General features: G+C 43.5%; 7 protein-coding genes and 2 long non-coding RNA genes across 13 annotated transcripts; 6 read left to right on the top strand and 3 right to left on the bottom strand.

The window, feature by feature from the left end:
* Positions 1 to 3,429: 3,429 nt before the first annotated feature.
* LOC118090429 (N-acetyllactosaminide beta-1,6-N-acetylglucosaminyl-transferase) lies at positions 3,430 to 16,073 on the top strand. The gene is made up of 3 exons (XM_035126147.2): positions 3,430 to 4,701; positions 12,695 to 12,787; positions 14,629 to 16,073. The coding sequence occupies exons 1-3, from the start codon at positions 3,591 to 3,593 to the stop codon at positions 14,817 to 14,819; spliced, it is 1,395 nt and encodes a 464-aa protein (XP_034982038.2). The 5' UTR covers positions 3,430 to 3,590; the 3' UTR covers positions 14,820 to 16,073.
* A 9,446-nt stretch (positions 16,074 to 25,519) lies between these two features.
* Positions 25,520 to 31,613, top strand: LOC118090311 (transmembrane protein 14C). Of its 2 annotated transcripts, none has more exons than XM_035125914.2 (6): positions 25,520 to 25,605; positions 27,691 to 27,816; positions 28,600 to 28,676; positions 29,667 to 29,768; positions 30,660 to 30,747; positions 30,943 to 31,613. In XM_035125914.2, the coding sequence occupies exons 3-6, from the start codon at positions 28,601 to 28,603 to the stop codon at positions 30,998 to 31,000; spliced, it is 324 nt and encodes a 107-aa protein (XP_034981805.1). In that variant the 5' UTR covers positions 25,520 to 25,605; positions 27,691 to 27,816; position 28,600; the 3' UTR covers positions 31,001 to 31,613. The 2 variants fall into 2 exon arrangements, with proteins under 2 accessions (XP_034981805.1, XP_034981806.1); XM_035125915.2 differs by lacking the exon at positions 25,520 to 25,605 and adding an exon at positions 27,055 to 27,211.
* Positions 31,614 to 32,608: 995 nt separating this feature from the next.
* MAK (male germ cell associated kinase) lies at positions 32,609 to 61,532 on the bottom strand. 4 transcript variants are annotated; one of them, XM_060277976.1, is made up of 15 exons: positions 61,340 to 61,532; positions 55,342 to 55,650; positions 54,634 to 54,688; positions 54,426 to 54,547; positions 52,556 to 52,635; positions 50,738 to 50,870; positions 50,392 to 50,563; positions 49,517 to 49,684; positions 48,572 to 48,907; positions 47,736 to 47,899; positions 46,686 to 46,813; positions 46,129 to 46,257; positions 44,455 to 44,529; positions 39,827 to 39,949; positions 32,609 to 35,106 (listed from the first exon to the last, which is right to left on the bottom strand). In XM_060277976.1, the coding sequence occupies exons 2-15, from the start codon at positions 55,440 to 55,442 to the stop codon at positions 34,943 to 34,945; spliced, it is 1,950 nt and encodes a 649-aa protein (XP_060133959.1). In that variant the 5' UTR covers positions 55,443 to 55,650; positions 61,340 to 61,532; the 3' UTR covers positions 32,609 to 34,942. The 4 variants fall into 4 exon arrangements, with proteins under 4 accessions (XP_060133959.1, XP_034981803.2, XP_060133958.1 ...); XM_035125909.2 differs by lacking the exon at positions 44,455 to 44,529 and having other exon boundaries at positions 32,610 to 35,106; XM_035125912.2 differs by lacking the exons at positions 44,455 to 44,529; positions 54,634 to 54,688; positions 55,342 to 55,650; positions 61,340 to 61,532 and adding an exon at positions 53,165 to 53,329 and having other exon boundaries at positions 54,426 to 54,526.
* Positions 61,533 to 69,694: 8,162 nt separating this feature from the next.
* GCM2 (glial cells missing transcription factor 2) lies at positions 69,695 to 74,733 on the bottom strand. Its single transcript, XM_035124568.2, has 5 exons — positions 74,656 to 74,733; positions 73,586 to 73,838; positions 72,719 to 72,831; positions 71,447 to 71,572; positions 69,695 to 70,579 (listed from the first exon to the last, which is right to left on the bottom strand). The coding sequence occupies exons 1-5, from the start codon at positions 74,731 to 74,733 to the stop codon at positions 69,695 to 69,697; spliced, it is 1,455 nt and encodes a 484-aa protein (XP_034980459.2).
* Positions 74,734 to 81,566: 6,833 nt separating this feature from the next.
* SYCP2L (synaptonemal complex protein 2 like) lies at positions 81,567 to 90,165 on the top strand. The gene is made up of 10 exons (XM_060278234.1): positions 81,567 to 81,578; positions 82,924 to 83,058; positions 83,246 to 83,365; positions 83,923 to 84,027; positions 85,846 to 85,870; positions 86,864 to 86,949; positions 87,059 to 87,147; positions 88,241 to 88,275; positions 89,605 to 89,747; positions 90,109 to 90,165. The coding sequence occupies exons 1-10, from the start codon at positions 81,567 to 81,569 to the stop codon at positions 90,163 to 90,165; spliced, it is 807 nt and encodes a 268-aa protein (XP_060134217.1).
* A 9,551-nt stretch (positions 90,166 to 99,716) lies between these two features.
* Positions 99,717 to 100,574, top strand: LOC132592588 (uncharacterized). The gene is made up of 3 exons (XR_009558095.1): positions 99,717 to 99,774; positions 100,102 to 100,153; positions 100,524 to 100,574. It is a non-coding gene; the product is annotated as an uncharacterized LOC132592588 (long non-coding RNA).
* A 1,654-nt stretch (positions 100,575 to 102,228) lies between these two features.
* On the top strand, positions 102,229 to 104,711 carry LOC132592587 (uncharacterized). The gene is made up of 3 exons (XR_009558094.1): positions 102,229 to 102,280; positions 102,908 to 103,067; positions 104,660 to 104,711. It is a non-coding gene; the product is annotated as an uncharacterized LOC132592587 (long non-coding RNA).
* Positions 104,712 to 115,242: 10,531 nt separating this feature from the next.
* Positions 115,243 to 162,891, bottom strand: ELOVL2 (ELOVL fatty acid elongase 2). Its single transcript, XM_035126179.2, has 8 exons — positions 162,696 to 162,891; positions 139,701 to 139,764; positions 136,153 to 136,340; positions 128,963 to 129,040; positions 124,434 to 124,605; positions 122,859 to 122,983; positions 121,331 to 121,465; positions 115,243 to 118,564 (listed from the first exon to the last, which is right to left on the bottom strand). Exons 1-8 carry the CDS (start codon positions 162,696 to 162,698, stop codon positions 118,430 to 118,432), a joined length of 900 nt encoding a protein of 299 aa, XP_034982070.1. The 5' UTR covers positions 162,699 to 162,891; the 3' UTR covers positions 115,243 to 118,429.
* A 13,337-nt stretch (positions 162,892 to 176,228) lies between these two features.
* On the top strand, positions 176,229 to 183,874 carry SMIM13 (small integral membrane protein 13). Its single transcript, XM_035126078.2, has 2 exons — positions 176,229 to 176,925; positions 181,872 to 183,874. Exons 1-2 carry the CDS (start codon positions 176,850 to 176,852, stop codon positions 182,054 to 182,056), a joined length of 261 nt encoding a protein of 86 aa, XP_034981969.1. The 5' UTR covers positions 176,229 to 176,849; the 3' UTR covers positions 182,057 to 183,874.
* The last annotated feature ends 19,121 nt before the right edge of the window (positions 183,875 to 202,995 follow it).

Raw genomic sequence — 202,995 nt, 5'->3', positions numbered from 1 at the left:
TCCCCTCTCCTCCTATTTTCAATTGTTGCAAAATTTTGAAATTGCCACTAGCTGCTAGTGCTTTGCCAGCTCAATCCTTCACCATTCAAAAGCCTGTGCAAAGATGGAATTAAGCAAGCAAAAACCTCTCCTCAGGGCAGAGCCAATTTCTGCCTTTTAACACAAGGGGTGTACAATCAATAAGGATTAAGTCTGCAGCAAACCCAGAAACTGGTTTGCTTCCCCAAAAGATGTTGAAAAAAACGCCAAGGCTGACCTGTCAGGTTCATGAAAAGCAGGAAGAGGAAACCTGAACCAAGCTAATAGTTACACAATCCAGCACTTGGAGCCATCGGTTACTGTCCACTGCTGGGTTAAAGGCTACAGGAGTCTAGTGCCACACACATCTTTGAGCCTCATATCGGATCCTTACAGAACCCTGTCTCCTGCTACACAAGGAGAATGAGAATACAGGTTCACAGTCTTGAGCACTCTATAATATTGTAACACACCACCCCAATCTCTGGAACTGGATCTAGGCACATCAAAGAAGCATTTCAGTTTAAAGAGTTGTAAACTTAAACCGGGAAAACAGGTACTGTAGAGGAAAAATGGGACTCCACGTTGCCATCTGGTGGCACAGTGTTATATTGCACATACAACACACATGAATCGCTCTTTCTTTACAGGTAGGTAGCCGTGTTGGTCTGAGTCGAAACAAAATAAAAATATTCCTTCAGTAGCACCTTAAAGACCAACTAAATTTTTCTTTACCAGTCTAGCTGAGTCCTGGGCAAATGAGATATTCCAGGGTTTCCAGGTGCTCACCCAGGGTTCAGTTCCCTTGGAAGGAACAGCAGATGCCATGGTGTCTTAATGATATAAGGATTATTTACACATATATACAACCTGGGGCTAATATGGAGGGGCTCACAACATTAACACCCCAATAGGTCTTGCTTCTCCCATAGTCACAGCCTTGGATTCAAGCAGAAATCAAGCATGGCTCTCATTCTCTCACTTCTGCCTGTTTATAACCCATCTCTCTCTCTCTCTCTCTCTCTCTCACACACACACACACACACACACCTCTGACTTCTGTCTTTCTCACTACCAGCCAGGTGATGGAGGGGCCCCCACCCACCTGCCCTCTGGCACAGAGCCACTTCCTCTGTTATGCTAAAAACACTATTTAAGGCAGTTACAGGTAGGGTAGCCGTGTTGGTCTGACATGGTGGGAAGGAATTTTTTAATTTTGTTTCAACCCTTTAAGGCTTAAGCCATTATCTCACCAAGAAGCTTATCTGGCTAGTTCAACAATGGAATTAGATCTAACCCTCGCTGGATTTTACCCCAGGAACTAGACAGGTCTCAGGCATCATGCAGACCAGACTATACTAACCCCACACCCCACCTCCAGCTCACAAAAATTATTATTTTTGAGGTTTGGCAACCAGAACTGAACACAGTATTCCGGGTGTAGCCACACCCCAGATTTGTACCAACAGTTTTATTTTAAAATCATTTCCTCTTCATTCCTAACACACAGAATACAACTCCCCCCCCCCAAAGTTACTCCATACTTCAATTCAGCTGTCCATCCCTTTCTTAGCTGGTCAATGCCTGTTCAAACCCCATAGGCATATACGGTATGTGAAGTTTGGATTTCTTTTGCCACAAAGTTCCATCAACCCCAGTCAATATGATCAATGATCAGGGAAGATGCAAGTTGTATTGCCGCAAAATCTGAAGGGCACCACATTAGATACCTCTGACCTAGAAGGAGTCATTGTTAACACTGGAAATTTTCCTCTGTTCATGCTTTCCTACATTTTATTATATACATTATATACTAACGTTCAAATAGTAACATATAAATAAAAAGACATCTGTATTTAAGAATTTTTTTTTGCAACCTGAGTGTTACTTGGTTAAACAACACATCACACACTGGTTTTATTAGTTTTCTTCCCCACCTTAGGTAAATTTGGACTTTGGATAACTAAGTTCCGTCCTAACCAAGAAGTATGTATAGCTCATGTTAACAGTAAATCCATTAAAAAATAGCTCTAGTCACAATCCTCAAAGCCTGTACATGGGATGTTAATTTCCTATGCTGGCTATTCATATCTGTAAAATTTCAGCCTTAAGACCTGTGCTTTATACTAGTGTGTACTGGAAGGACAACACACACACACACAAAAAAAAATTCACTTTAGAATTTTGATTATGCATTTGAGGCACAATTCAAAGTGAAGATATGTCCTTTTTATTACTAAGCTATCTTATTTAATCTATCTTTTCAATAGATTGTTGATAGTGACATTTCTTACAAAATACAGTGGGCTATGATGGGAAACCCATTATTATCAAAAACTGGGAAAGTACCATGATCATCCTCTAGTCCAGGGTTTCCCAAACTTGGGTGTCCAGCTGTTTTGGGCTACAATTCCCACCAGCCCTGACCACTGGTCTTGCTAGCTAGGGATGATGGGAGTTGTTGTCCAAAAACAGCTGGAGACCCTGATGATCTTGTATCCTGCTGATACAAGAAATGCATAAGAGGGGACCATCTAGCCTCTGCTTTAAAAACTCCAATGAAGGAGAGTCCATCAGGCCTGACCTGGGGGCAGAATAGGAGGAGAGGCGGTGGCAGCACCACTGGGCTGCCCAGTCTACCAGGGGGCACCACGCTTGCCCCGCCCTGGGCACTAGCAGCCACTGCTACGCCACTGGTCCCTCATGTCCCTAAACTCTTGATTCATGTTGCTTGTGTCTGTGTGTGTGCGCATGTGAGCTGATTTGATGGGGGAGGGCAAGCTGTCTTAGTCTCTGGGGAGGTCTTCGCTCCCCTCCCACTCTGTTATACCAGAACCACCATTGTTGCTCAGGGTAACAAAGCCCTCCGCAGTTCATATATCCATGCAACAACTTATAGAGAAGTAGCCTGTCTCAGTGCATTTCTGCAGAAGACAGAGGGAATTCCACCGCCATATAGCAAAATTTGGTGCCTTCCATGGTACATAGGCCTACCAACTGAAGATAAAACACCTGATGCATCTCAGACTGGTCCATGTTAGTCTTCAAGGTGCCACAAGACTCTTTTAAGGTAGTGTATTCGTTTAGATTTGTGTAAACGTGGCTTGCTCAATGGAAAGAAGACCCTGGGTTGCTGTTCAGCTCTTGTTTACCAATATGTTCGCCTCTCCTTCACCCCGAGGGATTTTCCTTTCACATGCTAAGCGGGTCGGGGCGCCCAAAACCTGCTCCACGCGCGCCCAGAGGATTCGGGCCCCAAACCGACAGGTGGGCGGGGAAGCCGCGGCGCTAGCAGCCACTCACATGGCCGGGAGCAGAGAAGCCCGTTCCCCGAAGGCGGGGCCGAGCCGCTGAACCAAAGGGCTACCAAAGAAGAGCCGGCGAGGAGTCCAGCTTCGCGGCCAACGCGCGCGCGCGCGCACAGGAGAGGCGCTCTGAGGGAACGCTCAGCCTGCTTCCACTGCGGGCGCTAGGAAGAGGCAGCCCGGCGGTTTGCTTAGCAACGGGCTGAGAGAACACAAAAGCCCTGCCTCGGCGACCTCGCTAGCCGTGGGCATGCGGGAAGAAGCCCCATGCAGCGCGGCGGTGCCCAGCTGAGGAGCCGCATGCCTCGCGCGCAGCAGGGCTGCAGCCGGCGGGAGCTCCTTTCTGTGGCCGTCGGCGGGGGGAAAGGCGCGCTGCTGGCGGCTTTGGCGTCGCGCGCGACGATGCTGCCTCGGAGGCTCTCCTACCTTCTGGTAGCCCTCGCCCTCAGCAGCTTGACGGCGTTGCTGGTTTTCCTCCGCGGCCAGCCCGACCCTCCGGGCCCCAAGGAGGTGGCCCGGCGGCCGCGGGGTCAGCAGCCCCGGCAGCAGCAGCAGCTCCAGCCTCGGAGAGAAGGCGACTTCATCCGCGGGGCTTGCGGCGCCCTGGCCGCTGAGGAGAAGGCGTTCGTGTGGGGCAACCACCTGCGCACGTCCTTCGGGCAGTCGCCCGGCTGCCCCGAGTACGTGGAGGGCAACCACTATGTCACACGAGCCCTCTCGGAGGAAGAGGTCGCCTTCCCGCTCGCCTACGTCATCACCCTCCACAAAGAGTTCGCCACGTTCGAAAGAGTCTTCCGCGCGCTTTACGCGCCCCAGAATGTGTACTGCGTCCATGTGGACGAGAAAGTGTCCGGCGAGTACAAGCAGAGCGTGGAGAGGCTGGTGGGCTGTTTCCCCAACGCCTTCCTCGCGTCCAAAGCCGAGCCGGTCATTTACGCGGGGATCTCGCGTCTCCAGGCCGACCTGAACTGCATGAAGGACTTGCTGCGCTCTGAGGTCCGCTGGAAGTATGTCCTCAACATGTGCGGCCAAGACTTCCCGTTGAAAACCAACAGGGAAGTCATCCGCCACCTGAAAACCTTCAAAGGGAAGAACATCACCCCCGGCATCCTCCCTCCTGAGCCAATCACCGTAAGGACCAAGTACGTTTACAAGGAGCACATAGGCAGAGAATCCTCTTACATGAAAAGGACTAGTATCCTCAAATCACCTGCGCCCCACAATCTGACAATTTACTTTGGCTCTGCCTACATTGCCCTCACCAGGCCGTTTGTGGAGTTCCTTTTCCAGGACAAACGGGCCCTCGATTTGCTGGAATGGTCCAAGAACACCTACAGTCCGGATGAACATTACTGGGTGACGCTCAACAGGATACCAGGTACGTTAATGGCATCTGGCAGTTTCTGATTTGGGTGGTTTCTGGTCTCCCAAGGTGCACAGTTCTCTTTTTGTCCTGCAGGACTTGCTTGCTAAGGGCATTTCCAGATGGAGCCTCTTTAGTGTGGAAATAATTCACTGCATCTCTCAAAACTCCCAACTGTGAGCTATCCAAACCACAGAGCAAAACCCTGCACAGCTTTCCACCTTGCTTTTATTTTTCAAGGACACATTTCCCACCTTTTCCAGCTCAACAATAAATCACAGTGTTCCCAGTGGTGCAGGGAATAATTGCCTGGATACAGGCACCGCTGTTAAGGGTTTATCACACACCACTCAAGATGATTGAGCTCTGTAATAATAACAACAGCGTACGTATACCCAGCAGACTTTAGTGGAACTTAGTTCAAAGTCCTGTCCAACTTTGCAGATGCAGGATTATTAGAGGACAATGCCTCTTTCTTATAGATGGACAGATGTATCAGAAAGAAGGAAGTACTGGAGTTTCCCAATAATCTTGTCCTGGGGCTATTTAATGTAATTTATTTGTGTGTGATCTGGAATTGAGGGTAAGCAGTGAGGTAGCCAGATGAAAACTCAAGGAGGTAAAGAGCTCCAAGAGAATCTCGCCAAATCTAAGCGTGCAGGTGAGAAAAGGGAAAATGAAAGTGAATGTAAGTAGGTGTAAAATGATACAACCACACAAAGCTTTCCATATGCACTTATGGGATCTGAGCTGGCTGTAATTAACAGCACCACAGGTATGTCTGGAATGCCTGCCAGTGGCTGTTAACATGAAACAAAATTTTAAAAATCCTTCCAGTAGCACCTTAGAGACCAACTAAGTTTGTCATTGGTATGAGCTTTCATGTGCATGCACAATTATTCAGATAGTGTATCTGAATAAGTGTGCATGCACACGAAAGTTCATACCAATGACAAACTTAGTTGGTCTCTAAGGTGCTACTGGAAGGATTTATTTTATTTTATTTTATTTTGACTACGGCAGACCAACACGGCTACCTACCTGTAACTGTTAACATGAAAACTAACAGTGCAGCGATATGCCTATCTATTTAGAAGTAAGCTTCATTCAGTTAGGTATTGCCACCTAAATGTTAAGAGCCTCCATGCCTCTCAAAACCAGTTGCTGGGTAACTTACAATGGCGATGAGCTGTTGCCTCCACATTTTACATTTTTGGGCTTCCCTGGTGCATCTCCTTCAGAGTAAAGGTTAAGCTTAGCAGGAGAAAACCATGAGTAAGGAGAGGGTGGCATGAGAGATGTGTAAAATTATGTGGAATGTGGAGAAAGCAGATAAACTTATTTTCTCCATCTTTCATAATGCAATAACTTGGGTTGCATCAAATGAAGCTAAGAGTTGGAAGATTCAGGGCAGACAAAAGGAATCACTTTTTCACACAAAACCAAGTTAAAATATGTGGTTCATGTGATTTTGCCATTGAAAAAGTGAATCCATTCCCTTTGGCAATTGGAAACCTTAATTCCATGACAAATGTGTAGCAAATGAATTGGCTGTGATGTTCCTAGCAACTGACAAAGCTCAATGAAACATTGCATTAAGAGATGAAATTGAGAAATGATATATGTGCTTGATGGCAGGACCTAGGGCTCAGAGCAGGCATGCAAACTTGGAATCTACAGGGAAGGGTGAAGTATGCATGTTGATTATGGAAAAGATAAACAAATAAACCTGATATTGTGTTAGGCTTAACCTATTTTAACGTCAGAATATTTTCAATGTTGTCTCCTTTGATTACCTCATGTGGTCAGAAGAATGTGTGCAGTATATATTAGTTATGGTCTTTCATTGCAGTAGCTGCAGTGATTTGGGGTGTCACACAGAATGTGAGGCACTCTCCCAAATCTTGCTTCAGAGGGAAACTCCACTCACAGGCTTCCTAGCTTCCTTTGCAGTGCCTGCCATGCCTCAATGCTAGCTTCATGCTGCATTCTCAGTAGAGTATTATCTTTGGGTACTGAACCAGATAGTAAATCACACTTTTATTTGACTTATAGAATCATAGAATTGTAGAGTTGGAAGGGATCATGAGGGTCGTCTAGTCCAAACCCCAGTAATAGATACACTCCCCGCCCCCACTTGTATGTTATATAGTGGGTAAGCTCTAGACATAAAATGTGTCGGTCATGCTATTATTGTTGGTCCTGAGATGCAACATGAAGATGTAAATGTAGCTGGCCATTCCACCATTTTCTACAGATCCTCATTCCCGCCCCGCCCCCGCCCCAATTCCTCCCCTTTCTTATTTATTGAATCAGTCTTATTGTAGCCCACTTTCCCCCCAGTTTTCGCTTTTCCTCTAAGAAAGATGTTTTCTTCATCTGCCACCTTTGCTCTTTTGGTTGGGTGCTACACAGTGGCCATACCAGCTCCCTGAAGGTATGGTAATAGCTAGTTAGTTGCCTCCTCTAACAAGCCCAGGCAGGTGAATTGGGCCTGTGGAGCAGGGTGGTTGCTATTATTGTCCATGCATCCTAGACATAGGAACATTTGGCACACAGGGAATTCTCAGTGCCCTTGCCCTTTCTCCCTTTCAGATCTCTGGTTTCTCTTATTAATATTGCTTCCCAAAAGAAATAAAATCGCAGAAGCTTTGTTCACCTGTGTGTATGTGTGTGTGTGTGCAATTTGAATTCGCAAGCTATTTTCCAAAGAAATATAATAGAACTTGAAAGAGGGGGACCCACCTCCAGTACATAAAGAAGGTTATTAGATGTCAGTGTCTTAATGCATTTATGATAACTCAAAGGGATGTATCTGACTTGCCCACACTCATAGCTGACCTAATGAAATCAATAGACTTAAGTTAATTGCATGTGATTTAAATCCATTCATTTCAGTGGGTCTACTCTGTGTATGTCTTGGATATAACCCAGTACAGGAGATTTCTGCAAAAGAAATACTGCATTTTGCCAAGAAACCTCTGTAGGTGCTCTGGCCAACTGATGATCTTGGAACATAAGAACCTCTACTGGATCAGGCCAATGGCCAAACTGGTTCTGTTCTTGTAGTGGTCAACTAAATGCTTGTGGGAAGCACATAAGCAGAGCCTGAGCACAAGAGCACTTCCCCACCCTCAGTGCCCCAGCAAGTGATATTCAGAGGTATAGTGCTTCTGATAGAGGAGGTGCAACATGATAATCATGGCTAGTAGCCACTGATAGTCTTATCCTCCATGAATTTGTCTGATTTTCTAAGTCAACCAAGTTGGTGGCTGTCACTGCCCCCTGTGGGAGTGAGTTCCACTGTTTAACAGTGTGCATTGCTGAAGAATATCAACAATGGCCTTCATGGCAGAACTGGATGATTACTGGGTGCTGAAGATTTCAAAAGGCACAGATTGCAGAATTATCCCATAAATCCATTGGTTGGACTAAAAGGTCTGCTATGAACGTTCTGTAAACCTTGGGACCTTACGGATCAGGCTGTTCTGTGGGTTCGTGGCTTGGAACATGTTGCTTTTCTGACGTTGTTAAATTCCATCTCCCATGAGACCCAGCTAGCATGGCCAATGGTCAAGGGCTATAGGAACTTTAATCCAGCAACACTTGACAAACTGGACTCTGGTACACAAAGGCTGTGACATTATTATTTTTTTCATTTTTTGCTGCAATGGAGCAACACCACTATCCCTTTGGAAACAGGACTGTGGAGAGGCAGAGAAGCTGAACACCAGCACAAAGCAGGGATGGGGAAGCTGTAGTCCTCCAGTGCGGCCAGTGGTCAAAGATGATGGGAGTTGGGGCCCAGGAGCATCCCTGGCAGTCTGCAGAACATGAGACTCTTAATCTCAGGGTCATGGGTTTGAGCCCTATCTTGGGCAAAAAAATCCTGCATGGCAGGGGGGGTTGGACTAGATGACCCACGTGGTCCCTTCCAACTCTGCAACGCTATGATTCTATGATCAGCCAACCAATCCTTCTAGGAATGCCCATGATGACCAGCCTGGTAAAGTAGCACAACCACCCTGGCTAAAGCACACAACTGCTTTGATGTATGGCAACAGTACTTGCTACTTGTTGTGTAATTCATTTTCTAAGAGCCCAGCCCTTTTCTTCCCCGAGCTTCTTTTCCTGGCCTTTAAACCTCCCCTGAGGGCACTCCTTTGTTAGGAGCATTGCAAAGTGCTCATACTTGTCACCTGGGGTAAAGTAATGTTTCAACTATCTTTCAAATTATACCCTTTGGCAAAAAAGAAAAGAAAACCCACCTCTTTGGATCTTGTGAAAGCTACACTGGCTGGAAAGACAGGTCAGCCTTCTTGAGAGCTTCTGTTTTGCCCTTTCCATTGCTCCGAGCTATTTCACAATCTTCAAGAGTGAAACCTGAACAACAAGGAAATGTGCAGATATTTACATGTCCTTTCATCCATCTTTCATCCATTTCCTGGGGAGGGGGGCAAATGAGCCAAAGAAAAGGAAACAAGGATCTTAGGGATAACCTGGGGGGGGGGATGAGGACGACAAAGTGTTTGGATGCCAGAAGGTTTAAGATAGCATAAAATTGGTTTCACCATAATGAGATTTCCAAAGAAGCTGAGCTGAGGATTATAGTTCAGGCTGGGGGGTGTCCCAAGTAGTAAAGGTAAAGGTAAAGGGGCCCCTGACCATCAGGTCCAGTCGTGTCCGACTCTGGGGTTGCGGCGCTCATCTCGCTCTATAGGCCGAGGGAGCCAGCGTTTGTCCGCAGACAGCTTCCGGGTCATGTGGCCAGCATGACAAAGCTGCTACTGGTGAACCAGAGCAGCGCACGGAAACGCCATTTACCTTCCCGCCGGAGCGGTCCCTATTTATCTACTTGCACTTTGATGTGCTTTTGAACTGCTAGGTGGGCAGGAGCTGGGACCGAGCAACGGGAGCTCACCCCGTTGCAGGGATTCGAACCGCCGACCTTCTGATCAGCAAGCCCTAGACTCTGTAGTTTAACCCACAGCGCCACCTGGGTCCCTTGTCCCAAGTAGTACTCACCTTAAAAAACCCCAAAATTCCAGTGGACTGCTGCTATTATTAGTTTATCTGCAGTGACTTCGATCCATGATAAGGTTCCCATATTTTTCTTGGCCTCCGGCGGTCTTCTATACACAACCATGCTCAAGGCAGCTTACAACATGAAAAAGAAGCCATAATTACAAAAGTTGGGATAAACAATAAACAAAACACATCAAACAGTTTCAAGATAAATCATAATAAGATAGCCAAGATGGTCTCTGGCCTCTTCAGCAGCCTTAGCATTTGTAGCGGGAGGCAAGGTCTTCCAGGACTCACAGCCAATATGGAATCATCCGAAATCAGGCGTTGATCCTAAGCTAAGCTGACTGAAGGAAATACATAAAAGGAACATTTCTGTCCTTTCCTTCTGCCACTCTTCACACCCACGAGACATTTGCCAAGGCAGTGCCAAAGTGACTGCCTCTTCCAGGCCACCTCTACCATCAGCAAAGCAGACTTGAGGAATCTGTGGCCTTTCGTATCTTGGTTATGGACTCCAAACTTCCATCAGCTGCAGCCCTGCAGGGCAAGTGGTTGGGGATGATGGGAGTTGTAACCCAGCCACATCTGGGAGGCCACAGGCTCCCCAGCCTAGCATTAAACCCAGTGTGGTGGGGTGACTTGCTGGAGACACTCTGCTCAAGGCCCCTTCATGCCACTTTGCTGTGATACCTAGCAGGTTGATAGACCAGCAAATAACCTGGTTTTTATTTTATTTTATCCCTCTTGCTTGAAAACTGGCACCACAATGCTAGTCTTCCAAACTCAATAGGCTATTCCTCTTCCATTGATTGTGGCGAGTAATGCCACGAGCACCAGAATGCCACCAGTTAAGGTTTGTTGTCTAGGGATGTGGGTGGCGCTGTGGGTTAAACCAGAGAGCCTAGGGTTTGCCGATCAGAAGGTCGGCGGTTCAAATCCCCACGATGGGGTGAGCTCCCATTGCTCGGTCCCAGCCAACCTAGCAGTTCGAAAGCACATCAAAGTGCAAGTAGATAAATAGGTACCACTACAGCGGGAAGGTAAACAACATTTCCATGTGCTGCTCTAAGACAAAGCGGCTTTGTCATACTGGCCACATGACCTGGAAGCCATATGCTGGCTCCCTCGGCCAATAGCGCGAGATGAGCACTGCAACCCCAGAGTCTGTCACGACTGGACGACTGGACCTAATGGTCAGGGGTCCCTTTACCTTTACCTAAGGTTTGTTGTAGGGATTTGTTGCCCCCAAGAACCTTGGAGCTACTTACCATTTTTAATGAGATTCAGTTTCATTGGGGGACAAAGGAAGCCAACTAAGTATATCATCTAAGAATCAGTTCAGTATATATGTATCTGTGGTATTTGGAAGCTTAGCTGCTGAGCAGTGTCCTTGCAACACGCTGGGAATTGTTATTGTGATCAGCCAACACTGAGAGTCAGGAAAGAAGCCCATCTGCTTCTACCACAGGAAGGAAGTGGAAATACAGAGCTGAGAGTAAGTGACATTTATTGAGCATAATTTGCTGTTGCAGGTTTGTTGAAGAATGTTGTACGTTGATGCTACTATTGTGTTGTAAATAATCTTATCCATGCTGGGTTTACTGTTACATTAGTGCTTTCCCTCTACCCCAGAGATGGGCAAACAAGCAGATCAGTATCTGCTAGTAGATGTTTGTGTGATCTGTACAGTAGTAGATAGCCAGGGCTTTCTGGCTCTCAGTTGCTTAACAACAGGACGTAAAATATGCAAGTTAAAAAACAAAAATATCTGGGAGGAATTCAGCGTCATATATGGCCAGCGGGGCATTTAGGGCAGCGTGACTGGTTCCCCTGCACTGGGCACCAAGCCTTGGGGGCGCTGCAGAACATTGCAACTATAACATAGTGAATTGAGCAGAATGGAAGGTGAGAGTTGGGGGGGGGTGTCTGCTGAATTTTAGGCCCTCACAGGGCACTGCTGAAATTTGAAAGACCAAAATCTGCCTCTGCTATGGCCATTGTTCCACCAGTGTAAGCATTTTAGCTTGCCAGTGGAAGGATCCCCCATCTCTTGTTTTCCCCTTGCACTGTTTTTAGGGGGGTTCTCTCACTCACTCACTCACTCACCCACCTACTGAACCAATTTTGGGGGCACAAAAGCAGGGGTAAGCAGCTCTGCATTACTAGAAGTCCTTGTGTGGGCTTCTGTTCGCAAGACTCATTTGCTGAATCTTTCCCTCTGTGTTGTTCACCTATACATACGGTATTCATATTCACTGGTTCCCTTTGACCATATCTTAGTGCAAAGTTTTAGAGGTTTTTGCTTAGAATCCTTAATCTGCAGTAACTCAATACATATACTGTCTACACCTGTAGAATTAAGGCTGCCGTGCTCCAAAAGCACCATTTTGCATTGTTCTGCAGCTGCTATTTTGCACCGGCTTTGGTTGGTGGACCTTTTGGGCCCTAGTAAAAATGAAGTAGATGCCACAAATTTCATATTTGCTGCACTCCATTCATGCCTGTGTGCAGTGTAACCGGTTCTGTTGACTCAGCATTTCTTCCAAAAGTTGGTATTTGTTCCAGGAACACAAACTTTCCTCGTGGCATTTGCAGGACGTATCAAAAGCAGCACATGCAGACTGACCGGAGATGATATTTCCTCCAGGCTCTTTCTTGTGCATGGACATTCAACTTTGTTTAACTGCAGGGTTCACAGGTCGACAGGAAAACCATACCTCCCTTTGTGATGCAGAAACTATTTGTACAGCTGGAGATTTTGGAAATAACTTTCAGAGATCAGGAGATGTGTGTTGTTTTTAACACAAGCTGGCTCGGGCAAAATCCATAGGCTTCCAAATAGAGTCTTTTGCCTTTGAAGAAACTGAGATGAATGAGGATCTCCAACAGGGTGGACAACAGTGTTCACTTCTTCAAGAGCGAACCACCTCATTTTAAGAATAAGACTTCTATTCTCTTGTGTTCTCTTTTCAACAAACAGGTGTCCCCGGCTCCATGCCAGATGGTAAATGGGAAGGTGACCTGAGAGCTGTCAAGTGGAGCAATGATGAAAATAAACATGGAGGGTGTCACGGTAAAGAGCATGTAGCTTTGGCATTTTGTTTCAGTCAACCGTGGGAAGCTTGAGTCCCGCCACTGATTCTGTCCAAAACCATTGTTAACATCCAGAAAGTTGGAAAGATCCAGTTAGTAAGGTAATAGGGTAAAATGGGACTTTGTTTTTAGTAGACCTACATAAGACCACTCAGCTGTCTCATGTGCACATGCAAACCCTTGCTGGGAACAAATCCTTAGGAGTTGGGAATGTGAAGAAAAAGAAAAGTAGAAGGAAAATCAGATGCACAGAGGTGGAGGAAAGGGAAGAGAAGGAGGGAGAAAGGGTGGCATATTGAGAGGAGGGGCAGAAGGAAGGAAGCAAGGAAGGAGTAAAGAGTAAAGAGTAAAGAACAGGAGCAAGAAACAGGAGAAAAGCGAAGATGTAATGAGCAGAAAACTATTGACAAAATAGAAAAGAAAACAAGAAGAGCTAGTAAAAAATGGAAGGGAAGGCACACAAAACCGTGGTTTTGAACTGCAGCCATAGTGATATTGAACAAGCTTAGAGGAAATGACAACAAGGCGGGTGCAGCAGCCAGAAGTTTCCTGGAAAGGGAGCTGCCTGCTACTCCCTTCCCTCAGTAGTGGTGCATTGTCATTTTGAGCAGCCACTAGGCATGGAGCCACCAGCCAGCGTGGAGGGAAGGGGGCTGCTTGGGGACAGGGATCCAGGGTGTGGTCGTACCACCCCTCCTGAACGTAACACCTGAAGCAAACTGCCTCACTTGGATTCCAGACAGGGCAGTCTCCTATTTCTGCTTCATTACTTTATTGCTCTTTTGTTTATTTTTCTGAAGATTTGTGTACCGTGCTCATCCAGCCATGTAGCACACATCTCCTTGAATCTGAAAGGAAAACAGACAGGAATGCCGTTTTGCTACACAGCAGAGATTTCCCTCCTGCAACAATGCTCTCATTACTATATGGTCAAATAAAATGTTTCCTTTGGTGATACACTGAGAATGCTCTACTAGCGTTCCCCCCACCCACCCACCCACTTTTTAGTAATACAATGTTAAAATGCCTGGAAATTACATTAAATATTTACACACAGAGAATCATACAATCATAGAATTACAATTACACACACAGAATCATAGAACTGTAGAGTTGGAAAGGACCCCAAGGGTCATCTATCTCAACCCCCTGCAATGCAGGAATCTCAACTAAATCATACATGGCTGATGACCACCCAGCCTCTGCTTAAAAACATCAAAGGAAGGAGAGTCCACCACCTGGGATTCTGTTTCACTGTCAAACAACTCTTACTGTCAGAAAGTTCTTCCTGATATTTACCAGTAGTTGGAATTTCCTTTCTTGTAACTTGAAGCCGTTGTTTCGGGTCCTAGCCTCCACACCAGGCACCCCCAAACTGCGGCCCTCCAGATGTTTTGGCCTACAACTCCCATGATCCCTAGCTAACAGGACCAGTGGTTGGGGAAGATGGGAATTGTAGTCCAAAACATCTGGAGGGCTGAAGTTTGGGGATGCCTGCTCCACACGATGAGAAAAGAAGATCTCCTCTCAGTCTCCTCTTTTCCAGGCTAAACATACCCAACTCCCTCAGCCTTTCCTCATAAGGCTTGGTTTCCACCCCCTTAATCATCTTGGTTGCCCTCCTCTGCACACATTCCAGCTTGTCAATATCCTCCGTAAATTGTGGCAGCCAGAACTGGACACATTATTCCAGGAGTGGTCTGGCCATCTTAAGGCCTTGGGCACAGGCATGCATTCTAGGCCCTTCCTGTCTTGTCCACAAAAAGAAAGAAAAAAAGTTTTTGTGTGTGCTTATTCTCCCCCCCCCTTATTCCTTGGCAGGTCATTATGTCAGAGCCATTTGTATCTATGGAACTGGTGATCTGAAGTGGCTGCTGAAATCCAAAAGCCTTTTTGCTAACAAGTTTGAACTGGGAACATACCCACCAACTGTGGAATGCCTGGAGCTGAGTGTTCGGGAGAGAACACTCAATCAGAGTGAGATACCGGTGGAACCAAGTTGGTACCTATAGGAAAAGATACCTTTTAAGTTGGTCAACAGAAACAATCATGGAAAGCCCGCATTTTGGATGGACCATTCATCGCACCTTGAAGCCGCCCTTCTTCAGGATACTCAATACGAGCCATTTTTATAACACTTTGAACACCTTTGCACGAAGGCTGAAACAAGATTTCAGGGCAATCAGTATATTAGCTGAGCTTCCTTGACATTTTAAAGATTTTGGAACAGGGTTGTTCACTCTGCCCAGAAGAAAACACTCAGGTGTTATTTATTAATACTTTGGGAACTGCTTTGTATTAATCAAGAGAAAGACATTGACTTCAGATTTCAAGCTGGTTGCGTTAGATCTTGTCCTTTGTTGCAGTCAGGTCTCGCTAAGTGATGACTTAGATCAGTGGATTAAAATGGACTACATCTCATTGGTCTATCTCTTCACCTTCCTCTTTCAACTCGTGAGCTGGGCAACTTGTGCCAGCTTCTGCTGTCCTACACACAAGCATAGTACTTGATACTGAATTGACATCTGCCAGCAATTCAGAAACCTGGTTCCTAGACCTCCAGGGTTCTCTCAGTATCTGCAGTGGAAGGAGAACCACACACCCAACCCCCCAAATGTTAACTGAGTTTTATCTCCCCTCTTTAACCCAGGAAGCATTGCATGTCTGGCAGGGTAGTGTGGGAAGTCTGAATCACAGCCCCAGAGGGTTAAGTAGGAGAGTGAAATAGAAACTCGGATATGGGAAGGGGAATGTTTCTATTGGACCAGTTGCCTGTTTACACTTGCCACATATGGCTTGAACATTAATAGATCCTGGAAATAAAAAAGAAAGGGGCTATCAGTGGTGTCCAGGACCTAGTTCATTAGGCCCAACTCTCTTCGTGGCAAGGAATTGTTGCTTGGGAGAAATGAGACTGCTTTCCTCAGAGGAAATGAGCTTAAGCAGTATTGCACACATTCTGATAAAGCTCAGCCAGAGCCGGATCTAGCCAGGTTTTTTTTGTCTCAGGTGAAGCCTCCAGGGAGCACCATTGAGAATCCCATCCTGTGTATGTGTGTATGCAAATGTGCATGGGTGTGTGTGCAAACTGGGTCTTTGACGGGTAAAATAAAGTCTAGTTTCACCTCTGGTTAAGCAGAAGTCATTTCCACTTCTGAAAACATTTCTGCCCACAATTTAAATCTCCCAACTTCTGGGATTTAGAGAGAAGACAGAAAAAGTGATTAAGAAATGCTTAAAAAGCATTGGGGAGAAAGCTAAATACAGTGGTACCTGGACTTATGAAGATGATCTGTTCCGCGGCCGTCTTCGTAAGTCGAGGTTTTCGGTTGTCGAAGCACCGCTTGTGCGCATTCGCAGAACGCGCGAGGGGCGAAAAGCATCTGGGGTTTGTTGACTTCGGAAGTCAAAACCTTCAGAAGTTGAAGCGTTCGGATGTCAAGGTATGACTGTACAGTAGCTCAGAGACATTTTTCTCTCCAGGTGTCAAGATCATAAGGTGATATTTTATATATGTATATGTATATGTATAGATGCGCACACATTCTTTTTGTGCAAGATTCCAACCTTCTCTCCATATATTTGCAGAATGGGGTGGAGGTTGGAATCTTGCACAAAAAGTTTTATCCATCCCAATATCCACCAGCTCTCCCGAATGCATGAAAATGGTGTGTTAAAATTTGGGGTTGATGGATTTGTTAATAAAATATCCACTTTGAAAACAGCCCTTCAACTTGTGATACAATTTTAGTTAAGCTCCTGCTGTGAAACATATAAAAAGGTAAAGGGTAAAGGGGCCCCTGACCATCAGGTTCAGTCGTGTCCGACTCTGGGGTTGCGGCGCTCATCTCGCTCTATAGGCCGAGGGAGCCGGTGTTTGTCTGCAGACAGCTTCCAGGTCATGTGGCCAGCATGATAAAGCTGCTTCTGGCGAACCAGAGCAGCGCACGGAAACACCGTTTACCTTCCCGCCGGAGCGGTCCCTATTTATCTACTTGCACTTTGATGTGCTTTCGAACTGCTAGGTGGGCAGGAGCTGGGACCAAGCAACGGGAGCTCACCCCGTTGCAGGGATTCGAACCGCCGACCTTCTGATCAGCAAACCCTAGACTCTGTGGTTTAACCCACAGCACCACCTGGGTCCCTATGAAACATATAACCTGTCTCAAATATGGTCCATTTACTGCTGCATTTTTAACTGAATCGTATGTTTTCCTACTAAGGAAGCACGTTTACACATACCAAGGATGGGAGGCTACTCACTGTAAAAAAATAATAATAAAGTTGATTGATTTCTTGTTAATTTTTAAAAGCAACCCTCACCAAACCGACCACACATTGCAGATACTACTCAGTGTCTCCATGCTATGAAAAGTTTCACCTGCTAATTTCTCCCAAATTGCTTTAAAATGCAAAGACCACTGTATGAATTGGTGGCAGAAGCTTGGTTCAGCTGTAGTAACAACTTTCAGGACAAGGAATTCACCATTCACATGGTATCAACTATGCCACAGGCTACAAACTGAAAGTGTGGGGGTGCCAGAAAAACCAAAGGTTCTAATCTTCTGATTATTTTGAATATTTTAAAAACAGAACACAAGGTAGGATGGGTTGTCAACACTTTGGGGACAATGGGCATATTTGGAATGCTGGGAAAGTGCTGCTGTGGGTGCCAGTCACAAAATGGATACCATGGAGGTTATGATCCTCAGATGAAGGGCCACATAGAAATTTAATAAACAAACAAACAAATAGCAGACCGGGCTGTTCATTTGCTAAGTGCTGCATATCTATCAGGAATGTTGGGTGTATACGTTGTGAAAGCTCAGTCACAGAAAACAGCCATTCAGCAGAGTTGACAGAGTCGAGGTGCCACTGTGTTTAGCTTTCTCCCCAATGCTTTTAAGCACTTCTTAATCACATTTTCTGTTGCACGAGGTTACCAGTGCAACTACAACAGTAGTTAGGCTATCTATCAAGATAGGGATACCAGTGCAACTACAACAGTAGTTAGGCTATCTATCAAGATAGGGATACCAGTGCAACTACAACAGTAGTTAGGCTATCTATCAAGATAGGGATACCAGTGCAACTACAACAGTAGTTAGGCTATCTATCAAGATAGGGATACCAGTGCAACTACAACAGTAGTTAGGCTATCTATCAAGATAGGGATACAACAGTAGTTAGGCTATCTATCAAGATAGGGATGCCACCTGAGCCTCAAGCGACAGCAAAGGATCCAGAAGTAGCCCCAAGCTATGTACCTGCTCCTTCAGAGGGAGCATAACCCCATCAGGATCAGTTGTTACAAGTAGTCTTCTCTTTCTGAGCCCAGAGAGGGTTCTTTGCTTCAAAGTCCTTGCTCTGTTAATCCACAGCCAAGTCCTTAGTTCAGTTGCTTGCAAAGTTCTGCAACAGATAAGAGGTTTCGAATTCTGAAGTCTGGCAATATCCCAACTTATTCCTCAGACGATCTCTTCAAAAAATCTGAACTTGAATCCACAACCCCAATAGAAAGGCTTCAACAACTCCTGCAATCTCCTCCCACAATCCACACAGTACAGTATACATAAAGTTACTTGCCAAATCTGATCAATAACACACATAAAGAGAGTCACAAGGTGCCTGCAGGTGCATTATGGGTGATTGAGTTGTGTCTGTTGACTTACAGAGAATTAACCCATTAACTGCATTACAAGGGACGCTAAGGAGTGTTGCTAGGCTATAGAATGAATGTTGAAATGCGCATCATACAAATGAGATACTCCCAGATGTTCCTGTCATCCTTTAAATAAATAAAAGGTACAGAGAAACATATGAACCAGAACTGACCTTTGATCAACCCCTCCAATTCTTGAGGATGTGTGCATTGCAGCTACTTTTGACCATAGCTGCCAAGTTCTCCCCTTTTTTAAGGGAAATTCCCTTATGCTGAATAGGCTTCCTCGTGAGAAAAGGGAAAACTTGGCAGCTATGCTTTTGACCAGGCATCCCCAAACTTCGGCCCTCCAGATGTTTTGGACTACAATTCCCATCTTCCCCGACCACTGGTCCCGTTAGCTAGGGATCATGGGAGTTGTAGGCCAAAACATCTGGAGGGCCACAGTTTGGGGATGCCTGCTTTTGACCTTTCTCAAGGTCAGAAATGTAGAGACGAATCTTTTCATAGCATGCTTAAAATAAAATTAAAAGTAGTGGAAACAGATTCTGCTGCCTAATTTGTGTGCATCAAGCTGTTGTTAAAAGGCACAGCAGACCAATTAAAAACCAAAGCTGCAACTGGAAGCCAAGCAGTTGTTCACCATTTATTTTATTTTTTTTAAAAAAGGATTATCAACTGCATATTTTCCACACTGGCTTGTTTACTCCTATAAGTTCTGTCTAGGCAAAAACGATATCTGATAACAAGGAAGTGTGAAATAGAGGCACCAATATTGTTTTGCATCATTTGCCTTTTGAACAGCAAAAACTTCATGAGGAGTTTTCCATCAACAGTTTTAAAACTGAGGGCATGTCTTATTGTTGGCATTTCTGAGCTGCTCTATGAGCCTTTTGGGTGAGTGAGCAGGAAATTAAATGAAAAAATAACAATGCATGGCTAAATCATAAAACCTGTTTAGTTGGAACTACAAACCCTCTCAGTTCAGCAAAGCTTTCTTCCTAGTGAGCAGGGTTAAGATTGCAGCTTGAATCTGTGCATGTAACTCAAGAGCCAGCCACACTTTGCTCAACGGAAATTACTTCCAAGTTGGTGTATTCAGGATTGCAGCTTTGGAGTCCCGTTGACTTCAGCAAGGCTTATCTTCTACCTGCAAAGGCTACAGGTGCCTTTCCTTAGGATAACAACCTAAACAGGCAATGAATATTCATGGGGTGGGGTGGGGGAATTACATGGTCAGTTCAGAACTGTTAAAACCTATTTCCTCACACATATCACTAATCGGTACAAATACAGGCAGAGTGGGTAGGTGTCATTCTCCAACCAATCTTTCCCCTGTTTCGTATACAGTGGTACCTCGGTTTAAGTACACAATTGGTTCCGGAAGTCTGTACTTAACCTGAAGCATACTTAACCTGAAGCGAACTTTCCCATTGAAAGTAATGGAAAGTGGATTAATCCGTTCCAGACCCTCCGCGGAGTACTTAAACTGAAGCGTACTTAACCTGAAGCGTACTTTCCCATTGAAAGTAATGGAAAGTGGATTAATCCGTTCCAGACAGGTCCGCGGAGTACTTAAACTGAAAGTACTCAAACCGAAGCGTACTTAAACTGAGGTATGACTGTACTTCATTCTAGGGACCTGTGTGTGTGTTTGTGCAATGGAAATTTATAAAACATGTTATTCAGATGCATTCCATGGTAACTGATTACTGGAAGAAACATGAACTTCCTTCCCCGCACTCTTTTAAATCCGTTAATTACATGTTTGTTCAGTTGCATTTATTGTATTTTAATATTCTGCTGGAAGCCGCCCAGAGTGGTTGGGGAAATCAAGCCAGATGGGTGGGGTATAAATAATAAATAAGTTGTTGTTGTTGTTTGTTTATATTTACTGTACTGTATACAGTTGCATTTATATAGTCATATAGTTTCCTCACCTTTTCCTGACATAGTTCTGATCTTTGTGAAAAGTTCATATGTAATAATAATATTAACAACAACTTCATACAACACCCTCCCTTTAAAATAATACACTGATCAAATCAGCAATATACATTTAAAGCACAAGGCTATCCCAAAGAATCCAGGGACCTGTAGTTTACCCTCACAGAGCTACCATCCCTAGCACCCTTAACAAACTACATTTCCCAGGATTCTTTGGGGAAAACATTGTGTTTTCAATGCATGGTCTGGATGGCCACCACTTAAGTAGCTGTTGGAAAGCCACTTCAGATTTTTGTGTGCACTGTTGTCACAGAGTGTGCCGGTAAGTAAAATCACACCATTCAATGTTGGACTTAACTCTTTATTAACAAAAAACATGATCTCCACAGACTTGGCTGAAGGTCCAGTATAATGAGCACAGCAGCTCATTCCCTGTGGGACTTACTCCATGAAATCAGTTGCCGAGACTAAGGTCCCTGCCTCCCCACAGATGTCTATGTAACCTCCTCTCCAGGGTGTTTTCCAAACAATCTGAGACTGTGCCTACATGCAGCCAATCTCTTTGTCCTTTTCATGCCTCTCCTGATTCTGGGAGATGGGCAGGAGGAGCTTGTCACAGCAGGAGTCAGGAACGGGAGACACCTGTGACTCTCCACCAGCCTGACTCATCTCTGCCTCTTGACCTTCCTCATCCCAGTCGCCAGCTTCAGCTTCTGATTCTGGACTTCTTTCTGCCAAAGACTCTCCCAGCTCACCAAGCCCTTTTGCTTCCGACACCTACTCTTTCCAGTTTTCTCCTTCTGATCACTCATCGTTGTGGCATCCCATGCCCCAGACTCTTAAGCCTTCTTCCCTTGGTTGGTTCCCCAACATGGTTCCTCCCACCATTCCTTTGCATCCAACCAACCCATGACAATTGTCCACACATAGTACACACAACACACACTTTCACACATATGTGATTAGGGCGTGCCATGGGGTGGTTCACAGTAGGGCTGCTACTAATTCTACCTCTGTAGCTGTGCCTAGCAACAGCTTGATCTACAGAAATAAGCAAAGGAGGCATGTCATCTCTTATGATAATGTGGTAGTGAAAGGATTGGGTTGGGGAGATCCCCACTGAGCCACAAACTGGACTGACTCAAGACATTTTGCTGACTGAGACAGAGCAAGACAGGGTACCCCCCCCTCATGCTAGTCAAGTTACTTTGGAACTTGAAGGCAGGAAATCACACAAATGCCTCTTTCCGGCAGCAAAAATAGTCATGAATCAAAACTATTTGCTGCCTTTCCACTCTCTCTTGCCTCACTCTGCCTAGTGGTAGGTCTATCCCTATCCACAAAGGCTTGCTGGGCAACCTCAAGGCAGTCACTGTCTCTCAAACTAATCCACCTCACAGTGTTGTGAATATAAAGGTGATTTATCCCTTTACAGAAGCCCGGAGTCTTGGAGGAATTATGGGGACACAGAGCTGACAGGCAGGGTATGACATTTATCTTGTGAGATCTGGTAACTGCTGCAAAACAACCCACTGTGACAAAAGCTAGTTGAAAAGTTGCTGAGCGTAGTTTCCCACGATGTGTGAAAAGTGGTGATATGAATGAACCTCTCAGGAGGTTAAGACCCCGACCTTAATGGTATTTCATGCACAATATTTTCAGCCAAGAGGCACAACAGGTAAAGTGTATGCTGGTTGCAAGCAAAACGCCAGTGCACTATTACATTTACAAGCTGCAGGTCATATGGCTGCGATACTTTGCTTGAAAAGCTAGGGTTGCCCTATTTCAAAAAGCAAAAACCTTTGTGAAACTTTCCTGTGAACTATGTTTCAAACTATGCTGGCAGAGCTGCCGTATCTTTTAACAATACCTGTGAAATACGTTGCCCCTTTGTTTACTCTCCATCTAGCACCGTGAAGCCCCAAAGGATTCCTCAGAGCACAAAATATCCACTTTGCTTTGGAGTCCTGGGTGTGTTTCTGTGATAGCTGCCACCAATAATGCCTTCTCCCAGGCGGCTGCCACCAGCACCCTAAACCTCTGAGGATGGAGGAACTACCAAGAGGGGCTTCCTCTGCCTGTCTCAGCATCCTACAGGGATGCTGTAGGGGAGAAGGCAGTCTTCCATATGTTTGAGGCCTGATTCATTTAGGGCAGGCACCCCCAAACTTCGGCCCTCCAGATGTTTTGGACTACAATTCCCATCTTCCCCGACCACTGGTCCCGTTAGCTAGGGATCATGGGAGTTGTAGGCCAAAACATCTGGAGGGCCGCAGTTTGGGGATGCCTGATTTAGGGCTTTAAACACCAATTTAAGCACCTTGAAATGGGCCCAGGAACAAACCAACAGCCGATGCAGCTGTTTTAAAACAGTGGCGATACAAGATCTAAACGGAACCCTGGTTGTTAATTTGGCTGCTGCATTTCTGAACCAACTGATGTCTCCAAGTCGTCTTCAAGGGCAGTCCCCTTTACAGCATATTGTAGTAATAATCAACCTGAAAGTAACTGGAGCATGGAGTACAGTGGCCAGATCACCTCCGTCCAAAAGGGATCTGCATCCAGTCCATCGCTGCCTCCATGCATGGATCTAACACCTCAACCACTTCTCCTGATTCAGATGGAACAGAGAAAGAGCAGGGTGTCATCAGCTTCTGGAGGCTTCGTATAGATCAGTGGTTCCCAATTAGGGATCCACTGCCCCATCCCTTGCCTCCCCCCCCATTTTTTTTGTCATTTTTGCATGGTAATATCACAAATTTTATGGTCTTTTTGTTTGTTTTTTTAGCATACTTTAAACCCTTTGCTTATTAGGGGCTACCCCACATTTTGTTCAAAAAATTGCTTTGTAGAGGTAATTGCCATAGAGTTATCAAAATTTTCAAAAGTAGGGGGTTTGTGGCTTTGCTTTTGAAAAATAGGGCGTCCTCAGTAATTACCTAATTGGGAACCACTGATTAGATGAGAAATGGCACAGGGGGATAAGATCAAACCCTGTGAGACACCCCAAGACAACTCCCACCTTGCTGAATGGTAGCCTTCCATGATGTCTATATTCTGGAATTGAGAAACTTTCCGAACCAAGTATGTACGCACATTGAACTGTCTTTTTTTCTTTGACTTGTAAGCGTCATAGCTACAAGTTTTAGGCATTGTTTCTGCAACAGTTGGGTGTGCCTTTATTTTGATTGTGTTGTAGATCATACATCTGTATAATATTTCACAAGATAATAAATAACTCATGCTCAAGCTACACCCACCTGAAGGCAAATATGTCAGAAAAGGTTCCATGGAATGCCTAGACATTGTACACTTAGATAAAAAGGTAAAGGACTCCTGGATGGTTAAGTCCAGTCAAAGACGACTATGGGGTTGCAGCGCTCATCTCACTTTCAGGCCAAAGGAGCGGCCTTTGTCCACAGCTTTCTGGGTCATGTGGCCAGCATGGCTAAACCACTTCTGGTGCAATGGAACACCATGACGGAAACCAGCGCACACAGAAATGCCGTTTACCTTCCAGCCGCAGCGGTACCTATTTATCTACTTGCACTGGTGTGCTTTCAAACTGCTAGGTTGGCAGGAGCTGGGACAAAGCAACGGGAGCTCACCTGTTGTGGGGATTCAAACCGCTGGCTTTCCTATTGGCAAGTCCAAGAGGCTTGGTGGTTTAGACCACAGCACCACCTGCATCCCTGGGATTGTATATTTAATGATGTGCCATAACTTCAATCCCTCATTGACATCTGCTTCTGCCTACATTGATTTTGCAGAAAACAACAAAACCAGAGGTTTTTTCTTTTTAAAATCTATCCCCCTCCCCCCAGGCCTTCACATCCCTGCACAGCAGGGCAACAGAAGGATTTTGGGAGGAGTGCTGTGATCTCTCTGGGAGTGCACACATTAGTCATGGTTTGGCTAAGTGTTATGTGCCAACCAGTGGCAATTCTATACAGTTACTTGGGCCCAAGTCCCATTGAACTCATTGGGGGGTTACTTCTAAAAGGGCATGTTTAGGACTGTGCTCTCAATAACCCCAAATATTCTAGCTTGCTCTACTCAAATAATTATTGGATATTAAGGAGTTAAAGGCACAGGAGCTTATTCTGGCACTGGAAAGGAATTTCCTCCTATCCTTTTATAATCTGCAAACAAAGGATCATTTTTTCATGGCTCCGAGCTTATGAGGAGAGTGTGAGATTCCCACGCATGCATATCTAGTTGCATTTGGTCAAAGGTCCTCAGTTTGCAGTTGTAATTTGTTTTGTGGAAACAAGACAGGTGGGGCGAGGCTGAAATTGCTTTTGAATTGAGAAGCTTCATCCCTTGACCTTCCAATGCCATTAAAACCCAAGAAGAAAAAGGCCAGTTCCCATCCTCAAGCACATCTGCTTGGACATACAGTAGTTGGTTCCATCCCTAGGGGAAAGGGCCATAGTTCATTGGTAGGTAATCTGCCTTGCATGCAGAAGGGCCCAGTTTCAATCCCCGGCACTTCCATGAAGGACTAGGTATAGGGCTGCCATAGCCAGGATTTGGCAGTAGTAATCAGTGCCTGGGCAGAAATCACTTTAAAACAGACAGACAGACAGACAGACAGACAGACAGACAGACAGACAAGTCTGGGAAAATCCAGACACATTGCAACCCATGTCGGAAGTGTAGATTTTGCATAATTTATTTTAGAATAGCTTAAAAACTTCAATTTATTTTGGGAGATTTTTCAAAAAACAAACAAACAAAAAACCAAACAAAAAACCCCCCAAAGCTCAATAACTTTGCCCCCCCCCAAAAAAAACCACCTGGAGAGCCATTGCCGCTCAGTGTAGACAGTACTGAACTAGGTGGACCAGGGGTCTGATTCATTGAATTGTAGAGCTGGAAGGGAACCCAAGGATCATTCTAGTCCAACCCCCTGCAATGCAGGAATAAAATCTGAACCAGCAACAACAACAAGGGACGGCAGCTACGCAAGAGAATCACCGCACTGACAGTGCTTGGCTCCTGAACTCCGGACAGAGTGCCGCTCGTCCCTCGCTCCCGAGCACGGAAACTTCGGGCGTGCTGCTGGTTGCCCACGCTTGCGCGCTCCCGCAGCGCAGGGGACTCTGGGAAACCGAGTAGCTCGGCGTCAGTGGGGGAGGGGGAGCGTCCCAGGCAATCCTCGCGCTGTGCGCCCTTGCAGGAAGAAGGTCAGTCTGGGGCGCTACGCTGTGCGCTCCGTTGCAGCCGGGGGGGGGGGGGCTCATTTGCCTTTGCTGCATGCATCTTCATTCTGAGTTACAATTTGGCGTTGGAGGAGTAGGAACTATGGAATCCGCCCACATTCCGCCCCATTGCAATGGTCTATGGCTGCCTGTTGCGAATGTGGGGCGATCAAGCCAAAGTGGTGGATTTGCTTGCTATGGGGGGGGGGGGAGAAAGAGATTCCCTACTTTTCAGGTGCATCGGGGCAGCTTGCTGCATTGGGCACGCTGCCCTCGCTTGCAGGAAGCACCAGATCATCGCGAAGGTTTTGCAGCCGGCTAGACTCAGCCGGTCTCCGCCCATTGGCCGGCCTATTTATTATTAGCCCATCTAAAGGTCGCGAGTTACAGTTCTGCTGCCGCCGGGATACAGTTGTTCTCTCTCCCGAATACTGACTGTTTCCTTACTGGGTGCTACATTGTTTTAGACTCTAGATCAGGGATAGGCAAACTTCGCCCTCCATATGTTTTGGGACTACAACTCCCATCATCCCTGACCGCTGGTCCTGTTAGCTAGGGATGATGGGAGTTGTAGTCCCAAAACATCTGGAGGCCCGAGAGGCTCTGTGCCCCGGAACAGGCGCAGCAGGGTGTGGAAGGGGTTAACTTTCCCCTTGCCACAACTTGTCTCAAGGTGCTTTCTGGTGGTTCACCTAATGCCAGCTGTTTTGCTGAGGTCCTCGCACCTGTTTTAGGTGAGCTTTGCTGGTTCTGACCCAGAAAAGCATTTAGAATCATAGAATTGTAGAGTTGGAAGGGACCCCAAGGGTCGTCTAGTCCAACCCCCTGCAATGCAGAATTCTCAGCTAAATCATCCATGACAAGATGACCATCCAACCTCTGCTTAAAAAGCTCCAAGGAAGGAGAGTCCACAACCTCCCAAGGGTGTCTGTTCCACTGTCGAACTTTTCTTGCTGTCAGAAAGTTTTTCCTGATGTTTAGTTGGAATCTCCTTTCTTGTGAAGCCATTGGTTCTTTTTGCGTTCTGAAGCAATAGTGCCTTTTTCTGGATTACTTCACACAGAATAGTCATGCTTGTCACCAGAGCCTGAGTAGACTTCGTATATTTTAAACGCGACTGCAGGGATTCTAGACTGCAAGAAGAAGACTGGTCAACCCACCCAGAATGAATTAAGGATTAAGCTCAGTATTAGAGCATGATTGTGGGTTTGTGGGTTTGAGCCCCACATTGGGCAAAAGGTTCATGCATTGCAGGGGGTTAGATTACAACTCTGATTATTAGCTCCTTTCTCGCTGTGTAGTGGTCCCCTCTTTGTGCCTTTCCCCTGACATAAAATTTTAATTTTAATAAATGGATGTTTTCTTTTTTTACACTCTGATTTCACCTGCAGATTTATAAACTGTAGTCAGGGGTAGATAAGCTACTGTTGTTTCATGACCTTCAGTTCCCCTGTGGTGGGACTCATTCATTGGTACGGTTTTGTTCCCACCCACCTTCTTCCAAGGACATCAAAGCAGCGCTCTCGCCTCAACAAATCTGCATTCTGCTGTGTCAAAGTGTTGTGTTGGGAAGGTCACTTTCCCTAACATGGTAAGATCTGTCTTACAATGGAACTGACTGCAAAGAGGTAATGGTGGAGTTTCCCTTCCTGGAGGTCTTCAAGCCAAGGCTGTGAAGCCCTCTGGATTGAACTAAGCAGGCCACCAGGCACCCCCCAATTCTCTGATTTAGGCATCATCACCAGTAGGGAATGGCATGGTAGGGATGCGACACTCACCTGACCTCTCTCTCTGGCTGCATCACTGCTGCATACCTGGACAGAAAGGGGGAGACGAGGGGAGCAGTGATGGTGGCAAGATCAGTGCAGTGCAAATGCACCAGTGGAGCCAAGCCAGTGCTCCTGCTGCCATGTTTGCACTGCACTGGCCTGGCTCTTGTTGACATGTCATGGTGATACTTGGTAGTTCTTAAATTTGCAAGTGAAATCCAAGTGTAAAACAAGTATATGCAAACATATCAGGGCATGGAATGTTTACCTTTTTATCCTGTTGCCCTTGCCCCCTCTTCAGCCTCCTCTGTGCAACATCACCTTCAAGAGAGGAGAGAGAGGAGAAACATAAAGATAAGGACGTAGTGCTGTAAAAGAACCACGTGACCTTGGGAAGTGGAACCACGTGCCCCTAGCAAACAAACAGGTGAGATGAAAGTCAGAGGAAGGTGAAAGGTCATTTTTGTTCTGAGTTACCTTCCACTGCCCCTTGCAAGAAGATGGGTCTGTAGCCCCTAAGCTTGCCTCTTGTGTGACTGTGCATGCAATACTCCAATGCATGCTAAATAAGGGTATGTGTACAGTGCATTTAGACCTGGGAAATATTGTGTTCATTTTCCTGATTATAAGGCTAGCACTTCTGTCCCATTTGCTAATACCGGTATATCATTCACAGTGCCTGTCACATTCTGGAACTGTGGCTTTTTGATCAACATACTGGCAGGTCATGTTAAATTTCATTCGCTAGTAGGCGTGACGTGACACAACAACAAATGACATTGGGCAGTGTACCTACTCCCCCACTCTTTCCGCACATACATGCTTCTGTTCCCCTATGATTCCCCCATGAAAACAGTGGGGGAGGCATGCTGGTATTGTGCCCCACATTTCATCACTTAATGCCTGCGATTTTCTGGGCTAATGGGGGTTGCAGACATCTTTTTTTCTGGAAGCAATTAACACAGAAATGGGTGCTAACATTCCATTATATTCCACTCCAAAAGCATTTTTTTACCTTGTGTGAAAGCTCGGATATAATGTATTTAATAAGTTTGATGAATGACTGAGGCATTGCAGCCTCCATTTTTAATTAAGGTTTATAGTCATGAAATCCTTCCACATCAGCTCAGCTGAAAATATTTGAACACAGGGAAAGAGGGGGGATGTTCCTGGATTTCACATGTGCTGCATTTTCATCTTTATGTTCCAGAATGAGTACGGACTGGCTTGGCTACGGTTACGCAGCACTGGTTGCTTCAGGTGGAGTAATTGGCTATGCAAAAGCAGGTATAGTATTTTTCTGTTTTCTCCATCCTTCATTCAGCATTATGACATGGATATTTGTGCTTCGTAGCCTTTGCTGGTACAGTACAATAATTTTTAGTATGCACGTAGTATATGGCAGTAAAGGCATGTGGTCCTCATTGTGCCAAACATTCAGGGATAGGTATCAGCAATATAGCAATGCCAGCATTTTGCAATATAACATGCTGCAGTTTGCTTTCTTCCATGATGCATAGTCCCCATTGATTTGTTGCGGGAGCAAATAAATAAATCACAAAAACTCAGAACTCACTACATTCACATTATCACCGAATGTTGTGAGATTCAGGACAGACAAAATCATTTATTCACACAGCACATTAAAATCATTATTTCAATTATTATTTTAAAAGCAGCATGAACATGTATTTTTTAATTGTACTTAAAAAAAATTAAGCATGTGTTTTCTTCCCTGGGACCATTTGGTTAACGGTTCATTATAGTTTTCCCAAATAAGGTTAACTATGGACTCGGCACCCACAAGATGTAATGTCCCTTCACTGTCTTTTCTCAAAAAGAAATAACTAGTTTGTAGATTTAATAATGGAACTCGCTTCCCAGAGGACCTCATTAGGCCGCCTCTGTTCTTCCTTGTCGACAAATTATTTTTCTGTTCCAGGAGCCTTTCAGGGGAGTTTTAATTGCTGTTGGCTAGCTTGCCTTGAAAAGGGGCCTGTTGCTGGTAATTTCAGCGACTTTAAATTAATTTATTATGTGCTGCTTTTATTCTTTTTTAGGATTCCAGTTTTAACAGCAGTATTATTTTGTCTGTTGTGACATGCAGTGAAGTAAAAAATTCTAACAGAAACTGAATGGCCAGCCCCTGTTCATTTGCATTTGTGTCCTCCCTCACTTTAGTAAGCCTGTCAATGCTGAAGAAGTCCAAGGGAGTTTTGCTGCTGAGGCTGAAACTACTCCTTGACCTTCCACAATCCTCTTGTACTTTTACTCTAGGTAGCGTTCCTTCTCTCGCTGCTGGTCTCTTGTTTGGTGGTTTAGCAGGCGTGGGTGCTTACCAGCAGTCTCAGGATCCGAAGAATGTTTGGCTTTCTTTGAGTAAGCATTTTATTTAGATTTATTTGACCAAAACAACAACCCACCCAATGTGATTCCTTCTTCTGCAATGAAACACAATGTAGAGCCAGAAATTGCAGAATTTGGCGGTTTGATGTAAGGAATTCTAAAGTTCCTTATGCAGGCTTGGGCTGTGGTCCAAACTTGACCTGATGTCTGATGGTATTGGGTGATTCATAGGTTGGCGGTCCCAACCTCATTGAAAGTGTCCTGCAGAGGGATGCCCACCCCTGGATCCAGTTTCCTATCCCTTGTCAGGAAAAGGGGTGGATGGGGGAAGGGGATTTGTGGGGTTGTATCACCCATGAGGCAGGGCTGGGAGAAGAGGAAGGGTCCAGGTGGTCAGAGAGAGGAGAGCAGGCAGGGAAAGAGTTGTGCTGTCTCCAAGGACAAGGAGGGGCTTAAAGTGGGGGCAGCAGCAGCAGCACCAGCAGCTGGAGCTGCTACGCAGAGGTCTCCAGTTGCTTACATGCACTACATCAGATGAGGGGGGTTAAGTGAATTGGAGGGGGTGCCATTGTGCTGTTGCTCCAATGGTCCAGGTTGCAGCACAAATCTGAAGAGGGAGGTGCCCAGATAGCTATTTAGCAGGAGCAGTGCATAATTACTGCAATTTAGGAGCTGATGTAATAGTTGCCAATAAAGAACCAAACTTTCCAACACTTGTCTTCATTGGAGCTGCGTGTGCTCAGGGGACACCCCTCGTCTTAAGGCACAGGACGTAACAATTTGGCAAAGACTAGACAGGTCTAGGGCTGCATGGGGGAAGCACCTGGGGATCTTATGCACCCAACCTTCAGCTCCACCGAACAAAATGCAGGATGTAAATGTAACACTCGAATAAAGCTTTGGCTTGTGATTTCCCCCCATTAGTTGCTTCTGGAACCTTAACTGGTGTGATGGGAATGAGGTTCTATAACTCCAGGAAATTCATGCCTGCAGGGTTAATTGCTGGTGCCAGGTACAAAATTCCACTTTCCTTCTCCATCTTTCCTGTCATGAACTATTATTCGGTTTAATGGAATGTGGGTACCCGTAAGATATAGTTAACACAGTCATAACATGGACTCGTCATTATCGTAAACTACAGTGAAACATTTAGATTATAGTTCTGTGCTGTTTACTGAAATGTTGGTTTGTGTTTGAATTTAAACAGTCTGTTGATGGTGGGGAAACTTGGACTACAGCTGATGGAGAAACCCCTCCAGCCATAAGCGTGCAACAAATAAAAAGCAAATAAAGTACCTGAAGCAAATAAAGTATCTGAAGACAGCTTTCAAGCCACATAAAAACAGCTGAAGTTTTGGGCTTCTTAAAATATTGTTAGCATCTGGAGAAGATACCTAACTACAGAAGCAGTGCTTTTCAATGTGACCAGCATTTTATCTCTATTAGCTCCTTTTGCACAATTCTAAAGTGTCATAGCCACAAAATTACAGCTTCCACATCACACTTTTTAAATTAAAAAAAATGTACACATTTCTTCCCATAGCCCTGTGCACTTGAAGATTGTGAACGGGGGAAAAGTGGCAGTGATAACCACTGTTGCTGCTGTGTTATCTAGCATAAATACTTCCTTAACTTGGATCATATGTCACTTCTCTGTCTTGACAAACTGAAATTTCTGATGCTGCATAGAGGGACTTCTTAGTATAAATTTGTATCTGTACTTACAGGGCTACTATCAAGGTGACTAATTTTGTTTAAGTGTCTACAAATATTATATATGTTTTAAAAATCAGGTGAAAGTTTGCTAAATCTGTTTAAAAAAAGATATTGGATAAATGGTTTATTTACTACTAATAAAAAAACAATTAGTTCTAAGTACCTTTCAGGGTGGAAGGCAGATTTTGTTTTGCGCGTCTCTGTGTGGATGGGTGTGTTTTACTTGCGGGCTTCCCTTGGTCAGCAGTACCTAAAAATATACTATTCAGGTAAAGATACTAAATGCTTACACAGATATATGTTGATGATTAATTGCCTTTAAAGAGATTATGGTACTGATCTAGTGATTATGTGGGTGCTGTGATATATCCATAGTAGTTGAATGGAATGAATATATTCCCCCAATATTGCATGAGGATAGCACTGCATTGCAGCCACTGAAGCGGGGGGGGGGAATGTTTTTATAATGGTCCAGAAAGACCCTAAAAGCAGATAAAGAACAGTACTAAATGGCTTCATGAATACATAACCCCTTGCTGCCGAAGTAGCAGGAGAGCTGCTTCTTCCTTCGTCTGATTCCAGGCAATTTTAATCACACCGTAAACATAAGCGGTCCAGAAATGATCACAATGACAGCTTTCTAAGTTTTCAAAATTTCCTGCCGCAACCAACATCTCAACTTTGAAGTCATGCACCCCTATTAGCATAGGGGCTTTGGCCCCCACAGTAAAATATTTGAGGAGGCCATCCACCCCCCAAAGTTAATGGGTACTGCCATTCAAATGGTGTGTGTGCATTGTGTTATGTGATCAAGTATGTGGGGTGGGGCTTACCTGGGCCCCCACAATATTTTATTCAAGTTGGCACCCCTGCTGTACCATTTCCCAGAAACTAAGCATGAAATCACACGTTCTAAAGGACACTGCCACAATGCCCCCTCTCTCCATAACATCATTTACCCTGAGGGTTGAGGTCAATTTCATGTTTCCATCCTAGCCCTGCCTAGGGGGAAAACACACATAAGAATTATGTCAAGGTACAAAACAGGTCATTACAGGGATGGAACAGGTTCTCTGTAAATGTATAGTTTCAATCCAAAAGTTAAGTAAGACGTATGTGTGTGTGTGTGTGTGTGTGTGTGTGTGTGTTCGTTCTAATGGAAGACTATTATAGTCTTGTGTATCTGAGAAGTTAACTTTATTATAAAAGAAAATGATTTTCAGCTGAAAACACCCCAGTCAGAAAGGCAAGTTCCTTGCTTTTTACTAACATACAAACCTGTAGATGGATACCTACAATATAGCATTTCAGTGAAACTGCATAAACCTGGAGAGACTGAAACCCCACTTAACACGAGGGAACTAGTACAGTATTAGTCTGATGTTCCTGCAACTCTGCATAGGAACATAATATTGCCTGCACAGCAGCAGCTTAGATAAACTACTGAATTAATATAATCACTTGCCCCTTTTTGCTACTAGTTAAGTGTGCTTTAACATGAAAACCTTGAATAAACACATCGGTAAACTATTCAAATTATGAAAATGTGTTCAAGTGTTATAGCTTAAATCCTAATTCAAGCCTCAAATCAACCAATAAATAGTCTACAACAGAACTGTACATTAAAAAATACATAAAAATACATGTTAGCCTGCAAATTTAACATTTTACAAGTTAAAAATATACAATACATGCTACTTTTTAAACTTTGGATTGTCAGGTTTAATACATTACATATCATAACATTTAGCAGTTAAAGCAGCAGACCTTACATAGCTCTCCACAGTTTGGATCTCTGTTGTCTAGTATATTAGCAAATCTACTAAAAAGAGAAATATACTGAAATAGCACATAGGTTTTGGGCCACTGTGTACTTTATGGCATCCAAAAGGGGGAAAGGAGGTCATAAATGTGTCCCTGGCCAGATAATGCAGCTAACTCTATGCTACGAGATTTCAACGATAAACACACTTCAGGAACCGGTAAGAAATTCTATAGTTGTTCGACTTTGGTTACCAGGCGAAGGCACTACAGTAAGTGGGACTAACTAAAGTTTCTGATTCAACAAAATCAGTGAAGAGTTAAAAAACAACAACACTAAAAACCCACAGTGGCCTAGACTTCCCGCAGACAATTTGTGACAAAACACCAGAATTCTGGTTCCATAAAGGTGGGGATAAAAGTTGCCTGCAGAGCACAAAGATTAAAGATCTTCAGTCAGTAATTACAATTTATTTCCTGGCTTGGCAATTATGCTAAACCTACTGAGTAGGAAACCAGGTTTCCTCAACACCATTCACAGGTTGTATTTCTTAATCACAGGATTAAACTTGCAAATGATCTCCAAGAAAACTTTCACCTCAATCCAGGGGTTCCTTAGGGTTCCAGTGCTCCTGTTCACACATCTTTTGTGCAATTCATTGCACTGTCATGCAGAGGTAACAACCGCCACATACATGTATCCTGTACACTTTTGCACATAACAGTCTGGGGACTAGAGCAAAAATGCTGTACAGATGAATCTCTTCCCTACTCACTTGTAAGTCAGACCCAGAGACAAGCTCTATACATTGGTCACTAGTTAAATAGTTTACAAGGTTTATAGCCTTCACAATACTTCTGCAGGATTGACATGCAAGGAGGGGTCCCATGGCTGCATAATACAACATGAGATGGGCTCTTGGGGATGTGTCACCTTTGTAAAACACTTATTTTAGTGGAGTCGCTGACTACAGATGGCCGAGGTGGGAAATCTGTGGCCCTCTAGATGTTGTTGGCTAGGATGTTGGAAGTTGCGAGCCCAGCAACATCTCAAAGGCTGCAGCTTCCTCACCCCTGACATGCAGATTCACTCTCTGCAAACAGAAAGGTAGTTAAGGACATAGAGCAACCCAAAACAAAGTCAAATGGCTGTTGTTTAGTTCTGGACCCTTTGATGCTAGCTAGACAATGCAATAGATTCTTCTCCAGAAATCATTTTGGCTTTCATTGTTCAAATCTGATTTTATCTGTAAAGGTTCTGGAAGCAACATCTGTTTGAAAGTCACTCTTTACACCCTACATTTTGCACACCTGCTGTTCTCCACATAGAAACGACTCACAGTTGCTCAATGGCAAACATGTGCATTTGCTTTTTTATGTCACTTAAAAACATTTTTAAAAGGAAACATCAAAGGGATCCAATAAAAACTTACCTAGAAAGAGTTGAAATACCCATTAGTTTTGGCAATATACTTTATAGAATACTTTGTAATGTAAACAAAATTAAAAAACAACAACAACCCTACCTTAGAGACACTATTTTGAAGAATGCTTTCTAAGTAAAATGTATTTATTATTATTTCCCCCCTAGAGGTAATAAAATACAGGCTCTCGGTTCTTTCCAGAATTGATATTCTATTAGTAGAAACGTGCTTTAAAGTGTCCCGGAAGTAAATGAAGGGAAGTGTATAACAGTCACAGTAAAGCATACATAGTGGGCGCAAGCCCTCCTATCGATGCCCGCCATACTTGGCCACCCAGTCGGTCCTTCCATGGATGGGTTGCACCGGAGGCGGGCGAGTTAAAATGTTCATGCCTTTCGCTGCTGGGTTGTATGTCGGCCCTGGTAACTGGGAACGAGCAGCTTTCGTTTTCCAAGCATATTCTGCATATTCTGAATAAAAAAAACACAAAAGTCAATATAAGCCAGAATCAAGTGGCTAAAACTTCTCTCTCTGTTAAACAGAGTAATTGGTTTTTTATTTTAATAAATTTATAGTACACAATACCGAACATTACTATTCACACAAAAGGGGGACAATATACTCTAGCTGTAATAGCACACATTGGTAATGAGCAGAGAAGGGAAAGAAGGGTGTTTATCTTCACTTTTTGCTGATGTAATGGCATATATGTCGCTACCAAAGCCACACAAATAATCACCTATGCCAAAACCACAGAGTTCTACAGCAGTACAAGGACAGACAGCAAAGCAGCCTCAAATTAAGCTATTTCATACCTGGATAGTTTGGTTGTCTGTATCAGTGTTAGAAACTCAGATAAATATATAAGCTAGGTGCCAAATGGCTCCTTAAACCAGGGTTACAGTTGCCAAAATGGAATGCCTAGTTGCCATTTGGAGCCAGATGGCTTGGAAGTCACATTTTTCAATACAACTTTTGGGTTCCTGAAATTTACTTTGATTGCGCAGATAAAATATAATGGATATATTTCTATAGGATGTGTTGTTAGCGTGTGAAAACAGTCAAGATCCAAGGATCCCCGGGCATGCACCTCCAGATGGTGGAGACATAAGGCACCATCCTGGCACCCTGGTTGCAAGTGGCCAATAGCCAGGAGCAAAATGCACCTGGCGCCTGGCAAATTTCAAACACTGGCCTGTATCGCTACAAATGGGCATGTCTCTGGACCTCGTCATCCAGCAATACCTTAAATTATAGAACACATTTACTTTTTGCTATCACTCACAAGTGCCTAAATACCTATGAACCTACAAAACACATCTCTACAAAGAGCATGAATAAACATACACAACTCATTCAAATGCTATGGAAACAAACCTTTAATAGCATCAACATACTAAATATTGCCTTATACAAGTTTTTATACTGTCATATTACCGCACCCGCCTTATTAAACAAGCATACAGAATCCAATAACTGTCCACACAACCAAAACATATAAATGCAGGTATGGAATTCCTTTCTAAGCTAACTTTAAATCATTCTTCAAACATACCAACTGGACTAACAAAAGCACTTCTCAAAATCTTAATGAGTGTTTTCCTCACCGTGGCTATTAAACTTCTTTTCCTTAGCTTCTCCATTATTTACTCTTCCCAAGAAGTTTGATCAAACTTGACATATGCCATGGGCTTATCTTAAAGTAGATGTGAAGAGTACAATCAGAACAAACCTATACTCAAGTCCAACTGCATTCAGTGGAGCTTACTTCCCAGTAAGTGTGTATGGGAATGGTGCCTAACCTATCATTTTCAAGCACTGCTTGAAATAAAATTAAAAACTAGATGCACAGCCCTAGGCAAGCCTCTTTCCTATCAGGCAGCAAAGGTGATGTTGCTGAGAATGGTACCCAGCCATGGAGCATGGCAGACGATTTCTGGACCTGCCTAATCCAAAGCTTCCCAGAAGATAGAGAACTCCAGGTTGAATTCACTTGCACTACCAAGAATTGCCAGCCTGTTCTTCTGAGTACCACCCACACAGACCAGCAAAAGAATAGTAATAATTTATTATTTATACCCCAGCCACTCTGGGCGGCTTCCAACAAAATATTAAAATACAATAGTCCTTAGATATTAAAAGCTTCCCTAAACAGGGCTGCCTTCAGATGTCTTTCAGCTTAAGGCAGATAAGCATTGCTTTGTTTGCTTGTTCATTAAGAAGTGTGAATATTGGCACTCAACTCCAAAAGAATAGAAAAGTCTCAGTTTATCATTCTCTGACGTTTCTAATCCATCATCCCACATACTACGGGCAGGGACTCCAGGGACAGGAGGAGAGAAAAGCAATGTTGCCAGAGATATGCTCGGATTCAGCAAGTGCCTTTGAGGTCTTATTATAATGAGTGCTTCCCCCCCAGGGGGTACTCGCAGTACCAGCACCTCTTTTGTTGTTGTTAAAAAGTGTGGCACTTACTGTAACAACCTCATGGTGAGTACCGGCGCCTATTTTTCTAGAAAAAAAGCACTGATTATAATAAAGTGGTATACAAATCTTGTGAAAGAATGAAGTAAGTTCAGTGGCAATTTGCACTCATCGCTTGTGGCACTGAAAGACAACTGCTCATAGGAGCCACGAGGGGCTGTCCCTTTGCCCCCCCCAAAAAAATATTTGCGGGGCCCAGGGCACCCCCCCCCCCGAGTTGATGGGCATTGCCATTCAAATGGTGTGTGTGGAGTCTTTTGTCTTTTGTCAATTATCCAGGGAGGGGCTTACCCAGGCCCTTCAATATTATTTTCAAGTTGGTACCAGTGCAACTACATATAATGAAGGTGATCCACTCTGCACATTTCAGCCAGCATTTGCCTGGAAGTGCTTTCCATGAGGCAGCAGATTCAAACCCGTAAACTTTTATCAACAGGGTATGCTGGATACTGTGCTTTATTCATGCTCCTCATTACATCACCATCAGTTCTAAACAATTTATTTATCACACATCTTCCTAATTTTACCTTTCTTTGTGTCACAGATAGTAGGAAGCTCTGACAGGCAAAATAAATGAAGTAATTAAAAGTGAGAACATGACGAGAAAAATAAACATGTTTGCTGCATAAAGTGGGAGGAGAAAGCTAGAATACAATAGAATAGTTAAATCTTTCCCTCTGGGTGCTACAGAAAAAGATTCCTGACAGAGCTTCTGTTCAATTAATAGCTGCACGATGGGCAGAAATTCAGGGTACCACGTTTTCCATACCATGGCGATTTAATGGGGAAACTGTAGCTGTTGGTATTTCTGAACACCAGGTAGCCATTATAGAATCAATCTCTCTTTCAGGAAAAAAAAAGCTGGTGGGCAGGGGGGAAACTAGCAACCCTAGTTATGGGGCAAGGATTTCCACTGGTAACGGCATTCCTAAAGGATGCGAGTCAAGGAATAGTTTTCTCCAACAAGCAATCAACAACCTCTAGTCCATGCATGTGAATGGATAGAGACAAATCCATTATGTGGAGACAGTTAAAAGACGACTAGATATGGCACTAGCCAGACAGCACATTTTGTGGACTAAGGGCTACAGAAATTGATGTGCCTCACACACTAGATCTGTAGTGAGTTGGGATACCCATCTCTCACTCTGCCTTTGATGTTTGTGGTTTTAAATGGTGGTTTTTCCCTTGTTGCAACTGTCAAGGCCCAAGCAGAATAAGGATGTGGGACCTTTTCACCCACTATGGCAGTACCTAAGTTTCCTACCTCAAGACTGCTCTGCCCACACCCTGGGTCCGCTCTCTCTCTCTAAAAAGCCACTTCCACAGCCCTTATATCCAGGTGGAGATAACGAGCCACCTGCAAATAGCGAGTCAGTAAAACACACAAAGTTCTAGATCACCTTCCGAAACATGGGAGCGCCAAGTATTCCCAGCTTACCCCTTTGTAAACTTAAGCCCTTGTCAAAATAAAAATACACCAGCATCATGAAGGTAATTCTGAAGAGTATAACATAAAATGCGTGTCCGGTATCTATAGAATATTCATTACTTTAAACAGGTATAGTGGCCAAGTGGTCCTGGAAGGTGAAGTAACAGGTTGCCAACTGTTCAGTTCACCTCTATAGGTTGTGATTTGATCAATGGCAATTGGCAAAGGATAAATTTTATCTCAACACCATGAAAAGTTTCACCTGCCAATTCTCTGCATATCACCCCGCTTTTAAAAATCAACAGCTACAGGGTCCGGCTGAAGACTTGGCAACCCCAGGGTGAAGTTTCATTTAGTCTTAAAGTGCTGTAGTCTGCACATCTATTACTGGGCACTTAATCAAGGAAATTTGTGAACTTCCGATTCTTGCTTTTATGGTGCTTTAAAAAATACTCTCCAATTAATTGGCGGTTCTTTTGCAAAGGAGTTTCAGGTGTGTATGACTTATCACAGACCATAAAGTAATACATTATTAGCCACACTTTAATATGGAGCCAAATCTTTATCTGCTGTAAAAAAATAAACAAACGCCCTATAATGTTTTTAAACAGAAAGCCAATGTTAATGCTCAGTGGCAGTTGTGGAATTTACTGTTAACAAGATAAATGTCCTTTATTAACCTAGAATTACAACTAGAAAGCTTCTTTCTTTCTTTTTGCTAGCTCTTACATAATGAGATAGATGTGAACTTTAAATAATTGCCAATAGGAATCAAAACTAAATATGCCAAGCTGAAGTGGTTTTAATATGAAAGTGGGAAAATGTATGCTTGAGAATAGTTTTATCACTGTAGTTCAGTTCAGTTAGTTATGGGTGGTGTGTATGCTACTCAATAACAAAGTTATATTTGTGTCTTACAACAAAGAAAACAATTTAGATACAAAATTAGATACAAAATTATAAAATCAAGACAACTAAAAAACAAAAACACATCTCATCACACACTCAAAATTAAAACCTTTGCAAGACCAGTCTAATGTTTCAGACATGATACATTAAGGGTGGTATTCAATTAAGTGTTATTCAGAATAAACCTACTGAAATTAATGGAGCATAGTCGTGTTCATTAATTTCAATGGGTCTGGTCTTGAGAAAAACCTTAAGCATAGCCATAGTGATCTGGCCCAAATCCTTACAGCAAGCCTGAGAGAGAGAGACTTCAGAAACACGTGATGGTTTGTTTCACTATAGATAAGACAATAAGGCAATCTTACCAGTCGCTGATGGACCAAGAGGTGCTAGTTGTATCCTTTGACCAGCTGAACCAACCTCCTTTTTGTGAAAGGAAGGAATATATCCAGTGGTATTGTAAGCAGCTCCTACAAAGCCAGGATTTCCTGTGGAAAGGAACAAAGTTAAAAAATAAATAAACCAGGGGGTTTCAAGCACCCAGCACATTCTTCCAAAGATCTGAAGGATCATTTTAGGACTGTACTAGTCATTCAGAGCCATTCAAAGATGTGTTCACTTTTCAAAAATTTATACAAGTTAGTATATTCTTCTTGCCTAGAAACTTAGATGCAAGGGAAAAGTTTTCTGTGTATCATAACCATCCCCAGATAGACTGGTACATACAAAACTGGTACAAAGAATTATCAGTGGAATTAGATGCAAGCGTTATGTCTTACATAAAGTGCAGGCAAACCACAAGACAGTAGAAATGCTGTGACAGAAAGCTGCTCAATACAAAACCCCCAATGATCAGTGAGTGCACCAAATCCAGCTTTATTCTCTCCAGGTCTTACTGGTTCATTCTTCAATGTAAGTGTGCATACAACTAAAGATGCAATCATACTGACAAGAAATTGCACTATCTATAGTTTTGAGGCAAGCGGCACTGCATCAGACGTTTGGCTTCCAAAAAACGTTCAAAAACCAGAACACACACTTCCGGGTTTTTGGCACCCGGGAGCCAATTTGTTTGTCAACTAAGCCGTTCAAGAACCAAGGTTCCACTGTAGTGTCTTGGTTCTAAGAAATTCAGTCTCCAATGAAGCCCACTGGAGTCCTAATGCCAGCATCACACTTCTAGTGGTGCATCTTGCCCAAACACTGTACTCTTGATCAGAGACTTTTTCAGGGAGATTAATGCACACAGTTGTTTTTACTGTCGTTCTCTAAGCTACACTGTATGCATCCAAGAACTCTCTGAAACAAGAGTATCTGCACCAGAGGAACTGATTTATCTATGCAATCTCAGAATGAATTAGAAAAGTTGACTTTTCCAATCTAGTATTAGGGGTCAAATGCACCTGAAGAAAGCCAGAGAAATAAAATACAGGGTGGAAGTCGTTAAGCACAACACTATTGGCTAATATCACGGAAATGTAGCTCGTCCTAGGTAGGACTTTAGTTATCTTAAATAAACAGGCAGAACAATGATAACCAGCAAGGCGTCCATTTATTTATTTAATTCTGCTGCAGCAGGTCTTTACCCCTAGGTCAAAACCCAAAGGCACTGCCCCAAACAAAGTAATTGTCAAGCATTTTATACATTTTTTTTAAAAAAAATCCAAATGATTTTTATTGGTTTTCATGTAAAACAAGAACATATGAATACAGTAACTTTTATACAGTGGTACATTCTTATTCCATTGTATATGCAGTACATAGTACACAAGCAATATGTTTATTTGGGCACTGTCAATTCAAATATCCTCTCCACAGAGATTCTTGTCTTGTAGGTAGAATAAAAGTATATTCTGTCTCATTTATGAAGGAAAAGAATGGAAGCCAAATCTCACCAAAAGTGTCTATCTTTGAAGTGCCTTTAATTACCCTTCTGTGGAGAGTAAGGTGTCCCGATAAAGCTACATTCCAAATATTATTTACACAGATTTCTATGGGTTGTTTCCAGTATCGGGCAGTTTTTGTAACTGGAAAATAATGAGCAAATGTTGACAAAATGTATCAAAACAATGAAAATATGGGTGTTCATTGGCTTTATCTAAATTTGTATCAATATCCCTTATTGATGCTTATAGCTGTCAGATGACCAACCAACCTATGCTTAAAAACCTCAAAGGAAGGAGAGTCCACCACCTCTCATGGGAGTCCGTTCCACTGTCGAACAGCTCTCATTGTCTGAAAGTTCTTCCTGACCTTTAGTCGGAATCTCCTTTCTTGCAACTTGAAGTCACTGGTTCAGGTCCTACCCTCCAGAGCAGAAGGAAACAAGCTCTGCTCTGTGTATCCCTGGCTGAGTTGGGGTGAGGGAGTTATAATCAAAGGCATAAGTCTTCAACAGAACATTGAATGCATGCAGATTTGCATTCTTAAACATATGCACTTCATTAGGTATATTTGAAAGTGAGGACGTGGACAGCCTGTCGAGATAACCTGCAGATCCAAGTGTTTGGGGGCGGGGAAGAGAAGAGGATGGCTAATTAACTGAAACTCAAGAAAAATGGTTTTAGCAGTTTTATTTAGAAAACTTTTTTTAAGGTAACCTCAATTGTGTTCTCCACCAGAATTGGTTCCTCTGAATCCTTACTGCAGAAGACAAAGCAGAGAGTTCAAAAGAAAGCGGCTGAACCTTTTGCATGCCATGTGGAAATGCATGAAACATGGAATACCTCCATCCCTGGAATCTAGTTAGAAATACAAAAGAGAAACAGACTGTCAGTGTAGGTAAGAGGAAAAGCTGCAACAAGAAGAAGAAAATTGGAAAATATTAAATCCAAGCCCACAAATATGGGAAGATTAGTAAAGGGGAATCCTTACCTCTTCCAAGCACTGTCATTCACAGATGGTTGTGTTCATCCTCAAGCTTATATGGCCTCCCAGGCCTACAGGTAGTTTGGAAGTGAATACAGAGGGAACTGTGTACTCTCTGCAATGGTATCAGCAAGCCTTCCTACTGTAAATTATACACGATTCTTATAATAGAATTTTAGAGTTGGAAGGGACCCCGAGGGTCATCTCAGCCAAAGCATCCATGACAGATGGCCATCCAACCTCTGCTTAAAATCCTCCCTCATGCAAGAAAGAGCAATCATCATTTGAAGCAGTACAGTCATACCTCGGTTTAAGTACGCCTTGGTTTGAGTATTTTCAGTTTAAGTACTCCACGGACCTGTCTGGAACAGATTAATCCACTTTCCATTACTTTCAATGGGAAAGTCCGCTTCAGGTTAAGTACGGATTTCCGGAACCAATTGTGTTTGTAAACCGAGGTACCACTGTAGTTGGAACAGTTCAGATGTTTGAAAAGATACACAGCATGCCAGAGAAACCCACCAGCTGATTACACACTGTGATGAAACTGGAGACCTGATGGGAACCAGAATGGGGTATGCTATTGCTACACTTTGTAATTATTACGTTTTGTATGCACATACAAATCTCTCTCATCAGTGCTTCAGTACCTCAGCCCCAACCTTCTGGCATGGGAAAACCTACAGAAAGAAACATAGCATGCCACTGTAAGCATGATTCAGACAGCTCTGCCACATTATTAAAATGAATGGCATAAAGTTACGCACCCATTTCTGCCTAGCAAATTTAAACAAACCAACAGGAAATTATAGGACTCCTTAAAGCCTCTCATACTTTAGCGAGTCTGTTTACACAACCAGGAAACCTTTGCACATTTCCCATGCATTTGTAGTGGATTGCACCCTTTGCAAAAGCAACAGAAGAATCACCATCACAGTCACAAATGTTCATTGGAGTACAGCCCATGTCCCAGGAAATTATTGGCATTTTCTTTTGCATATTTTCATCTTGTTTATACAACAAAACACAATAGGATGCAAAAAGAAACACAATAAAAAGAGATATAAACAATATCAACATCATTATTCCTAGTTTTCAAAACACTGCAAGTCCCTTGTAAATAACAAACAAACACGGAGAAAGCAAGTACAGTAGAAGTAAACTAAAACTTTTTCAAATAACTCCAGAGACCCTTGCTCAAATGTGTCAGAGAGTCACACAGGATATGTACGGTTTCTTAGGTCTTTAAAAACCTATTCCCAACAGTTATAGTTTGTACTTGATCTATAATGCTTGATGCAAAGTAAAAGGGGACAAAGTTCACTTTGGAACATATTGTTTACACTCCATAAGTACCACCTCTAATTCTATACACATTTATTAGGGGGTAAGCTACATTCACTTCTAAATATACATGTATATGATTTCACTGCAAGGCAGCAATCCTGTGTGTATGTACCTGAGTGTATGCCCTGTTGTACACACACAGGATTGCTCTGTAAAGATTTTTCTAAGAATAACACCCTTTTCAGCTGAGGGGAAAAAACACCCTTCATGACAGCAAACAAATCCTGATTCTACTCAGTGTTCAAAAGGTCTTACTTTTATTTAGATTTATTTAGATTATTTGGAGTAATCTAATAATCTAAATATTAGATTAGATATTAGATTAGAATAATCTAAATATGTACAAGTACCTCCAACAAGTCTGGCTTAGATTGCTTGCCTGAATTAACTGGACCTAGTTAGCCTTGAAGCATCTTCTCTGTGCCTGTGACACACAGTGATCCAGAGACTGGATGGATTAGTGGCGGACACGTTTGACCAGTGGCGGCACACGTTTGACCAGATGGCCCTTTAGAATCTTCCAAATCCAAGAGCCTCTTGCGATATCTTTGATCATAAAAGTGAACAAGGAAGCTTCTGCACACACAAGGTTTTCTGTGCACATTGCAGATGCTGGGATAAAGCCATGACATATGTCAAACTAAAATACTATGGCTCAAATGATACAATAATGCCTTTTCAAAAGCAAATAAATAAATAAATATGTATGATTTGAATATGAAAAAACCCAAAACCTGCAAAAGATTAAGCACTGCCAAACACAATTGCCAGTAATTACCTTTTGGGTCCTCTAATTTTTCATTCACTCTTTCTTTGCATGACAGTTTTTCAATTGGTTTAATTAAGTTTTCTTCTTCAGAGGAGGCAGTAAAACAGATGGAGGAAAAGAAAAGGATGAAAATAAATACCTTAGGCAAACAGAAAGGATGGATGAAACTAATGGAAGACACAAAGACACAAAGACACACACACACACAGAGAGAGAGAGAGAGAGAGAGAGCAATCTGTAATATAGCATGTGTGAGTGAGCCTCTAGGATGCCGTATCAGTTCCGTAAATGTTGAAAGATTCATCTCTAAAACAGGAGGTAGACCAGTGAATATTTATTACCAAGAATCCAACAAGCAAAGCAAAAGGTAATTGAGATTGGTTATGATCATAAGCATAATGAAGGAATAGGATACTGAAATTCCAAATTACCTTTATTAATCCTAGAAAGAGAATACTACAGAATTCTAACAAATCTGTATTTAAATGCATACTGTATTTTTCTTGTACGAAAAGGTTACAGGACAATCCTATACATGTCTCCTCAGAATTAAGCCCCGTAGACCAATTCTCATATAAGTGTGCATAGGACTGCAGACTTCATATGTGCAGTCAGCTAATAATAATCAATACAGTAAAAGCAATTACTATTATTTGTTAACAGAAGAGTACTTCAAATAGGTTAAAGAAGACACTGAGTAAAGCAAATTTACCTGCCTCTAAAGCCCAGACAGGATATTTATAATGTTTTCATATTTATTTTTATCTGCCCTGTATGATCATGCAAAGGTTTAATACAAACCCAGAAAAATAAAGCAAATCTAGACCCACGTAGGGTCATAGCAATACAAGCTTTACTCCATGAGCTGCAAACGGATAAAGTGGTCTGAAGAAAAGAACAGAACATTACTTACCAGAAAACCCTGACCCTCCAATTTCACAATATACACAATGTCATTGTAACACAAAAGAAGCAGTCTTATTTATTTGAGATTTCCGATTATCTTGATATTTAGGGTATTATGCAAGGGTTTGAAATAAATTGCCATGGAACTGTAATCACAGCTGTTTTAAAAAAAGCTCAACCTGAAAAACGTTGTCTACATAGAAATAGAATAGAACTTAGGTTATGCTGCTTTCAATAATTTAAAATGGTTTGAGATTAGTCAGATCTACAGTTTAAATTTTGAAGTAATTTGCTTTCTTTTGATAAGCTCTTCAGAAGAATGATGGAGGTCAATTTACTTGTAAATTAAGACAAGGTAAATATGAAAACTTCCCAGGCTGCGTTTCAGCATTCTACTTAGCATATACTTGCCCTATGCATGTCCCAATTCCCTTCCTCGACTGAGAACCCCTCATACACACACATGCATCTGGACGCTTATGAATATCAAAAAACACATTCCAACAAGAGCCATTTGACACAGCTGTGTTCAGCACTATGTGGTGCAACGCTGATAAAAAATGGACAATCACCGTCTCAGGCTGCATACTTGCTGCTGTGCACATTGTAGCGAAATTAAAAAATAGAACACTGAAAACACATGCTGCTTGAAAACCATCACAAAAATAACATAGTAAATAAATTTTACAAAATCTATTGAATATATCAGACCGGGGGGGGGGGGGGCGACGACGACGACACACATGTTTAACTGTATCCATTACATTAATTAATTACCTGCACTGACTCTGCTAAAAGACAGTCCTCCAATTGGTGCCATCGGTTTTGAAAACAAGGAATTATTCCAGTTACCATGGGATCCTTCTTTACCGGCTGCTCCTGAGGAGACATTCTTAGGGTTTACACCTTAGATAAATAATAATGATAACGGTTAGTATATAGTTGCCAATTCAGGGCATAGCCTATCAGAGCACTGAAGTCACAATGTGCTTTTCAACACCTTTCACTGAAAACTGTGCCTCTTGAAATAATATCCCTCCTCTCCCCACCCTCTGACTATACATAAGGGTCTGGTGACTTCTGTTTCAGTGTATCTGAAAAAGTGTGCATGCACACGAAAGCTCATACCTATAACAAACTTAGTTGGTCTCTAAGGTGCTACTGGAAGGAATTTTTTTTTATTTCTTGAAATAAAGTTTGTTCTAGCTCCTGGATTCCCCCCTTTTTGCCCACTTATTCTCTGACCTATCTATTGCTAGCAGAAGAAAAGGCACACACACAAAAACCATCTCCCACCCAAAGTAATCAAAAGCATTAAAAAATTGCCTCCTTACCAGGTAGGTATCTTGACTGTTTTAAGTAGTACTGTTTTGCTGAAGTCGTTGATATTCCAGAGTCATTTCTCTTCAGAACTTTGTTTTCTCCTGATTGGCCAGATCTGGGGGACATACGCCCAGGAACACTGAAAGTGAAGATAACCCAGGACACAAATTAACTCTTGATCCAAAACAATAGTGTTTTCCAGCGTCTTAGGGGTGCTGCATTTCCACATTCAGTGCAGAGTTGAAGCGGACCTAGAATGCAGATTCCATGCAGAGCCTATACTGAAAAAGTTTAGGCAAGAATGTCAGGAAGCTGTGTGGGAACAGTTAAAAAATGAAGTACTTCTGGGGGAAAAAAACAAAAAATCCTCTTTGTGATTCAAAGAGATACACTGACCATAATTCCACAATAACCCTGCAGGCAATGATTGCAATGTGTATGGATAGGTCCAGCCTGCCTTTGTGTATTTTGCTGCTTTTTTATAGGAGGCTCTCCAGACTTGGGGTGGTAAAGCTCTGGGGGTGGTTTCAAGTTAGCCCAATGGGACATATTCCCCAAGCTACAACCACCTGTCCACCAGCTGGGTGACGTCAGCTAAGGGGAAGGGTTCAAGCCTGCTGGGTGCTGCTTCACCCAACCTGTGGGTCAACGTTGAAAGGTGGATAGGACTGCCTGAGTTACCTGATGTCGGCATGACATCAGATGATTAACAAGTTAAGTGGCCCTGCCCATCTGTCAATGTTGGCCTGTGGGGGTGGGTGGGGAATAAGTATCAGGCCCATTGGGCCAAAAGCTCTAGAGCAGGCATGCCCAACCTCCGGCCCTCCAGAGGTTTTGGACTACAATTCCCATCATCCCTGACCACTGGTCCCGTTAGCTATGGATCATGGGAGTTGTAGGCCAAAACATCTGGAGGGCCACAGTTTGGGGATGCCTGCTCTAGAGAAACAACTCATCTTGTTTTTGGTCTTCAGACTGCAAGTATTGCAGATTGCTTCCCTGCTCCCACACATACCCATTATAAACTAGGAGGGAAAACAGGACAAAATATAACGCCTTACCTAAAAAGAGATTCCTTTGTTTTCTTTTCAGTTAACATGGTGATGCTAGGCTTCTTAGAATATGAAATCCCAAATTCGGAGTCATCCAAATTGTCCCAGCTATCCATCGCCTGTAACATAGTCTGCCCCCATCGGCGCCGACAGTTTTTTAGGCCTATCTGCTTCTGTTTCAATTACACACACACAAAAAGGCTATATTATTTCTGAAACATCTAGCTACCTGTACATTACTATCCTAAATTGGAAAGTGGCTGAATGTACAGTGGTACCTCGCAAGACGAATGCCTCACGCAACGAAAAACTCGCAAGACGAAAGCATTTTGCGATGTTTTCGGCGCTTCGCAAGACGAAGTTTTCTATGGCCGCGCTTCGCAAGACAAAGTTTTGCGGCAGTTTTTTTGCCGCGGCAAACTGCGCTTCGCAAGACGAAAATCTCGCTAGACGAAGCGACTCGCGGAACGAATTACTTTCGTCTTGCGAGGCACCACTGTATTTCTTGGTTTGTAGGAGTTCTGACTGCAAAACTAGAGTAAATCTGGTGTGCAGGGAGTGTGCATGCTACAGGGTAAGGAAAGAAGTAAGCACCATGGAGAGAAAAACAAGAGATATCAGAGAAATCTATAGTAGTTTGGTTGAGGGAAAGGAGTGGCATGGGTACAAGTGGAAAGCGGCTTTGCAAAGAATGGATTTCAGAATAAAACACCAAGTCAAAATTTTACACAGAATACTGCAGGTTATGCAACCCTACTGAATTAATACGAATGTAAAACAGGACTTCAGAGTAATTACTTATGTACTTTTGACTTGTTCATAGTAGCCACTTGACAGCAACTTACTGGTGTTGAATTTTTGATGGCTGGAAGGAATGACTGCTGCTGCTGCTGCTGCTTTGATGGTTGATGATTGGCTGCATTCTGAGGCAACTGAATTGCCTGGAGGGGCTGCTGGCTATTCTTTGATACACACTGCAGCTGAAACTTATCAAGCGCATCTGGTGAAGACTGAGATTCTGGCTTAGATACAGGTTCTAATTTTGATACAGGGTCCAGCTTGGATAGAGACGGCTTTGGATCTGCTGCTTGAATTGATTTGGGATGAGACTGTTTCTGATCCAAATATTGTGGAGGTGGCCCTAAAACTTGGCCCACTTGAAAGTAAGGATACTTCAATGCCTGAAGAAAGAGAGAATGCTGATAACTAGAATGCAGATAAAATGTCTACAATCATTAAAGCGTACGGCTGATAAACAATTAAGTTTTGTGGCATGGACAATATCGTGCACAGGACAGAACAGCCAAGGAGGAATTTTAACTGCATGTAAAATGGAGAAACTGGTGTAGCAGTCAGAAGTCCAAAGCAGGACATTCCTAATCCAAATATTAACCATGAGTTCAACAGGCCCTGGGAAAGCAACCATTTCTCAATTCCAGTTTACAACATGGGAATAACATTACTGGTATACCTCACAGGGGTGGTATTACATACAAAGATGTGCTTTGTATGTTTGAAATAACCTTTTATGGATTTCATCAACTTTATTTTATTCCCACCTTTACTGTTCACAATGCCATAAAAATAGGAAGCAAAACCAACCCAGTACTGAATAAAAAATCAAAGCTACTTTCTTTAAACTTTAAACTGAGATAGGGAATTAGATGCCGCTGACTATATTTCCCACAATCCCTAACTACTGGCCATGCCAGCTCATGCTGATAGGAGCAGTTGTCCAACTACTCATGATAATGTTTTTTTAAAAAAAACTTTTTTTGCAAATGACATACCTGACTTGCTGTAGGTCGTTTCTTTGGATCCCAGTTCAGCATTTCACACATAAGCTGTATTGCCTCATTACTGGCATTTGGAATGAGAGTCTTTAAGTTTAGGGAGACACATTGAGGGAAGCGAAAATTCATTGCAGTGGCAAGTTGGTATCCTTCTGGCCAGTCATTCTGAGAAAATGGCATACAACAGCAGTCATGAAACATCAGATAAGAAGATGTTTCATTTTTTAAAAAAAGCTGAAAAAAATGAACTCTTCTAGACCAGGAGTGGGCAGATTGCAGGCTTGTGGGATCTACTTTCTTTTTTACTAGAAATCTGGGATCCACCAATGGGAGCCTAGTGTAAAAGACATACAGGCAACTCCCCATTTACACAGGGTGGGTGGGTGGGTGTTCCAAGGCACCGTTCGTGTCCCCTTGTGGTGCCAAAAACAGCACGTGTCAGTGGTCACATGAGTGCCGATCACAAGCAAATGGGGAGTTGCCTGTACATTTAAAATTAGAGAATTATGAACCAAGAAATTTGTTTTCAGTACAAAATTTAATGGAGCTCACATTCCTTCTACACAAAAACACTCCTGGTTACCCGACTTTCTTCCTTTCAGCAATGTACCACGGTTAAAACAATAGGAATAATAAATCATCGCCAATCTATTTCACCCCCCAACCAGGCTTGAATCTTAAAAGCTAACAGAAAAAGTTTCCCATTCCTTCTGTTTCCAACACCCCCTGCCCCTATTTCACATTGCTCAGGAGCCCCCTCATAACCCACTGCAGAGGTGTGGGGGTGGGGAAGAGATGACAATTTTTTTGTTTGTGAACATGCTTAATTTAGCTTAGCATCCAAGCCATTGCGTATTCTCAAAGTAGCTTACCTTCTTTGGCGTGCCTAACACCTGGCAAATTTTGAAGATTTCGTCAACTTCACTTGTTCCTGGAAAAAGTGGTCTTAGTGTGTATAGTTCAGCCATTATGCTGCCAACAGCCCATATATCGATAGGAGAACTATAAACAGAGGATCGCAGTAAAACCTCAGGTGCACGGTACCTGTGATGGTGAAGAGAAATAATTGAATACATTCATGCAGAGATGCAAAAGGTAAGTGAAGGTCATGCTGAATAACAACACAGTCCTAACCATGTCTATTCAGAAGCAAGTTATGTTGAATTCAATGGGGTTTACTCCTAGAGAAAGTGGGGTTACGATTGCAGCCATACTTACCATCTGGTGGAAACATAATCAGTATATGGAGGCTGAGATCTAAGTTCTCTAGCCAGTCCAAAGTCAGCTATTTTAACAAGTTCAGGACCCATACAGAGAAGGTTTTCAGGTTTCATATCCCGGTGGAAAAATCCTGTAAATGTGAATACGGACAAAGAAATAATAAACAAACCAACAAACCACAGTATCAACAACTACCTGAAATATGGAACTTGGGCATGGAATTCAAGTGGAAAATAAAAGTAATCTCTCTTGAATTAATTCTAAACTAGTTTACCATTTCTTTTTTTAAAAAATATGTTATTCAAATTAAATACAGAGAACATTCTGACCTGTAGCAGCTGGCATTTAGTAATTATGGCAACTAATTAAAGAATTTTAATTAAAGAATGATGAACCATCTGCTTTTAAACAAACTAGGGCAAAATCCTGCAGTCCCAAAAGTGGTGGTGGTGGGGTGTTAAAAGATCTCCCTGTGGCACCTGCATTTTAACTGCCAGAGCAAATCTATTTGTGATACTTGCACTTTACTGCTTCCTACTCTTTCGAGGTATTGAACAGTACTTTTACCTACTGTACTCATATGTACTACTCAGTGTTAACATTGTGCTGGATCATACATTGGTATAAAGTTTTTAATGGTTCGGATTGCTTAAGCGCAGGAATGGGAAACCTGTTGCCTGTCAGATGTTGCTAGACTACAACACCCATCATCCCTGACCAATGTCCATGGGTAGCTGAAGCTGATAGAGTTCAGCAGCATCCTAAGGACCATAGGTTCCCCAGCCCTGCTTTTTACATGCACACACTTTGTTACTGGGCCAAGCTTATCCAAAGACCATGCAGCACCCAAATATAAAGTCAACTTTAATCATGTGCTTAGGAGAATGTGCTTTGGGGGTGTGGTCAGAGCTCCTCAATAACCAGGGTCATCGTTTGGAGCATGGTCAGGCCAGCTGAGAAGTGGCTGCATCTGGACCATCTCTCAACCATCACAGTTTGAATGACCATGCCAATTTGCCTACCACTGCTCCCCAAGTGGTGCTGCCGATGAACACATCAGCCCATAATAAAATTACCACCATCCATGATTTCATTTTGGATGAATACTTGCAATGCATTAAGAAAATCTGGGTGGCTCTACCTTGAACCAGCTCTGTCTACCTGGGCATTTTGTACAGAACCAGAACCAGGCTGGTGGATCGGAAGGGGGCATCAGCCAAAAAAACATATAATGCAGTCTTTCTTTCAGGGAAGCCAGTGCACCTGATTTGATACTTTATTCCCCATGACAGAACAGAGATCTTATTAGTGTACCATCGACCCCACTACTAAACAGCTTCACTGTGACCATGAAGTCCTGGGGCTGGCTTGGAGCTTCGCAGTCACCATGGGAACCATGCGTCTGTCTCAGTACATCACTGGCCTAACACATGGAGCAGGCCTAGATATTTATTTTTATTGCTACAGGCCCTTCTGCTTGAGGTCTGATGGTTGGATGGATTCAACTTGAGGTAAAATTAATATTGCCTTGAAAACTGAAGATAGAACAAAGGATTTAAACATAACACTCTTTGGGTGGGTGCGGAATTGCCAACTATCATGTAGTGACAAATGTAGCTTTGTTTCAGAGGACCGTCTCAATTATGTATCCATCAGAAGGTTCCTTCTCCATTTGATCCACTGACACTGCCTAACAGTAATAATATACACCAATCTCACTTTAACAAAGCATGAAGCATTTCCCCCTAAGTTACAAATACTTATCACTGTACATTTACTTTACTCAGCTAAAGCAAGAACAGTGAAGTGTCTTACCGTGTTTATGGATGAAAGCTAACCCTTGTAATATCTGGTACATAATGTTCCTGATGACAGACTCAGGGAACAACTTATTTCTGAGAGGAAACAAATTGACAATGTCAGCAGATTTTTGTAACATTAACGTTTTTTGTGCTTATGAAGCAGAAAATCTCATTTTAAAATGAGGCAGCCTTATATAAATGCAGTAAATCAACACATAAAGTGAACAGCCTTGATTTAACCATCCAAAATGGCATTCAGTTTTCAATTGCTTCTTCTAGTGAATTCACACTGCAACTTTTCTAAGGATGCCCAACAATATAAAATATAAGAACATCAATCACAATGATTGATGTTCACAATTATTCTAAACTTTTCTGCAACTCTTCCTACATGGAAACAATTTTGAACTCTAGCAATCTTCTCACTGATCTTCTCTAGGGGCGATATGAGAGCAACCTTACATCCCCCCTCCCCCACCATGTTCAGGTATACCAGTTCTGCCAGACATCCACAAATATGCACTAACATCTGAATAGAGCGTACGTGCATAAAAAGCAGTATGTGTAGGCTTGAACAGTGCAGTCAATATCCATGAACAATCTTGAAATCATGCAATTGTACCTATGCGTACTGTGTTTTATGCACTCTTCAAACACATGGATGGATGTCTGGCAGTATTGGAGACTGGCAGATGGGTCTGATGAGCAGGGCAGAAAGCTGCCACCTTGCCGCTCTGCTGGTCGTCCCAAGTGATCCTATGGCTTTGATGACCACTTCATTTGAAAGCTGCTGGGTTAAAAATTCAATTTCATTTAATTTAATATTGACCATAGGGCACAACTGAATACAAAATATGGCTTTAAATAAATATTAAATAGTATAACAGAATCTATATTACACCAGCTAAAGCAATAAAATTAATTAATTGATTAATCTGTACTTCTTGATGGCAATTTATGACATGCAACTCAACAAAAGCAACACAAGGTTTAAATAATCCCAAACATGTTGCTGACTAACGACAGTATTCAATTAAATATGTGCACTAGTGCATGGATTAGCACTATGGGACTTCCCCCCTCCCCATGCATACCCCATTCTGTTCCAAAATCTTCTCTGGAGGGTTCAGGAACTCCCAGAACAGATTTAGGGGGCACACAAGAGGAGGAGAGGGGCAGAACATTCCATTGTGCAAGGAGAAATCCTTGGGCTGAAAAAACTTTCTCTTACTGCAATGTTGAGTACAGCTCTTAAATAAGAGTCTGACACCTTCTGGCTAACAAAGTAAATCTTCTGAAGAGTTTACTAGTTTTGTTTGTCCATCAGAAATTGCAAGAGAAACTTGTTTCAGACTGACATACAGATAGGATGCCAAGGATGTCAAAAGGGTAACATACAAGGTTCTCGGTTTCTGTTGTGCCACATAAACAAGACAAATGGAAAAGCATCCAATTAAAATTGAGTAACAAAAAGGCTCTTCTCAGAGGAAAATAATTGACCTGCATAAGATACCTGAGCTTGCAATACTATTCAAATGCTCAATAGATCTGCTGTAAACCAACTAGGCCAGGCATCCCCAAACTGCGGCCCTCCAGATGTTTTGGCCTACAGCTCCCATGATCCCTAGCTAACAGGACCAGTGGTCAGGGATGATGGGAATTGTTGTCCAAAACATCTGGAGGGCCAAAATTTGGGGATGCCTGAACTAGGCCAGGTTCTTAGATATGTGAAACATGAACATTTTCCCTTTGCTATTGTAATAATCACCTTTCTGTACTGTACTGAGAACTGTGAACAGAGTTCTAGGAAAAAAGCAAACAGGATGTTGTACCCACTGACCAGTAGGTACCATATCCAAGCAACGTTTTAAAAGTGGACATACCTGTCTTTCATTAGCTGATAGAGGTTTTCCTTCATATATTCAAACACAAAATAAAGATGGTCATTTTCTCGAATAACTTCTTTCAGCTTTATCACATTGGCATGATTAAGTTTTTTCAGAGACTGCAATACATCAGAGAGAATGATTATGATCATGTCATTGGTTCCAACACAGGCCTAAACAGTTATTTAGTAAATATGAGCATTACCTTTACTTCTCTAAGATTCATACATTCATCCCAAGAGTAGAACTTTCTTTTCATTCTGAAATAAAAGTCACAAGGAACCCATGCTTATTAGGTAAAAAGTGAAACACACAAATAAGACAGAAAGTAGAGTAGATTATACAGAGCACTGAAATATTATTTCCCGATTCAGACGTTACAACCTGCTCTACTTAATATCAGAACAAATTAAAAAGTTGGCAGCAATGTCAATGCAAGCTACTGAATAGAATTTGAAAAAGGTAAGAAATCAATGGGCAGTGTACACTCCATAACGGCTTATTCCAATCAGCCTAACTTAAAATAGCTTCACTTAAAATAAAGCAGGTCTGAAAGGGTCCCAATGCTGCAGTTCAGCTAACCAGAAGAAGCAGCCTAGCAAAAGGTAAAAGGCCATCTCAGGAGGCCAAGTGGGAGAAAAATGAGGTGGCTCACAGAGCAGAAGCCAATAAGGGGGGGGGATTACATGTGATTTATACTACTGTACTGCTTAAAGAGCCTCCAGAATGAGGCTTCAATCATTTGCATATTTGTCGTTATTTATATTTTGTTAATGTTTCACTAACAGCAACCAACATCATATGCTGACATCTTCCTACTTGGAAGTAATTCCCACTGACCTCAATGGGGCCTACTTCTGAGTAGACATGCGTAACATTGCACTGTCATGCATGAAGATTTAATGGCACTTACCTTTTGATGGCCACAAGCTCCCCTGATTCATTGCTCTTCCCCATCAGTACACTGCCATATGTTCCATCCCCAAGTTGCTTCATGGTTGTGTAGCGATTCATTTTGTAAAAACAGGTTAGCCAAATCCTTAAAAATGCTAAAACTGCTTCTTTTTCAAGCAGGGACTTTTGAGATTGTTGCTGTTACATGGGCGAGTAATCTGTCATAGTACTTGCTTAAGTCATCAGTCTTCTTTTCCAGTATTATAACCACACTATCCAGAAATAACGTCGTAGTGAAGGGAATAATGCTGCCATTCTTACAAGAGTCCTTAATAGAAACAGATATTTTATTTAAGTATTCTGTGGGAAAGCATGTTACTATCATGCAACAAGCAAACTAAAACATTTTATATTTAAAAAGTAAACATGCAAAGTAGATTTGAGCTAAAACCAAGCAGAATAACAAACTAGCTTTCCTGCAAAGTGTGAAAATTCCCCCTAGGATAAAAAGAGAGAGCAAGAAGGGCTAATACTACAGTAGAATCAAGTGAAATGAAACTGCAGGTTCTGACTATTAATAATCAGGATGGCTAATTAATTCTACAACATATTAAATCAAGCCAACATATAGGTTGAGATATTAGCAGGGCAATCCTATTCATGTTTACTCACAACTAAGTCCTCTAAGTCCTACTGAGTTTAATGGAACTTACTGTACTCCCAGGTAACATAGCTGCCAAGTTATCCCTTTTTTAAGGGAAATTCCCTTATGCTGAATAGGCTTCCTCGTGAGAAAAGGGAAAACTTGGCAGCTATGCCAGGTAAGTGTGTATAGGATTGCTGCAGCCCATACCTAAACCCACTTACTAGAAAGTAAACACTACTTAACTTTGTGGGACTTACTATCATCATTTACTTAATTAGTGGGACTTAATTCTTCCATAGGATTGAGCAGGATGTCACCAAAGTGATCGAAGTTTTCATTTCTAGACTGCCATAACACTAGCTACAATTCTAATACTCTACAATTTCATTATTAAATATAGGTTTCTAGCTCTCATGGAGGTAAAGAAAGCTCCAAAACATGACTCTATTAGGCATGTCAGAGTAGTTCCCAAACTGAGATGCTATAGCAGCACATATGCTACAGTGAATGCTTTTACAAGGAATGCTCCAAACAATGCAGTGAAGAAAAATTCCTAAAGCACACAAGAGGATCTTCAGTGTCCAGGCTACTGCTTGTATGAAAAGAGATTCTCTGGTGGTCCTGAAACAGATGAAGCAAATATAGAACCACCAAAAGGATACTTTATGTGTTGTCTGATAAATAAATAAATAAATAAATAAATAAATAAATAAATAATATAGTGAAAACCCGGAAGCCCATGAATCTGTCACCTAGCTATATCTGAAGGCAACATTGTGTCAAAATGGAATTAAAGGCTACATTGTGTCAAAATGGAATTAACTAGGTAGCTGAGTTTTAGAGGATGGAACTGAAGGACAAAAATATGTGAAGTAAATTAAATGGTTTTGCAGCATTTAACAGCCGTTGGCATGATTTAATTGCATAACAGAGCTTTCAGAGGAAGTATGTAAGGAGAGAATAGGATGGTGGTGCAGGAATAAGCAAATGAAGTCCTTCTGTTTCTTGCACATTCCACCCACTTCTTAATACGATTTTTAAAACCATTATTCTTGAGGACAATCTGATCAGGCACACATAGCATTATATGCAGGCCCCAGAGCGTACTCCTGACTCTTACGCAGAACTTGGAGACAAGTGTATATCACATTCCCCTGGGAGTTTCCCAAGGGAGATGGAGAAAAAATGCTATGGTAAACAACAGATTGTTCCTCATTGTTCAAGACATGCTGCCAATAATCTCCTCAAGGAGGATCAAGGGAGGATTAAAGCAGAGGACAGATAAAGGTCAAGTTGCCATAATGCAAATGCGCCTAGCAGTATCGGAAAAATTGCAGAGAGCGATAGGTAGCTATGTATGAATCAAAGTAACACTGAATTGACTAATTGTCATCCTTTCAAGACAAATTTCAGTAAAAAGATAGTTACCACAAATGCCATCTTTATGTTAAGGCATAACCTTATAGAGAAAACATCACAACTGAAACAGAGCCTGCAGAAGCTCTGATGCACATACATTTGTTTCCTAGAGATGGATAACTATAAACTTTTCAAAAACAGAAGCCATACTTAGTGGGCAAAAAGCACATCACAGTTGATGACACTGCCTGTAAAAATGCTATTCTAAAAATAAAATAGTACAACTGGCAGAACTAAAGCCTAAGTAATCAGTGTTGACTAACCACAGTCACTGCCAGTAAAACACACACACATTCTAAAAAAACCATCTGTGGAAATGTGTCATCCTTCAAGGTAATTAAAGTCATTAGCAGCAACAACAGAAGATGCCTGTATCACCTTTCCAGTTACTTGCTGAAGTGGTTATTCTGAACCAAGAGAACTAGTAAAGGTAAAGGTAAAGGGACCCCTGACCATTAGGTCCAGTCGTGACCGACTCTGGGGTTGCGCGCTCATCTCGCATTATTGGCCGAGGGAGCCGGCGTATAGCTTCCAGGTCATGTGGCCAGCATGACAAAGCCGCTTCTGGCAAACCAGAGCAGCACATGGAAACACCGTTTACCTTCCCGCTGTAGCGGTTCCTATTTATCTACTTGCATTTTGACGTACTTTCGAACTGCTAGGTTGGCAGGAGCTGGGACCAAGCAACGGGAGCTCACCCCGTCACAGGGATTCGAACCGCCGACCTTCTGATCAGCAAGCCCTAGGCTCAGTGGTTTAACCACAGCGCCACCTGGGTCCCCTGGGTTCCAGTTACTTGCTGAAGTGGTTATTCTGAACCAAGAGAACTACTATGGGACATTGGTTTGTCAATCTGCTACTGCAATCCCATACTTGTCTACGTAAGAAATAAATCCCACTAAGTTCAATACGGCTCACCCTCAGGTCAGGGAATATAGGACTATGTAACATACTAGCTCACAACCAAATGCCATTTTCAGTAACATTCACTGTTACTGAGCATGACAGCCAGATCCAAAAGTCTACTGTCATTTTAGGGCTTTGTGAAGGCATCATATATAGGAAAGCTTAGAAAAGAACAACAGGAGCATTGGCAAAATGGGAGAGGATGTGGATTTTGCCCAAATATTTGGAACTTCAGGATCTTTAGACTTCATTTGCTTGACTGAGCAAATGAAGAGGCACTAATCAGGACAATGAGAATGTACTCTCCATCAGCACTTGTTGAGGGCATGACCTGGTTCCTTGCAGAAGGCCCATAAAATTAGGCTGAGGGTCACAAGTTGCCTACCCCAGCCATTCAACTCTACCATACCACAGGTGTGCTACTGTGCGGGATTACAGAAACAACCTTAGATCTTGTGCTGTGGGAAGGAAAACTGTGCTCAAAGCAAGCATGTTGCACTGAACAGCAGTGTCACAAAGGGGCTAGGGGAAGCATAGCAGTTCTGATAGTTAACAGTTGCACCATTGGGTCCCTGCACTGGAAATAAAGAAACAAGAAAATATCAGTTGACATTAGTGTCTTGTATAGAATATTGCTTCACATTTTTTCATCGAAAAGCAGGTCACATTGATCACCTTCCAGAAAAGTTCTCACAGATAAAGATCAAAGATAAACCTCATGAATGCTAAGCAATAAAAGCCCAGATCAGGCTCACCTTGCAAACAATTTTGCCACTAGCTTCATGAGAACTAGCAATGACTGTACAGTTCATTACTATTTTGTTTAAAAATGCAGTAACAGAAATTGACAGAAAATTCTGAAAATGTTCAGAAAGGTAGCTGCTACAGGCAAAACTCTTGCTCCATTGGCAATAGGAAACAGATGGTGTTTAAATGCATGGCAGGGGGAATTAATGCATACTCATATACTTGAAGAGATTTCATTTTGGTTTAGATTCCTTTCCGTGTTTACTTTTACAGGACAAACTGCTGCTGTTGCTAAACAGTGACAAGTGGTAGTCAAGGTAGTAAACAAGGTAGTTTCACATATTTTTATTCAAGTGGAAAGTGCACCCTTCATTCTGTGAATAAAGAACACTATTTGAACTCTTCTTTTCTTGGCATTTGTACATCTGTCACCATCCCCATAGTTAAAAGACGCTGTCCCTCCCTTCTATGTTTCATTCAGCAGTGCCAGCACACCTAGAAACAATACGCATTCAATAATTTCATCCACTTTATTAGAATCTGCTCTTAATTGTATTTACTTGAAAATGTTTATAAGTGATTTCAGTGGAGGGAACATTAAAAAAAATACAGTACTATCAAGTGCAGCATTAAGCCTACCTAGTGGAATCAATGTAGAATTTCTCTGCTTCAGATTGAGCTCAACAAATATTTAGGGTTGCAGCCATAGTTCTAAATTAAAAAGGTAAAGGTAAAGGGACCCCTGACCATTTGGTCCAGTCGTGACCGACTCTGGGGTTGCGCGCTCATCTCGCATTATTGGCCGAGGGAGCCGGCGTATAGCTTCCAGGTCATGTGGCCAGCATGACAAAGCCGCTTCTGGCGAACCAGAGCAGCACATGGAAACGCCGTTTACCTTCCCGCTGTAGCGGTTCCTATTTATCTACTTGCATTTTGATGTGCTTTCGAACTGCTAGGTTGGCAGGAGCTGGGACCAAGCAACGGGAGCTCACCCCGTCACAGGGATTCGAACCGCCGACCTTCTGATCAGCAAGCCCTAGGCTCAGTGGTTTAACCACAGCGCCACCTGGGTCCCCTGGGTTCTAAATTACCTTAGGCTAATTTAAAAATATTTCTTTTCCCATATGAAAAAGCTTATAAATGATGTTTGGCAGATTGTGGTTGATCTTTGTTTTGATCAGCTTCTTGAAGGCAAAACCAATCCTCCCGCAATGGAATTTGTCAATTTCAGCCCACAGCCTCCCACCAATAGTTCTATCTAGCTCTGCAACAATCCTGTTATCACAAGTGAATAGAAAATATCTAATTTTGTATGAGGAAGGTAACAGCTGTGATTGGTCAAGCAAAACCTGCACAGGTGCTTCTTCTTTTGGGGGGGGCAGTTAGATGACATACTGTAGATCAGTATGTCCAACCTTTTCCCGACCATGGTCCCCTTCTGACCTTATTTCCTTCTTGTGGCCCTCCAGTCTTACCAGTAGATAGGGTAGCCAGAGATTTTAAATAAATACATAGTTGAGTTGGGATAGCTCAGTCCGTAGAGCATGAAACTCTTAATCTCAGGGTTGTGGGTTCAAGTCCCATGTTGGGTGAAAGATTCCTGCATTGCAGGGGGTTGCACATGCTCTCTTCCAACTCTAGGATACTACCGGTATTAGTCTACCATCTTACAACCCCCCATTACATCCAACAGATCTTCTTCTGGGGTAGTACACGTTTCAGACTGCACCGTCATTCTTGTAAATTTCAACACACGTCTCAATATGTACCCAAATTAAGTACTGTTAAGAGCCACTGTAACATAGTGGAAGAAAGTAATATTAGAAACTTGGGAGGAGGCCCAGATTCAAATCCGCATACAGCTATGAAACTCAGTGGGTTGCCCACCTCCTTTCAGGCTTACCCACTCCTCCCTGCGTGGATAAAATAAGTGATGCGATCCCCTCGGAGGAAAAACAAAAGTGCAATGTCGCTCCTATCCTTGAGATTCCATTTTAAGTGATTTCCCACTGAAATCGACGCGATTCTAAAGGCCCTTATAGCTCTGGCTAGATCGCGCCTGAACTCTGAAGTCCCTCCCAAAGTTAACGGGACCCTAGGAAGTAAAATCCCAAGTCACAAGAATCGTGGAATCGTAGAGTTGGAAGGGGTTCGGAGGGTCATTTAGACCAACCCCCCTGCAATGCTTCAAACGGGCTGCTCCAGATTAAGAGCGGGAGGGGGGTTCTTTGCCCGCCCGCCTCGTCACCCTCCTTAATCCGCCCTCCCTGCCGCCGCCGCCGCCTTTCGCCTCACTCACCGCTGAGCTGCTGGCCGCCTGCGGAGGCTCCGGGGCCGCCCCCTCCGGGTCCTCCTCCTTCTTCCCTCGGCCGCCTCATCCCAACCTCCGAACCACCAGCAGCTCCCTCGACTCTAAACCCGGCCAGGGGTCTAGAGCCGGAGGCGGCGGCGTCAAGCAGCAAGCGGCGGCGGCGGCGGCGATCTGTCTCCTAGGCAACACGAATCGCCGGCGCCAGCTCTCGAGGCACGCAGACGGAGCGGGCGGGCCTAAGAGCAGTTGAGGAGGAGGAGGAGGGCCGTAGGGACGAGAGGTAGTGGTGGGGTGGCGCTCGAGCTTCGCGTCGTTGATCCTGATTGGCTTGGTGCTGACTTGACTGACGGTTCGAGAACGGCCGTCCCAGAGACTCGGGAGGGCGGGGCGGACGCAAGCTGCGCGCGCGTCGCGGCGGCGGCGGCGGCGATGACGTCCCCCACTTAGCCTCCGAGCCGGAGAAAGGCGAGAAGAAGGGCGCGCGCGACTTGTCGATTATGCGCGCACGTGCCGGCGAATAATAATAATAATAATAATAATAATAATAATAATAATAATAATAATAATAATAATAATAATAATAATGGTGGCCTCCTCCGGAAGCGAGAAAGTGCGCGCGCGCACGTGCTTGTAGAGTCGAGGCGGCGGTCCTTTGCGCTCTTGCGTAGGAGCGCCGTGTTGAATATTTCGGCTTTCAAATTCCAAAAAATGAGGGGTGCTAAAAAGTTGTAATATGAACTTGGGAATTCAAGACACGTTTGGACTAAGTAAGTTAATACGATCTACAGTAGTTTTGCTTGGTAAGTAAAATGTGTGAAACATTGCATAGAAATGATTGCCAAGTACTTGCAGTTTTATTATATGTTTTTGTTTTTTATTATTGGTTAGCATTACCTGACATTTTCAGAAAGTGAAATTAAAATTCTTTGGTTTTCCAAAAGCAGTTTATGTGCTTTTTAAAAAATCAAACGTAGCTTTACCAAGCAAAATGTTGTCCCGTTGCTAAAGTAATACAGCAGATTTGAATTCCTCACACTCAGAAACCCCTCGCTAACGAAATGTGCAAAAATTCAGTTTCACCCCTAAAATGACACCCCCTACGCCCTAAACTGTTCAGTGTCCCCCTCCAATAGCCATGATGGTTGTTCTCTGGACCCTCACCCTGGGAGGGAGCAATGCTTCTGAATGCCAGTTGCTGGAAACGCATATCCTCCAATATTTCTCTGATGAAAATAGGGGCGTCCTATTTCATAATACGTACAGTCAAACCTCTTTTCCCAAACGCCTCCATTTTGGAACGTTTTGGCTCCCGAACACCGAAAACCCAGAAGTAACTGCTCCGGTTTTCAAACGATTTTCGGAAGCCGAATGTGCTACACGGCTTTTGTTTTGCGTTCCCGTATTGAAGCTTCCGCTTTCAGTTTTCAGTTGTCTAACGTTTTGGAAGTCAAATGGTCTTCCAGAACGTTCAACAGCCGAGGTTTGACTGTAATAATAATAAGAATAATAATAGCCTGTCCATCTGACTAGATTGTCCCCGCCACTCTGGGTAGCTTCCAACATACAGTATATAAAAACATAAAACAATTTTTTAATTTTTTTTTTTAAAAAAAGACTTCCCTATACAGTACAGAGCTGCCTTCAGATGGCTTGAGGGGTCAGTTAACTCATTTCTGCAATGAAAATAAGGATGTCCTACAATTCCCTGCAACATTACTCCCATGCAAATAGGGACGTCTTAAGCAAAAGCGGGACATTCTGAGATCAAATCAGAAACCTGGGCAGCTTCTGTAAATCCGGGTCTGCCCCTGGAAAATAGGGACACTTGGAGGGTCTGGAAACCATAGGTGCTTTTGCAGGACACATGTGCTGTTTGTGGTTTCCCCACAGGCACCTGGTTGGACACTGAGGACAGGCTGATGGACTAGGTTGGCTGTTGGCCTGATCAGGACTCAACTTTCATTCCAAAAGGATGTGTTTACTACTACTCCGTGTATTTATATGGATGACGTGTGAGCCTGTGTACACATTACCCTTTTGCTCTGGCTCAAGTGCACTCCAACTTCTGTGTCCCTTAAGTCAAGTGTGCATGGCATTAGCCACAAACCATAGGATCCTTCTGTTTATTGCTGCATTTCCCCTCAAACTAGCTTCCATCTGATTTAAAAACGCAAGCTGTGATTAAGTTGAGGTGTGTACAGGCAGCTGTTGGTTGTGTTTGTGCAGACGGCAGCTTTCTTGTACAGTTTAGGAGTTCTGGGGGGCTGCAGGGGTGGGAAAACAAAGCAGGTAATGTGTATTGGCCGAAGCGAAGCCACCCCTGCCTCCTCTCTGGCAAGTGTGTACAACAGTGAAAATTCACTTGACTTCTATTTTGCATCCAACTGTAAACCTGATCGGCTACTTTGCTGCAAATATAGGCTTATGTTGACAGACAAATTGATTCTATCAACAGCAAGTCAACTGGAAAGTCAGGGTAACAGAGGTCAGTTTTCTGGAATCCAGATGATAAACTGCTGAAAACAATAGATCTTGCCATTCAAAAGATGTTCAAAAGAAGTCTTAAAACTACAGTAATGCCATAAACCAAATTAGGCATGGAGCCCTACTGTTATTGTTTACATAATACCACATTTAATTCCCGGTTTAATGAGCAATTTAAATAAGGAGGAAAAGTTTTTTAAAAAATAGCTATTTGGATTTCAAATGGCTAAAAACACATCACTGGTTAAGTATCACTAACAAAATACAGTATCTTCCATACACAAAGATTTCAGTAAGAAATCAGACTGCTTTATATCTCTGGATAAAAACAGCAAGGTTTAATGCTCTGTACATCAACAAGATAAGAATTCCGAGGAAACAAGCATTTACAAAGCCTTATCTTACCCTGCAGCCACTGATTACTAGATACGTAGGTTCAGTCATTTGATACCAAGAGCTGGCTCAGTGTTTATGCTTCAATACCTTCTCAAGGTAACTGTATTGTGCTACAGATTCAGTACTGCTAGTGTTGTTTCATCTTATGTTTTGCTTTATTGCATTTATGACTATGCTGTATTGCATTTATGCCTCACCTTTGCAGGATATCTTTGTGAGAAGAAAAAGGTAAGGAGTAAACAAATCCAGAGTGGAGTCCCTAAGACTGTTGGATGTCACCTTGTGCGCCTCCTTCTAGTAACTGCCGCTGCCAAGCTGCTGCCAAAAGTATTGCTCTGCTTTCCTTTGGACCATATCAGTGAGGCCAAGAGAAGGGGAGTCTTGTCATCTGGGCAGCCTGGGACCTCCATACACACTGCCTAAGCTTGTGACCCATGGAGGTCACTACGGTGCTGCTAACACAACAATTTGACGTCACCCCCGGAGGTGCACTCCATTGCCTCTTGAGATGGATGGATGCCAACAGACTCACCTTTCCCTCAAGGAGCTCAAGATGGCACCCATATTTTTCACCCTTCCCCATTTTATTATCACAACAACCCTATGAGGTAAGTTAGGTTGTGAGTGTGTGACTGACCCAAGGTCACCTAGTGAGCTTCATGGCTGAGTAGGGATTTGAATCTGGGTTTTCTTGGATTAAACCAGGCATTCGGCCCTCCAGATGTTTTGGACTGCAGTTCCCATCATCCCTGACCACTGGTCCTGTTAGCTAGGGATCATGGGAGTTGTAGGCCAAAGCATCGGGAGGGCTGCAGTTTGGGGATGCCTGGATTAAACTGTATAGAGAATGTAGATGGATATCCTGTCCTGACAGAAGAAATTATATTTGTTTTGCTAATCCAAATATGAATGGATATGGAATGGAATCCCTGTCTATTGAAACTGGGATTTCCTATAAAGTAACCTTTTTATGGCACAATCCTAATACAGGGTGAGTCTTTTGAAAGAGGCCCCGTGGCTCAGCATCCACAGGGCCTCTTTTAAAGGACTCGCCCTGTATATGGCTACTCAAGACAAGAACCATTCTTTTCAGTGGGTGTAGAATTTCAGCCTTAAAGCTCTTGCCTTTCCTTCCACCACCACCCTCTCTCCCCCCCCCACACACACAAACACCACATTTTAACTAATACCTCTCTTTTGTCAGAACTTTACTAACATCTCTATAGGCAGTCTCATTGTAGATTAAAATTAAATTCACATTTCTCGTGTTTCTATTGCATTCTTTTCCCTTTTTGCATTTTGTTGTGCCACATGACATGTCACACTTTTCATGTTTGAAAGCACTTCTGAATAGGAAAAACTGAAACCTAGGACATCTGATGATACAGGGAAACACTTGCCGGTCACAGCTTGCAAGTGACAACAGTGAAATAAATACTTGTATGGCTGTCTCCTACTTTTTGAGTCCTTCAAGCAGCAGCAATAATTATAAATACATTTCTATCAACCATGTGCCTTAGTTTCAAAGATATTTAAACATGCTTAACTATATCATGTACTCCACCATCATATCTATAGTAGTCATAGTCTCTGACAAGAAGAATTACTATTGATGCTTAATCTTTAAGTAGCAAAGGCATTGGGTAGTAGTTCTTTAGCATTAAGAATAAATAAATATGATGTTGGTGTATTTGAGCTTGTGTGATCATGTTTGCTGCACATGCCTGTGTTGCTCTTCATGATCACACAGTTGTTTTTTGATGCTGTTCTTTGATAGCAGTTCTTAGGTTTCATAGATAATAGGTCAGTTTGACCTTAGAACAACAACCTGCCAACGTTTCCCAAAGCAATGGGGTGAACAACATGTGCCGATCAGTTAGCACGTCATTTTGCCCCACAGACATAACAGCAGCAGCGTGCCTTGCTCTTGCTGTGAACCAGGAAACGAAATGAAAGATAATAGGCAAGAGCTAAAAGATCCACGAAGAGCAACACAGTTTGCATTTTTACAAAAGAAGTTGGAAACGACAACATCCAAACGCACCTGCTCCCTGACTCATTTTACACTTTGCCATATTCACTTTATGGGGAGTTGGCTCCTATTTTAACTGAATATAACTTTTTGAAATGGAATTCAGGCATATTCCCCAACCAAGTTAATAAATAAAATACATTGTTTAGTTTGAATTTATTCCGTATCCTACATTTCCTCTAAGGAACTCCAGGAGTTGCCTGTGGTTCTGCCCCCTTTCCTTTAGCCTCATGAAAAATTGGCTAGACTGTGTGACTAGCCGAAGGCCGCCTAGTGAACTTTGATGTCCAAGGGAGAATTTGAACCTGGGTCTCTCCTAGTCTAGCACTCTTAGCTCAAGGGTAAGGGAAGGGGCCTTCTTTAGGCTGAGGGCCACATCCCCTTGGGGGTAACCTGAGGACCACATGCAAGTGGTGGGGAGGACTAGCAATGTCGTGGTCAATACAGACCAAGTTCTTTACTGTTTATGATTGCTTCTAGCTGAGAAATCATGGTTGCAATAGCAGTGCAGATTCCACAAAGCAAGGAACATTAGACTGCATTCCAGTCCCCACTTCCATAGCACTAAGCCATGTCATTTAAAAACTGTTTCAAACTGATTTGGGCTACCACATAAAAACGAGAAACATTTGAAGATGTTTAGTTTTATTTTAGGAGCCTCTTAACTACATAGCAAGCTGCTACTGAATAATTCTGATAATGCAATTAGCTGTATTAGAAGGGGAAATAAACAGCAAAGAAAACAAGGTTTCAACAAATACATGAAGCTCTGAGAATCTGTTGTGAATGTGGTACGGATGAGATCAATATACTGTATTATTTTTTCCTCACATTTCTGTTCCAACCTTTCCTGCAATGATCTCAGGGTGGCACATGCCTGAGTGCAATCCCATGTTAGCTTTACAATTATCCCTGTGATATAGGCTCGGAGACTGTGTAACAGGCCCAATGAGCTTTATGGCAAGTGGGGATTTGAGCACCAGTCTCTCCAGTCCAAGTCTGAATTACTGCCAAGATGCTAACCACTCTGGATCAGTAGATCTTGTAAAAGGTATTTGTTGTAGGGAAATGACAACCATAGAGGACCAACAGGTAAATCTTTTCAGGTGCTCGGCAAAGAAGGACTCTTTCCGTGCCATACTTCATGATGCACGAAAATGAGCCCAAATTATTTTTTGCTGTTTTGATCTCACCTGCTAAACTGGCTCCCCATTCATGAATACTGTAGGGATCAAGAAGAATGGTCCCCCCCCCCCGCAACCAAGCTTCCTTATGAGAAATATGGTCGTGTGAGCTAACCTTAAACAACCTGGAGATCTAGATGGCACTTGTATACGTGTTAAAATAGTTCCACTAGCACTGTTGCTGTTTTATTGATTCATGAAAAGGTGCTTTTAAAAAGTGCTGGGGAACCTATGACTCTCTGCATGTTGTTGGACTATAACTCCTGTAATCCCAGATCACTGGCCATATTGGCTGGGGCTGACGGGAGAGAGTACAGCAACATCTGGAGGACCACAGGCTATTGAAATGGATACTACATGCCTTGCAAGCTTCCTTTCTCCATTCTGTTTAATTATCTGTTCGAAGCTACGAACATGAGTTTGACCAAACTGCAGGAGGCAGTGGAAGACAGGAGTGCCTGGCATGCTCTGGTCCATGGCGTCACGAAGAGTCGGACACGACTAAACGACTAAACAACAACAATCTGTTCATAGAATTGTAAAGTTTGAAGGGACTCCGAGTCCAACCCTGTGCAATTCAGGAACACGCAGCTGTCCTATAAGGGATTAAACCTGCAACCTTGGCATTATTAGCACCACACTCTACCCAACTGAGCTTTCCGGCCCGTGCAGTGAATGAGGACTGTTCTTTATGTCTGTTCTTTATGTTAGTTTCATTTTGTAGCTTTCATTGACGAAACTTATTGGAATATTTGTTGTTGCAGTGAAATATAGTTCTCCAGCATTGTCGCTGCAGTGAAATTCAGCCCCCCAGGAACACAAATCCTGTTCCATGAAAATTATAGTGATGAGTGCTTAGAATCAGAGAATTGTAGAGTTGGAAGTGATCAAAAAAACTTAAATGAAACAGATTCAAGTTCATAAAATATCATGTATTGGGATGAAGGGCTGCATAAAAATGCAATAACTAAATAAAATAAATAAAATTGTTGGATTTCCATCTTTTGACTTTAAATTAATGTTTGACATAATAACTTATTAAATTGATTTTTAAAGGTGATTTTGTTTATTACTTTTTGGTTGATGGTTTTTCAGCCTTTAAAGAGTCACATTTTGATATTTTATGCTGCCATAAATACTTAATAGGTGCTTTCAACAGGGATGTGGAGCATGTGGTACTCCAGATTTTGTTGGACTTTGTCTCCCATAAACACAGACCCTTGTCCCTGCTGGTTGGGGATGATGGAATTTAAAGTCCAGCAACTTCTAAAGAGCCATATAGATTCCCCATTCCTACTTCAAAACCTAACCATAACCACACAATGAGCTAATATGAAATAATATCATTACAAAGGGCACACACCTACTGATAATTTATCATGTGCATGACAGATTAAAAAGAATAGAGGTTCACTGTTAACTCCTGCAGTATCCATGTATTACCATTGAGCATGCACAGCTGATGTTCTCAGTGATTTGTATTCACAATACTTTAAGCTGGAGCGATTTTGAGTAAAATACCAAAGTTTACAACAGCATTTTGAGCCTATATAATTCTGGTACTGTATGTATTGTATACACCAACATCTTAAATTCTTGCAAATCTTTAGATCAGGCATGTCCAACAGGTAGATTGTGATCTACCGGTAGATCACTAGACATCTGCGGTAGATCACTGGTAGATCATTGGCTCCCCCCAAAGAAGCTGAACAACTGTGGCTCCCGTTAAAAAAGCTCAACATTTTACCTCCTCCCTGAAAAAAACTCAATAACTTTTACCTGAACCCCCCCCCCAAATGGGCCTTCCTCCTTCCTAAAAAAACTTTGACCTGAACCCCCAAAAAGGGGTAGATCACTGCCAGTTTTTAACTCTGTGAGTAGATCGCAGTCTCTTGGGAGTTGGCCACCCCTGCTTTAGATGATATCCAATGAAGTCATTTTCAAATTTCAGTGGACCTCTGGTAGGACTAACATTGCATCACCCTTTAACCTGGCCATGACTTAACTGCTGTGCGGTTTCTACATTGCGACTTTAATGTTATGTTTAGAATGAATAACATGAGCCACAGTGTTGATCAAATCTTCCAAAGCCACAAAATATTGTATAATCTATTGGTTTTAAAAAATAAATCCTTATTCTCTCTCTCTCTCTCTCTCTCTCTCTCTCTCTCTCTCTCTCTCTCTGTGTGTGTGTGTGTGTGTGTGTGTGTGTGTATGTATGTACACAAATCTTGCCACACCTGAGGCTTAGTATTCAGTATTCTCAAATTGGAATGTTTGTCCTTCATATCCAGTATAAACGTTTCCTGCATCAGTACTATCCCGGCATTTATCCACTGATGCTATATGCTCCTCCTTATCAATTGTCAGAAAATGCTCACCAATCTCATTTGGTTTGCCCATTCCCCAGTCGTCTTGAAGGCTTATCTCTCGACAGACAGTACCTGAAATGCTCTCTGCCAAGGAACAGCTCATGAGATCTTTTGGATCATATAAACTGCTGCCGTACTTCGCCACAGGAGGCTTGTAGGCTTCAAGGGACATCTTGGTAGTTGTGGTTATAACAGTTTGCAAAGGTGGGACTTCCAAAGAAGAATGACTGCTATATCTGCAAGCATATTCCTCACTGTAATGGGGATGATTAACACAGACTTGACTCGATCCATCGTCAATCCTTTCTCCGTAGTGAGTTTCAGCTAAGGCCTGTTTTAGTCCATGATGTTTATGGGTGCCATCAAAGTTCTTTTCTTGGGCATTTAGTGAATTTACATGGTATTGAAGTCCATTCAACACAACATGGTCAGCATCCCCTGGAATATCCATTGGATCTTTGTGAAATGTATACAGACTGGAACTGATGTAACCAGGAAATGAGCATTCATAGCCACAAGTTGGTTTAGATGTATAGATTTTGGGGCTTGGGTGCTTCTGAAGTGGTGATAACACATCCTCTTGAAAGCTGGCTGCATCGTAGGTAATGTTGTAAGGTTCTGTATTTTGAAATAAATGGTGAGGCTGAGCTAGGAGTGGCAAGCCAGTATCTGTAATTATGTTGATCTTTTCTGATCCTTCTTCACATCCCAGATGATGAATATAATGAAAGTGACTGCTGTTCTCAAAACACATTTCTGTCTAATGAGAAGATAAATAAAAAGACTTCAGGAGAAATTGCTGCATGAGCAAATGAAATATGGTGAATGGCTATTTCAGTTGTTTCCAGTTGTGGTTCAAATTAATTTTGCTCTGGTTTTTTCAAATGAGGCATCAGAAATGGCTTCAAATGGCCATTTGACATCAGAAACACCTGGAACTAGTCAAAACAAAATAATAAAAATCCTTCCAGCAGCACCTAGAGACCAACTATGTTTGTCATAGGTATGAGCTTTCGTGTGCATGCACACTTCTTCAGATACCTTCATGGAGGTGCTGCTGGAAGGATTTTTTAAATTTTGTTTCGACTACATCAGACCAACACAGCTACCTACCTGTACCTGGAACTAGTGCCGATGTTCTGTACACATCTTGGAATCACCATAAACATTTGTTGGATAATTTTAATTTTCTTGGTTTATTTGTTGGTTTATTTCAAGCCTAGGGCATCTCAGATAGGTCTTTTGCTGTGGGTGTATGCAGCAGCAACCCACTGATGGGATTAAAGTGAAATTGTATTTGAATTGAAGTGGGCTATCTGCACCTCCTACTTCATAAATTATTATGTGATGTTCCTGCACCACTGCCTCCAAACTAGTGTTGCTCCCCACCTCCACAAATTAGGGGGTGCCCTTGCAACAGATACTGCTGCTCTTGCTAGACAAACACACACACACACACTACTTCCCTGCTTTGCCAAATGTGAGGAGTGAAGCAGATGTACATAGTGGCTGGGTAGCTGCCTATCTATCCACACGCACTGCAACTCGCAAATGCTTATGCCTGGATAAATTTGTTAGTAATTAAGGTGCCACGAAGCTCTCTGTGGTTCTCCAACCTTATAGTTACCTGAAAATCCAGAAGCCTTTTTTTCTGAGATGAATGAGACGGTGGTGTTTGCTTTTTAAGGGCACTTCTTCTGATCTCTGTTTCTGATTTACTCTCTGGTCTAGGGTGGTCATGTATTCCCTTGGCCTGGAGAAATACAGACACGTGAACAATGTTCTTAGTTACAGGAAACATATGAGCAGAGAGACATTGCAACCCATCCATAAACTAGCTAATTTGGAGTGATCTTATAACCAGTTTAATATAGCATGAAGGTCATTTTCTTCTGTTGAAAGCCACTGTCAGGAGGACTTATAAGCCTCACCTTGTAACAAGAAATTGCTTTTCTAATCTATATGGAGTTTTGTCAACATCTGTGGATTGAAGTTTGTATCATTTATATAAAAGAAGAAGCCAACTTTTCTCATGCAAGCCTCATTGAAACAAACTAGAGAAACTGATGAAAGTGAGTGTTGGTGGTCTCCCCTGGCTCAGATGGACAGCTTAGTTTCACCAGGAGTTGTGCATTCAGGCCTGACTCTGAAGTACCGAGCTGAGATCAGACACCCCCCTGTTGAGCCGCAGGCACTTGAGGAAGCAGGCATTTTAAGTAAGTTGCATTAGGTCTGTGTGGCTTCTGTTGATTTAAACACCATATTATTTGATTAGTGAATTGTTCTATTGATTGGTTTGTAAACTGCTTTGAGACCATTTACAGTAAAAAGTGGTCTATAAATATTGAGAATGAATAAATAAATGAAATAAGTAGTGAATGCTGGATCAAACATAGGAAAGGATCCAGACAGCTGCTTTGGACATGCCAAAAGGTTGAGGCATACCCATTGTGCCATATGATAGCAAATTCTTTGAAATGTCCTTCCATTTCAAAAGAGGTTGCCATGAAATCTTGGGGCGACAATTTAGCTTCAAAGTCCTTGGGGCAGAAATTGTTCAAATAATTAATTGGATTCCGGGCACGATGTTTTTGGACCTCTAAATGAATGGCTTGGAATTATGTCAATATTCAATATATCAAATAACCCAACGTTACAAGGCCTGCCATCTTATCACTGCTAGGCTATTGTTGCAGAGCATCAGTGAGTGCAACATAATTAATTTCATTCAGAAGTGCTAAAAAAAAGAAAAAGAAAGGGTGAGTATAGGTGATCATCATAAGCAATTCCAATATGAATTCCTTCTATGTGGTACACATAGATCACGGATTTTCCATCCACAAATTCAAAATCAAGCTGCTCAAAATCCAAAAGCACTCAAAGAGAACTTATATTTTACCTGGAAAAATATTGCCTTGCCTTCATGTCTCCAGAAGTTAGTTACTGGGTAGCCGCTGTGTCCCCGGCAAGGAATTAACTCAAGAGCTGAATTGCAGTTTGGACAAAGTTTTTCTGTGAGACAGAGGGATAATAGGTTAAAGGCAGAATACCATATTTTCCCATGTGTAACATGCCCCCGTGTATAAGATGACCCCTATTTTTTGGGACTCCACATTGAGGAAATGGGGAGAGATTGCCCAGAGCTGCTAAGCTTTTTATGGGGGGGGGGATTGCCCAGAGTTGTTGAGCTTTCAGTTTTCGAACATTTTTGGGAATCCAAACATCCGACAGGGCTTCCGGGGCTTCCGATTGGTTGCAGGAGCTTCCTGCAGCCAATCATAAGCCGTGCTTTGGTTTCCGAACATTTTGGAAGTCGAACGGACTTCTGGAATAGATTCCATTTTACTTCCAAGGTACAACTGTACTTTTAAAAACACAGAGAAAAGATTTAATGGAGTTGTGTTGAGGCTTGAAATCTGGACAGATTTTCCTTGACTTTTTACAATGCATAAACCACCTTTCACCCAAAAACAGATTCCAAAGCGATCCACAAAGAAATTTAAAATGGCAGAAATGTTACAACAAAAAATAAGAGGAATGAAGCCGTGCAACCAGCTAAAAATGCCACCATCTAAAATGCCTCTGCAAATAAGAAGACTTTAACCGGGCATCAATAATGTTATAGCATGGATGCCAGGTGTACCTCCCTGGGGATGCCATTCGACTGAACTCTGTGCTGTAAACTCCGCAAAGATCCCCTATGGCTCCCAAATCAGAGCAAGATGGTACAGCCGTTGGGTGGATTCCCCCATCACAATTCTCTCACTTTGCTGCTTTTGGCGAGCCTTGTCGCATATGGCAGGCCGGAGCTGCAGCTTGGCCCCTTCCAATAGGGTGCAGTTCCTGGCACATGCCACCACACCGAGGCAGGACTTCTTGAGGATCTGGCAGTTGTGGTTGTTGGTGTTGCGCATGGCCCATCCGCTGAGGTGGCGCTGTGCGTTTTTATCCTCGTTGGAGTAGATGAGCCGCAAATAGCCATCGGGCCACTCCTGGAAGGAATCAAAGTGCTTGGGCTCCTGCATCAGCGGCAAAGGGATAAGAGAAAGGGGAACGGATGGAGGCTATATTAGCAAAGCATCTCATTAAGGTGAAAACCAGCCTCGGCCTTTATCATTCTCTCTCTCTCTCTCTCTCTCTCTCTCTCACACACACACACACACACACACACACACACATGTGAAGATCCTCCATGACAGCAACTTCCCAAAAGGCATCCAGGTCCAGTTCAGCTCCACACTTAGAACCCAGATTAATGCTGCAGGTCTGCACATTCCATTGAAATCAGTTAGATTTATAATTGTGGGCTTGTAATTGTGCAAATGCCACCAGCTCAAGCAGCTAATGCAGTCTCCTTGTGACCTTATTGGTGATTAACAATGCAATTCTCCTCTATGGGATTTATTATTAAAACTATATTTTTTATTTTTTAAAAAATGTGCTTCAGTGGAGAATATTTTTGTATAGAAATGAGCAGCTAATATAACTCTACTGGCACAGGGGTGCTTTTCTCCCCTTCTCTTCTTCTGGAGCAAATATCCAGCTGGATCTACAATATAAGAGGGAGAACAAGAACAGAAACACCTCTGCACCACTCCTAGCAATTGCCCATAGATCAGCCATCATACCATTATTGCTTGTTTGCTATTGCAGGAGCATCCTACAAAGATACAGTGTAGTTGGGGGTGTGCAGGGCCAACCTATACACACCAACTCAAGAAAAAGCCCCAATGAGCTCAGTAAGACTGACTTTCAAGTGTGTTTTGCAGCCTTAGAAAACTAGTCCACAAATTCATTCAAGTAGGTTTATTCCAAACCTCCCTCCTTGAACTGTACCTGTGGTAACTTGGGATCGTTGATATCCCAGGTCAACTTCATCCCATAGGAGCAGGTGTAGTCTGAGTCCTTTGACATGTTAACCATGGATCTAGGTGAATAAGATAACAGAAAAGATGCAGCAAAAGGTAATTAATCTGGAGATAAAGATTAACCTTAAGCTGTAAAGAAGGCCAGAATTACCTTATATTTACTTTATTTTTTATTTAACAAAATTTATATATTGCTTAACCGTCAAAACCTCTAAGCTGTTTCATAGAATCATAGAATCATAGAATCATAGAATCATAGAGTTGGAAGAGACCACAAGGGCCATCCAGTCCAACCCCCTGCCAAGCAGGAAACACCATCAAAGCATTCCTGACAGATGGCTGTCAAGCTTCTGCTTAAAGACCTCCAAAGAAGGAGACTCCACCACACTCCTTGGCAGCAAATTCCACTGCCGAACAGCTCTTACTGTCAGGAAGTTCTTCCTAATGTTTAGGTGGAATCTTCTTTCTTGTAGTTTGAATCCGTTGCTCCGTGTCCGCTTCTCTGGAGCAGCAGAAAACAACCTTTCTCCCTCCTTTATATGACATCCTTTTATATATTTGAACATGGTTATCATATCACCCCTTAACCTTCTCTTCTCCAGGCTAAACATACCCAGCTCCCTAAGCCGTTCCTCATAAGGCATCGTTTCCAGGCCTTTGACCATTTTGGTTGCCCTCTTCTGGACACGTTCCAGCTTATCAGTATCCTTCTTGAACTGTGGTGCCCAGAACTGGACACAATACTCCAGGTGAGGTCTGACCAGAGCAGAATACAGTGGTACTATTACTTCCCTTGATCTAGATGCTATACTCCTATTGATGCAGCCCAGAATTGCATTGGCTTTTTTAGCTGCTGCATCACACTGCTGACTCATGTCAAGTTTGTGGTCAACCAAAACTCCTAGATCCTTTTCACATGTACTGCTCTCAAGCCAGGTGTCTCCCATCCTGTATTTGTGCCTTTCATTTTTTTTGCCCAAATGTAGTACTTTACATTTCTCCTTGTTAAAATTCATCTTGTTTGCTTTGGCCCAGTTGTCTAATCTGTTAAGGTCATTCTGAAGTGTGATCCTGTCCTCTGGGGTGTTAGCCACCCCTCCCAACTTGGTGTCATCTGCAAACTTGCTCAGGATTCCCTCAAGCCCATCATCCAAGTCATTGATAAAGATGTTGAACAAGACTGGGCCCAAGACAGAACCCTGTGGCACCCCACTAGTCACTACTCTCCAGGATGAGGAGGAGCCATTGATGAGCACCCTTTGGGTTCGGTCAGTAATCCAGCTACAAATCCACTGAATGGTAGCATTGTCTAGCCCACATTTTACCAGCTTCTTTACAAGAATATCATGGGGCACCTTGTCAAAGGCCTTGCTGAAATCAAGATAGGCTACATCCACAGCGTTCCCTTCATCTACCAGGCTTGTAATTCTGTCAAAAAATGAGATCAGATTAGTCTGACATGACTTATTTTTCAGGAACCCATGCTGACTTTTAGTGATCACAGAGTTTCTTTCTAGGTGCTCACAGACTGTTTGCTTAATGATCTGCTCTAGAATCTTTCCTGGTATTGATGTCAGGCTGACTGGGCGGTAATTGTTTGGGTCCTCTCTTTTCCCCTTTTTGAAAATAGGGACAACATTTGCCCTCCTCCAGTCTGCTGGAACTTCGCCTGTTCTCCAGGAATTTTCAAAGATTATTGCCAGTGGTTCTGAAATCACCTCTGCCAGTTCTTTTAATACTCTTGGATGTAGTTCATCTGGCCCTGGAGACTTGAATACATCTAAACTAGCCAAGTATTCTTGTACTACCTCCTTACTTATTCTGGGCTGTGTTTCCCCTGCTGAATCATCTGCTCCATATTCTTCAGGTCGGGCGTTGTTTTCTTTCTTGGAGAAGACAGAGGCAAAGAAGGCATTGAGGAGTTCTGCCCTTTCTCTGTCCCCTGTTTGCATTTCACCATCTTCTCCTCTGAGTGACCCCACTGTTTCCTTGTTTTTCCTTTTGCTTGTTTTTCCTTTCGCTGTTTATCTAACATATACAGGGTGAGTCCTTTAAAAGAGGCCCTGTGGATACAGAGTACACATGTTCCATGGGGCCTCTTTTAAAAGACTCACCCTGTAAAATGTGCATTAACGGCAGATATTAAAATTAGCCTTCTTTTCCCCCAAAATAAAATCAGCAGTTAAAAAAACCCACTACAAACTAAAACATCCTATTAAAATACACATCATATTTAGACATCTGGGGAGGCTTGCTTAAATAAAGAAGTGTTTAGCAGTGGTAGAGAAGGTGCTTGTCTAATGGCAGTGGGCATGGGGTGCTGCCAAACTGAAGGATCGAAATCCTTGCAAGTGAAGAATGAACATTATGCAGCACTTGAAAAATGTCCCACATATCCAAGTGGTTGAGCAGGCATCTATGGAGTAAGGTGATCCTCATGCCCCAGCTAAGAGGAGAGGAGGGGAATGTAAGAGAATCATGCAATTCCTAAGGCCAGGCAGTGAGTTTATGGTTGATGTGAGAGATGATATAGATGATTTCTGCTCCCAGTTCACCATTCTCACCCATGGCCCAACAGTCCTCAGCTGCTTCTGTGGAGTGGCAGTTAAAGGGCTGCAGTCTCCAAATCCCTACTCAACCACGAAGCTCCTTGAGTGTCTCTGGGCCAGTTTCGATTTATCAGACTCGCCTACCTCACAGGACTGCTATTTGCAGCGGGTGGGAGAAATCATGTGAGCAGGCCTGGGCTCCTTGGAGGAGAGGCAGACATAAGTAAATACCCCAGCACCTCCCTTTATAAGGTGCCTATGTCTCTACAGTGATAGAAAAGAGAACAAACAGAAAGGGATGAAGGTCAGAGAGAGAGAGAGAGAGAGAGAGAGACGGCAAGGACAGGAGATGAAACCAAGGATGTTGCACAACCTGCCTTAAACAGCGGCGTCCTCGCCTTGCCTTTGCGTTTGGCCGCTGTCCGTCTCTTGTGGTGCTGAAATGAGCCCGCTGTTGCCCTTACCCTCTCGAGCTCCGCTTCTGATCTGCTGCTCACTCCGGGAAGGGGATCTTTTTTGTCCCCGACCTTCACCCTCCCACATAGCTGTCCTCCGAGGTGTTAAAAGCACGTGGGGGAGGGAGGGCGACTCCTCCTTCTCCTTCAGCCCCGGAGCTGAAGGCGCAAAAATCCAATATTCTCCGCCCGCACACACAAAAATTAATTAAAACAAAACCAAAAACCAAGCCCCTCAATAGGGTGCCGATCCCCAAGCCAGCAAATGCGTCCTCTGAATGCGAAATCCGCTTACTCATAAGTACGTTCGCCTGACTGCAGTTCAGTAACTACTACTACAACAACAATAACTTATAATTTATAATGATTATCATTACGCATTTCGGCATTTTAGCACTCTCTTCGGCCAAAAACAGCTTCCAAATTGCGCTCCACAAAACCGCGTTGAGCTTCAGCGTGGACTCAGAACTTCTGAATGGATTTCCAGCGCTGAGTGGATTTTAACCCAGCTGCGCACTTGAAGAGGGTGTATAGTTATCTAAGTAGTGCTTAGGCTAGCCAACCTGGCGCCCTCCAGATGTTTTGGATGCTGATGGGAGTCGCGGTCCAAAACATCTGAGGGGCACCAGGTTGAGCAAAAGCTGAAGTACAGGAAATCTTAATTGGAGGTTTTTAAACCAAGGTTGGCTGGTCATATGTCTGGGATTCTTTAGCTGAGATTCCTGCATTGCAGGGGGTTGGACCAGCTTCCTTGACGTCCCTTCCAGCTCTACAATTGTACAATTCACTGTCCCTGAAATGGTTAGATACAAAGGAGCTTAACAACTACAACGAAGGCAGCTGGAGTTGGAAGTGACCAAGTGCAATCCGAACCATGTCTGCTTAGAAGTAAATCCTATTGAATTCCATGGGACTTACTCCCAGCCAGGTAAGTGGAGAAAGGACTGCAGCCAGAATTAGAACATGAATTAGACCACACACCATGTTGGTTCTCTCATATCGAGTGGTGGTAAACCGGAAGGCTTTGCAAAGTTGTTGTTTGATATCCTTTGCAACGACTCGAGACAAGCTCCCTTTAATCTTCTAATGTTAATTCTGCAATGTGACACAAAATTCCATCACACCGATGGCGGCAGGGAGGGAGAGGGGAGTCATTTCTGCACGCTGACAACGGAAAGTATTGTTTCATAACGATTTTGCGTTTTTCCTATAACGTTAGTTGATTCACAGCTTTTAAACCGATAGGCAGGTAACACATCTTTGAGTTAAACAGATCTCTGCTCTGTTCTAAGATACAAAAGCCTAGACTCCTGAACACACTGAATACTTTCCTGCCTTTTATTTTTTTTCCACTTTCGATTTTGGGTGTTATTCGCCGATACCATCCTGAAGACATTTAAGCCAGCTTGCTGGCGCCTAAAACGACGATCCGATACACAATTACCTGGGAGTAAATATCATAGAACTTACCTTTGAGGAGACACGTTAAATAAAGTCAGCGTTTGATGCTCAGCATTGTACAGGGCACTGGCTGCGATCGTATCCGATGCACACTTACGTGGCAGGTTACGTGGGCCTCATTAATTTCAGCCGTCCAGATTTGCTAAAATACCCTAAAAACTTTACAAGCTTCTGGGGTATTTTAGCAAACCTGCAGGGCTGAAATAACGCATTTATTCCGCCGCAGTCTAGATCCCAGACACAGTTGCTAGGGAGTGAGTCCCAACGAAGAAAATGGGATCTACTTCCGAGGAAAAAAACGCGCGCGCAGGATTCCGCTACCGCGCATTTTCAAAAGCAGACGACGCGGCTGCGTACAATCAGGTTCTGCCTAGCACAAACCTCTTGGAAAAGTTACAGGTAGGTAGCCGTGTTGGTCTGCCGTTGAAACAAAATAAAAATAAGTGTACATGCACACGAAAGCTCATACCAATGACAAACTTAGTTGGTCTCACACTCTAAGGTGCTACTGGAAGGAATTTTTCTACAGGTATTTTATTTTTATTTTGTTTCTATTGGAAAAGGATCATTCTGTTAATAAAACATATCACGGGGTATATTCTGCCATGTATGTATGTATGTATGTATGTATGTATGTATGTATGTCCCGAAACAAGCATTCTAAATACACTCAGCGTAATAGTTGCGACAGGGTTTGTTCTAAAATTATGCACTGCTAGGATCTATTTTGTTGTGGCCGATAATAAAAGAAATCGCCTCCCCTCGACCGTTTGGCAAATATATGACGCGAAACTTTATAGATTTTTGTTCTCCAATACAAATAATAAAATGCCAGTTATTTTATTTGCGGATTACTGGAACGATAATCATATTGACAATGTTCTTCCTTTGTCTTTACTTCCCTTGCTTTGCGTTACATTCTTTCAATTTTTTGTGACCAGGATTTATCATAATGCTAGACCCGATTTATGAATGTATGTTTTTATTTTATTGTTTTTATTTCATTGGCCGCTTTTCCATCTGTCTGTCTATCTGTTTAAAGCATGAATAAAATAATGTTGACCCTGGAGGCTTTTTTTCTGAAATACTGTATGTCCCTAAACATCTTTTAAAGCATAGATTCTTGTTTAATGTTAACCTCTATAGTCATAGCTGCCAAGTTATCCCTTTTTTTCAGGGAAATTCCCTTATGCTGAATAGGCTTCCTCGTGAGAAAAGGGAAAACTTGGCAGCTATGTCTATAGTTATTGTGAAGCAAAACTAAATAAGTGACACCTGTTGAACTGGTCATGACGCAATCAACACCTTTTTACGTGCGCCGGTTCGTATTCAACTAAGTTATACTCAAGAGTCAGAGTAGACTCCTTGACATTAATGAACATGCATAAAACTTAGTTGAATACCATCCATTATAGCTACTCTGTAAAAGAGCAGTCCTATACTTCAGTGTAGTTAGCTCCAAGCTAAACGGGTATAGGATTGCTAAACCTAAAGCTTAAGTTCCACTCACAGGATGGCTATAATGGGCGAAAAATCCGGCTGCGATACAATGGGACTTCCTTTTGAGCAGACAAGTCTAGACTTGCCCTATAAACTGGGCTCTTGGTAGTGGTGCCGTGTGTGTGTGTGTGTGTGTGTGTGTGTGTGTGTGTAGCGCCACAATTTCTTACAAGGGATTATGAAATTCCAATTTTCCTTTGTGGTTGGAGATTTTAATCTGCCTTGGATACAGAAAACATTAACCATTTGGGCTTCAATCATATATGGGCACACCTCACACCTGAGCGTCATTACATCCAGTAGGTCTGCGTAAACGTACTGCAAAATCCCTTCTGCGTTTGCAACACCTCCACCGAAGTGACCCTTTAAACCCACTCGATAGTCCAGCTCTGTAGGCTCGTCTTCCAGGCAGATTGAAAGGCGCACAACCCTTTCGGGACTCAACGATCCCGCTTTCTTCCTCTCTCTTTTAAGTCGGGGTCAGAAGTAAGACTTCCTACTCGGCGAGGTAGGGCGGGTAAGGATTGCAACCGTGGCGCGGAACTCCATCTCTTCTCGTTCCGCCTACTTACAAAATAATGTCCCCATCCTAAACGCATAATTGATAAACCAATCCTAGGGACATGTGCGCAGCAGGGAATAAAATCCCCCATGCACCACCGGAATCAATGCCTACTAGGAAGAGATTCATAGCTTTCCTTTCAGGAAATCGCCTCTTAAAGTAACCCCTCGGAAGCAGGGGGAGGGGGGAGTGGAACGGGCTCCGAGCGCGCCCAGCAACCCTCAATTCACGCCGTTGGGCGCAGGTAGCAGCAGCAGCTGAGCGTGGAACGCGCGTCAGGCGCTGCCCGAACGCTTATCAAGGCCGCGCTTGGCGCGCGCGCCACCCTTTCCTGGAGAATTTGGAGCCGGCCATGCAGGATCAGGTCGGTGGGCCGCTTGCAGGCCGGCGGGAGGGGATCTGTTGACTGGCGCAAAGACTGGTTCTCCAGCATAGTGCTCATGACCGTTGGGGTGGCAAGCCTGCTGTGGGCTTTTGTTTGGAGAGTGTGCCCCATGGGCCCTCCCCGTGGGGGGATCCTTCCCAAGTACACATGCGTCTGATTAGGCGTGACCTGAGAATAACTCCTTGGAGATGCATAGGGTCCCCCCTCAAAACGCTCAAGGTGGGGGTTACCCAATGAGCCTTGAAAGTATTTTTTTCCTGGGATTTTGGCTGACTTTTTCTTGGCTGCAAATGGGTGGTGTGTGTGGGTTTTTGTTTTTTGTTTTGCCGGGGACGCATTGAAAATCTATGCCCTATCTTTTAATCAAATACTACCAGGAGTGGCTTATAGCAGATGAAATACCCAGCTGTCCCATGTGGGTTACAGCGGACACCATGAGAGTCAGTAGTGTTGATTTAATACCAGTTGTTGGAAACCACAGGAGGCGAGAGAGCTCATGTGCTCTGGTCCTGTTTGTGGGCTTCCCATTGATGCTTTTCTTATGTTCACTTAAAAACAATTCTGGCACAAGTTCACTGGTACTTTTTCTTGAGGACATATCCAGTCTTTTTTGCAGTGATCGACATAAGTACTGGAGTTACCGGGGTGGGTGGGGAGGCATTGCAGAGAGGGCCATTCTCTCTACCTTTCTTAATGCTCTTGGGGTGGGGGCCTAGTGGGGGAAATTGGTGAGTATGAGCAGCTGGGCAAGTAGGCTTCCATTAAGGGCCCTCTGCCATTTCCGCCCACAATTTGAGCTCTGGGTAGATATTTCTAATCAAAATTTGTATGTTTGAAATGATTGTGTGTGTCCCCCACCCCATGTATAGGAAGAAGAGAGTAGAGAAAACGATGGTGACATGCCGGACAGATCTGAATACTATGTAAATATCACCATGTGCACAACATTGTTCAATCGGCTTTAAATCAGATGTCTTTGTTATAGAGACTCTCATCTTTTCAGCATATTGAGGGCCAAATGAGAACCAGTAGCAGGAGCTCACACAAGACTTCCACCATTGTCTGCCCGCACACTCGTCCAAATTGGCTTGTGTGTGTTTCAGAAGAAGCGTCAGAGAAGAGTGTGGGGAGAGGAGGGAGGGGAGCAAGCTAAAATGCTTGTGCTGATGGAGCCATTTCCATAGCGCTATATTGAATTTCTCACTCTGTTTTCAAAGTTGGTATGGACCAAGAAGTGGCTAGACCAATGGTGGGAAAGCTAATCTGTCCATAATTGAGAGGCTACACACTTTTCAAAAAGTTGTTTCTGCATGTTTTATTCTAGCTAGAGTCATTACTGAGTGATGCTTTCAAGGGAAAAGGATTTCAGAAAATAAAAGAAATAATCCAAGGGAATGATATTTATCCTCAGAAGTACAGCAAGCAACTATTAAACCAACTGGACAAAGTTCTAAAAAAGGCAAGTAGGAAAAAGCTCCATTACTTCAGCTGCAATTCTGTAGCTTCTTTCTGAGGAGTAAGCCCAACTGAACTCAATGAGGATTGCTTCTGAGTAGACATTTATAGGACTGCAATGTTAATCTCTTAAAATTCAGACAATTGAATTGCTTGTTTATGCAGTAATGCGGGATTTCCCTCCATCCTAGGAACTGGACAAAAATGAGTTCACAAATGTGTCCCTATTGTTGAAGTGCATCCAGCAGTATTGTAGAAGTGATCCTCGAGATGGTGTAAATTTGCTTCTTCAGGAGGGATTGATAGCAAAGATAAGTAACCCTATGCGTGAATGGTTGTTTAAGTGCTATGCTATGTATAAACCATACTAATGCTCCATGAAACAGAAATTTCCTTGTTCTAAGAACAATCTTAGCCAAAAGCTGACCAAACCAAACTTCTAAATAGCCCTCCTTTCCATTGCGGGTTGATTATCTCCCAACCCACCACCCGGCCAAAAAACCAAAACAACCCATTTATTATTATTTTTGCAGTCAGTTTGACCTCATTTTGTTACTTGTGGACAAGGATTGCAATCTTCCTTTTTTTGTTTTATTTTATGCAGTTAGGCATGGCTCTGCGAAGATTTGTGTTATTTCATTGAAAGAAGAAATCTGTTTCATAAATTGGGAATAACCCACATAAGACGGGCAGGCAATATCCATGGGCAGCTTTTATCTTGCTCTTCATCCCTCCCTGTATAATAAAGCACTCGTGGGTCCCCATACCCGTGTAATTGTCTTCTTTCTCCTAGCTGCATTTCTGTAGGTAGAAAACTAGCTTTGAGGCATTCCTTTGACTTTGCTTGTGTGCATCTTGTTTGCTTTACATGGTCACTTGGTTTGAAAGAACCAGAGAATTTCTCAGCCTGCTAGAACCAAGTGAAAGTACATTCTTGGTCCACCTTGTTGAAGTCTTCTTTGACACTGCCTTGGTAAGTGCGCAGAGACAAATGTGCTGTGTTGCGGCCTTTTGGCAACCATATTTGTGCGCCACGAAGCGGCTGGTTATGAACCCCACAAATATCCCTTTTCCCTATAGCCATGCCCATTTGTGACCTTTATTTTGAAAAAAGTGCTTTTTGGACTTGACCTTTTCCCACGTGGACATAGGGATGGGGGAGCCTGTGGCCTGCCGGAATTTGTCAGACTGCAATGCCCACGAGTCCCAACCAGCATGGCCAAAGGTCAGGGATGGTGGGAGCTGTAGTCCAATGACATTTGGAGGAACAAGTTCCCCAGCTCAGTGATAAGCTAATGCAGGCATCCCCAAACTTCGGCCCTCCAGATGTTTTGGACTACAATTCCCATCTTCCCCGACCACTGGTCCTGTTAGCTAGGGATGATGGGAGTTGTAGGCCAAAACATCTGGAGGGCCGCAGTTTGGGGATGCCTGAGCTAATGCTTTCTTTGTATGTTTATAATGGACTGTATGAATGCAGCTTTGTGCAATACTAGGACATCATGGTAATGTGGAAAGCCATCCTGTGAGCCTGTTGAGATGCAAAGATGCATGTGAATGGTGCAGACCCTCCAAGTGTTCCTATTTTCCAGGGACAGACCTGGATTTACAGAAGCCGTACCAGTTTCTGATTTAATCTCAGATTGTCCCACTTTTCCTTAAGATGTCCTTATTTTAATCAGAGAAATGTTGGAGGGCATGGAGTTTTGTGACCCCCGAACCAAAGAGATAAGTAACTATACAACCTTTAGAAGGCATCTGTATGTATAGGGACTTAAGGTTTAATTATGTTTTTATATATGTTGGAAGCCGCCCAGAGTGGCTGGGGTAACCCCGTCGGATGTGCATATTATTATTATTATTATTATTATTATTATTATTATGGAATATGATGTCCCTTTCTTTACTGGAGAAATGTTGGAGGGTGTGGTTGTGCAAGCTAAGGCTGATTTTGATAAATGCTCCCAGTGACCAACTGGAAAATGGAAGTTGCTTTCAGGCTTTCAGTACCCCATGTGCCTGTAGGAGCATTATGTTCACTTCCCATCCCAAGTACCCATGCCAGCACCACAGGGTGGCAATGCTAGTGAGGCCAGCAGCCATGACATCTGATCAACAAATGTGGGATGCTGCTTCAGATTTTCCTGGGAAGACCCAACCATGCAATTTTTGCTGGAAGCTATGTGTTCAAAGTACATAGCCCTAATTTGTCACCGTGCTACATAGTATTTTTACAAAAGCTGCATGGAAAATTGGGAATGTAGAAAATGCTTGTGAAAATCTGTACATGGTTGAAATGCACTGCATGAATGACAGTGACAAGTCTAAATTTAAAATAAAACTCAGTGTTGAGGACAGGGCCGTCTTAAGCGCCCCTGGCGCCGTGGTGCGCCGGATCTCTCTGGCGCCCTCCCGCCCCGTTTCCCAACGCGGTGGGCGGGTGGGCGCAGCGCACAGCGCGCAGCGCGGCTGACCGGCAGACCGGCCGGCCAGCGGGCGGGTGCAGCTTGCGGAGCCCTCCTGGCGGGCCGGCGCCATGGTGCCCTGCGCCACCGGGGGTCTACCTAGAGCCGGCCCTGGTTGAGGAGCGGAAACTTGTTCTGTTTGAACCTGGCGGGTATTATGGTTAAGCACACTTTACAATGCTGTGATATATTAGTGCTGGTGTGTAAGTTTTATAAACTGGGCAGTGTTTTGAATGTGCTGCATTCTGATGCATGCCAATAAGGTATTAACTTTGAGTTATATCCTCTCTGTTTCTCTTCCCACCCCCACAACATCTTCCTTTCAGATTATTGGCAAAAGCAATGCTGAAGGTCAGTCGCTAAATACTTTTAAGTATCTGATGATGATTTATTACATTTATTCATTGCCTTGTACAGAACAGTCTCAAGGCAACATGACAAAAGACAAATACAAAAATTACATTAAAAAAGAAGAAATGGCGGTTTGAAGTAGGAGAGAATTTATGGCTGTTAAATGCATATGATTTGTGACTACAATACTATGCATGCATCTCCAGGAGTAAGTCCAATGGAACACATTGAGATTTACTAATGTATAAACATGCATTTTTGTCGGGCTTTCTTTCTAAATTATTTTTAGCCCTTGTGAAGAATAAGAGTAAACAAAAGAAGTGAGGCTGCCAGGTTTATTTAGACTGAATTAGACAACCAATTAATACTTTGGATCAGTGGTTCCCAATTAGCTAAGTACTGAGGAGCCCCTGTTTTTCAAAAGCCATGGACCCCTAATTCAGAAAATTTTGATACCTCTATGGTAGTTTTTGTTATGTGAATGGTGCCACAGACCCCCTGGTGTCTGCGGACCACCAATTGGGGACCACTGTTTAGATCATTCCAGTGGGTCCCCTCCCGTTAATCAGACTGGGAGATAAAGTTACTGTTGTCTGTTTTTGATGTTTTGTTTCTGATGCTTTGCTGAACTAAGGAATTGGAATGGGGGACACACTAGAAATGGATTTTCCTTCCGTTGTCTTCCGTATTGTGAAAGTCACACACACTTCAGTAATGCACAAGTATATTTAATTGACTAAAAATCAAATTACTGATCATCTGAAAATTATCTGATCTGTGTACAGCTCTAGTAAAAATGCAGTATTTAAACTTCTAAAACGAGGGAGCGAAAAGCAAAGCTCTTGTACAATATTACAAAAAGGAGGTCCCACTGATTTGGGAAGATTGCTATTCCAATAATAGAGGCTGTGGCACTGCTTTGAAACTTAGAAGTCTTGCTGCCTGTCTAACTGGTAACAAATGTGTGTTTCTCTCCCAACTTCTCTGTTATAGGGAAAAAGCAGCTGCTGGAGTCTTTCATACCATATTTGGGACATCTAGCTGCTGATTCTCATGTGAACTGTTTCCTTCGACAGGAGGTCAGTTTCAAGCAAGGAATATGTGGAATGATTTCTATGAAGTAAAAAAAGTTGTGAGTCAGTTACGTATTCTTGTCTTCCTACATTTCTTACACTCCCTGTATCAAAGGCTTTGAGAACCTTAAACACTCTGCTGGATAACACCGGAAAAGAAGAGAAAAAAAAGTTTGCCGGGTCTGAAGAGATGTGTCTGCTTACGTAAGTACCGGTAGCTTTGTAACATGAGGACTTGATCCTTGTGTGTCTTCTGTGCTCTGTTAGGTGCTAGGAAGGAATCTTTCCCCTCTTCTTTTCCAGAATTTTTTATTGGCTCTACTTAACAGAAAGTTTTTTTGCTGAAGTAATTTTTGCTGAAGTAAATGAGGAGACGTTTGCATCCAATAATTTCTTACATTAGTGCAGTATGGCTAGCCTATGTGGTCCTGCAGCTGTTTTCGGACTACAACTCCCATTATTCCTGACTCGACTAGCCCAAACCCACCACTGGCTACCTAAGAACATAAGACTAGTCTGTTGGACCGGGCCTATGGCCCATCTAGTTCAGTTTTCACAGCGGCCGGCCAACCAGATGCCTATGTGGGGAAAGCAGAAGCTCTCCATAAATAGTCCTACTTCAGTTACTGCTGGGAAACATATGGAGACAGTTTTAAGTTTTTGTATTCCGCAGCACTGCGCCTGTGGTTGAAGATCCATATGACTGTTCGAGTGAAAAACTTCCTTTTATGAATGGTGTATTTGAATATTAGGGAGAAAGGCATTTGGTTGCTAAACTGCTACGTTGCTCCGGAAAGATTAAATTGAACAGTCTTGGCAAAAGTTGCCTTTCAGTCCACTCCTATTATGCATGTTTTGTTTCTGGGTTTTGACTGTGTAAACCACAGAGCCTAGGGCTTGTCGATCGGAAGGTCGGCGGTTCGAATCCCCGCGATGGGGTGAGCTCCCATTGTTCAGTCCCTGCTTCTGTCAACCTAGCAGTTCGAAAGCACATCAAAGTGCAAGTAGATAAATAGGTACCGCTCCAGTGGGAAGGTAAACAGTGTTTCTGTGTGCTGCTCTGGTTCACCAGAAGCGGCTTTGTCATGCTGGCCACATGACCTGGAAGCTGTCTGTGGACAAATGCTGGCTCCCTCGGCCTGTAGAGCGAGATGAGCACCGCAACCCCAGAGTCGTCTGTGGCTGGACCTAATGGTCAGGGGTCTCTCTACCTTTTTTACCTTACATCTAAATATTTATTCCCCAATGATTTCTCTCTCTAAGGCTTCCAGCTCATTAATGTGTTATGTCGTTTCAGGAAAGAACTTGCAAAAGCAATTCTGGATGTTGGTGGTAAGAAAAACTTAGCATCTTGGTTGGGGCTGGGAAAAGTCCAGGTACCTGTTTTGACGAGGTCTTAGACATCCGATGCTAAAATCCAAGAATACAGAAACTCCTGTGTAGAGAGGTGCTTTTCAACTGATGTTAGCTGTAAAACTAAGCTGCCGCCTAAGAATTAAGTGAGGCCACCCACATGTCACCTGATTTCCCAGTGAAATGTCATTACCAGATGATCACACAGATGATCAGATGATCATCAGGACTTACAAAGCACTTTTACCTGCCTCACATCTCATGGCATAGATGATGCCAGGTGGGCAAAAACAGCCTCATGGGCCAAATGCAAAGACCTGGTAGGCCTGATTAGTCCTAGGGAATGGAATGCTAGGGTGAGATTGTTGTAGCTTCCCTGCCCTCACTAGTTGCTCTAATATCTGATACATCCCATTCTTCTTATTATTCCTGTGCTGTGTTAAAATGTTAATGGAATACTGACTAGGCATGGGTTAAACTGCTGTCTCTAAAGAAAAAAGAATTAATTTGAAGCAGCTGTTCTTCAGAAATGCTATGTGCAAACAAGTATTTTGATATTAATAACATTTTAAGCAACAGGTTCTTTGGAAAGGTGAGATTTCTTCCCTAGCAGTAGAATTAAATTAGGTGCATTAGTGGCCCAAGTTCCAATTCCCTCGATTTTTTATGGGACAAAATTGGCAAACCTTTGTTGAGTTGTGGGCAATGAACCTGTAATGGTTGCACATGTATATTAGACTATTCTCGGAAATGCAAAAGTCATAAGGAAAAGAAAATTGCACTGTAGTAATAAATCACATTTTCCTTTAGCAAGATAAATAGTGTAGCAATAGCATCAAACTTCCCAGGAGGGAAGGAAGGGCGAGAAAGCATGCTGCATTTTAAAATATTGGAATAATGGACTCAGGAAAAGGCTGAATATAAAGTGGAATACAGGTAGGTAGCCGTGTTGGTCTGGATCGAAGTAAAATAAAAAAATTCCTTCAGTAGCACCTTAAAGACCAACTAAGTTTTTATTTTGGTATGAGCTTTCGTGTGCATGCACACTTCTTCAGAACTCTGAAGCTCATACCAAAATAAAAACTTAGTTGGTCTTTAAGGTGCTACTGAAGGAATTTTTTTATTTTATAAAGTGGAATAGTTCTTGATCTAAACTTGTAGTGGAAGGAAGGAAGGAAGGAAGGAAGGAAGGAAGGAAGGAAGGAAGGAAGGAAGGAAGGAAGGAAGGAAGTTTTTCATCACTTGGTAAGATACTTTGCATATGGGATGCTGAATATATTGTTTTCAAGAACTCTTATCTTTGTGCAGACTATGATATCCAGATCGCTATTGTGGAAGCCCTGTTCAGGATAATGTTGAAAAAGTGGAGAGACGATCTTGTTCACAACTGGTTTGAAGATCAATACCTTGCTAAGGCTTTTAGAGAAATCAAAGACAGAGATTTTGAGACAGTAAGGGTTTTTGTTTTTTCAGCTTTTTGCTAATCTTCAAATGTATAGCAACAGCAGAATAATTTTTGAAAGCGTATAGCAAACTGGTTTCTCTCCCTTTTCACTGAATTAATGGATGTAATCTGCTAACGGTGTGTTCTTGGTGGAGAAAATCAGGCATCGCTGGTTGACTTTAAAACAACTCTGAAGCTAATTGATTAGTGATATTCGGGCATTCTGAACTCATTTTGCGTTTGCACGGTGACTTATGTGCCACTGGGAAGAGCATGCAATGTTTTGTTTTGTTTTTAAATGGAATTGGTGTTGGAACAATTTTTGAAAAGAACTGTCACATTTTGCTTTGCTTCCCCCTCTCTTGAAGGATTCCAGGATATTTCTTAACGAATTGAATGAAAGACTTGGAGATAAAAGAAGGTAAGGACTTGCCATGAACATGCTCACCTGAGAGAGTTTGAGCACCCATTTATTGCAGGCCCTTTGCAGGTTTTGTTTACCAACTCTATTTCTGGGCATATCCAGAGAAGTAACTGGGCGCCCCAGACTCTTACTAGGAGTCCAAGTTCTCCCGTTCAGGCCAGTAATGAATATACTCCAGTGTCTAGGCATGTGAAGTTTGAAGTTGCAGAACTACACCAGTCTTGAGCACTGAAAGCATGGAGGTAGAAAGATGTAGCGTTACAGATCATGCCAGATACAAATTCAGCTTTGGAATGGATGGCAGTTTGCTGAGTTGGTCCTAAAAGCTTCAAAAGTTACAAAGCTAAGAATCAGCATGCTGTCACCTTGATACTTAAATGAGAGACAATCTGGATGGTGAGTTTTTTGGTTGCTCTTGCTCATGCACACATGGAGGAGACATTGGGGGTGGATTTTTCCTGTGGGAGGTTTATCCAGTTGAGCCCAAAAGTACAGGGCTTAGTCATGTACAAATACAGTGGTACCTCTACTTACAAATGTTTCTACTTATGAATGGAGCTCCGTCCGCCATCTTGGATGCGGTTTAGATAGGATTTTTTCTACTTATGAATTTTTAGATAGGGTTGCTTCTACTTACGAATTTTTTCTCCCAATGCATTCCTATGGGATTCAACTTACAACTTTTTTCGACTTACAAATGTGTGTTTCGAACGCATTAAATTTGTAAGTAGAGGTACCACTGTATTGGGTCAGCTTAGTGGGGGGAAGTCATCTTTGAAGCTGGCCCTGCCAGCCCTGGGGTTTAGCTAATTATGTAGAAATATTATTTCATGGTTTCCGTATTGGGCATTTTGGATAGTAAGGTCTTAATACTTAGAATCATAGAATTGCAGAGATGGAGCGGAGCCTGAGGATCATCTAGTCCAACCCCCTGCAATGCAGGAATATGCATCTCTCCCACACAGGAATCAAACCTGCAACCTTGGCATTATCAGCACCACACTCAAACCAGCTACTGTCCTGTTAACTTAGAGGAATATTTTTAAAAACAACAACAACGAATATTCAGGCCATTGAATGGCATTTTCACATTAAGTAGGGCATTAGACATACTTGGAATGATTTCTAAAATTTGGCGGTAGGCTAAGGCCATAGATGTGAAATAAATTTACTTATGAGTTCTGTCTGCTTCCCAACATACATTCAAGTCTCCCTTTGCTTAAGCTTCTAAACATCTTGAAAGGGCAAGCTTTCTTTCAGAGGAGATGGGAGACGGTTTATTCATTTGTTTTCAATATTTTTTTACCTGATGCCATTGTTGTTGAAATCTTCTTGGTGCTTCCCCAGTGGCATGGAAAGGGCTATGTGGCCACATCAGAAGGTGGAAGTCATGTGAGCATGTCTGCTTCCCATGCCAGTGTTGTCCCACAGTGCGACGCTGGCTCAGGAAGTATCCATACTGTATTGGCAACCTCTTTCACTTGATATGCTGATATGATTGCCTTGGTAGCAGTGTGGAAAGGAAAGGACCTTACTTAATGAAGTGTGAATTGCTGATGGGGCATGGGAAGAGATGCGGGCCCACCTTGTTTACCATGGCAGATGGTGTTGATGTGAGCTGGTGCTGACCTGCCTTAAAGTTCTCCAAACAGATGGGCTAGCTTAGGCTCAATCACCACTTCTCATGTTCAGTCTTGCTGTAGGTCATTGCTAACTTGGAGGCCTGCCACTGCAATTGTACATTAAGCGGCTTCTGATGCTGTGAGAGAACCGAATGGGCATGTAGACCACAGGGAGTCAACGGGTCACCCGGCAGATATTGTTAGATTTCAGGTCCCATCAGCCCCAGCCAGCATGCCCTGTGGTCAGGGGTGGCAGCCGTCTTAGTCCAGTAACATTTTTGTAGGACACCAAATTGACTAACCCCCGACATGCATACGGTAACACCTCTGGGACATGTTTGTACTCATCCATTTCCATGCTCAGGCTTGCCAGCGCTGCTTGTGGGGGCATTTTCTACCTGTTTGGGCTGTGCTTAGCACTGCCCACTTTAAATAAAAACATTGCGCAAGGCATTTATTATTATTATTATTGTTGAAAGATTTTTCATAGGTAACAAAAGTACATTCGGTGTCTCTGTTTTTACGTCTTAGCATCCTTCATACAAATCAATCAGTGACAGTCATTTGGAGACATTTTTTGTTGTAGATAATGTGAGGTGGGGAGGGAGAGGGGAGAAAGTAGAGAAAGAGAAAGTTTGGAGGGAGGCAAGCTATTTCCATAGCTATGAGATGGGGGAAGCCGGGGTCCGAGCAGATTGTGTTTGAGACCGCTATCCTAGTGGTGAATTTGTTCTTTTGCAGGGTTTGCTCAGTTCCATGCAAAGCTGCTGTTGCTGATACAAATGAGGTAATGCTTAAAAATCGCTGTGATACTGCATTAAGCTCAATAATGCTTAATAGGGCTCCTATGGCCTTCTTCAGGTGTTCTGCATCTGAGCAATGTAAAATGCCTCCATCGTTGTCTTGGTTGCTGTCTACAAGTGGGAGGGCAGACTTCTGAAACTAGAAGCTTCCTGTCCTCTTAGAGGCTCCCTGAGTGTTTTAGATTTTTCCAGGGACCTAAAATGTACAGGAGGCTCTCCCTTCTATCTCACAGAAGACCACAAGAACAGAGTCCTTGATCCTGCTTGAAATCAGAAAAAAAAACTATTTGCTGAATTGTCAGTGCCTTTTTTATTCTAGGCAGCTAACTCTTTAACTATATTAAAGCCGGCTAACTTGCATTTTACACTGCAGCTGTCCATGTGCAGCAAAGGCTAAGTGGCCTTGCTTCCCTTGCAAGCCACCTTTGGGGGAGATGTTTTGGGAGAGATGGAGAAAGGAAGGCTTAACCACTACCCCTGCCAATAGATGTTGGGACCCGGTCAAAGCAGTACTCATGCAAGAAAGAGGGGGACACTCATGGCTTTGTAATGTATGTGGCTTGTTTCTTGTGTTCCCTAAACCATTAAGCAAGATATTTACAATTTGTAGAGGGGTATCCATGTTGCAGCAAAAACATAAGTGTCTTACGAGGACACCTTGAAGATGAACAAATGTGGCTTACGTTTTCATGTACTGAAGTCCACAAGTTATCTAGTTTTTACTTTCTTTCTGAAAAGAAAGCAGAAAAGTTTCCTTTTTCTTTCCAAGTTAAAGAAACCAGCTGATGACAAACTAAAGGAGTTTTGGATTGACTTCAATTTTGGAAGTGAGAGCATTACTTTCTACGTGGACAACCTTGAGGTAAAAAGAAAAGAAAAAGATAATGAGCCCCTTTGCCCTTGGCTGCTCTTAGCCGTACTAAAATAACGGACACAATTTTACTTTAAATATCCTTTCAGGGTGGTCTTTGGGAGTCGGTGAGGTTGGCAAAGGAAGCAGTTAGTAGCTACTATCTGACAGGTGAGACTCCTCATACGCTCAAAGGAAACATGTGTAAACTGAGCTTGTGTGAATGGAGAGAAATCTTTATTACTGTTGACAGGAAATAGACACTTGCTGTATGAATGCAGATGTGAAGTGTTTTAAATTCTTAAGGTGTTTTGTGGGGAAACATGAGTGGCTTCAGATTCAATAGCGCCTTTTCCTGGAATTTTCTTGCTCTGCTCTCCCTAGTTATCCCACTCTGTGTAGATGACAGGAGTGGCCATCTTGCCATAGACAAATAATGGTAACTTTTGACAAGTAGGGAGAAGATGGCAAATGCGAAAAAAAACACCATGAGGTTTTCTTGGGTTTGGAGAAAGTTTAAACCATTATTGCAGCTGCAATTGTTTTTGTGGTCTGCCTTTGTGGTGCCTTATTTATGCTGTTTGAACAAAATGTTGGCATCTTCTATAAAACATGCATTTTTCTTTTTTTTCTAAAGAGGAAGGGGGAGAACAGATTCTTAAAATGGTTTTGAAGGATCCCATGGCCATCAACAAAAAAGAAGTAAGGAAGATACAAATTCACTTTGATAGCCAGTTTGATGTGTTGACACAGCTCTTCAATGTAATGGGAAAGGATGAAGTGATGGCAAGTATTTCTCTCCCCCCCCCCTTTCATTTGACCTTTGTTCAGAACCCTTCTGTGGTCTTGAATTTTGTGTGTCATGTTGATTCCCTTTATTGACGTGAATATAACTGCCAAGTGCTCAGGTCATTTGTTAAATAAGCACAACTAATACATGATCCATTTGCCTCATGATATAAAGCATTGGCTGGCTGGTTGCTTAATAATAAAAAAAACAATTCAAGATTGGAAAGCTGCAAACTCTGAACTTGGCAGGCATTTTTTCATTTCCTACAACTTTTGTCCATGAGTGAATGTGCTTTTCCTGGATTAAACTCTGCTTTTCCAATAACTTAATTGGACAGATAGTGCTTGACAAAGATGACGATTACTGCAGTGGAGATCAGACACAGCAAAGCACAACAGGTGAGTGTCTTTTGAATGCGCCAATAGCCGGTCAATTATGCGTGTCTGACAGATTTACTGATTCTAACTGTGGTTTTGGCTGTTGCTTCTGTGATCTGTACTGAATGCTTTTTTGTTGTTGTCGCTCATCACTCTGAGGAGTTTTGTACTGGAGGGCACCCTATAAATTTATTAAAAGACCAGTCTATTAACTGGTCTCAGCCATGTATGTACATGTCCTCAATCTTACCTTTTGCCATATCCTGTATATGAAGATCCCCCCCATCTGTACAAGGGCAGCAATTTTAGCAAAAAAAGGGGGGGACTCTTTCTAGGCCTTTCCCCCTTTTGTGTTGATTTAATTTCGCAACTGTTGTATGCTTCTTCCTTGCACTCTCTTGGCTATTGCTTCAGGAGACTTGAGTGTGGAAGCATTGTTATATATATAGATATAAACACATACAGAATACAGCTCTTGTTTTTATTCAACCCTTGTTTTCCCCCCACAACTGAGATTCACTGAGATTGAGAAGACAGGGTTGCATTGCCTTTCCACAGCTGGCATTCCAGAAGCATTCCTCTTGAGAGTTATGCCTCCCTATCTTCACAGGGAGAATTAAACAAAGGGTAAAATGAGATTTGGGTTGGGCTTTCCCTTGGTCTTGGCGCCACGCTTCATTTGCAGTAAGAGCCATCTCTCTTCCTGTGTATTGGGGTCAAGGGTGTTTTTTTAAAAACACATGGCTTGTACAAATGTTTTTGATGAGAGAAATAGTTTGTGCATCCGAAGCATCCCAACTGAACATGCCCGACTGAGCCGGTTTTCTCAATAAAGAAGTCATTGACAAGTCAAGGTGGACCATGGCGAAGAGGGGCCAGAAGTGTGGGGTCTATGTGTGTGGTTGGAGACTTCATGTCTCTTCTTTTTACATCCTGAGTATGTTTACATCAGGGGCTGTATGGGTGGCACCAGAGCTAATCATGGAGAGAAAAAAAGTCTTAATCTGGAATAAATGCCTCCTTGCTTTAGTTTTCACCAGGCATGGGCAAACTCCGGCCCTCCAGGTGTTTGGGACTATGATTCCCATCATCCCTAGCTAACAGGACCCGTGGTCAGGGATTATGGGAATTGTATTCCCAAACATCTGGAGGGCCAGAGTTTGCCTATGCCTGCTTTTCACTATAGCTGCCTCTTTAGAGCCTCGTTCAAGTCTACTCAGAAGTTCACTCTCTGAGTTTGGTGGGGTTCATGTCAAGTATTTTTCTTCTTTACTACAACTAACCAATACAGCTACAGTATTGAAAAGCAAGGGAAATTCATCATTTGTGACCAGGGCTTTCCCCCCCTATTCAGAATGGAAGCCTCCCCTCCCCTCAGCTGAGCAGCCTCAACAAGCCCGAAGATTATCCTCTTTGAGCTCTGGGGTGGGTCTGCTGGGGAAAGTGCATTCTGGCGCTCTTTTTCTGGGGGGGGGGAGCACTGTTTGAGACTATAGTGTGACATAGAGTGTAGAACACACACACACACACACACACACACACACACACACACACGCATGCATTACACTTCATATAAATGGTAGACAGCTGGCGGTCAGGCTTTTCCCCGACCAAACCATACAATTATGAAAAAGTTTATATTCTATCAAATTTAATGTGGCTCCCTCTGATAGTTCTGAAACTGCAAAGCTGGGAAAAAGAAAGAGGAATTTTAAAACGGGGACTCTGGAAGGATGGCAAAATGGGGCAGCTTCTGGAGGCATTGGGGGTGGGGGTGGAATAAAATGCATTTGCACCCTTAGGCAACAACATGCCCATGTTTGGCCTAGATTTGTCTATACTGTACTGCTGATTTTTTTATTTTTATTTTTTTGCAGTGGTAAGCAGACATGTGGAGAGTGGAAAAGATCTTGTGGGTTCAGATTCCTTATTGAACGGTTCAACATTGCCGTCGGTTACAGCTCCAACCGTGAGCATATTGGGGACAACATTTGCGAGATGGGGTTGTCACAGTTGCTGGGTGCCCAGCTGTCTGTTATTTCCTTTGCTGCTGAATACAAGTGAATACAAAAATACATAGAGCCATGACTCTTAATCTCAGGGTCGTGGGTTCGAGCTCTATGTTGGGCAGAAAGATTCCTGCATTGCAGAGGGTTGGACTTAGATGACCTCCATGGTCTCTTCCAACTCTACAATTCTGTTATTCTGTTCTATGAAGTACCCATCAAAATCCAATACCCCCAACCCTCATAATGTCCTCAACTGGCAGCTGCTGTAAAATTGTCAACTCAGCAGCCATGTATGAACGAGAGAGGTAAAAAGGTAGGAACTGAGAAAATAAAGAAGGTGTTGGGAAAAGTTGCTGTGTGTCGGAAGAAGCACTGCAGTAGCTGAAGCAAGGTGACCTAAATGGGGTTGGAGTGTTACTGTTTGAAGAGTTACTTTAAAAGTTCCCAAAAAAAGTACATTGCTGCAAAGAGGGTGGCAAAAAAAAAACCCAACAGGATTTGTTGGGACAGATGGGGGAGGGAGGAGGATCTTGATAATTAATTCACTATATATTTCGGAAAGTTGTTTGTTTGATATGCATTTGTATGCCTCAATTTTGCATGATGGTTCCTGAGATCAAGGAACAGGTTTTCATCTATGTTTGGATACAGTGGCAGCCATTTTGAAACAAGTCTACGGCCCGAACCTTTCAAAATGGTGCTGATTTCTTATTATTATTATTAGAATTCCTGAGCAAAGCCAGGTATGAACCTGCTAGCAGTGTAATATTTGTTTATCCTGGTTAGCTTTCCCAGTAAGTCCGTGCAAATGCTACCGTACATCATTGTTTGGCCCTGTAATATGAAGGAATGTCTCTACGCCCATCATCCAGTTCTGAGGGCCTCCTGACAGTTCCTTCACTGTGAGAAATGAAGTTATAGGGAACCAGGCCTTCTTGGTAGTGGCTCCCGCTCTGGGAAATGCTCTCCTGTCAGATGTCAAGGAGATAAACAATGACAGTTTTCCTAAAAGATCTGAAAGCACCCCTGTGTTGGGAAGATCTTAATGTTTGATATTTTATTATGTTTTTAAATCAATTGCAAGCTGCCCAGAATAGCCGGGGGCAACCCAGTCAGATGGGTGAGGTACAAGTAGTAGTAGTAGTAGTAATAGTTAATAATAATTAGTCAACCTTTAAATCAGGGGTCAGCAACCTTTTTCAGCCGTGGGCTGGTCCACCGTCCCTCAGACCATGTGGTGGGCCGGACTATATTTTAACCCAGAGATGCATTTTAAATAAAAGGACACATTTTACTCATGTAAAAACATGCTGATTCCCAGATCGTCCGTGGGCCGGATTTAGAAGGCGATTGGGCCGCATCCGGCCCACGGGCCTGAGGTTGCCTACCCCTGCTTTAAATGCTTGTATTAGTTATTCATCACTTGAAAGAAGAAGAAAATCTAGTCATTTGTCCAAAGGCAAGTCTGCTTAAAAGCCTGTTTCCATCTCTAGCCTGGAAAAATACATTTCTAACTGGTGTGAATATCTATTTTCTTACATCTCCAAAACAGACGTTTATAAATGTACTCTGTTGATGCTCACCCCCCACTCTCTTTCTAGCAGAAAATCATTGCTCCTGCAGATGCCACTGCAACTAGAGAGAGTCAACTGACAGGAAAACAAAATGGCAGTCAAGGTCAGAATGGTTCTTGCTGTTTCCTCTTCCAAGGCTGCAATCCTAACCATGTCTACTCAGAAGTAAGTCCCGCTTAGTCCCAGCGGGGCTTGCTCCCAGATAAACGAGGTTAGGATTGCAGCCTTTGTATGATTACTTAACAAGAAGGTTATTATTTAAACCAGTAGGACTTGCTTCAGAAAGTAAATGAATTTAGGGTTGGGTTTCTAGCCTTGCATGGCATTTTAATGTTTATAAACTCTGCTGATTTAGTTTTCTCTCTCTTTTTCATTTGAAAGCTTCTGGTGATGTAGGTGCAGTTTCTGGAACAAATGCTTTGAAAATTCCTCCGCCATTGAACACAAGTGCATTGAAAGCCTCTCCGCTGAGACGAAAGGATAGGGCTGTGTAAGTGCAGCCGTAGAGACCTCTATTAAAAGACAGTTTTATTGTGGAATGTTCAGTTGTCTGACAGTCCGTCTGACTGCTTTGCAGCTTCATCAATTTATACAGAAAGTGTCACTGTGTGTGTGGCAGATTTTTAGACCTGGGTTTGGACTTGTGCTTTGTACAAGAAAAATTACAAGACATCTTAGCATGGTAGCTCTCTCTCAGCTAACCTTCTTCATGGGGATTGTAATAAAAAAGAATGCACGTTTGTGTGTTGCCCTATTTGGAAGTCAATAACATTGGACCTAAGTATCTTTACTTCAGAGAAAAATCCCACTGAAATTGGCTGGGCTTCCTTCCCACAAACCTGTGTTAGGATTGACATGTAAGCAATCTTTCCACAGATGCAATTTGGTTCTGTTGGCCTTGGGAATAACAGCTCTGGCATATAATTCTTGCCTGTCCTTCTTTCTTCTGCTTTTAGTGAGCCAAGCATGGAAGACGAATCCCACCTGCAAGGTATAAAAGCATTTCCCGTAGAGGTGGACTTAATGCTTGCACCCGGTTGCAACAGTACGGATTTAGTGAAGGTAACTTGCATTTTTAAACTTGGTTTTCTTAGCAGGTTCCAAACATTTTAATTCTTTGCTTGTGCTCTGTTTCACTTGATTAGCTTATTGATTTTTATTTATTTATTTAAGGGACTTGCACCTCTCTTTTTGACAGATTTGCCGGGGGCGGGGCTTAGCACTGCCAGTCATACAGTAAATGTGCAGTGGGCTGGAACGGAAGAAATTGTATATAATTGATTTATGACAGTTAAAACACTGTTATTCCCTTTGATAACTGGCCCTACTTTTGCTCAGTAGTAGTCTTTCCCCCCCTAAAAAAGTCACTCAAGAGACTTAACTTAAAAAGGGGAGGGAGGGAGACTTTACCTTTATGAGGTAATTGCTGTTGTTTCATTATACCCACCTTTAATTAAAACAAAGCAGACTAGGTTCCCATTCTTGAATTTGTGATTATCCGACTCCCCATGTTTCCTTTCCAGGATTCTCTGCTGGAGAAGACAAATGGAGTCAGAAGTTCAGCCAGGCAGATCACAGAGGCAAAGTAAGGAAGTTTTGTTTGGTATGTTTTAAACCAGGGGTCGGCAACCTAAGGCCCAGAAATTCTGGAGAACCGCTGCCGGTCAATCGAAGCAAGCCTGAACTTATAGTCTACCCAATATGCAGCTTCTTGTTGTCCTAAGAGGCCATTATGCTAGAGGTGGTATAGGGGGGTAGTTGAGTTCAGCCATTGATTTGGAAAACTATGACTGAAGCTCCATTGAGCTGCCCATCTTTGAATTTTCATAGCGGCTCTGAAAATGCATCCTCCTTTTAGGTTATTTTCACAGGAGTAAAAAGTTTGGTTTATCTGGAAATGTTCACTTTGCAGGAAGGATGCGTATGAATTTGAATACACGTCTGATCCTGCCACACGTGAGATGGTAAGACACTTAAGTTGGAGAAATATTTTGAATAGTTTTTGGTGAACAAATTATATCGTGAATAGTTAATATAAATTGTGCCCTTCTCTTTCACCTTCCCCACACACCTAGTAGTTAGTAGTGTTTCTCAGACATCCTGAATTTGTTTTTGTTTTTTAAAGAGACAGATTTTGTGCCCTAGGTACACTTGCTAGCAGTAGTAAATTAGAAGTGAATTCATAGCTGAGACTTCAAACGCAGCCTTGGAGAAAATTTGGTGAGATTGCTACAGGGCCTAGTAGAATTATTGTGCTGGGGTTGGGAGTGTTTTTCATTAAAAAAACAACAACCCAAAAACCTTGAACGTATTTTCAGTTCACTTTGTTTTCAGGTCTCTGAAATGAAGCAAAAAGTATTTGTTCAGAAAGCTGCTTTACCCAGGTATAGTTGGAATCTTGCACTGAAATTATCTTGGGGCTGTTGTACAGATTTAATTATGAAAGTATATCCAGATGAGATGCTGGAAATGAGAAGCAAAATCAGAGAGATGCTGCCTGAGAAATGGAATGAGTGGGAAAATGAAACACTTAAGAGTATTTTAGTTGCGAGCCAGTTTGAGCAGTGTGGAATCTTCCAGTGAGTAGTAAGCCATTGCTCACTTGAGGAGCTCTTGGTCTGAGAGGCATTGAAATGATGGGAAAGGGTTCTGGGGTGAGAGCCAACGCCGTGTTGTCATGACTGAATTAAATTTTGCTTGTGTTGTGACTTTATGGCCTGCCGGCCAGGAGTGTAGCTCCGCCCCTTACAACCCACCACTGCTGCTGCTTAATGAATTTTGCTTTTGCTTGTTTGGGTCAACCCTGGGAGCTAATAATAATAATAATAATAATAATAATATCCGATGAAAATAGGGGTGTCATAACATAACATAACATCACAACACACCACCACCACCACAACACCACCACAACAACACAACCACCACAACAACCACCACAACAACAACCACAACAACAACCACCACCACAACAACAACAACAACCACAACAACAACCACAACAACACAACCACAACACAACCACAACAACAACAACAACAACAACAACAACAACAACAACAACAACAACATTGTTTACACCCCACCCATCTGGGTGTCTTCCAGCTCATATAAAAACATAAGTTTATAGAAAGATTAGATTATAGCTGGCCCAAGGTCTTCCAGTGAGCTTCACGGCTAACCAAGGATGTGAATCTGGGAATCCCAGTCTGATGCTCTAACCAGTGTTTTCCAAACTTGGGTCTCCAGCTGCTTTCGGACTACCGTCTCCATCATCCCTGGCCATTGGTCTCCTTAACTAGGGTTGATGGGAGTTGTAGTCCAAAACCAGGTGGAACCCCAAGTTTGGGAGGCACTGATCTAACCCGAGGGCCACATTTTCCCTTAGCCATCACTGGCAACCCCAAGTGGGTGTTGCAACCTAGCACACATTCCCATGCATACCCCCTCATACATAAAGATCCTGCAGCTCACCTCTTCTACTTACCAGTGTGCCGATCAGCTGAGGTGGGGATGCTTGATTTGATGACGGGAGACTCAGCACTGGACTGCCTGCTTGGTTTTCTCTTTATTTTTGCTTGGCACTGCCACAATCAAAGGTGCCTTGTGGGCATACAGGGGGCAGAAAAAGATTGCTTGGGAGCACAGGATCAGGTCCAAGGCTGTGGCATTGGCCACCCCTTCCCCCTTTCTGGCTCTCAACCAGGGCCGGCCCTACAGCAGGGCTGGGTGGTGCCGGGCCGCCAGACAGCTGCGCTGGGAAACGGGGCAGGGGGCGCCAGAGGGATCTTCGCACCATGGTGCCAGGGCGCCAGATATGCTTAAGACGGCCCTGCTCTCAACCGGGATATTTTAACGCCTGAAGGTAAAGTTGCTGCAATTAGCAGGGAAGTGTGGGTGGGAGCTGAGCTTAGGAGACTTCTAGAACTGTAGCCCTCAATATCTAAGCATGTGTAACTCAGGACTCTGCAGAGTAGTCCTAAATCCTTTGGAAGCGTCTTTTGCCATCTCTTTAACATCCTGATTTTTGTGTTGTGCGCAGGAGTTCCAGCAAAGGAGACCTTCAACGGAGCAAGTCTAAGAGAAGACAGGTAACAAGGCCCATTCTTAAGTCTTCATGGGAATAGGGAGAAATCAGAAATGGATGGGGCATAGTTGTCAGGCATCCAGAAAGAAGTAGTAATTCTTGAAATGTGTGATCAGCTGTGGGGCTTTTTGAGCACTTACTTGGCTTCTAAGTTGGAATAATTTTATTATTTATTTATTTATATATATATTTATTTATTTATATATACCCCGCCCATCTGGCTGGGCCTTCGCAGCCACTCTGGGTGGCTCCCAACAATATATTAAAAACAGAAAATTAAACTTCAAACATTAAAAACTTCCCTAAACAGAGCTGCCTTCAGATGTCTTCTAAAAGTCAGATAGTTGTTTATTTCCTTGACATCTGGTGGGAGCGCGTTCCACAGGGCGGGTGCCACTACCGAGAAGGCCCTCTGCTTGGAAAGGTCCCCCTCCACCCTGTATTGTGAAACACTGTTTTTGAAACTAGAGTCACTGGCATAACTTTTTAAATTAAAGCTAGTTCTGTGTTTAATGTTGATTTTGAGATTTATGCATTTAAAATGTTTTGATGTGACATCCCCATTCATTATTGCAAGAGCTGGTGGATGGAACTGACTTCTATCTTCACTTTTCTTTATCTTTTTTACAAGTCTGCCAGCTATAGGAGTAATCTCCCTTCCAAGAGCAACCAAGAAACTCCAAGCAACAGTGAGAGTGAGAAAAGCTGGGTCCTTGACTCTCAGAAAAAGCTGGTGTCAAAATCCGCAGACTATACTCGGAAAAAGCCGAGGGTCAGGAGCAAGTTAAAAGGTGAAAATGGGGTATACAGCACGATTTTGAATTAGCCACCTGATGCAGGCTAAATGAGAGATGTAGCCAGATTCTGTTTTGGTTTGGAAATGAGCCCTGAAAACTTTGGCAGGACTTGCACCCAAGTCCAGAGCCTATAGCCAGAGCCTGTAAGGACAGATACTTGTGGCTCTCTAGGCTTCATATTATTCCCTGTCTGGGTGTGGCTAAAATAACTGTATTATTAAGAAAAGCAGGAAGAATGCCAAGTGTGACTTGAGAGTGTGTATAAATGCGACAGCTTGTGGATTGGTAGTTCGCATTCCAGTTAGTGTTAGGGGGTTGAAGTAGGGAGATTGGCCTATTTCCCCTTTTTTGGTTATAAAGGACTGTTGCATTTTGGGGTGGGTGGAACAGGGCTATCTAATCAATTTTGGGGTATGGAACAGGGCTGTCCAATCAAGGAAACTTCTAAATCCATGGTTTCTTAAATAAGGTGCTTCCATTAGGCTTTACAGAGCATGCATCTATATAGAGAGTTGACCATAGAATTGTAGAGTTGGAAGGGACCACGAGGGTCATCTAGCCGAACCCCCTGCAATGCAGGAATCTTTTCCCCAATGTGGGGCTCAAACCCACAACCCTGAGATTAGGAGTCTCTTGCTCTATACTGGCTCAGCTATATGATGCACAGAAATAGGAAGCTGCCTTAGAGCCAGTCAGGCTATTGATTATTAATAATAGTAAGAATAATGTTATTTATACCCTGCCTATCTGGCTGGGTTGCCCCAGCCACTCTGGGCAGCTTCCAACACATGTACAAACATAATAAAACATCGAACAGTAACAACCTGCTGCAAGATTTTAAAAGTCACAATAACTTTAAAATAAACAACTTCTATCAAACAAAGCAACATTCAACAATCCGTCAGAATCTAATAGTAAACAGTAAAATTAAACATCAGCAAATAATGATTAAACAGCTCAATTATCTAGCTCAAGATGGTCTACATTTTCTGGCACCAGCATTTCAGGGCTTTAAGCCTGGGACCTTCTACATGCAAAGCAGATGCGCTCACCCCCCCTTTTTTTTAGTATCCTGCCTGGCTGGTAGATGCCCATCTCATTTGCAAACTTCCAAGTTTTTCCTTTCTGAAGAAAGGTTAGCTAGAGCATCTATAAAGCATGGTGGTGATAGGCTAGTGAAAGTTCAGCAGCCAGTGTTACATGTGTGCGTGCCAAGAGAGGTGCGAGGCAGCAAAGCATTCAACTACCTTGAAGTAAACGTATATTTCAAACTAGCTGGGTGGTTTATATGTTTTGTGTGCTGCAAAATGAAGTAACATCCTTTGCTTGTCCATGTGGGTGTTTTTTTGTTGTTGTTGCTTATCTTTCACAAAGGCCAACTGCTTTTAATCTAGCACTAACGATCTCTGAAATTACTCAAGAATGCTGAGGTTCTTCAGCTATTGAAATATACGAAGCCTTACTCAATTTGCAAGAGCCATTCATATGTATTATTTCTAGTTTGTTAACTTTAGCAGATTTGAAAAGCTATCTTGTATTTCCACTGTTCTTAATGAATACCTTTTGTCTGCCCCTCCCTCACTTAGTATTGCCATTGTCTTCTCCAAGTAGTGGCAGCGATCACCGTGGAAAGAAGGTAAGAAAATGCAGAGGTGGAGCTAGCTGCTCTGGCTGTGCACCTGGGGGCGCGGCTAGCCATCCGCGGGCGTGGGGCAATGAGCACGGGGCTGGGGGCCCCGCGGCAAGCTTCCCAGGGGGGTGGCGCCGCCCATTGCAAGTGTCCCAGGGGACAGGGCGGCGATGTCACCCCCCCCTCAGGGATGACACCTGGTGCGGGCTTCACCTACTGCACCCACCTTCCTCTGCCAGTGAGGAAATGCTCAATTCTAATATTTATATATATATATTGAGACCAGGCTTTTGCAGTGTCAGAAAGCCTAGCATTCCTGAATCATCTAGATCTGCTTACCAGGGCCGGCTCTAGGTAGAGTCCCGGTGGCGCGGTGCGCCAGGGCGCTGGGCTGGTAGGTGGGGCGCTGCGCGGCAACCATGCTACGCCCTGTGATCTCCACCCCTCAGCGCCAGGGCGCCCGACCTGCTCGAGACTGCCCTGCTGCTTGCAGAAGAAAACCGTCACGTGCCGTTTCCGATTCTTAGAAATAATATATCTGAATTTTAATCAAACTTAAAGTGATAGCAAAGATTGTCAGACACAAGTCTATATCCCAACCATGTATCCCAGTGACAATATGAAACGAGGGATTGCAAAACGCTTTCTCACAGTGAGATTTAACTTGATTTCTTTCTCACTACTGCAGAAGCTGCCTTTATTCTATGGGTCGGCCTCGCTCAGTATTGTTTAAGCAGATTATCTCTCTAGAGTTTGAAACGGGAATCATTCCCAGCCCTGTAGATGATGGTGAATCTGGAACCTTTTGCATAAAAAGTATCTGCTCCACTAGTGAGCTCTGCAACCTTCCCAATAGAGTTTATTTCACGAGCTACACGGGTAGATAACTTTTGTTTCTTAAGCGCCTGGGTTGCACATTCAATACTCCGCTGCTGGACCTTTCTCCCATAGTAGACTTGATGCCTTGGCCTTCTCTTTCAGGTGGGGAGTTCACAGAGGGGGAAGCAAAGGATGAAGCCAAGCACAGAACTGTATGACTTTGCAGCAATGCAGCCACCAAGTGCTTCCTCAACCCCTATCTTGCATGTTAGACACAGTAGGTGGTTCCCCCTAATATACCATATATCTCTGCGATTTTCAGGCCTTTTTTTTTTTTTGAGGAAAAGATAAGCCAGTGGATCTCTGAAAAGCATAAACTTCGTTCTATATCCTCTTGTAGTAGTTCTTGCCTAGACTGGGAGCTGAGTACTCATCAGGCATCGCAGTGTCATCGCAACCTAGGCGGGGGTCACCTTCCGGGGGTTTGCGCGTTACAGCAAAATTGCATTAAGTCAGGACAGTTTCCAGGACTGCCCCCGTGCAACCATCCCTACCTGACTGATGCCAGCATGCTGATTTGCCCCCAGGCCAAAACAGTGAGTTTTTAAGCCCTCCCTCTTGCTTACTGGGCTCTGGGTGAGGTCGCATGTGAGCTCTGCAAGGTCTTGGGAGGCTCCTGCAAGATCTTGCAGGGCCGTCTGAGATCCCACAAAATCTCTGTGTACCTTCCCAGAACCCCAAAAGCACAGCGAAGGCAGAAAAACCCGGTGCAGAAAGAGCTTTTTAAGCCCCCCGCCTTGATTTACCTGGCTCTGGAGACTCTTGCAAAATCTTGAATAGCCCCTTCCAACATCCCTCCCCCACTTTCCCACTCCCTTTTCATTCGTTTACTTTTCAGCCAAGTGTGTAAACCTGTGATTGTGTAAGTAAAATCAGCGTAAATTGCAATCGCACTGCACTAAGTTCAGAATGTGGACAGAGATGTAGTTGGCTCCCTTGTGTCCTTGGCAAGGGACCCACTTGTCCCTTGGCAACCATCAGCTCTCTTTGCTTTTCTTCTTGCACCCCACCCCACCCCCCGGGCTTGGGCTCTTGGCAGGGGCCAACCTGGCTAGTCCCTAGGGATGCTGCTGTGTGTGGAGTGGTAATGAGTGAAGGGGGCCTGTATTCACTTGAATGCACCTGGAAGTCTTTCAACAATGGGGAAAGCCCATGCCATGGCAACCCCCAGTCGCTAAGAATTGTACCTCCTCCTTCATCTGCATAGCACAGTCCTAAAGTCTGTTTCTAAGGCTGTTTCTCAGAACAGATGAGCTGGCAAGCCTATGTCTGGACTGTACCACTTGGGGCTTTACACAGTGGTGAAATAATAATAATAATTGTATGCCACCCATTTGACTGGGCTGCCCCACTCTGGGCGGCTCCCAACAGAATTAAAAAACAAACAAACATCAAACATGAAAAACTTCCCTAAACAGGGCTGCCTTCAGATGTCTTCTAAAAGTCAGATAGTTGTTTATTTCCTTGGCATCTGATGGGAGGGCTTTCCACAAGGCGGGTGCCACTACTGCAAAGGCCCTCTGCCTGGTTTCCTGTAACTTAGCTTCTCGCAAGGCCATTTAGGGCTTTAAAGGTCAGCACCAACACTTTGAATTGTGCTCGGAAACATACTGGGAGCCAATGTAGATCCTTTAAGGGTCCCAGTGGCCACTTCCAGTCACCAGTCTAGCAGCCACATTCTGGATTAGTTGTAGTTTCCGAGTCACCTTCAAAGGTGGAATACTTTCTCCATACAAAAATATATATAAAAAATCCCTGCAGATTGTAAATAGCATGTCAAGGAGAAGAATCGTAGTCTAGCCTTCTTGGCCTGTTAGTTTCCTATTATTGTATTGTTTTATTCAGTTGTGGGGGAAACAACATTCCATCTTACAAGTCCCTCCTTGCTCGACTGGACCCTGACTCTCAATCTCAGGGTTGTGGGTTCGAGCCCCACATTGAGCAAAAAGATTCCTGAATTGCAGAGGGGGTTGGACTAGATAAGCTGTGTGATACCTTCTAACTCTATGATTCTGTGAGTCTTCTCTTCCCTCCCCCCCCCCAAAAAAAAAGTAGTGCAAAGTTCTGTGTGGTAAAAGGTTTGTCGCCTCATCTGCGGTTTGGGAGGCTGCGGTCACAGCAAAATGTGACAGAATGTGGGGGGACCTTTGGGTAGTGGCTTCTCTGTCCAGATAAATAGACTTCTAGATAGATGGAGCAGCACTTCTCATTGACGCTTTCATGCTGTTGCGTTTTGGTGAGATTCTGTGGACTTCAAGAACCTGCAGATGCGTCTCACAGATTAATTGCTTCTTTTTAGATGACTTGGAAATGGTGGACGACACTTTGCCTAGTCACTTTTCGCCCATTAGCTCAGAAGCTGGAGTGAGCAAGGTACAGTTCCCGGATGTGTGGGTGATGTATTTGTGATATTTCACCTGTTCACACTTGAAATACAGATAAAAGTGTGTGTGTGTGGAAACAGAAACGCTGCACTTGTTATTTGCAAACAGACAAATAGGGAGCCACAGAAACCAGAAAGAATGCAAAAAGGAAGAAACTTGATCTCAGAAATGCTCACTAGACAAATTTATTGCGGCTCAGCATGTTTTGAAACCCAGCTTCCTTCTTTGGGAACGATCTTAAACTTCATTCAATCCTGTAGGGCAGCGTTTCTCAACCACTGTTCCGCGGCACACTAGTGTGCCGCGAGACGCTGGCTGGTGTGCCGCGACGTGCGGCGACGAGAAGGGCGATTTGCATTGTCACGTGCCTGGCGGCCGCCAATAAACAACACTGACCCGCCGGAAAGCAATATTTCTCCTCCTCTTTCCCAAAGCTCAGTGCAAACGAGCCTGGCGGCCACCAATACACATCACTGACCTGCCGGAAAGCAATATTTGGCAAGTGTTTCTTACAGTCATAATTATAATATAGGGCGGCACAGAGTTAAATTTTTTAACTTTTTTAATGGTGGTGTGCCTCGTGATTTTTTTCACGGAACAAGTGTGCCGCGGCCCAAAAATGGTTGAGAAACACTGCTGTAGGGTAGCTGGATCAACATGAATGGCTGCTGCTGTCTTCCTGGCATCATGGTAGCAGTCATTTGCCAGATAAGCAATATGCAGGCAAGCTGCAGAATTTGAAGAAAGATTTCAGATTGCTCCTGAAGATGACACCCATGTCCCCAAATGGGTTAAGCTGTGGTAATTGAAAATAAGTTTCTCCCTGCTTTGCACTATCTCTTACTTTGTAATTCCCAGTTGTAATACAGTCATACCTTGACTTTCGAACAGCTTAGTTCTCGAACGTTTCGACTCCCAAATGCCGCAAACCCGGAAGTGAGTGTTCTGCTTTGCAAACTATTTTGGGAAGCCGAATGTCCGACAGCTTCCACGGCTTCCTGTTGGCTGCAGGAGCTTTGGAAGTCAAACGTTCGACATCCAAGGTACGACTGTATGGGGATATCGTATGCCTTCTTTTATTACATACCTGTACTGCAGTTGCCGCATTGACTTCCTTTTGCTCTTCCTAGAAACATGAAGCTACTTCTAGTACTCTGCCCATTGAAGACGAAGTCTCCAAATCCAAGCGGAAGTTTTCAGGTAAAGAGGAAGGGTCTCCAAACCCCCACCCCAGCATTTACAGCATCCTAAGCCCAGGGATACGAGCAGCCACCACTATGCAAGGCTAATAAGAATAAGAAATTATTATTTACACCCTACCCATCTGGCTGGGTTCCCCAGCCACTCTGGGCTGCTCCCAACAGAACACTAAAAACAGAATAAAACTACAAACTTTAAAATCTTCCCTAAACAGTTCTGCTTTCAGATGTCTTCTAAAAGTCAGATAGTTGTTTATTTCCTTGACATCTGGTGGGAGGGCGTTCCACAGGGCGGGTGCCACTACCGAGAAGGCCCTCTGTCTGGTTCCCTGTAACTTGGCTTCTCACAGTGAGGGAACGGCTAGAAGGCCCTCAGAGCTGGATGATGGATGATGGGGATGGAGACGCTTCCTGGTGGTGAAAGTTTGGGAGCTCATCGTGGTATGGACCTAAGTTTGCTTTAACAGAGAAGTTTCACTGAAGTCCCTTGGGACTTAATTCAAGGAGAATGCATGTTAGCATTTGGCTGTCAACAAGCAAAGCCTTATAAGAACCTCCAGCAACAAAGAAATGGGTTTGGGATTCTGTCTTTGCTAGATTTGTCAGCTGGTTCCAGTGGAAAGCGCTCAAAGCTCACCAGGAGGCAGCCCAGGGATGAGTGCTCCCCTAGCATTCCTTTTGTACAAAGAAAACTCTTCAACTCCACAGAGATGGAAGAGGAGACTGGAGAAGGTGACTAGTTTTAAACAGAAACCAGCAAGCCTTTGCTGCAGCTGTACTGAATTGAATTCCTTTTGCATTTCCTAACGCCCCCACTTCCTGTGTTTTGTTGACAGTGAAGATCTACCTGTGTTTTGCAGAGCATTCCACTGCAGAGGTTTCTCCTTTGTTTTTATAGTAACTGGCTTCTAGCACCCATTGATACTCATGCTTTTTTTAATGTACTCTGTGATTAGCTTTTATCAGTTGCTCTCTGGAAAGGTGGCCAAGCTAGATTTGATGTGCAGTGTGGTTTTGCGCTCTCTCTCTCTCTCTCTGTGTGTGTGTGTGTGTGTGTGTGTGTGTGTGTGTGTGAGAGAGAGAGAGAGAGAGAGAGAATTGATTAAGTAAATTTATATCTTACCCATCCTCCCAACCAAAGGAGCCCAGAACAGCAAAACACATTGCCATGCTTCCAGACTATTCCTTTAAAAAATGCTGCAGTTTGGTAGTGATTTCCCCAAGATACTGAGCATACACAAAGTTCTTTATTTTTTTTACTTGTTGAACTAAACACCAGCTTCCTTACTTGTTAGCACCCATGTCTATGGGGCTGAATTGGTTAGTGACCTGTTTGTTGTTCTGAAATATTCTCTCTCTCTCTCTCTCTCTCTCTCTCTCTCTCTCTCTCTCTCTCTCTCTCTCTCTCTCTCTCTCTCTCTCTCTCTGTGTGTGTGTGTGTGTGTGTGTGTGTGTGTGTGTGTGGTGTCTTTCTTGCAGGTCATAATTTAGAAGAGTTAGAGGAAGATGTATTTTTCCCCAAAATGTTTGAGGAAGGAGCTGGCGATTCGGAGGTCATTGCTGCATTTGAAAGCTTCACACACGTATTGAAGAAAACGTTTTGGGTAACTAATTTGCAACTTCACGCTTATTTTAAGTGCACCGCAAGTTGCTTACAGACTGACATGAATATTTCAACACGTATCTTCATCTGCTCCCAAGTATTTCCCCCATTCTAATTTGCTGGCATTGTGACTAGTCTAGGTACAAGAGGATGGCGATTTATACCCAAAACGTTCTGAGGACGTCTGAACAGCATATTTTGGCATTATTGAATCAGATTCATCAGAGCCGGTACGTGGCATCCATCAAATAACTGTGTGGCATCTCTTCTGCAGTAATTGCTGACAAAGGCCTCAAGTCTTATCATGCACATGACCTGTTATTGGTACAATTGCAGGAGGTTTGTAAGAGGAGACTGCTGTAAAGGTAAAGGGACCCCTGACCATTAGGTCCAGTCGTGACCGACTCTGGGGTTGTGGTGCTCATCTCGCATTATTGGCCAAGGGAACCGCCGTACAGCTTCCAGGTCATGTGGCCAGCATGACAAAGCCACTTCTGGTGAACCAGAGCAGCACCCAGAAGCGCCGTTTGGGTGCACTGTTCTCTAAGCGGCTTTCCTCCCTTATCTCAGTCAATGAAAACTGTTTTCCAGCTTGTGTCTTGCATTTTATTGGGCTTGCTTTACTAGTCCAGCCCAAGAGGTGTCCATCAGGGAGTCACAATGCATTGCATGTCGAAGGACCTAGCTGCCAGCCAGCTGCCTGGTGTAGTAGATGGTTCTCCTTATTCTGTTTTCCATGTTGTGTTTGCATATCTCTCCCCCCCACCCCGCTCTGTCAATTCGCATTAGTGAGATTAGTGTAAATGCTGCTTTCCTGAAGCGCTAAAATGACTTAGGTTTGTCCGCAACAGGCTGAATGAACTGGAACGCTTCCACAAGACGGTTGCCCAGGAACTTGCCAATCTCGAGAAGAGAACTCTGTTTCTTTCAAACCTTGAGAAGGATACTTTGGTGTGTGTATTTCTTTTCCATTTTATTTGTTATCTGTGGATTGATTTAACGACTCACGTTGAAAACGTTTGTTTCAGGAATTTTGGACTAAGCAATCCAACAAACTCAACAGCAAAATGAACAATTTTTGTGTTCGCCAAATGCAGAGGTATTTATCACCTTGCTGTCTGTCCAACATTCACCACCTAAAAAATTGTGCACTGTTTTCCTCCGTCTGTTGGGTTCGCTATCTTCTGGGTACTTTCGCACATGCGTCTCCACATCACTGACACATCACTGGTGTCTCCAAATGGCACAGCTGGAAGAAGCAAGCCCAGTTGACTGGGTGTTCCTTCTACTGTACTTTTATTTTCACACGGCCACCCTAGAGTGGGTGGGCGGGTGGGTGTATATCTGCTCGTGCTTTTCCAGATTATTTTATTTGAACAAAGATGCGCTTCTGCTGCCAGGGACATTGGATTTCCCCCAGCAATTCTCAAAGCCGCAATAAATTGTAAGTGTGGGGAAGCTGAATGCCCCTCCTCCAACAAGCCTGCAGCACAACTCCTGTGTAAAATGTAAATGTCAATTTCCTTATCTATCACCACAATTTCAAAAGCCATTTATGAAAAATAATATAATGGCATTAAAAAAAAAAGAATCAGCCCATGCAGAACCAGTAATCCTCAGGACATTTGCTGAACCTCGGCTTCCTGGCTCCTGTTCCCATTATATATTGTAAAAAAAAACAAAAAACTTTTTTTAAAAAGAGGAATAATAATGGTGATGCTAAGGGCCAAGTTGCATCTTACACGAAATGCATCTTTAGTTTTGTGTGTGCATGTGGTTTGAGGTATTGTTTTCTTTCTTTTTAAAAATAACAGCCATGGTGCACCACACACACACACACACACACACACACACACAGTTTGGATGGAGGCTTGTGTAGGGGTTAGTTCTGTAGTTCTGTTCCCATCCCTGTTTCTTTCATAGTTTGGACTTTGTAGCAGGAGGAGAAGGTTAAACCCTCCCTGATCTCCAAAATCCATGTAGCCACTATATTCTCAATTGAGGATCTCATCCTTGCATTCATAGATAAACTGTTGGGAAAGGAGACTGCACCAGCGAAGAAAGTTTAGGGCAGCCATAGACAACCTTGGCTCTCCAGATGTTTTGGAACTACAACTCCCATGATCCCTAGCTAACAGAGCCAGTGGTCTGGGATCATGGGAGTTGTAGTTCCAAAACATCTGGAGAGCCAAGGTTGTCTATGCCTGGTTTAGGGTTAAGCAGGTTGAAATGTTTGGGGCACTTTATGTAGTGGGTGCAATGTTCAACAGTGTGTCACTGGCTTAGATGCCACCGTTGCCCATCCCAGGCTTCAGATGTCATCATACAAAGAGCTGCCTTAATACTGTTGGCAAACAACGTCATCTGGCAGCATCGTGAGCTGTAGAAGAGCTGTGTTCCCCCCCCCTCTTTCCCTCTTTCCTCCTTGCTTCGGCCTTCACCCTGGGTTTTGACTGCAGCTTGGGGGAGCATGAGCAGTAACTTTAGTTGCACCAAATTAAACTATACCCATTTTGGTTTCTTTCATAGGATCCAGTCCATGGATTCAGAGCTGGAGGGAGCAGCAGAGAATCTGGAGGACGCAGCCCAAAATGGAAATGTAAGGGCTGTAGCTGGGCAGATTTCCACACATTGCATGCTGAGCGTTAGGTGTGAGTCTTGGGAACTATAAGGAGGAGCAAAGGCTCTTATTGAACAGGCAAGATGGCAGTTCTTTAACTATTTAACACCTTGATTTATAGTCGGTACATCTCTGAGCCAAACCATGCCTTGGGACAAATCCACAGGCTCCCTGAGAGGGCTGCTTTGGTATAAACTGGCTTGTTTTAGCATGCCACCTGAAGCTTGGCTTCAGACCAATCGCAGCCTGTAACCAAGGTTTAGTCCTGGTGTGTTAATGGGTTGGGTGTAAGTGTGAGAGTACTACTATTTCCTTATCCCTTTCCATAAAGGGTTTGCCGCGGTCATTTTTCGTAGAACAAGGCTTCCCGCAGTCATAATGGCTTTTGTCTGTTCCTGTGATGTGTTGGTCCCAAACGTATGAAAATACTTAGGGTGGTACTCAGTGGCAGTGGGACTTGGAGTAGACCTGTTGAAGTTAACAAGCCTTAGGTTCATTTATTTCAGTTGGTCTCCTCTGAGTAGTACTCTGTGAATAATAGGTAAGGACTGTGCTGTAAAGCATTGATAGATTTTGCATGCTGTTTTTCTCCCCCGCAGACTGAGGAAGCAGTAGACCACGAGAAGGAGGGAAGCAAGGCCTCTGACTGATTAAAATTAATTTAAGCTGACCTGAAGAGCCCAGATCAAATGCTGACGTGTCTGAATCATTTCTTAAAATATGCTGGACAAATGTCTTCAGTCCATAGCTATAAGCAATTGTCCGTTAACATGTACTTGATGCTTAAATGAGTTTTGCTCTCTCTCTTTCCCACAAGGGGGTAGTGTTGAGGGGTTTCTGGTGCCAACAATTTGTGAAATGCATAGCGTAGCTGATATTTCAGTTGATATCATTGCTTCCCATCCTTATCTGTCATTTATATTTTATATACAGCCAATTGTGTTAGTAATGTTGTAAACACAAATTAAAAGATAACCTTCTTCTAACAAGAAGCAATTGTTTGAGTGCCCCCCCCCCCATTTCTTATAGGAGGAAAACTGTTTTTATTATTTTATTATGAATTAACTCTTGCTTGACTTGTGTGGTCTGCTGGACACAAGTGGTTCCATCTAGCAGTGTTTGGTGTGGCCCAAATCGCAGCTCAGTTTTGCCTGCCTCAAGTGCCCATGAAAGGGATTCATGTAGCAAAGAAGGTAGGGCAGCGCAGTTCTTAAAAGCCACGACTTCACATTTAATGAGCACCTCAAAAGGAAATGGGTAAGAGTTGTCTTGTACCTGACAGAGTGCAGTTTCCAAATTACTTACTTTATTTTATTTATTAGATTTATATACAGCCCTTCATCACAAGATAAAAATACAAGGTAAAAGCACAAAGAAATAGTTAAAACAGAAACATCAAAATAATAACCCCCACTCCCACAAGCACACTTAAAATGCTGTAGAATGTTAATCAACCAAAGGCGTGGTTGAAGAGGAATGTTTTCGCCTGGCGCCTAAAGATACTTAATTGAAGGTGCCAGACGAACCTCCTCCACAAATGAGGAGCCACTGCAGAAAAGGCCCATTCTCGTATGGCCACACTCCAGACCTCTTGGAGAGGGGACACATGAAGAAGGGCCTCAGGTGATGAACACAAGAGTTTGGGTCAGTTTATATGGGGAGAGGCAGGCTATAATGGGAAAATAATAGGGCATGTAATGGGTGATTGAATGTGGCTCCCCCCCCAACTTAGTGCTGAAATAAATAATTAACACCCTCCCCCTTCCCCCACCCGCGTTATGCCAAATCTTGGGTATTTTCATATTCCAAGCTATTGCACTGTCACATAGCAAGAACAGAAGACCGCAAAACGCATTGACTGTAAAATGTGTTTTATTTTCAACGGCAAACACTGATACAGGAAAATAATTTCAGAAGTTGTTATCCTGATGGTTGTTTAGAATAGCAGCCTGTTACTAGTTTTTGCGTATTCAGACATGTACCTGATTACGATTTTATCAAATGGTTTTAAATCTACAGTGTATTTTTCAGCCCTTTGAAAGATTGAGTAAGGCAATGTTCCTCCCCTTCCCTGCCCCCCCCACCCGGCACATCCTTCAAAAACAAAACAAAAACCCTTTAAACCCAGGGGTGGGGGTGTGCAGTTGCTAACACTCCCAACAACCTCCAGTGCCTGCCAGCCTGGCCAAGTTGGATGGGAGTTGGGGCTTCAGCAACACCAGCAATAGTTAGCCACCCCTGCTGTGAATGTTCGCCGTGCAGTAAACTCTCATACCTGAACTAACATATACCAGGAGATCTGAGAGCTCCTCGGAATGGCTTGTCATTTTTGGATGAATTTCACATCCCCGATGCAAAGGTTTTCAGGCTGTGTTTGGATTAAAAGTGTGTGTCTGTCTCAGGTTAAAATTCAAACAACTGTTTGTTCCAATAGTTGTTTTCAGCAGTCACCAAGTGTTGGAAGTCAAGTGGAACCATGTCTCCCGGAGACGAAGGAATCAAGCACCTATCACGGCTTCAGCAGGCTACATATCTGTAGGTTGCTGAACATGGGAGCTCCTCAAAGAGATGGGGATTGCTTCAGGCATTATGGAATGCTGGTGAGAATTTCTATGCCAGAACTCTAAATTCAAGTGGATTTTATTTGAGTAAAAAAGAGGCAAGGAATTAGTCACTTCAAGGATCTTTCTGGCAACACTCAAGTGGTCATTTGGTTTCATGTAGTGCTGTGTGTACTACCCTCTTGAGGGAAAAATTGTCATTGCTTCCTGGCTTCCACTTGAATTCCTAAAGGTGGATGGTTTCTAAGAATCAAATGCTTAGGGTGTTTTGATGAATCTCATTTTCTTACACCCAATGTGATACTGTTTTGTTGTTTTGCCCATCAGTGGCAACAGTTCATCTTCATAAAGGCATGGTGCATATATTTGGGGGGCCCCTGTCTTCTAGCAAAGCTTGTTTTTCCTCCCCAGAGTAAGTCCTACTGATTTCAGTGAGAATCTTTTGCAAGTAAACCTGCTCAGGGTCATAGTCCTTGTGCTGACGCTGAGCTTTTAGGATTCTGTTGTGTCCTGCTCCTGGACTCCAGACACAACTATTTCTTCCTTTTCCCAATGTTTCTGCCTCCTCATCCTCCAGGTTTTAATGTGTGCCAATTACATTTGGAGCCATCAGTCATACCAAGTTAGGGTGCCAAATTGTCTAAGGTGGCCGGCCTTGCTTGCACCAACTGGGAGAGGGGGTGGCCAACATGGGAATGCAATAATGGATGTGTGGAATGGTAAGTGGTTTTTTTTTTACACTATCTGCAGGCAGCAAGGCTGAGCTGTCTTAGCTGTAGTGCTGCTGCTGCTTCCTCCTGCTGATGTTTTGCCATAGTACAGAATCAAGCAGCTGCTTGGTAGGCTGAATTTCCAAGGTTCATATTGGGCATAAAAGCAGCATTAAACCAAGCTCTGTCACTACCAACGTCCATCAGCAGCAAATGTTAAGTGCCTGTTAAGTGTCCCACAAGATAAAACTCTTTGAAAGGGGACTGTATGCTTTGGTGACACTTATGAATGTGTGGCAGAATCTAGCTTCTTACCACTGTAACCGTAGGCCATAGCATCCGAGTGGCGAACAGGCTTAATCTGCTGGTAACAGACCACACCTAAAACAGGTATGGTGGCTGCTACGGTAGAATAGAGTAGAGAGAGAAGCACTTAAATGTTGGAGAAGGTGGCTCAAGCATGTTTCAGCTTTATGGACCCACAGCAAGAAATGAAACGGGGGTTCAGCTTCAAAACGGGCTGCTGGTGGTGCAAGTGATCTGACTTGTCATATTTTGATGCTAAAATCCCACACACCGGACACAGTAAGTCCCATTGAAATGGGTAGGATTTATTTCTCAGCAAACCTGTATAGGGTTGCCTTAAAAGTCTCATCATCAGCTGTGCACTTTCATGCTGCAGCAATAATGCTGCCTGCCTGTAAACAATCCACTCTTCCTGGTTTCCACATTATTGTTTCACAGGAGGAATATTATGGTGCATCTAGTGAACTTGTATTCTGCAGTGTCGCAGATTTAAAACCAGGGGGTTGGATATAAACCATACCTTTCTTGGTGAGCCAAGGAAGCAATGTGAAGGGTAAAAAAGACAATAGCAAGGTTGCAGTTGGCTCTGTCACGTGGCCGATCACTACTTAGCATAACGGATTATGCCCCAACACATTTTCTGCAAGGTGATCTGCAGCTGGTGTACCTCTCGTTTCAGGAAATTTCGGGTATAATTGTTTCTGTTTTGTTTGGTTTCCATTTACGTATGTTGCCGTATGTTTTGTTACTGGGTATACCTATTGCAGCACATTTTTAAAGGGTGGCAGCAGGTACACCAGCGTTTGGTTGGTTTCAGGGCAGACAATGCAGTTCAGGTGTTCTTAGTTGGCACGTGAAGTTGGAGGAAATTCTGGAGCACCTTACACTGCCTCTTGCTAGAACTTGGAATAAGAGTAGTCCTCTTACTTCTCTTTATCCCCATGAAGATAATAACAAAGCTTTTTAGTATACAAATCATTTTCCCTAGAATCCAAGGGGGGAAAACAAATTTAGTGTCACCATGCAAACATACTAAAACACACACTTCTTCCTAAGACAGAGATTATATACTGTATGTCTGCACAACTAATACCTGTGAACCGGCCGCTGGTTTCAATAGGTAGGATTTTGTTCAAAGCACCCACCACCCCATACCTTCAACATTCCAAGGAACAACTCTTGTCAGGCATTCTGCCCATATTTAAAATTTACAAAATGTGGCTTTGTTTTGGCTGGGTGAAAGAGACAGCATGTCCTCACCATTTCGATGGAGGTATTTATCAAAACGTTTGAAACTACATTGTTAAAAACAAGTAATCGTGAGTTAAACAAGGGAGTAAAAATTGTTAAACGTTAACGAAACAGAGTCAAATCTCGTACTAACTGCCTGGTCAACTCGTATTTTGGGGGGCTTTAGCAAAAAAAAAAAGGATTCTGTACACTACAGTATAATAAAATAATTTCTTATTGTGCTTTTTTGTTCAGAGCACCATTAGCTGCCATTATGTAGTCTTTATGGAACCCATTCTTGACTTCTGTGCAAACAGACTTCTGAGAGGCCTCTTTTGTATTGGTTCTTGAAGGTCTTTTCCGATACGTCTGGAAGGAAAAACAGAAGTAATCAAAATTAGGGCCATCCTCTTCTAAGTAGATTTGAATGTTTTTAGCCATAGCCAAAGTTCTTTTTCCTGTAGTTAAAAAGGATACAACAGCATGTCTTCTATTTTAACAGTTTCCACTACAGATAGTGCCTCCTTATCCAGCATTTTCCCCAAAGGCTTCTGTCTAATGTACTGCTAACATTTCTCCTCACAAAATAAACACTCGGGGCTGTATCCAACTAAGGTTCGCATCAAGTAGACCTGTTGAAATTAATGAGCCTGAGCCATGGATGCCAGGCATCCCCAAACAGCGGCCCTCCAGATGTTTTGGCCTACAACTCCCATGATCCCTAGCTAACAGGACCAGTGGTCAGGGATTATGGGAATTGCAGTCCAAAACATCTGGAGGGCCGAAGTTTGGGGATGCCTGCATTAATGGGTCTACCCTGAACAGGATGCAACCCCAATTGAATACTAGCCTTCATCAAGCGGGTGTTACGGCAACTGCTATAACATACTGCTGTTGGCTGTAGAATATCATACTAAACAGAATGGAGTAGATTAGATCTCTCTCTGCTTGCACTTAAAATGTCACACCTAGGGAGAAAGTGCATTCGTTATCCACCAAGAAATCTCTTCCAGAAGCTCAGAAAACAGAATGACAGTTGAGAAGAACAGAAATGTGCTCCTGGACTTACACAGAGAAACTAATTGCAGATGCATTTGTTTGAAATACAAAAAAAGAATTTCTCCAGCATGATACCATGTATGTGCTTGCTTTTGCCACTACTTATCAACCCTCTCTTAACAAAACCTCTTCCTTATAAGTTGCCTAAACAAACTCAGTAGACATCCTTTATAGAGGGCTAAAAAGAAGTGGATCAGCAAAACCACTAGAGGTCAGCAAGGCAGCAGCAGTTACCCGACTGCCTGCCACTGACCTCATCATCAGCCCTGCTGTGGCTTACTGGGAGGAAGAGGTGGAGGGGTGCTGGTGCAGTGCAAACCCATCAGAGGCCACATTGGATTGGCTCAGCCAGTGTGTGTGCACCAACCTCACCCCTCTCAGCAAGCTATAGAGATGCTGCTGGCCACCCAGACAACTGCTACAGAGAAGAACACCTACAACAATCTTAGATGTAGATCTATTGCATCTAGAAGTGATTTTATCTACACCTGACTGCAGGAAGAACTGCTGAGCTGCAGTATGCAATAAATTTACAGCTGTTTTGTAGTGTTTTCTCCCCACCTCCAGTATTGCTGTGCAAGATTTCACAGGAAAGTCCTTTCATTTGAGCCTTTCCCACAAAGATTAAATAGAGTATGTCACAGTAGTTGCATTCTGTAATTGGTGTGCTATTTCTCTGTGACACAACAGCATAAAATTCCAACCCTGTATGCCATGCTGCTGTTCTTTAAAAAAAATTAGGCACACAGATACGTACTTGGGGGACCTCTGTATAATGTTCGTGAAATTACGGTTGGCAGGGGAGGGATGTGCTTTGCCACTTTCTTTTTTTGAAAATGCAGGGTAAGCACTCGAGTGCTAGATTTGCTGAAATGTGAACAGCACTGAATGTGCTACCACCCCAAAGAATTTAGATAATAAAATAAGATAATAATATAGTGTAGCTTTGAGTACAAGAAGAACACTGTAACTCTTAACAGAAGAACAGCCTTGAAAAAGAAAAAAAGTAAGTGGAGCATGTGAAACAAGTTAATAGCAAAGCAAATTTATTGCACAGAAAAGTGATGTGGAAAAGGTGCTTGTGCTTTCTCCCTTAAGAATCTGTTGCTGGAACTAAAGTTGCCCTTGATTCTGGCCCATTCTGCACCCGGAGAAGGGATAAGAGCCACTGTAGGATAGTGGCTAGGGTGCTGGACCAGGATGTGGGAGACCAGGGTTCAAATCCCCACTGAGCCCACGATGCTCACTTGGTGTCCCTTGAGCGTGTGCGCGTGGGGGGGGGAGTGTTTCTATCCCCCAGCACAACCTGGGAGGGGGAAATTGGAAGGAGAACCCATGTTACCTTCAGCTCTTGGAGGGAAAGTGGGGTGTCGATCTAATAATAAAGATAATACTGGATTAAATATTTCAGTCCTGCTTCACCAAGAAAGGTCTGCCCACAGAAGCAACTTCTACATATGCAGCAGATGAACCTGCACTGCGAAGTTCAGTTGGGTCTGGGTCAAGCAGCCAGATGGTTTTCTTTTGATGTGAATGGCAAATGCACATTCCTAGCTCGGCCTGCCCATTGTTTTCCAATAGCACTCCACTGTAGCCATTGAAGCATAAGTTTTGCCTGTATTTGCTGCCTGCTTGCTGAAGCTTTGTAGTATGGAGTTTGCTGGTTTCTGCTGAATTGGTGGGCACTCTAGTGGACTTATCTATCTTTTCATTATAAGTGAAGGTTCGGTTTGATTTTGCTGTCACGTTTCCTTTCCCCCACATTTCACGGGAACTGGATACCAGCAAGGAGCCTTGCAACAAAGGCTCTTAACATTGCAGAATTGGACACGCCGATAAGAAACATTATATCGCACTGCAGTGAATGTTGCATAATTGCTGACTGTGCTTCCTTCACCTCAGTGCCCCCTTCAAGTTCAACTCAATGAGCAATTTGAGGAAGATACTTAAAGTTTGTTTTAACAACCAGCATAGGGGGGGGGGGAACCAAGCCTGACTCCATTAAAGCTAGGAATGCCAAGTTTCAAGACACTCTGCATTAAGCATATGCAACTATCCTTTTCCTGTTCGACTTACCTGAACATAGAAGTTAACAAACAGAATGACCAGTGTGGCCATGTATGAAGACTGGAAGATGAGGCAACCAAATGGAAATCCACATGGCTTCACAACTGCACTTAGCGTGTGTGTAATGGTGAGCAAAAACTGGATCTGTTGAAGGAAGAAACGTCAATGCCCATCATTTTCAGTTACAGGTAGGTAGCTGAAGAAGTGTGCATGCACACGAAAGCTCATACCTATGACAAACTTAGTTAGTCTCTAAGGTGCTACTGGAAGGATTTTTTTAAATTTTGTTTTGACATCATTTTCATGGCTGATGGTTGTGTTGTCATTCTACAAGTTCCGCTCTACCACCGTTCACCTATGTATATTTAATACCCAGGTTGTTAATGGATGTTTTTTAAAAATGGCAGTTTCCCTTTGGAATGGCTGTTTTGCTGGAGAGAAAAGCCAGGGTAACTCCATCAATTCTGTTCAGAAAGTTACAGGTCACACCTTGACACCATAGCGGCAGTGTTGACTTGTTGATGCTTGTCATACTTGTTGATGCTTGTGGCAACACCAACAAAATTAAGGCCATTAATGTTTTAGGGGTTCTTACATATTCTGTTCACCTGGCCTTAATATCTTGAGTAGTTTATCCCAAGGATCCTGTTAAGTGCATGAAGAGCTGTGAAGCCTATGCAGAAACTCAGCCGTGCTCCAAATTGCAACAGGGTCAATGTGGCAGGTGTCATATCTGGAATGTGACCTGCCTCTGTGCCACACAGATTGTCCTTCGAATTTGAACCTAGGCAAGGCTCACACTGAAACATGGGGCAGTGTCAATGAGTAGAAGGATCAACTACAATTACACTGGGGCTACTTCTATTCCTGCCAGCACTTGGTATTGCTCCAGTATAGCATATTCCCCCACCCCACCCACAAAAAAACAACAACAGTTCTTATAAGATCCTTGTAGCTTTTCGAATTGATTTACTTCCATCACACTTCTCCCAAATACTGGCCTTGAGCAACTCATTGCCTGGCTGTGTGTTCCTTGCTCCCTTCTTCCAGAACATAAAGTCTCTTCATGGTTCTCCTGGCGGAGCAGCTACACTGAGATGGCCCCAAGCCTATGCAGAATTAGGCATATATACACATCCTAGAAGGTTTGTGTTGCAGACAGACTGCGGGATCAGACTTGGGCTGATTCACACTTTGCTTTTGAAGGCCCATGCATTACATGGCTTGCCGCATGCAAAAAATCCACCTGCTACATCATGCCGATTCCCACATGCAGCGTGAATGCGTGATGCAGATGTGCATATGCATGTTTGGAAGCTGTGATGGGGCTGTGACTCCTTGCCACTGTGCAAGTGTCCCTGGACAGTGAAAAAAAAGAAGGAAGATAATCTGCCTTGAAGAACTAAAAGCTTCCCCACCCTCAACTTTGTCTTCCATTGCAAACTGGCTCATTGCTAGCTCGACCTTGCTACACAGGATTTATATATTTATTTTCAGAACTATGGTCAGTACAGATGACAAAATGTTGTAAGCGTACCAGTTGTGCCTGAGTGAGGTATTTCTTCCACCACAGATACTTGCGCATGGATGGAATGACGGACAGTCCATAGTAGGAGTACATGAGGACGTGGATGAAACTGTTCAAGGTGGGTCCAAAGAAACCTGTGATTGAATTGAACACATTGTTAAGACCTTGCTTCTGAGAATCAATACTATGGTTCACTGGCAATGTAAAGAACTGGTGGGGTTTCCTTTGGCGGCCGAGCTCACAGCCTCTATTACCATGGCGTGGGAGTGTTACATAATGATGGTTCAGTGAGTTTATGCTGCTTTCCTTCTTGTAGCCTATATGGGTTTCTTTCTAACCATGTTCAAGTGGTGTTGGTTCTGGTGGTGAGTTGGTTCACAACTGCTGCTGGGGTGGCTAAAGCTGCTTTAAGGGAGAGATAATCCAGGCAGCTGGTTTGGGGCGCTGGACTGTGGAGGCGTCAGTGAAGCCATATCTCTATGGTGTCAGGTGTAGGACGAGCCTAACCCTACACCTGAGGCCATAGAGATGTGGCTCCACCGAAAGAGGATTTGCAAGTACCACTAAGTGGGTGGTGCCTGCAAAGTTCTGTGCATAGTTCTCTGCAAGCACGGGCGATTTGTCAGGCTTCGCAGGCTGCGCATTTGCTAGCATGGTTCGATTCCAAACTGCGGGCAAATACATGCCATCTGATGTCATTCAGATGTCGAATGATTGACAGATAGACTGCCCCACCTGTCAAACTCGATCTGTGGGGGATGGGGAAGATAGCACTTCGCTCTAGCCTTTGAAAAGTTTCTCACCCCAATATAATTATATGCAAGGAGAATAAAAGGGGAGATGGAAACGGGGGGGCAGGGGGAAGTTAATTAATGTAAAATTGGATTAGATATGTATATATAAAAAGAAGAAGATTAGATTAGATATGTATATATAAAAAAATGATTTTTTTTTCTTTTTACCCTTGCTCTAACCTTTTAAAACTGCAACTGGTTCTTGTGTTAATAGGCCAATTAGCTCAGAGTCATTTCCTTTACTTCACCTCACTACAAGGGGAAATAGATCTATGAGTCCCCTCCAACCTTTGCTTTGCTGGAGGACTACAGAAAATTCTTTCATCCTCAGTATTTCTCTTGCACAAAAGAGACTCAAAAAGGAAGAAGCAGGGGCTTCTGCACAATGCTCACAAACCAAGACCGGGATGGCATGCATGTGAGATTTGAACTAGCGATCTCAAGGAATGTGCTGCAGTATTCTAGCTGTTCTGTGCACTTTAATCCATCACATCATCTGTTTGGATACAGGAGGTGTCTGAGGTCGATTCTACAATATACCAAATGCAGCAGAGCATTTCAACAGAGCAAAATGGCAAATGAGTTGCTGCTGTGTGTTTACTTCAGACGGAGAGTGAACCTAACAGCTTACTCTACATTTTGTTCATGTTGACTAAATGAGATTCCCCTCCACTTTCCCCCAAATGGCAGGACTGCATAGATCTTCCTGTTAGATCTATCAGACAGTATATGAAGGTACTCTAGGACTGTTGCTTGGTTACATTTTAAGTTCGCGTCTCCGAATACTAACTTTGTCCACAAGGTATCCAATTCATGACGCACCACCAGATGTTAAACATAGTGGCGTGATGATAAACGTGAAGGAAAGTGACTTGACTGTTTTTCTTCCGCAGAACAAAGAACATCGTGTCAGCAAATTCAATGACTTTGGAGAAGTAATACCACCACAACACCTTGGCCACCTGTAGGAACAAGACAGATGATTTAATATCTCTCTCCTTGGAGGAACATGTTCTGCTATCCTTGAATAATCCTTTAGTCAGGCAAAACTCAGCTTTAAGATATTTTCCTATGGCTTAAAACAGGGGCGATGAACCTGCCCTTCTCAAACTGTTGTTGGGCTTCCACTTCCACCATCCCTGGCCATCGGCTGAGAGGAGTTGTAGTCCATCGACATCTGGACTGCCTCAGATTTCCCATCTCTGGCTTAAAGTAATCCAAAATTGGGTGCTGCCTGGTCTTATGCAGATGCAAGCCCCCCTCCCCCCTCGTATTCCATGGGGCTTACTCTTTACAGGCACAGGTCTGCACTTAAAAGCTCTGTGTCTTTTTCTTTTTGCCTTGGAGTTTTCTCCATGAAAACTCACATTTTAGTGTTCAATCATAGCAAACATCAATTCAGGTTTGCTCCAATTGAGCTTCAAAGAGCAGGTTTTAAAGAGCAAACAAAAAGGTTCCCACACGCAGAGCTTTTAAGCATGGACCATGTCTGGAAAGAGCAGTGTGCACAAGCCCAGAGAGTGCAACAGATTCAGACTTAGTTCCTAGAGGTAGTCTTAAACACAAGTCATTGGAAGTAATCCTCCTAGATTCCAGTGGGATTTAATTCTGAGCAACTACAATTCCTGTCTTAGAAAAGGAACCTACTTAGTATGCAATGCTGAGTCTCCGAGCAGCTGTTGTTTATTAATGCCCTCTCTCCTTTGCATTTTCTCAGCAAGGCTTCCAAATTACTCCTCAGAATCACAATCTAGCAGCAGAACTATGCAATTCATGGTGGGATTTGCAACAGGGTATCAGGCTCTAATAATGGATAATGAATTGAGCAGAACAAATAAATTGTGTGAGGCATTTACATATGGCCCTGCATGCCATTGACTGTGGAGAAATTCTTACACACGGTTGGGAGTAAATATAATGTTCTCAGCTTACAAAGAACATGGTTGCTATAATCAGAAGCTCCCTTATGTTGGGGCAAATCGTTTGTGCAATATTTACTTACTCTCTCCCTGTTCTGCCAGACTAAGTTTCTGTAGTACAAGAGTGTCGTGTACCATATTTTGACGGGTGGCATATCTCCTTGAGTCCCAGCTTGGGAGAAAGGAGAGTTATAAGTACATTAAATCTCTACTATGGCATTTAATTTATTTTATATTCCACCTTTCCTCTGAGGAGCTCAAGGTTCTCCCCCTCCCCATTTTATCCTCTCAACAGTCTCCTGAGGTAGCTAAGGCCATAGGTGCAAACTGTATGGGGCTACCCGAGCCCCCTGAAATACGGTATGTTTGTATGGGGCTGAGTCCTGCCCCCTCCCCAATATCGAGGGTCTTGGCTGCTGCAGGCCTTATCAGGCCTCCCTGCAGTGGCAGAGGGACCCACTGAACCTCCATCTCCCCTGTCAGCCCAGAGGCCTCCTCCCGACACTTGTAATGTCACATGTGTGTGCTGCACTTGTGACGTCACATGCATGTGACAAATCCCCCCAATGTCAAGCATAACTTGGCATCTATGGCTAAGGCTTAGAGACACTGACTAGCCCAAGGTTACCCAGTGAACTTCATGGTTGAGGAGGAATTTGAACTTCCGTCTCCCAAGTTCTAGTCCAACACTCTGCCGACTCTTAAGATTTCAGCGGAGATAACAGGGACCATCCTTTGTAGTCACTCATTTGAATGCTGGGGGTGGGGGTGGGGGGACAACAACCCTGCATGTATTCTCACAATAAGCATCCATCTAGAAGCACCATCACTTCTTGTAGGTACCAAATTCCAGAGTTTAGCTGTGCCCTGTGTGCATAATTCAGTTAAGACAACTGCCTGGGGACCAAGTACTGATATGTTAAGAGCACAGGCAGGCAAGCAAACATCAGAGAGGTGGGTTGTTGTTTTTTTGTCTTTTTTGTTTGCTATGCCAAATACTGCCTTTCATCTGGGTCACCTTAACTTCAACTGAGCTAGTTGCTCAACTTTTTGGGGGGGGGGGGACAGCACAGGTCACAGGCACTTCCCCGAAACACAGTGGGCAGAAGATCAGCAGAGATGGCTCCTCTGTGCTTGCACCACCCAGACCAGCAGCCTGAGCTTACAGCCGCAGCCCCACCACAATACAGTCATAGCATTGCCACCAGGAACACCAAGGGAAGGTACAGCGATACCACCAGCCTCATCATTACCAGCTGCACTGCTGCTGTGGCTGGGCACTCTGTCCTCAATGAAGCTGAATGGGGGGGGGGAAGAGAAGCAGCAGGGAGGATGATCATTTGCCACCGGAAACAAGCACTTCACCTAACTGTAGGGCCAGCCCCGACGACACTTGTTGACAGAAAATCCATAGGAAGCTACCATATTGTCAGGGGGTTCTTGCGACTACTCTAGAGTAACGACGCTCCTCAGGTTACTTTTCCATAACTTGTTTATTGGTGCTGCTATTTACAGTGAGGAAGGTGTAGCAACATGTCTTCTTACTCCAAGGCAGAATCCGGAAGTGCCCCTCGGCGCGAACGCCCCCAACATAAAAGACGCGGGACACTGAATCTCCTCCCCTTTCTTCTTTTTCGTAATTCCGGAACCGGAGGAAAGGGTCTGCGTTCCATGTTTTCCCTCTCCCCCTTGTCCCCTTCTCTCTCCTCCCGACTGTGGAGTCTGGGCTCTTTCATCCTGCCTGAGCCCGGGCACTCTCTCTCTCCGTGTCCTGACTTCCCTCCCCCGAGCCTGTGCTTCCTTCGCTGCTCTGTGAGGAGCTACTCTTGATTATAGGGGGAGGTACTCTGTACTCTCTCCCCCTTACACATATACTGAACCAGACCAGTGGGTCCCTCTAGCTCAGGGTTTTCCAAATTTGGATCTCCAGTTGTTTCTGGACTACAGTTCCCATCATCCCTGACCACTGATTTTTGCTAGCTAGGGACGATGGGAGTTGTAGTCCAAAAACAGCTGGAGATCCAAGTTTGGGGAACCCTGCTCTAGCTCAGTGTTAGTTACACTGACTGGCAGTGGCTCTCAAGGGTTTCAGGCTGAAGTCTCCAGGCACTGCCTGAAGATGCTGGGGGTTGAAGCAGGGTTGTTCTGCATGCATAGCAGATGTGCTACCCACTGTTCCTGTCTATGGCTCTGTTCCTGTCTTTGCAACAGTCTATTCCTAGCTCCCTCTGCCTCATTTTCCCTCCAACTAACCTTCATGAAAATGCTTTCCCCTTGGAGTTTTTTAAGCAGAGGTTCGATAACCATCTCTCACGTGTGATCTAGCTGAGATTCCTGCATTGCAGGGGGGATGAACTAGATGACCCTTGGGGGTCCCTCCCAACTCTACAATTCTATGATTCTATGCATGTGAATAGTGCTTTTGAATCGGGAGAAGCAGAAACAGCAAGCCAACAGTAAAAGCGTCTAATGTGAATTCAGCACCAAGGCTTTTGGGAGGAAAGTTCAGAGGGAGGTGAAATCGGCAATTGCAGTTAGAAGAATACCTTTCGTGCCAGTTCCTTTTCTTGTCTCACTTAGAACTCTAAGATTAAAGATATAAAGAGTACACAGAGAGATATATACACAGACCCACATACACATACAAGTTTGATAGGCAGTTTCTTTATGGCTACTCTCCGATTCCAGCTTTCGCTACCAGGCATGTAAATAGTGCAAAAAGGGAAAGAGAAGAAAAACATAGCTTCTTTTCTAGAATTGGGTCCTGGCTGAACCCAGACAGCTGCTGAAGAAGGCACAGCATGAGAAGAGATACATGGAAAGGTAGGAAGCATTTTCTTAATTTTGAAGGGGTGGAAAGTGCCTCTCTTAGCTGTAGAAGGTTGTAAACTTCTTCCTTTTGAAAAACTATTTTTAGGAAATGCTTGCTCAAATTTTCCTGTTAAAAAGCACCAGCATAAGCTGTACACTGAAGAGATCGTCATGTGAAAAAACAACCTCAAACAAACAAACAACCCCCCCCCCATGGACGAAGTTTAAAAGGCAGAGTTAAGGATTCGCCAAAGAATGATAAATGCATTTTTTTAAAAAAAATCTACGAAGGTCTAGAAATGTGGCAATGGTACAATCCTCTACATACCTATATCCTATAGGTATATATATAGAGGTATATCCTATAGGTATATACCTCTATATCCAGAAGGAAGCCCAATTGAGTTCAGTGGGACTTGCCCCTAAGCTAAGTGTGTATACATGAATACAGCCTAAGAAAGAATTGTGAGACTTTAAGGTGAGGCTAGCCTAGCCTTTGCCAACCTGGTGCCTTCCAGATATTTTGGAATACGACTCCTGCCAGCCTCACAGCCACCTTTCAGTTCTTGGGTTACTTTTTGTTTCTTACCCGGATGTCGGCTTCTCCTGCGCTGGTCAGGTTTTGACATTGTAAGTTATAACCTCCTTCCCAAGTGGCAAGAATTAGCTAGAGAAGAAGAAAACAGATTCTGTTACTCTAAATAGAATTTCCCATTGTTATCACTGCAAGCATGTGGGGTTTTGAAGGGTGGATAGCTTTCAGCTCTCTGTATGGTAACAAATTTAAATCCCTGTTCTCATAAATAAAGATGTGCAAAATTATAAGTATTTGGGTAGGGGGTGCAATTTAAAATCATGAAAGAACAACAACAAAAATCACCAGGAACCATATGGCAGGAATCTTCAAAAATTTCAAGCATAGTCTCACTACTAACACCCTAAATAAATATCTACTTTGTGTTTGATCCAGACTAAGTCAATCTTAGATCCCAGGAAATCGATGAGATGACTTCTTCATGACTGAAGTCCCATTGGTTAATTAAAGGTAACTAAGTCTGAATTTTCAGTTTGGGGGGGGGGGGTGACCACTATGAGTTCAGCTCAGATCTAATCCAACCTTCAACCTACAAGCAGTGTTTCAAACTATTCATGTTAAGCATTTTACCCATCACTCAAAATAACGTTGCTGATCTCAAGATTCCTGCATATAACTGTAGGCTGAATGTGTCTACCTGCATTCAGGGATCATCCCAGTCTCCAGGGGCAGCCTTTGGTACTGTGGTGCCCTGAACTAAGCCAAAATTTGGTGCCCCCCACCCTCCAGTCTTTCTGCTGTTTGGGCTTTGTGAAGGAGGTGTGAGGGCTCGGGCAGGGTCCTAGAGCCCTCCCTGCTCCTTCCCAAAGCTGGAAAAGCACTAACTAGGTTTGGGGGAGGAGGGAGGACTACAGGACCCTGTCAGAGCTTTCATGTCAGGGCGCAGTGTGGGGAAACTGGTCACACTGCCCTAAAACAGCCTCTGCACTCTTGATTTCCCACCCCCCTTACAGGAAGAACTACTTTGCATGTACAAACCTGATCCCTAAGGAAGTTTGTTTCCATGTGCATTATGCCCTGTTGGATTAGGATGAGCAATATTGCTTTGTAAGTTCAGTTACCTCAGAAGAAAACGGGCATTCCTCTAAAAGACGGGCAATAATTACTCAAGGAGCTGAAGAAGGCATGAAAGACAGGCATGAACCCCTTCCCCCTTGGTGGAATCATAGTTCTTTACAAATATGTCGCAGGGTTCTATTAAAAAAAAAGGCAGCTTGCATAACCATTGACTCTCCCTATATTTCTGTGACAGAGCCATTGTTGCCCACAACGTTCCCACTCATTTCCTTTGCCTGCCCAGAAAAACTGGAAAGAAACATGCTTATAATCGAAAGCGGGACTAGATTGGAGCAGAAGTGGTGGAAATGTTGACACAACCCCCCCCCCCCAATCAGTTTGCATGGGAATGAGGCACAAAATGGTGAATGTCTGCAGCGTAAGAAGCTCTCAGTCACATCATATTTAACTGTCTGGAAAAAAGAAAAGGGAAATGTGTGTCTCCAGCCATTGCACGACTTCTGAAACTTCTTCATTGGCATTTTATAACATTACAGATGAAATTCTAAATACTGGCCTCTGAAGTAGGGGTGAGGAACCTTTTTCCAGACTGAGGGGACTCAGCCATACAGCTGCAAATAAATATTTTAAGTGTGTTGTAAAGTGCATTATACAAATGTGACACCAGCTGGCGATGGCGAGCTACGGCAAATTCAATATAGTTTTCAAAACGGTTTTTTTAAAAGCATTTTCACAGTGTTTTTTTAAAATATGTGTCCAGATTCCACTTGGGTCACATTCCTTTCTGGGCAGCCTTCAGGGACTGGGGGGCAGAGGTACCAACTTAAATAAAATAGGGGGGCAGGTAAGCCCCAACTTGCATAATCACAAAATGCAGCGCACACACACAAATTGAATGGCAATTTTCATCAACTTTGCAGAGCCTGGCCCTCTCAAATATTTTACATGGGGCGGGGAAGGGAACTCGGCCCCTAGGAGTGTCACCCGGGGCGGGGCATATGCCAGTGGAAGGTGGGGCCAAAGCGAAAAGAGAGCAGACCAACAGATGTAAAATTTACCTTGGCATAGCAGGCTCACCTATGCACTCGCTGAGACGACCCTCTCTAGCTTCCATCCAGGCAAGGAGGAAGCATTAGGTAGATAGACTCACATGACTGCATTCAGTCCCTGTTCTAAAGATTGGCTTTATTCTGTTGCTGCAGTGCCCACCCTTGGCACCATTACTGCTAAGAAAGTCAACAGAGCCCTTTTAACCATAGCATCCTTCTTTTAAGTCTATACGTATGCATGTATGTAGCAATCCTACACATACTTACCTGGGAGTAAGCCCCATTGGAAAGAATGGGACTTCCCATGTATAAGTGTGCATGTATAGGTGTGTGCTGCCAAACCATGCTTTGCTAAAGCAAGGCATTCCTCTCTCTCTCTCTTTTTTTTTGAAGGCCTGCAGGGCTCTTGAAAGCCAGGTTCTTGATGCCAATTGCAAAGCTCATTGCCAGTTACTAATTGCCAAGGGCTTGCAACTCATTTCCAACTCTCATCACTTTCCACAACAGGGCAATTGATGAACTCCAGTTGGTAATAGCATGACAAACATAACTGAGCACTGCACTTACTCTGCTGCCAGAGCTGAAACTGATCTTGCCCATTAGTAATTCCTTACGCTGGCTATTTGCCGGAGCAGCTTTTCACTTGTCCTCTCTTTGGAAGCAGAAGACAGATATCCGTACTCAAAGGCACACTACGTGCTAACACATTTCAGAAACTTTCACTTAATAAAACGAAGCGGCGACCTTCAACAACTCTCTTTTGCCCTTCATCGTCACCTTGTATTGTTGTAGGCATTATTTTATTTTATTTTTTAAATCAAACATTTAGTTTATTCTAAATACTGCCTGCTCAGAACGTAGTGGGAAGGTGAATATGTTGGGGTTTTTCCAGTATCTGGGAAAGCCCCAAGACTTCTGTTTCAAGAGCTGAGAGGCAAACAATTCTTTACAAAAATAATTCACTGATGTTCCAACTTAGAAGATGACAAGTCAAAAGGATCCACTCAGCACTGCAGATGTGGAAACACCATCCATTTCGATGGATGCTTGCAAAGTACTAAAGTCAAGCTGAGGGTGGATGGACTGCAACATTTTTTTAAGGAATTCTACCTTTACTCTGCCAATCCAGGGAGTTAATGAAATGGGTCATTATCGGACACAGTCCCTTTAACTCTGAAATGTCACATGCCTGCAGTCAGAATAATCTGGAGAGCAGTGGATGGATGGCACCCAGATGAGTGCAGGGAGGCAGATGGGAAGAGTAATGTGACCACTGCATACTGACAAATATATTTTATGGAAACTGAAGGACCATAGATTTCTTATTCATTAGAGCAGCCTGCATATCATTTCACTTGCTTGCAGGGTGGTGTGAGGTCACTAAGGCAGGCAAGGAGGCTGGGGATTCTGTCTTCAAAATAGAGCTAGGAGGTCCCATTTAGGGGCCTGATGAAGCTACAGTCCTACTAATTCTACCAAGAAGCACCTGCTCTCCCTCCATTTGTTACATTCCACCAGTTTCCTCCATGCTAGGGATGCGTCTTCTGTGGCTGTAAGGCAACCTTTGCCAACTTGGTGACTGATACCTTCCAGAGGTTTTGGACTGGCTGGGGTTGATAGAAGCTGTAGTCCAAAACATCTGGTCTGCGCCAGGCTGGCACAGGCTGCAGTGTGGAATGTACTGTGTCATAATTTCTTTGGGAGAGTTAAATAGACAAGAAAGTCTTCACTTCTGAATTGTCTAAGTGTTACCCTCTTTTTATCTGGACAAATTGCTTTTGCATACCACAAAGACCAGAGAAAACCAGAAAAAATACCTGCATGCACTAATGAAGTGGGGCAGGCCACCTGCAAAATTCGCCATAGGAACCATTGCAAAAAATAACCACAGCCCTAGAAAGCTGCAGAATTTATGTCTTTTGCAAGTGGTTGGAGAGAGTGTGACTCAGTGAGTCAGTAATATTTATTTCCCACCATCTAATGCAAGGCTGCATACCTGCGCTGATTCAGCATGCAGTTTATTAAGAGTCCACCAAACTTCAAGCCATGATGGTCGGCGAATTCAGAGAGTGAAAGGAAACTAAAGCTCCCTGACCCCACCCCACCCCAGGAAATGCATCAAACTTGCCACTGTTCATTCCTAAGCTGGACAGGATATATAAATGCTTCCAGGTTAGAGGCTACCTTCTGCCCTTGCCTGTGTGGCTGGTTCTCTTGCCGCATTCTCTGCTTGCCTTCCCATCAGTCTTTCTTTCCACTCTTGCCCTGCATCCTATTTTCAACCATCCCAGTCCAAGTTCCTCAGCTGTGACCGTGTGGGTGATCTTGTCTCTGTTCTCCCTTTCCAGCACTGTATGTACCCATTGTCTTATTTCCACCTAAACACACCTGTAAGCCCTTTACTTTGTGTGATCCTGCCAGGTGCCCAGTGCTACAGGAGCAAGTGATATCTGAATGGCAGCTTTAGACCTTAGTTTTAAAATCAACAGAAAAGTACATTCAGGGATGCATCTTAAGTGTCCAGTCCTAAACATCTGTCTGTTTCTAAAAAGCTATCTTAACACCCCTTCAATGGTAGAACAGCATTTTGTTTTGTGACAACATCCCTTCATAAATTGTAGCACACAATCCATAATAAATTATTATTATTATTATTTCCTGAAGGCAGCTCTGTATAGGGAAGCTTTTTAAATGTTTCATGTTTTAGTACTTTTTTAGGTATGTTGGAAGCCACCCAGAGTGGCTGTGGAAACCCAGTCAGATGGGCAGGGTACAAATAATAATTATTATTATAAGCATATTTGTAGCACGTTATCTCAGCTATCATGATGTATAGTTATGTTTTGCCATTAGTTCCTGAATAATGAAATACTACAAAATTCTGCACAACAGCAAAACATCCTGATATTTAAATTTAGGGGACAAATAACCTCCACTCGGATAACCTAATGAACAAATCTCCATTGTAATATGAGTAAATGGCCTCTGTTCGACAATTCAAGTATAAACAGACTCTACTCACAATGGCAGCTTTGTTCTAAGCATAATTATCCTGCCTGTTTGAATATAAGTGGGAATATGGGAAAGAAAACACCCTTAATTTGAAGTCACTTCCGAATACTGACATGGGGAAGTGAAACTATGCTGAAGATGGCAGTATATATACTTTTACTGGCTGGCTTGAAAGAAGACCTGGCAAAGTTATCTGACGGAGAAGTTCAAGCGAAGTGAAGAGGCCCGAAATAGCCACTGCAACCCGGCAAGAACTCCATGACAACAGTCCAAGTATAAAACTCGAGTACTGCATATGAATACAAACACCCTCATGTGCAACTGCTTCACAGCTCTCTGAATTTGATAGGAGTGTGTCTGCATATGTAAATGAAGCTCCACATGCAACCACATTGGAGGCCATGCACAACAGGTGTGAACTGAGCTGGCTGAGGACCCAATAAATGTTTGGGGTTTCCCTGTCAGCTCTATTCCTTTGTAGGAATTGCCTTAGAAGCTGAGGATGAGGCAAGACTCTTCTGTTTAGGATAAGCACGCTTTGGGATAAGCAAAGGGTTTATTGAAACCAAAGCCTTGGGTTTTGGCTAAGAGGTGAAGTCTGCTTCTTTTCAGATGGGTTAGGCGGGGTCCATGGAAAGAACCGGAACAGATCCTGCAAGCAAAAGCTGGAGGTGGAGGGCAGGGAGAGAGATGAGGCCCTGCATGTCTATTTGTTCAGGAAGTTAGAGAAAACTCAGCACTCCAGAGTTCCTGCTTCACTGAAGCCCTGCTTTCTATGTAGGTTGCCTATTTTTAGATGATCTTCGAAGAGCCACTGTTTAATCCGTGGTTTTAGATGGGCTGCTGAGATATAATGCAGCCCATACTTAAAGACTGCCGCTAGTGTGCCCCAGAGACCTCAAATACTTGAACACAGCAGGAGTTATATGCTACAGTAAATATCCAAAATGAGATTGACAGTCCAATACTGACAATGTAGTGACGGTCAAACACAGGGAAACAGTCCCATACCAAGAAGTGAGGGGGGTGCCTGAAAAAACCAAATGGAGCTACACAAGTAAATGTGGACAATAAACATTATGTAGTTGTTCACATTCACTGGTCTGCCTTTATATGTTCAGAAGCTGCCTGAAGGATTTGTAACATCTTGGCATCTAGTGGCACACCCGAGCCAGGGGTATTTGTCTCTGGCAATCTGAATAATGGGATTTATGGAAAGGAAACTCCTGGTCCTCCTTATGTGGCCACGTGTTTTTGTATGAGAACTGTCACTTCCCACATGTTCTGAAGGAAACCATCACAGTTTAGCTGGACTAGTGGTTGACCTGTTAAAAACACTACCAACAGCACAGATGTACAGCACAGTCTTAACCCTGCCTACTCAGATGTAAGCCTTATGGAATTCAATGGGTCTCACTCCACCAGTAAATGGGGTTAGGACTGCAGCCTTAGCTAAACAGGAATATATTATTACTCTGGCCACACACACCCTGCCTGCCCGAGGGAGGAAGAAAGGATTGTGTGGGTTTGTTTTTGCTTTTGTTTTGCAGTGTGGAGGAAAAAAGTGAGTTATGCATGGCCCCTCTGCTCAAAATGAGCTTCTCCCAATGCAGAAAAGTGTCCACTGGGGCTGTTTTGTACATAATTTGTGTATCATGTGCGCCCTTTGGTGATAGTGCTTCAGATCCTCCACCCTTTCCCTCTCTTTTGTAAAGCAAATGGCTAAAAATGGTAATGTTCATGCTTCAAAATATAGTTCATTACAGACTCATTTCTAGAAGTCACCAGAAGGTCACCCAGTCCAGACCTTGCACATATGATTCAATAAAGCTCCTATAAAATCACTGAGATTATAGAAGATCAACTATGGGAATAGGAGCAATAGATGCACCCTGAATGTAGAGCAAGGAATAATTCAAACTGTGCATGTCTGGGTGGCTCAGGCAAATGAGCCATGTGATACTGGTGAAAATAAGAGCAAAATATAGAAGGTAAAACACTGGGATTCCCAGAAAATATGACCTGTGAAAAGCAATTTTACTAAATTGCCCAATCTGTTCAACTTGGAAACCAACAACAAAACTGGGCCAACACTGAAAAACTCACCTCTATAAGCATGTAAAACGAAAGCACGGTGACTCCAAGGTTATATACAATGAGAAGACCCCTGAGAGACAGAGCAGGCCTGTTCTTCATAAATGTGGTACCCAGCCATATGAAGAGAAGATACGCAACAGTGAGGGAAAAAGTGGGCAAGTAAGAATCCAGCATGAGCCATCCTCTGACCCTGGGATCTGAAGAAACAAAGCAAAGCAAAAAGCCTCATGAAATCAGCACATATAAATATTTCTTGTTCAATACAGTCATTCAATGGGTGACCAATGCCTGTTCAGTCTCCCAGTAATAACCACCCTCCTTTACAACCTTCTCCTAGGATGCTCTTATAATGTGGGGTTATTAGTTTGTTCTTCTTGCTCTTGTTTTTATTATGTCCCCGTCCCCCCCAGTACTTTTATGTTGTGAACCGTCCTGAAGGGTGGTACATACAATTTTTAATAAATAACAACAGCTGATTATTCAATTAAATTTAATGGGTGAGAACCGAAGTGGCACAAGCATCTTCTTGTGCAACAGGGCTTCTCTTGCTTCTCAGCCCCCTACAGAACCCATGTGCCCCTAAAATCTGCTCCAGAGGGCTGAAGGACTATCCAGAGCAGAGTTTGGGGGCATAAAAGGGAGTTGGAGGGAAGAAAAGAGAGAATGCACAAGCAGATTTCTGCTGTGGAGGTGAGCAAACATCACTGGATGTCATCCAATATATTTGCACATTGCCGAAACCCCAATAAACGATCAGATTGTATAATGCTTAAAATATAAACCTTTGATTTTTTAAATATATCATTATTACCATTTGTTGTTAGAAGAAGAAGTCACCTTCTACAATGTCTTTTTTCACACAGCAGTACACTGTTCACAATCAGAATAGTTTAAAAACCGTAAGAGGCATTCATCATTCCTGGATGCAAACATAAGTATGTCCTAAATGGGCAGTTGTGTCTTCCAGTAGGCAGGTTAAGGCCTAATGAAGTGCTGTCAATTTCAGTCAAAGCAATCACAGGTGAATGGTAAGACCCACCTTATTTTTATGCCCATAAGTAGTTTTACATTGTTTTTAATGCTGTCTTTTAATGCTGTGACCCACCCTGGGAACTTAGGGTGAAGGGCGGGAAATAAATAAATGAAAATAAATGAAAGGTTATTGTTACAACAAAAGATAACAAACCAATAAGCTTCAAAAATCCAAGCAAGAGTTAACACCTGTGTGTGATGATTCAGTTAGAACAGGCATGGCAAAACTTGGCCCTCCAGATGTTTTGGGACTACAATTCCCATGATCCCCGACCACTGGCCCTGTTAGCTAGGGATCATGGGAGTTGTAGTTCTAAAACATCTGGAGAGCCAATGCCTGCTCTAAGCCAGTGTTCCTCAACCTTGGGCCTCCAGATGTTTTGAGAGTACAATTCCCATCATCCCTGACCACTGGTCCTGCTAGTTGGGATCATGGGAGTTGTAGGCCAAAAACATCTGGAGGCCCAAGGTTGAGGACCACTGCTCTAAGAGAACAAGAAGGAAGCTTAGAATCAGAAAAATAAGATCCTACCTTATTTGACCACAGCAAGTGGGGCTCTGCTTAATCATTATTATTACAGAGTCACCTGGCCAGTGTCTGATCCCCATTATTTACTGCCCCCAAACCACAAATATTGTTGACTGCACACACCCTGGGTAGCTGTGGCAAAGCATCAGTTTGTTTCCATTCTCAGCTTGGACTTTCACACCTGAATTTTTATGTGTTTCCTTGTAAAGCTGTAAGTCCTTACATTATCAACTAAATGCCTTTGTTTGGCACTTTCTTAAGGTAGCTGACCTGAAGCTTTTGCACAAGTGAAGCTTTCGATCACTAGGGATTTTAAAAAATAAAATAAAGGTGACCCATCCCTTCCTGCTATCCGTGCTATGTTTTCCTTTTCTTTATCGGGCCTTGATGAATGCCAAGCATAACCACCTCAAAGTCTCCCAAAATGGGTGACTATTTGTGCAAAGCCAACTAACTATACCAGCAACCAACTTGGATAATACCATCCTTGCTGTGGCTGTGACTTAATGATTGCAATGCTGCAATGAACACTCCTTGCACTTCTGAATCTGCTAGGTAACAGCTCCAGGTAAAAGCACCCATAAGGAAGCACCCTTTTAAACAACAACAACAACAACAAAACATCCGCTATGATTTTTTTTTACACATTTGACACTAGCCTATTTAAAAGTAAGAGGAGAAAACGGAGGCAAGTGTGTTGCAAACCAAGACCCTGTACTTTAAGAAAGTGTATCAAAACAGAACCCTGTGATCAGCAGATCAGCAACCCTCTCTGCACCAGATGATAAGGACAAAAAAAGAGCAAAGGGCTATTGTTTCCAAGCCCCGCTTCTCAGGGGCATCTGAATTGCCACTATTTAAAACACAATGCTGCAGTTGAAATAGACTTTTATCCTCACCCAACAAAGCATTTTGCCTATTCACATTTCTGGCTTCACACCATATTCTGTTTAAGCTCTTTAAGTTGCCTAAAAAGCAGCAAGAGCACGAATTATCTCAAAATTCAACACAGCACAATGCCCCTTCTCTGCTTACCTAGTCAATAGCTGGACTAGTCAATGGCTGGATATGAAATAGCTTCCTCTTCCCACAATGAAATCCTGATGGTTCTGCTAAATCCTGGCAGTTTCCCTTTTTGTTGTAGCCAACAAAGCAAATGTTTTCACAATTGTATCCTCCTGCCCACCTATCAGTTCGAAAGCATGTCAAAGTGCAAGTAGATAAATAGGTACTGCTCCGGTGGGAAGGTAAATGGCATTTCCATGCGCTGCTCTAGTTTGCCAGAGGCGGCTTAGTCATGCTGCCCACATGACCCAGAAGCTGTACGTCGGCTCCCTCAGCCAGTAAAGCGAGATGAGTGCCGCAACCCCAGAGTTGTCCGCGACTGGACCTAATGGTCAGGGGTCCCCTTTACCTTTACAACCAGGTAAAAGTCATTCACATCAACTTGCTTTCATGGGAAACACTGGTTTCTTCCTGTCAAGCAAGCTTCCTCTTTCATCAAATGAACAAATCGGCACAGGTAGAATTCATCAGACTTAAATACCTTTAAGTCCCTTGGAGCTATAACAAGTGATTTTTATTAGCCACAATGAACAATAGCTCCAGCTGCGTTTCTGAACAGAAAGTGGTTTTTTTTTTAAGCACTGGCAATTGGGAGAGCAAAAAGTGTCACTATTTTCTTTAAACTAAGTGCTAGCTTCCAAATCTTTAACTAAAATATTACATGGGGAAATAAGAGGGACACACACACACACTTAAGAGAGTGAGAAGTGACATGTCAAAGAATTCCCTGGGAGTAAATAGATGAGATATGCTGCCTGTTATACATTCCACTAGGAGTTATCAGAACCAGCTATACAGTATATTCTTTTTGAACTAAATGCACTTATCTCCCAGTTTTCATTAGTCACCATGGCACACATATTATAATGACCCCCCAGCAGAGCTGGTGCAGGTGAGGGGAGCCTGGTAGCACCATGAAAGAAACACCTACCTCTAGCTCCAAACATATAGTCCACAAACTCATTTACTTCATGGTCAAATGCCTTCAGATGTTCCTAAAAAGAAAGCAGAGGGACACAAGGGTCAGGTTTGTTAAGACCTCATTTACTGAGTGGGACACAGGTGGCACTGTGGTTTAAACCACAGAGCCTAGGGCTTGCCAATCAAAAGGTCAGCAGTTCGAATCCCCGCGATGGAGTGAGCTCCCGTTGCTCGGTCCCAGCTCCTGCCCACCTACGGTAGCAGTTCGAAAGCATGTCAAAGTGCAAGTAGATAAATAGGTACTGCTCCAATGGGAAGGTAAACAGCATTTCCATGCACTGCTCTGGTTCGCCAGAAGCAGCTTAGTCATGCTGGCCACATGACCCGGAAGCTGTACGCTGGCTCCCTCGGCCAGTAAAGCGAGATGAGCACCGCAACCCCAGAGTCGTCCGTGACTCTTTACAGCCATGACAGCTAAATTGACCTCCACATGGAGTACCAACATACATCTGAGTATCTAACACTAGCAGCAAACAACAGGGAGAGGTTGCCTTTCTTCATCTGGGTAGTCATTTTTGGAAATTAATGTTGGACAAGATGGATCCTTGGGGTGATCCAAAAGGGATCTTCTTCATTGGATCTTAATGCAAACGTAAGATCGGTGAGAATCAACAAGGAGTCCTGAAGCACTTTAAAGACTAACATATTTTTTATGGCACAAACCCTCATGATCTAGAAACTTCTCCATTTTATGCATGAAGTGGTACCCTCAGTTGACAGGCATATATGGATCCACTAGTATAGAGGGGAAGAATTGTAAACAGTGGGTTGTGCAGTAAAATGCAAACGGTACTATTTGTGAGAATTAAAGCTCCAAGGAAGTCTCAGAGTAGAGCCACTGAAATTAATAGACGTAACTTAGTCATGTTAGTGCGTCTACTCTGAATAAGCTTAGTTGAATGCTGCTCCCCAATGAGCAATAATCACAATGACCACAAAAGCAGTAACTGGTGATTCCACAATAACCTTATCATTCCTAAGTAAAAGCAGGAAACAATTGTCTCTATTCAAGTCCAAATGAATAGAATCAAACTGTTATAATTCAGCTATTTTACCCTGAAGTCTCCCTCTGAAATTCCTTTGTAGGAGAGTAGCAAATTGTAGGCAAGCAGCAAAATATCCTGAGAGACTGAAATGTTCTTTTGCTAGTTGCTAGGAGTTGCCTTTTCTGAGGTCAGATGAGACTGGCAGAGATTCTTCTCTGCAAAAGTGCCTCAAAAGTATTTGCCAACACAGGCTGACACTATGGGGGCTTTGAATGGGCAAGTCACCATGTAGGCTCAGATGCATGATCTGCTGTGGCTGGGAACTGAAAATTACAAGTTAGGAGGGGTGGGGTGGGGGGCAAATCAATAAAAAGCAAACAAGTGGTTCATAACAGGAGTTGACCCAGGACACTGCACCAATGTCATCCTGATACTACAATCCAAGATAAGCCAAGGAGGTGCTGCAGCGATTTGCGAAATGATTATGCAACAGCACAAAAATGAACACAGAATAGACAGAGCACGAGAGGATGGGGGCAAAGCTTGAGACAATCTCCTAATACATTATCCTACAGGCCGTTCAGCTTCTACTGAAACCACCTGTATGGCGGACGCAACCCTATGCACTTAATGTACTGCAGTAACATGTTATAAGTGGCAGGTTTGTTCCACAAGGTTTGTCAGCATAGTAAGCTTCTGTGCAAATTTTGCCAGCTACAGGTATCAATAGGATCAATGCATTCTTCAAACACTCCTTGGGGGAAGACCATATTCTGCAGAGGATCTACATACACAGTTTGCAATATTTAGTGAAATTTGCACACCCAAAAGCAAAGGCAGGATGGATGTCCCAAATATGCTGTTGAAGATATGTTCAGTTGAAAGATGGGGAAGCATTAAAGTACCTTTGAAAGGTATGGTGATTAAGGTATGATTTGTTGCATTTTGAGACCAATGTATGTTTTCTAGTTTTCTGATTTAATTGTACTGCCATTCAGCTCATGGTTTGGCTGTTATCATCAATACAAAGCATACATGCCATTGGTCCCAGGGCTGCCTGTATATCAGAATGCTCTGTTTGTATTCTGAATAAATAATGTGAGACTCCTTTTTAATACTATTATCTGGTTGGAAATACCACCCCAATTCTACAAAAGTGCCACTGATTTAACAGAAAAAGAGAAATCGTTTCAGTCAAAACTATACTTTCACTTGCTGTATTAAGATGATTTGGGATGCGGGTGGCACCACTGAAGCCTCTTGGGCTTGCTGACCAGAAGGTTGGTGGTTCAAATCCGCACAATGGGGTGAGCTCCTGTCGCTCTGTCCCAGCTCCTGCCTACCTAACAGTTCGAAAGCACACCCATGCAAGTAGATAAATAGGTACCATTGTGGCAGGAAGGTAAACGGCGTATCCGTGCACTCTGGTTTCTGTCATGGTGTTCCATTGTGAGAAGCGGTTTAGTCATGCTGGCCACATGACCTGGAAAGCTGTCTGTGGACAAACCCCAGCTCCCTCGGCCTGAAAGCGAGATGAGTGCCGCAACCCCATAGTCACCTTTAACTGGACTTAACCGTCCAGGGGTCTTTACCTTTTACCTTTTACCTTAAGATGATTTAACCTATATCCATAAGAATATATCTTCAAATAGTTTGAGTTGAAACATTTGCCTGCAGCTGCCCTACATTACTATTAAGACATTTTAAATGTACACCTAGAAATGTACACCTGGGGACGCAGGTGTCGTTGTGGTCTAAAACCGCTGAGCCTAGGGCTTGCCGATCGGAAGGTTGGCGGTTCAAATCCCTACGATGGGGTGAGCTCCCGTTGCTCGGTCCCAGCTCCTGCCAACCCAGCAGTTTGAAAGCACGTCAAAGTGCAAGTAGATAAATAGGTACCGCTCCAGTGGGATGGTAAACGGCGCTTCCGTGCACTGCTCTGGTTTCACCAGAAGCGGCTTAGTCATGCTGGCCACATGACCTGGAAAAACTGTCTGCGGACAAACATTGGCTCCCTTGGCCAGTAAAGCAAGATGAGCGCCGCAACCCCAGAGTCATTCACGACTGGACTTAACTGTCAGGGGTCCTTTACCTTTACATTTTTAGAAATGTAAGATGCAAATGTGATAAATACAAGTTTCCAACTAGGTCCATGACATTAAAACTTATCAGGGAACTGTGTTCACAAGGCTAGCTGGTTTCAACAAAAAATAGTTTCAGGAAACGTGGAGTGTGAGAAAACAGAGAACCTCAACTTTAGCCTTCTCTTACTGTTTCTGTTTTACAGAGATCCCATTGTCCAAAGTTTTAACATGACATTTTAAGAATGTAACAATATTTTGTTCATCTCTGCGTGGCTTATAACAAATTGAAAATCAAAGCACAAAAGTTTGAATTTATTATTAGGTACACAAGTGGTATTTACACAAAATAGGAACAATATCACTATTAACATGAATTCTAATGCCAGTGGACAAATCTCTGCCCAAGGCTGAATTTTAATACGTATGAGGGACATGTTGGTTTATTGGTACTGGTGGATGAAGGATGGGAAATGCAAAAGGGGAATTCATTGGGAAGAAAAACTTCTGCATCTAAGAGGCTTTCTTGTAAAATTGCTATTTTCATTTGCTGTGCACATTAACCAGAAATTATTTTCCATCAAGCTTTTTCTTTTGGTGTGAACTAAATCTATACAACTGCTGCTTTTCCTTCAGTCCTTGTTCATGAGTGAACTTGTTGAATTTAGTGTAATTGCTGTGACTGCAATGCTAAGCTACTTGGCATTGTACAGCAGTGAAGAGACTGAGATACAAAGCAGGAAGCCCCCAGCTCAATTCTCACCTTTCCATGAACTCATTAGGTGCTCTTAGACAAGCTGCTCTCTCTGTCTCAGCCTTTCTACAATATGGGGAATACTAACCATCTTGATTCATTTTGTGGCATTGCTGTAAGGATTACAGCTATCTTATGAATAATTACTTTATTTTCCATTATTTGATTACCCAACAACACTTGATGCAGCTGATGCTGAATGTGTGAACTGACTCCGTCTGAAAGTATTGCATTTAAAGTGACACAGGATCACAATAATGTTCTATACCAGGCATCCCCAAACTTTGGCCCTCCAGATGTTTTGGACTACATTACCCATCTTCCCTGACCACTGGTCCTGTTAGCTAGGGATCATGGGAGTTGTAGGCCAAAACATCTGGAGGGCCGCAGTTTGGGGATGCCTGTTCTATACTGTATGTGGTTTGGTTTCACATCCGTGATGGTCTATTCACACACACATGCAAGTTATCAGTTGATGGCACAGTTATCATATGACAGGTGTGCATGTGTGAACCAGCGCTATATGATCTGGCAGTATTCCACCATGGCAAAATCTCCCTGAAAAGTTCCCTCCTCCATATAGAACAGCCCTCAGAGAATTGAAAGCATTAATCTTAGTATAAGTAAGGTGCAGGGAGGTGTGTCCTCCATTCTGGAATACTCAGGTCTCTTCCTCAATTTCAGAGCTGAAGACTTTATACTACATATATAGACTTTTTATTTTATACACATTGGAAGGAAAAGTTATGTAACAGCAGAACTATTTCCCACATGACTGAGCATATAATATCTCCTGAGATATGAGAGGAGAGAAAAGAGACAGGACCACGTAAGAAGGATGTGGTGGGGGTTTTTAAGTTTGCTTTTCTAACTCAAAATGTGTCACATGCAATTAAGATCAAGCTATTCAGTGCTTCTCAATTTGTTTGTACTCTAAAAGCTTTTCTGAAACATTTTTTTTCAAAGCTAACCACTTTCTGTCTAGGTTTTTACACAGTGCAGATGCTTCTGTTTCTCAACTCTCCCTGAACCCAAAAGAGAACCATATTCAGTTATGCTATTTAAGCAGAATACAACAAAGTGGAGCTATGATGTTCCATGTTAGTGACTAATCAGAGCTCAAATAAGTAGGATGTGTCTTTTCTCTTGAAAAACTCCCCAACTATGCTGTCTTACTCCTTATGTCCATCTGCTGTGCATGATGGCAAATCTACACGTTACATACAAATGGGTGTCATTAAACCCTAATAGCCATATCACTAATAGAACAGCAATGTTGGGAGACAGGACCAGCCCAAGAAATTTAGTTGCCCGAGATGATGAACAATATAGTGCCACCAGCCCATTCCACAGAAAAATGCTGACCAGATTGGCAGCTGAATCTGACTTCATCTATCACCCGGGGGGGGGGGCAGGGAGCAGGATAACTTGGGGGGGGGGGCAGGCTGTTCACAAGGAGATATATCCTTCAATTCCTCCCTGCTGTTCCCTCATTGTTCCACCTGATGCCTGCTTGCTGCCCAGGTCTACTTTTACTTTGGAGGCTTATGGAGTTTTCTAATATTTGTCTTTAATTACAAATATGCAGGTTGAGCCCCATCTTAAGCAGTCAAACAGAGGGCCAAATCCATTTCCCCAGACAGATATGGCACCCTAAATGCTGTTAGCTTACTGAGCCCCCAAACACAGCTTTTCCCAGGGTTACACCGAACACAACCTGTTTCTACACATTTACATGAGTGTAACACTTCTTGATTTGTACTCCTGGACTATTGTGTATGGAGGCACACAGGCTGTACAGTTGTTGAATGTAACGTGTGAAGGCTCCTTCTGTAACTTCTTCCGCACTCCAAAACTGTGGTCTGTGTTTTCCCATATACAGACATAGATGACATAATCTTTACCTAGGAGTTGAGGGAGAAAGCCATGCCCTGTTTCAGGTACAGTGGTGCCTCGCTAGACGAATTTAATTCGTTCCACGGGTCTTTTCTTATAATGAAAAATTCGTCTAGCGAATCCCATAGGAATGCATTGAAATTTTTTTGAAAAATTTTTTTTTGCCTATAGGAACGCATTAATTGAATTTCAATGCATTCCTATGGGAAACTGTGATTCGCTAGACGAATTTTTCATAAAATGAATTTGTCTAGCGAGGCAACCTCCGCTCGAAAAATCCTTTCGTTAAGCGGAAATTTCGTTAAGCAGGGCATTCGTTAAGCGAGGCACCACTGTATCTCCTAGCCCAGTGGTGGTGAACCTATGGCCCGGAGCTCCATTCGTAAGTAGAAACATTCGTAAGTAGAGTTATTCGTAAGAAGAGGTACCACTGTATTCAGGTTCGAAGCAGTTTGAGAACTAAGCTGTTCGAAAACTGAGGTGCCACTGTATTTATTTTTCCCAGTTTGAACTGTATTCCCCCCCATTGTGATTTTCTTGAGTCAAAGTGAGAGTACCCCTAAACATTTTTTTATAGAAAAAAAGCACTGAGTTATACCATAAAATTATATATCAATGGAAAGATAATTTAATGAAGAATGTAATTCAGTAACATTCATGAAGGATTATTTCTTACAACAGCAGTCATAAAGAAGAAACGTGAAACACACAGAAAAAATGAGATATACAGGTTAAATTGCCGTGTTGGCACTGGGGTTGCAGTTTGTGCCCTCGATCTCTAAAAGGTTCATCATCACTGTCCTAGCCATTCAGAAGACTCAAGAAGATCCTGCTATTGGGAGCAATCTGCCAATCTCTCTAACAAAGGATGTACTTGTTAACTTTGACAGATTACTCCTGGCTCCAATAACCCTTTCTTGTATAACCCATTTCCAAACTTCCAACTATGTTTTTGCAAAATACAGTGGTTTTTAAAGAGAACTGATCTGTGGCAAGAGGAATAAATTAAAATCCCACACCGAATAGCGTTCTTCTTACCAAAATGGGGCAAGGTCCACTAGATTAATAGCCTCATATGCCTTATTACTATTACAATAATATTGCTTCAGAGGAAGGCAGAGAGGCTAACATTCTGTGCATTGCAATTTTGAAAATAGTGAACTTGTGGCCAGCCTTCTTGCTGAGTGTGAAAGGATAGACTTCTATGGATACTGACCATCCCTGTACTGTACCTGTTTGGGAGAAAGGGATCCAAAAGCAAGTGAGTCTATAAGCTTATTTCCTCTGTATGCCTACTATTAAATGTGCATATTTGCATCCTATTTCTATTCTGCTTCCAAATCCAGGATTTAATTGCAAGACTCTAATTTAAGTTTGAGAAAAACAAAATGAAAAATGCTTGTCCGTTCTTTTCCATTAGCGCATATTTGCTTAGTTTTGCCGACGCTCGTACCTGCCCAGATGGTGAAACTTATGAATCAACTAGTAGAATATCCTAATCCAGTGTTTTATTAATGGTGGCAATGCACCTGGGAACCTTGAGTGGAAGGTGGCACTGAAGGGATATCCACAGATACCAGCATCACAAAAAGCATTCCGTACATCATTTCTACCTGGAAAGACTAAAATGAAGTGACATTGATCAAAATATTTTTAGCAAAGAAGAAAAAGAGAACACGTTGGTATCTTTGAGCCCAGAGTCCCAGTACTAAAGCCTTTCCTTCAAAATAAATAAAAACACAAAAAAGAGGTTTGTGTGTACCCTCTGTGTAATCTCTGTGGTCAGTGTGTCTGTGTGCAGAATTCCTGCATTGCAAGGGGTTGGACTAGAAGACTCTGTGAATCCCTGCCAACTTCAGAATTCTATGATCCTAGTATTTATTAGACAGTTGTCTAGTACCCATTCCACAGTTATTTTACTTTTTTTTTTAAAAAAAGAAAACAACCCTGTTATAATGAAGTGTTGCAAACATATGTATCACACATAAAATCTGGCCAAATTAAGAAAATATGATGTTTGCAGCTCTGGAATCTGCCTGCTCTTAACACTGCAAAATGAGCCTGGCCCGGAAAGGAGATTAGTGCAATCCATTTAAAAGTAATCCTATTCTATTCTACCTACTTCATAGTGGAACATCAGCTTAATTTGTAATTAAGGAAGATTTATCTGGGGAGAGAGTATCTGAAGAAGCCTTCTTCCCCAATCTGGTGCCCTCCAGATGTTTTGGACTACAGTTTTCATCAGCTGCAGGCATGCTGACTGAGGCTGATGGGAGTCTTAACCACTGGCGGAGGAACAGGGGGCAGGGGAGCGCATCACCCCCAACACCATCGGGGAGGGGGGTACCATCACAGCCGCCACCCCCCGGACATGCACCGTGCACCCACCACCACGCCAGGTGCCACGCCCCACAGGCAGCATGCCATGCCCCCATGATGCATGCCATGGCCCCGGGACGCATGCCACACACACACACACACGAGCAACGTAACATTTCCAAGCAAAGGGTCTGCTGGTTTCTCTTTAAGGTTTCCAGACTCAAAAGAGAGCAGGGCAATTAAAGGCACAGAAGTCCTGTCCACTATTGAGTCTGGCAACCCTAAGGGTGAGCAAGAGGTGAGATGACAGAAGTTTGCAACTGATGCATGGCCTGGGGAAAGTGGATAGAGAAATGTGTTTCTCCCTCTCTCAAAACACTCGAAACCGTGGGCATCCCATGAAACGGATTGTGGGAAGGTTCCAGATTAATAAAAGGAATTACTTCTTCACACAGTGCATAGTTAAAACTACGTGTATTGTTTTCTCACCGAATTGTATTTTACATACTGAACAAATATTGTCCCGTGAGATTTTGTGTTGTTCACTGCTGAATATTATCTTATTAAGCAAGCTATAAATTTGTATAATAAGTGAATGCGTATAGTAAATAAATACCGTAAATCACTTCTATTGTTTATTCTTAGAATTTAAAGTGTTAGCTTTCTACTTGAGTGCAACATCAAAGAAAACTGCCAACAAGTTTGAGGCTTACGCTAGCTACAAAAAACAAGTTAGATGTCTGCTACCATGAAATAATGGGTTTTAAAATAGAATACATTATTTTATCACACTTTCACCCTGCCGTTTCTACAAGGAGCTTAGCCCAGCATGCATAGTTGCAGTTCATCTTCACAAATTGCCCTCTTCTTAGGCAGGGAATGTGTATGACACGCTCAGCATTGTTAGTTATTTGTAGTGTATTTGTAGTGTAAATGTATTTCACACAAAAAATGGTATTGGGGAAAGGAGGTGACAGTTGGCAGTTGGCTGGTTATTCTGTTAGTTCCATCTTTAACTGTGAATGTGAGAGTTGTGAGGCTGCTGTCTGGAGGACACTGTGAGGAGAGGCAAGTTAATGGGTTAACTTATGCATTGCTATGAAGGAGTTTTGAAAGCAAAAAAGGACTAAACCCTCTCTTGATTGACATTGTTAAATTGTAATGATGTGCTTCTTGCTTGCCTGGCTGTAGGAGTGTGCATATAGAAACCTCTGGCTTTGGTGTGACTGCAGGGCAGACAACTATACAAGGAAGGGTCGCATTAATTGCGCTGGCCACTTTCCCTTCTGGCCCTGCCCACCACTCTCAAGAAAGAAGCCCCTGAAAAATTGCCTATGAGCAGGGCCAGCCCACACATGAAGCAAGTTGAGGTGATTGCCTCAGGTGGCAGGATTCACAAGGGCAGCAGGTTCCATTGTAAATCTTTATTGCCCCTTGTTCCTGATGAACATCTTCCCTCACCCCCTTCATCGCTGGTGGGAAGGGGGGCCACTGTTTTGTGGTTTGCCTCAGGTGACGAAATGTTTGGGCGAGCCCTGCCTATGAGGGAACAAAGCCCTTAGGCTGAAAATAATTCCCTGGCCCTGTTCCATCCACTAGGCAATGACCTTTGCCCCCAAAGACTGCTGGTGATCTCGTCTGGTGATTCCCACAGTTATAGCAGCGGGCCAGTGTGGGAGAAGTCTTGCTGTGCTGCTAGGTTTACCCCTGAGTGCTGCAGGCTATGAGACATGTTGCCCTTACTGACAAATGGAACCACAATTAAGTAAAAATTAATTGACACACATCTACACAGCATCATTCTTAGAATATTTGACAATTATCTGACGATAAGAAAAACTGAGCAGTCAATTGATTGTTAGTTGCTTTTCGGGTGGGTTTTATGGATTTTGATATCGTATCCATTTTGCAAGGGAATCATGTATGCGTATATCTGTGCAACTAGCATAACAAAATATTAAAAAGAGTAGGCTGGTGCATGTTATGTTGCTGACACAGACAAATGCACATTACGTAGTGCATATGTTTAGGCACTGGATGTTTAGGAAATTATGGTGCCTTTGGCGTATCTCCTAGCTAATAGTGCAAATGAATGTAAAATCTCTGGCACAAACAACAAAAGCTATTATGTTACAGCCAGGACACATTCACACAACCAGCAGGCATGTGGGAACTTCAGAACATACACTTGGCATGCATGCTTGTGACGACTGCCAGTCTGTAGTGAGGTATTACCATACCACACACATAGTTTTCAGCTTTCAGCATGTTTGGGGAAGCATCAGTGGGGTGGGGTTAGGGTAAGCATCCCAATGTGTGCTGTAATATAAATCCCATGCTTGGTCCTAGATGTACACTGCACCAGGCTTCCACATTCTGGATTCTGCATACTGTGGCTATCTTGTGGTTAGATGGTTGCCTGAGTAGGTTCAATAGACCCGGCAATCTTTACAGGTGGAAAATAGTTTGCTAACTTTTACTGCTCAGGTTCAGTTCCATGCATTCAAATTTAATAGCAGATCAGGTATGCTTATCTAAATTAGTATCAATTTCTGCACTTTCCATTGCAGTCTATATTTACTCATACAAGTGTAACCAAGTATTTCTAAGCAGCCGGGCTGAATGACAACACTGAGTTGGCTAATGCTAGAAGCAATGTTTCCATTTTATGAAAACTGAAAAGGAGCAGAGGGGGGGGGGGAGAGTATGAGAAATAATCCAGTCAATGTGATGCAGGATAATTATCCATTTAGGAGCGGTAAACATCGCTAATCAGATTACCTGGATTTGGACCTTAGGAAAGTCTGCTCTTTAACCATGCAAGCCTATGTGTGTCTACTTGGAAGTAAGCCCTATAGAGTTCAGTGGGACTTACTTTCAAGAACTGCAGCCTAATGGCCACATCTATTATTTATTATTTTATTTTATTTATAAGGTTCATATCCTGCCTCTCATTACATGCAATATCGAGAGGGACACAACCATTTGCAAAAAATATAAAACACTTTAATCATACACTCATACTTCATTCATTAAATATGTCACTCAAGATAGTGATGCAACTCAGCACACTTTAGTAAAAGTGAATACTTTGTTTACAAATGCTGCAGGAACAAAGGCAGCAATGGTCCTCTAAACGGGTAATCAAAACAGCAATATGTAACTGCATCTCTTGGTTTCTTATGCTGACTATGCTCCACATATGGATCCATTTGTACTGTATGCTTATGTGTACAAATGCTTATGATGTATAAATTTTTGAAAATGTTTAAAAGGGGAAAGGAAGTGCAGAAGGAGGAGGTCGAGGAGAAGAGAGGAAGGCAGGCAAGATCTACAACAGGGACGGCAAATTGAAATTCTGTACACTGATATAGATTATGTGCACATGATGAGACTTGTTGGCCAGCATAGGACCCCAAATCTCTCACTCCACACATTCATTTGTACACAGATCAATGTCTGAATAGGGGTGCTTCAGGTTACAGACGCTTCAGGTTACAGACTCCGCTAACCCAGAAATAGTACCTCGGGTTAAGAACTTTGCTTCAGGATGAGAACAGAAATCGTGCGCGGGCAGTGCGGCATCAGCAGGAGGCCTCAATAGCTAAAGTGGTACCTCAGGTTAAGAACAGTTTCAGGTTAAGAACAGATCTCCGGAACGAATTAAGTTCTTAACCCGAGGTACACTGTACTGCACTCTAGGGTTTAAGCGTGCGGGCTATGATCCAGGAAGCTGAAATCTTTTCTCAGTCACATACTCATTAAGTGATCGAGGCTTAAGGAAGCCCCTTTATGTTACCCACCATCTTATATCTGCAATATGGAGATGAGTATTATTATTATGATAATAATATTGTCCTCTCTTGTAGGGTTGCTGTAAGGATTACCGGAAGAATGCATAGGTGCATTTCAGCACTTTAAAATGCTACATAAATAATGCAAGTGTTTTATTAGTTAGACATTGCAAAAATTTATAGAAAAAGTTTTGAATGAGTATGTCAAAGTCATACTGTCCATACATTTTTGTTAATTCCAAATGATGGTGGTATCAATTTTGATAGCTTTCTGTTGAACGGAGGCATAAGAAAGAGTTAGTGTTATTCACGCCATTCATAAACTATCTGAAACAGAATGAGATTATCTTGCTATTTGAAACACATTTTGGATTACTGCAGGAGAATAGAAACGGGGTTGGAGTAATTTATCCCATTGAGGATCTTTTTCGCATCTTTCATTTTAACACATTTCAGACACCGGGCGCACAGCTTGTACACAGGATATCTATGCTAGTTCAGCAACTGAACTTTTTAAATAGAAAGAGAGAGGGGGAGAGAGAATGCCTTCAGTTTTACAACAGCTCCCTGTCTAGCCTTGAGACAAAGGCAGCTCTGTGTTTAAGAAGGAGGTTTCTTGGTTGCTGTCCCAGTTGCCTTGCCTGCAATGTAACACTGTGTCCCCAAGACTGGGGTTAATGTACCAGGGGCTCCTCCTCCTTTTGCTGCCAGGCAGGATCATAAAGGATTTTCTACCACACATCCCCTTTACTGTACCATGCAGTATTGCCACCTTAAAGAGCTTGCTCTAGATGGAAATGCAATTATTCCCCTGCTTACTCATTTCAACATTTGGCTAAGATGTCACATTTCAAATAAGCCAAGTGCTTCAGAAACCAGAAGGCCATGCATTAATTGCTGCACGCATACATTAGCTTCCACACCCCCAATTCCAACAGTAGCCTTCCACACTGCTACCTGAAAACTTAGCATAATCTCCTTAATTATGTTATGCTCCTTCATCTGTTCCACCTCCATTTCTACCTTTCAGGGTGTTTGTGTCTTATATGGTTTGGTATCAGATCTTAAAGCAATGTCCACAGGATCTCCTTTAAGTAGATCAGTGTCCCCAAACATATCTCCTCCCCCACCCCCACTGCCCACTGTTTTCAGTAGTCTCGTACTTGGGAGCCTCTCCATGACTGAGATTATCTAGGTTATGACTATTGCATATTCAGTGAACAAAATCCGCTTCTCTTTGTAGCTTGTGTTGTAAAGCATTTTTTAAAAAAGTGACATCTAGTGGGCTGTGTAAAATGGTTTCTGCTTTATGTAAATATGGGGTGGGGGTGCTCTGGAATCTTCTGTAGGTCATCCCTCTTAAACTGCTGTGGCATCAGCTCATAAATCACTATTGGAAAGATGATTGTCCCAAATATATTCTTCAGGAAGGGTTACTGTCTTTACAAAATATGGAATCTAAGAAAAATAAGACACCAGGGCCGGCTCTAGGTAGAGTCCTGGTGGCGCAGGCGCCAGGGCGCTGGGCCGGTAGGCAGGGCGCTGCGCGGAAGCCATGCTGCGCCCTGCGAGGGCGGGGGCACCGGAGCGATTTCCGCCCCTCAGCGCCAGGGCGTGCGACCTGCTCGAGACTGCCCTGTAAGACATCCACTACTGTGGTCACTTTTGAACACAGCAAAATACTCTACTTTGGAGCACATCCTGAAATGTGTGCTCCCATCACTGGGGCAAACTCCTCTGTGAATTCTTCCACAACTCATGCATGCTGTTTGAAAGGGTGTCTTTGTGTTGCAGAACGCTTTTAAAAATGGCAGGATTCCTTTTTCTTGGGCTTCCGGTATGAATCTACTCTTTTTCGAAATGACCACCTCTGTTTTGTGGAGTAAAGGTTACCTTCTCCAAGTTGCTCCCAAGTTATCTTTCCTATCCTGCTCTGGGTTTTTGATGTACAGTACTCTGATTCCCTTGCTTATCCCCATGGTTTGGTGAAGGACTGAGTCTTCTATTAGCTACATTCTTTCAGAAACCCTTTCTGCAGAAAAGTCTTCCCCATCCTAGTGCTTTCCAGATACAGTATTTGGGTCTACAGTGCAGTGGATACTGATGCATTGGAGTCAACGGGGCAGTGCCCCACCAACCTCACCCACTCTGCCTTCAGCCAGCCCCCACCTTCTCACAACCAGCCCAGGGAGGTGGCACTGGCTGTCCACTTGCCCTTCCTCAGTCTTGATGTTGCTCTTGTGGAACTCAACAGGGAGGAGGATGGAGACAAAACTAGCATTAGTTGGCTTTGCTTGCAATTGGCTCTGATTCTTCCTACGGTTGTCACCCCTGCCTTCTCCCCTACCAGTCCCAATGGGTAATACCACTTCTACAGTACCCACCGGCCCCATCAAGCGTGGCCCATAGTCAGGAATGGTGGGAACTGTGGTTCATAATTGATGGAGGGCAAAAGATTGGAGAGAACTTTTCTAGAATTACAGCCACCAATCTATCTCTACCAGTGCTCTTGTTTTTTAACAGTAAATTCAGTCTTGTACAGACAAAGCCCTAACAAATCAGGGATTTGACTAGTCTTCAACAGCAGACTTCTCATTAGCTACATTCCTCTTGGGAGTGAAATGGGTATCCTTTAAAGCCCTATGCGGCTTAGGACCCTCGTAGCTACGGGACCACCTCTCCTGGTATGCCCCGCGGAGGACCTTAAGGTCCACAAATAACAATATTCTGGAGATTCTGAACCATAAGGTGGTTAGATTGGTCTCTACTAGGGCCAGGACCTTTTCAGTACTGGCCCCGACTTGGTGGAATGCTCTTTCACAGGAGACAAGGGCCCTGCAGGATTTGTCTTCTTTCCGCAGGGCCTGCAAGACAGAGCTGTTCCGCCTGGCCTTTGGGTTGGATTCAGTCTGACCCCTGTGTTTTCCTCCCTCATGGTTTTGATTTATGGACTACTTAAAATGAGGCTTCATTTTAAATTTTAATATTGTATTTTAATCTGTATTTTAATTGTTTTCTTTTCTTTTATGTTTTATTGTAATTTTATTGGTGTTAGCCGCCTTGAGCCCAGTTTTGACTGGGGAGGGCGGGGTATAAATAAAAATTTATTATTATTATTATTATTATTATTATTATTATTAATCTGGCTATGGTTGTGCTTGTTGCCGTCTTCAGCAAAGATAAAGGAATTGCAAACATTGGGTGATATCCAATGTTAGCCATACTCAGACTATACCCAATGAAATCAACCAGTTGAATCCAATTGGTTTACTCTGAGAAAAGTTTACATGAATAGCAGCCATTGCTGGCTTCTTTCCCCATAACATAAAGTGATGAGCTTTATGTGCACTATTCCTCTGAGGCCAGGCAAAAGCAAGCAAATGTTTTCTTCTGTTTCTTCCAGGGTGAAGGATTATTAGAGCTGAAGACTTCTGGTGCGGGGAACAGTGACATTTCCCTTGTCTGGTTAGGAATCTGTAAATTTACAACATGACTTCTGACACCATGTTATGGTCTTCCATCGATGTGTCATGCATTAAAACGCACATCTATCAAGACTCCTTTTATGTCTCTGAGGAGGAGCTCTGTCAACTTTAATGGAATCACTCTGAAATAATTAGTTACGAGAGTAAATGTTAAAATTTTAAATGTCAGTAAGCATTAGAGGCCCAAAGTTTCACATAGATGTTCCATTGACTTTAATTCATGAATTGTGAGCTACTGCCCAAGGTTACAATTCTTGCTTCTTGATCTAGTAACATCAGTGGGGTTGTAGTGGAGTAAACACAGTCAGAATTATACCTGGCTGTTTTTTTTCAACCTCTTAACTACCACCCCTGGCTCAGAACAGAGCTAAATAAAATGTCCTTTTGTACCAGCAAATGCTTATTGAAGACACTGTCGCAATATAATTTATTCGACTTCCTACACAACTAACCAAAGCAAGCCATTACATAACAAGTAACTGGAAAGCAAATGTGGTGTGGATGCCATTCTTTGGAACTTGTACCCTGATGAAGAGAATGCCAATTCCTTGAAACAGTATTTCCCCCACCCCCTTTTGGAGGTTTGTGCCAGTCATTCACTCGCTGCCAGTATGATGCTTTTTGGAAGGATTATGTTCAGAGTTTGCAGCAGGGATTGCCGGGGGTAGGGCGGGTGGAATGATTCTATTTTCTTAATACTGGCTGGGAAGAATGCATGTGTGAGGAAGGCAGTGGAAGCTGCAGAATCAGATACCCAGTGCCACTTGAGTAGATGAAATGAACACTGGAAAATAACCCTCTCTTAAATTAAAACTAAGTGGGCCCCAGTTACGTTACTTAAGCCTAGATTTGCAAGTACAATTACATAGGCTATTGTATAAATTATAAAACTAGCCTAGTGAAGACTGTTGAAAGGGGTGGGTAAGGGAAGGAACAGGTAACAGAGAATGCAAGGTTGCTTCCCCCCCCCCTTTTATAAATTTAATCACTGATGTTGCACAAAGCTTTCCATGTTCTATCATGCTAGCAACTATCCCCATCCAGTGGAATTCTGTTATTCCCATTTTGGTGATGGGGAAGTTGAAGCCAACAAATTTTATCTCAAGTAAACCAGCTGAGGAGGAAGTGGAACTTGGACCCAAATCTCCTAGATCAAAGGCCAACAATCCACTGGATCGTGCTGGCTGAAAATCAATGCAGAGACATTCTTTTTACAGGGAAAAATGTCAGTGAAAAATCCAATACCTGAAGTCTTTGCCAGATAGTTCAAGATGAGTGCTGTAATCCACAATTTAGCAACACTTATTTATTTAAGTGAAGCACAAGTTGTATGATTTTCCAAAATAAGAGCCTAAGCCTATAACTTTTTCAAAGAATTGATGCTTTTGAATTATGGTGCTGGAGGAGACTCTTGAGAGTCCCATAGACTGCAAGAAGATCAAACCTACCCATTCTGAAGGAAATCAGCCCTGAGCGCTCACTGGAAGGACAGATCGTGAAGCTGAGGCTCCAATACTTTGGCCACCTCATGAGAAGAGAAGACTCCCTGGAAAAGACCCTGATGTTGAGAAAAATTGAGGGCACTAGGAGAAGGGGACGACAGAGGACGAGATGGTTGGACAGTGTTCTCGAAGCTACGAACATGAGTTTGACCAAACTGCGGGAGGCAGTGGAAGACAGGAGTGCCTGGCGTGCTCTGGTCCATGGGGTCACAAAGAGTCGGATACAACTAAATAACAACAACAAGCCTATAACTAATCCTAAGTACGTATAACTGAAACAATTGCACATTCTGCTTCTGTTGCCTTTTCCTGTGTTGAATTTAAACTAAATGCTCCTTGAGGAGAGGCCTGTCCTCTTGCAAAGTATCATGAATGTTGATGTCTCCATATCATTGATCCAGATCCATTGGTGGGAGGAAATCAGGGTAGGGTAGGATCAGGGCCATCTTAAGTATATTTGGCGCCCTGGCGCCATGGTGCGACGGATCCCTCTGGCGCCTCCGCACCGTTTCCCAGTGTGGCGGGCGGGCAGAGCTCCATGGCCGGGCCGGCGGACGAGCAGGCGCAGCACACAGCGCGGCTGCCGGGGGTGCAGCTCCGCGGTGGGTGGGCACAGCTGTGCAGCGCCACCCAGCCTGGCTGTAGGGCCGGCCCTGGGTAGGGTAATACTTTTATTGGAACCTATCAAAGTGTCACAAAATATTGAGCAAACTTTCATGTTCTCCAGAACTTTTCATCAGGAATAAGGCTGATGTTGGTTAGTAGTTCCCAGTTCCTTATTCCTATTTCCCATGAAGGGTTGAAACAGAGCTGCATAATCAGTGGTAATGAGGAACTGTATCTATACACACTTGTACCACTAAAAAAGCTTTGTACTTTTCAATATCATATATCTCCAAGACCAGGAATGGTCTCCTTGAGATGCACAAGAATTCTCTGCAATCAAAATAGTTGGGTGTTGGGTTGTCTGTTTATTTGTTGCAACATTATTTAATGCATGACAACAACAACACCAGATTATATACCCACATCTCCAGGAGGTTGTTCTTTTTGATACACCCCAGTGTCGCATCCAATTCAGTGCCTAATTTTGGCACAGTACACTGTCAAGGGCTCTAGGCTCTCATCTTGCCAATGTATCTGCAAAATAAAAAGGAGCTAGAGCGTGCCCCCCACAAACTAAGCTTTAGGCCTCCACAAATCATTTATCCACACCTCCAGGTATTATGCCAGACCAAAAGAAAAAGGAGAAAAAAAGTTGTTATATGGTCGCAAAGAGGACATTGGTTTATGACACTTGCTGAAGGAACTGAACATATGGCAAACTCCATGAAGATTCCAGGTAAGGCTGGGAAGAATGCCTACCTGAAACCCTACAGACTTGCTACTACCGTAGTTAGTGTTGATCATACTGAGCTAAATGGTTGAATGGCTTGAACTCATATAAGGTAGGTTCTGATGTTGGGGTGGGGAGCATTTTTCAGTGTGAGGGTTGTATTCATTCATGCACAATGTTCGTGCCAGTGGCGAGCAGGGCCAGAGCAATGGATGCAACTCTTACCGTTATGCAGCAGGCAAAAGCACACAAAATTAAGAGGCTTCTCCACCCTCTCTCTAACCAGGCAAGCAAGAGGCATTGTCACAATTCAAGGTCACATTCCAGCAAGGCAGGGGCACTCAGGGAAGGCATGAAACAGAGCCAATCGAGTGTCTGGCCTGGTGTGTCCTGGGGACAATCCTGAAAGCCAGATAGGGACCCCTAGAAGGCAACATCTGACGACCCCATCCTATGAAGAATCGCTGCACAGTGGGGGGGGGGGGACTTGTGGTGTGAATTTGTCCTTTGTCACTAGACAAACCGATACTGGTGGTTATCATCAGTCACTTTTGCCAGAGATAGGCAATGCTCATGGCATGTCTGGGGTGTTCCACAGTTTGCAATTGCTGCAGAAAACAGTGGTGGTTCCTGAAGTCTAGCATTTGGGGTGACTTCCAATGGTGTCAGCCTGCCTGCACAACAAAAATTCAATTTGCATAAATGAGATTCTCCTGCCTATTCTCCCCCCCCCCTGCAGCTCCCCAGTAATTCCAAAATCTGCTCCATTGCCTCTACTGGCCCATCTGGCTCAGCAGGGTCTCTTCTTACCGACAGAAGCTTTCCGATGTATTTCCACACCTGTCTACCTGAGATAATCCAGTTTTAACTGGAGATCCTGGGGCAAATTAGGCTCCTGGCTCAGAATGAGGCTGAGAATGCTGGTTAATATGGGAGGTATATTCCATAAACAGCAAAACAAACAAACATCCTGGTGTCTTCAAAATGATTCTCATTGTTAAGTGGGGTGAAACATTGTATCCTGATTCTCACAAATGCTTTGCATGGCTATATCAAATGATACACATGTTTACTACAGAAACTGTATACAACTTTCAAACTAATGACTTCCCAAATAAAACACAGATACTGGCACCTTGACCTTGGGCATCACTGCCATTTCAATGAATTGCACTTGCTTCCAAATGATGAGTTTATGATCAGCATGCAAGATGGCCAAGAGAATTTGTCCTTATACGTGTTTCCAGGTTTGTAGAACTTTGCAACCTGTGAAGCTGCTTTCCATGACATAACTGTGATCACTAAGAGTCTCTTTTGTCATTTCATTGTAGTTCAACTACACATGTCTCTGTGTAAAAAGTGTGTCCATCTCATTCCCTGCATTGTTTTTCTCCAATAAGTTACTGACTTAAAAAAACAACTGCAAACAAAAAGCCATGCTGCCATTTCTGAATATGCTTTGGATGCAATGAGTTCCTTCCATGGGCAGGAGAAATTGGCACATATTACCTTCCAACTTTATGATTCTATAAAACACATAAAACACTGTCAGGATAAATCACAAGTATGGAATATATTTATGCTGTCCAAAATCTAATTTCCCAAAACTACTTGGGTGTATGGAGAGTTCAGAGTAAGTGGTGCAAGCCAAAGGTTTCAGGTTTAGTGTTAGAATAAAAACTCAGTAGCACCTATATGTGACCTGATTCCCAGTTTGTTCATTATATCATACATCATTAACTTCATCTTATCATTAGTGCAGTTCTTGTGATCCTCTGGGACACAGGCTCAATGGTGTAACTACAAACACACACACGGACACATTACTGATAATTGGGTTAGCTACTGAGCCACCTTGAACCTTCGTTTTCTCATCTGTATATTCATTGAGATGACTGACAGGCCCAACTAACAGGACTAACATGAGGCTTACAATCCCCTTTGTGGATCACCCTTACATTTCATGCTCTTACATTTCAAATGTTCTTACATTTCAAAAGGTGTAAGCTTGGCAGGTTTGTTTTTTTTTTTAAAAATAATTACAGGCACAAAAACCACCCAGCAAGATTGCATTTTTCATTCATCTGTAGCCCCTCACTTGCAAAACCTGCCTTAGTTAAGAAAGATTTGAACCCAGGAGAGTACCTGTTTAAAGCTATCAACAGTGCAGAACTGGGTTTGTTTCTTGGAATTGGCACAGCCAGAAATGTATACAATAACCTTTAAGGGATTTCCAAAGCATATCTAATTCTCTCTTGTTTCATGTCATTCTATGAAAGGTATGAAATCTATTAGGGATAAAGCTATATACAATTGGAATTTTATCACAAACACACCCTTTCTCCTTCTATTCTTATTGCAGTTTTTTCTATGATGTGACTGTAAACTGTTACAACATTCATTAACATAATAGGTATTGCAGGTCTTGGAATACTTATTATTTCTTTCTCATTATGTACAGCTTAGTGTTTTTTTAGATAGAGGGAGGGAGGGACGGACAAGTCCCATTTTAGCTTTGTTACTGTCAGAAGTGAATAGCTACATACCTGTCATCTGGCTACAATGGTCCTTTGGTCTGCTTACCGACCTTCCAGATAGTAACTAAGGGCTTTTCACACAATAAGACCCAAATTTTGACCAAAAATAAAATAAAATATGTCATTGTCCTCATTTTGTCTTACAGGCTGAAAACATTCCCTGAGCTGTTATCCTAACATGAGTTTTTAATTTTTGCCACAACAGAATACATATACAATCTGAACACTCACATAAAAGATCTAATCCAAATATCATCATGAAGAACCAAGCTGAATAAGGGAATGGTGGTGGAGCTGGAATGCTATTTCTCTAATATACATTTGTTACATTCAAATAGATTTGTTCCCAAAGCTAGTAGCTAGATCCGAATTTCCTAGGATTTTCTAAATAACTTGGATCTGTAGCAGGAAGGAAGGAGCAGAGTTCTCCCTTTTAAAGTGCAAAATCTGTTGGGCAATACTTTTATTGGGACCAGTGAAAATGTCACAAAAGTGTGAAGCTTTTGTGATATTTTGATTGATTCCAATAAAAATATGGCCCCACTATGTATGGTTGTGTGGGGGGTTTTTTTTAGGAACCTACATGTCTACCTTAGTTTTTTATGTCCCTTTAAACTGGTCTTTCATCTTTAATTTGCATACTACTAGGGTAGGTGGGTAAGGAGTAATTTGGAAGTACTACTGCCAGCCAAGGATTCCTCCTGGAGTTCTTCAAGGTCTGCCTAAGCTGATGTTAGGGCTGCTTCACCCATTTCTGCAACAGTTAGGTAAAAGGAAAGTTTCTTCTTCTTTTAACCCTTACTATAGTGGCACCATGAATGTTTTCTGTTCAAATGTGAAAGACAGAAGATCTGCAAGGGCAGCTGATTAAGCCTGCAAACCCCTTTATCAGAGAGTAAGCCCTATTGAACTTAATGGCACTTACTTCCAAGTAGACTTGCATAAGATTGCAACATATAGGAAGCAAGAGTGTGCATGAGTAGAGGAGCTTTTCATATATAGAGCAACACAAAACTCATAGCTGCCAAGTTTTCCCTTTTCTCGCGAGGAAGCCTATTCAGCATAAGGGAAAATCCCTTAAAATAAGGGATAACTTGGCAGCTATGCACAAAACTGCACCCTGATTCTTCATAGGATGCATATATATAGTTGTGGGGCAGAAAAGGAGGGGAAGGAGGGTGCTCAGTGTCTTCTGCTGGTGAAACCAGTATTTAAAATATGGCTTCCATGAGGTCCTCAGTGTGCTTTTGTTAATGGGTCTGAGAGCAAGAAATGAACAACTGTGAATCTGTATGCAGATCCAAACACCTGTATGCAGATAAGAACATGTGTCTTTCTGTGTGTGATGAGACATTAGTTGGGGAGGTCAGGTGTGGGTGGGGAAGAAAGTAATGCAGGCACAGCATTTGTTCCCTATAGACAGACACACACACAGAGAGAGAGCTATATATATGAGAGACAGTGAGAGAAATGGATGGTGTTTGCCTGTGCGAGGACTGTGTGGGTGTGCTAACGAGAACAGTGTGCATATCAAGAAAATGTGGTACATATGTTGCACGAGGTGCATTATCTTGCAGAGAATAAGCATTTGTGTGCAAGGAAAAGGCTCAAGGTGTAAAAAATAATGATGATGGCTTTGTTCTAGATGTGAGACAAAGAATAAAGTAGGCATGAGAGAGTGAGAAAATGGGGCATAGGAGCGTGAGGCAGCATGTCATGTACAGGTGTGAGAAAAAGTGCCTGGCGGGTAATGATGTGGGAGAAAATGAGGGGATGAGGCAGAGGAATAAGGAGGAGGGTGTGTGGGGGTGTGTGAGGGCAGGGAAGCATGTGTGAACGAGAATGAACGGAATGTGTGCACCTGCGTGTGTGTACGTGGGCAGAGAGAGAGCTGCTGTGTGTGTATCCTTCGCTTGGTAAGCGTCTACGATGAAAGCATGAATGGCGCGCGTGAGGGCGAGTGTGCACAGAGAAGAGAAGGCTGTAGCAGGTGTTGGGGTGGGAAAGGCGCTGCTGTGGGTGGGCGCCTGTGAGGAGAGAGCCCGACTCTTGTCCGTGGGGTCTCCTGGCTTCTTTCTCAGCCCCCATGGCTGAAGAGGGAGAGGGAGAGAGCGCGCAAGAGAGAGAGCGCTCTCCTCCTCCTCCTCCTCCTCCTCCTCCTCCTCGGAGGGATTTAGCGTCTCCCGGCGGGAGAAACGCGGCTGTCCGCTCCCGGCGCGCCAGAAATAGGCTGGTCCCTTCACTCCCTCACTCACCATGTTGCCGCCGCGGGAAGGCGGCGGGGCGCGCTCGGCTGCAGAAGGGGAAAGGCGAGGAGGCGCGGCGAGGCGCTGTCCAGGGTATCCCGGCTCTCCGTCAGCTCGGCAAGCGCTCGAGCGGGTAGCGGCTCCTTCCCCGGCCAGGCGTGCTGGGCTTCCCGCTCTCTCCGCCTCCGCCTCTTTCTCTGCAGCTTAAGCCAAGCTCCGGCCTCCCCATGCTCCGCGCGCCCGCCCCGCCCCCCGGCCTCACGCGAAAGGCGAGGGGCTGCTGGGGTGACTTCAGAGAGGAGGCGGGGCCAAGGGCGGCGCGGAGGCTCCTCCTCCTCCTCCTTTCCCAGCGCGAGCCAAGAGCTCAGCTTGCGCGCGCCAGCCGGTGGGTTTGCAAGGGAAAGGGAGCCGGCGGCGCCTGCTTTTCGCGGAGACGTTTGATCTTTGCAGCCCCTCCGCGGGGCTCCTTTGGCCCACTTGGCTCCGGGGCTGCTGCAAGGCTGCCAGCCCCTTTCTCTTGCAGGGGCGGCGAGTTTAGCAACCTCCAGTTGCAGATCTTGAATGTTGCAATATACAGTAGATTCCCTAACTGTAGTGCCGTGGTTAGAGTGCCGGGTTAGGCACCTGGGAGACCAGGGTTTGAATCCCTTCTCTGCCATGAAGCTCACTTGGGCTATCTTCTCTTAGCCTAAACGACCACGCCGTGTTGTAGTAAATGTGGAGATGGAGAACCGTGCACCTTGAGCTCCTTGGAGAAAAAAGTGGGGTGCAGACTGCGATCGATCGATCAATAGATAGACAATTCTGTATTAAAGAGAAAGTTGCAGCAGCAAGCAAGCAAGCAGCAGCAGCTTCGAGGGTCCCTTGGCTGCCTGTGCTTTCCATTGCGTGTTCACGGTGGGTTGTGCACGTGGTGGTCCCCGCTTTCCACACCCATTTGCACCAGCAAACTTGGGGGGGTGCTGCTGCCATGAAGCTCACCTAGGGTCCATTAGCATCCTAACCTGCCTCACAGGGTTGTTGTGAGGATAAAATAGTGAAGGGAGAACTGCGTGAACCCCCATGATCTCCTTGAAATTGGGATATTAATGTAATTTTAAAAAATAAAGAAATGTTGCAGAACTGCAAAAAAGCACCAGTATGGAGGTGTCTGCAATGGGGCTTATTTCTACCTTCAGACAGTTACCTAAGATTATTACTTTAGCAGGAATATTTGGCCTTTTCAAAGCAATGCAACTTGTACTATGTAAAGGCAACTTTTGGTACTGTACCACTGAGGCACAGAAGCAGAACTGGTACGAGACTCTTTTGTACCCTAGGCAAGGGTAACTTCTTGCACAAACACATCCTAAATTACTCACTTCAATTTTCAAAAACAGACGTCTTGCAGAAAAAAATGAAAAGCACCAAACTTGAATCTGCCAAATTTATTTTAAATTGCAATAAATAATACAACAATCTTTGATTAGCTTCTCAAATACAAAAGAAAATGTTTTAGCACACAAATCATTTTGAATAATCTTGTGAATTACGGTGTTAAAATTTAAGTTTCAATTTCAGGCACATCAAAATCTCACTTAGCTTATGTTTTTTCCTTGGCAAATTTTGCCACTGGTTCCTTCAAGTCAAGTGTTGATGCTTGAGCATTTTTCACGGATATAGTTGCCAAGCCAACTAGTTTCTTTAGCAACATTGTTGAGCATATGTAAGTTTGTAAAAGTTTGAGCTTTGAGAAACTGTGTTCACCGCTTGCCACTGACACTGAAAGTGTGGGAAGGATGCTTAGATCAACAGAAGTGTTAGGCACGTTATCCAGGAGTTTTTGTTGTAGTACGAAGAGAAGTATTCCTTGTGGCGGCAAAGACTTTGGAAGTCTTCGAGCTATTGCTATAAGTTCACAGCACAGATCTTCAGCATCAATATATTTGTTTCCATGGTGCATCAATTATTTTTCCAAATTCTTGCAGGCCCTAAGTGCATCTTCAGTAGATTTGTTGTTGATACTGTATATATTGTTGTAGCTGTTGGAATCTCTCTTTAGCAGATTGTATGGCCATGTCTAAGACAGCATAGTAGAAACCTTCCTTAGTAACTTCAAGGAAGCTTTGTTACTGACAGTGGTCATTTTAGGATTTCTGCTGTGTTTCTCTGAACATGAAGGATAAGGTTTTATCTCATTTCCGATAAAACTGAGCACACCTCAGCAAAGCAAGGTCCAAGGCTGCTGTCCACATGGCCTGTATGGCTGGATTATAGAAAAGCAAAATACCAGACCCAATGTGTACGATCTTTGCTGCCTCACCTTGTTCACCATCAATTGCTGGATGTGAGTGGAGCCTAGACAGAGACCTTCTCTGTGTAATCATGCATTAAAGCACTGGATAATGTAGCTGGGTGATCATAATAGAATCTTGAGAATATCAGGTCAAATCCAGTAAATCTAGCTGTACGCTGGCTCCCTTGGCCACTAAAGTGAGATGAGTGCCACAACCCCAAAGTCGTCTGCGACTGGACCTAACCATCAGGGGTCCCTTTACCTTTTACCTATCTAATGGGTAAGCAGCTTGGTGTTCATGGATAATGGGAGTTGCAGTCCATACATCTGAGGGTGCCACCTTGGCTGTCTCTGATCTACCTCCGCAGTTAGCCACTCAAAAGCTTGCACATATGGTACAAATTTCACTTTAGGCAAAATGATGGCGGCAACTTGGAAAAACAGAGTTCCTCGTCTGCAGCTCCAAGCCTCTATATTGCATCTGGTGTGGGACAGCTCTGTGTATGCAGTGACCATGGTCAAACCACTGAGCCCTCTTGGGCTTGCCGATCAGAAGGCCAGCGGTTCAAATCCCTGCAACAGAGTGAGCTCCCATAGCTCTGTCCCAGCTCCTGCCAACCTAGCAGTTCGAAAGTAGGCCAGTGCAAGTAGATAAATAGGTACTGTTGTGGCAGGAAGGTAAACAGTGTTTCCATGTGCTCTGGTTTCTGTCACAGTGTTCCGTTGTGCCAGAAGCAGTTAAGTCATGCTGGCCACATGACCTGGAAAGCTGTATGTGGGCAAACACTGGCTCCCTTGGCCTAAAAGTGATGAATTCCGCACCCCATAGTTGGCTTTGACTGGACTTAACTTCCAGGGGTCCTTTACCTTTACCCTTACCTTGCATCAATACCAGTTGCAAGCATCTATTTGCCTTTCATGTGGACTTTCCTCCCACTGTCTTTATCTCCTTTTTTTCATGACAGCAAAGGGCCTGCTTACATCACCAAAGATTAAAGTACAAAGGTAATTATAAAGCTCCCAATTATTTGGAGCCAGCAGTTTTTAAAGAAATGCACCAAATCTACAATGCCCGAAGCTGGGATGTGCAAATCCCATGTACTGTATTTCATTTCTTAGGTTAATAACTTGAGCAGACATCATCTCTGTAAACAAGCTCCAGTAATAAGGACCAGTTTAGAAAGCTTGAAATAAATCCCAAAGACTTTAACTTGTAAACTTCTTTCACTTAAGATTACTAGGAAGGAGCCATAAATGGGTTAATTTTTGGAGACACCTTTCTGAATAGCTCTCCAGAAACAAAGTGAGCAAGCTTCATACCCCCAATTTTAAACCAAGGCCTCATGTGATGTCTACCAGGAGTTGTTCTTCACACTGAGGTTTGTTCATGGGAATTTGTGCCCCGTGAAATCATAGATTTGTACAGTTGGAAGAGACCCCAATGTAAAGTGGCTACGAACCAATGCAAGAGGCCTGGTGAAACTATGCAGTGAATGTTAGGAAGGGATTTCCAAGGAGGATATTTGCCTATTAAAGGCAACCTGTTCCAGACATTGGAACAAGCTGGCAGAAGGTGCGGAAGTCAGAGTGTGAGAAACGAACAAAACTGGTGATAAATGCAGAGCAGGACATAGAAGAAGAGATCTTAAATCTACAGTTACATATTGTGGGATTGTCATGTAATTTAGAAATATGATGATGATGATGATGATGATTCCTAATAATCAGATTTGTGGTACATATTGCACCCCCCTCCAGTCCTGGCTGGTATTGCTGCTCTAAGTAGTGCAATCACTGTATTTCTTTCTCCAAATAATTCCATACCTTCAAGCATTCCCACCCAGATGAATTTTTTTTCTGCTGCAAGGAAGCACGTCTTAGAAAACTAGTCAGTTTTCTCTTCGTTTTTGTTTACTAAAAGCTCTTTGGTAGATTTCTGGAAAGGAAAAGTGTTGAAACAGATGGCTAATGTTTTCCATGCATCTGTGTGAATACTCAACATGGGGCTGCACAGGCTTCGAACATTTTGCATGATGGTCTGTACTGTGTTTTTGTTTTTTGTTTAATAAAAGTGTAATTTGGTGTAAAATAACTATGTCTGTCTGTGTGTCAGAAAAAAATTATCTTGCCGTGTCTACAGAAAGACTTCTGCTCCCCAAGCACACAATAACCTACAAACACTCTCTCTATCTCTCTTTCACCTCTCCACCTCCCAATAGGTTTTCTGTTCACCTCACTATTAGTTAAATGTTGTTTCCTTGAGGTATGCATGCATTATTGGGAAGGATCTGATGCCATGGAATGGTTGGTTAATGTTCTGGTTTGCATGTGGTTGTGGGGGATAATTATTGCTCCGAATACCATGCAGCTTTTCATGATTCAAGAGCAATTGGGAGGATTGTTGGGAGTTTAAAGTGCAGAGTTTCAAGTTAAGAGTTAGTGTGAATGTTTCTTGAGAAGTGCTTATCTACCACCACTTGCCAGGCAGAGGATAGGGCAATCTTCCCTGCAGTTTTCTGGGCATGACTTTTAAACTGTGTGCTTGTATCAGATTGACACAGCTGGGTTTCCATCAGAGCTCTAACGGGGAAGTCATATTGATTTTTGTTGTACTCCACCTCTGCCTTTCGATTGCTGCCAGCTTTTATTTGGTCTTGCTTTTAGATGCAGTGCTAACACAGGACTCACTTTCCTTGCTTGCTAAGGAAACTTTATTTTGGGATATTGGGCAGTTTGTTTTGCTGCTGTTGTCTGTTCAGTTTCCTTTCCCCCAAAGATTTTTCTTCTACAAAATCACTACTGGGGGGAAAAGGACCAAGGTCTCATCCACACCGTCAAAACCCATCTTTCAACTAACTGGCAGTAATGCAGAACTGATTACATGGTAATTTGCCTGGCAGCATGCATCTGCCATATCAAAGTTCTTCAGTTATCTCTGTTTTGCTCCTCTCAAAATTCTACCTGTTTGGCATTATGCATTCCTTCATCACAAGGCCTCCCCCCTCTGCCCCTCATTTGCCTTTTTGATTTCGCTGCTGTTCATTTCTGATGGAACCTTCCTCTAATTCCACCTCCCAGTTCATTATTTATTTATTTATTTCTTATTTTTCCAGGTTTGGTGCTTAAATGCATAATTGAATTAATACATATACATTCAGCTTATAACCTCCCATTTTAATTAATTTTATTGCGAAAGAAAAGTACCCATTCCTGGTGCTCTAGGAATGCAGTCTACTTTCTCTGTCTACTGTATATTTCCTGTGCCTCTTTACATTTTTTAAAAAAATCTTCTGCTGATTGGTGCTGGACTCTGGAGGAGGTCCAGGGCCACTGAACACAGTCTCTGGACACAGTCTCTGACATAGAAGCTCCCTTATGTAAGCAGCCACCTTATTATGGAGAGCTGGTCCTCTGCCAAACATGCTGGTCCTTGAGCACATGGGTGTGACAAAATTAACTACCACTACTGGAGTGCTCAGCCAGAAACACACACTTGTCCTCACACATGTTTCCAAGGGACCTGAGGGCATCTGCTGTGGCACTATGTGTACGTGTGTGGTTGGCTTGTGGAACTGTGCAAAGTGCAAAGTGGTAACAACTTGTGCTGCAGCAACAACATAAGGTAAAGGTAAAGGGACCCAGTCGTGACCGACTCTGGGGTTGCGCGCTCATCTCGCATTATTGGCCAAGGGAGCCGGCGTATAGCTTCCAGGTCATGTGGCCAGCATGACAAAGCCGCTTCTGGCAAACCAGAGCAGCACATGGAAACACCGTTTACCTTCCTGCTGTAGCGGTTCCTATTTATCTACTTGCATTTTGACGTGCTTTCGAACTGCTAGGTTGGCAGGAGCTGGGACCAAGCAACGGGAGCTCACCCCGTCACAGGGATTCGAACCGCCGACCTTCTGATCAGCAAGCCCTAGGCTCAGTGGTTTAACCACAGCGCCACCTGGGTCCCCATGCAGCAACAACATAGTACCTACTTAAAGGTAAAGGTAAAGGAACCCCTGACCGTTAGGTCCAGTCGCGGACGACTCTGGGGTTGCGGCGCTCATATCGCTTTACTAGCCGAGGGAGCCAGCGTACAGCTTCCGGGTCATGTGGCCAGCATGACAAAGCTGCTTCTGGTGAACCAGAGCAGCACACGGAAACACCTTTTAACTTCCCACTGGAGCGGTACCTATTTATCTACTTGCATTGCTAGGTTGGCAGGAGCAGGGACAGAGCAACAAGAGCTCACCCCATTGCGGGGATTCAAACTGCCAACCTTCTGATCAGCAAGCCCTAGCTCTGTGTTTTAGACCACAGCACCACCCGTGTCCCGTACTTACAGCCCCTCCATTTGACTGAACACTTGCAGACAGTGGTTTGGAGGGTGCCTTGTCATTTTTTGCAGACTTCTGGATTGATATACCGATAAGGTGCATATGCAAAACTGGTGTCCAACCATCCTTCTTTCCCCGTGTGCACCTATGGAAGGGAGGCACCCCAACCATCAGCCATCGCTAAAAAGGGGAACCGCTCATAAGGAGTCACGGTGGTGCCACTGAAAAATAAAATAATAATCTGTAAACTGTTGTTCCCAGGCTGATTTGCATGGAGAAGTTCTAGAGACAATGCACAATCTCAGGATGGATTTATAGATACGCTTTTTGGCACTCGTTCACATGATTTTCGTGCCACATGACATAAATTATGCGGGTTGCTATACTGTTGAAAATAAGCAGCTTTCCATTGAGCCTACTTTACTTGCTTATTCATCAAACCGTTCATGTGTAACCTCTGTCCTAGTTTGACCTCTGTGCTTCATCCGAAATTCAAGGTCCTCTGTGCAAGAATGTTGAACACTTTTGGGGGGGAGAGGATACCCGAGGGGGCAAGACTGCACCTGACTAATGCAACATATGCCTTTATGATAGCTCACTGTGAATACATAGTAAAGCAAATAACGAGTAAATCAAAATCAAGACAAAAAAGAAGCAAAAAGTAACAGAAAAAGCAAAGCCTCAGAAGAGGTAATCAGACCACCTTAGATGCTCTGCTTAAGCAAATTGTCCTAGACAAACCACGAAAGGGCCATAGCTGAGGCAACTTGATGAACCTGCAGTGTGTTGTTAATGAACCTGTATTTAGTTACCGAGTAACAGCCCGCCTTGAGGGTATCCCAAGGTACCTCGGCATGCAGCAAGCTCTGTTCAGCCACTTAGAACGTCTTGGTTGAATGTTGATGAGTCTATGCTGCCCCTTAGTGGGCTTTTGAATTATAGCACTCTCCTCCTTGAGTCAATGTTTAGGTGAAGAGTTCTGTCCCTCCAGATGTTGTTGAGCACCAACTTCCACCAGCTCTACCCAGCATGGCCAATGGTTAAGGATGACGGCCTCTGTAGTCCAGGAACATCTGGAGGGCCAAAGCACCCCCATTCCTGGCTGAGTGCCAGCAATTTGGATTCTTCCAAGAACATATGCCATGCATAATAAAAAAATTCCTCCAGTAGCACCTTAAAGACCAACTAAGTTTTTATTTTGGTATGAGCTTTCGTGTGCATGCACACTTCTTCAGATACCTGGCCAATATGCCATGCATGTTTCAGGACCCCTACAGCATTCTCACAACTCCCATGCCAGGGGGAGAATTCAGCAAGAGAGTGGACTTGATTCTTGATAGAAATGCATTGCCCAGAAAGTTCAAATATCATGTTAGGGAAATTAAAAGTTAGGGGAAAGTCGTGAAAATGGAATAACATGCTGAAAGCAGAATGGGGTACATACAGGGATATATTAAGGTTTACTGGAGATGGTTGTGAATGGGGGAAAAACAAGAAGTGCAGGATTCAGTGACATGATGGCTTCAACATCACCAAGTAAATGAATTACCAGTATTTAAGAAATATAGGATATTTGGCTTTATAGACCAATGATCTGAAAATGAATTAAGACTGTTAGAAGGTAAAGAAAAGCCGATTTTGAAAATGTATAAAATGTTATTAGAATGGGAAATGAAAGACAAACTGCTTAAGTCAGCAATTATACATCAGGCTAAAGATTTGGGGAATAATATTGATATGGCTAGTTACAGGTAGGTAGCCGTGTTGGTCTGAGTCGAAGCAAAATAAAAAAATTCCTTCAGTAGCACCTTAAAGACCAACTAAGTTTATATTTTGGTATGAGCTTTCGTGTGCATGCACACTTCTTCAGATACACTAGAAACAGAAGTGTCAGACCCTATATATATACAGAGGGTGGTGGGGGTGGCCTACAGACAGCTTTCATTGCCTACAGACAGCCACCCAATCTTAAACAACTCCTCACCCACAATAATACAACCACCAGACTTAACATGGACACTGGTACCAGAGCCTGCAATAAACCCAGATGCCAACTTTGCTGCCACATACACCCGGACAACATCATTACTGGCCCCAACAACATCCAACATACCATCTCAGGACTATTTAATTGCTCATCTTCTAACATTGTGTATGCCATCAAATGCCAACGGTGCCCTTCAGCTCTCTATATTGGACAAACAGGCCAAACCCTACGCCAAAGGATAAATGGACATAAATCTGACATCAGGAACCATAAGACTGAAAAACCAGTAGGAGAACACTTCAATCTCCCAGGACATTCTATACAAGATCTCAAAGCAGCTGTTTTATTACAGAGAAATTTCAGGAACAGACTGGAAAGGGAAGTTGCTGAATTGGAAATCATTACCAAGCTTAAAACCATGGAAGCACAAGGGATGAATAGAGATATCGGATTCTTATCTCATTATGCATGATCAAGCTTTCTTTAGCACCTCAGCCCAGGACTAATTGCAGCCATCAGCAGCCATTAACACCCATCTACAGGTTTACCACTCCCATCAGCCCATCTCCCATTCCCACCCACCCCCACCACCCTCTGTATATATATAGGGTCTGACACTTCTGTTTCTAGTGTATCTGAAGAAGTGTGCATGCACACGAAAGCTCATACCAAAATATAAACTTAGTTGGTCTTTAAGGTGCTACTGAAGGAATTGATATGGCTGACTGGGAAAAGTTGTGGGAAGTAGATATGGAATTCACTGCCTGTTATACGTTCAAGGAAAATTGTTTGAAAATGATATACAGGTGGTATTTAACACCTAATAAACTGACCAAGATGTATAAGACTTTTATCAAGTAAATTTTGAAAGGTCTGAAGGGACATTTTTTCATATGTGGTGGACTTTTAAAAAAAAAAGCAGGCTTTGGGAAATTGAAGAAGATGTTTTAAATAGTTATTCACAAAAGGTCTGAAGCATTTCTTTTGGGAATAATAGGGGCAGAGCCACCCCCCCCCCAAAAAAAATCTGGTTAAATTGTTTATGTATGCTACCACTGCAGCCAGAATTCTGTATGTGCAGAAATGGAAAGAAGAACACAAGAGAATTGACTTTAAAACTATTGGACTATGTGGAGATGGCAAAATTGAGAGCAAAAATAAGAGACGAAACGGTTTTTGAAAAATGGAGACCCTTCTCAGACTATCTTAGAAAATACTATAGTCAAATGAAATCATAGGCAGGACTTGAAATACAGTGGTACCTCAGTTGTCAAACATAATCTGTTCTGGAAAACCATTCGACTTCCGAAACATTCAACAACCAAGGCTCAATGGGTGGTCGGCAAATTCCATTGAGAAAATGGTGGAATGTGCCTCGGAAGCCGTTCAACTTCCAAGGCGCATTCAAAAATGGAAGCATTCACTTCCGGGTTTTCGTCGTTTGGGTTTTGAATCGTTCAGCTTCCGAGATGCTAAAAAAATCAAGGTTCCACTGTATAAGCAAAGGAATGAGAATGGTAAAGGAATGTAATGTAATATATACGGTATGTTTTAGGGGGAAAATATTACATTTAAGACAATCTCTTTGTTAAGCTAATGGCCCAAGACAAGCCTGCTAAGACTCTTTTTTTACATAACAAAAAGAGTTGTCCAAGTACAGGGTGTGCTGCCATAGAAACAACAAGCTTAGTGTCACTTCCAGAAAATGAGGCAGGCCTTAACTCCCTCACCTGGCTGTAGATCAAGGTATACCAGATGTAAGAGAACAATAGGCCAAGGACCAGTCTTGTCTGCTCTGGGAAGACTAGCTGGGAAGACGCAGAGGTCTGACTTGCTCTCTGTGCTGAAACAAAAGCCATGCCTTTCGCCCCTCCTCCTAGAAACCCAATCGGAGAGCAAGATTTGTTGGAATGTTAATGCTGTGAGACCTTCCAACTTATACTCAGCCTGGATGTATGTGTAAGTAAAAGCATGTGTTATAATCTCTGGTCCCCTTTATTCCAAGGAAACCAAATGCGAGGAATGCGCTGGCACCCCTGAATTTTCTCGCTGCTCAGAGACTGGGGCACACACAGCAGTGAATATTATTTTGAGAGAGAGGACCTAGTGCTTTGCTGCTGTGTCAGAAATGGACAGAAGCCAAACTGCAAATACCACGTAACGTGAATTCTTGTTGCCTTCCTCAAGGCATAGAAATGAAAACGCCAGGTCACAAAGGGTTTCCTAGATCCTGCTGCCACATTATATACTAAACAAACACAAGGCATTGAGGTTAAGGACAACAACTGCTCCGTGGAAAATCATTAATCAGAAACAAGGTTGCCGCTGTCCTTAGCTACCCTGGCATGAATCATTGGAGGCTGTCAACTGAATGTGACCCCGTCTATTCAGTGTGTTGGAGTGGATTAACAGGTGCCTTCTTATCCATTTTATGTTATCATAACGAAACACAAACACATATAGGATTTGTTTTCCTTTCACTGGCAGACACTTATTTCTTGAGATAGGCATTTGGCCACCAACTGGCTGTTGTGGCTAGGTCTTCTGAGGGTGGATGTTGTACTTACTTTCTTATTCTTCATGTGCTTTTAAATAGTTTTAAGTTTTTTTCCCCTAGTGCTGACTTTAATATGGTTACTTATTTAATTGTGCTTTTCAAAATATTTCCACTGATTGTTTGTAGCTGGATTTGTTTTAATTCATGCTGTGAGCCACCTTGCATCCTGGACTAGGAGAAAGGTGGGACATAGAGCTGGAAGGGACCATGAGGCTCACCTAGTCCAACCCCCTACACTGCAATAATTTGTTGCCCAACATGGGGCTCGAAGATTAAGAGTCTAATGCTCTACTGAATGAGCTCTTTCAGCAGCCAAATAAAACAAAAATAAATGATGCATACATATGTCTATATCTATGAAGTAAACCCCATTGTGTTCAGTGGAACTTACAGGTAGGTGAGTATAGCATTGGCAGTTTAAGTCCCGATAGGTTTTTTTAAAATGTTCACGTTTACTCATTTATATTGCACATGCCTACTGAGGATAACATACAGGGATGCGGGTGGCGCTGTGGGTTAAACCACGGAGCCTAGGGCTTGCCGATCAGAAGGTTGGTGGTTCGAATCCCTGCGATGGGGTGAGCTCCCGTTGCTTGGTCCCAGCTCCTGCCAACCTAGCAGTTCGAAAGCACGTCAAAGTGCAAGTAGATAAATAGGTACCGCTACAGCAGGAAGGTACCTATCACCTTGCCGACAAAGGTCCGTATAGTTAAAGCTATGGTTTTCCCAGTAGTGATGTATGGAAGTGAGAGTTGGACCATAAAGAAGGCTGATCGCCGAAGAATTGATGCTTTTGAATTATGGTGCTGGAGGAGACTCTTGAGAGTCCCATGGACTGCAAGAAGATCAAACCTATCCATTCTTAAGGAAATCAGCCCTGAGTGCTCCCTGGAAGAACAGATCCTGAAGCTGAGGCTCCAATACTTTGGCCACCTCATGAGAAGAGAAGAATCCTTGGAAAAGACCCTGATGTTGGGAAAGATTGAGGGCACTAGGAGAAGGGGACGACAGAGGACAAGATGGTTGGACAGTGTTCTCGAAGCTACGAACATGAGTTTGACCAAACTGCGGGAGGCAGTGCAAGACAGGAGTGCCTGGCGTGCTATGGTCCATGGGGTCACGAAGAGTCGGACACGACTAAACGACTAAACAACAACAACAGCAGGAAGGTAAACGGTGTTTTCGTGCACTGCTCTGGTTCGCCAGAAGCGGCTTTGTCATGCTGGCCACATGACCTGGAAGCTGTACGCCGGCTCCCTCGGCCAATAACGCAAGATGAACCCCAGAGTCGGTCACGACTGGACCTAATGGTCAGGGGTCCCTTTACCTTTTTACTATTTGATTTAACTCGGGGGTAGGGAGTTAAGACTGGGCCAGTCTTGGCCTGCCAGAGGATCCATGAGGCCATTTCCCTCAAAGCACACTCACCTGCCCATCAGATGATGTCAGTGGTGACATGAGCTGATCGGCAGAACTACAGATTTTAATCCTGCCTAGGAGGGAACAGGTTTGCACAGCCAAGGCGGCAGGATTTAATCTCTGCTAATCTGCTTTAATTCATCAGTATGTGTGACTAACTGCTTTAGAATAATGCAGTACATAAAATCTACCAAAACCAATACAGTAATTAAGATCCAAGAAAATAACCATATCCAAAACCATTCAATTTTAAGCATGGTTTTTAATAAGTTGGCAGCCCTAATAAGCAGGAGCACTCTGTCCAATTTTTGTATTTGGCAACCTAGTACACTATGCTTGTTAGTGGCATTTATGTTTGTGATATATTCATTCTTACGTATGTTGCTTTTAAAAGTATTCATCAACCCTCTCAAATTCCATGCTATCCTTTCACGATTAATAAAGCTGTGTTTGTAACCCAGCGAGTTTAACTGTTGCATGAAGATATTCAGCCTGGGTGTCTACTGGACACTGGGGTCTGTGGCCAACCAAGTTAACAGGGGGCATGGTTTTCTGCTTTTCCTTCCATCCTCCTCCCTTGCAAAGATACTCTGTACATTTAAACACCGGAGCCTCTTGCTTTCCTAGCCAGGTTGCAGACATGGAAGAAAGAATACGTGGTTTTAAATGTGTGTGTATGTGAAAGTTCAATTTTTTATATATATCTAAAACGCTCTCCACAGCCATCCGAAGCGATTTGGAGAACTACTGCCCTGATTTAGAAAACCACTGCCCTGATTTGGATCTATGACAATTCTTCCCCCCGCCCCCGCGTCTTTCAATCAACTTGCGCCAAGCGCAGGGAAGGCGGGCCTTCACCCGCAAGGCCCGATGGGAATCGAAGTCCCAGTCGCTCTCTTCCTTCCGTGCGCCTCCAGGGCGCTCACCTCTACGTTAAAACCACACTTCCCATGATGCCTTCGCTGAAGAGTCCGGAGAAAAGAGAGAGAGCCATGTCCGGGTGATGGGAGGCTGAGCTCCCTCCCTCCTTCGCCCGGCTCTTTTTTTTTTGCGGCTGCCGGGGGTATTTTCAGGGAGGGGGGGGAGAAACCACTCTGCGGCTGGTGGAGGGGGGCGACGGTGCTGGCGCCCTTCCTCCCCCCGCGGAAGGAGCGATGGAGCTGCCGCCTCTCAGCCTCCGGGCCGGGAGGAAATAGCGCTCTGCCCACTCTCTGCTGCACGTCTCCCTTTCGGGACCACCGCTCGCCGCCGCTTCTCTTGCTGTCTTAACTCCGCAAAGCCCTGGGAGCCCCTTGCCCTGACTAATTTTTAATCCGTGTAGTTTGGGCTTCATTTATTCCCCTGTTCCATCCTTCGAGCTCCTTCGATCTAGGGTCTCCGGGAACCCTCGCCCTGCGGAACTCCCTGCCTCTTGATTGCCAGTGCGAAGCCCTCGGGAAAGGGGACAAGCGTGCTCCAATCCATCCGTTTGCTTGTGGCGGTGGATTCCCCACTCCTGGCGGGCAGCGATGTGGCTGTCGCCTTTCTCCTTCTCGTCGTCTTTCCCGCAGTTAACCCAAGGGAACCGTGAAGAGCAAAGCCCCAGCTCTTAGTTGCGAAAATGTGGCAAAGCATTGGCCTGTCCTTGTTGGTCGTCGTGGCCGCCCTCGCTTGCTTTCTGCTGCTAGTGCTTTGCGGTGAGTACTTTTTCTATTTATCTATCTTCCAGTAACCAGCAGTGTCTTGCCTTTCTCCTCTCTCTCCGTTCCCTTTCCTGTGGTGGAAAGAAGAGAAAGGTGCAATAGCATGAAACAATTCTGATTTTCCCAGCCTTTCTTTGTCCGCTTTCATTTTGGGAATGATGCTAAATTATCATCCTCATGGTGGTCCAGCTAGAAAGCCACAAGTGCTGCAATAAGCCTGGGGGGTTGTGGGTTCAAATTCCCACCCAGCCAGGAAGGTTGCTGGGTGATCTTTGGGCCAGCCATTGACCCTCACCCTTACCTACCTCACGGGGTGGTTGTTCTAATAATAAAACAGAAGGGGAGAACAGCATATGTTTCCTTGAGCTCCTTAGAAAAAAGGCAGGATATAAATATAAGCGATAGACATAAAAATAAACAAGCCACACACTTATTAGGGGTGAATACCGTATTCTGACAAGAGGCCCTTAAACAGATTCACGTTAAACCTGTTGCTCTAATTGTGTGGGTGTGTTAGGGACACACACACACCCTGGATTTGTGGTGAAGCAGGTGAGTGGAGGAAAGAATATGGTCACCTTTTCCTTTTTTACTTAAGAAAAAATGAAAACATAAACACTTACTAAAAATATAATTCCAACTGAGATTGTGAGATGTCATCAGAGTTGATTATGGTATCTAGATTTCTTTTCAAAAGACCAAACTGATAAAAAGGACTTTGGTGGAGTGGAAGTTTGCTAGATGGATTCTATCTTGGTGTCCAGGCAGTAGTGTATAGTTCCAAAACTGCAGCAATAAGGAATCATCCTCAATGATTGAATGGCAGTTTCCAAAAATAGCCAGGAATGAAGTTAAGAAGGGTCTCTGTTATCTGAATGACAGTGTGTAGTTATTTAACACTTAAGAGCTTTGGGCTTGATTGGTGGTTTTTAAGACAGCCGCAGGTGCTATAATAGCTGGCATCCATTTATTTTTGCCCTGTTTTATCGCTAATCATACAGGTTTTACAACTGGCCAAAGCGTAGAAAGAAACTTGCCTGGCAGGATGATAGTGGGATGAGCATGTGCACCACGGGGGGGTGTGTGTGTCCACAATTGCTGGCACCTCTGATTAAAAGGATCAGGTAGCAGGTAATGCGGGAAGCTGCTGCCCATATTTAAAGCAATATTATACCACCTTAAGTAGCCATGACTTCTCCCAACGAGAAGTAGTTCCTTAAGGTTGCTAGAGCAGACACCCCCAAACTTCGGCCCTCCAGATGTTTTGGCCTACAACTCCCATGATCCCTAACTAACAGGACCAGTGGTCAAGGATGATGGGAATTGTAGTCCAAAACATCTGGAGGGCCGAAGTTTGGGGGTGCCTGTGCTAGAGAGTTGTTAGGAGACCCCTGTTCCCCTCACAGAAGGACAGTTCTCAGGGTGATTTTAATAGGTGACCGCTCTTCCCTTGGAATTCTGGGAATTGTTGCACTTTGAGGCCTCCTAAGAATTCTCAGCACCTTTATAAACTACACTTCCCAGGATTCTTTGGGAGAAGCCATGGCTGTTTAAGGTGGGTATGGTGCTGCTTTAAATGGATAGTGCGGATGGGGCCCTCGGGGTTAGGCAGTCCTTGGCTAGATGGACAGTCTGATCTGGTATAAGGCAGCTCTTCATAAAAATGAAAGGAATGTTGAACCAAGTGCTGAACCAAGACTTACAAAGCTTAGAGGGGTGTCACATTCTGCAGTCTCTTAGGACTCAGCTTATTGTCGGGGTTCAGTCCTGCCCAGCTGAACCCTGAGGTCTCCTAAAAGGAGCAGAAAGGGGAGCAGTGCCCCAGCAGATCTCCACGCTGCCAGCAGAGAGCCATTTGATCTGGGCATTCATTGCTGAACCAACAGCTTTCTTGCAGCTCCAAGCTCCTTGATCCAGAAATATGAATCCTTCACAACCCCTAGGCATCACTGCCTCCTTCCCACTGCCTTATCGCTGGTGATGGTACAGTATATGACAATGACAGAAGTTAGTGATCCCTGCAGGGTTTTTACATTTGCAATGAAGCCACAGCACCTGGTGCATTAAAATAAGAGACACTTGCAAGATTTTGGCCTGTATGACTAAATTGCCGTGAATGTTTTTGTTTCAATACCCACGTGGGTCGAATTGAAAGCACTTTCTTGTAGAACAAAATTTACAGCTGTACATGTTAAATTCATACATATGCAGCATTTTTTTGAAATGGAGGCATGGTTTTTAAAATTGGGGGGGAGGGAAGGCAAATAAGTGGCTGAAAAAGCTGTGCATGTTTTGACTTCCAAGACACTTAAGGGGTGATATGATAGCAGTTGGAACTGGACCCTTATCATTAGACAGAATGACATGCCTGCCTCTGGTGCATTGGAGGACGCTATCCTGTGGCTATTGTTAAGTAAGTGTCCAGATGGCTTTATATGGAATGGGGAAGGGGTTCCCTTCTTGACAGGAGATTCCCCACCACATTCTGATCCTCTCACAATTCATGGAGACACACAGCTTGTGTTCAAACGCCTGTTAAATACAGTAAGCATGCAACTTACATGCATTTATTTGTGCGCATTCAGCTTTACATACATGGCGATATAGATAAATAATAAAGGGGTTGGGGTTCCAGGAAAAATGGCTTTGGCAATCCCACCTACCATTGAAGCCGATGGGTTTTGACCATACACAATTTTGGCTTTAGGTGCGATCCCCAGAAAGTAACCCCCACGTAAGTTGCAAGATTCCTCTCCCAACAAGAGTTGGGTAGAAAATTGCCAAGTGCAGCTTTTGCAACTAACAGTAGTACACAAGTGATAGATGAAGCACGACCTGGTGGAAATGTTCTCCTTTTAATGCAAATCCTAGACCTTTTAGAGTTGCTTCAAAAAAGCATTTTGAACGTGGCATCAAGTTTGGCGGAGAAATCTATACAGTATTGTTAATACCTGAAACTGGAAATCTTTTCAAATTTTCACCTAGTACAGTTTGTATCATTCATGGAATGTAATTTCCTGACCTTTTATGTATTCACTGAAGGCCTTCATCGATGGCAAACAAAAGCTTGTGGACAGTGGGAAATCTAAATTTAAATTCATGTTGCTAAAGAATATGGGCAGGGAGCAGAATGTCTTGGGCTGGAATTGGGAGTGGCCATCAAATATCTGAAAGGTTGCCACACACAGAAGGTGGCTTGCTCCCTGTTACTCCACAGGGCAGGGCTAGAACCAGTGGGTGGATGTTACAGGGTACTGTAACTGATCTCAGCCGAACATTAGGTGTAACTACCTAGTGACAAGTACTGTTAGCCAATGGAACAGCCTGCCTTGAGAGGTGGGGGGCATCGCTCCTCCTGCAAGGTTCTTCCCAGATCTTTGATTCTAGGAATAGAACGCAGACTTGTCAAGGGAGTTGCGTTCTACAGTGCTTGCCCTCCTCTCCTTGTGTTGCTGTGGTCCTGCTGTGACCCACATGGATACAGCTGCTTATCCTCAGATGCTGAGATGAGGTGTTCCGGATTATTTCATTGCCAATAACCGAAAGCAGCTGCTTGTGCCCCTGGAGAAATTTGGCAGGTGCACTACAACACACCTGTCCTTTTAAAAGATGCTGGGTTTTGTTTACTTTTGCTTTGCTGCTTTTCCAGGTGACATGCTCGAGCTTAACTCTTTCAGCATTTGGGTGTTGGGTAAAAGGGGCTCCTTTCCACCAAACCACCAAAGGCTTTGAACATTAGGTGGTGTCTTGTGACAAAATAGTATTTGCTTCCTGCGGACAAGTGATCTGTGGCATAGTTGTTGTTGTTTTTTTAACACAGCAACCAGGAGGTGTAACTGGATAGGGAAAAACAAGGGATTGTAAAACCACAAAAATTGATGTGAGCACCTGAAAGCCTTTAACAACCAGCCTTCAGGGTTGCTCGCTTTTACTGTCGCCATATTTGCTTTTGCAGCACAGCTGTCCTTTTTGACAATCTGCCTTTCAGTTTCTTTTATCGTTGACTTGAAATCTATGGGTTTTACAGTCTGGATTCATACAGCTTTCTGGTCTCCCTGGGCCTAGTTTGACACTCTAACCACTATACCAAGCCGATTCTCAACAGTTAGATGGGTTGTCTTCCCTTTCCTTCAGGGAGCTGAAGGCAGCACACATGTTCCCATCTCTGCAATTTATCCTTACAACAGTCCTCTGAACAGGGCAACAGGGCTTCCCCCACCCCACCCCCGGGGAACTTACAGGAACTCAGTTCCGGCACCTCTCAGTTGGGTGCCATTGCCATTTTAAGAGAACAAGGGAGATGTTCACAGTGATTTCCGGCACCTCCTTTTGTAGGAAAATAGCACTGCCTCTGAAGTTTTATCATCCTACTGGCACTTGGAGACATATCACTTTAGACAAGCATGCCTCCGATCTCTTGACTCCAACCTCCTGCTTTAATTGTTACACCGTTTTAACAGGCTTGTTTTATTGCGCATTTTAAATGTGCATGTTTAAAATGTTTATTAAAATATTGCATGCTTAAAATGTTCAATGTTTTGATGGAATTGTGTGTATTTATTGTATATTTTCAATTAACACGCGTTAAAATTTTGTAATTGTCTTTTATACTTGGAAACTGCTTAGAAGCCACTTTGCTGATTAAGCAGTATATAAAATAATAATGGTTGTGGTGATGATGATGATGATGTGTGGAGTGGGGACTTGAACCTGGGTCTTCACTGTCACAGCCCGACAGTCTAGCAGCTACATCACACTGGCACTTAAGCGTTCTGTGTGTGCCAAAGGTAACATAAACATCTACACATACAACATCTATTCGTGTATGGGGCAATGTGGGTGTGGGGGTGCTTAGTTGCCCTGGCACAGCCTCTTCTTGTTTTGCTATGTAGATGTTCACAACATCAACTTTTCCCCCCCTTTCCTGGCACCTTCTGCAGGTTGGTACGTTGTCTGGCACCTCTTCCTATCGCAGTTCCGGTTCTTACGAGAGCTGATAGGAGACACAGGATCTCAACAAGGGGACAACGCCGTGGTTGAGCCAGAAGCAGAGCAGGATGTGCCCCCCACTCCGCAGAGGAGATCTGCCCGGCAGCGAAGGGCACCTGCTGAAGAAGCAACTTAATTGGAGCTTCCTGGGCAATCCTCAAGAGATGGGCAGCCAGCGACTCCTCTGTGGCTTAGTAGTTTGGTGCTGCTGATACGCCAAATGAGGACGGCCAAGTCTTTGAATTCCTTTACTCCTGGAATTTAACTATAATACTGCTTCAGAAGAGGTTCCAGCGAGATTTTAATGGAGAGCAAGATGGGACCGAGGAGAAAAGGGGAGAGCGGAACAGAAATAGCTCCTCCCTGCTCTGGAGAAGAGTTGGCAGGGAGTGACACTCCTGGATCTGTTCCTCCATGGTTAGGCCCAGCGTGAATCTGTGGATGAGCTTCCCAAAGGTGAAGATGGTTACCGACTGCTTTTGTATAGGACTGCAACTCATCGCGGGCGGCATCTCTTGCGACCCTTCATTTCTACGTCTTGCAAAGAGGAAATGTGTCTTTCCTTGAGCCTTACCCACTTACACAAGGGTGTTCTGCTTTGGTCAGTGACCTAAAAGGGTGCCTCTGTCCATAGGCTAAATTCACTGTTAGGCTCATGCGGAGGCTTTGACAACTGACTTAAACATAATTGGGCAATGAAACACAGCACTTTCATTTCAATGCACAGCAGTTCCTTGCTCTACTTTTAATCTTAAGATCTCATCAGGCTTGTGCACGAGTGTGTATGTCTCGTCAAATCCTTTCTTATTTCCCTAATAGAGAGAGGACAGGAGTATCTGTTACAAACCTTTCATGGAATGTCTTTTTTTTAAGGCACTAACTAATTGGTTTGAAGTAAGCTTCTTCTTTTTGCATCCTTTGCACCAAAAATCAGTTGAAACGAGTTACTGACAAACCTCTGGGGGGGAAGCTTTTTAACCATAGTCTCGCCCTATTGCTAAATTGTATGACTGGGACCTTTGCATCTTTTTTTGTTCCTCAAACAAATGATCAGTTTAGCAAATGCTTCTGCTTTGCCTTTGGTCAAAGGGAGCCCCCACTTGATTGACACTGCTTTCAATATTGCTAAATGCATACAACTAGCACCTGTAACTGTAGCAGAAGATAACTGATACTGACTTTGATGATGCCCCCCCCCCGCTCCCACGATGCTCATTGGCTGACTTTTCCTTCAACTCCAGGATGTGTCTTGTTGAGTTGTGTTGACTTACTTCTTGTTCAACTCCTTGCAGTTTTGCTCAGCAGGGACTACGGAAAAGTGTCTTAATGCTTGATAGCAGCTGAAATCAAGCCCTCCTGAAGACTCTTATCTATAGACTCCTCATCTTGAACAGCAACCTTGAGTGACACTCCTTCGGAGTCTAACATTTGCGTCAAGAGCCTCGTTTGTTTGGGGTTTTGGTTTGTTCCTTGTCTAGTTACCTGTGGACACCCTTTGGAAAAGCAAAAAGCAATTTGAAGATGACAGTATTCACCAACCCATCAATGGCTCCTATCTTCCCACCCTCTGAAGTGGTTGCCCTGATCTTTTTTTTCCTTTTCTTGGAAGTTCCTCTCTGTTCTGTTTTTAATTAATACCTATTGGAGCATGTAATGAACATGGCAGTGCAGGCCTGTTTCATGTACTGCACGACAGCAAACCTGGGTCTGTGCACGTAAAAAACCGATGCTCTTAAATCTGAAGACATTGCAAATGAAAACCCTGGCGTATCAAAAAATATTTCTGCAACTGGCTTCTTTAAGGTGGATGTGGTGGGAGGAAATACTTGAAATTAAATAATGCCAGTTGTTTTCAGACTAATCTGCCTCATTTTCTCCCCCCTCCCAATCCGTCCCACAAATGGTTGCCTTATCAGATTTATATAACAACAGTCCACTGGATGATATCGTCTTTTTTTTTTTAAAAAAAAAGGAAGCTCAAAACTTATTTGTCCATGAAAGCCAATGACCGATTGTTCCCTGCCTCCCATTAGACTCGTGTTGCACCTGCTGATTTTCAGGGTTCACCAGACATTTTTGAATTTGTGAAACTCGTGAGCACCACACCCCCATGTAATGTAACCATGCCCCTACTGTAACCTATTCTATTGGCTCCTGTAAAATGCTTCCTTCAAGACTTCAGTGGAGGCAAGCGGAGCAGCTCTCCGAAAGGCCTGCGGGTGCCGCGTTGGTGACCCCTGTTTGAAGTTTTTATCCGGTTTCTGATGGCTCTTGTTTTTCTCTGTAATAGATATTCCGAAAAGGCTTCACATAGGGAGGAAGGTAGGATTCATTTCATTCAAAGTTGCGGAAGGGCACCAGACATCCATCCTGCAGCTTGGTTAAATATTCGTACCCTAGCTGCATGGCTGGAAAGCTAGTGCTTGTTATCTGTTCCCTCTGAACCAAGGAATGGATCATCCACCGGGCAGTTTCAGGAGTGGGCAAAATTGTGGCTGTACAGGGCTGTAATGACCTCGCCTTCAAAGCAAAGAAGCACAGTGACTTCGGAGTTGATGAGGACTTATTGCTTGCCTAGATTTTCCTCCGATCCAGCATTCAGCAGTGTGATGCAGAGGGCTCAGGGAAAGCTTGTTGACATGGTGCCCTTCTGGCTAGATTGGTATCTCTTGTCCAGCTCACTGCTTCTTGACACCTGTAATCATTTCCTCCTGACATTTTGGAAAATTGAGAATGTTAAGCAATCCTGCTGCCCCAGTCTGTTTCATACCAGTAGCACTGCGCCTGCCGACGATGTAGCACTCTTCTAGCTATGTTTGCACATCACATGCTTGGTCCACACCAAGTAGCTTCCGCCTTTTGGATTATCCAATCCTTTAACAGACCGAGTACTCCTCCCGCCGAGCCCCCTCCTGCATCCCAGTCAAGCTTGGCTGTGGTGAAGAGTTTGGTTGAAATACTATGCACGTTAGATGTGTGCTGAGTTCACGAGCAAAAACAGAGATGGAGAACCTTCGGCCCTCCAGATGTTGGTGGGATACCATCACCCTTGATCATTGGCTGTGCTGACTGGGCGGCTTGATGGGAGCTGGAATCCAATGACATCTGGACGGCCCGAGGTTCCCCAGCCTGTGCTAAAAGGTTCTCAAATGAATTGTGATGTCAGTCAGAGTCCCCAAAAAGGCTGAGGGAAGATCCCTGGAAGTCTGGTTGGAGGAGAAGGGGTGTTCTCTTGAGCTGGAAGTATTCCTTTCTTTATGGAAGCATTGGTGGGGAGATGTGACGCCATGGACTCATGCCGTAAAGAGCAGGTAGCAATGACCTCAAGATTCTCCCAGGCCCACAAACAGCCCCAAAGCAGAGATTGAAGAGCTTTCAATGGCAGTGGATTGAGGTAGTTGAGTAGGGGGAGGCCAAAATGCTTCTCTGGCGCCAAAGTGGGCAACCTCAAGCAGATCCGATCTGTTTCTCCTTAATGCAAGCTTGCATTTGGCACAAACAACAACAACGTTATCGTTCACAAACCTGCACCAGTGTTTGGACTTGCCCAAAGACTAATGGAAAGGTTACCAAACTGCAGCTACTCTTCAAACTGATCAGTGACTGAGTTGACTCAGTCACATAAGAAGTGGAGGCAGGTTCTAGCCACAAAGGCTAGCTGGAGTAGATTGAAGTTGTGCAGTTGAGTTAAAATAAATTGCACCTTTAGCAGATAAAGGGTTTTCTTCACAAACTTAGAGCACGTTGCATCACCAAGGCTTGTGGAAGTTATGTGAGACCCAGTGAAATTCCGTGCAGGTTTACTTTGGAAATTTACCGCCCTTCTCACTGCTGCTTACTCAATAATAACGACAGAGGGTTGCAGCTTTTGGCCCATGCAAGCATTGGCAAGTGACTATGTGAAAGTGCTTCCATAGGGGATAGGGGCATGGGCTCTCTATATAGCTTGCCACTTGCAAGAGTGGCATTGTGCATGTAACTGCACATAGTGTCCCATTGTGACACGTGTTTTGCAACTGGGAATTTTGCCTTAAAAAAACAAACAAACCTGCTCTTTGTCCCCCGTTTCACCTAAAATTCAAGCTCTTTCATCTGGACCCGTTTAAGAAAACTCACCCTTACCATTTTCAGCTGTTGCTCATCTTTTCTTCAAACATTATGGAATTTTAATACATGCAAGGGAGTTGAGAGTTTTATGTTTGCCGCTTCCTCTGTTAGTATCGCAACCATTTTAATGACTATGGCATTCAGTAGTTTGACCTGCTAACTGCCGACATCCTTACGACGTCTGCAGATGAGTTGGGTAAACACTCAGCATGCAGACATAAATGGAAATAATAGTAGATATTATTCCTCTCCCCCCCCCCCAAAAAAATGAGGATTGCATTTAAGATCCGTTTGCTTACAAAATACTCTTTTGTCTCTACCGCGGTACAACTAGTGGATGTCACATTGTGGAAACACCTGGTAGCCTTGTAAAATAACACAGTCTGAATCCTACATTCACAGCACTGCAGTTGCAGTCATTCTCTGGGATATGCCGTTCACTGCATCACAGCTGATAAGTAGTTTTGCTGCTTCCGGTGACATTCGCAGTGAATTAGTTTACACCTGCAGATGTTCCAACATCAGTCATGGCCAGCATTATACGTAGGTGGCCGCAGTAACAACACATGAGGCTCCCTGTGCTCATTGGTTAAATGTGTATACTGTACCAAATGTTTTTGTGTGTTCCGATTCCATCATGCTAACTATTTCCTCTTTTTTTAAATTATTATTTCTTAACTTAAAACTGACTCCACCAGTAACTTGACAAATAAAATGTAAATAACCCAGCTTGATATGGGTGTCCAAACGTTTTGCATCTGGATTTTTTTTGTACACCAATTCATTTATGGTGTGCCCACTTCCAAAGGTTTGGAGCCGGAGTAGGCAGAAGGTAGATTGGGATTTACTGGTAGGTCTCTGGGTGGTTGGCAAGTGGATCAGCAAGGCTTTCTGACAGCCAGGCAGTGACAGTGAGGCTGGGAGTCCGGCATTATTTGGACCAAAGGAATGTCTTGGAGCTAAATGGCAGTCCCACAAGCAACACATTGCGGTAATCTAACTCGCATGTAACAGGAGCATGAATAACTGGCCAGGCAATCTCAGGCCAGGAGAGGCCACAACAATTGTTTTTCCTACAATGCTAAACAAGATGACATTCTAAATGCATGTTTTGTGATAAATGTTTTTTTTTAAAATAGATTCTTGTAACATTATAACAATATCATACATAAAATATCCCACTCTAACCCAGAAGATGGAGTTTAGGCAACACATCCAAAATAACCTAAGTTTCTACCCTGCAGCTCATGCTAACCTAAAGGTTTTAGAATGTGAGGGGAATCCTTTATTTTCATTTTTAGTCATAATAAACCTGCACCAGTCAGTTGCAAGAGTCTTTATGCTTCATAAAAAGGTAAGGTAAAGGGACCCCTGACCATTAGGTCCAGTCGCAGACGACTCTGGGGTTGCATGCTCATCTTGCTCTATAGGCTGAGGGAGCCAGCGTTTGTCCGCAGACAGCTTCCGGGTCATGTGGCCAGCATGACTAAGCCGCTTTTGGTGAACCAGAGCAGCGCACGGAAATGCTGTTTACCTTCCCGCTGCAGCGGTACCTATTTATCTACTTGCAGTTCGACATGCTTTCGAACTGCTAGGTGGACAGGAGCTGGGACCGAGCAACGGGAGCTCACCCCGTCACAGGGATTCGAATCGCCAACCTTCTGATCGGCAAGCCCTAGGTTCTGTGGTTTAGACCACTGTGCCACCCACGTCCCTTATCACTCATACATTGTGCTAACTTCCCACAAGCATTATTCACCCTAATTTATTACACCGGTTTGTACAAAGAAGTTCCCCCCTACCTTCTTCCTGTATCTCATTATGAACCAGGCTGCCACTAAGAGATACAGTGGTGCCTCACTTAACGAATGCCCTGCTTAACGGAATTTCCGCTTAACGAAAGGATTTTTCGAGCGGAGGTTGCCTCGCTAGACGAATTCGCTTTATGAAAAATTCATCTAGCGAATTGCGGTTTCCCATAGGAATGCATTGAAATTCAATTAATGCGTTCCTATGGGCAAATAAAAAATAAAAAAAATTCAATGCATTCCTATGGGATTCGCTAGACGATTTTTTCGTTATAAGAAAAGACCCGTGGAACAAATTAAATTCGTCTAGCAAGGCACCACTGTACCTTAGTAGGGATTTGCATCAGGGGTATTATCTCCCGTGAAAAGATTGAGCAGCGCCAGCTCTGGATATCTGCAAGTGTTTTGTCCAGTAACTGCTTTTATTTCAACAAATAACTTCCCCCACATAGTTTTGTCGGTGCATTTTTAAATCATTACTGAAAAGATCTGGCAGAATGGCCCGCCAAACTGACACAGGTTGGAAATGAGCAAATCTGTCTGTTCCCTCTGTATAATAGCCAAATCAGAAGAGGGCACCTCGGATAATCAGCAGCCTGCAAGGTTGCAGCCAGTGCCAGTAGCTCCCCACACAGCAATTCAAACACAGCTAGCCTGAAGCAATAAAGGGAAAATTATATAAATGACTTGATGACTGGCTGTAGACAGCTCTTTTCAACTTTGTGTTATTAATTTCATGCTTTCTCAAGCCTTATCTAAAAAAATCAAGGCAGCAATAAATACACTAATTATTTAATATTAGCAAGCCGTGACATTTACTAGGGGGATTACTTAGATGATGTACATAGATACTGAAGCTTCTGCTTTAATAAAAAGGGGGAGGGAGAAGGCTGCTGTTTGGTTATCTGTTAATTTATGTTCCAAAGCTTAGCTGGGAAAATACTATGAAATTAAGACCGCAACAAAATCGTCCGTTGATAGAAGCCTCCTTAAATTTGGAACAAATTAGGTTTAAATTGAGGCTGGAACTATTTCAATTTCAAGGACTGGCTGGATTCAGAGGAGTGGTGAGAGGCGCCAGCTAGGGAGCCCCCAAGGGAAGAAGGCTCAGAGCCAGGTGATGGGACAACAATGAGTGGTTAGAGGGAGAAGACTGGGAGGAGGAGGTGTTGGAAGTTGAAGAAATAACTGGGTTTAGTGAGTGGGCAGAGTCTGTGGTAGAGAGAAGCCCAGAAGCAGAGACAGAAGCAGAGGCTGGAGAGGAGGGGGGGAACAAGAGGCAGAGATGAGTCAGGCTGGTGAAGAGCCATAGGTGTCTTTCCCCTCCTGCTGCGTCAAGCTCCCCATTCCTCTGGTCTCCCAGAACCAGAAGAGTTATGAAGAGGGAGGAAGAAAGACAGTCTCAGATTGCTTGGGAAGGACCTGGAGGAGGAGGACACTTAGACAACTGTGGGAAGGTGGAGACCTTCAGTCCCTACCAACTGCCTCATAGGGACAAGATCTATCAGGACGAGCTGCTGTACTCACTAGGCCTGGCCTTCTGAGTTGACCGTGTTTCCTTGAATAAAGAGTTAACTTCACTGATGCTGTGTGATTTATTGCCAACCTGCTCCTGACTGCCATTGCTGACACTCAACAGATGGGGGTTCTGTATTTTAGGTTGCAGTCCTGTATTCAATAGGAGTTACGTCTAAGTAGATGGCATGGGATTATTCTGATGACATCAGTAAAGAAGGGATTGAGGAGTAACTGGCTTTTGTGTGAAGCAAAATTTAAGGTAGGTTTAGAGGGTCCTACTCAGCCAAAAATTTTCAGAAAGCCCCTTGATAGATTCACATCATTTTCTAGGGGAAGAGGCATGTCCACACAATGTATAACGTGACTGGGGGGTTTCCTGCTAGCAAAATTACTACAATTAAAAGACCAGGCTTTCTGTGTTGGTTCACCACAAGAGGGCACCTCTCAACCAATTTAGCAACACGGTGGTGGCTGAAGCCAGTTCTGAAATGCCAGGTTTTCTAAAGCACGAAAATGAAGAAACGGAACAGCAGCAATCTATTTAAAAAACAAACAAGCCCCGTACTAATAATAGGCATGTCATATTTCAATTTGGCTGACAGGACAAATGATGATGTGAGCCTCGTGTTCTCTTCCTCACAAGGCCTTTGGTTACTTAGGATGCTGAGGAGGCGATTGTTTGGCTGCTGCGCTCAAAGAAGTGCATTTCTTTGAGTCGGAGCAGCAACTCTCTTCCAGCTGCTCTTTCTTGCAATAGAGAGCATCAGCCCCAAGGACGTTGCAGGACTTAGAAAGTTGTACACCCTCATGCCAGGCTGTTATTATTTTGGGAGCAGTAGGCTTCTAAAGACCACTTGTTGGTAATTGCATTGGCCTGTTCCAGCAGGTTGTGTCAAGATCAAGGGAAAGAATAGTACCACTCTATTCTGCCTTGTACTGGGCACCAGAGTTTAAGAAGGATATTGACAAGCTGGAATGTGTGCAGAGGAGGGCGACCAAGATGATCAAGAGTCTGGAAACCAAGTTGCGTTAGGAAGGGTTGAGGGAGCTGGGTATGTTTGGCCTGGTAAAGAGGAGACTGAAAGGAGATATGATAGTCATCTTCAAATATTCATGGAAGGCAGTGCAATCTTGTTTTCTCCTGCTCTGGAGGGGAGGACCTGAACCAATGGCTTCAAGTTACAAGAAAGGAGATTCCAACGAAACATCAGAAAGAATTTTCTGGTTGTAAGAGCTGTTGGACAGTGGAACGGCCTCCCTTGGGAAGTGGTGGATTCTACTTCCTGGGAAGTGTTTTAAGCAGAGGTTAGATGGCCAAGTGTCACGGATGCTTTAGTTGAGATTGCTGCATTGCAGGAGGTTGAACAAGATGACCCTCAGGGTGTGTATCTGTGTATCTGAAGAAGTGTGCATGCACACGAAAGCTCATACCAAAATAAAAACTTAGTTGGTCTTTAAGGTGCTACTGAAGGAATTTTTTTATTCAGGTTGATATAAACACTCATTTCCAGAAGTGGTGGTGCAGTCTTCCTGCAGCCAAGATGCTGTGAGGTGTGCAGCAGTGAACTGGATCAGGTTTAAAAGAAGAAGAAGGGGGAAGGAAGATGAAAATGTAGCTTAAGTCCCCAGTCTAAAGTGCTTCAGTTTGGATCCAAGATGGCCGACTTTACAGATTTTCTCTCTTTATGCTGAAACCCTTTGGCCTACATCCCATCCTTTTCCATAGGGTCTCCCAGCCTTCAGAAGCAGCTTCCTATAGGATGCAAGGAGCTATGCCAGGAAGGGAGAAACAAAAAAAGGCCCATTCCTGCTCACAGAGGTCAGCTTAGTCACTGTGTTCTTTGTCACAGTGATTAGACTAGGGCTCTCCTGGTTGGACTACAATTCTCATCACTAGCTAGGTCTGATGGGCCTCTGGCTCCCCAGCCAACATCTAGAGCAGGGTTTCCCAAACTTGGGTTTGCTGCTGATTTTGGACTACAGTTCCCATCATCCCTGACCACTGGTTCTGCTAGCTATGGATGATGGGAGTTGTAGTCCAAAAACAGCTGGGGACCCAAGTTTGGGAAACCCTAGTCTAGAGAGCCACTGGTTCCCCAGCCCCATATTATACAAAAATAAAAATAAAAAGGAATTGAATTTAGAATGGAATGGTTTTATTCATTTAATGAAAGCTCAAGTTGTTTCAGTCAAATATTTATTATCCACAGCCTTGAGGTTCTTAAATCAGGAGGAAAGACATAGCCCAAATAAAGTATTCAGCCTACAAGGGCTCCTTACTGTCTCCCCAACCATGTTATCTGAACAGAGGAGACTCTGGAAAAGCTGCCTCAGGAAAAGCCGTTTTAACTGTCATCACCCCAACTTAAAAATTCCATTCTCTCCACCGCTCCCCCTTAGACAGGACCTTGCATAAGCCTTACGTCAGGTTGCTTGCAATGCCTTATATTCCTTGTGCCTCGCGGCACAAGGAATATAAGGCATTGAGTGTGTTTATTTCTTATTCGAAAGTTCCCTGATATGAAAACAATGCAACATGTGAATAGCTTATAGGTCACAGAGAACTAAAAGATTGGCAGAGCGCCTGCTTTGAACGCAGAAACTCCTATGCTCAATCCCTGGCCACTCCAGGCTGGGCTAAGAAAGACTCCTTGTTCCAAACTGACTGGAGGGGTGCTGCCAGTCAGTGTGGACAATACTGAGCTAGATGGAACAGTGGTCTGATTAGATATAAGAGCTTTGTTCACATTAGGCATGAATTCAGTCCGGGAGGGTGTTTTATAACAAGTGCCCTTCTTTCATGTGATATCTGGGGTAGCACAATTGCCTGAGGCGCATCAACCTCAACAAATGTCCTCCTCAATTTAATAATCACTGCTTTGCGGGTCTCTGAGTTACGAACCATTGACGCACATTCTTCACACAGATATCCACCGTGCCTGGAAGCTATTTCTACTCTTCTTCTTCTCTCTCTCTCCCTAGTTTTTAAATGTGGGGCCAGCCTTCCAGTCTCCTGTCTCTTTCCCTCAATCTCAGCATGCAAATCTCAGGAAGAGTGTGTTCCAGACCTCCAAGTGCCCCTATTTTCCAGGGACAGGCCTGGATTTACAGAAGCCATCCTGGTTTCTGATTTGATCCCAGAATGTTTCCACTTTTCCTTAGGACACCCCTATTTTCATTGGAGAAATGCTGAAAGGTATGGAGTTATGTCACCCCCAAGCCAAGGCGATAAGCAATTGTACAACCTTTAGAAGACAACTGAAATCAGCCCTGTATAGAGATGTTTTTCCCCTCATGTTTAATATTTTATTATGCTTTAACATATGTTGGAAGCCACTCAGATTGGCTGGGGCAACCCAGTCAGATGGGTGGGCTAGTAGTAGTAGTAGTAGTAGTAGTAAAATAAGACATCCCTATTTTCATTGGAGAAATATTGGAGGGTATGGTGTTCTAGAACATACCTGCTGTTCCTTGTCCCTGTATGAGAGGCTCTCAAACTTTCTACCCTCGGGGCCCAATGGAGGTGGCTGAAAAAGAGTGAGGCCCACCAGTCACACAATGGTGGTAAACAGAAGCAGGATTGGCATATCAGAGCAAACAGCAATCTAGAGTTTCCATGGATTTTCATTTGTTCTGATTCAGCTTTAAAGAGTGGACTTCTGTGGGGAAAGCTCCAGAGCAAAAAGAAAAAGAAAAAAGGAGGGGGGGCGCACATGGACACAGAGCTTTAAAGCACGGAAAGCTTGGAGGAAAGCTAAGTTTGGATAATTCCACTCTCTAGGGAAGCCGGTGCTTCAAGGCAATGTGGCCAACAACTGGAAAAAGTGGAAGAAGGGCTTTGAAGTGTACATCGTTGCTTGTGGCGCAGATATAAAGGATGAGAGATTCCAGACTCCTGTTTCTGTACATGAGGACAGGGAGGTTTCCGATGCCTTTTACTTCACTGATGAGGCTGATAACCAAAAGATTTCAGTCTGCTGTGGTGCATTGTTAATTGAAAGTTACACAAGTAGATTCACGAGGGACCCACCTAAAAATACTGCACTCCCTCTTATCTCATTCCATTCTATTTCCTGGTTGTGTATATTTTTTTAAAAAAATTGATAATTAATACCAGCTTTTCCTCACCTTTTAATTTCCTTCAACATCTCCTTTGTCCCTTTCTGCTCAGAGGAGGGAGACCTTCCTCCAGTCTTCCTTCTTTGTCCAGTGTTCGAAACTCACATTGTTCTAGGCGCATTTTGGGACAGGGAATTTCATTAGCATGAGCAGTTTCTGAGCTCTGGGTGCAATACTGTGTCCAAAATTTCAGATTAAAACTGCAGAGTGGAAGGAAAGGAGCACCATTTTCTGCCTTCCCACTTCCAGCTACTCTCTGAAGACTGGAGAAGAAACCCTCTTAAGAATATTAGGCAGGGGAAGGACTAGACTGTGTGAAAAATGAACATATTTTAGCTGCAAGTTCATTCATTTTCAGCTTTGTATTCTCATAAAAAAGTGCGCCTAGGCATTCTGTTGTTGCGCCCATAACCTACCGGTAGGTTTAAGGTGCCATTTAGCTCCTAGCTTTCATATCTCAGTTTCTAACACTGTCTTCTGGCTTGTTGAGAGATACTGCTGTAGAGTGTACAGCATTGGCACAAATGTTTGCTGCTCTGCTGGTACCAGAGAATACAACCTACCTGACAGATAATACTTTATTCTTTTGAGCCAGCTTTTCTGTGGATATAGGCAAGCTTTTTTGAGCTACTTAAGTATGACTGGTGAAGTGCTCTATCACCAACAGAAATCCACAGTACTCTATTCCTGATGACTTCACCATTCACCCACAAGTTTAAAACAAGTATTTTTTTATTTTTTAAAGTATATAAGGCGACATTATACTGAACTGGGGAAAATGTGTTGCAAATGTTAGCTTAAGGAAATATTATTTTTAGCTTGAGCCGGACATCGAGCCATCCCACAGCCTCGTGAAGTGGTTTACATTGTAATAAAATCAGCATGTATCTAATGATTACTTCAGTGGAGAAATTTCTAGAAGGGATCATTTTAAGCCCTCAAAATGACAGTAGACCCTGCTGTTTTTCTTGGGATGGCCCACTAGCTCTGTCCAATAATGTTCTCCTTGCCATAGCCCACATGTAGGTAACTTGAGTTTGCCTCTCAAAAATGCACAATGTACCGTAATTCAGGCGTAGGGATGCTAGACGAATTTTAATTTCTGTGGATTATGATGCAAACTGACCCGATCTGTGCCTCTTGGAACAGCTTGGAATGTCATTATCCATTGCATTTCATCCATCTTCAGATTTTGCAACGTGCTTCTTGACTCCCCAAATGTACCACAACATTTTGAAGTGTGTAGATTTTAGGGTTGCCATAAACCCCCGGAGGCACACTCAATTGTCTCTTGAGACAGATAGATGCCAATAATGGCAGTTAGAAGCAAGGACTGAAACCCTTGAGATCCATGTTCGAATCGCTGCTCAGCCACAAAGCTTACTGAACAATAATAGGACAGTCATTCTCACTTTCTCAGCCTAGCCTACTTTACAGGTTTGTTGTGAGGATAATGTGACGTGGGGAGACAACAGGTGCTACTGTAGGCAGGTGAGATGGTAAATATTATAAATAAAAACCTCCCTAACAAGCTCCTTGAAATGGAGATACAGAATAATAATAATAATAATAATAATAATAATAATAATAATAATAATAAAGCTGCGTCTGTTAGGTTGCAGCTGGCTCCCTGCTACAATGGCACCAGCGCCATGCTTGAAAAAGGCTAAAAAGTTCTTCAACAGAGAGTGTGTGGTTCTGAAAAGTGGAATGCCTAATGGAAGCTCCATTACAGCAAAGGACTTTGAGAATTCCGGTCTGCAATGTAGTGCAGGCAGGCTATTTGTTGTCAGGAAGGTCGCCCTGTTGCCTTTAAAAGCCAGTACAGCACAAAGGTTATTTTTAATTCCTGTCTGAAGGCACATTAATTACAGCTATTGATAGCCTGCTCAAATCTGCCTGAAAGATAAAAGCATTTGTGTGCAGACTGCCCTCAGGAATTTTATCATCTTTCAAAAAAAAAAGAAACAATGTCTTTTCGGATGAAAAGACGGTGAAAATCCACCTCTCTCTTTCATGTCCCTATCCACTCATCCTCCTGGGTTTTTCCATTTCCACATAGCTGGAGGCAGAGATTTTTAACTTTCGACTCGGAAAAGAGCCCAGGATAGATTATCCAGAACCCACAAGCTGCAACAACATCATTCCTGACCCCCTTTTACAGAGCATCAAATGCAAGCTTTTCATAGGGATTGCTTTATGTTGCTTTTTGGGGGTGGGGGGTGGGGGTGTGGACAAAAAAATGTTTTTAATGCTCTGCTGCTAAAACATTAAACAGAAAAGGCTGACTGGGAGCCTTCTGATGACTGCATTCATTGCCCAACGCAGTAAACCATCTTGAGTTGAGTCCAGTTAATAAAATCCAACATTTCCTCGATGAAATGTCCCATTCCATAACAATAATTTTACTGTTTATACGCCACATCTTACTGGGTTGCCCCAACCACTCTGGGCAGCTTCCAACATATATAAAAACATAATAAAACATTAAACATTTTTTTAAAAAAACTTCGCGATACAGGATTGCTTTCAGATGGTTCGGGGGTCGGATAACTCCATACCCTCCAACATTTCTCCAATGAAAATAGGGACATCCCAAGGAAAAGTGAGACGTTCTGGGATCAAATCAGAAACCAGGACAGCTTCCCTAAATCAGGGACATCCCTGGAAAATAGGGACACTTGGCAGTTCTTAAGGGACTGGGGGGGGAATGCAAAGCCCATCATAGCTGCCCACATGCTCCCAATTGTTATTGTTGTGCCTAGGCATTCCTAAACTTTTGCAAGGTTTGGCACACCAGTGGCATCTAACATCTGGTGTCAGTTTCCAAAACCCCGAAGCTGATGCCCGAAGCTTTGGCACTGACCTACATCTAAGAAATGAAACACAGCCCCTCCCAGACTGTGGAGCCAGGCCTTTGACTCATTCGGTTCCCTGCGGCCTTTCTATTTCACCGAGAAAAGTCATTTCAGGGCTCCTCTTTCCCTGAGTTATTATGCTCTGGGTCCAAGTAGACTGTGTGTTAGGGAGCTGTATGGCCCAGAGAGGGATCTCAGGTGCTTCAGTGTTTAAAGGAGGCCAGTTTGTTGCACTCGTCTTTGAGCTTATTCCCATCTCACTTCTGCGAGTAGTGAGAAGTTACAGGAGCACAGAACTTACCCAGACTTGGACCACGTTTGCAGACCCTCCAAGTATCCCTATTTTCCAGGGACTGTCCCGGATTTACAGAAGCTGTGCCAGTTTCTGATTCGATCCCTATATGTCCCACTTTTTCTTAGGACGTCCCTATTTTCATCGGAGAATGTTGGAGGGGATGGAGTTATCCGAACCCTCAAGCCATCCCTATACAAGGCAGCCCTGTATAGAGAAGTTTTTAAATGTTTAATATTTTATTATTATTTCATATATGTTGGAAGCCTCCAAAGTAGCTAGGACAACCCAGATGGGTGGGGTATAAATAGTAAAAAAAATATTATAGAATAAAGGTAAAGGGGCCCCTGACCATCAGGTCCAGTCATGTCCAACTCTGGGGTTGCGGCGCTCATCTCGCTCTATAGGCCGAGGGAGCCAGCGCTTGTCCGCAGACAGCTTCCGGGTCATGTGGCCAGCATGACAAAGCTGCTTCTGGCGAACCAGAGCACCGCACGGAAACGCTGTTTACCTTCCCGCCGGAGCAGTCCCTATTTATCTACTTGTACTTTGATGTGCTTTGGAACTGCTAGGTGGGCAGGAGCTGGGACCGAGCAACGGAAGCTCACCCCATTGCAGGGATTCGAACTGCCGACCTTCTGATCAGCAAGCCCTAGACTCTGTGGTTTCACCCACAGTGCCACCTGAGGACGTCCCTATTTTCATTGGAGAAATGTTGGAAGGTAAGCATTCACACCATGCATTGGAAGTGCTTTGATAGCACAATCATCCCAGGAGCTATAGCTTGTTAAGGGTGCAGAGGGTCATTTGTACAGTTCTCAGAGTAGTTTAATCATCAATCTCTCTTCATAGGGAACTCTCAAAACTGAATTCTGTTCTTTTGTTCATTTTTCACATAGGTCTAGATTACATCATCCTTAACTGGGAAGAAAGTCGGCCCCGTTCTCCGACTGCTTTTTTTCCTATTCAGGGAGTTCCAAAAAATGATCCTCTACTAAGGAAGCAATTAGCTAACTATATTGTCCCCATGGCAATGTATCAGCTGTAGTTTCCTAACAAAGGATGTGCCTGGCTTACGACACATTGCTAAAAATGACTGTAACATAGACAAATCTGCTTCAGACTGCAGGTTATGTATAAAGCTGACTGTGTAGAAGTATATTTGCAAGGAAGCTTTGCTACAGAAGAACAATGTGTGTGGGGGGGTTACTGTCTGGGGACCTTTCTCAGCAAGTAAAGATGCTGCCAACCAGATTCTGGACCTTTAAAAGCTCAGGAAAGTTAAGGGCAGCAGAAGATAGGAGATTTGCTTCCTTGCAAAATTTGCTTCCAAGCTCCACAAGACTTCTGTGCAACTTTTCGTATTATGCCAGGCTGAGGATGAAGAGTTGGAGTCAGAGTCCTGATTAAACTAAGCAAGTTTTCATAGATTTTGCATCATTTATATGGTGCAGGGTAAGGCACAACTGCAGGTCACTTGAACGCTGAGCTTTGAAGCCTGCTCAAGTCATCTTTTCATTGGTGCCTGTAATTTCACCAGGCATGAGCCAAACATTCATGTCTGCCTCTGCCGCCTTAAGTCCTTGAAGTTCTTTTTGTCTTTAACAAAGAGAGGAAAGCTCAGAGTTTCGAAAGGATTACTTCTGCACCAAGTTCCATATTCTGTGCTTGCATGGTGAAGAAGAAGAGTTTGGATTTGATATCCCGCTTTATCACTACCCGAAGGAGTCTCAAAGCGGCTAACATTCTCCTTTCCCTTCCTCCCCCACAACAGACACCCTGTGAGGTGGGTGGGGCTGAGAGACTTCAAAGAAGTGTGACTAGCCCAAGGTCACCCAGCAGCTACATGTGGAGGAGCGGAGACGCGAACCCGGTTCCCCAGATTACGAGTCTACCGCTCTTAACCACTACACCACACTGGCTCTTAGTGTGATGTGATCACAGAATAGTTGAATATGCTCAGTCCTGGGAGACTCTGATGAATAGGAAACTTTCAGTACTAGTAGGGTTGCCATATTTCAAAAAGTGAAAATCTGGACACAAAAGTTGTTGAGCTTTTCTTCAAAATTCATTGGGCAACCCTAAGTACTAACCTCTATGTTAATGTAATATTCCCATTTATCTGTCCTCAGGAAACTGGATAATCATTGAAAGGATCCCTGGAAATTCGTATAGCTAAACTTACCGTAGTACTTACATATCCCCCGTTGCTCCTTCCTCTAACTTCCGCCTCTTCCTTTGGTGCCTCACACTCTAATGAAATTTGGGTTATTCTCATCTAGCGAAGGAGAGCCAAAAGCAGAAGTATGGAGTATTGAGCTCACTGAGTGCACCTTTCAATGCAGAGGGATGTTAACCTCCACCTGGTGACCGATCGTTGTTGCACTACCGGAGCTAGGTGGCTGCTTAGCCATGATGGCCATGCATGACATTCGGTGTCACAGGCAACATGCCTCTGGGTATCACCTGCTGGGAATCACAGGTGGAAAGAGTAATGTGGTGCTTCTGTCTTCCTTGCAGGCTTCCCATAGGAATCTGGGGAGAACAGGGTGCTAGACTCAGGCCCAACTCTAGGGGTAGTCTTGGTGGTGCGGGGCGCCAGGGCGTGGGGCCGGCAGGTGGGCGCTGTGTGGTGAAGCCGCGCAGAAGCTGTGCTATGCGCTGTGCCCACCCACCAGGGCGGGGGCGCCGGGGCAATCTCCGCGCCACAGTGCCACGGCGCCAGGGCGCCCGACCTGCTTGAGACAGCCCTGGCTAGACTAGATGGGACTTTGGTTTGATTTAGCAGGGCTTTTACATTTCTGTGCTCCTTGGGCCAGGGATCTGCTTTTTTCAGCTGACATTATTTTAAAAGCACCGCAGCTATTGATAATACCAGCTAAAGGAAAACAAAACACCACATAGCTGTTCTTTTGGATAACTGATCCCCATCTGGAGGAAACATATTGTACAACATGGGAGACGACAATAAAACTGGTCAACACAAAAGTGTTTTATTTTAAAAGCATTCTTTGCACACATGGTGATTTTAATTCTGCACGGTAACAAATGCAAAAGGGAATTTATTTGCCTTATATAGGCATCGCTTGAGAAATCCAGCAGTGAGCAGTGTGGGCCATGGAAGAGGGCTTCCCCACCGCAATTTATGGAGGGTGAAAGAGGCTCTGAACATTTCTGGTGCTCTGACTGGGAGCTTTGCACATGTGCAGCTGTAGATCATAGCCAGAGACTACCTATACCTCCACATCTGCACAAGAGAGACCATGGCTGCTGGTGGTGCTCTGAAGCAAGTGTGGGCTGCAAGTCCAGAGGCCAATGTGAGAAGCTTCTCTGAACAAGGAAAATTCGACATGTGCAAAGGGGAATATCCGTGCATATGGAAAGTTCTGCTCCTCACAGAAGACAATGGGAAGCAATGCACTCCCACAGGACTTGGGCTTCATATGTCCTTCAAATGAGACAATAAAGCACAACCTTGAAATTGATGAACCTGGCATGCAGCTGAATGCTTAAAACCCCATTAAAATTTAAAAGGCGCTTACTTTGCAGGTAGCGTTTGCTGGATCATGCCCTTCATATATTGCAGTTTACAACATTGTTATGTAGGACATGCACCATGCACAAAGAACAAATCATGAACCACAATATTCTGAAAGGGCACTTTCATGAAGAAAAAAACCCAGAAGTGCCTCCATCAGACTTGAATTTAGCTTTTTTTCTTTTTAAAATGCTTCTACTGGTAACAGGAGATGAACCCATCTCCTTTAGCTGAGCAGTTCTAAATACTTATGCCAGATGCAACGTTAAGGCCTGGTGCTATTTCTGGGGATCTCAAGCTCTCTCAGCATTAATGCGCGAGATCAAGGTCCTAGGAAAGCAATATCTGTGACCACTCAAAATACATCATGTCCCTCCATGTTCAATTGCTTTCTGCTCTCCAAGATACTTCCAAAGAGGGCATGCTGTTCTATTAACATATTTGGTATTTAAAGCCTGTATCTCAACCTAGTAGTTCGAAAGCACGTCAAAGTGCAAGTCCAGCGGGAAGGTAAACGACGTTTCCATGTGCTGCTCTGGTTTGCCAGGAACGGCTTAGTCATGCTGGCTACATGACCCGGAAGCTGTACGCCGGCTCCCTCGGCCAATAGAGCATCGCAACCCCAGAGTTGGTCATGGCTGGACCTAATGGTCAGGTGTTCCTTTACCTTTACTCTCTCAAGGTCCCCAAATTAATTTCGCCCCCGTTAAAGTCAGGTTAAAATTATGCCATATAAAATGAACTAAGATTTGGTAAAAAGCAACCAATACCAGCTTGTCTGCCGCCTGAAAACAGAGCTGGGACCTGTGTTACCTAATTCTTTGCTCCTTTTGCATTATTTGCAGGGAATTCTTTTACATGTCTACTCAGACGAAAATTTCATTAACTTCAGCAGGATTTTCTTCCAGGTAGCTGGATATAGGGGGTGTTTCAGAGGGCACTCAAGGGTAGGCAGTAATGGCACCTCTTTTTGTTGTTAAAAAGTGTGGCATTTACTATAACGACTTCATGGTGAGGACCGGCACCTATTTTTCTAGAAAGAAAGAACTGCTTATCATACTGTTCCTAGTCATTGGAGAAGGGAAAGTCCTTCCACCTGACTACTAGAAAAAAACAAAAAAGAACTCTGTTGGGGCTTTGGAGATTTCATTAGCAATTGTACAAGTACTTTCAAGCCTGTGTTCCCTAACATAAGGGCTAGCAGCTTGCTTTTCCTGAAACAAGAGAGAGAGAGAGAGATGTTGGGATTGTCAGGATGTTGGGATTGTCTGCCAACTCTGTAATCTTCTGGGAAAGGAGAGAAGTTACAGAACTGCAGAGCAGCAGCAAAAAAAATTGCTTTCATGGCCCCCATCAGTCATTCTTAGTTCAAGGAAGGTAGTCAAATAAATGCTCTCTGTTGATGTTAATCGTTGAAGCATGATAAAGAAGAGCAGTCGTTTCTTGGGCATTTAAGAGAAGCATGTAAAGACACAGACTGTGATAATACCAAGCATGCTGTGTGCAGGAAAGACCTAATTTTAAGTAGACTAGCTATCACTGGATTGTAAATAACGTTTAGCCAACGGCAACCTGCTGGCTAGGCAGGCGGTGCAAGAATATTGCAGACTCGCGGGATAGCTTAGCTGAAATGATCATAGAGCAACAGGCACAGAAAGCCAGGCAGCTTTCAATCATGATGGACCATGGCCTGTACACCTGTCCTTTAATCCTCACTGCTACTGACTCCACAGTTATATGGCATCTGCAATTGTAAGAGGTGAGTTTGTGTGAAACAAGATAGTTACAGCAACCATCTCTCTCTCTCTCTCTCCCTTTTCATTAAGAGATCTCAGTCAGGACTTGCTACACGATTGCCTTATCAAAAAGTCTCACATGGTTCAAAAGAATTGGTCTTATATATGACCTTGGCAGCACAAAGAGTACCGGTAATTGCAGCTCAACAGAAAACAGCCCAAAATATTATACTGGATGCTTGATAGCACTCACTCTGGAATACAGCTCTAATAGAAAAAAATATGCATAATTTGAAATTTCAACAAGGACTAGAACCCCCAGATACCTTTTATGTGATTTGGCGTGACATACACAATGGAACCACCATTTTCAAGTTGGGCTTTGTTATTTAAACTCATGCAACTACTCACTCTACGTGTCCATTCCCATCTTTTAATTTTCTCTGTTTATTGTAATTGTTCATTATAAATTGCACATTAGAAAATGAAATAGTTAAAAAAAACTTTACAAAAAAAGTCTGGTGTTCTTCTCCAGATATAAGAACTTGCCTTGTATCATACGACCAGTAGACCACCTAGCCTAGCACTTTGATGTAAGCAGTGGTCCAGTCTCTATCTGATAACCTATAACAGTAGATACTGGGAACTGAATCCAGGTTCTCCTGTTTGCAACATATTCTATGCCGCTGGATTATGGCTGGTGTATGTTTGCATTGTATATAATGCCAGAGGCTACATATTACGGACTGATCAGAATTTCTGGCCTTGCTTAGAATTTCTTTAATCACTTACTGTGTGGCTCCTAGTTGTTTAAACCCAATCCCACAATGTGTGTCTTTGGATATTAATGGAAACACTAGTACCAGTTGCATGATTTGTGCATGTGGCCAAACACATTTCTTTACTATATCTAAAAAGAACACTTGCACTGGGGATGTGCACAAGACATTTCTATAGCATTTTGGTGGCATTCCTGTAATGTCCAAAGCTGTCATTTGATCACGTTGTTATGTTATACCTGTTTATGCAGTACCAGAGCTGCATTTTTGTGAAAGAGACCCATATTTTAAATATGGAAGGTTGAGGTTCTTTATATGAA

This window comes from Zootoca vivipara, chromosome 8, assembly GCF_963506605.1.
Source record: "Zootoca vivipara chromosome 8, rZooViv1.1, whole genome shotgun sequence".
Lineage (NCBI taxonomy): Eukaryota > Metazoa > Chordata > Lepidosauria > Squamata > Lacertidae > Zootoca > Zootoca vivipara.
The sequence above is the reverse complement of the archived record's forward strand: the minus strand, read 5'-3'. Positions and strand labels throughout refer to the sequence as shown.

Coding starts and splice junctions, on each gene's coding strand:
- LOC118090429 (XM_035126147.2), top strand. CDS start 3,591: ATGCAGCGCGGCGGTGCCCAGCTGAGGAGCCGCATGCCTCGCGCGCAG. Junction 4,702..12,694: donor GACGCTCAACAGGATACCAG/GTACGTTAATGG, acceptor TTCAACAAACAG/GTGTCCCCGGCTCCATGCCA. Junction 12,788..14,628: donor TAAACATGGAGGGTGTCACG/GTAAAGAGCATG, acceptor ATTCCTTGGCAG/GTCATTATGTCAGAGCCATT.
- LOC118090311 (XM_035125914.2), top strand. CDS start 28,601: ATGAGTACGGACTGGCTTGGCTACGGTTACGCAGCACTGGTTGCTTCA. Junction 28,677..29,666: donor AATTGGCTATGCAAAAGCAG/GTATAGTATTTT, acceptor CTTTTACTCTAG/GTAGCGTTCCTTCTCTCGCT. Junction 29,769..30,659: donor GAATGTTTGGCTTTCTTTGA/GTAAGCATTTTA, acceptor TCCCCCCATTAG/TTGCTTCTGGAACCTTAACT.
- MAK (XM_060277976.1), bottom strand. CDS start 55,442: ATGAATCGCTACACAACCATGAAGCAACTTGGGGATGGAACATATGGC. Junction 46,258..46,685: donor ACAGTCAAGATACCTACCTG/GTAAGGAGGCAA, acceptor TATTTATCTAAG/GTGTAAACCCTAAGAATGTC. Junction 39,950..44,454: donor AAAATTAGAGGACCCAAAAG/GTAATTACTGGC, acceptor TCCTTTCCACAG/GAAATCCTGGCTTTGTAGGA.
- GCM2 (XM_035124568.2), bottom strand. CDS start 74,733: ATGTCAAAGGACTCAGACTACACCTGCTCCTATGGGATGAAGTTGACC. Junction 73,839..74,655: donor ACGATCCCAAGTTACCACAG/GTACAGTTCAAG, acceptor CCGCTGATGCAG/GAGCCCAAGCACTTTGATTC. Junction 71,573..72,718: donor GCAAGGCAATATTTTTCCAG/GTAAAATATAAG, acceptor GTATTTCTCCAG/GCCAAGGGAATACATGACCA.
- SYCP2L (XM_060278234.1), top strand. Junction 83,059..83,245: donor TGGACAAAGTTCTAAAAAAG/GCAAGTAGGAAA, acceptor CCTCCATCCTAG/GAACTGGACAAAAATGAGTT. Junction 86,950..87,058: donor ACTGTTTCCTTCGACAGGAG/GTCAGTTTCAAG, acceptor CCTGTATCAAAG/GCTTTGAGAACCTTAAACAC.
- ELOVL2 (XM_035126179.2), bottom strand. Junction 121,466..122,858: donor ACCTCACTCAGGCACAACTG/GTACGCTTACAA, acceptor TTCCTTCAACAG/ATCCAGTTTTTGCTCACCAT. Junction 118,565..121,330: donor TTGTTAACTTCTATGTTCAG/GTAAGTCGAACA, acceptor TTTTCCTTCCAG/ACGTATCGGAAAAGACCTTC.
- SMIM13 (XM_035126078.2), top strand. CDS start 176,850: ATGTGGCAAAGCATTGGCCTGTCCTTGTTGGTCGTCGTGGCCGCCCTC. Junction 176,926..181,871: donor TCTGCTGCTAGTGCTTTGCG/GTGAGTACTTTT, acceptor CACCTTCTGCAG/GTTGGTACGTTGTCTGGCAC.